This window comes from Mirounga angustirostris, unplaced genomic scaffold (assembly GCF_029215605.1).
Source record: "Mirounga angustirostris isolate CCGP_5_RB_7025 unplaced genomic scaffold, mMirAng1.0.hap1 SCAF_4, whole genome shotgun sequence".
Lineage (NCBI taxonomy): Eukaryota > Metazoa > Chordata > Mammalia > Carnivora > Phocidae > Mirounga > Mirounga angustirostris.
The window spans coordinates 30,761,631-30,988,381 of NW_026991712.1; the positions used below are offsets into that span (position 1 = coordinate 30,761,631).

The 226,751-nt window shown below is 37.2% G+C and overlaps 1 long non-coding RNA gene and 1 pseudogene across 3 annotated transcripts; both read right to left on the minus strand.

Annotated features, from left to right (window-relative positions):
• Window positions 1-9,163: 9,163 nt before the first annotated feature.
• LOC123858805 (uncharacterized) lies at window positions 9,164-149,360 on the minus strand. 3 transcript variants are annotated; one of them, XR_010410402.1, is made up of 6 exons: window positions 149,210-149,360; window positions 133,314-133,402; window positions 54,058-54,102; window positions 50,965-51,092; window positions 46,412-46,593; window positions 9,164-10,372 (listed from the first exon to the last, which is right to left on the minus strand). It is a non-coding gene; the product is annotated as an uncharacterized LOC123858805 (long non-coding RNA). The 3 variants fall into 3 exon arrangements; XR_010410401.1 differs by lacking the exon at window positions 9,164-10,372 and adding an exon at window positions 41,325-42,209; XR_010410403.1 differs by lacking the exons at window positions 9,164-10,372; window positions 133,314-133,402; window positions 149,210-149,360 and adding exons at window positions 41,325-42,209; window positions 56,822-56,915.
• On the minus strand, window positions 75,166-76,837 carry LOC123858804 (aldehyde dehydrogenase, mitochondrial-like; annotated as a pseudogene).
• Window positions 149,361-226,751: the final 77,391 nt, after the last annotated feature.

The window sequence follows — 226,751 nt, forward strand, 5'->3', positions numbered from 1 at the left end:
AAATTCACCAGTGAAGTCATCTGTTCCTGGGCTTTTCTTCATTGGAAGATTTTTTTTTTTAATTCATGTAATCTCATTTGGTCAGATTTTCTATTTCCTTCTGATTTAGTCTTGGTAGGTTGTATGCTTCTAAGAATTTTTCTATTTTTTCCAGGTTGTCTGATTTGTTGGCATATAGCTGTTCATAATACCTTCTTATGATCCTTTGTATTTCTGTGCTATCTGTTGTAATGTCTCTTTCATCTATGATTTTGTTGATTTGGTCCTCTTTTTTTTTTTTTATGTTAGTCTTGCAAAAAGTTTATCACTTTTGTTAATTTTTTCAAATCAACTCTTTGTTGATCTTTTTTTATTGTTTTATTTCCTATTTCATTTATTTTTGGTCTAATCTTTATTATTTCCTTCCTTTAGCTAACTTTGGGCTCAGTTTATTTATTTTTTTTATTTCCTTGAGGTATAAAGTTAGATTATTTGAGAACTTTCTTGTTTCTTACTATAGGTGAAGTTTCCTCTTTAAACTGCTTTTTGCTGCATCCCATAAGTTTTGTCATGTTGTGTTCCCATTTTTGTCTCACACACTTTTTTATTTTCCATTTAATTTCTTCTTTGATGCATTGATTGTTCAGGAACCTTGTTTAATTTCCATGTATTTATGAGTTCTCCAGTTTTCTTCTGTTACTGATTTCTAGTTTCAAACAATTGTGGTCAGGGAGGAAAATGTACAATTTCAATTTTCTTTAATTTTCTAAGTCTTGTTTTGTGGCCTAACATATGATCTATCCTAGAAAATGTTCTATGCACACTCAAGAAGAATGTGTATTCTGTTGTCAGATCGAATGTTCTGTATATGTTAGGTCCATTTGGTCTATAGTGTTGTTCAAATCTGATGTTTCCTTATTGATTTTCTGTATAGATGATTTATCCATTTTTGAGAGTGGGGTATTAAAGTCCCTAACTATTATCATATTGCTGTTTATTTCTCCTTTTAGCTCTGTTAGTTTTTGCTTTATATATTTATGTGCACAAATGTTGGGTACATAAATATTTACAATTGTTATATCTTCTTGATGGATTGATCCTTTTATCATTATATAAAAACCTTTCTTGTCTCATTTTACCATTTTTAGTTTAAAGTCTATTTTGTCTAAGTATAGCTACCCTGTCTTTTGTTGTTGTTGTTTTGCTTTGTCTGGTTTTGTTACCATTGTCTTGAAATATCTTTTTCCAACCCTTCTCTTTCAGTCTATGTGCATCTAAGGCTAAAGTGAGTCTCTTGTAGGCAACATTTCACTGGATCTCATTTTTTTGTTTTGTTTTTTATCCATTGATCCATTCTTTGTCTTTTGATTGGAGAATTTAGTCCATTTATGTTAAGTAATTATTGATAGACAAGAACTTACTATTGCTATTCTGTAAATTATTTTCTGGCTGTTTTGTAGATACATTTTTTCTTGCTCCTAATCCTGCTGTGGTTTTTGTGCATGTCTTGTTGTCTTTTTGTGTCCATTTTCTTTGACTTCTTTATTATGTTCTTTTGTATGATGACTACAGGTCTTCCCCTGGTGGATACCATGAGACTTACGTAAGATATCTTAAAATTATAACACTCTATTTTATTATTTTATTTTATTTTATTATTTTATTTTTTAGCGAGCAATTGGGGGGGGCAGAGAGAGAAACTTAAACAGGCTCTATGCCCAGTGTGGAACACAATGAGGGGCTCAATCTCACAACCCTGAGATCCTGACCTGAGCCAAAATCAAGAGCCATACACTTAACCAACTGTGCCACCCAGACACCCTTATAACACCCTATTTTAAACTGTTAACAAATTAACCTTGATAGCATTCCTAAACTTTTAAACTCTTCTCGTCCCCCTCATATTTTAAGTTGTTGATGTTACAGTTTATATATTGTTACACTGTGAATCCAGTAACAGATTTTTGTAGGTATGGTGATTTTTACTGTTTTCCCATCCAAGCAAGGCTGTAGGATGGGTTCCACTATTGCCTGGGTTCTCTGTTCAGGCTTTCTAGATGTCAGAACTGGATAATATTCTCAGTAGTAGGTGGGGCTATGAATTAGTTTCCCTGTCCCAGCAGGGCAGCAGAATGGGCCCCATGACCTGTATAGCTTGTTTGGGGACCTAAATCAGGAAAGACTGCACTGAATTCCTTGGCCAAACAGGGCCACTGGTTTTGCTCTGTAGATTGGAAAGACCACAGTCTATGCTCTCTGTTCAAGGGCCATTGTACACAGGACAATTGAAGGGTCTACACAACTTCTCATTTTCTCTGGTTAGTTTTCTCAGTTTTCAGGGCAGATCTGTGCCCCACTGAATTCCCTGGTCAGGGCGTACTGCCATCTTGGCTCTGCAGATGAACTAAGACACTAGTTCAGACTACTACCTGGGTGCTGCAGGTAGGAATTTGGTCTGCCAAGATCTGAGCACTGGTTGTTGCAAACACCTCCCCTCATCTCCATTACAATCATACTCCTAGTGGTGAAATCTCACACATTTCCCTGTAATACCATGGGGTGATACCAGAGTTGGGGCTCCCAAGAAGTGACCCATTCAGGGGAGCTGAATGTCCACCCTAGGCTTTTTTTCCATTGGTGAAAGGTTCAGGGGAGACCTCTCAGTGTGATGCTGTGCTGGCTTGGGGGAGGAGCAATGTAGTCAACATGGAGCTACTTTTCTGAGACTTCTAATGTAGTCTGTCTTAGCCTCTGTGGTACAGAGGGGTTTCAATCTAACTCCTGTGTCCTAGGACTTTCTCAATGGTGTCTTGTCTATGAATAGTTATTAGTTGTTCTTCTTGTGAGAGAGAGTAAAGTCAAGAATGATCCCTGTCACCATCTTGGTAATGTCACTCCTGTCTTCAGATCTTTGGACAACAAGCTGATTAAGCTACCATTAAGTCCTATTTACAAGTCTATGCCTCATAAGGAGGAGTGATTGTAGAAAAAATACATGAATTAGAGGCCAGACAACCTGGAACTTATTTCTAAGTAAGTTGATACTTACTAGTCTCCTAGTAACTTTATACTAGATAAAGTTTGTAGACTCTTCTAACTCTAATATTCTTGGGTTCTTGGAGTTGTTTTGTTTGTTTATTTTGTTTTATGGTGTTTTGGGTCTGTTTTTTGTGTTTCCTTTTTTTTTTTAGTAAACTTCGAAATATCCACAGTATAAGAGCAGTTGCTATTTATAATTTAAATCTTTTATAATTCAAGAAATGTACAAATTATCAAAGATTAAATTCTACTCAGAATGATCTTAATGTTAGATACATATTTTTTCATATTCATTTTTTAAAAAATTGGTCATCTACTTATATAATCTTTTTTCAAATAATTTGCTGTTAACGGAGTATCCCTTTGTTTAATCAGGTTAAATAAGTAAAATTAATATTTTGGATATTATAAATTTGACCCTAAGCATGAGCTACCACAAATAACTTCATGAAAATGGATGAGATTTAGATTTATTTATTTCTAGATAAAAATAAAGTAGGCACATATCATCATCATAGATTGGTCACTAAGTTATTGCAGTTGTTTTATATTCAAAGCCAGAATCTATACAGGTAGAAATAGAGATAAATATTAGAATATAGTCATTAAAAATAAGAAAACACAAAAGGATATTTCCAGAGCATTTAGCAAATTTAATCCCCAAAACTTGAAATTTACAGATATATCCTCATGTACTCATCACAGAATGCATCAATAGCTAGTTTTTAATCCTTGAAAAACATTAAACACTTAAGCACCACTTAGTGAAGAAGAATCATTAAAATAAAATAGAAGTTCACAATGTTACTTGGAGAGGCTTGCATTTATTGTTTCCTATAAAAGTTCTAAGAAAACTGTAACAAAATTACAAATATTGGCATGGAGCACATCACTTCTTTGCTTTTAAAAGAGTTGTCTGTGACAAAGTTTATTGACGTGGAAAAACATTAACAAATCAAATTTTCAAAGAGTATGGAACATAGATCTCTAGTGAAGTGACTTTATCAGTTCAAGCTTTTTCTCTCACCAATGACTATAATTTTAGAGAGAGCAACATAACTAGCACATCACAGACTGCACAATCTCAAAAATATGTTTTCTTTCTAAACACAAGCCATTGTATTTGGAAAATACTAACAGTATTAGTAAAAGTCCTTTTAAAAAGATACTACAAAATTATAGGTCAGTTCAACAACAGGGGATGCTTAAAAGAATTATGAATGGATATTACATTTACAAAGAATTTAATAACCTGGGGAAATTGTCATATTATGTCAGTTAAAAAGCATAATACAAAGCTATATACATATAATACAATATCCATCATATATAACATCTATAAATATGTACTAAAAAAACTAAAGGGATTATTAAAAGGAAATGTACTAAAATACCATTTGTGGTTACTTCTTAGAGTGACTTTATGTTAAAACTTGGCTATGCTTTTCAAATTATCTTTAATGTTCATAAAAAGGGAAGATGGCTGAGTATATAATACAGAATTTAAAAGTCCTTTATTATGATGAAAATTGAGAGCCAGAAAGATTAAAAATAAAAGTGAAACCATTTAATTGGGGGGAAAAAAAAGTATCACCATGCTCAATTTACATAAATGACACAAAATCAATTCCATATCAGAAAAATGAGGATTTTTTAACAATTCAACCATTAGCTAACCAGAGAAAAGTCTCTTTACTCAAAATGCTTTTCTCCCTCAATAAAAATCAATGAGAGAAGGAGCCATTGTTTATGCTTGCAGGTAGAGTTTCAGTTTTTTCCTGTTCCTGTACCTTCAGTCTCCTCCTCAGATTCCCATAACTCAGTGGTGGTCTGTGTTTCTGAGCCTGTGTCATCCGCTCTCTGCTGAGGAACATGGGCTATGTTGTGACCAGGTCTATTATATGACATCACACACAGCTGTTGGGAGGACAAGTCCTGGTCAGGTACCTGTGTTCAGAACTTCCCTTCACTTTGAATGCTGCCCAGTTCCCTAACTTCTATTTCAGTCTCATCTTCTGTAGAATGGAGATTATAACCCCAAAGCATTTTAAGATGGTTAAAAGGATAATTCTTGAAATGCTGCTGATATCCTTCCCACCTGCACAAAACTTCATAGTCTTCTCCATTACATTTCATGTCAATTCTGTCCTTCCATGTGCTCAGGCCCAGCTCCTTGATGTCATCCTAATTCCTCCTTTCCCTCACACCCCACATCTGATCTGCCAGCAAATTCTGTGGTCTCTATCTTCAAAATAAATGCAGACTCTGGCCACTTCTCTCCATCGCTGCTGCGACCAACATGGGGCCAGCTACCATCCTCTCTCTCCTGGATTATCTCAACAGCCTCCTTAACTGTCTCCCTTGTCCCCTACAATCTGTTCTCTGCAAATCACACAGTAAACCACATCATGTCGCTCCCTGCCAAAACCCTTCAGTGGCTGCCTATCTTGCTCAGAGGAAAAAGCAAATTCTCAACCAAGACCTGAAAGGCCCTACAAAAGCTGGTCCCTTATTACTTCTCAGACCTTAACTCCTATTACCCTCCCCTGTGCCACTTGCCTCCAGCCTCAGGGGTCTCCTTGCTGTTCAGAACAAAAGGCAAGCTTTGATTTAGGACCTTTGCCCTTGCTGTTCACTCTGCATGGGTCATTTCTCCCTTAGATATTCAAATGGTTTGCTTCCTCACCCCCTTCAAACCTTCACACAAATACAATAATCTTCTCAAGGCCTTCCCCATTTAAAATTGCAAATCCTGGGGCGCCTGGGTAGCTCAGTCCTTAAGTATCCACCTTCGGCTCAGGTCATGATCCCAGGGTCCTGGGATCGAGCCCCGCATCGGGCTCCCTGCTCCGCGGGAAGCCTGCTTCTCCATCTCCCACTTCCCCTGCTTGTGTTCCCTCTCTCACTGTCTCTCTCTGTCAAATAAATAAAATCTTTGAAATTGCAAATCCTCCCTTAGGTCTCCCCATCCTATTTCCTGGTTCTATTTTTAACTTGAACATGTATCATTTTTTCCACTTACTATACAATTTTTTTTTAATTATGCTATTTAGAATATCACTCTAGGAAGGCAAATATTTGGGCCTTTAACAATGCCTGGTACCTGTGGTTAGTTAATATTTTCTGAGTGAAAGAATGCGTGCATATCCTTAGGACGGTGACTAAAGATAGCAAGTACTTTACATATTTTAATTAATATCATGCTCTGTAAGAATATCTAGAATTACGAAATCATAGAGTTGAACTGAAAGATCTGAACTGAAACCAGTTTTTGTGTTTAGGTTGTTCTATTTATTAGCTAGTTTACAGGCTGAAATGGGTCTCCTGGTAAATTCTATTCATTGATGCTATAGTTATGCTCTGCAACTACACTAAGTCCATTCATCTTCTACATGAGGGAGCACTCTAAATATTTGAAGACAGCTAGGATGTCCCACTTAAGTCACTTAAGTTTTCCCTTCCTCACATAAGCTTTGTGCATTCTTACATATCTGTTATACCCCAAAGTGAGTTCAGAGATGCTCATACCAATATGCTTCCACTATTGCAGACCAAGACTACATTCATATTTTATGCAGTGACATCACACCATTAGCTCATTTTGAATTTCTGGTGGCATATGATAACCAGATTATGTTTATGATTTATAAGGTTTTTCACATTAGCTTCTTTTAAGGTAGTTCTCTCCCATTCCATCCTATGCATTTTTCACAGATACAAGATAACCTTCATTGAGACCCTGTCTTTTTAAGTTTTGAAATAAACTAGTCAAGTATTACAGTGGTAATGCTATAAACTTTCAGGCAAGGAAAGAATAATAATCAATTTTACCATCTTTAATCAGAAACACTTGTTATATATTTAAAGCTCCACCCAGGTAATTTCCATAAATCCTCTTCTTCCACCATTGCTATAATTTTCAGAATTAGCAGCTAAAGAGGATCCCATCTTCCATGAAACACCTACCCACAGTCCTCTCAGGCACTCTTCACTCTAAACATGCCTCAGAGATCTTATTGTGGAAAACCTCTGTTTCTCCTTCTGCCACCAAACCAGAACCTTGAGAACACATAAAACTTACAAAATGACTCCTTCTCCAAAGATTGTGCCATTAAATTAACTTCATGATGTGAACTGAAAATGTTGAATAGAAACCTTGATTTGGTAAATTGCTTTCTTACTCTGATTTTTGGAACCTCATTGCTCAACCCATTTGTTTATCATTAAAAGTAGGATTATACCATGATATCTAATAATATCAACAGTGGAATCAGATAGCCTTAATAGGATGCTTTTGTAATACACTTTGAACTCCTTACAAGACACATTATAAATAACAAGCATTTATGAGTTGAAAAATAGTTAACTGCAAGAAGTGTTTAATAGCAGAACAAACAGCTTATTCCCTGTACTACAATTCTTTTCATCATATTATAACCCTCCCCAAACTAGGCCTCAATGTGGCTAAGAGAAAATGATCTTTACCCTCAAGATTCATTGCACATGTGTAGGTACAAGACAAATTAGTGTTCAGGAGGATGGCAAATCTTACACGCCCAGAAACAGAGCCATATTGTCACCAGAACAGATTTGCTGAACAGTTATTTTATGCCTCCAGCACAGGTTACACCTAATTATCCAAATTGGACATGAGAGACAAATACATATGTACAGCCCTGTAGATAATAAAATGTTAATCAAAATGTATTTCGGTCGCTTTAAAAGGTTTTGATTAAGAGAAGGTTTCCAGACTTAGCAAATAAAATTCAGGATGCCCAGTTAAATTTGAATTTCAGATAAACAATTTTTAGTTTACATGTCTCCGGTACTGCATTGACATACACATAGTAAAAAAATTATTCATTGTTGATCTGAAATTTAAATTTAAATAGGTGTTCTCCATCTTTTCTGGCAATCTTAGGCTAAGATCTAACTAACAGGACTGCCATTGCAGTTCACATCAGTATAACGGTGTGTTAACCGGGGTTTTGGTCCAGGCAACAAAATACTAAAGGTGATGTGTGCCCAAGCTAGGTGCCAGACAAGATGCAAAATGCACAAATAGAATGTACAGAAACTGGTTCCACAATTCTTGGCCTATTCAGTCAGATCAAGAATACAGAAAAAGGGGGAGGCAAAGCATTCAGAGAATGAAAAAGATATTTTGGAGAATGTTTCTATGGAAAAAGCTGGGCTTGAGCCCCATCTCCTCTCCCCAAGGGTAAAGGGGGGGGTTGTCATTCCTCATTGCAATGAGAGTAAGGCCTGCAGCCAGAGCCCCTGGAGGGACCTGATCTTCTCCATAATTGAGAGAGACCGTGGACTGAGAAAGTTAGAGTGCTTTATTTCAGGATAACAGGCTATGTTTGCAAAGGAACTATACTTCCATTATTAGTAAAAGCAAAGAAATGTTTGATTCCCATGGACCAAATGTGGGCTCTGGGGGAAAGAGCTGGTTGGGAACACAAAAGACTTGGATGCAGCACCAAGAGGAAGCTATCTCCACAGCAGGGCTGAGGGCAGTAGGAGAGATGTTATTTCATGCTATGAGAGCTGCCCCTAAAAAGGGCCACTGAGGGGTCTTCAGAGTACCCACAGAAGAAAGTATCAGCTATAAACGCCCACCGGGACCAGAGTGAGAAGTTGGCTTATGAAGATACCAGCCACCAGGAGCAAAGAACTTTCCTTCCTTATTTCCCTTTCTTCCCGCCTCTTCCTTTAACGTTGGCATGATCCAAAACTACAGCTCAACAAGTCCAAGCCCAGGAAGGTTACTGATAAGCTTCTCTTTCTCCTCCCCAAATGCTCCAGCTTACTATCTGCAGGCCTGGGGCCTCTTACTCTGGATTAAAAATCAAAATTCTAAAATCTTAACACTGGATTATTTTTATTTTTATTTTTTTTAATTTTATTATGTTATGTTAGTTACCATACAATATATCATTGTTTTTTGATGTGGTGATCCACAATCCATTGTTTTCGTATAACACCCAGTGCTCCATGCAGTACATGCCCTCCTTAATACCCATCACAGGGCTAACCGATTCCCCCTTCCCCCTCCCCTCTAGAACCCTGTTTGTTTCTCAGAGTCCATAGTCTCTCAGGGTTCATCTCTCCCTCCAATTCCCCCTCCCCATTTTTCCCTTCCTTCTCCTAATGTCCTCCATGTTATTCCTTATGTTCCACAAATAAGTGAAACCATATGATAATTGACTTTCTCTGCTTGACTTATTTCACTTAGCATAATCTCCTCCAGTCCCATCCATGTTGATGTAAAAGTTGGGTATTCATCTTTTCTGATGGCTGAGTAATATTCCATTGTATATATGGACCACATCTTCTTTATCCATTCATCTGTTGAAGGGCATCTGGGCTCTTTCCACAGTTTGGCTATTGCGGACATTGCTGCTGTGAACATTGGGGTGCATATGGCCCTTCTTTTCACTACATCTGTGTCTTTGGGGTAAATACCCAGTAATGCAATTGCTGGGTCATAGGGTAGCTCTATTTTTAATTTTTTGAGGCACCTCCACACTGTATTCCAAAGTGGCTGTACCAACTTGCACTCCCACCAACAGTGTAAGAGGCTTCCCCTTTCTCCACAACCTCTCCAACATTTGTTGTTTCTTTCCCTGTCCATTTTTGCCATTCTAACTGGTGTAAGGTGGTATCTCACCAGTTAGAATGGATTATTTTTAAATTTCGCACTGAGGCTGTCTTATCTCAAAGTAACTGTATCACTGTACAGTGAACATAAACATTTTGGGATCTTCTAAGTTTTAATCTGATAGAAAAAAATCTTTGCTCAACTAAAAGTTTAAAGAAACAATAGGAGTTATAAATAAAACTGTTTAGGTTATATCCAATATATAGTGGTTATACTGTGACAAGGATTAAAATAGAGCCCTTTCTATGAAAACCAGTTTGGCTGGAAAAACTTGGAAGATAAATCCATCTATGTCCACCTTTCCATCATATTGATTAACCAAGAAAAATGCTACCAGCTACGCTACTGTACTATCCACTTTTGCCATGCTGTTCATTTGCTGGCCAAACACAGAGCCAGTCTCGACTGAGAAGCCTATACACCATTTTATGCATTCAAGAACGTATCATTGAATAGCAATTTTTTTGTTGTTTTATTTGGGTTTGGGTTTTTTGTTTGTTTTACTCAGCAAGAATGTAAAGACACTATAGATAAAAATACTTCTAAATTTGTCTGAGATTTTTCAGACCTAAGAAAGTCTTTACTTGGAATCAATTTATAGTTTTACTTCCAAAGATTTCATTCAGGATTTTTTTTTCCATTTCTTTGTGCCAGTTTTATCCAACTCTCAAGGATTCCGATTCCTTCCTGCAAGAAAAAGAACAACACTAGACAGATTAACCTCCAGAAACTGAGAACAAGAAAGACACATAAACATATCTGGAATCAATAACAAAATCTATTGCAATAATGTATAACACAAGAAACTCCTGACACAACCACAGCCAAAACACAGTGCTAGCCAAACATTGCACAATGCTGAAGGCAGCAGTCACGTTTGAAAATAAAAATAGTAGATAGTGTCACTACAGACAATGTACAAATTCCCATAATATAATTCACCCTGGGAATGCAGAAAAAGAAGAATAAAAATGTGGAGACCTGATCTATTACACATGTCTATCTTCTAATATTTGCAAATGTCCAAAATGCTTAGGAGTTATCCTGTTATGTTTTATAATAAAGAATAGCTAATGGAAAAGAAATGTATAAGAGATACTTTTTAACAAAAGTAAAATTATATAGAGTATCTTGTGAGTCTATCAGTGTAATTCAGATTTATATATGCAAAAGTATTACTTACTTTGGCTTTTCTAATTCCTTACCTTTTTTTTAAAATTGAGATATAACTGACATATAACATTGTATTAACATCAGGTGTACAACATAATGATTTGATATATTTACGTACTGCAAAATGATTACCAAAATAAGTTTAGTTAACATCCATCACCCTTTGAGAACTTTTAAGATCTGCTCTCTTAGCAACTTCCAAATACACAATTAGCTATAGTTCTCATGCTGTACATTACATCCCCAGGACTTATTTATTTTATAACTGAAAGCTTGTAACTTTGACCACTTATACCCATTTTGTGCCCCTCCCCCCCCACACACTTAACAACCATCAATCTATTCTCTGTATCTATGAGTTCATTTTTTTACAAATAGATTCCACATATAAGTGATACCACATAGCATTTGTCTTTCTCTGACTTCTTTTACTCAGTACAATTCCCTCACGGTTGACCCATATTGCAAATGGCAGGATTTTTTTTTTTTTTTTGGTCTAAAGTATACAAAAACCCTAGTTTTAGGGCAATAACCCCAAAATGCTATTTATTGTCCTTTTAAACGTTTCTGAGAAACTATGCACTGATAGCAACCAGTCCTTCAGAAGAAATTTAAAAAGAAAAAAAATAATCCTATGTAGTAGATCACATACTAGAAGCCCTGACTGCCATCTCCTACCTCAAATCCTAGTTCAAGTGACAACATAGCAAAGCAAGAGAAGCTGAGAAAACCTGGCCCTGGCAATACACACACACCTTTGCTTCTGCACCAGAAATAGTTTTAAAAAGGCACGTTTGTGCCAATGACTAATTCCACTTCGAAGCTGTAGTCTAGTGGGGTCTCTAATCTAAAACACATTTGACAAAAATTTCTCTTAACTCCCCACCCCTACCCTTTCCCAATACAATATTAGTTTTGCTTTTTTTTTTTTTTCCAGTAGAAAAAGCAAGATTGATGCAATATAACCAAATATTCAAGTTAAATGCCATCTTACCCATGCAGGTTAATCAGAACAGTTTCTGAGCCAACTTATTCCAAATAAACCAAGCTCGGTCACATATCCAGAACATTTCTTTTTTTTAGGTTCTATTATGACCTTCCCTTTGAAAGCTGTTCCTAGAATAGCTCCAATAGAACTGTTTTTCTATTTTTTTAAGGGTTGGAACTTCTCTTTGACCTTAATGAGAATGGGCTTGAGGGGCTCAGGCTTGTTTATTACAGTACCCTTTTCTTTCTGATGATTAAAGTGACACTGTCATTTATTCTATTGTTACTGCATTTGACTTATTTTTTTTCATGCAAAACATATTCATGAACAGACTTGAAAATTCAGACAAGTATAAACAAAGGGTCAGAAATCATCAATTTTCCTACCAGCTACCTTCAACTATTTTTTCTCACAGTTTTGGTTTTATCTTCTAAGCCTTTGCCAAAAATATGTACACTTAAGAATATATATATATATAGTTGTATATCCTACTCTTCTCACTTATTATGCCATCAGCATTTTCCATGTTCTTATAGAATCTTTGTAAATATTCAGTCCTATATATTTTAATAAGTGAATGTACTATGGTTTATTTAATTCTTATAATTGGACATTCTGTTCTAGTTTTTCACAATTTTAATTCTAGGAACTTCTTTGAGGGTAAAGCTGTCTTCAATATTTGAGATTACTTTATTATGGTAGATTCTCAGGGATGGAATTACAGGAATTATCAGGTTTCTTAAGACTCTTCATACATGTTTGATAAACTGCTGCCCAGAAAGGTCACACCAATTAACTCTGCCACCAGCAATAATTGGAACATTCCATCATACACTTACCAGTGTTTTCATCCCAGGCTCATTAGCATTTTTGCTAATTTGACAGGTGAAGAATTGGATCTCATTGTGGTTTTTTGCGCATTTTTTAAAAATCAGATCTTTATGAACATAAAGATAAAAAATTTAGGAGGCCTTTTATGAAAATTAGTAATCCTCCAAATCCTTTCCTCCCACCCAAATACACAGCAACCATTTCCTGTTCCCCAGAGGCAGAGCATGTTTTAGCCAATGTAGCTACCTTGTCTTTTGACCATGAGACCATGTTTATGGGCCTGGAGCAATATGACTTCTTTCCCTCTCTTTTTAATCGCTTATCTGTCAGTTGACGGGATCCACTTTGGCTTGACAATGAGCTGAAGGGGTGTTCTTGTGTTGGTGTGCACTAAAATGCCCCACTCATAAAGTCCAGATATTAAACAACTTGATTCTTGATTCTTGGTCCATAACATGTTTTACTCAATAGTCTATCCTTGGAGCTACTATGTCCGCTTTATTTCAACAACCCATCAACCCACAAGAATAATGACAGTCAATTGCCCTTAGCTCTGTTAATGGAGCTGATTTTCTCCATCTTTAATGGTCCAGATGCATTCAGTTAGTTACAAGATAAATTACTCCTGCCTCCCTCTCAAGAAACCTTGTAGGCATTGATCTACTCCACTGTCTGCCTTTCTCTTCCAGGGTGAAGTTCTCAAAGAGCAGACTTCACATCTCAATGAGAAAAAGCAAGAGCCTGGTATGGGATAGGAGTTCTGACTTCTATTAATCTCTGGTGTGAGTTTACTGTTACTTTCTGGTGTGACCTTGTTCAAGGTCCTTAGTCTCTCTGTGCTTCAATTTTCTTGCCTGAAAAATAGGAAGACTATCATACCTCATAGGGCTGTTGTCATGATTAAATGAGCTGGGGGATGGGGCAGCACGTAGGTATGTGCGTGTAGCACTTAGAAAATGAGTGTCTCACACATAAAGCACCATATATGTACAGGCTATAATTTTATTCTACTTAATTCCTGCCACCTGAAATGAAAATCTTGGTTCATAGTTTGATTTCTTGCTGTAGACATTTTACACAGCTTACCTATATAATGTTTCCAGGCGTAGCACAAACCTAGCTGCTCTTTGTGCTCTGTCACATACTTACTGTTAAAGGATCCCTACATTTGAAGTTCTAAGACCTATATATCCAGCTGGATTTTTATCAGGGCTGTTAAATTAATAAATGAATCTAGAAAATTGACACCTGTGCAATAATCTTCCCAGTTTATAAATTATGTTCCTCCATTTGTTTAATACTTCTTTCATAATCTTTTCTATCAGAATTTCATCAAAGAAGCAGAACCACTGCATGTAAGATAACACATTTGTTACCAGGATTGAGTCTTATACAATTATGAGAGCTGGTTAAGCAGTGTCTTTAAGGCTGTTATCTTTTGTCTTATGCTAGAACTTGGAATTTCCAGGGTAAAGGCAGGAAGAGAAGATGGATATAGCATAGGAAGAATGAGGACAAGCTGGAACTCACAAGAAGGAGCTGGAACCCATGAGGAAAGAACAAAACCCATGCCAATTCTTAACACCTGTGATCTTGATGATGTGATCCCACATTGAAAGAATGACCTTCGTCATAAAGCTAAACACACACCTGCCAGGATTTGCAGAGTTAAAGGATCCAGGGAAAGGTGGTGAAACTGCAGACCAAGCTAATGTCCCACACCAAGGTTTGAGATAGCATTACTGTCTATGTTGAGAAACACTAATGTTTTTGTTTAACTTCCATCTCCCTAATGGCCTATAAAAATGTCTTTAGTGGCCCATTATAACTGGAAATATACAGAAAAGGAATTCTGAGAAATGTAGTTCAGTCTAGTCAAAGTGACATGTTACAAATCCACCACATCTCTCAATAGAATTTATTTAATGAATTATATGTTTCACACTCCTAATTACTTATAATTGCCTCTGTCGATGTGATCTCTATGCAATATGTTTACTGTATGGTTGTGAACACCATAATGCCTTTATCTCCTTTCCCTCCTTCATATATCACAGTAACTCAAATGGCCTAGTTATCCAAACCTGCTCTCTCTACACTGAAATAGTTGATTATAACTAGAATAAAACTCAAAAACATGCTAAACAGACCAACTTTGAATTTGAGTAAAAATCCTAACTTAGCCCTCACTTCTGCCTTCCAAACTATTAAACTTTCCCCATCAATTTGCTCTATTCCCCTATATTACTTTTATATAACTTCTCAAGTCTCCAGCACCTCCTCCCCCAAATTAGTGCACTCAGGCTACCATTACAAACACAGCAGCTGATGGCTTAAGCAGAAACTTATTTTCTCATAGTTCTAGAGGCTGGCAAGTCTAAGGTAAGGTGCTAGCCAGTTAATTCCTTGATAAGAGCTCTATTCCTGGCTTGCAGATGGCTTCCTTCTCACTGTATACTTGTATGGTGAGGTCAGAGAGGAGGAGGAAGCAAGCGGTCTGCCATCCCTTCTTATAAGGGCACTAACTTCATCATGAGGGCCCTATGCCATGACCTCATCTAAATCTAATTTCCCCTAAAGATCCCATCTCCAAATACCATCACATTGGGAGTCAGAGATTCATCATATGAATTTGGGGCTAGGGGATCACAATCCACAGCATCTTCCTTCATCATCCTCAGTAAATTCTTCTGCTTCTTATTTCATGTAGAAATGGAAACCATCAAAAGAGAAAATCTGTATCATCCCACCTTCATATCTATCAACCCTCTACATTTGAATTCCTATACTCTGTACCTTTCCTGTTACAGTGACTGAAATATATATCCTTATGGGACCCAATACTCCATTTGTTCACTAGATTTCATGCTTTCTTGTCCACTGCAGAACCTCATTCCAGCAAATGGCCCTCTTTCTCCTACATTACCAATTTTTCCTCTCTACTGAGAGGAAACATGCAGACATGTTACATCTCCAATATTGATAAAACTTCTCCCTTCATCTTACATTATCCCACAAGCTTTTGCCTTTAGAGTAAAATTCACCATACCTACTATCTCCATCTCTTCTCTTCCTAGTCCCTCCTGGACCCATCTCAAATGGACTTTCATTGCCACCACTGGGCCAAAACCATTTGCCAGTAACCTCCTCATCAATAAACCTGATCATCAGTCTCCACCCTATGTACTGTTAGCATTTAACAATATTGATGATTCCCTCTACCAAAAACTTTCTTCTTGAATTTTGGAACAAAAGGCACTTAAATCTCTTTGTATTCCATTAGCCACTTTTTCCCAAGATCCTTTGCTGGACTTTCCTCATTGACCAACTTCTTAATGTAAGAATGCCTTATAACCAATCCTGAGACCTCTTCTCAATCTATACTCATCCTTAAGTGAGCTCATCCAGGCCCTCAGTCTTAAAGTCATTCATGATTTGATGATTCCTAAATGTGTAGCTCTAGCCCCAGTCTTCAGACTCCTATATGCAACTATCTACTCAGCATCTTCACTTAGATATTTAATCAGCATCTAAAATTTAAAATGTTCAAAACAAACTTACCTATTCTTTTTACCCCCAATATGGTTTCCCCCCATATTTCCCTTCTTATTAAATAGCAACTATTCATCCAATTACACAAGATAAAAACTGTGGAATCATCCTGCCTCTTCAGTCTCACACACTGAAAGAGCCAATCTATCAGTAAATCTCATTGGTGGTTCTTTCAAAATACATTAAAAAAACTACCACTTCCTACCACCTGGTCCAAGAACTATTATCCTCAACAATTATAAAAGCTGCCTAAATAATCTCTCTGCCTCCAGTCCTGTAAGTTCACAGTCTAATCTTTACAAAGTTTTTTTAAATTTTTAGATTATATCATATCTATGCTCAAAATCTTCTAATGGTTTCCTATCTCTAACAGAATAATCCAAAGTCCATTCATAGTCTAAAAATCCCACAGTATGGCACATAGGTAACTAGATGACCTTGTTTTCATTCTCTCCCTTACTTACTTTACTCTGGTTACACTGAATTCCTTGCTATACTTAGAATATATCGAGCATGCTGCAACCACAGGATCTCTGCATCTATTGTTACTTTTTGGAATTCTTTTTTTCCCTAAGATAACATCATGGCTAAATTATTTTTTTTAAGATTTTATTTATTTATTTGAGAAGGAGAGAGAGAGCACATGAGAGAGCAGCACAAGCAGGGTAAGGGGGAAGAGCAGGGAGCTGATTTGGGGCTTGATCCCAGGACCCTGTGATCATGACCTAAGCCAAAGGCAGATGCTTAACCAACTGAGCCACCTAGGCAACCCTGACATCATGGCTAAATTATTACTTCAACCAGGTCTCTTCTAAATGCCATCTCATCCCAAAGCTTTTGTTCAACACCCTAAATAAAACAGCACCCTTGCCACTCTCTGTCCCCTTATTCTACTTTAGTTTTTCTTCGTATCACTAATCACACCTGAAATAGGAGCGTGAACTGCCTAGATTTGAAACTTGTCTCACTTCTCTCACTGAAACCACTCACTGTTATGACTCTGGGCAACTTCCTTACCTTTCGATGATGAATTTTCCACATCTTGAAAATGAGAAAAAAATAGAACCTACCTCATAGGGCTGTTAAGTCATGGAATTTAAACCTGTTTGTGTGTGTGAGAGAGAGAGAGAGAAGACAGTGAGAAAGAGAGAAAAACACACTTAGAAAAATAAGTATCTGGCATATAAGCACTACATATACATAAATGCTAGAATAAATATCATTGTCTCCTTCTTAAGAATGTAAGCTCAGTGAAAGCAGTATTCTTCTGTCTCTCTTGTTCCCCCATTGTATCCCTAGTATTTAGAATACTAACTTCACATAATATTTATTGAATGAATTTTTTAGAATTTTTTTTTAAGATTTTATTTATTTATTTGACAAACAGAGAGAGAGAGAGTTCACAAGCAGGGGGAGGGGCAGAGGAAGAGGGAGAAGCAGGCTCCTGGCTGAGCAGGGAGCCCAATGTGGGGCTCGATCCCAGGACCCTGGGATCATGACCTGAGCTGAAGGCAGATGCCCAACCAACTGAGCCACTCAGGCGCCCCTGAATGAATTTTTTAAATGGTCATTGTTATGTATGACATGCATCTGGCTACTTACATTAATTCACTTAAATTTGAATAATTTTTAGTTGAGTCTTTTGACTCTTCTTAGATATCCAAATATACCAACTACAAAAAATATTTTCTTACTTTCCTGTGTTTACTATTAATGTATATGTTTTGTATCCTTTTTAATTGGCTAAAACTTTTAAAACAATAATAACCCTTGCTGTCATCCATATCCCAGTTTTAGAGAGAACACATAGTAGTGGTTACTTCATTAAAAGAAATGCTCTCAATAGATATGGTTTTGAAGCTTATTAAATTTCTTTTTAATATAATAGAGTGGTAAGAGATTTTTTTTCTTCATGTAACCTGGTTAGAGTGGTAAGGGTTTCTGTGTGGTGGACAGCTGTTGCAATCTAAACACATGGACTCTGAGATCATACAGATATGAGTTCGACTTCCAGTTCTAACTTACAACCCACTGATTCTAAGCAGGTGACTAAATCTCCCTGATTCTACTTATCTTTATGTTTCCTCAAAGGTTTAATCTAAGAGTTGAATAAAACAAAAAAAGATAATGTAAGTAAAGTGATTCACAGAACATCTAACATATGTTACACACTAAGTAAATCTTAGGTGTCTCTTTCCCACTCCCCTTTTTTTAAATCATTCTTGAATCCTCATATTCAATTATTTGACAGGTATGTATATAAAACATATTAAATATTACTTATTAATCCAGCCACTGAGATAGAAGTTCTCACAGTCTAATATGAGATCATTAAACTAGTTTAAAATCACTAGTGTAATACAAAATGTGCCTGAGAGCAGATGTTCAGGTAATGCTTAGTGAATAAATGAACGAATGGTTAAGTGAAAAGCATAACCTATAGTATATATCTCTTTCTAGAGTTTTAAATTTGAAGTTATTGTTTACCCTATATTGGCAAAGACTAATAATTTCAGTTCTTGCATATATTAGCACAATACACCTCATGTGTGTCTGTGGCTAGAACAGGAAAGGGGAAGATCTGGGAGACAGAAAATGTAGTATGTAGACCCTCAAATAGTAAAATGACGACGTGAGTTTTGGTGCCTCAAAAAAAGAAGAAAAAAGTGTTTCAAAACAAAAAAATTCAGTAATTTGCTTTTATAGACAGCCAGTTCCATCATTGGCAGTATATTCAAACAGTTCCATAAGCAGGTGCCATTAGGACTAAATAAAATATCTCCTAAGACTTCCAAGTACCCTTTGACTGTTTCCTCTTCCGAGTTTCCAATAACTTAATTGTGAGATAAGGTGCAAGTACAAAATACCATCCTGGTATTTTTCCAATTTCAGAAAAATAGACATCATTAAAGTTAAACCAAAAAATATATTCACCTAGCATCATCCATCTTTCCTTAGACAGCAGTAGTTGCCTATCCAGAGTTTGACTGATTCTAGGTTTTCAAAACACACGGGAATGGTTTTGGACAGATGTTTCATCAATGACAAATTGGCCTGGAGGGAAACATGACCACTTTGGACAAAAGCCACATATCCACATATTAGTTTCAGCAGCACTCATTTCAAACTGTATTCTCATCTTAAATTTCTAAGTTAACTTCTGTTAAAATAAATATTAAACTTTTAAAATTAGATTTAAACAAATCCTCTAAAGGCTAAGATTACAGTTTTAAGTAACCCACTAATCAACTTTACAATTTTTATGGCAATAATGTTATTGACAAGATTTTGCCAAGTGGTTGATGGCATCAACCACAAAGCCCTGTTTATAAGTACATATTATCACATGAAGGGAACACTGTTTTGATTCTTAGAGCATTCCACTTAAATTCTAACCTTAACCCGATCTGATTGATACTTTTTTTATAGTGGTTGTATTTCCTTTTTTTTTAAATGAATTTAAGATTTTTATTTAAATTCCAGTTAGTTAACTTTTAGTGTAATATTAATTTCAAGTATACAAGATAGTGATTCAAAACTTCCCTACAACACTCAGTGCTCCTCACAGCAAGTGCTCTCCTTAATCCCCATCATCTATTTAACCCATCCCCCCACCCACCCCCATTTTATTTTTGACAACACACAGTGAAAACTGTGGGGGAAATATTCCATTTAAAGTTAAAGACTCTGAGTAGCTAAGATTAGCATTGTTAGCACCAAAAGCTGTGAAATTCTCTCTTAGATATTCTCCAGAAGGTAGGGTGGAGGAAAGATATGCATTAGCTTTAGAAAATGTTTCTAAGAGGAAGCAAGAGGAACCCAAGAAATTCATAGCTATGTAAGTCACTGATTATTGAGATGTTTCTGCTAAATTCATGTTAAATGTTCTCTACCTTAGAAATTGACACATACACCAGCACACATAAGGAGGGCTCATTATGCTAGGAATTTGTTCTCAATCTACTCACCCCACTTTTTTGTTGTTATATTATTTCATTTAATTATACATTTTGTAGCCTCCTTATTATTAATATCTGTTTTAATGACATGTTTGGGAAATCAGTTGACCAAATCTTAAATGCAAAGGGCAAATGCAGAAATAGCAAAGTATGTCTAAGATTCTCTTAATCTCATAAAAATGGATCTATAAATATGTTTAGACACACACACACACACACATGCACACACACGGTTTTCTTGGTCAAATAGTTCATAGTTTAAATGTTAAAGATGATCCAGCAACTCCTAGAGAGTTTGCCATTCTGTTTGACTTTAAAATTTGTATGTTTACTATCTCTTAGAGAATATTCTCATGAGGGAGAGGGATGAGTTGTGATAACCTAATCAAGTTCTAGCCTCCCTACCTTATCATTGTTTCAGAAACCTCACAGCACTGGGTATTATGGGCAAACAACGAATCATGGAACACTACATCAAAAACTAATGATGTAATGTATGGTGATTAACATAACATAACAAAAAAAAAAAAAGAAAGAAAGAAAAAAAGAAACCTCATAGCATTATAGAAAGGATTCCCCTTATTAAACTCTGGCCCAGGCCATCCAAGCTTCTCTCCCACTTGCTGACAGAGATCAGAATGCCCAAGATCTTATATTCAAGAACACCATAAAGAGTCTGACTCAAAACTAGCAAGCCTCTTAGACATAATCAAATCCAACACTTCTCATTGTTGTCCAAAACAAAGACCTAGCTCCCCTCCTCTTCAGAAGACCAACCCCTGCTCATCCTTTGGGCCTCTCTTGGCTTCTCCTCCAAAATTCTTCACTGACTGACAAGTGCTTTTCCTGGAAGTTCACTTGGAATTTTTGCACACCTCTATCCCTTTCTCAGGGCATTTACCAAATAAATGTAGTCTAGATGTCCACTATTTTTGCACACCTCTATCCCTTTCTCAGGGCATTTACCAAATAAATGTAGTCTAGATGTCCACTATTCCCTCATCCTCATAGTTGAATCACACTTCATCCAAAAAAAAAACCCCACTGTGTAAATTGGTTTACACTGCACACTCTGCCATTAACAACCTCAAAATCCTGCTTAGGTATCTATCTGCCTCAAAGTCATCTTCTTTACCATTCTCCTTCTGGCAGCAGGTCTGGCCTCTAGAATTCTCTAGTCTCTCTTCTGCAGAGCAGTTCCAGTTTCAAGCATACCAGGTGCTTTTCAGTGTTTGACAAAAAAAAAAAAAAAAAAAAAAAAATCATCAAATAAAGAGCATTTACCCTCTCCAGAAGGCAATTTGTCTAGTCTAGTGTTTCCTGATCATGCTCTTGGAAATCTTTCCTATCTGATGAAAGAAAAGTAACATCAGGACGCTGCAGTTCTTTGTTCTTGAGCTCTACCAATGTGATTACGCTTTATGTTTCTACTTTGTTTCCCATCCTACATTTCTCTAGCAAATGGTTTCTTCACCCTATACTGTCTATATGCCTATTTCTACCTTATGGTCACTGCTTACTTATAGTTCCTAATTCCCTCATAACTTCAATCTATAAATTAGATCATTATGACCTCTTTGACTTTTCAACTTCTCCCAATACTACTTACTCCAAATATTCAAACTAAGAAAGCTGATCACCTAGCTTATCTTTTAAATCTGGTCTTATCACAGCTCATTGGCCACCATAAGGATTGACTATCCTTTGTTCAAGACCTGGCCCTGGTCCTCCAGTCATCCATAGTTTTGATTATTCCATGGTACAAAGATGATCATCCAGCCTCACATTCTGTAGTTACTGCCGACAGCTTAGTTCTCCTTAGACTGGGCCAGAGAGAAGCAACTATTACAATTGTATATTATGCCAATTGCTGTTTCTTCTTCACTATTGTAATAGATGTGTGGTCCCCAACCTCCATCTCTAGGACCCAGGGCATTCATACTCCAGCTCCTATGAGTGTGGCTGTTAAACACTTTAGCTTTCCCCCCTCTCCAGGGACCTCTGTTCAGCTGACAGGAGCTGCCTCACCCCCCACCCTCACCCTGGGTTGCTGCCTTTCCCCTCTTGTTCACCTTCCTTATTTTGCTTTACATCCTCTATTACAGATATTTTTTCTGAAGAGATCTCCCTCCAAAAATCTGCATCTGAATTCTTGTGTCATGCTTTGCATCTAAGGAACATAACCTTAAAAACCTGTTAAATAAACTAAGCTCCCTTCGTAACTCTAGTAATTCTTCCAGCGACTTCTGACAGTAATAACTTTGTATTTATGTTTTCAAATCCCGAATTCAGGTTGTTTTGATTTTAGACATGCTGTCATTCTAATGGAGATGTAAAACTACATAATTCATCTATGAAATGATGTATATAAGTTTGTGGTGAAATTGAATGAAATGAACTATAACATGTTTAGCAGTTGTGTTTATATAGATCATATTTTAATCAATTTTCCAGTACTCAATTCTTTTATATTATTCAGATATAATTGATATAGAACATGTTTCAGTTGTACAGCATAATCATTCAATGTTTGTACATATCGCAAAATGATCAGACTAGTAAGTTAGTCAACATCCATCACCACACATAACTCCAATTACTTTTTCTTAAATGAAAACACTTAAAATTTACTCTTTAGTGATTTTCAAATATACAATACAGTATTAACTATAGTCGCCATGTACATTACATCCATGGCTTACTTACTGTATAAATGAAAGTTTGTACCTTTTGACCCCCTTCACCCATTTGCCCACACCCCACCTCCTGCCTCTGGCAACAACCAATCTGTTCTCTTTATCTATGAGTTTTTATTTTATTTCATAAATAAGTGTTCTCATACAGTATTTGTCATTCTCTGACTGACTTCACTTAGCATAATGTCCTCAAGGCCCATCCATATTGTTGCAAATGGCAAGATTTCTTTCTTTTATGGCATCCTAATATTCCAGTGAATAAGTATGTCAGATTTTTTTTATCCATTCATCCACCATACGACATTTACATTGCTCCCATGTCTTGGCTATTGTAAATATGCTTCAATGAATATGAGAGTGTAGATACCTTTTTGAGGTAGTATTTTTTATTCCTTTGGATAAATAAACAAAAGTAGAATTGCTGGATCATATGGCAGTTCTATTTTTAATTTTTTGAGGAACCTCCATACCATTTTCTACAGCGACTACACCAATTTACATTCCTATCAATAGTTCACAATGATTCACTTTTCTCCACATCATTGTCAACACTTGTTATTTCTTGTATTTTTCATAATAACCTTTCTAAAAGTTGTGAGGTGATACCAAATTGTGGTTTTGATTTGCATTTCCCTGATTAGTGATGTTGAACACTTTTTCATGTGCCTATTAGTCATTTGTATGTCTTCTTTAGAAAAATATCTCTTCAGATCTTCTGCCCATTTTTAATTGGATTTATTTTTTTGCTATTTACTTGTATGAGTTTTTTATACATTTTGGATATTAATCCATTATTAGATATATGGTTTGCAAATATTTTCTCCCATTCAGTAGGTTGCCTTTTCATTTTGTTGATGAAAGAGATGGTTTCCTTTGTTGTACAGACTCTTTTAGTTTGATGTAGTCTCACCTGTTTTTTTCTTTTTTCCTTTGCTGCCTTTGCATTTGATGTCCAACCTAAAACATCACCAAGACCTATATCAAGGAGTTAACCACCTATGTTTTCTTCGAGAAGTTTTATGATTTCATTTCTTACATTCAAATCTTTAATCCATTCTGAATTAAATTTTGTGTATGGTATGAGATAGGGGTCCCATTTCATTCTTTTTTTTTTTTTAAGATTTTATTTATTTATTTGAGAGTGCGAGAATGAGAGAGAGTACATGAGAGGCGGGAGGGTCAGAGGGAGAAGCAGGCTCCTAGCTGAGCAAGGAGCCCGATGCGGGACTCGATCCCGGGACTCCAGGATCATGACCTGAGCTGAAGGCAGTTGCTTAACCAACTGAGCCACCCAGGTGCCCCCCATTTCATTCTTTTACATGTGGCTGTCCAGTTTTCCCAACACCATTTAAGAGATTATTCTTTCCCTATTATATATTCTTTACTTTTTTAAATTTAATTTTTTTATGAGGTAGAATTCACAGACAATATTATATTAGTTTCAGTTATACAGCACTATATTTGTATATACTTTGAAAGGAACACCACTGTAGGTCTAGTTAACATCTGTCACCACAGTTACAGAATTTTTTTTGATGAGAAACGTTTTTTAGCTTTTTAAGTTTTTATTTTAACAGTAGATAACAGTGTTATCAGTTTCTGGTATACAATATAGTGATTCAACAATTCTATACATTACTCAGTGCTCACCATGAGAAGTGTACTCTTTAATCCCCATCACCTATTTCACTCATCCTCCCACCCACCTCTCTTCTGGTAACCATGTTTGTTCTCTATTGTTACGAGTCTGTTTCTTGGTTTGTCACCTTCTCCTTCTCTTTTTTTCCCTTTGCTTGTTTGTTTCTTAAATTCCACATATGAGTGAAATCATATGGTATTTGCCTTCCTCTGACTTATGTTACTTAGTATTATACTCTCTAGCTCCATCTATGTCATTACAAATGGCAAGATTTCATTCTTTTTTTTTTTTTTTTGGCCGAATAATATTCCATTGTGTACATATGCCACCTCCTAATCCATTTATCAAAATCCGTGGATATTTGGACTGCTTCCATATCTTGGCTATTTTAAATAAAGCTGTTAGAAACATAAGGATGCATGTATCCCTTTGAATTAGTGTTCTTGTATTCTTTGGGTAAATGCCCATTGGTACAATTAGTGGATCTTAGGGTAGTTCTATTTTTAACTTCTTGAGGAATCTGCATAGTTTTCCAAAGTGGCTGCCCCAGTTTGTATTCCCACTAACCGTGCACAAGTGTCTCTTTTTCTCCATATCCTCACCAACACCTATTGTTTCTTGTAGTGTTGATTTTAGCCATTCTGACAAGTGTGAGGTGATATCTCATTGTGGTTTTGATTTGTATTTCCCTGATGGTAAATGATGATAAACATTTTTTATGTGTCTGTTGGCCATCTATATGTCGTTTTTGGAGAAATGTCTGTTCATGTGTTCTACCCATTTTAATTAGATTATTTGGTAGTGATTGGGTATTGAGTTTTATAAGTTCTTTATATATTTTGGGTAATAACCCTTTATCAGATATGCCTTTGAAAATATCTTCTCCCATTCCATAGGTTGTCTTTTAGTTTTCTTGATTGTTTCCTTCACTGTGCAGAATCTTTTTATTTTGATGCAGTCCCCAATAGTTTATTTTTGCTTTTGGTTCCCTAGCCTCAGAAGGCATATCTAGAAAAAACTTGCTTCAGCTGATGTCAGAGAAGTTACCACAAGTGTTCTCTTCTAGGATATTTATGGTTTCAGGTCTAACAGGTCTTTAAGGTATTTTGAATTTATTTTTGTGTATGGTGTAATAAAATGGTCCAGTTTCTTTTGCACATTGCTATTCAGTATTCCCAACATTTGCTGAAGACACTTGCTTTCTCCCGTTGGGTATTCTTTCCTGCTTTGTCGAAGATTAATTGACCATATAGTTGTGGGTTTGTTTCTGGATTTTCTGTTCTGTTCCATTGATCTATGTGTCTATTTTTATGTACCATACTGTTTCGATTACTACAGTTTTGTAATATAATTTGAAGTTCAGAACAGTGTTGCCTCCAGCTTTGCCTTCTTTTTCAAAATTACTTTGGCTATTCAGGTTGTTTCTTTTTTCTGTTTCCATACAAATTTTAAGATTATTTTTTCTAGTTCTGTGAAAAGTGCTGTTGGTATTTTGATAGGAATTGCATTAAATGTATAGATTGCTTTGGGTAGAATAGACATTTTAACAGTATTTGTTTTTTGAATCCATGAGCATGGAATGTCTTTCCTTATCTTTGTGTCATTTTCAGTTTATTTTATCAGTGTTTTATAGTTTTCAAAGTACAGGTCTTTCACCACTTTGATTAGGTTTATTCCTAGGTATCTTATTATATTTGGTATAATTGTAAATGGGATTATTTTCTTAATTTCTCTTTTTGCTGCTTCATTATTGGTATATAGAAATGCAACAGATTTCTGTACATTGATTTTTGTATCCTGTGACTTTACTGAATTCGTCTAGTAGTTTTTGGTTGAGTCTTTCAGGTTTTCTATATGTAGTATCATGTCACCTACAAATAGTGAAAGTTTTACTTCTCCCTTACCAGTTTGGATGCCTTTTATTTCTTTTTGTTGTCTGATTGCTGTGGCTAGGACTTCCAGTACTATGTTGAATAAAAGTGGTAAGGGTGGACATCCTTGTCTTTTTCCTGACCTTTGGGGTAAAGCTTTCAGTTTTTTCCCATTGAGTATGGTGTTAACTGTGGGTTTTTCACATATGGCCTTTACTGTATTGAGGTATGTACCTAATTTGTTGAGGGTTTTTTTCATGAATGTACTTTGTCAAATGCTTTTTCTGCATCTATTGAAAAGATCAAATAGTTCTTATCCTTTCTTCTATTAATGTGATGTATCATACTGATTGATTTGCAAATATCGAACCATCCTTGCAACCCAGGATTAAATCCCACTTGATCACAGTAAATGATTTTTTTAATGTATCATCGGATTCATTTGCTAGTATTTTGTTGAGGACTTTTGCATCTATGTTCACCAGAGATATTAGCCTGTAGTTCTCTTCTTTAGTGGTATCCTAATCTGATTTTGATATCAGGGTAATGCTGGCCTCACAGAATGAATTTAGAAGTTTTTCTTCCTTTTTAAATTTTGCAATAGTTTGGGAAGAATACATATTAATTCTTCTTTAAATCTTTGGTAGACTTCACCTGTGAAGCCATCTGGTCCCGGACTTTTGTTGTTGGGAGTCTCTTGATTACTAATTCAAATTCTTGCTGGTTATCATTCTGTTCAAATTTTGTGTTTCTTCCTGTTTGAATTTTGGTAGTTCATATGTTTCTAGGAATTTATACATTTCTTCCATGTTGTCCACTTTGTTGGCATGTAGTTATTCATAATATTCTAATTTTATTTCTCCTCTCTCATTTGCAATTTTATTTGAATTCTTTCTCTTTTTGTCTTCATAGACTGGCTAGAGGTTTATCAATTTTATTTATTTTATTTTATATATTTTATTATTTCATTTTATTAGGGCATTTCTGCTCTAACCTCTAATATTTCCTTCTTTCTACTGGTTTTACATTTTGTTTGTTGTTTTTTTTTCTAGGTCCTTTAGGTGTAAGGTTAGGTTGTTTGAGATTTTTCTTGCTTCTTGAAGTAGGCCTGTATTGTTATAAACTTCCCTCTTAGAACCTTTTTTGCTGCATCCCAAAGGTGTTGGATTGTTGTGTTTTCATTTTCATTTGTTCCCATGTACTTTTTTATTTCTTCTTTTATTTCTTAGTTGACCCATTTATTGTTTAGTAGTATGTTATTTAACCTCTATGTATCTGTTCTTTCCAGATTTTTTCCTGTGGTTGACTTCTAGTTTCATAGCAATGTGGTCAGAAAAGATGCATGATATGACTCTGATCATCTTGAATTTGCTGAGGCTTGTTTTGTGGCCTAATATGTGATCTAATCTGGAGAATGTCCCATGTGTACTTGAAAATAATATGTATTCTGCTGTTATAGGATGGAATGTTCTTTAATATATCTGTTAAATCCATGTGTTCCAGTGTGTCATTCAAAGCCATTGTTTCCTTGTTGATTTTCTGTTTAGATAATCTGTCCATTGATGTAAATGGAGTGTTGAAGTCCCTTACTATTACTGTAATATTATTGATTAGTTCCTTCATGTTTGTTATTAACTGTTTGATGTATTTAGTTGCTCCCATGTTGGGTGTGTGAATATTTATAGTTGCTATATCTTCTTATTGGATTGTCCCCTTTATGATTATATAGGGTCCTTATTTGTCTCTTGTTACAGTCTCTGTTTTAAAGTCTATTTTGTCCAATATGAGGATTGCTACTCTAGCTTTCTTTTGACGTCACTTTGCATATTAGATGTTTCTCCTTTCTCTCACTTTCAATCAGCAGGTGTCTTTCAGTCTGAAATGAGTCTCTTGTAGATAGCATATTTTTTTTTAATCCATTCTGTCACCCCATGTCTTTTGATAAGAGTGCTAGTCCATTTACATTCAAAGTAATTATTGATAGATATGTATTTGTCATTTTATTTGTTTTGTGGTTGTTTCTGAAGATTTTCTGATCCTTTCTCTTTCATGGTTTGCTGATTTTTAATGATATATTTGGATTTCTCTTTATTCTTTGCAGTGTATTAGTGGGTTTTGATATATGGTTACCGTTAGGTTTGTGTATAACCTCCTCTGCATATTGCAGTCTAGATTCAGTTGATGGTCATTTAAGTTTGAATTCATTCTTTACTCCTCTCCTCCCCACATTTTAGGTATATGTTGTCATACTTTACATCCTTTTATTTTGCAGTTCCTTGACTGATTTTTTACAGAAATATTCAATTTTGCTCCTTTAGTGTTTCCTATGTTTATAGTGTCACTTTTGGTTTCTCTTTTCCACTCAAAGAGTCCTCTTTAATATATCTTGCAGGGCTAGTTTAGTGGTCATGAAATACTTTTGTTTTTGTTTGTCTGAGAAACTCTTTATCTCTCCTTCTATTCTGAATGATAGCCTTGATGGATAGAGTATTCTTGGCTGCAGATTTTTCCCATTCAGCACTTTGAATATATCATGCCACTCTCTTCTGGCTTAGAAAGTGTCTGGTGTAAATTCTCCTGCTAACTTTACGGGGGTTCCCCTGTATGTTACTATTTTCTTTTGTCTTCCTACTTTTAAAATTTTTTCTTCATAAGTATATTTTTCCAATTTAATTACAATATGTCTTGGTGTGGATCTGCTTTTGTTGATTTTTGATGGGGATTCTCTGGCCTCCTGGATCTGGATATCTGTTTCCTTAGAGAAGTTTTCAGCTATTATTTCTTCAAATAAATTTTCTGTCCCCTTTTCTTTCTCTTCTTCTTCTGGAACTTTTATAATATGAATGTTATTATGTTTGATGGAGTCACAGAGTTCTCCAAATCTATTCTCATTTTGCATAATTCTTTTTCGTCTCTTCTGTTCCCCTTGATTACTTTCTGTTACTCTCTTATAGGTCATTAATTTGTTCCTCTGCTTCTTCCAGACTGCTCTTCATTCTATTGACCATGTTTCTCATTTTATTAATTTGAGCCTTTTATCTTTGCTATGTTAGTCCTTATCTCTGTGTTAAGGGTCTCACTTGTGTCTTCCATTCTTTCCTCAAGTCCAGTGAGTATCCTTATGATGATTGTTTAAATTCTCCATGAAGCATGTTACTTATATTTGTTTTGCTAGATCTCTGGCCGTGGCCTTGTTCTGTTCTTTCATTTGGAATAAATTTCTCTATCTTATTTTGTCTATGTCTATGTGAGTGTTTCTGTGTGTTATGTTAGGACAGTCAGCTACAACTCCTGTTCTTGAGGGTAATGGCCTTATGAAGAAGAGGTCCTATAGTGCCCTGCTGTGTAGTGCCCCTGTTCCGCAGAACTGGTGCTTTTAAGAGTGTCTCCAGTGTTTACTACGTCTGCTATGCTGTTTTGTTCTGGATGCTTTATCCTTCAGGCCAGTCATCCTCAGAGGCTCTCTTTGCCTGTTGTGGGCAGTGTTTGGTCCCTGGCCTGAATGTGGTGTGTTTTAGCCAGGTGTTCTCTGGCCTACTTGTGAAATGAGTCCTGTTGCTGCTGCCATCAGAACTGAAGCCTCACAGAACTCCTGGGTTGGGAAATGCTATGTGAACAGGGTTTGGGGCTGGTCTTCTTAGGGAGGGGGCCCACCAAACTGGGACTGAGACGAGTGAGACTGGGAAGGGCAGTTCCACAAGAACACAGGGAGGGGGATGGGCCTTTATGTAAGCAAGTTATGTAGTGAATGTGGGTGCTGTACTATTTCCCACAGGTGGCCTTGCGCTTATGCTGAGGGGCAGGGGAGGGAAATGGTGCCTGCCAGTTCCTTTGTTCCCAGAGGGGTCTCCCTATGAATGTTGCCTCTCTGCAACACATACTAAAATGATCGAATAGCACCCCCACTCTGTGCCCCAGGTGCTCTTTAGATCATTGTTTTCATGCTATATGTCTGCAGTTTGTTCACCTGCCTTCACTCCAAGAACAGTGCAATGCCCTGCATGCTCTATCCCAGACACGTCCCCTGACCTTAAAGGGTTTATGCCCTGCTGGTTGCCAGAAGTCATGAAATTCATCCCTTCTCACTTTCCAAGCCAATTGCTGTGGGGATTCATTTTCCCTGTGTGCTCACCTGTGTGCTAGTCTGTCTCTTGCCCTTCTCTGTGACCATGGTTCCCTCCCCACCTCATCAGCCACGATCCATTTCTCTCCCAAAGTGCATCTCCACACTTCCTACCTTCTTCTATGTGGCCTCTCCTCTACCTTTAGTTGTGGCATTTTCTCTGCCAGTCTTCAGGTAAATTTCTGGGATATTTAGGATGATTTGGAATGAGGTGAGTCTAGGGTCCTACTCTGCTACCATCTTCCAACCAACTCTTTACTCTTTCTTGTAAATTAATTGCCCATATATGTGTGGATTTATTTCTAGGTTCTCTATTCTGTTCTGTTGACCTATATATCTGTTTTAATGCCAATACCATACTGTTTTACTACAGTTTTGTAATGTCATTTGAAATCAAGGAGTGTCTTGATTCTCAAGATTGTTGTGGCTATTACAAGTCTTCTGTGGTTTCATACAAGTTTTAGGATTAGTTCTATTTCTTTTAAAAACTCCATTGAAAATTTGATAAGCATTGCATTGAATGATAGATTGCTTTGGATAGTATGGACATTTGACAATATTACTTCCAATCCATGAGCATGGTATATCTTTCCATTTATTTATTAATTTATTTTATCAATATCTTACAGTTTTCAGTGTGTAGGATTTCTCACCTTCGTTAAATTTCTTTCTAAATATTTCTTTTTGATATATTTGTAATGGGATTTTCTTAATTTCTATTTCTGATAGCTTATTGTTGGTATATGGAAATGCAACAGATTTTTGTATATCAATTTTGTAACCTACAACTTTATTGAACATATTAGTTCTAATAGTTCCTGATGGTTTGCTGTATATATGGGATCATGTTATCGACAAATAGTAACAGTTTTACTTCTTCCTTTCCAATTTGGATGCTTTTTATTTATTTTTCTTGCCTAATTGCTCTGGCCAGGGTATCCAATACTATGTAGAATAAAAGTGATGAGAATGGGCATTCTTGTCTTGGTCCTGATCTTACAGAAAAAGCATTCAGGTTTCCACCATTGCATGATGATCATGATGATCTATGAGCTTGTTATATGTTGCCTTTATCATGTTGAGGAATTCCCCTACACCCACTTTAAGAGTTTTTATCAAAAATGATGTTGAATTTCATCAAATCCTTTTTCTGCATCTATTCAGGTAATCATATCAATTTTAGCATTCATTTTGTTTATGTGGTATATCAAATTGTTTTTCAGATGTTAAACCATTTTTGCATTCCTGGATAAATCCCACTCAATCATGGTTTATGATCTTTTTAATGTATTGCTGAATTCAGTTTGCAAATATTTGGTGAAGATTTTTGCATCTGTTCTTTAGGGATTTTGGCCTGTAATTTTTTCTTGTAATGTCCTTTTCTGGTCTGGTAACAGGGTAATGCCAGCCTCATAAGATGATTTTGGAAGTATTCCCTTATCATCATCATCTTCTTCATCTTCATCATTTTTTTTTTTTTTTGAATAGTTGAGAAGGATTGAGATTTATTCTTCTTCAAATCTTTGGTAGAATTGACCAGTGAAGCCATCTGGTCTCGATCTTTTGTTGGAGTTTTTTGATTGCTGTTTCAATCTCCTTACTAGTAATTGGTCTGTTCAGATTTTCTGTTTCTTCTCGATTCAGTCTTGGTGGGTTATTTCTCCTCTTATGTTTCTGATTTTACTTGAGTCCCCCCTTTTTTTTCCTCCATAGTCTAGCTAAAAGTTTGTTAATTTTATGTTTCCAAAAATAGCTGATAATTTTATTAATCTTTTTTATTCTTTTTACACTTTTTATTTCTGCTCTGATCTTTGTTATTTCCTTCCTTCTACTAACTTTGAGATTCATTTATTTTTTTCTAGTTCTTAGTGTAAAGCAGCTTTTTTTTTTCTTATTTTTGATGTAGACACTTATTCACTATGAACTTCCTTCTTAGAACTGCTTTTGCTGTGTCCCATAAGTTTTGATAGGTTTAGTTCTATTTTCATTTGTCTCAAGATAGTTTTTGATTTTTCTTTGGATTTCTTCACTGACCCATTGGTTGTACAGTGGCATGTGGTTTAATCTTCACATATTTGTGAATTTAACAATTTTCTTTATGTAATTGACATCTTACCTCATGATCCAAATGATTCTTATTTTTATTTCAAACTTCTTACACCTGTTTTGTGGCCTAACATATATCTTGGAAAATGTTTTGTGTGCACTTGAGAAGAATATGTATTTTATTGCTCTTACATGGAATGTTCTGTATATGTCTGTTAAATCCATGTGGTCTAACATACTGTATAAGGCCAGTATTTCCTTACTGCTTTTCTGTCTGGATGATCTATCTCTCCCTTTAGGTCTGTTAATATTTGCTTTATATATTTAGGTGCTCCTATGTTGGATGCATAAATATTTATAATTGTTAAATCCCGTTATTGGATCGACCACTTTATCATTATATAATGACTTTGTTTATTGTAGCTTTTGTCTTAAAGTGTATTTTGTCTGATATAAATACAGCTACTTTTGCTTTCTTTTGGTTTCAATTTGCATGGAATATCTTTTTCCATCCTTTCACTTTAGTCTGTATGTTTTTGGAGGTTTTTTTATCCTAAATCAGTCTCTCATAGGCAGCATATTTAGCCACTGTTTTATGGAGAATTTAATCCATTTACATTTAAAGTAATACTGTTAGGTATGTATTTAATGCTGTTTTTAAAATTGATTACTACTGTTTTATAATTTGTTTTTGCTCTGTTTTTTCTGAAGTGGTAAGCTTAGATTCCTTTATCTTTTGTGTATCTCCTTTAGGTTTTTGCATTGTGGTTATATAAAACAACAGGTTTACATAAAATAACTTATATCTATAGCAATCTATTTTAAGATAACTTTAGTTTGAACGCATTCTAAAGTTCTACATATTTAGTCTCCCTCCCCATGTTTTGATGTCACAATGTGCCTCATTTTAGCTTGTGAGTACATTAACAAATTGTGATTATATTTTTTCTACTTTTGTCTTTCAACCTTCATGCTAGCTTTATAAATTAACTCACCTTCTTACATTAGATGATTCTGAATTTTGCTGTATATTTATCTTTCCCCACTGCATTTATGCTTTCATATTCTTTTGTTACTAATTACTGCCTTTTGTTTCAACTTAAAAAATTTCCTTCAGCATTTCTTGCAAGGCCAGTCTAGTGGTAATGAACTTCTTTAGCTTTTGTTCATTTGTTTGGAAAATTCTATCTTTCCTTCAATTCTGAAGGAAAACTTTGTGGAATAGAGTATTGCAGTTTTTTTCTTTCAGGACTTTGTATATATTGTGCCATTCCCTTCTGGCCTATGTTTCTGCTGAAAAATCTTCCAGTAGTTTTATGAGGGTTCCCTTGTATGTAATAAGTTTTGTTTTTTTGTTTTTGTTTTTTTTCTCTTGATGCTTTTAAGCTTCTCTCTAGTCTTTAACTTCTGACACTTGAATTATAATGTGTCTTGGTGTAGGTATCTCTGGGCTTCTTGGGTCTGGAAATCTATTTCCTTCCCCAGATTAGGGAAGTTTCACCATTTTTCTTCAAATAAGTTTTCTGACACTTTCTCTCTCTTCTCCTTTGGGACCCTTATAATGCAGATTTAGTCCATGTATGCTGTCCCATAAATCGCTTAAGTAAATCTTCACTTTTTTTTTTTTTTTTTTTGCTCTGAAAGGGTGAGTGCCACATTCCTATCTTCAAGTTCACTGATCCTTGCTTCTGCAGCATCTAGTCTGTTTCATTGTATCTTTCAGTCATTGTGTTCTTCAGCTTTGTGACTTCTATTTGGTACTTATATTTTTCTCTTTGTTGAAATTCTTACTTTATTCAGTCAGTCTTCTCCTGAGGTCAGTGAGCATCTGTATGATGATTATGTTGAACTCTTTATCAGGAAAATAACTTACCTCCATTTTACTGAGGGCTTTCACTAAGGTTTTTCTCTTGCTTGTTTCCATTTGGAACATATTCCTCTGTTCATTTTCCTTAATTCTCTGTGTTGGTCTAGGCATTAGATAAAACAGGTAAGTCTCATGGTCTTGAAGGAATGGTCTCCTGTAGGAGATGAAACTTATTGTTCAACTCTTCCCTAGCTCTTGGCTGTCTCTCAAACCTTTTTGACTGTTTGAGCAGCATCTTTTATTTTTAGTGGTTTCCAATATTTGAGGGAGTACTAAGAGCTATCAGTGTCCAAAGGGGAGGATCACAGTCACCACCTAGATTCAGGCTGATTGGAAGCCAGACCATCAAGTGGCAGTATTTAAAATATAAAAATATACCTCCTTCAAGAGAAGGCTGGGATATTAGCATTTCTGTCTATTCTCTCTCTTCTGAACTTTGGGGTGATAGCCAGTGAAGAACTGTTACTTTGCTACTGTCCTGTTAAACTCATAAACATAAGCCCTTCTGGCCACCAGATCCATGATCTCAAGGGATGTGTCCTTTGGGCAGCAGACACAAAAGCTGGGCTGCCAGATTTATATGCAACACAAGCTCCTTTCTCAGAGACACCAGTGACCTGGAGTGGAGCAAAGGGAGAGTACAAATAGGGTACCTGTCATCCTCCCCAGTCTCTGGAGAGGACTGTAGTCACCCCTAGATATATATTTAATTAGAAGGCTGCTCTTCAGGCCACAGCTATGAGGATAAGCTAATATCCCTTTTTCACAGGAAGACTGGGCCCCTCAATCTGTTGCCTCTATGCTTTGCCCTACAGGTGGTATGTAAGTTAAGAACTCTTTTTCCATTGGTTACAGTTCTGTGAGACCTGTGAGTGTAAGCCCCATTGGTCACCAGAGCCAGGTGATATAGAGGTAGCCCCTGGATGACAGGTGCCAAAATCCGGGTGGCAGACAAGTGTGCAAACTGCTTTCCAGTAGACACCAGTGACCTGAGGTGAGGCAGGGGGAGAATGCAAAGATGGGACCAGGTGGCCTCCATCGGTGGAGAGTATTTCAGTAAGCACCTAGATGTGTGTTAAATTAGGTGCCTAAGCCTCAGGCTGATGGTTTTAGATAGGCAAATAAGCCTCTTTTACAGAATATCTGGGTCCTTTTCAGTCAACTACCCCTGTGCTGTACCTTAGATTCAGATTCAGGCCTGTGCATGGGAGCCCTTTAAGAACTGTTTGAGCTCACTATAGTCTGTGGGCCTCTTGGATCTAAGCCCTATTGGCTTTCAAAGCTAAATGTTTTGGGGGCTCATATCTACAAACTAGAAATTATACTTCAAACTCCCTTGTAGCTAGGGTTTTAGATATAGCTTACCAATGAGATCCATTTAGGCAAGGTCCACAAGATGGAAGTGGGGTAAAAACCAATGATTTACCGTACTGCTTTTTTCTGTGGATAGTCAGAGAGGTTGGGTCTTTCTGAAATGGTGTTCCGATGCCCACTCGCTAACACGTAGATGCCTAGCAGCAGTTGCATAAGTGCTACAGTGGCCTAGTGATTGCTACCCCTTGATTTTGGCACAAGAAGCAGCTCCCCTGATTGCTGGGTTCCTCGTTACTGCTCTGAGGGTCATTCCTAGAGTACTTCTTTGTTTTGAATCCTTCCCTACTTCAAACAGCTAGGTTTTTGTTTCTTATAATTGTATTCTGACTGGTACTGCCTTAGGAGAAACAGCTTACAAAGGAACAGTTGAGGTGTATCTAAAGTAAATCAGAAAGTTCCAATTATAAGATTGAAAGCATTTCAAAAAAACTTGGCCACTGACATTCAAACTTTACTCTGGCTTCCAGCAGTTGGTCAGTGGGTGATAACTGATCAATCATGCTGATAGGAAGTATGGCAAGATGCAAGGAGCAGAACCTTTGAAGTCCAACAACAGTGCATAGTCTAGTGGGTTCACAGTTAGAGCTATAGTTTCCAGACATACTGGCAAAAGAAAGGTAGCAAAATTAAATAAGAAACTGAATCCCTACATAAAGACAAAAGTCCCATAGTTATTACTAGAAGTTTAGTGTCCCATGCCTGGGAAGTAAACCCATGCTAAGCTAGACCAGGTGGATAGATCCATAGCCTAGTAAAAAGAGAGCGCAGCCTTTAAAAGGCAACAGTCCTGAGGTCTTCCATCAACTTTGCTGCTTACTGACTGCTTGACCTTTAGCATTTCTTTAGTTTCCAAGCTTCAGTTTCCACAACTGCAAAATGTGAATAGCAACACTTTGCTTACAGGGTTGTTTCATTAGAAGTATAAATAAAGGATACAAAGCACCTACACTGTCTGGCACATAACAGGTATTCAAAAGTGCCTATGAACTATTATTCCTTCAGCTTTTAATTTAAAAGTGAATCCAGTCTTGTTCACACAGAAGCAGAAATTTAAAAATAAGAGAATTGAAACAGAAGAAAGAGAAAAGTTAAATAACAAGATATAGAGCCAGAAGGGCTAATATTGTCTCATAGGCCCTGAGACACAGGCGAAAAGGAAACATTCTCCTATGGTGAGAAGAAAGGAAATAAAGTAGTCTGGAGCCACAAAGAATCTAGGGCAGGGCCCTCCTGCTGCATTAGCACTGGGTGACTGTAAAAACATGAGGTTGGCTCTCAGCAGTAGAGGTATGCATAGTGGTTTCTATTATAATTCTGTTTTTACTCAAAACTTGCCAAAAATTTTCTTTTGAGGTGAAACTCTCCAGTATTTTCTACAGCTCAAATTGATTATTTGAAGTAGCATTGGAAGAAAGTACAGGCATGCTTGTTACTGAAATGCAAGGAGGTGGGAGAAAAGACACAATTTTGAGTTGCCGCTGGTATAAGGGTAACACCATGTTGAATTGTCCATATGAATCATTAAAAAGAAATTGCATTTTTCTATTGAAATTCAGCATGAGAAAAGAGCTTCACAGTGAGAAGTTGCACACTCCTTTTAAAGTTGTGAATACAGACACTGACTAAATACTGACTAAAATATCTAATATAAACTCCATGAGGGGTAGCAACCATGTTCTGTTCATTCGTGCCAGCATGGTTTAACGTACGTCGTGTCCACAGCCTGCACACATGCTTTCTACAGCCAAAACATCACAAAAATAACTGTTCATTGAGTTAAATCCATTAAACTATTGGTCAGCGAAACAAAATCATGCAAGCCAAGTTTGTTTGTGTATAGACAGATCTAGTCTTCTAGTTAAATTTACATCACTTTAAAAACTGTTAAAATAGCATAATGTACGCATAATTATTATAAACTCTTTATATGTGGATTTAACTATACTTGTGGGAATGACTATGTTCCATAAAGTTCAGTCTTCATCTGGTGCCACTTTTAAGAGTTTCCCTGGTCAGGCATAAGCTCCGGACACACAGGTTATATGGATACGACTTTGAGGTCCAGCTTAATTAAGACTGTTTTTCCATGCAGACTTTTTTTAACAGATTAGAAATTTGGGAAAGAGGCACAGATATTGAGCTATGATGGTATTAAGTATCTGGTTATTGGCACTTCAGTAATCTCATTGAGACAACAAGGAAGTACTGTAAAATCTCCACTCAACCTGCCGTCATCTCACAACGAACACCACCAGTCACTAGAACTCTATCATCCAGTCTTTCTTCTCTCCTTTCCCACTACTGCCACTCCAGATTAGGCTCTCATTAACTCCTTTCCTGGAAAATTTTGAGTTTCCAACAATGCTCACAAACCCATTTCTACACACATACCACAGCCCTACTTAAAATTATTTTTCCTGACTAAATTCAAGTCTCCTTCGTTTGTTAATCAAGGATGTCTATGACTTGCCAGTTCTCTTCCCCAGTCATGTCCCATGCGTTTTCCCAGCTCTGCCTTTGCCTGGATTATTACATTCACTTCGAGTTCTCTGCCACCTTTCCACATGTTCAAGTTTTATGCTGCTCTCAATTCCAAGGCCATTTTCTCCATAATCATACTCATTCCTGCAAGCAAATGTCATTTCCCTAACCCACAAACTTATGTCACATGTTATTTATACATATTTACTGATTTATTAAAGGGGAGGGAAAAAATTTCCTCTATCCTTCATAGATTTTCCAGTTTGGGGAATTAGACTAGCCAAAGATAGGTTAACAAGAGAAAATAAACAGAAGTTTATTAGCTTTTGCATCACAAATACACACCTGGGAGCACGCAACAGTGAATAAACCAGAGGGGATTTTAAAACTTGGATTTATCTTAGGCTAAACAAATGTAAAGGGGTTTGGGGCTTCTGGGCTAGGGAGGCAGTTAAGGGAGGGTGACCAGGGAAAGTAAAGTAAATAAGAGTTGTTTACTTAGGTTTGTTATGCAGATTTAAGCAGATAAGAATTGTTAAGAGTTCTCTCCCTTTCCAGTATAAGGAAGAGATCTCTGCAAATGAAAATTTCCTTTACCAAAGGAAAACTTATGCTCTGTTTTTAGAGCTTTTCCTGCTTCTTAGGTTTCCAATGGCCGTTAGCTCAAAATAATCCATATGTCAAAGGGGCGTATTTGGGGGTGGCATATTCTGGTACCCTTCAGCACATATCATTCATTACCTTAGTAATTCATTCCTTAAGAAAACATCTGATTTTGCCTAACATAACTATATTTGGATTGTCCTAACATAGATTTAACTTGGGAAATTTTCTCCTTTCTGCCACAACAAGACAGATGTTTTAAAAGTGGGAGGAAAGAATAGGAAAATAAATAAATAAATAAAGCCCACCTCTTTCAGAAGAGGCTGGGTGAGTGGCTGAGGGTGGGGTACACTCTATACACCAACTCATTTCTTCCCTCAGCAGAGAAATGCACTTGGAGTCACTAAAAGTTGCCTTACTTGACAAATACTGGTATAACTGGGTGGCCCCATTGTCCTTGAAAAGAAAGAAGAACAAAGGCTTTTATATTTCTTAGTTTAAACTAAGAGCAGCCCCAGGATTGGGAAAGTGGGCTCGGAACCTGGGAATTGGCAGATGCTCATCCCAATCCTGCCCCACTCTCTACAACTGTGGAGAGGGAACAGGATATGCTCCATCCCAAAATATGCCTTTTTGGCATAAGGATTATTTTGAGCCGGTTATTTTTGAGAGACAGTAGAATCTCTGAAAACAGAGTGTAAGTTGCCCTTTTGTAAAGGATATTTACATTTATAAAGGAAATTGCCATTTGTAAGGGGGTTTCCCTCTCTGTATCTGAAAGAGAAGGTGACTCTAAATCTCCAGAAACTTTAATTATTTTTTTTATTTTATTATGTTATGTTAATCTCTTAACTGTGGAGAAAGGCAACAACTTAAATCTGCATAACAAGCCTGACCCTTATTACTGCACTTTTCCTGGTCATCTCCCAGAACTGGCCTCCCCTCCCGAACATCTTTCTTTTGTCTTTAACTGAAGATTGTATTTAAGGTGGTGGCATGGACCATTTCAGTTAGTTTTACTTGGTTTTCCTGGGTCTCTTCCATGTATACAGAAAGTATACATGTTACCAAACTTATTTTTTCTCCTATTAATTGTTTATTACAAAGCCAGTAGGGGGATCTCAGCCAAGAACCTAGAAGGGTAGAAAGGAAATTATTTTTCCTTCTCCCTGTCCTGTGGCCTGGAAAATAACTGTCAGTGAGGTGAAAGGTTTTAAAGAGGCATAATCCCAATGCACCTGGCAGTGATTTTAACAGAGGACCCAGCTTAGTCCAGGGCCTCACAAGTCCCTGATGACCCTGCCCAGAAGCTTTAAGAGAGGATAGTTTTAGCATCCCTGAGGACCTCAGGCTCTGCACCTCAGAATTGCCAATCTGAGGCATCTATTCATTACCAGGGCAGCGTTGGGAGTCTGGCCCTGAGTGTTTAGCCCTAGGGGACCTGTGGAAAAGGGATTATTTTGGATTTGCTGTGATTCCTAATAGATGAAGAGAGAGGTTCAAATCCATCATGGGATAAAATGACTAATGCAATAGCAGCACCCCTAAAACATTGAGGCTGGGGCTACCCCAGTTACAATAATAAGACTGCGTGAGTAGATGGTCTCAGTCTTATTCAGAGAGGGGAATAGCACCTTGTACACTATTAATTTTTACTAAATAGAAGTTATATAGTTGTGTTTTGGTAATTGACATTTTACTGTCTTACACATGCAATTCATCTCCCTTGGACTTCTTTCTAAACAGTGTAAATGACAGACTAAGACAATGCAAAGTTTCTTTTTGATGATTCTAAAACATTTTTACAGTCATCTAATAAAGAATTAACTCAATATACATAAAGTAGCATTCTAGATACTAGAATAACAGTGAAGAAATGCCACAGCCCCTGTGGCTAAGAAACATGCAATATATTTAGAGAAATGTTCACCATTCACACATGCAACTTCTATTAGTGAAGGAAAAAAAATTAGAACCTGCCTGTCTATCCAACACCCAGCTAGGCATGGGGTGACACAATCCTGTCCTCAAGTTAGCAACTGAATAAGTTTTAAAAAATCAATATATAATTATAAATTGTCATGAACACCATGAAGAAAACAAATTATATAGAAAATAACCACCTCCTTTAGACTGGTGAGGGAAGTTCTCCATGAAGATGTGAAGTTGCAGCTGAGACCTGAAGGTGAAGAAGTAATCGTTTTTGAGAAGTTGGCCCAGACAGATAGAACAGTGTGTTGAAGGCACAAGGTGTAAGACATACCTTCTAGATAAATCAGTTAAGATATATAAGGGCATAAGCTATTATAGTGATTAAGATATTGAATGTATTCTTTTTTTTTTTCAGTTTTTTTTTTTTTTTAAGATTTTATTTATTTATTTGACAGAGAGACACAGTGAGAGAGGGAACACCAGCAGGGGGAGGGGGAGAGGGAGAAGCAGACTCCCCGCCGAGCAGGGAGCCCGATGCGGGACTCGATCCCAGGACTCCAGGATCATGACCCGAGCCGAAGGCAGTCGCCCAACCAACTGAGCCACCCAGGCGCCCCTTGAATGTATTCTTTTCAATGACTATCTCGTATGTGAATATGATGAGCAAGAGACAAAATGATTAATACAGATATAAAAAGTTCCTGTTCTCCTGGATCTTACAGTCGGGTGAGAAAGATACTGAGCATGCATTTACAGATGTGATGAGGACCATGTGATGGGGGTAACATGGATATGTGTAACAAGTGGATTTTACCAAACCTAGAAGACTGAGGTTTCAGTCTTTGCTTTCTAAACAAATGACATTTAAAAAAGGTTTTGAAAAATTAGTATCAACCTGGAAATAAAAAGCTACAATGAGAAGCATTGGGTATTTTCATATTATAGGGGAGCACAGATTCAGGGAGAAACCCAAATACTGTCCAGCTTATTGGGTGAAAGCCATGAATTTTTGTGACGGAAAGGAAGGGGGCCATTACATGAGTTGAAAAGAAATATTTTTCTATGGGGTTAACAAGCTAAGCTACTCTGGGTTATGTGTTGATTGAGTACTGGTTTTAACTACTGGTTTTATCTTTAGAAGGTCCACAAGTATCAGTCTTATGATCAGAATGTCCTTTCTCCTGCTGACTCTCTAACAATTGCCATTTTGCCTAGTCCAAAGGTTTTGGCCCACTTTAAACAAAAGATGGGTAAAACATTCTGGCTCTATTTTAGAAATGGCTCCAGTCCGGTCAATTTCTCCCAGTAGGTATTTTCTGAGAAAAGAGTTAAAGCCTCAGGAGACTGTCCAAGAAGAGGGAGAAGTCCAGGTCTGTCGGTTAGGGTTCTCTGGAAGTAGAGATAGGTAGATCTGTTACTTCAGAGGAAACAGTTTACAAGACTAAATGGGTATTTTAGATTTGATGGGTGATAGAGAAGGAGGTATTGAGACATTGAATATAATACAAAAAGGATAAATTGCTAGTCACGGCTGGCAAAAGGAAGGAGCTGAAGCACATTGAGCCTGTGCCATTAGTTTTCCCTGAAGACTTTTGCATAAGAATTAGCCTTTCTATTCTTGTCATCGTTAGGATTTTATACTTAATCCCCCTCTTCTACCTCTGAAACTGTGCTATTAATGCATTTTAGTTTTTTGTTTTGCAAAATTGCTGTCAGTAACACCTTTGGGTTCTCTCCATTGTTTTTTTTTCACTCAGAGTTGATATGTCTTGGGCGGGACGGGAGGGGGGAGGGGGGGATGGAGGTTTTATGAAAACTAAAGTATGTCACAAAACAGGACACAGCTTTCCCCCCTAAGGCCTCTAAATTTTGGATTCTGAACACTTATTTTACTTTCCTGTCCACAACACTGGTCAAGCATGAGAGCAAGGAAAAGGCATTCCTTCACTTAAAAGCACAATTTGTGGGAAAGAAAGACTAAAATATGTTTTTCTAGAGCCTTTACCAAATGAAGTGAAGTCCATATGATCGCTAATCTTGTTTTTACTGTTATGTTCGTGGATTGCATTGTCAAGTACTTTGGTTTTATGATTTTAAAAATTGTTTTAAATATATTTTTATGACATGTCAAAAAGTCCCATGATCTAATGGACATATAATTATATAGAAGTTAAATTAGCAAAGCTAAATGCAGCCCTGTAGAAATAATGTACAGAAATCCTGAGCTCCACATCTCATTCTCTTTGAAACTGTCCTACCTTCCCTGGCAGTCTTGGTTACTTTCCGTACTCAGCCCTTTAATATGGCAGTTATAATTACTGTTCACATACCCATTTCCTTCACTAAACTGAGTGACTCAAAGGCAAAGAATGTTTATTTATCTTTCTGACCACAGAACTTTAGCTATAGTAGATACACAAAAATATACTTGTGTAGGAACAAATATGAGTAAAGTTATTAAGACATACTACTGAGGTTATCAAAGATTGGGGCTTTTTAAAAATAGCATGTATAAAACTTTAAAGGGGGAAGTTCATTTAGAACCCCCTCCCCTTCAGCCCAAAACTAAGCCAATACCCAAATACCCCCTTGGCCACTTTGACACCTAGTTCTTGTAAATGTTTCCCTTCCTTCCATGTATTCACTCTCATAATCCAGTGAGTCTAAGAAACACAGCCATGTTTAAACATCTGGGATTCATCAGGCCGATTCTGTTAATCAAAGTTCTGAAGATCAGTTCCAGATGTTGCCTAACTAAAGTTACATAAACATTGTTCACATTTTTAACTACAATCAGACCTAACTTCCCATATCTTGAAAGTAACTTAATTTGTATAGGTAGGAGTTATACTCTGCACTATTTTTTTAAATTAACTCCCAGCTTAATACAGAGATAAGGCTGATAGATCTTCCCTAGAAGTGAATGAATATCAATAAAAATTCAAGATATATTTTTGGAAATCATACATTTAATCACATTAGCTCAAGGATTCCATAAGACAGGAAGACAAATTAATACTGTCTGAGTGTCCACTATGTAAGGGAGGAAAAATAATTTTCCCTTCTAGGTTCTTGATGAGACCCAACCCCTGTAATAAAGTACAGACTAACAAGAGAAAAACAGAGTTTAATAACATATACCCCTCCTGTATATATGGGAAATACCCGGAAAACATGAGTAACTCCTTGCAATGACTCAAACCACCACCTAAATACCATCTACAGCTAAAGACAAAAGATACTAGGGGAGGTTATCAGGCAAAGCAGAGTAAATAAGGGTAGGGCTGATAGGAGTTTCTAGAGATTTAGTCAGCCTTCTCTTCCTGGTTCAGAAAGGGAGACACCCTTATAAATGAAGATTTCCCTTATAAATGTCAATGTCTCTCACAAAATGATAACTTCTACTGGTTTTCTCCTGTGGCTGCTGTGCCTTAAAAATAATTAGTTCAAAATAATCTTTCTGCCAAAGAGGCTTATTTTGGGGCAGTACACTCTGTTCTGCTTTGGTCCTATCTTTGAAACTTCCCCAATAACTTTGATAATTCAGAAGCTGAATTGATAGAGTGTTCCATATCTCATTGAACCAGTCTTTTAATCTTGAGAATAGTTAAAACAGTTAAACAGTTGCTTTTTGTTTCTGGAGGTGGTGTGGCAGGTGGGCTTCCAAAGTTAGGTCTATAAGGTACAATCAATAAAGTACTTAATAAGATGCAGTTCTATGGGGGAAAAAAAAGATTAATGGTTAGAGTCGACAATAAACCCAGTCCGAGTCATGAGAGCAGATAGTTTAGAAGATTTTGTTGGGAAGGAAGAATTTTATCTGCTGTTCAAGGTGCTTCTGGCTGGACTAAGAACCAAATTGACAGGAGAAAATCAACTTTAGTTTTGGTCATGAAATTCCAAACACAGTTGGGCACCATGAGGCTTATATGATATCCTGAGCTAAGGGGGGAGGTGGGGGGGGCGGGGGGGTTGAGAATACAAAGGGAGGATGGCCATTAACAGGAAGGCAAGAAGAGATGTTTGGAAAACAAAGGTTACCTGCATAAGAGGGGAAGTTTCATTGTTTTTTTTTAAGATTTTATCTATTTTTTTGACAGGGAACACATGCAGTGAGGAGTGGCAGAGGGAGAAGCAGGCTTCCCATGGAGCAGGGAGCCCGATGTGGGGCTCGATGTGGGGCTCGATCCCAGGACCCTGAGATCATGACCCAAGCCGAAGGCAGACGCTTAACGACTGAGCCACCCAGGTGCCCCAGGAAGTTTCTTAGATAAAGAGGAATCTCTAGTAATAGCTCTCTTCCTGATACAGGCAGGCAGTTGAGGAGGAGGTAAAAAGCTTTTCCTGAATCTGCTAGGTTTTGATTACTTTTAACTCAAAAGAGCATTCATGCCAAAGTGGCCCATCCTGGGGCAACCTGCCCTGGGCCCCTAAGTTCCCTCAAGTTCCCTCAAATTTCCCTGAAATTTAGCTCAAGTTTTACACCTTAAAAGTGAATTGGTAGATTGTTTCATCTTGTTGAACCAGTCTTAGTCCTGATAATGGGTCAGTTCAATTAAACTCATTTGAGGAGGCGGTGATGCAGTTATGTTCTCAAAGTTAGGCCTTACTGGTTCAAGTAATCAGGTATTTAATAAGAGGCATTTATACAGAAACAAAAGAAAAACAGTAGCTAATGATTGGATCAAATTAGAAACCAGTTTCCGAGTGCTGAGAATAGCCAGTCCAGAAGATTTCTAGATGTCAAGCTTAAAGCATCTTTAGATAGAGTGAGACAGGCAGTTTGCCAATCTGACAGATTTTCCTGGTTTGTAGTTCAAATGTCTCTGGTGATCTTTTGTGTGGCCCACAGAGCAACCGGCATGAAGACTGCCTATATGTGAGCTGTTGTGATTTTCCTGAAGTTTACATCAAGTTATTCATATTTAGTTTGCAGAGCTTCAGGAAAAAAGGAAGTGTCAGTTCTCAAATATATCCAACTCAGAAACATGGGAAAAAATTTGAAAATATTCATTTGGAGAGATATAGCTAGGCATTGGAGGAAACTAGAAGAAATTAGGATCTAGTCTAGTTTATAATGGACATTTTACTCAGGTATGTTATTGAAACATTTTTTCTATAATCACACTCATTTCTACTAAAAATAGCCAAATTCATATTAATTTGTGTGCAAAACAAATCTAGTTTCAAAAAACCTGGGTCTCATCATTTACATAAGTGCTATAAGAAGAGCAATTGACTGGGGCACCTGAGTGGCTCAGTCAGTTAAGCGTCTGACTCCAGCTTAGGTCATGATCCCAGGGTCCACATCAGGCTCCCTGCCCCTCCCCCCATTTGTGTGTTCTCTCTCAAATAAATAAAATCTTTAAAAAAAAGAATAGCAGTTGAGCATATAGGCTCTTTAAAACCTGCTTTCCTGGAACTTTTTATAAGAAATCTCTAGATTGAACTTCTAACAGCCTCTAAAGGCCAGAAGCCAAGCCAAATACTTGTCCTCAGACTTTACCTGCAATACCTATAGATTTGGGTGAAATCCTCTTTTCTTGAGTTCCCCCAAAATATCCCTATGTTTTTATATCTTCTTTACTCACCTGGTAAGACTGCTGGGAAATCCATAAGCTAGTATCACGCTGCTATTTACAAGGGCTTTATTAGCTCCATAAAGTCCACCTCAGTTCTTTAAAGCTGTCTGGTCATACGTGAGTCTATGCATCTTTCTCCCAAATATTCCATTCAAAGCCTTGGTAATATAACCACTATTTCCAATAGTTTCCTGTTAGAAAAAAAATGGATTCTTGTTGAACATATGTAAATTTATTGCCATAAAAATATAAGAATACTAACAGTTTCAAAATTCTGGATTCTGAAATCAGGTAGGGATAAAAGATAAATGTTTCAATTAGAGTATACCCATGTAAACAATCAAATTGCTGTAAGTCAGCTTAAAAGAAAGTTTTTTTAAAAGATTATGGTTTTCCAGATTAAAACATTGCAATTATTCTCTTCAGTTTATTTAGTCCCATGTTATTAATTCTTGTTCTGTTTGAACCCAATATTTCCACTAGTTCTAGAAATTCTTATCCAGTTTGGTTTGAGCTTAAGGTTATCAGAAACCTATTCTCAGAGTTCATTTAATATGCAATAGCATCAGTAAAACAGTAACTGACAATACTTAAAAATGGCCCTGGCTAAAAGATCTGATTAGAGTTCATTATAATGCAACTGACAAGGAAATTTGGTTACTTCTGTAACATACAACACTTCAAGATAATAACATCCTAGGACATCAGATTTCTAGGAGTTTCATACTATTTTTAGGACACTTATTTTAATAATATATCTACATAAATATAATGTAAGAGGATTTAGTAGCATTTATTTGACAATGCTTTCCATATATTTTAAGCTAATTAGGCTTATTTGATATGTTAATTTCTTACAAATTTCTTTGATTTTTTTGAAATGTTCCAAGAGCTCTCAGGAACACCTCAGAATGTGGCCAAACATCAAAAGACTTGGACATTTGATTAAATAGGATTATGTCATTATGAAACCAGATCTAATTATCCATTTAACCCAAATGACAATAAAAGATATCAAAGCCAAATACAGGTTATAGTTTTGAGCAAAATTTAGCTCTTAGACATAGGAAAATATGTTGCCAAAACACAGAATCCTTGTTTTCTGAGGAGGTACCCTTAAAGGTAAAGAAAAACATGTTTACAATTTAAGAACAGATCAGTTCAAGAAAACTTTTTTTTTTTTTAACAAAAACAGTTTTAATTTTGCATCAGTGTACTTTTTTTTTTCAAGAATTTATTTTTTTGAGGGGTGCCTGGGTGGCTCAGTGGTTAAGCATCCGCCTTCAGCTCAGGTCATGATCCCAGGGTCCTGGGATCAAGCCCCGCATTGGGCTCCCTGCTTGGCGGGAAGCCTGCTTCTCCCTCTCCCACTCCCCCTGCTTGTGTTCCCTCTCTCACTGTGTGTCTGTTAAATAAATAAATAAAAATCTTTTAAAAAAAATTTATTTATTTAAGAAAGAGCACAAGGTGGTGGGGAGAGGGAGAAGCAGGCTCTCCACTGAGCAGGGAGTATGACGAGGGCTCGATCCCAGGACCCCAGGATCATGACCTGAGCTAAAGGCAGATGTTTAACCGACTGAGCCACCCAGCTGCCCCTACTTCAGTGTATTTTTAATATTAAAATTCATTTACTTGAATTTATCTTAATCTTAGGCAGTATTGACTACATATAAAATTCCTTTCTAAAGATTCCTTTTCCATAAATCTGCAACTTTCTATCTTATATTCAGATATTGTACTAAGGTTTTCCTCAACAGAAGCGTATTCCCACCCCACTCCCCTTTTTTTTATCCATAAAGACATCATACTTTCCTTGCACACAGAGTTGTTTCTCTTAATAACTGTAGGGGCCAAGGGCAGATTACCCCAAGATGGGCCAATTTGGCATGAACATTATTTTGAGTTAAAAGCAATCAAAACCCGGCAGATACAGAAAAAGCTCTCTCCCTGGTCCTCAGCTGTCTACATTTACATTGGAAAAGAGGGCTGGACCAGGAAGAGCCTATTAAAAGAGATTCCCCTTTACCTAACAAACTTAATCTGCATAATATGGCAAACTTTGTTTTTCCAAAACATCTCCTTTCACCTTCCTTATAATGGCCTTCCCTTTGTATTCTCAGACCCTACCCCTCTTCTTAGTCATGATGGTTCACTGTCTATGGAATTTCGTGTCAGTGTGGATTTTCCATAAATACACCTATTAATATGGATTTTTTTCCTATTAACCTGTCTCATGTCAATTTGATTCTAAGTCCACCTAGAAGGACCTTCAAGAGCAGAGGAAGGTCTTCCTCTCTGACAAATAATTGTGAACTGTTTGTTACACTAGTATTCTTTAGATTAGCAATTTTTAAATACATTTCCTAGGGGCACCTGGGTGGCACAGTTGGTTAAGTGTCCAGCTCTTGGTTTTGGCTCAGATCATGATCTTATGGGCGCTCAGTGGGGAGTGTGCTTGAAAGATTCTCTCCCTCTACCCCTCCCTCTTGCTCCCTCTCTCAAATAATTCTTTTTTAAAAAGTACCAGTTCTGTTCCAATATCCTAGGTTGTTGTTTTTTGTTGTTGTTGTTGTTGTTTTTAGTATCTACAAATATTTTAAGAGGTATAGGCAAAGTTTGGAAACTAATATTGGTGGGCTTTGACTTGGTTCTAGAGTTTCATTTCTGCTTTTGTAGAGATTTGTAAGACAAAGACAGTAGTTTTTAATTCCCCAAAGAATTAGATTATAGCCTTAAAAAGATGGGCCAGTGCCTTGATATTAACTAAATTTTCTTATTTATATCAGGGAGATTTTTAGCTAAAATGGGAATCAAAAAGATTTACATCTTTAAATATGTATAAAGCATTTTAACAAAAGCCTTCTTTCTAGGTATATAATTCAACTTGGCTTTTATTAGCCCCTGAATATTGGCCTTTCACAGATCATTTACAGGAAGGCCTAAGTGAAATTTTAGTCCTCTTTTGTGGATAGTCATTAATCTTTTTAATTTCTTTAAATTTGGTAGAATCTTTTGTAAATAGAGGCAAAATAGCCTTATAATTTAAAAGACCTACTGGTGTTCAGGGGACATGAACTCTTTTGCAGTGGGGGGGGATCTAAGATACACCTGCAACGGACATCACATAGGAAAGTCCAAAGCTGGCAGAACCTGATTACTGAGCTCTGGAAGGTAGGAGCAAAGCAATCCTTAGTGCTAATCTTGGGTGCTTTTATTAAACTCCATTTCCTGTCTTTCAGCTTTACATGAGCAACCTGTATACTTGAACCTAGAGATGAAGCTGGCATGTTCACTGTAAATCTTGTAGGGAAAGGGAATTTAAAACAGGCAGATGAGGCTGAATTTTAAGGGAAATTTATGTTGGAAGTGGACACTTAAGTCTAATTTCTGTTCTTGGTCTTGTCATGGGTGTCCTTAAGGCTAGCCATTATACTAAGAAGACAATTGTGAGCTCTCTATAAAGAATATTTTTCTTTTAAATATAACCAATTTAAAGGACCCAGCATCTGGCCATTGGCAAGTAGGATTTATTATTAGCAACTTAAAGCAATAAGCCTTTAAATGGTTTAACCAAAGATGTAATAGATATCCAAACAGGGCATAGCTGAGGGAGTCTCTATGATCCAAAAGTTTACTCCTCAAATTAGTCTTAGGAGGCAAAGGTCTTGGTTGCACAGGTGGTAAGAATGTTGTAATGAAAATGGTATGTCAGGTCTCCCACAAATCCTGTGATGCCTCCAGTCATACACAGGCTAACCTGTGACACTGGGCAGGTGCTAGTAGATTGGGACCTTCCAGAACTAACAAGCAACAATGGTCCTGTGGGCTGGAACCTCTCATGATAAACACCCCTGAGAGCTAGCACAGTGGGACAGAGAGAGAGAGACTCAGATCCCCAGTCTATTTGACCACCAAGATGCACCCTGGTAAATGTACCTTCCTCATGGTGGAAACAGATATCCTCAGTGGTCAAAAAGCCAAGTTCTTAGAACACAGAACACGATGAAAGAAAAAAACCTCATCTGGTTTTTCTCTTGGCTAAGCCTTGGGTCTCTTGGAGCCACATTAATACCCAGGAGGGATGTACTGCAAGGTTGGGAACTGTGTGTTGTTTTACAGTAAACCTTATTGCATGGAAGTTTTCTTGAGGTCAGTGGGTGACCTAGTGTCTATCTAACCTGTTCCATGACCAAATTATCCTAACACAGTAGTCTTTGAGTTAGGTGGTAAACAATCTGCTAGTTTGTAAGTGCTTGACTGGTGCCCATCAATTTTGCAGCTTTGGCTTCCAAGATGGCCCTTAGCAGCAGCCTTTACCCCACAGCAAAGTTTGTCTAAACAGATGCTGGTCTGGTGAGAACTGTGAACATTGACCTTTTTATGACAAACAAAAAAGGCACCAAGAAAAATAAAGAACCATCCCTGGGGGGATTTAACCAAAGAGTCACTAAGGTCAAAAAACTAGTTCCAAAAAGTATTTTCTCCTGCTAATCTAAATTTAGGAAAGAAAAAGGACTCTCACTGCTCTTGCTCCATCAGACTCCAGAGATAAGATTTCTTACCATGTCAACCCCCTGAAATCTCTGCCTTTTGCCAGCTGCTTGTAAGATTTCTCAAGGATCTCTCAGCTGCAGCAGTGTGTGGGGTGAGCAGTGTCCAGCAAGTTGAGGTATCCTGCTGACTGTGCCACCTGTTGGAGAGGAAGAATTTTCTCTCTGTTGAAGGTTCTTCTGGCTGGACTAACAACCAAATTGACAGGAGAGAGATTAACAGAAGAAAATCAAATCTATCATATGAACAGGGAATCCACACAGACATGAAATTCCAAAGACAGGCAAGGTGAGGTTTATATGATATCCACTAAGGAGAGGTGTAAGGGTCTGAGGATACAAAGGAGAGGATGATCACTTAACAGGAATGTAAGAGGAGGTGTTTGGAAAACAAAGGTTGCTCTATTATGCATGTAAGTTTCTAAAGAGGCATCTCTGTTAATAGCTCTTTTTCTGGTATAGGCAGGCAGTTAAGGAGGAGAGGTAAAGAACTTTTCCAGAATCTGCTGGGTTTTGATAGGTTTTAACTCAAAATGACATTCATGCCAAAGTGGCCTATCTTGGGGTAGCCTGCTCTTGACCCCTACAATTTCAGTCAGGCTTAAAGCATCTTCAGATAGAATGAGACTAGGCAGTGGTAATAGGACATATTTTTCCAGTTTGCAGCTTGAATGTCTCTGATGATGTTTCTGAATGGCCCATACAGCACCAGCCATAAATATTATCCATAAATGAGATGTTGTGGTTTCTCTGAAGTTTATAACAAGTCGTTCAGTTTCAGTGTACAGTGCTTTGGGAAAAAGGCAAGTGTTATTCTTAGTGATTCCAGGTAAAAAAGGTGGGGGGGGGAAATTGGAAACATAGTTTGAAAGTTGTGGCCAAATATTTGAAAACTCGAAAAATTCAAGATCCAGTCTGGTTTACAGGTAGAAAACAAACCCTCAGAGTAGTTAATAGTGTTAGAATCTGATATCTACAAAGGGATATTGTAATTTCTACTGAAACATAAGTTTTTATTCTACAATCACCTTCATTTCTACCAAAGATAACCACAGGTACTAATTTGTTTGCAAAGTAGGTCTACTCTCATTAACCCTGGCATAATTATTTACATTAGTGCAACAAGAACAGTGATTGATCATATAGGCTCTTTTTGTCTGCTTTGCTGGAACTTTTCATAAGGAATCTTAGATTGGGTATTTAAAAGCCTCCTCAGGGTGGGACTCCCCATTAGACTTTGCCTGCAATACCTATAGATTTGGGTAAATTCCTCTCTTCTCAAGGTTCCCAAGATATTCTGAGATTCCTATGACATTCTTTACTCACTTGGTAGGGCTGATGGGAACACTATCAGCAAGGTAGAAAAAGATGTTTTTAAGGGGCTTTACTGTTTCCATAATGTCCACGTGGATCCTTAAAAATCTCTGATCATATCTGATCTATGCACATCATTCTCAAATGGTATTTCAATCAATTGTTTCTAACTGACCTATTACAAAGAGAACATACTCGGGGCGCCTGGGTGGCTCAGTTGGGCGGCTGCCTTCAGCTCAGGTCATGATCCTGGAGTCCCAGGATCGAGTCCCGCATCAGGCTCCCTGCTCAGTGGGGGGTCTGCTTCTCCCTCTGACCCTCCCCCCTCTCGTGCTCTCTCTATCTCATTCTCTCTCTCAAATAAATAAATAAAATATTAAAAAAAAAAAAAACAAAGAGAACATACTCTTATTGAACTTTATGAGTTTTGAAATTCTGAAGGGATCCATTAGGTAGAAAATGAAATTGTTTCCATTCTGGTTACAAAGGTAAAATTTACCAAATTGTTGTAAGTCATAGATGAGAGAAAAATCTCATTAAATTTGGAAATGCAAAACATTAGTAAGCCAGCAATGTTTCAAACAAAAAGGCATCCTTATGAATTCATTCAGTCCCATGTAATTAATTCTTGTTGATTTTGATCTTTGATAGCAGTTTTATGAATCCATCAGTTTCTCCACTAGACTTCTGTAAATTTTGACCCACTTCAGTGTATGATATGAAAGCTATCAGAAACCATGAGAGACTATGGACTCTGAGAAACAAACTGAGGGTTTTGGAGGGGAGGGGGGTGGGGGGGAGGGTTAGCCCAGTGATGGGTATTAAGGAGGGCACGTATTGAATGGAGCACTGGGTGTTACATGCAAACAATGAATCATGGAACACTACATCAGAAACTAATGATGTAATGTATGGTGACTAACATAACAAAATAATTTAAATTATTTTTTATTTAATTTGAATTCATTTAATTTAAATTAAATTTAAAATAAATTTAATTTAAATTTAAAAAAAAGTTATCAGAAAACTGTACTTTAAAGTCCTTTACATGGACTTACTCCTTGAAGAGAGAACAAATTTGCAAGAGCATCAAAGTAAAACAACAACTGTCTGTAAATGATAAAAAGACTTAAACTCTCATTAGAGCTTTAACCGTAGATATTTTTATTATAATGTAATTGAAAAGAAAATTTGGTTGTTTCTGACATACATTTTATGATAATAGAATTATGATGAATAACATAAAACCAGGACATATCAGATTTCCAGGAATTTCATAGAATTCTAGAATACTTAAATTAACATATACCCCTCCAAATATAATACCAAGAAGGTTTAGTATTATTTCTTACTTGGCAATGCTTTCTATATAATTTAACATATCAAATACACCTAATTAGTGTGGATCTCTTTTCAAAAGTAGAATAAATCTTTTGAGATGTCCCAAAGTTAGTCAAAAAGATTTTATTTAGAATTTGATTTTGAGGTTTTTGTCAAAAATATCAAAGGGTTTTGGACATTTGAGTAAGTTGGATCACAGAACATTATGAAATACTATTTAATTATCTATTTAGTCAAAGTGAGAATAAACGATTTTAAAGATAAATACAGAATGCTACATACATACTTGTAAGCAAAGCCTAGCTCTTTTAATATGGAGAAGATTCAATTTTCTTAAGTAATCATAGACCTGGTAAAGCACCATAAAGCACAGGAAATTATTTTGATAAAATATAAAACCTTAGCTTTTGAGGCATATTACTTAAGAGAGTGTGAAATATTTTTCTTTACCTTTTATCAAGAGCAGGCCAATAGTCCAAGCAAAGTTTATTTCAGCTGTTAAAAGGACAAAGTTAAATTTTAGTTTTACGTAAGTACACTACTGATTTTAAAGCTTATTTTAAAAAGCTTTATAATGACAATTCAGTTTTAGCCCACTTGGCCACACAAGGTGAGATTCTCTTCCCAACTTGCCATATCTATATAGAGTATTCTTTCTTTCTTTTTTTTTTTTTTAAGATTCTATTTATTTATTTGACAGAGAGAGAGCCGGCGAGAGAGGGAACACAAGCAGGGAGGAGTGGAGGAGGGAGAAGCAGACGCCCTGCTGTGCAGGAAGCCTGATGCAGGGCTCCATCCCAACATCCGGGGATCATGATCTGAGCCGAAGGCAGACCTTAACGACCGAGCCACCCAGGTGCCCCTATATAGAGTGCTCTTTATTCTCTTCTTTCCCATCCTGAAATAACCAGTTGTTCTTGAGGACAAAATTACTTTCATTTTCCTTAACAAAAATGTATCTCCATATCTTATACCTTTTCTTAGGACATATCCTACTTTTCCAACGACATATCCTACTTTCCCTGTAGACCAACATAAAATAGTTTCTCTTGCTATTGCTAGTTAGGAATTCTAATTAATACATGTAATTAGAACTAACCCTTAGAAACCTTAATTTCGGGGTGCCTGGGTGGCTCAGTTGTTAAGCGTCTGCCTTCGGCTCAGGTCATGGTCCCAGAGTCCTGGGATCAGGCCCTGCATCAGGCTCCCTGCTCCGCAGGAAGCCTGCTTCTTCCTCTCCCACTCCCCCTGCTTGTGTTCCCTCACTCTGTCAAATAAATAAATAAAATCTTAAAAAAAAAAAAAGAAACCTTAATTTCTAGTGAAAACTCAGAAGTAAGCAATCATGAACTGTTACACTGGAATTCTTTAAATCGGCAAATTTATAAATTCATTTCATAATTTTGAAAAGCATATGCCTCTTTTTCCAATGTGGCACAAGACATGTTAACTAACAAACCCAAATACCTTTATTTTTTTGTAAAAAGAAACCAAAAGTAAATAGACGAGTGTTCTGTATCAGATCTGTACCTCTGAAACAAATAATACAATATATGTTAAAAAAAAAAAAAAAGAAGATGGCAGGAGGGGAAGAATGAAGAGGGGGAAATTGGAGGGGGAGACGAACCATGAAAGACTATGGACTCTGAGAAACAAACTGAGGGTTCTAGAGGGGAGGGGGGTGGGAGGATGGGTTAGCCTGGTGATGTGTATTAAAGAGGGCACGCTCTGCATGGAGCACTGGGTGTTATACACAAACAATGAATCATGGGACACTACATCAAAAACTAATGATGTAATGTATGGCGATTAACATAACAATAAAAATTTTTTAAAAAGATAGTCATATTCAATGATTTTCTGTCACTTAGCACAATTTTAACACTTCAAGTTACCAAAAAGATTTTGGAAGCTATTTCATAGGAGACATAGCCAGTAAAACCTCATCATTGTTGAAAAGTTCATTTATAAACTTTCATTCCACCTACATCTATTTAATTCACTGTTTTTAATAATCATATTAACATTGCTCATGAGAATTTTGAGACATTACATAAAGTTAAGCCATCTTATTTTTCTTTGGTAATAGAAACAATATGATCTTATTTGACTAGTACACTCAGGTGGAATAAAAGTTGCATATCTGCATTATAGTTAAGGCTAATAACTTTGAAGATGTGTCAATTTTAATTAAACCAACAAACTTCAACCAATTTTTACTTACAGAGGATTTTTCCAGATCATATGAACTTAAAAAACACTAGGGTTAGTTTTTATATTTCTGAAATTTTTGGGATACCCAATCCATTCAAACATTTTCCTTCAAGCAAACACAACATAGCTTTTACAAATTAATTTTGGTAATGCCATGTAGAGGTAGAAAAACACCACATCCATAACATACAAACAGACACACATAATGATACAGACAGACACAGAGATCTTACAGCTTTTGTTTTAAAATTTTAGCCATGTGTCAGGTACAATATAAAACTCACTAGTTTATAAAAGAACAGTTGGATCCAAAATGTGTTTCTGGCAAATGAAATAAGTTTACCTGCTCAGATGGCTAAAGCTATTTTACTAATATTTGTGGGAAAAAAAACACTTAAGGTGGTTTTTTGTTTGTTTGTTTTGCCAAATTTCTAAATAGCTCCTTTTTCCCCTCCTGATGAGAACCATTTCCCTAAAGTTTGCATTACAAAGAAATGGCTGTCAGCATACAGAGAAGACAGGGTAGAAAGGTATATTCAAAAGCACAAAAAAGTTTTCTCCAAGATGGGAGTTTTTGGTATATCTGTTACCAGAGGTGTAGCATAATTACTATTTAAATTTTTCCTTCTTTTTCATTTTTCCTCTTTTTCTTAAGTGTAGGACAATTCTTATTTCCAATGTTCTGATTTTTTTTTTCAATATCTGCAAGCATTTTGAGATGAATAGGGGAGGTTTGGCAATTGGTAATGATAGGTGGACTTTGAATTGCTTCAGAGGTGCATTTCTGGTTTTGTAAATATTTTTAAGACAAAGAGTTTGTAATTCCTCAAAGATCTGGACTGTGGCCTAAAATGGATGGGTGAATTAGCCCCTTGATATCAAATACATTATCTTTATATAAGAGAGATTTCCAACTAAGATAGAAATCAATAAATTCCTACATTCTAGAGCTTCAGGATTTAATGTCATATGCCTTTATAAAGTCTGTATAAGTGCTTACCTTTTTTTCTGAGTGTACAATTCAACCTTAGACCAAAAAACCTCTTCTATTAGCCCATGCACATTGGCCTCCAACTGAAGACATTTCCTGATCTTTTATAAGAGGGCCCGGGAGAAATTCATCTGTTTTCTCTGTGAGGGCATTTTCCCCAGGGGACAATCTGGCTTGTCCGTTTAACTACAGTATAAGGGGTGGGAAGAACACCCCCCTTATCAGCCAATCAAGGTCCCTGTGAGTAGAGTTGTGAATGTCCACTGATCTAACTCTTCTCCAAATTTGGATCCCCTGCCTATTTCAGCTGGCTGAGACAAGAGAGAATATCCTCACCAGTCACAAAGTCCTGCTCTTAAGACAGAACAAGACAAAAGGAAACCTCATCTTGCCTATGGTTCTCTTCCTTATAACAAAAGAGGCAAAATCATACAATGACCACTTCTGGGAGGAAAGGGAACAATAGAAAGAGTACTCATAATAAAAATATTTAGCAGTCACTATACCCAAGAAACTAATTCACTCAGTTATTTCTCTGCTAATCTAGGTTTGAAAATAAAGGAATAAAGTTTGGTGTGTGTGTGTGTATGTGTGTGTGTTTAACCTTCTCTAAACCAGGCATACAGAAATAGACCCTGGAGAGCTTACTTTAGTAAGAAGTCTTACTTTCTGCCCGTCTTCTAGGATCCTATCTGCAGGCAAGTATAGTATCTCAGTGGGTCCCATCATGGGTTGTCAAACTGTAGGGGAAGAAAAATAATTTGCCCTCTACTCTTCTAGGTTCCTTAGACACCCCTGTAACAAAATACAGATTAATAGGAGAAAAACAGATTTTTAATTAGACATGTCTATCTCCTGTATACATGGTAGATATCCAGGAAAACTGAGTAACTCCCCTAAAACAGTCCAAGCCACCAGCTAAAAACAAAAAATGTTGGGATGGGAAAAGAAGACCATTATGGGAGTTTATCAGGCAAAACAAACAAGGGTATACATGTGGATTTAAGTTGTTGCCTTTTCCACTGCTAAAAATTTCTGAGATTAGGTCATCTTTCTCTTCCTGATACAGAGAGGGAGACACCCTTATAAAAAATGTCCCTTTCAAAAGGGATAACTTCTACTTGGTTTTTAGGCCTTCTCCCGTGTCTGTTGTTTCTTAAGAATAAGCAGCTCAAGATAATCCTTATGCCAAAAAGGCATATTTTCGGGTGGCATATTCTCTCCATTACTGGACACTGTCATGGGTAATTCCACATATAATAACTGTGTGAAATAGAAATTACCTCCATTATACAAATGAGGAAATAGAGGCTCATAGAAGTTAATTACATTGTTGAAAATCATATGCTTAGTGTCTAAACTAAGATTATAGTCATTTTCCTGACCCCAAATTCAGTATTCTTTCCACATGTTGCCTTCTTCTATAATCTTAGGCAATATAAACCAGAGGGATGAATTTTGGAAAAATAAAAACATGTATCTACAACCTTTTAGGAAAATGTTTTCCTAAGGAAGACCATAAATGTAAACCTTATGTCTCCTTTTCAGATGTAATTTTTTTTTTTTATTAAGTAAATTCTAATCCTAATGTGGGGCTCGAACTCATGACCCTGAGATCAAGAGTTGCATGCTCTACTGACTGAGCCAGCCAGGTGCCCCTCCTTTTCAGATATAATTTAGTATTTTGTCCATATTTTATTGAGATAATTACCTGATTAGATTTTCATGAAGTTCAAAGTCTGGCATATGAGGAAAACAAGTGAATCAATCTAATTCCAGTGCTAAAGGCTCTATAATAAGCACTTTATAATCCAGAAATGCCGCAAGGCTCTAGAAGAAGCATATGTGCTACTGAATAAAAGTCATGGGCTAACTTCTGATGTTAGTAGAATCATGGGATAGATGTTCCAAATGGTGCTCTTAAAGCAATGCAAGTTGATCTTGCATAACTACAACATACTTCTTTAAAGCAGAGTTGGGCTCAAAAAAGAAAAAAAAAAAAACAAAAAACAGGAAATCTCCCAAGATGAGGAGAAGAAAGAGAAGGATAAAGAGGGAGAAGAAGCAAAAGAACAGTAAGTTAAACCCTGAATAGTGCCAGTAAACAAATATAAAAGTCAAGTCCCCTCACTGAAAAATAGCAGTTCTGGACTTAGAAGACACATAAGCCATTCTGCAAGGTGAGGGTGTGGAACAGAATGCTGCTCCATAGGAGTTAAGGTAGTTGCAGTTATATGTGCCTTTGGCTCCAGTGAAGAAAATGCAAATCTTATGTGACAGAAGCCACAACACATTAAACCTTCAGAATTCCCAAATTACTTAAAAAATAAAAATTTTGAATTTATTTTAATTATTTTTTAAAGATTTTAATTTATTTGACACAGAATGAGAGAAAGAGAAGAAGCAGGGGGAGTGGCAAAAGCAGGCTCCCCATTGAGCAAGGAGCCCAACATGGGGCTTGATCCCAAGACCCTGAGATCATGACCTGAGCCAAAGGCAGATGCTTAACCAATTGAGCCACCCAGGCACCCCTAAACTCACAATTTTTAAAAATCACCTAACAATGAATGAACTAGACCACCATGAGTGAGAGTCAGCAGATACAACAAAAAACAAACTTAAACTGCCAAAACCTGGAGATATTATGATGAAGCAGATTGCAAAAAGATCAGGTAGAAATTTTATAAATAAAAAAAAGATTTGGGGCACCTGGGTGGCTCAGTCGTTAAGCGTCTGCCTTCAGCTCAGGTCATGATCCCAGGGTCCTGGGATCAAGCCCTGCATCGGGCTCTCTGCTCAGCCGGGAGCCTGCTTCTCCCTCTCCCACTCCCCCTGCTTGTGTTCCCTCGCTAGTTGTTTCTCTCTCTCTCTGTCAAATAAATAAAATAAAATCTTTAAAAAAAAAGATTTATTGAAATTAGACAACTAGGGCACCTGGGTGGCTCAGTTGGTTATGTGACTGCCTTCAGCTCAGGTCATGATCCTGGAGTCCTAGGATCGAGTGCCACATAGGGCTCCCCACTTAGTAGGGAGTCTGCTTCTCCCTCTGACCCTCTTCCCTCTCATGCTCTCTCTCACTCTCTCTCTCTCAAATAAACAAATAAAATCTTTAAAAAAATCATTTTAAAAAAAGAAATTAGACAACTGAAGAGACAATGAACTAGAAACAAGAACTAAAGAATTTGCAGTACTGAGAGATAACATGGATCCTGGGATCGAGCCCCGCATCAGGCTCCCTGTTCAGCAGGAAGCCTGCTTCTCCCTCTCCCACTCCCCCTGCTTGTGTTCCCTCTCTCGCTGTGTCTGTCAAATAAATAAAATCTTAAAAAAAAAAAAAAATTCTTCACCTTTTACAAATTGAAAAGACCAATAAATAAATGTATATATAAAAGATTAAGAACTATTGAAGACAGAATTAATACAAGAAGGTAAAACATACATGCAATAGTTTCTGAAAAATAATACAGAAAGAATGCAAAAGAGGCATATTGGAAGGGTTTAGAAGTAGGCTGAGAATGGCTGAGTACTTATGATAGACAGAAACTGCAGGTGTAAGATACACAATATTTACCAAACAGAATAATCAAAGAAATATACATGCAAAATATAGCAAAACTTCAGAACACAAAAGATTAAGTAAGTATCTGAAAGGCAACCAGAGAAAAAAACAGAACACCTACAAGAAAGAAAACTTAGACTAACAGATTTCTCAACAGCTTTAGTCAAAGCCAAAAGTCCTTAGAGTAGTGTCTTCAAAATGCGGAGAGAAATAACCATCAACTTAGAATTGTGTTGTAAAAAAATTCTTTTTCAAGGTCATTATCAAAATAATAACATTTACAAAAAAGAAAAACCCAGAGTTTACCAGTGATAGACCTCTACTAATGTACATTCTAAATGATATACTAAAGGAGGAAAGATTCTACAAAAAAGTTATGAAATGCAAGAAGAAATGTTTAACAATTTCCTTAACATGTAGATTAATCTAAAAAGAAATAATGTAGATAGTAAAATGATGACTAACTTCTGTGTTAATAAAGATAAGACAGAACAAAAATATTAGATCTACACTGTCCAATAAAATATCTTTTAGCCACAAATTGCTATTTAAACTTAAAAAAAATTGTTGGGATGCCTGGGTGGCTCAGTCGGTGAAGCGTCTGCCTTTGGCTCAGGTCATGATCCCAGGGTCCTGGGATCAAGTCCCACATCATCGGTCTCCCTACTTGGCAGGGAGCCTGCTTCTCCTCTGTATGCCACTCCCCTTGCTTGTGCTCTCTGACAAATAAATAAAAATAAATTGTTTAGTTACATTTCTGGTGCTCAATAGCATCATTTACTGGGGGCCGATCTACTTTGTAAGAAAAGAATTACTGTAAATATGGAAAGAAACTAAAATGTCACTACTAACAGATTATATGATTGTTTACATAGAAACCAAATCATCTACCAAGAATATTAGAATTAGTGTTTATCAAGGTGCTTAAATATAATACTCAAACATTAATGTGTTGATATACATCAGCTACAAATTTAGAAATCATAACTTAAAATACATATTTATAATACTAAAACACAATGAAATAGAGACTTTGAAAGATATACAAAAAGGTAAAGGTTTAAAATTTTATTAAAAGCTAAATCACAAATATAAAAAGAGAAACATTCCATGTTTATGGATGGAATAACTATCATAAAAATGTCAGTTCTTAAATTTCACTACAGTCTTAATCAAAATTTAATAGGATTTTTAAGAAATTTGACAAGTTAATTCTAAAACTTACTTGAAAAATCAAGTGTCCCCAAATGGGTAAAGCATAACTGAAGAAGGATAAGGTAGGAAACTTGTGTTATCAGATACTAAGCTTTATTATAACGTGTCAGTGAATATAATGTGATATTAAGTCAAAGAGAGACCAGTTGGCCCGTGGAATAGAATACTCAATGGAATAGAGAGTGCAGAAACAGACCTATGCATAGTAGAACTTCATAATCGCAAACAGGATATTATTGATCACTGGAGAAAGGACATAAGCTAATTATATGAAAAAACAGTAAAATTTATAGTTTACTTTATAACATGTATTATAAAATTCCAGGTAAATTAAAAATTTAATTCCAAAGGGAAACTTTTGGAAGAAAATATAGAAGATAATTTTTATGATCTCAGAATATGGAAAATATTAACTAATTGAAAAAAAAATTGCTAAATTCAACTACATTAATAGAAAGAACTTCTGTTTATCAAAAGACACCATAAAGAAAATGGAAATAAACCACAAACTATTTGAAACATACATAAATTCAACAAAGGATTAGTACCCATTAAGTAAATTCTTATGAATTCTTATGAATAAACAGGAAAAAGACAAACTCCTCACCCCACAAAACAAACAAAAATAATAAATGACCAAACAGGCATTTCAAATTAGAGAAAATACTAATAGCCCAGTCTCATTGGTCATCAGAGAAGGGTAAATTAAAATCACAAGATATCATTTTATTTATATTACATTAAATAAAAAATTCTGATAGTATCCATTGTTGGCAAGGAAATAATGAAAAATATATATAGCTCTAGGGGTATACATTTGGAAAACAATAATTCTGTAAATTAGAACATAAACTTACCTATTTTACTCCTAGTAACAAAACCTAGAGAAACTTGCATATGAGTCCTAGAAGATATGTACAAGAATTGTATAATTGACAATGACTGAAATGATAGGAAAAAATCAGGTAACAAAAATCTACTGACAGAAGTGGATGAATGGATTATGACATAGTCACAGAATATTATATAGCTGTGAAAATAAATTATAGCTACTGGCAATAAGATATATAAATGAAAAACAATGTTGAATGAAAAGAGCAAGTTGGAGAAAATTAAATATTATGTAATTATATAATACATAATATGTATACATATATAACTAAATTACATGCTGTAAATTTTACAAACAGCTTATTATTTAAGGATTGCTATATATGTGAAAATTTTATTTTAGAAGATAAGGACATACATCCGTTACTTCTGGAAGGGAGGTAGAGGAATAGAACTTTGGAGGAATACACTTATAACTTAAAGATGTTGATAATGTTGAGGAGGAAGAATTTCCTCTACCCCTCAAGGTCCTTCTAGCTGAACTTAAATTGACATGAGACATATTAATAGGAGAAAATCAAATTTAATAGTGTATATACAGGGAATCCAGACAGACATGGAAATTCCAAAGAGGCAGCATGAGGCTTGTATAAGCTAAGGAGAGGAGTAGGGGTCTGAGGATACAGAGGAGAAAGTCCTTAGCAAGAAGGTGAAAGATGTTTGGGAAACAAAGGTTGGCCCATTATGTAGGTAAGTGTCTCAGGTAAAGAAGAATCTCTGTTAATAGCTCTCTTCCTGGTACAAGGAATTTGAGGGGGAGGTAAAGAGCTTTTTCTGAATTTGCTGGGTTTAGATTGCTTTTAACTCAAAATAACGTTCATGCCAAAGTGTCCCATCTTGGGGTGGCCTAAACTTGGCCTGTACAATAATATTCTAGTTTTTAAACAGTCGGTTCACTACTGTTGGTGGTGTTATGCTTCATGAAGTCACATCAATTATTTATATTGATAATAGAAAAACTCTCTAAAGGCTTGGTATACAAGGGAAACCATTATAGATTTATTTCTAAGTCAACATGACTGTTTATAAACTTTGTTCAAACCAAAATCCTGATTTATGGCCCACCAAACATGTATTGTACATCTGCTTTGTGAATTAGTAGCCTATTCCCTGCTTCCCATTATGATAAAACTCATGATTCCTGCCTATATGCTAATCTATAATATTTTGAGCTTTTACAAGGCATAAAAAATAATATAACCCCGTAAAAACTGTTCATTCTCCAGAACACTTTCTTCCTTGTGAAGAGCATGTTTTCCAGGCAGCTGTCCTAACTTGGACTCAAATAAAACTCTTGTTCAGTTTGTATTGATCTTTCTTGGTGCAGTTGGCAGGATATCAGAGCAACTCACCTGAGAACACCTGGGGGTCATCTGGAACTTGGCACTCAGTACAAGCACAAGCCCTTTGTGCCCCGCTGACTTCTCACCACCTCACTGGTGAATCTGGTGAGTTGTCCTGATATCTGCATCTCCTCAACTTGAGTTGAAGATCCTTTTATTCAAGCTATTCTCTAGGTGGGAATAACCTTGAGGAACTGAAGTCTCAGATGACACAAATGGGATTCTTTTGCCATGTCTAAATTATTTTTCTTATGCACGCAATTATAGAAAGCCAGCTACAAGGCTAAGTAACCAGAAACTAGGAAGCCGTTTGGTTCAATTGATGAAAGCTCCAACTTTTGGGGAGGAACCAATGCTCACAGAGGAATTTTGAGATTTATTTGGTTTGTTGCAGCTTTGGGCTGCAGCTTTGGGCATCTTTGAACAAAACTATCCATATTAGATTGGAAAATGGAAAATGACTAATTAATGGATCCATAGATTATACTGCTACCTTACAATTAGATTTGTTTTAATAAAGGGGAGATATTTGGAAATTGGGTCTTTAATGTCCTCTCCAGAAATATTAATGAAACAAAGGCTAGATTTTCTTTGCATCTTGTTTGTGTATATGTGTCCATGTGTGTTATGTGAGATGTTTTTTCTACCTCTAGATGGTATTGCTAAGACTAATTTGTAGGGGCACCTGGGTGGCTCAGTTCGTTAAGCATCTGCCTTCAGCTCAGGTCATGATTCCAGGGTCCTAGGATCAAGCCCCACATTGGGCTCGTTGCTCTGCAGGGAGCCTGTTTCTGACACGCCCCCTGTCAAATTAAAAAGTCAAATTAATTTGTAAAAAAAGCTCTATTTAGGGGCGCCTGGGTGGCTCAGTTGTTAAGTGGCTACTTTCGGCTCAGGTCATGATCCTAGGGTCCTGGGATATAGCCCCACATTGGGCTCCCTGCTCTGCTGGAAGCCTGCTCTCCCTCTCCCACTCCCCCTGCTTGTGTTCCCCCTCTCTCTGTCTCTCTGTCAAATAAATAAATAAACAAAATCCTAAAAAAAAAAAAAGCTCTATTTAATTGGTTAAAAATTTGGTTAAAAATAAGTGCTTATAAAAACTGAGCATTCTAAAATTCAGAAAGATAGAGATTAACCCAAATATTTTGCAAGTTCATGCAATATGGAAAAATATTCAGTATTAAAACCAGTTTAAATTTGTTGGTTTAATTAAAATAGGCATGTCTTTTGGAGTTATTAACATCAAATATAATACAGATAACAGCCTTTTATTCTACCTAAATGCATTAGTTAAATTCATATTTTACCTGTTGTAATTTATCAGCAAAAAAATTACTTAAAAGGATGGTTGATTTTGCTTGTCTCATGAAGTTTTCATAGGTAATTATTAAGAACAAGTAGGCTGAATAGATAAGTTTACAGGAAAATATAAATGGCTTTCAAAGTCTTCAGCTACCTGAAACTTTGAAGTTTTGCTAAGTTAAATGATTAATTAGGTTGAATTCATTTAAGTCTTTTCCAAATAACATAGAATTCTAAATCATTGATTACTAGGTTTGTCTGCTTTTGGCAGAGAAACTGAGGATTCTTGGATCTGTTGGTAAACATGCTTTGTGCTTAATTGAAAGATTATGAGAAAATGTTTCTAGAAATTATGAAATGTATTCATAAATTTCTGACCTAAGAAATTCTGGTGTAACAGTTCATAATTGATTACTACTTAGTTCTCACTGGAGACTAAAGTTTCTAAAAGTAAAAAACAAAACAAAATTTAAGATTTTATTTGAGAGAGAGAGATAAAGAGCACAAGCAGGGGGAGCAGGGAGGGAGAGGGAGAAGCAGGCTCCCCGCTGAGAAAAGAGCCCAGTGGACCCTGGGATCATGACCTGAGCCGAAGGCAGACGCTTAACCTACTGAGTACCCAGGTGCCCTAAAAGTAAAAATTCTGATAAGGTATGAGGAATGGGAATACATTTTTCTTGAGGGAAAAGAAAGTAATTTTGTCCTAAAAGGAGACTGTTTATTTAGAGAAAGAAGGCTTAGGACAAAATCTGAATGAAAAAGAAAGTTATAGGTTTGTGAAGGGGAATCTAAAAAAAAAAAATTATGCATGGTCAGGAATGACTAAGATTGGAATAAGTGAGTTTTAAAAGTACACTAGTATAAGATTGAGATTCAGCTTTTTCTTAGATTATTGGTCTACTTTTTTTTTTTTAAGACTTTATTTGAGAGAATGAGCACAAGCTGGGGGAGGGGCAGGACACTGGGATCATGGACTGAGCGGAAGGAAGATGCTTAACTGACTCAGCCACCCAGGTGCCTGATTATTGGTCTACTCTTGATAAGAAATTATAAACAAGGTCTTTATCTGCCCAGAAAAACAAAGTTTATCTTTATCAAGTTTTTGATTATTGAAAATTAAAACTTCTCTATTAAAGGGGCTTAAGTTTTACTTATAACTGTATATAACCTTCTGTAGAATCTCTTATTGCTACCTTGGTTAAACATAAAGTTTACAATGATCTGTAATCCTATTTAGGCATGCACTTTAGAAGCTTCTGAGGTCTTTACCAAAGTTCCCAAGTATTCAAATTCTAAAAGAAGTCTTTTTGACTAATTAGACTTGTTTATTTGGTATGTTTAAGTTACAAGGGAAGCATTGTCAAACAAATGATGAAAATCCTTCTTAGGTTACATTGTATAGGTAAATGCTCTGGTTTAGAAATTATATGAAATTCCTGAAGTTTTCATATGTTCTGGTATAAGGTCATGTCAAATGATGTTATGTCACAGAAATAAACAGATTTCCTTGTCAAGTGCATTATCATGAACTCTCATCAGATCTTTGTGGATGTATTTTAGTCTTTTGTCATTTATGGTTATTGTTCTGATGCTCTTGTAAAATGTGTTTCTTCTTCAAGGAAATTCATGAAAAGGACTTTTTTACAAACACCGGTTTCTAATATATTTTAAGTCATAAAGCTAAGCTGAGTAAGAATTTCCAAAACTAATGGGAAAGCTGCATTCAAATAGAACAAAAATTAATAACATGAGACTAAATGAATTAAGAAAGATGATTACAGATTGGTGACTTTTGTTTGAAATATTGCTGGTCCTCCAATGTCTGATCTTCCAAAATTAAGGAAACTTTTTCTCTTAAGATATCTATGCCTTACAGAAATAAATATTTCAACTTGTTTATGAAGGAATATTTTATCTTTTCTCCCTACCTGAACCCTCTGGAATTCAAAATCTGTCCGTGAATATTCTTTCTTTCACGGCATTTACGTAAATTCAATAAGAATCTGTTCTCTTTGGAACAGAACACCATTGGAAACATTGGTTATATTACCAAGGCTTTGACTGGAATGTCATATTTGAGAGACATGAATAGCCTCAGGTATGACCAGACAACTTTGAGGAATGAAGGTTGACTGGAACAAGAGAGCACCTTGGAAATGTTGACCTGATACCTTGCTTTCCAAAATACCCGGTAGCCTTACCAGGTGAGTAAAGAATGTCATTTCTCAGGATATTTGGGGTACATCAAGAAGAGAAATTCACCCAAACCTATAGATATTGTAGGCAAATCTTGATGTTAAGTATTTGGCTTCTAACCTTGAGAGGTTATTTAAAGCTCAATTTGAAATTCCTTATAAAAAGTCCCAGCAAAGCAGATTTAAAGAACTTGTATGGTAACTCACTATTCTTGCTATGCCTCTATAAAGAATTAGGCCAAGTTTATTAAAACAAGGATGATTATAAAAAGAATATGCTTCAATAACACATTTTTGTAGATATTATTAGATTTTAATACTATTTATTATATACTAGACTAGATCCTGATTTCTTCTAGTGTCCTCTAATGCTTGGTACAACTCTACAAACTAACATTTTTAATTTTCTTCCACCTTTCTGACTTGAATCATTTGAGAACTAAAACTGCCCTTTTTCTTGAACCTCTGCAAACTGCAAATGTAAATAGCTTGATGTCAAGAAATCACTGGAATAGCCCATATGTAGACAATCTTTGTGCCTATTGCTCAGTGGGCCACCCAAAGATCATCAGAGACATTTGAACTACAAACTGGGATAAGAAGTAGATGACATGAGGGTAGATTGATGTCCCAAGATTTGGGACTAGGTCTATATTTCTACTCTTCTTTCTTTTAAAATTATAACATTAGGTTTACTATCTTCTATTTGTTTGCTTTTACCTCCCCCTTTATTGCATCCTGATAAATCATCAGGTAACCATGAGATTTTAACTAATATAACTCCGAATACTATCCTCATACTTTATTATGATGAAAATTTAGATAAAATGTTTAATGACCTCTTGGACATACTCTAATGTTCCTTTAACTCACTGGTGCTTATATATTATAAAGAACCTCTATTAGAAAAAACCTTTCAGGAATTACTACCTAACTTAAATTTAACCTAAATTATATATAACATTCAACAGACTGGAAATGGAAATCCCTGACACATTTAGTTGTGCCTTTCCCCATTTATACTCACTCTCTTGAACCTCCCCTAGTGTCACTGGAAAGAGAATTTCTCTTTGCAGACATCAGGATCGTAGTTCTCCCCCTTCCTATCTGCTCATCTCACTTTATGGATCTCGTTCTTTCTCACAGCCATGTACCCAGTGAGCTCTTGGACATTCAAGCAGTCCTGAGGCTGTGGTCATTGATGCTGGATGCATAATCATTAATCCTTTTTCTTAATCCTAAGAATCCTTCTAATCATCTTTCTTAATTCATTTAGTCTCATGTTATTAATTTTTTGTTCTATTTGAGGTAACATTTGTTCCAAAGGGGGCATGAGAGAAGAAAAAATTTCTATCCTCATATAACAAACACCTAAGAGAAAAATACAATAAAAATCTGATAATAGTATGGTTAGTATAAAAATGAAATTTGTGTATGTGATATTTATAGGAATGTAATAAAAATCCCTCACATTCAGCAAAAAGGCAACTTATATGTCACACAAAGAACCTTACTGAAACCAAGAGTAAATTCCTATAGAACATGCATCTGAAATACAGATATAAAAGAAGCATAAAGAAAATGATCATTAAATTCTCAGCATCTGAAAAGAGGAATAAAAACAAAGTCAAAGACATTTGCACGAGTCATATTTGGGAAATTTCCAACTGTGAGCAAAGCAAAAAAAATGAGCCCTAAATATGTATTCAGATAGTTACTGATGGAAAAGTGTGAGCAAAAACCAAGATAGAAGATCATAACCATTTAATTTCCTAGGGAAAGGGGGTAAGAGAATACATGGTAGTGCTCTGTCAACCTGAAACTCAGGTGCTGACCTTCCTAAAAGGAAATTCTTCATTTTCCAGTACCCCAAAGCTTAAATGAACTAAATAATAAGACTACAGGGGATATTTTAAATATTAAAGGTGTTTTTTAATTGTTTTTGTTTTTACCTCTGGCAGTATCTATATCTGAAACAAGAAGTCTTGACCCATTTACAAACAAAACACATATTAAAAAAAAATGCCACTCTGACTAGCCCATTATACCATTTTTCTAAACAGTTAATAATTTCCAATCCATGGGATTAGGAGATCCTGAACGATTGGCCTACTAGCTGTACCTTTTTTGAGCTAATTCTTTACAGATCAGTGGATGTTCATCTACCATAATTGGTGACTGGGATTTCTTTGTCCTACTAGAATAAATGGGATTCCGAGCACAAGCAAGAGACAAAATTCTGGAAAACATAGGATCCAGACATTTTATACAGCTCCATTAAGAAACTGAGATGGATGTTAGCCTATATGAAATTTATTTATGTGATCTACTTATTAATAATAAGTATCTTCATGCAAGTCATGCTTTGCTCCAAACTCTGATTTCTACTCTTTGTCTTACACTGTTAAATAAATCCCAAATAGTCTTTTAATTGGTATAGTACTTCATTCCTTTTGCTTGCTTTCCAAGTCCCAATGGTGTCTTGCAGACATAGTTTTAGTCCCTCTATACGAAGTATGATTTTTCCATTAGTATGAACGAAAGAGGCTACTTATATCTGGGTAGTGTGTGGTTGCAGATTTCTACAAAATGGCACTGGAAAATAAAAGTCAGGTCACAAATCCTTCTCTCAAAGGCAAATACAGTTCCTGCTTTTGATTCAGGCAGAAAGCCAAACCTAGAATAAGAGAAGCCATATGTATGTATTTGAGAGAAATTTGCCTATGTAAGTAGGGATTTTCCCCAAGTAATGAAGTTAACTTTTCGATGCCTTTAGGAGAATGAAGGAAATGTAATGGTCACACTACAAACTTTAAAAATGTTTTACAAATACTTTGAGGTAATTTTTTAAAAAGAAAAAACAGCATGATAAAAGGGCCACAGCCTTCATCAAGACTGATTAATGCAAAGAGGGCAAGTATGGCATTTAAAAGTTCACCAGTTTCCTACACTCAAGTACAGCTGAAACTTGTTCCCAGATATTTTTATCCATGTTCAAAAGCAGAAAGATCTCTGACTCAATTGGGGAGAGCCTGTAAACCTGCCCACTCTCAACCCCTTTCTGATCTTCATTTGTGCTTAATAAGACATGAGAAAAACAAATGAGTGATTCTAGGGTTACCATTAGAAAACCTCTTTTATACACACTAACACAGTTCAAGAAGATTGATCCTAAGGTTTCCAGGCTCAGAGCATCTACAGATCTTCTAAACAAGTGGTTCTCCACTGGGAGAAATTTGCCCCTAGGGAACACTTGGTATGTCCAGAGACATTTTTATTCTTACAACTGGAGAGTAGGAGATGCTACTGGCATCTAATGAGTAAATCAGGAATCCTGAAAAATATCCTACAGTACACAGGACAGCCCCTGACAAGAAAGCATTAGAGCCCCAAATATCAAAAGCAGAAGTTGAGAAACACTGTTATAGATCAGTGTCCCCTGGATCAGCCCAATCTATGAGGAAGCATGGTCTTCTTACTGATTTTTGACCTTTGGGTCCTCATTGTAAGCAGGCATTTGGAACCATAATTACCCTGCTGTGTATGTGTCAATTGGGGGTGAGGGGCATGGTTTCTCTCCTTATTTCCAGGTTGGGAGGCCCTCCTTGAAGGAATTATTTGGAGTCCATAGCTCTGTTCCTCTCTTCTAACAGACCTGGATCTCAGATCCTGACCTGCTCTGGCCTAAAAAGAAAGACACAAAAGGGAGGCTGGAGCCAAATAAAATGTTATTTTTTGTTTTTTCTCAGCTCACCTGGAATATTCTAAGTTAAGCAGAATGACATTTGGAGTTTGCTTCCACCTCTAGGCCAAACAGTGTGTTTGACAAGGACTATAAACAAAAATAAATTTCAGGGCGCCTGGGTGTCCCAGGTGGTTAAGCCTCTGACTCTTGGTTTTCACTCAGGTCATGATCTCAGGGTCGTGAGATCAAGCCCCACGTCAAGCCCTACATCGGGCTCCATACTCAATGCAGAATCTGCCTAAGAGTCTCTCTCTTCCTCTCTCTCTCCCCTTTCCCCTGCTTTACTCTCTGTCTCTAAAATAAATAAAAATCTTAAAAAAAAAAATTTCAAGAATAGCTTTTATATTTGAATTCCACTTCATGGTATACAATTATATGTATGAATTCCCATACTGATATATTTAATCAAGAAAAAAACCCAAATGGGGCACCTGGGTGGCTCAGTTGGTTGGGTGACTGCCTTCGGCTCAGGTCATGATCCTGGAGTCCCAGGATCAAGTCCCGCATCGGGCTCTCTGCTCAGCAGGGAGTCTGCTTCTCCCTCTGACTCTCCCCTGTCTCATGTGCTCTCTCTCTCATTCTCTCTCTCAAATAAATAAATAAAATCTTAAAAAAAAAAAGAAAAAATCCAAATGTTTAAATTTTCCTCTATTTAAAATACTTAAAAAATATCAGTACAAAGTGGCCAATGTTGCTTTCTTTTTTCTTTTTTAAGATTTATTTATTTATTTATTTATTTATTTATTTATTTATTTGAGAGAGAGGATGAGAGGAGAGAGAGAGCTCATGAGAGGGGGGAGGGTCAGAGGGAGAAGCAGACTCCCCGCCGAGCAGGGAGCCCGATGCGGGACTCGATCCAGGGACTCCAGGATCATGACCTGAGCTGAAGGCAGTCGCTTAACCAACTGAGCCACCCAGGCGCCCCCAATGTTGCTTTCTTGAGAAGAAAAAAAATATTCTGGGATGATGTTCTTCATTGATTTTGGTGTTAAAGTAATGGTAGAAATAGATGAAAAATACAGATGCTGTAAAAATTTTCCTTAGTAGAATAGTAGGTTAGAAGCTTTGTTGGTTCTCCATTTACTCATCTGAAATTTTACTGATCCATGAAACCCAAAATTCTGGAATCACTGTTCTAGTCTAGTCAACAACTAAATAGTCAAGGTCTTTGCTTAAGCAACTCCACTGGTGAGGAATTTTCTGCTTTCTGAGGAAGACCATGTCATATCTGGCCAGTCCTATTGGAAAGTTCTTTATGTTGCAGTAAAACATAACATTTGTAATCATCCCCTCATAATTTCTTGGTTCTTGGCTCTTGTTCTACCTTGCAGGTCACAGCAAATGAGCCAAATTCCACTTCTATAGGACAGCAATAAGTAATGATGGTTATCATACCCACCTTGAACTTCATCTTCTCTAAGCCAAGCATTTGCTAGTGCTGCACTGACACAACTCAATAGTTCCTCTCTACATTGTGGTCATTGTCCTCCAAGTAGCTTCCAGTTTCTATAAAATTGAACAAGCTAAGTTTTAGCTGAAACAAAGTCTATTATATCATTTTTCTGTTTTAGACATTTCACTCATACTATTTGGCTTTAAGGACAAACTAGATTTGTTGGCAGGCCTTAATAATATTGACACATGAAATTATAGTTAAATCAAACCATAGATATTTAAACAAATTCTTCCTCTAACTCCTATGCCCTCTACTGCGTATACAATCAATTGGTGGGGTTTCTATTTGATTCAAGGTTAGGATTTTTTTTTTTTATTCATATCCTAAATTTCCTCTTATTGTCAGCACATCGTTCCACACTGCTGAGATTTTTAAAAATATTTTTCTTATAAAATATTTCAAACATTTGGAAAAAGAGATGAATATAATGAAAGGTCATATGGCCAAACCCAAACACAATAAATATTAACATTATACCACATTTTCTTTAGGTTATTATGTTTTTATTTATTTATTTTTTAATTTTAATTTTTTTTTAAAAGATATGAGCACTTTTAGGTCTCTTTTTTTTTTTAAGATTTTATTTATTTGACAGAGAAAGACACAGCGAGAGAGGGGAACAGAAGCAGGGGGAGTGGGAGAGGGAGAAGCAGGCTCCCAAGGAGCAGGGAGCCCAATGCGAGACTCGATCCCCAGACCCTGGAATCGTGACCTGAGCCGAAGGCAGATGCTTCACGACTGAGCCACCCAGGCGCCCCGGTCTCTCTTTTTTTTAAAGATTTTATTTATTTATTTATTTGAGAGAGAGAATGAGAGAGAGAGAGCACATGAGAGGGGGGAGGGTCAGAGGGAGAAGCAGACCCCCCGCCGAGCAGGGAACCCGATGCGGGACTCAATCCCGGGACTCCAGGATCATGACCTGAGCCGAAGGCAGTCGCTTAACCGAATGAGCCACCCAGGGGCCCAGGTTATTATGTCTTTAAGCAAACCAAACTTTAAATATATTTGCAGCCCGAGAACTCTGAAATCCCACCCCCTGCCCTCTTCTCCCTAGTTAAACCACCACCCTGAAGGTGCTATGCATACTTATCATCCCAGATTTATATACCTAATTCTACATATGCAGACAGCTATAGACTATACATACTTTTAAATATATCATAGAATATGAATCACTATATAGTTTGGTTTTTTTAACCCTTTTTTTCTGACCCTTATCCTTGTTAAAACATGAGGTACCAGTTCTTTCATGTTCAGTTGCCCATTTGTCCAGTCTATTTTCTCCATTTCAAACAATGCTATTACATGCATCTTTAAACACATCATCTTACGTCCATGTATAATAGTGGCCATAGGATAAGATGTCTAGAAGTAAAATGTCTGGGTTATGGTTATATATCATTACTTTTAATAGATACTGTCAAATTGCATTTTAAATCAATAGTACTAATTTGTGTTTCCATTAACAGTGATTGAGAGTTTGCATTATTCCACATCCTTGGCAACACTTGGTGTTATGGGTTAAATTGTGTCCTCCTCCAAAATTCATAAAGTCATGTTGAAAATTCCATATTGAATCCCTTATCATCAATATCTCAAATGTGACCTTATTTGGAAATAGGGTCACTGCAGATAAAATTAATAAAATTAGGTCATATTCGAGTAGGGTGGGTCCTTAATCCCATGACCGGTGTCCTTAGCAAAAGGGGAAACTTGGACATAGGGAGAATGCCATGTGAAGATAAAGGCAGACAGATATTGTAGAGATGTAGAAGTCAAGGAACACCAAAGGTTGCCAACGAACCACCAGAAGCTAGGGAGAGCATGAACAGATTGTCCTTCACAGCTTCCAGAGGGAGCCAACACTTTGATCTTATTCTTCTAGGCTACAGAACCATGAAACAAGTAATTTGTTGTGCAAACCACCCAGTTTGTGGTACTTTGTTATACTAGCTCTAACAAACTAATATACTTGGTATTACCTGACTTTTCAAATGTTTGCCAATATGATAGATATAAGATAGAATCTTATTTCTAATTTTTATTTCCTTCCACCAATGATATTGAGCATATACATTGCTAAATTGGGTTCCCTTTTCAAAGAATTACCTTTTTAATCTCTGCCTACTTTTAACTGATTTACCTCCAAGTTTGATGATTATTTTTTTACATAAATATTTTAATTATCCAACAATACTTTTATGAAATAGGTTCTTGGTATCATGATTAAAGGTATTCCTACCCTGAGGTCTTAATATCTTCTACAATTCATTTTCTAATAATTTAAAGTTTTGCTTTTCACAATTTGTTCTTTAATCTGACTGGATTTGAATTTTGTGTACAAAATGAGGCAAGAATTTATCGTTTTTTATATTTGGATAATCAATTTTCCAATAACCATTTCTTTCTTTAACCAAAAAGTGAACAGCAGCATTGTTTTTAATGAATTTTAGTCCAGACTACAAAGCAGGGCACTAGCTGTTGCCCTGACTTGTTAGTACACATATAAACATTGGCTTTTTGTTCCTCCATAAAAGCAAGTTACAGAAGTATATCAGATGGACAGGATAAGACATTTGAATCTAGTTTTGAAAAATTAGCCCGGAAGCTAGTAGTACTGTTGCAGTGTAAAAGGCTTTCATGTACTTTTTGCCCAACACCCACCCTATTTATCAGTTCAAATGATCAAGAGATTTTGCGGGAGAATTTCTCTTTTGAGACTTTTAGTGTACAAGGGTCATTTTTCTTGGTTTTGCTGCTGACGTCCTTTACCTCTGTCACTGGATGAGTGAGGGAGCTGGCACAGTTCTTCAGGAGTTCTTCTGAGGCACTTTGACCATGATGGTTTTCACTTAAGTATGTGCCTGCAGCCCATCCTCTCCCAGCTTCTGGCCGCTCTGGACAGCTTGTAGCCACTGAATGGTGATTGGGCCCCAAACACATCATAGCAGTTGACCTACACAGTGCCAGCCTGGAGGGCTTGGGACAGATAATTGGCCTTGTCCAAGTCCTTGGTGAAGACAGCTGCAGCCAGCCCATACTTGGAATTGCTGGCTCTCCCAGTGACTTCCTCTGTGGTCTTGTACTTCAGGATCTGCATCATTGGCCCAAAGATCTCTTCCTTGGCAGTAGTCATGCTGTCTTATATATCTCCAAATGGTGATGGTGGGCTAGACAAAGTAGCCGAGGTCAGCAGTCACCCCTCTATCACATAACAGCTTCACTCCCTCCTCTTTCCCAGATTTGATATAACCAAGGACCTTCTTAAGCTGAGTTTCATCTACCTGAGGTCCCTAGTTGTCAAAGGGTTCCCAACTACACAAGACCTGGCCCAGGTGATGCTCTGCTTCACAGACTCAGTGTAAATATCTTCTTGCACAAACTGGGAACCTGCACAGCAGCACTGGCCCTGCTTGAAGAACAGGGCAAAGGGGGCCTGTTTCATGGCCCAGTTCATGTCTGCATCTGACATGATGATATTGCCTGCCCCCACACACAAACACACGCCAGGGTCACTCTCTTGAGGTTATTGCTCCCTGCAGCAACCTGGACTAGGTGGCCAACCTCAGTGGAGCCTGTGAAGGCCGCTTTGTCCACATCCTCAGGGGAGGTGATGGTAGCCCCATCTGTGGGGCCAAATCTAGGAATAATATTAACTATGCAAGGGGGAAAGGCAGCCTCCTTAATGAGGTTGGTCACATAGAGGGTGGTGAGTGGAGTCTGCTCAGCTTCCTTCAGCACAACCTTTCCTATTGCCAGGGCTGGGCCCAGTTTCCTGACTTGCATCAGAAGTGGGAAGTTCCATGCAATGATCTGCCTGAACACTCTGATAGATCCATGGTGGATATAGCTGAAAAAGTCCCCGTCCATGGGAATGGTTGTCCCATGGTACTTATCAGCCCAACCAGGGTAATAATTGAGGCTTTTGAGGACCACGTCCAGATGACATAGGCTTGCTGTTATCCAGGGTCTCCAAGGCTGCCAGGTAGGTCCGGTCTTGTTCAATCAGATCAGCCAGGCTGCTCAGCAGGTGGCCTGTGTCAGATGTGTCCATGTGGCACCAGGGTGAACCCAGCTGGAAGGCAGCCTGGGCTGCCTTTACTGCCCTGTCCACATCTTCCTTGTCTCCTTCAGCTACCTGACAGATGACTTCTCCCATGGGTGGATTAACAGTGGGGAATGTTTTCTTGCTGACAGCACTGTGCCACACATTTTTTGTGAAAATCTTGTTGTAGAAGACTTCAGGCTGTTGGTTGGGTGGCAGCAGCAGACACTAGGTGATGACCCAGGCTGGGCCCAAGGTCGGCAGCATGCAACATGCTGTGGTGGGAGCAGGTGTGCAGGACCTCCAAGAACCATTTATAATTTTCAGTTTTTTGTTCATTAATTTCTACTAGCACTTCTGTCACAGTTCATGTTCCCATATATGTGCAGCCTTATTTTGGGCTCTTTATTCTCTTCCATTTGTCTTTTTTGTCTAATTCTGTGGTACTACTATACCGTCTTAACTATTATAGCTATTAAGTTTTCATTGACATGAAAAAACTTTTTAGTATCATTTTTCCTCAATTTCTAATTACAGTGCATTGTCACTAGAGAACATAATTAGTATCATATTGAGTCTATAATAGATTAATTATTAAAATGAGTCTTTTTCTATCTGTTTTGGAGTAGTTGCTAAGTAGTTTGCAACACACAGCCCAAGCACTACATGCAGGGCAAATATGTCTGGGAGGTGAGGAAAGAGAACTTCTTTCCCCTCCTTCACAGGTAAAAGAGATGTCCTCTTATACCTATTAAAGAGCTTTAAGAAACAAAGAGCTTAATTCCAGTCTTCTGGAGCTTGAATAGCAATGCTACTAGTAGAAAGAAGGGGACATTTATTACTAGAGGCAGTTCAGTGTAGAGGGAATAAGCAACCAGCCAAAGAGGCACAGCATGCATCAGGGAGCCATAGCCAAGTGTTTCCAGCTGGGGAATCTTTAAGGAACCCCTTGGGACTACCCTCAAGAGAAACATTCAACTTTGAACATCCACTGAGCATCGACATAGATATGCATAATAGCAGGCAAATAAAAGTTTTCTCTCTCCTCTTCCTCTCCCACTTTTGTCCACCATCAAATTCAAGATGAGAGGATATAGAGAAAGAACTGATGAGAAAGGATGGAGGAACCAAACAAGGAAATAGTGCAACTAAGCATGCCTCTTCCCCCTGTGTTAGCTTTCAGTGAGAAAGAGGAAAATATTTCACTTAAATGAAATTGGGAATTTTTGTTATTCACTGCAATATATATTCTTTTTAGTACACATGAAACATTTACAAAAATACAAAAAAAAACCCCTCAATACATTTTAAAGAATCAATATGATAAATAATCTCTCTTCTGATGATTATATAATAAATTGGAAATTGATAAGAAAATTATTGCTTTAGAATCTTGTATTTTGGGAAAACATGACATATTTCCAAGCACTTGCATTAAAGATTATGATTTTTTTTAAAGATTTTTTATTTATTTGACAGAGAGAGACACAGCGAGAGCAGGAACACAAGCAGGGGGAGTGAGAGAGGGAGAAGCAGGCTTCCCGCCGAGCAGGGAGGCCAATGTGGGACTCGATCCCAGGACCCTGGGATCATGACCTGAGCCAAAGGCAGACGCTTAATGACTGAGCCACCCAGGCACCCTAAAGATTATGATTCTTAGAAGGACATCATATTAGTAGTACTTCTTCCAAAAATATACAACGTGAATCTAATCATAAATAAACATTAGACTGAATAAAACTGAGGAACAGTCTACAAAATAAATGACCTGAATTCTTCAAAATACCAATGAATGACAAAGAAATTGCCAAAGAATTATTCCAGACTGAAGGAGGCTAAAGAAACATAAAAGCTAAATATAATGAGTGATTCTGGATTAGACTGTGGACTAGGAGGGGGAAAAGCTATGACAGTCATGACTGAGGCAAAGCAAGAACAAGAGAGTATTATGAACAACTTCATATTACTATCTTTTAAAACCTAAATTTGTGAATTTCTGTAAGAGTATAAAGTGTCAAAATGAATCAAAAGTGAAGAGAAATATTGAATAAGAAGCATTAAAGAAAGTACAGTCAACATCTTTCTCCCACCTCACCCCCAAGTAGTCCTAGATTTTACAGATGAGTTCTACCAATCTTTCAGAAAGAGATAACACTGACAGAAGCTGCCCAAGGAAAGAGCAAATGCTGTCCAGCCTAATAGGAAGAGATAATATTGAACCACTTCTTACTTATACAGTTGTATTAGTTGCTTACATTCTGATTGGCTGTGCTCCATAATGATTAAGCAGTGAACACTGTCATTTTGAATGCTAGTTTGAATATTACTCAGGAAAAGTATAATTAGAATTCCAAAATCAGATGACAAAACAACAAATAATACAATTTTATTTATGCATCTGGATGCAAAAATCCCAAATAAAATTTAGCTTTAAAAAATTCAACACTTTTTTTTAAATCATGCATTATAATCACTTAATATTACCCAAGGAAATTTCTACATGAAAAAGCCTTTCAGTGAATGAGTAATGTGAATGGAACTTGTGAACCAAAGGTCACCTAAAATCTTCTCCATAAAAGCAACAAGAACAATGGCAAAAATTGTCCAATCAGCTTATTTAGAACCTGAAAATTAACTGAAGGCTAAAACAATCTGGGGAGCATTTATTCAAGAACAGCTGAATCTCAGTAACAACATTACCTTTGTGGCATTTGAACTTGGCCTGTTTCCATACCACACTCCCCAGCTCCATGGTAGCTTTGAAAACCAACAATTCCACAATCACAGGAAACCAAGAGCATAGCAGTCACTGGAGGGAGGAAAGGGTTGGAGTTTCTCCAAAGCCCCAGATAACTGTCATTATTTGACTTGTCTGGCAGTTCCCATGAAATCTTCACTAAAGTGGCTTGTCTTTATTTGAACTGACTCAAGTTTGCCTAATGCAAACAGCTTTCCCCCTGCCCCCTTAAGGGACTTGTCAAAGACATTAAGCAGCAACTGTAACTGCTTAATATCTTAGCTGCCCAAGACACCAATAATGGCTCGGTCAAACAACTTGAAGGGAAGAAAAAAAAAAAAAACTTAAAAAAGGGGGGGAGGAATTCTGGAATTAAAAAGTATAACACCTGCAATGAAAATTTTACCAGAGAGACTCAAAAGCAGATTTGAGCTGGAAGAAGAAAGAATCTGTGAACTTGAAGGTAGTTCAAGGAACAGATCTGAGGGACAGAAAGAAAAAATGAATAGTGAATACAGGCTCAGAGACCTGGGGGATACCATCAAACATTCCAACATACATATAACAGAAGGAAAGAGAAAGGGAAAGGAATACTTGAAAAAAATAATGGCTGAAAACTCCCTGATTTTTGTGGGAAATATTAATTTACACAGCTCAAAAAACTCAACAAACTTCAAGTAAAATAAGCTCGAAGACATTCCGACTTATACACATCATAATCAGGCTGTAGAAAAAAAGAGATAATTGGGAAAAGTAACATTTTTGCTTTATGTTTTTACTAAATGTCCTAAAACATTGGAAGTTCCAATATTCTACAAAAGGCAGTATATTCAAATGTCAAAGTATTATGGATTTCTTAATAGGAAATACTCTGTGCCTCACTCAGTCTGGCTTTGGATACCCTACAAATACTGATTGAATCTGCCCCATTTGACCTAGATAATAAATAGAATCAGCTGGAATAGAAATGTTGATTGCAAAATCTTTTCATTCTCTGTGATAAATGATTCCTCCCCAGACAAGTCTTAGCCATTGTGCCAGTGTTCAGTCATATTATCTCTTTAGAGAAAGCATGTCCTGGAGAGCAAATATATCTCAATCTTTTTTTTTTTTAAAGATTTTATTTATTTATTTGACAGAGAGAAACACACCGAGAGAAGGAACACAAGCAGGGGGAGTGGGAGAGAGAGAAGCAGGCCTCCTGCTGAGCAGGGAGCCCGATGTGGGGCTTGATCCCAGGACCCTGGGATCATGACCTGAGCCAAAGGCAGATGCTTAACGACTGAGCCACACAGGCGCCCCTATCTCAATCTTCTAAATAACCTTCTATCCATTACTGACAGTGATACAGTGAACTTTCAAGGGTCCCATTGGAAAGAGGATACTGAGGAAATAGCCAGATAGAGGGGAAAAAAACCCACACAATTTTATAGTTGGTTCTACCCACTTGAAACAGCTACTATAAAAGTGATAAATTATAAAGATGAGGAACTCAGCCCACCTATGAGCCAAAAAATCCCCCCAAAACCTTATATATTTAGTCAAAAAATGAACAAAATTATTTTTTAAAGATTTTATTTATTTATTTGGCAGAGAGAGTGAGTGAGCACAAGCAGGGGGAGAGGCAGAGGGAGAGGGAGAAGCAGACTCCCTGCTGAGCAGGGAGCCCAACATCATGACCTGAGCTAAAGGCAGACACTTAACTGACTGAGCCACCCAGGCACCTCTGAACAAAATGATTATTAGTGTATTACTTCCTTGAACAAACATCGTAATCTCTTTATAGGTCTTCAATGTCATACTTTCTTTTATTTTTCTAAACAATTACTATGATTCCCTTTCTTTTCAAATATATATATTTACCTCCTTTCAAATGTATTTTCTTAGAACCCTCTTTTGAAGTAGCCTCTTCGAATTTTCAGGTAAGGACCACCTTCCCCACCCCTAACAAGCATCAGAACACTTTATGTTCCCTGTGTTTCAAGAGACCCTCCACCCTTGCTCACACGGCAGATCTTGAAAAGAGTTTTGGGTATACTCAGATAAAGAAGCAAGACTATAGTTTTTGTATTTTAAGAAGTGGGGTTTAGTGATTATTATCTATCATGATTCTATGGATTGTTTAGATCAGCTGGATGATTGTTCTATTCCACTTGGCATTGTCTGGGATCTCTTCTTTGGGGCAGGAACACTAACCAAATCATTCTATGAGGCCAATATTATCCTGATTCCCAAATCATTACACAGACATTAAAAGAAATTAAACTACAGACCAATATGCTTTATGAATATAGACAAATTCAAAATAAATTCTAGCAAACCAAATCCAGGAACATATGAAATGTATTATACACCATGACCAAGTGGGATTCATTCCAGGAATACAAGGTTGGTTCAATATATGAAAATCAATCAATGCAATAGACCATTTAATCAAGAATAAAAAACACATGATCATGTCAATGGATGCAGAAAAGGCATTTGACAAAATCCAACACCCTTATTATAAAACACTAAACAAACTAGGAATAGAAAGAAACTTTCTCAACCAGATAAAGGCATCTGGGAAAAATTCACAATTATTCTATTATGGATGAAAGACTGAATGCTTTCCTCCTAAAATGAGGAACAAGACAAGGATATCTGCTCTTGCCACTCTTATTCAACATTATACTGGAGACTTAGCTAGAGCAATTAGGGAAAAAGAAAAAAGATATCCAGATTAGCAAGATTTCTTACAATTCAATAACAAAAATATAACCTCATTAAAATATGTGGAAAGAAATTGACCAGATATTTCTCCAAAGAAGATATACAAATGGTTAATAATTATTAGTGAAAAGCAAGTCAAAAACCACAATGAGATAGAACTTCCTACCTAATAGAGTAACTATAATAAAAAAGGTTCTCATAAAAAAAAAGTATAGATGAAGATATGGAAAACACTAATGTATTGCTGATGGGAATGGAGAACATGCAGCTGCTTTCAAAAACAGTTTGGCAATTCTTCAAAAATTTCAACATAGAGTTAGCTTATAATTTTGAAATTCCATTCCTAGGTATATACCTAAGATAAATGAAAGAGTGTGTATGTGTATGTGTGTGTGTGTGTGTGTATCCATATTAAAACTTGTATCCAAATGTTCATAGCAACATTATTCATTATAGCCAAAAAGTAGAAACATCCCAAATATTCAAGTGATGAATAAATAAAATATGGTATAGCTATATAATGGAGTATTATTGAGGTATAAAAATAATGAAGTATTGATATATGCTACAATATGGATGAACTTTGGAGATATTATGCTAAGTGAAAGAAGCCAGACATGAAAGAAAACACATTGTATGATTCCACTGATATGTACTGCACAGAATGGGCAAATGCATAGAGACAGAAATCAGTGTGGTAGTTGACAGGGACTGGGGACACAGAGCAATGAGGAATAACTGCTTAATAGGAATAGGATTTCCTTTGGCAGGGTGATTAAAATGTTTTAGAACTAGATACCTTTATGGATATACTAAAAATCACCCAACTGTATATTTTTTAATATTTTATTTTATTTTTATTTTATTTTATTTTATTATGTTATGTTAGTCACCATACATTACATCATTAGTTTTTGATATAGTGTTCCATGATTCATTGCATCTAACACCCAGTGCTCCATTCAATACGTGCCCTCCTTAATACTCATCACCGGGCTAACCCATCCCCCCCAACCCCCTCCCCTGTAAAGCCCTCAGTTTGTTTCTCAGAGTCCATAGTCTCTCATGGTTTCTGATAACTTTCATATCATACACTGAAGTGGGTCAAAATTTATGGAACTCTAGTGGAGAAACTGATGGATTCATAAAACTGCTATCAAAGATCAAAATCAACAAGAATTAATTACATGGGACTGAATGAATTCATAAAGATGTCTTTTTGTTTGAAACATGGCTGGTTCATTAATGTTTTGTATTTCCAAATTTAATAAGATTTTTCTCTCACCCCCACCCCCCTCCCCTCTAAAACCCTCAGTTTGTTTCCAACTGTATACTTTAAAAGTGCTGAATTTAATGGTGTGTGAATTATATCATGAAAAATTAACAATATAATCTCCCACATAAAGAGAGGGAAAGTCATGTGATTGCCTCAATAGAGACAAAAAAAAAAATCTTTGAAAAATTTCCAGATTCATTTATTAGAAAAAAAACAGTCATATACCAGAGTGGAAGAAAATCTCCTTAACTTGTTAAAGTTTATATCTACACACACACAAATATAATAAATAGTATACTTAATGGAAAACTTAAGAGTTACTTCATTTTAAAGAACAAGATTCCCACCAACAATAATGTCATTTAACATTGTATCAGACCTCCTGGTCAATACTATAAAGTATAATAACAATAATAGTGATGCTGATGGTAATGTAAAGGTATTAGGCTTTTAAGGGAAAATGCAAAAATGTTCTTTAGAAATACTATCATTTACCTAGACAAATCACCTTAATCAATAATAACAGTTCAGCAAGGTTGCCAGAGAAAATCAATATACAAAAACCAATGGCATTCTGTATACCAGCAAAAATCAACTAGAAAATACAATAAAAAAAAAAAGGCATCCTTCCAATACAATAAAAATTTAAGGTACCTGAGAATTCTCCTTATGAGGAATACATAAAACTCAAATTTTAAAAATGTTAAATTTCACTAATGTATGTAGATGATTATATGAATAAATGGATTATATTCTGTGCTGTGGATGAGTCCATTTAATATTATAAAGATATTAGAACTTCCAGGGAAGATGGCCAAGTAGAAGGATCATAACCTCATCTCATCCCACAGATACAACTAGGTAGCACCCATATCAGTATAGATAACCCAGAAAATGAATTGAAGACTGGCAGAATAGAATCTCCAAGCTAAATGTAGAGAAGAGACCACAACTGGAGAGGGCGGGAAGGGAAGATATGTTGATCAACAGAACAAAATAGAGAGCCCAGAAATAAACCCACAATTATATGGTCAATTAGTCTTCAACAAAGGAGTCAATAATATGCAATGGGGAAAACAAAAGTCTTTTCAACAAATGATATTGGTAAAACTGGACAGCTACATGTAAAAGAATGGAACTGGACCACTTTCTTTCACCATACACAAAAATAACCTCAAAATGGATTAAAAACCTAAATGTGAAACCTGAGACCATATAAATCATAGAAGAAAGCACAGGCAGTAATTTCTATGACATTGGCCATAGCAACATTTTTCTAGATCTTTCTCCTGAGGCAAGGGAAACAAAAACAAAACCAAAAAACTTATTGGGACTACATCAAAATGAAAAGTTTCTGCACAGTGAAGGAAACAATTAACAAAACTAAGAGACAACCTAAGTAATGAGAGAAGATCTTTGCAAATGACATATCTGATAAAAGGATAGTATCCAAAGTATATAAAGTATTTATACAACTCAACACCAAAAACCCAAATAATCCAATTAAAAATGGGCAGAAGACATGAACAGACATTTCTTCAAAGAAGACATACAGATGGCCAAGAGACACATGAAAAGATTCTCAATATCACTAATCATCAGGGAAATCAAAATCAAAATCACAATGAGATATCATCTCACACTGGTCAAAATGGCTAAAATCAAATACACAAGAAACAACAAGTGTTGGTGAGGATGTGGAGAAAAAGGAATCCCCATGCACTGTGATGGGAATGCAAACTGGTAGATCCACTGGAGAAAACAGTATGGAAGTTCCTGAACAAATTAAAAATAGAATACCATAAGATCCACTAATTCCACTAGTGGGTATAACCCCAAGAATAAGAAAACACTAATTGGAAAATATTTAGCACCCCTATTTTTATTGCACCATTACTGACAATAGCTGAATTATGGAAGCAGCCAAAGTGTCCATCAGTAGATGAATTGATAAAGATGTAACACACACACACACACACACACACACACAGGAATATTACTCAGCCATAAAAAAGAATGAAATCTTGACATTAGTGACAACATGAATGGATCTAGAATATAATGCTAAGTGAAATAAGTCGATGAAAGACAAATACCATGATTTCACTTATATGTGGAATTTAAGAAACAAAACAATCAAACAACTTAAAAAAGAGACAAGCCAAAAAACAAACTCTTAACTATAGAGAACAGACTGATGGTTACCATAGTGAAGGTGAGTGTGTGTGTGGGTGGGGGGAGGGATAGGTGAAATAAGTGAAGGGAATTCAAGAGTACACTTGTCATGATGAGCACAGAGTAATGTATAGAATTATAGAGTTACTATATTGTACACCTGAAACTAATATGTTAACTAAACTGGAATTTGAAAAAAAATTATAAAGATATGTTTTTCCCAATTTAATCTATTACCTCAACTGAATAAAAATATATCCATCTGGAGTATAAAAAAACCTATTTGATATTTGCATGGACAAAATAGAAGTGTGCAAATAACTAAAGTGACATATATTAAAAAAGCAAAGATCAACACTTGCTCTTTCAGTTATTACAATAACTAATAAATAAATAAATGGGCTGATGAATCAAAAGAGAAAGTTTGGAGACAGACCCATGAACATATAAAAACTTAATATACAAGAAAGATGGCACTACATATTTATGTACTAAATGGAAAGAACAGGTTGTTTATTAGATGGTTTTGGGGAAATTGGTTCACTATGGAGAAAAATTAAAATTTATCTCATTAATTAGCAAAGATGGAATCATGTTTTATAAGACACAAAAATGTAAAAGTAAAATAAAACTAATTATAATGTGAGAAAATATCTGCGTATAGAAGAGGAAATGAACTTTTTAAACATAACCTTAAAAGCACAGAGTAGCAGACAAAAAACATTTTTAAAACCAATATGATATATAAAAATAGTGGCTATTGATTGGAGAACACAAAGTCTAAATAGAGTATAGATTGAGAGATGGAATTTACAATGCCTGAAATCAATCAGAAACTTTCTTTCAGACTAGAGGTCAGAAAACTTTTTCTGTAAAGGAACAGCTAGTAAATATTTTAGGCCTTGGGTGTCATATATTGTTTGAACTACTCAACTCTGCCATTGCAGCATAAAGCCAGCAATAGCAATATGTAATAAATGAGGCTATGTTCAATACAACTTTATTTATGGACAGTAAAATTAGATTTCATATCATATTCATGTGTCACTGAATATTATTCTTCTCTTCAGTTTCCCCCAATCATTTAAAAAATAAACACCATTTTTAGCCTTTTGGCTATATGAGAACAGGCAGCATATCAGATTTGGCCTGCATACCAAATTTTGCTGACCTCTGGTCCAGACTGTAAAGGAACCTTTTCAAACAAACAAGACAATGGAAGAAAAGCAATACTGAATAGGCAAAGACTAAAAGCAAGCAAAATGAAATTTAAAAGGTCTCAGTGTTTGAATACATGCTCAAACTAATAATCAGAAATGCAAATTTAAATGAGGTATCATTTTATAGCTTTCAGACTGTCAACAATTAGAAAGTTGAATAATGCCAAGTGCTGGCTGGATAAGAGGGATAGGGATCTTCATGCCTTGCTGGTGGAAATGCAGACTGCAACCCTTGTGAGAAATCCTGTAGTTACATATTAGAGGATGCCACCTTCTTAACTTTAAACAATAAACTTAAAATCTATAATTCTCCATAATGTAAAAAGTTTAAATTTTAAAACACACAATCTAAAACAAAACATATCCTAACCACAGAAACTAAAAATCAATTATCTACCCATAATATATACAAAGAGAACATCTAAAACAGCTGTGGATAATTTATAGAGTAATAAAAATACTATATATCAAAACATATAGACTGACATATAGTAATAGGTAATTTTCTATCCTAAATTTTATTAACTATTTAAAAGAAATGGAACTAAAAAAGACTTACATCTAAGTATTTATAAAAAGAAAGGTTAAGACTTGTCATTAAGAATTGAAGGAGAGATACTTTTCCAGAAAAGCGAAAGCTAAAAGAGTTTATCATCATAAGCCAGGCTTACAAAAAAAAATGTTAAAGGGATCTCTTTAAGCTGAAGTTAAAGAGCACTGATTAGTAACTGGAAAACTTCAGAAAGTATAAATCTCAATGATAAAGATAAAATATATAGTAAAATTCAGAATACATGACAGTTGTAAAAGGTGGTCAGTTAATCATTTATAAATCTAATATGAGGGTTAAAAGAAAAAAGTAGTAAAAACAACTATAACTACAATAATTTGTTAATGGATACACCAAATAAAAACTTGTAAATTGTGACATCAAAAACATAATATGTGGAGGGGGTAATTATGTAGAGCAGCTTAGAATGCATTCAAACTTAAGCTGCTAACATCTTAAAATTGACTGTTATAAATATAAGGTGTTTTATGTAAGCCTCATGATAACCACAAGGCAAAAATTTACTACAGATACACAAAAGACAAAGAGGGAAGCATCTAAGCATACCTCTATAGTATATCATCAAATCATAATGAAAAGACCAAGAGAAGAAACAGGAACTACAAAACAGCCAGAAATCCATTAACAAAATGGGAGTAAGTACATACCTATCAATAATTACTAAATGTAAATGAGCTAAATTTTGCAATCAAAGTGATGTAGGAAATGTTGGGGTTCAGAGCCAGATGGCCAAGTAAGAATTCTTGAGATGTCTTCAGTGCAAAATGGTGGTTTTATTAAAGCATGTGAACAGGACCTTTGGACAGAAAAAGCTGCACTGGGGTTGTGAGGAGTTGGGATTATATACTTGCAAGTTGTGAGGGTGTTAGGGACAGCACAAACTTCCAATGTATTTTGGAAACAAGGTTTCCAGGACCTTGAGGGGGCTAACTGTTTTTAGGAAAAGGTCATTTATTGCTGTCTAATAAAACCTTAGTCATGAGACCCTTCAGATGTATATCAATGGGCCATATTCTTGGGGGATAATTGCCAACATATATCTTGGGGGATAGAGATAAAAGGAAGTTTCCAAAGGAATTTTTATATGTTAAAGTAGACTTACAGGATCCTGGGTGGTTGGGATAAAGTTAAACCAAGATTGCCTTTTGCCCTTAGCAAAGTATTAACGTCCAGGCAGCTGAGTTCCTAGAGGAATGTCACTCTGCCTGTTTCAAGGACTTGTCAATGGGCTGTAGGCCGTAAAGAAATTTAATATTCTCTTTTGCCCTTGTTTCCCATATCGAAAGGACTTAGAATGGCTGAATGGATAAAAACAAGACCTATCTACATGCTGCCTCAGAGACACACTTCAGACACAGGATACCTACAGACTGAAACTGAAGGGATGGGAAATGATATTCCATGTAAAAGGAAAACCAAAAGAAAGCAGGGGCAGCTATACTTATATCAGATGAAATAGACTTTAAGATAGACTCTAATAAGACACAAAGAAGGTCATTACATAATGATCAAGAGGTCAATCCAACAAGAGGATGTAACATTTTAAAGTATTTATGTACCCAAGATAGGAACACCGCAATAGAGAAAGCAAATATTAACAGACCTACAGAAAGAAATAGGCAGCAATACAGTAATAGTAGGGAACTTTAATACCTCACTTTCACCAATGGATAGATCATCCAGACAGAACATCAATAAAGTAACATTGGCCTCAAATGACATGTTGTTTCAGATGGACTTAAGAAAAATACAGAACATTGTATCCTGAAACAATGGAATGCACATTCTTCTCAAGCATATATCAAGCTTATGTTGGGCTGCAAAATAAGTATTAATTTAAAAAGACTGAAATCCTATTAAGCACCTTTCTGACCACAGTGGTATGAAATTAGAAATCAATTACAATAATAAAAGTAAAACATTTTCAGGGCACCTGGCTGGCTCAGTCGTTAAGCATCTCTCTTCAGCTCAGGTCATGATCTCAGGGTCATGGGATTGAGCCCTGCATCGGGCTCCCTGCTCTGCAGGAGGCCTGCTTCTCCCTCTCCCACTCCCCCTGCTTGTGTTCCCTCTCTCGCTGTGTCTCTGTCAAATAAATAAAATCTTCAAAAAAAAAAAAAGTAAAATATTTTCACAAATATATGAAGATTAAACAACATACTACTGGACAACCCATGGGTCAAAGAGAAGATCAAAAGAGATATTAAAAAATGTCTTGAGACAATGAAAATGGAAATACAACATACCAAAACTTACAGGATGCAGCAAAAGTTCTAAGAATTTCATCATAATAAAAGCCTACATCAAGAAACAAACAAAAAATCCCAAACAACCCAATTTTACACTTCAAGGAATTAAAAAAAAGAAGAACAAATGAAGGCCAAAGCTAGTAAAGAAAGGAAATAACAAAGATCAAGGGAAATAAATGAAATAAAGCCCCAAAAATAGAAAAGATCAAGGATACTAAGAGCTATTTTTTCAGAAAGATAAATAAAATTGACAAACCTTTAGATAGATTTGCCAAGAAAAAAAGAGAGGACTGAAATAAAATCAGAAATGGAGGAGACATTATATTTAATACTACAGAAACACACAGAACCATAATAGACTTCTAAGAACAATTATACACCAACAAGTCAGACAACCTAGAAGAAATGGCTAAATCCCTAAAAAGATAAAACCAACAGAGATTGACTCATGTAGAAATAGAAAATCTGAACACACCAATTAGTAGTAAGAAGATTGAATGAGTAGTAAAAACCTCCCAACAAACAAAAGTTCAGGACCAAACTTCCAGACTAGACAGCTTCACTGGTGAATTCTACCAAATGTCTAAAGAAGACTTAATACAAATCCTTCTCAAACTCTTTCAAAAAAAAAAAAAAGGAGGAACACTTCCAAACTATTTTTACAAGGCCAGAATTACTCTGATACCAAAACCAGACAAGAATGCCACAAGAAAATTACAGACAATATCCTTGATGAATATAAATGCAAAAATCCTCTACAAAATTATTAGCAAACCAAATTCAACAATATGTTAAGATCTTCATATACTATGATCAAGTGGATTTATTCCAGGGAGTCTAGGATGGCTCAACATCCATAAATCCATCAATGTGATACACCACATTAACAAAATGAAGGATAAAAATCATACAATTATTTTAACATGTGTAGAAAAAGCATTTGACAAAATTCAACATCTATTCATGACAAAAACTCTCAACAAAGTGGGAATAGGGGAGGGGGGACTATAACTCAACATAATAAAGGCCGTATATGAGAAGCCCTCAGCTAATATTACACTCAATGATGAAAATTTTCCTCTAAGATCAGTAACAAGACAAGGATGCTGATTCCTGCCACTTTTATTCAACATAGTATTAGAAGTCCTAGCTGGGGCAATTAGGCAAGAAAAGTAAAGGCATCCAAGTTGGGAAGGAAGAATTAAAATTGTCACTATTTGCAGATGACATGACATTATATATAGAAAACCCAAAACTCCACCAAAAACACTGTTAGGACTAATAAATAAATATATTCAGTAAAGTTTCAGGATACAAAATCAATATACAAAAATGTATTGCATTTCTGTACACTGATCACAAACTATGATAAAGAGAAATTAAGAACACAATCTCTTTATAATTGCATCAAAAAGAAGAAAATACCTAGGAAGAAATTGAGCCAGGATGGTGAAAAACCTATACAAAGAAATCTCTAAGACCTTCATGAAAAAAACTAAAGAAGACACAAATAAATGGAAAGCTATTTTGTGCTCATGGCCTGGAAGAATTAATATGGTTAAAACTTCCATACTACCCAAACCAATTTACAGATTCAATGCAATCAAAATTCCAATGGTATGTTTCACAGAAATTAAACAATCCTAAAATTTGTATGGAACCACAAAAGCCTAACTCCAAATAGTGAAAATCACCTAGAAAAAGAACAACAAATCTAGAGGCATTGCACTTCCTGATATCAAATATATTACAAAGCCATAATAATTAAAACAGTTTGATCTGGCATAAAAACAGATACACAGATCAATGGAACGAATACAGAGCCCAGAAATAAACCCATGAATGTGTGGTCAATTAATTTAGGACAAAGGAAGCCGAAAATATACAATGGGGAATGGGCAGTCTCTTTAATAAATGGTGTTGGGAAAACCGAATAGTCATCTGCTAAAGAATGAAACTTGACCACTATCTTATACCATACACAAAAATTAACTCAAAATGAGTTAAAGACTTGAACATAAGACCTGAAACAATAAAACTCCCGGAAGAAAACACAGGCAGTAAGCTCCTCGCAATCGATACTGGCAATATATATATATTTTTTTATTTGACACCAAAAGCAAGGGCAACAAAAGCAGAATTCAGAATTGGGGCTATATAAAATTAAAAAGCTTCTGCAGTGCAAAGGAAATGATCAACAAAAGAAAAGGCAACTTACCAAGTGGGAGAAAATATTTGCAAATCCTGTATCTGATAAAGGGTTAATATCCAAATTATATAAAAACTCATTCAACTCAATAGTAAAAAAAAAAAAAATCTGATTAAAATATAGGCAGAAGACCAGAACAAACCTTTTTCCAAACTAGACATATAGATGGCCAACAGGTACATGAAAAGGTGTCACTATCACTAATCATCAGAGAAACAAAAATCAAAATCACAATGAGATATCACCTCATAGCTATTAGAATGGCTATTATCAAAAAGACAAGAACTAACAAGTGTTGGCAAGGATATGGAGAATAGGGTATCCTTGTCCACTGCAAATGGAAATGTAAATTGGTGCAGCCGTATAGAAAAGAAGTTAAAAATAGAAACACCATATGATCCAGCAATTCCACTTTTGGGTATTCATCCAAAGGAAATGAACACACTCACTTGAAAAGATATCTGCAACCCCATGTTCACTGCAGTGTTATTTACAATAACCAAAACATGGAAACAGCCTAAATGTTCATCCACAGATGAATGGATGAAAAATTTTTGTATATATACATGATGGAATATTACTCAGTTATAAAAGAAAGGAAATCTTGCCATTTGTAACAATATGGATGGACCTTCAGGATATTATGCTAACTGAGATAAGTCAGATGGAAAAAGACAAATACCATATGATCTCACTTATATGTGGAATATAAAGAAAGAATAAGTAGAATATAAAGAGAGAAAGCAAGCAAGCTTATAGATACAGAAAAGATATTGGTGGTTGCCAGAGGCAGGACATGGGGGTGGATGAAATGGAAAAAGGGGGTGAAAAGGTAGAAACTTCTAGCTAAAAAATATGTAAGTCCTGGGGATGTAATGTACAGCATGGTTACTACAATTAATAATACTCTGTTGTATATTTGAAAGTTGCTAAGAGAATCATAAAAGTTCTCATCATAAGAAAAAATTTTTATAACAATGTGTGGTGATAGATGTTAACTAAACCTATTGTGGTGATCTTTTTGCAATATGTGCAAATATTGAATCATTATATTGCACACCTAAAACTAATATGTTGTTTTATGTCAACTATATCTCAATGAAAAAATTAAAATAATAATAGTAAAATGCAAAAGAATTCAGAAGGAAAAAAGAATAGGGATAAAAATAAAAATCAATATTAACAGAAGCAGCAAATACAGATATTTATTTGTACAAATTTAGATATGTAAACATATTTAGTAACAAATTTCTATTCAATTCAGAAAAGTGATAAAACAAGATTAAAATTAGAAATTATAGTGAGAATAGAAAGGCACATTTGCTAATATAAGTTATCAAGATTGACCCAAATGTCAAAGCCCAAAACACTAAAAAGGAAAACTTTTTGAATATTAAAAAATTGCTTCACATAAAGGCTTTGATAAAATATATTCTTATCAGTTAATTCCTTCAAAGCTTCAGGGGAGACATTTTCTTGAATATTTTATTTGTGAATTTTATAAAATGCTGTTAGATTTTATCTGAAATGCAAGAAGGATTTAAAGTTTATTAACTCTTATAAGACATCAAAACAATAAATTGCATAAGAAAAACTATAATCATCTCAGAAGACACTGAAAAGACAATGGATGAAAAATCTCACACCCATTCATGCTTGATGTGATAGGTAAAAGAAATTCCCATTCAAACAGAAACCAGCAAGGATGCAGACTCTGATCATTATTATTTCCTGTTTTTAGAAGTTCTAACCAATTACAATAAGAAACAAATCAGAAAACACTGATGTAACAAAATATGAAAAAAGAAGAGTTATTCTTATTTCAACAATTCTGTACTTAAAATTAAAAAAAAAAATGGACCAAAAGCCTACTAGAATTGAAACTTTACCTCAGTAAAGAATCTGAATAAAATGGACTATTCCCAAGTGAATAATCATTTATAATCCTAACTTAATGGAGGAAAAATAATAAAGAGAATTATAAGTAACCTCAAAAAGAAATATTTTAAGAGTGAATAAAATTATGAAATTTTGCTAAAGAATGAAAATTCACATTAAATAATGATAATGCCAAATACTGTAGAGGTATCATTTTTCTATAACAAAATTTTATGTTAAACTCAAAGATAAAGATGTATTTCAATTTATCTGGAGTAGTAAACATCTTGTTAATATGTGTTTTATAAATAAAAAGGTAATCAAAGGGATGTGCCTTGCATAATATTCAAATTTATTATGAAGTTAAAATAATTAAAATAATATAAAATTAGCCCCCAAAATCAATCAATAGAAGAATATGCTTCTGGCATATGTAAAATTTTACTATGTGGTAAAATAAAAAAATTGACTTGTAGAAGAAAATTAAGTCACTCTGCACCCCAAATCAATTTTATATTAAAGGCTACATATTAAATAAAAATGAACCAGAATAAAATATAGGAGAATATTTTTGCAGCAGTTTTGCTGCCTGGGAAGAACCAGGATAAGTGTAATGAAGAAAAAATTTTCTTAGGGCCATTGGAGGAATGTGCAGAAACTAACAGAGCTTGGGTTAGATAGGGAGAATTTTCCTATGTACTACTCATGTTCCCCATAAATGTGGACTTCTTAGCCCCCGCCCCAGAGCACCGCACCTGTTTCTAGCAGTTTTCATGTGCATATCTCAAGTCTCCCTCCGATAACTCATTTAACAAGCCTTCCCAGAATACGTGGCCCTAGACGTCTACTATGGTGATGGAAAGACAATCTGCTAACCCTTTGGAATTTAACTAAAGATCTCAAAATGGGACACTGGGGAGGAAATACCTTTAATTATAAGAGAGGTTAATTGTTCATGTAATTTTCATAAACAATCTGGCATTTGCGCAATGGGACCTTAAATGAAAGGTAATTTTTGAATATATGAGTGTGAGAGAAGGGCAGCCAATTATAAAGGAATAGCAATGAAAAAAAGCCAAGGAATAGGGAAACTTTAGGAACATAGGAGGGAACATGAAGAAATAGAATGATCAACAAGATTAGTGAGTAAATGTATTAGTCTGCTAGGGCTGCTGTAGCAAATTACCACATACTGAGTGACTTAAAGGAAATGTATTGTCTCACTGTTCTGGAGGCTACGAATCTGGAACCAAGGTATCAGCAGTCATGCTCCCTCTGGGGGTGCTAAAGAAAAATCTGTGCAGGCCTTTCTTTTAGTTTCTGGTAGTACCTTGGCTTCTATCAACATAACTCCAATCTTCACATGGTATTCTCCTGTGTGTGTGTCTGTTTCCCAATTTCCCCTCTGTATAAGGACACTAGTCATATTGCATTAGCACTCATTCTAATGATCTCATTTTAACTTGATTACCTCTAATGGGACCCTAGCTCCAAAGGTAATGTTCTGAGATACTGAGGGTTGAGAGACTCCAATACTTTTTTTTCTTGTGGAGAAATTGGGAGAAGGGGGACACAATCAACCATTACAGTAAACAGTAGATCAGAGAGAGCTTTATTTAATGGGCTAGTGGACTGAAGTACTGCTTAACCATACCTGAGGTAACAACATAAGTTAAGTGATTTTAGTTCAGGGAACAAATGAAAATAAGAAGGAAAACATATCTAGTTATTGAAAGCAAAAAAAAAAAAAAGTTAAATGTTAACAGGGTCAGAATAAGTTAAGCTATTATAATTTACATTTGCTTTGTTATTTCTTTTGGAAAATAGGAATTTGTCATTCAGGTCATGGAAGAACTACACCAAAACACATATTTTAGTAAAGAAATACTGGAGCTACCAAGAAAAATTGAACTAACAGCCTACAAAAATGGACCATAACAAAGAAATCTGCTGGAGGATATACAATCTCAGGAATTTTGCATGCCCTAACAATAAACAGCAGATGGTAATAAGTCCAAAGAACATTGGTAAATAAAATAGCCAATGGTTTCAATCAGTTGAAAAACTGGAATGTTAACTCCAAATCCTATGTAAACCAGTTTTCAGAGGGAACTTTTTTCTTTTTAAGTGAAAACATATTGACATTTTGATGGCACATTTCTTTCAAGGCTTTCAAAGCATTACTATGGGTATATTTATCTCCCTTATGAATCATCTAGGGCAATTCACTTTCAAGTCGGTATTGTGTTGTTTTCATTATAAATGTATAAATATTTCAGGTACATTGTAGTTCCTGGGGATGGGGGAGCAGTAACTACCATTTATAACAACGTCTATATATGCACCTGAATGTAATATATGAATAAGTTGCAAACCACATAAATATGAACAAGCTAGGAAATACAGAAATACAGAAAATCACCATAAAAAACATTCAGTTCTATAGTAGTTAAAGCTTTTGGCAGAATGTAGCATGTTGGCACAAATCTATGAATTATCATAGATTATGCAAAAATTAACCTAACTCATAGAAAACTATTTACATTAACATCACAATAAAATCATCTCTAACATGGGTTATGCTTTCAAATAATTGCATAAGGAGAGAACTCCATGTTGCCAACATTACTCTCAATAACCCATTAAATCACCATATACTACACTATGTGACTTTGTACACTCTCTATCTCCAGCATGGATTTGAATTGTTTTGTTTTGGTTTGGTGTGCACCATTAAAGATAAAGTAATTAGCTAATATATAATGTCCATACTGTAATAGATAAATGATATTTTTTGTATACTGAACACATGTAGTCGTTTGGATAAATGTAAATATGACAGCTCCACTTTCATGATTAGGATTCACTCCATTTTTACTCAAATGAGTGAAATATTTAGACACCAAAAGCAATGGCAACAAAAGAAAAAATAAATGAATGGAATTGCATCAAACTAAAAAGCTTCTGCATAGCAAAAGAAACCAGCAAAATGAAAAGACAGTGTACTGAATGGGGAAAAAAAATTGCAAATAATATATCTGACAAGGGGTTAATATCCAAAATATATAGAAGTCATACAATTCAATAGCAGGAAAACAACCCAATTTGAAAAATGAACAGAGGATCTGAATAGACAGTTCTCTAATGACATACAGATGGCTAACAGGTATGTGACAAAGTCCTCAACATTACTAATCATCAGTGAAATGCAAATGAAAAACACAATGGGATACCACCTCATGCCAGTCAGAATGGCCAGTATCAAAAAAAAAAAAAAGAAATAATAATAATAATGTGGAGAAAAAAGAACGCTTGTGCACTATTGGTAGAAATGAAAATTGGTATAGCCACTATGGAAAAAGAGTATGGGGATTTCTCAAAAAATCAGAAACAGAACAACCATATGATCTAGCAATTCTACTTCTGAATATTTATCCAAAGGAAACAAAAACACTATCTCAAAAAGATATCTGCACTCCTATGTTCACTGCAGCATTATTTACAGTAGCTAAGACATGATATATATATTATATATTATAATATATATAAAATATACACACACGATGGAGTATTATTCAGCCATAAAAAAGGACATCCTCTCATTTGCAATAACATAGATGGATCCTGGAGGCATTATGCTAAGTGAAGCAAGACGGAGAGAGGAAAAGCATATGATTTCTTTTATATGTGGAATCTAAAACAAATAAAAACAGTAGCACAGACCTCAAAGATACAGAGAACAGATTGTTGGTTGCCAGAAGGGAAGGAAGGGATGAGGTGAGCAAAACAGGTGAAGTGGGTCAAAGGTACAAACTTCCACATAATAAAATAAATAAATCCTGGGGATATAACGTACAGCGTGGTAACTGTAGTTGATAATACTGTGTTGTATATTTGAAAGTTGCTAAGAGAGTAGATCTTAAAAGTTCTCATCACAAGAAAACATTTTGTGTGGTTCTGGATGTTAACTAGACTTATTGTGATGATCATTTCATAGTATGTAAAAATACTGAATCATTGTGTTATACACCTGAACCTAATATTATAGGTCAGTTATATCTCAATGAAAAAATATAAATATTTAACTTTAGACCCTGACCTCTCACTTTCATTTGCTCTCCTTCTTACTGTCATTTTCTCTTGGTCTCTCATGATTTCCAACTCTTTATTTCTCTATCTCTTGAATGCCACAGGTCCTATAAAGCAGATGCTGATTTCTGTGGGGCATAATATGAAGACTATAATATTATAAGATGTGTCAGGCTTAACCAGTCTCTGCCACTTACTAGTCATGAGGTCTTAGGTCTCTAAACCTCTTTGGTCAATACCACAAAGTCAGAGTTAGTGCCCATCACATCATATGGTTTGGGAAAAATACATAACTTATACCCCAATGTACATATATATGTGTGTAAAATAGCACCCATTTTACAGATGAGAAAACTAAGGCTTAGAGAAATTAAGCTCACAATTATAATAACATGAAATTGTGATTGACTATTCTAATGCAGGCTTTTATGGCTTTAGAATGAGTTGTTCATTGTTCTAGGTCCATAATACAAAAGCCATAAATACAAGAGAATCTTCCTTAAGCTTTTACTACTGCACAGACCTAAACATATCCATGTAACTTAGAAATCCAGCTCTTTTCTTTTCTGCTTCCTGCCATCTATTTGTGAAGATTCTATGACTAAAATACCACATTCTATAAATTCTTCCAGCTAATTAAATGGGATGTGGATCATGGAAAATAATATGTTGAAGAGCTAAAATACACCATATAGTAAATGGAGAAAGTTCAACTTTAATGCATCAACTAAAACAAATGAACTATTTTTTCCATGTCTATCTTATTAAACTGTTAACACAGTTTTTATGAATCACCTCAGTATCCCTTCTAAGGAGGCTTCATAGTAATTAGGTTATCTTAAACATTCTCTTGTTTTAATAAAATGTAGTAAATCATAAAAATCAGAGCAAAACTTAAGCATTGTTCTCAGTAATATCAAGCACAGATTAAAAACAAAATGCCAAAAATCAATTTAGATAGAAAAACAACAAAAGTTCTGAATTAAGTAAAAAGAAATAAAAGTTCTGGGCACCTGGGTGGCTCAGTTGGTTAAGCATCTGCCCTCTGCTCAGGTCATGATCCTAGGGTCCTGGGATTGAGCTCCATGTCATCAGGCTCTCTGCTCAGCAGGAAGCCTGCCTCTCCCTCTCCCTCTACTCTCCCTGCTTGTGCTCTCTTGTTCTATCAAATAAATAAATAAATAAATAAATAAATAAATAAATAAATAAATAAATAATCTTAAAAAAAAAAAGTCCAAATGTGCCATTTCCTTTTCATTCCAACTAGCTTACTTTTGCTTATAATAATCTTTTAGTGTATACAGAATTTTCCTAGGGTGCACATGCTTTCTGAATTTAGCAGTTTTGCTCCATGCCCTGGTAAATACACAGCAAAGAAATATTAATGAGAAATAATTGAGATTCTTGATGACTCTAAATTAGTAACAATTGATACCCCATTTGTTACAAACATTGAAAATAATCATTAAAATGCATATTTATGGAATTTATGATCAAAAATGAATATTCATGCTCTTCTGAAAAAATTCTACATTTTTAAAAAAAGATTTTATTTATTTGACAGAGAGAGACAGCAAGAGAGGAAACACAAGCAGAGGGAGTGGGAGAGGGAGAAGCAGGCTTCCTGCCGAGCAGGGACCCCAACACGGGGCTCGATCCCAAGACCCCAAGACCATGACCCGAGCCGAAGGCAGACGCTTAACGACTGAGCCACCCAGGTGCCCCAAAATTCTACGTTTTAAAAAGTATAACAAGAACTGTAATATCTTCCATAATTCCCCTTGCCATAACCGCCATTTAACAATGTAAAGTAAGCAAATAACTGATTGAATTTGTTTTCAAATAAATTATAACTCCCAAATTTTAGAGAAATCTATTTTATATTTGTTTAGATTATCAATTAAAATGGAGACACACATGGCAAGAATATACAATGGGGAGAAGACAGTCTCGTCAGTAAATGGTGCTCGGAAAAGTAGACAGCTACATGCAAAAGACTGTAAGTAGACCACTCTCCTACACCATACACAAAAATAAACTCAAAATGGATTAAAGACTTAAATGTGAGAACTGAAGCTGTAATATTCTTACAAGAAAACATAGGCAGTAATCTCTTGGCCATCAGCCTTAGTAAATTTTTCTGGATATGTCTCCTCAGGGAAGGGAAACAAAGCAAAAATGAACTATTGGGACCACATCTTTTGCACAGCAAAAAGAACCATCAACAAAACAAAAAGGCAGCCTACTAAATGGAAGAAGATATTTGCAAATCATTTATCCAATAAGAGGTTAATAGCCAAAATATGTAAAGAACTCCTAGCTCAACACCAAAAACCCCTAATTAATCCTACTAAATATGGGCAGAGGCCCTGAATAGACATTTTCCCAAAGAAGATATATAACCAGCCAACAAACACATGAAAATATGCTCAGTACCACTAATCATCAGGGAAATGCAAATCAAAACCATAATGAGAGATCATTTCACACTGTCAGAATGGCTATTATAAAAAAGAAAAGAAATACCAAGTGTTGGCAAGGATGTGGAGAAAAGGGAACCGTTGGTGGTGGGAATGTAAATTTGTGCAGCCACTGTGGAAAGCAATATGGAATTCCCCCCCTCAAAAATTTAAAAATAGAAATACTACTGATCCAGTAATTCCACTGCTGGGTATTTACCCAAAGAAATTGAAAATATTAATTCAAAAAAATATATGCACCCCTATATTTATTGCAGCATTATTTACAACGGCCAAATTATGGAAGCAACCCATGTGTCCATCAATAGATGAAGGGATAAAGAAGATATGGTAGATATAGAGAATGAAATATTACTTAGCCATGAAAAAGAATGAGATCTTGCTATTTGCAACAACATGGATGACCCCGAGAGTATTACGCTGAATGTAATGTCAGAGAAAGACAAATATATAGTTTTACTTATACATAGAATCTAAAAAGCAAAACAAAAGAACAAACAAACAGAAATAGACTTGTAAATACAGAGAACAAACTGGTGGTTGCCAGAGGGAAGGTGAGTGGGAAGATGGGCAAAATATGTGAAGGGAATTAAGAAATACAAACTTCCAGTTACAAAAGAAATAAGTCACAGGGATGGAAGCATAGTTAGTATAGTCAACACTATTATAATAATTTTGTATGGTGACAGATGATAACTATACTTATCATGGTGAGAATTGTGTAATGTATGGAATTGTCAAATCACTATATTGTATACCTAAACCTGATATGATATATGTTGACTATACTTCAATAAATAAATAGGTAAAAGCAAACATTCAGTACCCATTCTACAAATATTGATTCTTCATTCAAGAACTATCCATTTAAAATATTCTGAGGCACTGTTCTAGCTATTAGGAATGAGCCAAACAAATGTAAATTTCTGCCCTCATAGAAACTACCTTGTAGTTAAGGTAGCAGTAAGGGCAAATATTTTTAGACTAAATACCTAAAAAACAAATGTTTTTTTTTTTAAAGATTTTATTTATTTGACAGAGAGTAGGAGAGAGAGCAAGAAAAAGCACAAGCAGGGGGAGCAGCAGAGGGAGAGGGAGAAGCAGACTCCCCACTGAACAGGGAGCCCAATGTGGGGCTCAATCCCAGGATCTGGGGATCATGACCTCAGCTGAAGGCAGACACCCAACTGACTGAGCCACCCAGGTGCCCCCAAAACAAATATTTTAAAAATATGGTGTTTTAAAAGGTGATATGTGCTTTGAAGAAAAATAAAGCAGAGAAGGGAAAAAAAAAGACTGCCAAGGGGTAAGTAGCGTAATTTTTAAATAAGGTGGTCAAAGAAGACTTCACTGATAAGATGATAGTTGAGCAGAGCTGAAGGAGATGAAGAAATGAGTCCTGTATGTGTCTGGGAAATAGGGTTTTAGGTATTTCTCACATGCCCTTAGTCACTGTTCCACCAAAGAAAAAAAGCAAAGGACATTATAGCAATAATAGATGGTTTTCACTGTGGCAACTTAGAACTAAAATCACTGCTTTACTGTGTTTTATAAATGACTACTATCTCATAGCTCTTTTAAAGTACATACAGTAAGGCTTAACTCTAGCTGATCATTCTATCCCAATATTCAATTAATTCATTGCCAATCACTTTATGCCTTATGGAAATACCACAGAAGCAATCACAGAAAATGAGTTTTATTCTAATTATAGCTAAAATTATTGATTTTCGTATTTGTAGACTATGAGAACAATCTCAGAGTATGTGTGATGATATATGGCAATTGATACTCAGTGTTATGTTGAAGGGACAACAGGAAATAGTGGGGACTATAATGAGTAGAGACGACATGTTCCATCAATTGTCCAGTCACTAGTTAGCTCCAATCAACCATTGCAACTCAGGATTTAAACACACACATACAACAAGGATATAAATAAAATAGAGTGAGACTATTCCCTAGGCTTCCTATCACCTTCTAGTTCCTGGCTCAAATCCCTTCTATGGTCAGGCTGCATTCTTGCCTTTCACTTCCATAAAAGAACTGTCATCATGAACAGTTGCATAAGCCAAGTGTGGGTGGTTTCTTTTGGTTAGAATGCAGAGTCCTAAATAATGCAAAGGAAAATAAGAATGAATTAAGGCTTGTATCTAAACGCTACAAGCTAATGAATTCTCATCAACTCATTGTGTAAAGAAAGGATTCATGACCTGGATGAAAAAGTATGTGGCAAGGTATTATATGTAACTTATTTAAAAATTTAAAAAGATAAAAAATAAATTTACAAATGTAAAATGCCAGGTGAAACTTCCAAAATAGCAGCCAAAACCTATTCTATGATTCTTTGGGCAACATAGCCAGATGAAGAACATAAAAGGAGGTCAGAGTGGAAGGGAGATATGACCTGGAAGAGACCGTTTGTGAAGAGTGCCACATAATGCTGGAAGACCTATTCCCTACGAGGGAAGACTGGGGAACTTAGCCCCTCACCTCAAACTCTGGTGGGGAGAGATTCCAATCAGACTCTGAAGAGAGATTATTCCGTGACCTGTGAAGGTAGGGGCATAGTGAACTAGGGTGCTTGTGGAGAAAAGAGATGGAGGAGTGTTTGGAAATGGGCTGGAGTGCTGTATGTGGAGAGGAAACTGGAAGATGTAAGACCAGTTGACTTAGTGCTTTGGTGGCAGAGCCAGGATAGCTGCCTCATCACTGAGGTTGTGTGTGTCCCCAGAGTTTGTTGGAACACGGAATGCATGAGTGTTTCCTATGTGCTGTAAGTGAGAGAGGGCTAGCAAGGAGTCACCTTGTGTCCTGTTCTAGAAGAGCAGAAGTCCTGAAGCGAGAAGCTAGAGATGGAAGCAATCCCAAGAGGCTGTAGGAGGCTCCAGTCACTAGTCAAGACTAGACATGCAATCTCTTGAATCAAGGGAACAGCAAGTAAGAAATCCCCCATTTAGAGCTCTCAAAGGAGCCAATGGAAGGGACCACAAGAAAGAGTGGGCTTTAACCATGCCAAACCCAGAGAGCACAAAACCATCCAGCCAACATTTGTATTTCATCACCTTTCTTCTCTCCCCATGCCTTATCACTGACGGGGTAGAGAACATCCACTGGAGAAACAGAATAAGAAATTAAGAGTGTAAGTGATCACTACATCCCAGGCCTTAGCTAGGAGAAGGTGAGAGACATATCTTTGAATAAAGACTAAAGTGTTAATTAAGAGCTTGAACTAAATGCTTTTAATTTTTGAATCGTGACTGTTTGGTGACAGAAACTGACATCAATACCGTCTATTACTTTAATAACCCCACTGAGTAGCTAAGGAAAGTCCTCCCCTCACTGAATAAAGTTGAAAGGGGCATTGGGAGACAAGGATTTGATCACATCCCATGAATCATGTATTCAATTTATCAGTTACACATACCTACTATATATATGTAATCTTCATTATAAATGTTGTGGTTTTCACATTTTAAGACATCTGCAAATAATTGGGCGTGCTTAATTTAAATGCTATAGTAAATTTAATCATACCCATACATTTAGTATATAATGAGCTCTCAATAAGAAATAAATGGTTGTAAGTCAGCATAGAGATAATAGCAGATGCAACTGATGCATCACTCCATAGCCCCTGGACTCCCCTTTAAGTTCACCTCCAGGTGAAGTAAAGGAGTTCCCTGCAGGGGGGACAGCTTCCCTCCTCACAATGATACTGTATAAACTAGTGATATAATTATCCAAAAATGTAAACAGAAATTGTATAAAAGGATAAAAATGGTCCCCTCTGAGGAATATGAGACGGAGTGGGAAAGAGAAAGGCAGGAACTGTTGCTTTACTTATGAACTCTTGTCTTTTTTTTTTTTTCAATTCTTTAAAGTATTTAGGTATACATACAACCCCAAAAGAAGTGTATGCAAGATATGTTATTACATTCTAATTTAAGGTGCAGAAAATTATTATTATGCATCCAATTTCAATAGAACTAAATGCATGTATACACACAGCATAAAATTTGTGGCACTTCTCTTAATACATCACTTTCTTTGATTGCAATTTGACCAATGCTTATGGTCTGGAGAAGGTGGCAAGACAGATGTCATCTTGAGAAGGAAAAAGAAGTCTCCTCCAAGCCTAGAAGAGTAAGAGATTTAGTGGTGAGGACCAGTCAAGACCTCCTTCCCACTTTCAGCTAAAATCTCAGCTTAGGGCAGGAGGCATATTTGACAGGTTCGGGAAAAACTAAAAGTGAGAGGGTTTTGGTCTGGTTTCCCATCTGGTCCTGTGGGAGGACCACACTGTAAACAAACGGTACAATGGAGGAGAAGCAGGGCCTGTGTTTATCTTTCTAGAACTTCTGCCATCTGCCCTTATGTGATATGATTGATGCAAGGGGCACTAAAATTTTTATGGGCCCGCTGGAGGGAAGACAGGCCTTGACTGGCTTCTTCTGAGAAGCAGGACTAGGAGGGCAAGACAGGAGAAGTGAAGCCCAACAAGGACCCAGAAAACAACTCTGAGATTTTTATGCAGATATGAAACCTCCTCTATTACCCCCCAGCCACCACAAACACACCTCAGATTGCCCCAAAGGCAAGTAGTCAATTTGGGAAGAAAAACGGCTAAGGATGAAATCTAAAAAACTCAGCAATTACTCAAGAAGGGGTCTGGTACACAAAAAGGACCTTACAAACAACCACCAGAACGTCAAAGAATACAGCTTTAGAAGGTTAAAAAAAAAAAAAAAAAAAAAAAAACCCTACAAATTATAACAGTTACAACTGAGTTCAAATATGAAATATGATAGATCATGAAATCACAATATGAGTTGTAAAACAAATTTTTCCTCTGAGACTGTAAAATGTACTCAGGTTTTTGTCAGATATAATTGAGAATAAACAGGATGGAGAGCCATCTTATGGAAAGACCTCCTATCCACTGCCTCATGGGACCCAGCATCCCTCCCCCCTACGATCAGCCCGTTGTCTCATTTCTGTGTCGGCATTAGATCATGCATGCATATCAGAGTCCACCAGTGTGAAACCAATTAATCAAAAACACATAAGGTTTACATTGGGCTAATTAACTTCAAAACAAACATAAATCTTAAGAGCATTTTCTACATAACAGCAGGAGTATGTGGAATGAGCCATTTTCCACAACCCCACTGCCAACTCTAACATTTCAAACAGCCTTGCTCTCACTAATAGAAGGTGACCAGGTGTTACTTTAAAACTGTTATTTTAGGGGCACCTGGGTGGCTCAGTCGTTAAGCATCTGCCTTCGGCTCAGGTCATGATCCCAGAGTCCTGGGATCGAGCCCCGCATCAGGCTCCCTGCTCAGTGGGAAGCCTGCTTCTCCCTCTCCCACTCCCCCTGCTTGTGTTCCCTCTCTCGCTGTGTCTCTCTCTGTCAAATAAGTAAATAAAATCTTTAAAAAAACACCTGTTATTTTATATTTGATGGCAAAACAATGACTTGAAAATAAAAATATGCAATAAGTCAACTAGCCACTTCCACCATGCTGAGCTTTATTTGTACAGCCATTTTTTAATACAGTTTTTCTCATTACAATGAATGAATGAAAGATTGCCGCAGCACATAGACATAACCTCAGTTAAGATGATAAAGCCTGTTCTGCCCTCATTAGGGGTACCACTGCAGAAGAGCATACAGACCAAAATGAACCAAGAGTGATTTTTGCAGCAGGTTGTAAAACTGGACCCAGAGGGAGCTTTGCTGGCAAGAGAAGCCATCTCTACAGCATGACATGTTAACAAGAGCATGGGCTTTGCAGACAGATCTTTTCCCCCTCCTTGGTGAAATAAGATTAGTAATATTAAGTTACTTAGATTCTTAGATGCAAGCAATAGACACTGACTCCAGCTGATTTTAGGGGGAAAAAAACCTTTATTTAAAAGACAAAGTATGGGGATGCCTGGGTGGCTCAGTGGGTTAAACACCTGCCTTCAGCTCAGGTCATGATCTCAGGATTCTGGGATAGAGTCACGCATCAGGCTCCGTGCTCAGCAGGAAGCCTGCTTCTCCCTCTGCCTGCCTCTCCCCACTGCTTGAGCACTTTCTCTCTCTCCCTCTCTCTCTGACAAATAAATAACATCTGAAAGAAAGAAAGAAGGAAAGGAAAGGAAAGGAAAGGAAAGGAAAAAGGAAAAAGGAAAAAGGAAAAAGGAAAAAGGAAAAGAAGGAAAGAAAGAAGGAAAGAAAGAAGGAAAGAAGGAAAGAAGGAAAGAAGGAAAGAAGGAAAGAAGGAAAGAAAGAAAGAAAGAAAGAAAGAAAGAAAGAAAGAAAGAAAGAAAGAAAGAAAGAAAGAAAGAAAGAAAGAAAGAAAGAAAGAAAGACAAAGTGTGGTTCACCGGGTCTCAGGGAAGGGCAGAGAACCAAACTCAGAGGTGAGATCCAGGACTTGACATACCTTAATTCAACATTCAGAATAACACTTTTCTCTGCAGTGGGCTTCTATGGCTTTCCCAGTCACCCCAGTTTCTGAGGGGCTAGGTGGGAAAAGAGCAGCTGGAGAGGACACTGTGAATCCATTGACCACCTTTCAGATGGAGGCTGTGAGGGGTTCCTGCGGGGGCTCCTCTTGCAACACTGGGCCTGTGGTTCTCCCCTTTCTGTAAGGGCTCTTCTGGTATTAACCCATGTACCAAATTGGAACCTGACTTAATTTTTTTTGTTGTTAGTTAATATATCATAAAAGGAGAGCTGGCTTTCTCTGCAAATATCAAATAGGCAATAAGAAAAATGTCTGCAAAACTATATGACTTTACTCATCTGTAAGGTGGGGGATAAATAGTATTTTATCTTATAGAATTGTAAGAACTAAAAAAACTAATGTAAGTCAATAGCATTGAGCATACAGGGTCGGCTTGCCTCTCAGATGCCATGGGCACCTTCTCTTGCTTTCTCCACTCTTCCATCAGTCATAAGCATAGTTTTTTGTTTTTTTATGGCTTCTGATTTATCTGGAACACACTCTTTTCCATTCAAAGTCTGGGGTCAGTATGCCCACATCTTAGTTATGAGGGAGGCTGAGAAAATGCAGTGGAAGATAACTTTTACCCATTGCTCAGCTACAAATACTTCTTTTGAAGACTTGTAACAAGGCTGAAATTGTACACAGTCCATCAAGGAAAAGATCATAACCCCTAAGTCAAGGCTGGTACACAACAGTTGCTCAGTAAGAGCTGTTTGAGTAATAAAGTTTTAAAAAGCAAAGAACAGGGGCACCAGGGTGGCTCAGTTGGTTAGGTGTCTGCCTTTGGCTCAGGTCATGATCTTGGGGTCCTGGGATGGAGCCCCATATCAGGCTCCCTGCTCAGCAGGGAATCTGCTTGTCCCTCTGCTCCTCCCCTTGTTCGTGTTCTCTCTCTTTCTCTCTTTTTCCCTTTCTCTAATAAATAAATAAAATCTTTTTTTTTTTTTTAAAGCAAGGAACAGATGAACCATATAGGTAAAGATTCATGCTGTGTGGCACATAATACTCAAGTAATCAATGTATTTTCTTCTCCCAGTTTATCATGCTCACTTCTCTGGAAACTATGTTATACAAACCAGTTATATTTAACAATTGGAGAATAAGTTTTCTGATTTATAGAATAGCATGTTAAATGGTAAATATACATTCTACAAATTATCAATTTAAATGTAGTTATTGTTAAAGATTTTTTAATTCAATTGTAGTTATGTAGTTATTGTTAAAGATTTTTTAATTCAATTAACCCCCCTTTTTTTTTCCGAGTTAGAAGCCTCTACAGTATTACCCCTTGGACATTGAGTGTTATATCCTTAGTTAATATTCTGAAAATGAAAGTAAATACCAGATAATAAAGACTTTTAATTTTAGATCACCTGCTAAAGTAACTTTTAAACATACTTTTTCAGTAATTATGATTAAGAATTTAGTATTGGGGCGCCTGGGTGGCTCAGTTGGTTAAGCGACTGCCTTCGGCTCGGGTCATGATCCTGGAGTCCCGGGATCGGGTCCCGCATCGGGCTCCCTGCTCGGCGGGGAGTCTGCTTCTCCCTCTGCCCTCTTCTCTCTCGTGCTCTCTGTCTCTCATTCTCTCTCTCTCAAATAAATAAAAATAAAATCTTTAAAAAAAAAAAAAAAAAAAAAAGAATTTAGTATTAACATTCTACAAGGCATTAACATAAATGTTTAATAGTTTTTTTAAAAAAATAGCACTTCGGGGCGCCTGGGTGGCTCAGTCGTTAAGCGTCTGTCTTCAGCTCAGGTCATGGTCCCAGGGTCCTGGGATCGAGCCCCGCATCGGGCTCCCTGCTCAGCGGGAAGCCTGCTTCTCCCTCTCCCCTCCCCCTGCTTGTGTTCCCTCTCCCACTCTGTCTCTCTCTGTCAAATAAATAAACAAAATCTTTAAAAAAAAAATAGCATTTCATTTTCATTAGAAAGCAATGCTTTCTCAAACATGCAAAGTAGTCTTTAATTGTCTCATTTATTAACCTTCATTTTTGCTATGAAATGTTCATGTCCTCCACAAATTACTTGCTTTACTAATGAAGTAATCATTATCATCGACCAGATTTTCTCTGTATTCAATCACTGGAATTCAATAATTTTATTATAAAGATGGTATCATTTTCTAGGCAAGGAACTGAAAAAGTGGAGGGGAAGGTAATTTACCATAGTAACTCTGAATAATCTTATCTATCTCTGAAATGTGGGGGTTTTATGAAATTACAAAATAAATACAAAAGTAATTCAAGATGTTTTGAACCATGGTAAATCAGAGTTAAGCAGACCATGCTGCAAAGCTATTTACACAACACAGCATTTTTGGCCATCTGGATCATTGTTAAACTAGACCGACATAATGATGAAACACACAGGCAGAAGGACCAGAGCCACGTGCAGCAAAGCCAGCTGTCACCTCAACTCTATGTGTGGCCCCATGTCTGGACATGACATTAAATCAGAGGTTTCAAGAAAACACTCTTTCCACAAAAATACTTATTTTTTAAAAAACATTACACATAATATACATTAAAGGAAAATGCAAATAAACAAAATCAGAACGAAAACCATTGTAATCCTACCATATAAGTAAATCCTGTTAACGTTTTGGTGTATGTCCCTTTAATTACATTTGTATATATGTATGTATGTGTGTAAGTATGTTTGATGCATGTGTAGATATAGACAAAAATAAAGTTATACTGTATAACCTAATTTCCTCACCTAGCAATATTTCTGGCCTCACAATATTCCATGGCATGGATCTACAAAATTATTTACCCAATCCTCTCCTTGGGTATTTGGGTTATTTCTAATTCTTTCAATATAAGCGTAATTGTGATAAACACACACTGATAGACTGCCTTCATTTTTTTGACCCCTGTTTTCAAACCCTACCCCTCCTCCTCTTCTGCTTGCCCCCATATCTGGGGCAAACCCCACAAACCCTACAGGGACCCTCATCCCAGCCCCAACCCCAACAAAAAGCAAAGCCACTTTCTCGTCCCTCTTTTTGTTCCAGTCATTCTGGATGGTCTTGTTATCTGAGTAATAAACCTTTTCTTATCCCCTTTGTGCACTGCACGTGTGACATCATTCTCAACATCCAAACCAAATTTGAATGAAGTATGGATCCCGCTGGCCACAGGATCATGACAGTAGGGTTGGTGCTGTAAGCAGGATGGTCTAGGTGATGACCATCACCAGCAGGGGAGCTTTGTTCTCTTGCATCTGGCTTGCTAACTGGATCATCTGCCTGTGGCAAGCATACACTTTGAGCTGCTGTGTGCCAACTAGCATGAGTTTTGAGTTGTGTTGCTACCTGCTGGCAAGCTTGCATGTGAGCTGCCCTACACCCTGCTGTGTTTCTAGAATCCTACCAAGCCTCTGTTATAGATGTAGCCCGCTTAAAATCACAAGTTTCAATACCTGACATTAGGGATATAGGTGTGGGATTGGAGCTCCTCTGAAAGCGGACCTGGGTTGTTTGTCTTGGTCAAAATCGATCTGTGTGACAGATTAAATCATGTTTCAATTCCAGCTGATGGTAGGCCCATTCATGCTGTTACTTACAAATTGGCCCACTTTGAATTGTGTTCTCTACCAAAAAAGGGCTCTAGAATCTATCCAGACTGCAGTGGAACATGCACTCCCAGAGACTGTCACTGTGCAAGAAACTCCCTCCTCAGCCCCATGTTACACTCCATTAGAACAACCACCTCTGGCCACATACTGAACCCTTCTGGAGATGGAGGCTTTCACCAGCCCTGAGCCTCTGACTCCTCAAACCCAACTGACTGTTATGCCTTGGGTTATGGGAACAGAAATCTGAAGGCTCAGGATGACCACAGGGATCTCCTTACTAAAATGGAAACAGTACTTACAGATAGAGCCAAACCTGGACCCTTTGGTACATTCTACCTATAACAGAAAGTGGCTTCACCTGTCCTCATTCCCTCGCCAGGGACAATGGCACCAGAGGAGGTCACGCCTCTTCAGACCCACTGGCCACTTGGGAAGCCCACAGGAATCAACTGGATGATCAGAAAGGGAGTTTATATACTTCACAGATGGCACATGTGAGGGAGGTCCCCAGAGAGTTGTTTTGTCCATCCTCTAACTGGTACATCCCTGATCAAACAGCATCCAAGGGTCAGCATCACGGACCAACTTCAGGCAATTGTCTTAGCACTGGAAAAGGAGCTGGACAATTATCAGCCCTTTCTGCACATTTTTACAGACTCTTGGGTCACTGACAATGGTCCGGTTATCTGTTGCAGTCAACAGCAATAGTAGTTCTTTAACCAAGGTTTCTTCTGATAAGAATTTCTTGCTTTACTGATACTCAAAATATAAATCAGGGTCACACATGTCTCTACACATACTAAAGCCATTGAACAAGGTCTCACCAAGACACTCCTTATTAACTCGTTCAGAGTTCCAGCCATTACTGATACAGTACCAAGGCACTCATCTTACTTCTCAGAATACACAATCCTGGGCTCTTGAACAAGGCATCTAATGGAACTTTTCACTTTCCTTACGAGTTAGGGTTCAGGCCTCACAGAATGTCATAACGGCTTAAATGAGCTCAAAATCAGTTAATAAAATATGGCATATTTCCATTATCAATCCAAAATCAAGAGTGAATTACAATAAAGTGTCTGACTCTATTTTTGATGTTTGACCACAGACAGCTTTCAAGCCCCACCTGGGTGGGTAAGAAGACCTGGGTCCTCCCTTCTTTTGGTGCCCCAGAAAATTCAGACCATGCAAATGGCTGATCCTGCACAAAAACACTCACCCCTGCCCCATTTCCTAACCACAATCAAAACCAAAGCCACTCATCTCTCCCTCCAATCAAGCCTTTCCAAATCAGTTTGGGTGTCTGCTCTGCTCTTCCCAGTAAGTCCTATTATAAGAATTATAAACTTTTTTTTACAGCTTCTTGGTGCATGTGTGGTTTCATCAGTATCAATATCTGAACCTATTCTGGGTGAGGCATTGATCCCACCCTTGCATGACGACCACAAAACATATACATACATGGTTGGGTATTTATCTAATTATTGCCACAGGAAAAATTCTTAGAAGCAGAATACTCATGGTTTCTGCTTTTTACTCTTTACCCAGTGATGTAAATTATCTGTTACTTGCAAATATTAAATAAGATGCTCTTTTATCTTTGCCAGTCTGATAGATGAAAAATAGTACCACATCATTTAATTTGAATTTATTCGATTCTTAGAGGTGTTAAAGAAGTTTTAAAAATTATTTTTCTATATTATTCATCTATTTTTTTTCCTATTGTGTACTTCTTATTGATACCAGGTGTCCTTCTTGCTATTAGTCTTTCTCTTTTCCTTATTAATTCCAAAGAGATTTGTGTATTAATATTAATCCTTTATATATGCAATCTAATATATTCAAATATATATGAATTTGTAGATGTAAAATATAAACAATTTAAAAAATATGTCACATACATATACAAAATAGCATTTGTCCAAAAATAACATTTGCAATTGCCTTATTTTACTATATGGCACTGCTTGTAATAGAAAACCTTTAAGAAATTGTTTTTAGCTTTTTTATTTTTAAGTAATGTCTACACCCAATGCAGGGCTCGAACTCACAATCCCAAGATCAAGAGTCACATGCACCATCGACTGAACCAGCTATGTGCCCAAAGCTTTAAAATTTTTGTATGAAATTCAGTCTTTCTTTTAATGGACATTAATTTTAATTTCACGGTAGATGTAATATTAGGATTTTGATAATGAAAATAGAAAGTTATCCAGCAATTTTGGTCCTTAATATGATAGTTTGCCATATATATGTTTAAATATGTTACTATTAACATATATTACTATATTAATCATATATTAAGTTTAAACACATATTAATATTAGGATGAGATGTTGCCACTTTGTAAAGAATTCCATTTAAAAAGTATATGGAATAACAGATGGCTACAAAATTCAGTCTTCTAATATTAGTTTACTTGATAATCTGAGATTTTTTTCCCTCTAACAAGTTAGGAAAACTTAAAATTTTTAATTGTAATGGAGAGGAGGGATGCCATTTTGGGTATTTCCTATGATATCTACAAATTTCCTTTAATTACTGAGCTAATCAGATATCATACAAGGAGAAGTGGCTTCTGAATATAGCAACAGAATTCTCATTGTCAACATCCAGTTTTAAAATTCAGAATCTATTGAATTACAGAAATATTGTATGATTTCTCATGCTCCCTTCAGTTTATACTCAAAATAGCAGTCTGTGATTTTATTAAATTTTAAGTCAGACCATGCACCCCACTCTTCTACACCTTCCAGTGGCTTCTCATATCACTTAAAGCAGTGATTCTCTGCAGTGATTTTTGCCCCCAGTAAATATTTGGCAATGTCTGGAGACATTTTTAATTTTCATTCTGGGGGGAGGCTACTGTAATCTAATGGACAGAGGCCAGAGATACTACTAGACATGTAACAATGCATTGGGAAACGGAGTAACAGGCCTTGCTAAGACATGCAAACCTCTAGGGGATTTGCCTCTTGTCCCCAAAAATTATTATTCTTATTCTTCTAATTCTCCCCTCCCTTACTTTACTCCAGGCACACTGGCCTTACCTTCTGTTCCATAATCAGTCAGAAAGGCTATCACCCCAGGATCTTTGCACTGCTATTTCTTTGCCTGGAAACCCTTTCCATGCATCCCAACATGGTTTACTCCTTTCCTCCTAGCACGTCTCTGCTCAAATGCCATCTTTTCAATGAAGACTTCTCTGTCCACAAGCTGTCAACTTTCAAACTCTCCTACCCCCAACACTTCCAACCCCTCCTTGTTTTTTCTCTTTGGCATTTACTACTATCTAACAAACTATGTTTTGCTTATGTCGTATATTGTCGTATTCCCTAATTAGTACACAAGCTCCAAGAGAACAAATTTTTGTCTTTGCTGCCTTCACTTTTTTTTCCCAGTGCTGAATCCCCAAGTACCTTGAACATTGCCTGGTGGTAGTGTAGGTAGTCAAAAAATTGTTAAATGAATAAATGAATGAATGTCCAAAATCTTTGATGTTGTGTATTTGTTGTACCCCAGAAACTCTACCATCTCCAATCCATAGTTGTGAGTGATGGTTTTTCAAGTTAGTTTAAGTAACAGGAAAAATTTGGCCATATCAGATCAATTTTGGGGGGGCCCATTTCTTCAGAAATTACAAATTTAAAGAAAGGATTAGAGACAGAAAACATAGAAAAATCAGCACCCCAGCCAATGCCTTTTCTAAATCTTCCCTAAGAATTGTTTAGTTTCCAACTGTGTTCTGAGAAGACAATTTCTTTTGCATTTTCAGAGATCTGAGGATAGAGTGATTGCTCTATTTTTTTTTAATTAGAGAAAGTCTACTTTCTACTGCTTTTTCTACTGCTCTATTCAACTTCTAGGATACTTTAACATTCTGCTAAATCTACTAAAGGAATCCAATCCTTACACACATTTTTTAAAAAATTGCTAAATTGTTTGTATTATAAGTCAAATCTGGACTTATTTCCTGAGTCTAAAGTAGAATGCCATTTATATGAAGCAAATGAAGCAAGAGCTACAATCAACCAATACTCATACCCTGATGCTGAATAAATTGAGTTCCCCCTTGGCCAAGTCAACAGACGAACATTACAGACCACATGCAGCTCATAGGGCTTGTGCCTATCAAATTAAGGGCTTCCATCCCTGCCAAACTGTCATAGAATGGATTGAATACACTACTCCAAAATCTACTCATGTGGAAAATTTGACAGTGAAAAGAGTATTTCTCTAGACTTAAAGATGATTGAAAGCAAAATGTGAATTTGAATCTCATAAAGTTGATTCTCTGCCTTCATCAGCCAACAGATCAAATGAAGTATACACCATGCCTCCCTTCTCCCTGATTTTAGGTCATCAGTTTATTAACGCAGGTAGAAATGCTGCATGGTTCAGTAATTTGTGAAGATTTGTTTTCAAAACAGGAAGATGGCTATAGTTTAATTTTGGCAGTAGGGCTGATATCAAGTGAAGTATTTATCTCAGTCCCAAAGTCCAAACACATAAATGTGAAGGGAAATTTTATGGAGTCAAATTGAGCCCTCAGAGATACTTTTCAAGTATGCTAAGTCCACAAAGCTGTTTGTGCCTTCCCAAAATATAAATCTTAGTTCATATTCCACTACTGCTGCCTTATGTTTTGTTTTATATTGTTTGGGGTGGGTGGAGGAGAGGAATGTATGGGACAGAAAATAGTTGGGAAGTAAACCCCTTGTACCACAAACAATGTTTCTGTTCAAGCATGTGATCCAGAGACAGCAATGTAATGTCTTCTCCTGAGCAAGCAGGACTCATCAGTAGTGATGGTCAAGAGAGCTGCACTGGGAGAGTCTGAGGCTGAGGGTGCAGGCATCTCAGCCATCTACTTATGCTCTGAGTTGTGGGAGAGGCTTTGGAGTTAAACAGACTTGGGTTTGCATTCTGGTTCTGCCAATTACAAGCAATTTTTAACCTTGTTGCATCATCTATAAATGGGGATGATGCTCTTTATATCAAAGGATCTTTGTGAACATTAAATTAAATAATATCTGTAAAGTGATTTATACATAACATTCAATAAATGATAGTCATTATTTTAGAATGATAAAATATATACCCCCCCCCACACACACACTCATACATATAAGCCCCACACTTATTTATAGCCTCTTTTTTCCAAAAATGATGAGAGGACATTTTCAAAATACATTTTGAAAAAATTTTCAAAAATTTACAAAAAGAAAAAAGAGAAAGTTAAAAAATTGGGATAAGGGCCAGTTATGATAAGAAAATAAGAGGAAGTCAGGTATGAAATTAGTTCTCAAAATATATACAAAAGATTTTTAATTTCACTGAAGTTGGGCCAGAAATTTTACTTCAAATCTTGCCGAGAGCAATAGGAGGAAAGCTGATCATTTAAAGAGGTTCTTAGGGCCAAAAAAGTAAAAACGTTTTGTTCAGATGGAGCAAAACTATTCTTTATTTAGCAGGCTAAACATTCATACAGTCAACAGAACGAGGAGTTTCACAAAGGTCTGTTTCTTAAATACTTTTCAAAATAATCCAGTGCCATTTTGCCAATGTATTTGTAATATAGAAAGTGATATATATAAAAATGCCCATCATTCCTTTCAAAAGAAAAAATCCTCTTATTCTAAGGCAGAAAGACTATGTATAGAGACAAACATAATAAGTGAACAAGGTGATTTCAAACAAATCTCCACTAATTCTTTACTTCTCCACCCCTTCTTTGATCCCCTTCTTCTTGAAAGGAGCAGAACTTAATATTCATTTCTAATAAACAGAATACAGTGAAAATGAAGGTATGAGGTTTCAGACACTAGGCCATAAAAGGACAGGCTTTTCTCTTGTTCTCTCTCTTTTCCTTGGATTACTTACTCTGAAGGAAGCCAGCCGACATGTTGGGAGCTGCCCCATGCAGAGGCTGATGTGGCAAGGAACTGAGGTCTGTTCCCAATAGCTAGTGATAAACTGAGGCTTCCTATTCACATATGATACAGGTTGGAAGTAAAGCCTCAGCTACAGACAAGCTTTCAGATGACTGAGGCCCAGACTGGCACCCTGACAGCAATGTCAAGAGAAACGTGGACCTAGAACCACCCAGCTGAGCTGCTATCAAATTCCTGACCTGCAGAAACCGAGATAACCAGGGTTTGCTGTTTTAAGCTGATAAGTTTTAGGGTAATTTGTTATACAGAAATAGAAAGCTAATGCAACTTCCTTGGAGAGAAAAGCTAGAAGTTTAAGCTATTTGTAATTGGTAGATAATAAAACATTGCTATTGGTTGCCTAAAGACAAAATAAATATTTGAGTATTTTTCAATGGGACAAGAACTGCATGTCTACAAGATTTTGCAAGCTTCTACTTATGGAAAAATACAGATATGCACAATTTAATGAGTCTAATTGAAAACACTTTGAGTTTCTTTCCCAGGTCAAAGTGATTTTTTTTCCATTTCCAGGTTTTGTTTTTTTTTCCTTTTGAGCCCCTTACAATAACTAATAACAAATATTAGAAGATGATTGGATTCAAAGACTTGATGGTAAATGTAATTAGCCTTTAAATAATGCACAACAGTTGTACAAAGGGAATAATTTGTGTGCAGCTATGAATCTGTTGCAAAAAGTAGAGGAGCTAAATGGTCAACAGATATCATTCATTGCCTCGTTCTTTTAATTGAAAACATTGACTCCTACTATGTCTTATGCACTGGGCTAGATATTCCTGATGCAGACATGAAGCCCCAAACTTGAGTCAGCTGATTTTTACAGAATACGATGAAGTTCTAACCAAACCGCCCCCATATCCATAAAGTCATCCCCAGTTATCAAAGAGGCCTTTCCCTCTTTTGGACTCCTATGGCATTTGTTTGCATAGCATGTATACGTACAACCTTCCTTACATTATTACAGCATTTATCTTACGGCCCCAACTGGACTTCCTTGAGCTCAGGAAGAATGTTTCCTACATGCTTGAATTTCTCACACTATATTCCTAAATGTTTAAGACAGAATAGGAGCTCAGTATTTGTATGACTTATCAATTGATGCTGCTTAGCATTATGTAAATATACATTAGATAGATAATAGATGATAGAGATGGTTGAGAGAGAGGGAGGGAGAAAGAGGGAGATATGTATATTCTTACATTTTTTTCACGTGTCCTCATTTTCCTTCTGGGAAAGCTGGAGTTACATGTGGAAAGGAATAAAGAGAACTACTTTGGAAAGGACTACTGTGCTCTTAGCACAGACAAACACATCACAGCTAAAATCAGAAAATATAGAGTAGTTAACACATCTGGGTTCTAGCTCTTCCACTAACAGCTCTGTCAAACTAGCATATTACTTCTCTGAAAACTAAGTGAAACTTAGTTTTCTCAGTGATTAAATAAATCTACCTATTGGGTTGCTGGGAAGAATTAATAGATGACACATGTAAAATACTTAGCACAGTTCTTAGCACATAGTAAGTACTTAATAAATGGTAGGTGGTAGTGACATTCACTTGCAATAATACTTTGCAAATTGCATCTAGGAAAGTTCAAAGTTGGGAATGCTCTGATGGTATTAGCCCTCTCCTCACTGCCTTTGACTTCTTCTCCCCCCACCCCCCCACCCCACTTTCCTCACAGTTAAACCTTCTGATCTTGACTGAAGATTCCCAACAACTGGAAGTACTTAGCCTGGTCCTGAGTGGCTTATAAAATTAAGTTATTCCCTAATTTGAAAAAGTGGCAACCTCAAGCTGATTTCTCCTAATTTACAATCTGTTCACTATTCTTTGATATCTCGTTAATTTGGGGGCACTTTCACCTGTGCTCCTAACACTACATCAGACAAATCTATCCAGGTTCATATGAAGGGACTTCTGATTTTAAGTTGTACTTCTAGAAGTCTCACTTAGGACTCCAACTGTGTGGCCAGACTTCCCAGTCTCAGAGACTATCCTAAGTTCACTGACTAAAGACTTGGTTTGGTTCCCTTCTTGAATGCTCTATGAACAGATGCTTTACTCACCTGTGATCATTCCCAATCCTGCTTCCTCTATGACCCTGGTACCGCCCACAGGTGAACAAAAATGTCCATTGTTCCCTAAACCCACAGGTGAACAGGATATTTGAATGTCTACCATTCCCTCAACAACTAACAGAGTAAACAGAAATTCCAGGCTGAGAATTTTATTACCCTCTTGCACAACTGACACAAGGAATGTAGGGAGTTAGGGTAAAATTATTTCAGTAATAATATTGATGAATCAGAAAAATGTGTTTTTCATTTTTGTCTATGCAACTTCCTCACACACTATATGGTTCTTCCCACTCCTAAATTTAGCATCTTTTCACCAGTTGCATCTTCTATACAAAGGACCTGTCCTAGCTCAGTCCAACTATGGTTCTCTTTCAAATACCATCTTTCAAGGAGCCCTCTCTGTGCTCATTGAAGTGTGAGGTTCTGGGGTGGGGCAGAGAAATGGTTGTGTCAGTGAGGTGGGGATCATATAGAAATAGAGAAAGGCTGAGTCAGGACTAGGAGTTTACCTGTACAAAGTAGGGTCTACATTTACTGGAGTTAGATATTCAGAGGCCAAGCTGAGTGAGGTCAGAGAATGTCCCAACCCCAGAAGGGTGATTTTTCCATCTAGTCCCTACATTATCCTCTATGGAGATCTGTGAAAAGCCCATGTCTAGGCCCTAATCTCAGATTATTCAGATTCTCTAACTCTGTTGCTGGAAATGAATGCAGGATTTTGATTCAAATACAAAGTTGATCTATTTCCAGTGTTGTTATGCAATACACTGAATGTTCATTCTAGACCAGCAACCATGCTAAAAGTGTTATCAGCATGTACTTTTTTTCCTTGAAACCATTTTATAGATGAGAAAATTACACCTTGCCCAAGGCCATGCAAAAACTAACAGTCAAAGCTGGGATTCAAGTTGTGGGCCCCCAAACCCCAAACCCATTCACAATCCCTACCCTATATAGGCTTTTCAATGCCCCTGCCTCTTGCTACTGTTGCCATAAATACAACTTACTCTTTAGGACTTGTCTGCTCTGAAAGAATACCATAGACTGGGGGGCTTATAAACAAACACTGATCTATTTCCCACAGTTGTAGAGGCTAGGAAATCTAAGGTCAAGGTGTGGGCAGATTCTGTGTCTGGTAAGGACACACATTCTGGTTCATAAATAGCTGTCTTCTCACTGTGTCCTCCGAAGAGGGAAGGATGGGGAAGCTCCCTGGGGTCTCTTATGAGAGCACTAATCCCATCAGAAGTCTCCACCCTCCTGACCTAATCACCTCCCAAAGGCTCAACCTCTAAATGCTATCATATTGGGGATTAGGTTTCAAAATATGAATTTGGCAGGGAGTGGGGGAGAAGACAAAAGTTCAGACCATTGTAGCATCACTAGAGTCAAACAATTCAGTAGAGAGCTCAGCTCAGCCATTTCTCCAAATATAGCTGGCCTAGACCTAACACAGGAGACAAATGCCATTAAGATGAGAACTAATCCAACTCTTTCCTGATGTCATTCTGCAGTAAGGAAACAGACCCTACATGAAAAATTACTCCAGTGCTCCCCTCCCAGTAGGATGCTGACATTTCTCCACATTTCTCATACTATCCTAATAGCAGTCACATACAACACTGGAACAAAAGATTCTGAAGCTCAAGCTAGCCAGGTTTGTCGATATTATTATGCCTGTGTGTGTATGTGTTATAAAGATGTGTCTTTCCTTTATTTTTATTTATTTTTAAATATTTTATTTATTTATTTAGAGAGAGAGGAGTAATGGGGGTAGGGGCAGAGGGAGAGAGAGAATCTCGAGCAGACTCCCTGGTGAGCATGGAGCCCAAAGCAGGGCTCAATCTCGCCAACCTGAGATTAGAACTTGAACCGAAATCAAGAGTCGGACACTAAGCTGACTGAGCCACCCAGGCGCTCCATGTCTTTCCTTTTTTAGCATCAACTTAAATTTGTAAAATCATGGGGTGCCTGGGTGGCTCAGTCGGTTAAGCGGCTGCCTTCGGCTCAGGTCATGATCCCAGGGTCCTGGGATCCAGCCCCGTGTCGGGCTCCCTGCTCAGCGGGGAGTCTGCTTCTCCCTCTCCCTCTGCCTGCCACTTCTCCTAGCCTGTTCTCTCTCTGTGTGTGTCAAATAAATAAATAAAATCTTTAAAAAAAAATTTGTAAAATCAAGGCAAACTACCACAAAGAAATGAAACTGGAAATAGAATCTGTCATAATCTCCTTCTTCAGAGTTCCACAGCTTGGATTGGGATAGTTGTTTAAATTAGAAATCCGTATCTGAGTAGCTAGGAAAAGGGGCTCAGCTGCTTTTAGTGCTGCCACTTTCAGATTTCAAGAATGCTTAAATACACGTACAGCCTAAGCAGAGAAGAATGCGTTACCACCACAGCTCTAACCCACTGACATATATCATATGTGTTGGAAGGTAATAAGTATTTTTCTCCTAGCTCTAATGGGATAAATGCATGTGCTGAATTTCCAAGAGAATGACTAAAGAACACACAGCATGAGAAATGTCAGGACACTTCTGCCCCAAATTTAAGCGGCCCCGGATATCCACTGACTTCTGAAATGACTAGATCAACATGAGCAAACCAATCTTTCTTGGCAACTTCAGCAGCACCCCACAGTATCATGAGTATCCAGTAGTCCAAGCTGTTCAATTTGATCGTGAAACAAGGTCTCTGACACTTTCTCCCCAGACCCAGACATTGGCCAGTCTCTCCTCCACTGGTGATCACATTTCCCCCATCTGTGAAATCAGAAAACTTTCTCCTCTGCAAGGAAGGGATAATGGATTAATTATCTACTGTCTGCCAAAGGATCATCAATTTCTCTGGGGGAAATATCTAAAACAGTTATGGATAGTAACATACAGAAATGTGCCCCCCTGCTGTTTTCTCTCTTGGCCAACTGGCAGCTACTGGAAGATGAAGGGCTTCAGAAAACACTGCCTCAAAACTTCAGGGTTCCAACAACATGCAATCATAGCACAAAATATTGCACTTGGCCTTTGGTGTGAACAGTCATCCCATCTCCTCTTCCTTTACTCTTAGAAAACTTTGTGCAGGGTGGATCATCTGTCTTTAGAGATAGGACACCTCTGAGCTTCTACAACACAAGCAGTAACTTAGGAAGTGTTTTTCAAAATCAAAAAGGTCTATGTCACCAACAGCAAAGAAACCTGAATAGATTAAGGGTATTTATTAAACTTCCCATTACTGGTAAAGGTAGATTCCCATGGGCATAGAATACTTCAGGAGAGTAAGTTGCAGACAGGGTTATGCCCCATGACTACTGAATGACCTTTCCTCCTTTACGGTTCTGACACTCTGCTCTCTTAGCGTGACCAGCAGTGTGGAAGGATCCTAGGGCTCAAATAGAAGCTGTATAAATACTCTTTACTTGTGACCAGGGAGCCAGAGACTCCATGAGCCACCCTGCTTTACTTCCTCAAGTCACGTTTACATCTGGGCCTCATTTCTTTTCTTAAACAGATTTTTAAAGGTATTTTTAGGTTCACAGAAAAATTGAACAGAAAGTACAGAGATTTGCTATATACATGCCCCCCACATGCACAGCCTCCTCACTATCAACATCCTGCCCAGAGTGGTGGATGTGTCACAATTAATAAGCTTACATTGACACATCATTATCACTTAGAGACCTTGGATTCATCATGGTTCAGTCTGGGTGTTGTACAGTCTATGGGTTTTGACAGAAGTATAATGACATGTATCTACCACTATAACTTCACAGAATAGTTTCACTGCCCGAAGAACCTCTTGTGTTCCATCTATTCATCCCTCCTCGTCCCCCACCCTGAACCCTGGCAACCACTAATCTTGTTACTATCTGCATCGTTTTGCCTTTTTAAGAATGGTATATAGTTAGAAGCATGCTATATGGAAGTTTCCAAATAGGCTTCTCTCAGCAATAGGCATTTAACCTTGACAGCTCATTTCTTTAGTGCTGAGTAATATTCCATTGTCCAGATACACCACAGTTTATTTATCCATTCAATAACTAAGGGACTCTCGGTTATTTCTAAGTTTTGGAAATTATGAATGAAGCTGCTGGGAACATCTGTGGGCAGGTTTTTGTGTGGACATCCATTTTCAACTCATTTGGGTAAATACTAAGGAGTACACTGTTGGATCATATGTAAGAGTCTGTTCAGTTTTATAAGAAACCACCAAACTGTCTTCCAAAGAGGCCCTCATCTCTTCCTTTTATCCAGAGGAAATTTGCCTTAGGGCTCCAAATTTCTCCTGTTCGTTGTATCGTCATCTTTACCATCATCTGAATGGAGCCAGGCCTGGAGCTGGGATACCTCTGACCTCTTCCTTACCTCTTGGATCTCTGGTCAGGGCCCCGTGGAAAAAGGTGCTGACTCTGAGCAGTACAGCACTAATCAGGTGGCCAAAAGTCCTAGCCAGAAACCCTCCAACATCTGTTTTGTGTCAGCAAGAGGCTGCATCCCAATCATGGTTCAGTCAGTGTATTGAATGGGCCATTTTTCCTAAATGCAAGCCAAGCTTGAGGATCAAGACTCACCAAACCTCTTCAGCAATTTGCATGTTGGGCTGTCAGGGTGCTCACCTTTAGTAGTTGGTCACCTTCCATCAAGCTCTTTAGAATTTTCTCAGTTTGAGAAACACCTCACTGTCTTCAGCTAGGTTAAAGGGTCTGGAGCAGGAGAAAGTCTCTAGTTTACTATCTAGGGATTCCAATTTCCATATGAATTCTTAACTGGATGAATGAATGATGAACAGACACCTCTTCTACAGAGATTTAGATGTACACACATCCTCTTCCGCACCCTGAGGGGCCCTGCTGAGCCAGTCAGTCTCAACAATGAACACAAAAGGAGACATCATGGTCACTGAGACCTGCTCAGAATTCTCTTAAAGACAGAACACTGCCAGAAAATATCAACATGTTAATTCCACAGTCTACAGAGATATACACATAAACCTGCAAACATATACAGTAATGAAATGCAAAGATCATAATAGCCACATCGTAACTGGATGGCCCCTGATTAGCAACTTACTAAACAGGATGTAAGTATGAAAATCAGGATTAGTAAACAATTTTTTTTGGCTGGTCTTAATTGTGCCAATATAAGGTAAGCTTGTATTTGATTAAAATTATTTTGAGATCTTGTTGCCATAAGTAAAAACATCCTGTGTTGAAACTGCACTTCTGAATAAGAGGCAGAAGAGAGGGGCAGAGTACACGATACTGGGATAGGGCCTCAGAGCAAACATGTGGCACAATCATACTAGGTATTGAGGAGTGTTCGGTAATGGGTCCTCTGCACTGCTCTGAGTGGAGTACAGTAACCTGGGGAAATAGTGGAGGCCAGGAGGACACCCAGGCCAGAAGAGGCAGGGGGAGAGGGCAGGTACTGGAACCCAGAGAGAACTGTGCATAAAGGACAGCCTTGACATCCAGAGACACATGCAGCCAACCTATAGCAAGAGGACAGGGAGGGAGCAAGGGAAATAAATACCCCAACCCATTCTCCTCCCAAAGTCCAATACCGTGCCTCGGCCTTTCCCTAGTAGAACCTGTCTGGGAGACAGAGCAAGGGTAGCCTGTGATGCAGAGAATAGCATGAAGGAGCAATTGCCTTACTTAGGCTTAAATCTATGCAAGTTCTGTTTCTTATTAGCATGATTAAAGTGCCTCTCTTTAATATTCAACTGCTTAACTAACCTTTTGGTTTAATCACAAAGGAATGTAACTCTTCACAGTAAAGCTTTTGATGACCACAAACATGGTAAGACATTTGCTATAGGAAACCATACTCACTTAAATTAAAAAAATGTTATCTGAAGTTAAATTTACACACTGAAGTTATAAATGTGCTCACCAACATCAACCTTATAATCAATCCAGCCCTCTGTAAATGAATTCATCCTTTTTGTGTACATGAATTCATCATGTGCGTTTTCTTTTAAGCAGAGAGCATTCCGTCTAGTGTCCTATAGCTATAGAAAGAAAAATTAGTCTCACCTCTGACAAATTTATCTGAACATATCACAAAGTTACTTTGCTTTTTCATGCAAGATAATTCTTTATGCTCTGGAGAACTTGCCTGTTTTTTATACTTATATAAATTATGGTTAGACTTCTTAAACTTTGAAACATACAGAAAAATTCCAAATTATTAAGATTTTTTTACACTAAATGGTCTTTTATTTAAAATCACCCAAATAAAGGTGACTCCAGACCTTTGTAGGATATGTAAAGCAATTACCTGGGGTCAGGAGAATAACAATAAAATATTGATGTGTACGTCTGTCTCTTTGAAACTAATCTGTCTATAAGAAATGTCAGCTAAAGGATAAAGCACAGATCCACAGTATTCAGGATATACTCTGTTCTCTTTATGCCTAACCTTTGTGGCAGACATTAGCCCTGTGATACCAAGACTCTGGAAAATTGACTTAGTAACACTCCTTAATATGTATGCATCTAGGACAATACTGTAGGAAAACATTAATGGTGTATTTGCCTAGGGCGCTTAGCCCCAACAGACAATGCAAACACATTTTATTAGACTTAAGCATCTATTTTTATGCTTTTATTTTTTAATGCAAATTATGTAGGTTTCTTTGTATACTTATGTACAAGCAAATAAAAAGAGAATTGATTCTCTTCCTAAGGAGTATGCCTAAGCAAGTAGTTACAGGTCAGTTCTAGAACCTTTTCTCTAGAACCCCTCTGTGCTTGTTGGTTCTATCCTCCAAAGTCCCGTTCTCCATCCAAACCCTGTACTGCTCAGTTCTTAGAAGGGATTTGGTGGTGGTGTTTTTACCAATGCTTTTGCTCAAAGTCAGATGTTATCAAATCCTTCTTTGTCATCCTCCAACTTGAGATTGGGTTTAAAATAAAAGAAAGCAGACACATTCAGTTTCATGAAACTACACTTAGAGTGATAAAGTTTGAAAACAGAAAGATGGACAGGAGAGACCAAAGGCAAACAAAAAGAGAGTGGCACTATTATTAGATGAGGAGGAATGTAAGATTATAGTGTCCAATAAACTGTCACCTTGACTTGATCCTGTACAACTTGCTCAACCCTTTCTAGGTAGCCATTATTAAACACTAGTGTGTGTCCTTCCACGCCTTTCCCCATGATCATAGAATTACACACATACACACACATAACTTGATTTGGGGGATTATTTTTATCTACAAATGATTTTCACATTAATAGTCTCTACAGGTACCATTTCATACTTACACATGGAAATCTCACCAAGAAAGCTGGCCGATCTAATGCCTTCTTTGATTACACATGATTTGAAACTTTAATCTTACATTCTATGTCATCTAATAATATTGCCACTCTCCTCTTTTGTTTGCCTTTGGTCTCTCTTGTCCATCCTCCTGTTTTCAAATTTTATCACTTTTAAGAATGTTATCTGCTTTCTTTTATTTTAAAACCCAACCTCTCAGTTTCTATCTTTCAATAAGAGAATTTGACTAAGTCATATGCAACAATTTATATACTTTATTCTTTGCCTCTTACTTGGTTTACTTATTTTCATTTTCTTATGATTTCCTCATTCTTTTCTCTTGCTTTGGCTGTTTTGCCAGTTATTCCCTCTTTCCTCTGCATTTAACTTGAAATTCTGTATTTTCCCATTCTACCATTCCAACGCTCATATGCAAACACTTATTTATCTCTTTTTATATGAAACCAAAATAACTCTTTCTCCCAACTTAGATAAGCTATGTCTCCACTATGTGTTCTTCCCCCGCCCTCCCCAGCAAGTCCACACTAAAAGACTTGACTTTGTCCACTCTCGCTCTCGATGATGAGTACTGTAGAATGAGCTCTTTACTCCAGCCCACTTTACCCACACCTAAATTCTACGTTTCTAGGGCAAACATTTAGTAACTCTTCCCTTCTTCTACATCCCTTCTGTTTTAACACTGTGAATTTAGCACTTAAATGATGCATTCCTTGTTCCATTATCACTATCCATTTACATGCATTTAATTTACATTTGTGTATTTTTATACCTACTTATGTACATTTTAAAGTTTATTGCTTGCCATTCTTTCTTCTTTTTATCTCCATTTATACTGAGGTTTCTTCTGCTGTAAGATTTTCAAGTACCTTTTCCATTTGGGGTGTGTGCTTGACATTCTCCCTGAATCTTTGCAAATCCACAAATCTTTCTCTTCCCTTAGCAGATGAGTTACATCAACATTCTCGGCTTGCACCCGATTCCCCCCCGGTGGTCTACGGCAGTGAGTTCAACATCTTCTGGCTCCCAGAGTTCCAGTATCATTTTTCTTCCTTTGTAAGTAGTCTATTTTTCTCTTCAGCCTGAAATCTTGCAAGATTTTCTCTTTCCATCTTTCACCTTCTCAAAAATTTTCTAGGCCTATCCTTCACATTTTCCAGCCTTTTCTATCATCTTTTACATTTTCCTGAATTTCTTCTGATTCCTCAGTTAAAAAGTTGCCAAGCTAAAAATTTTCCAATTTTAAATTATTGTTACTTAACCCACCCTCTTTAAGCATGTTACCATGCTCTATTCTCTTCTCCTCATGCTTTGTAAATGAGAAATATGCAACGAATGTTTGCACGTTTGCTCACTCTCCAGAATGTGTCGAGTGCACATTGTGTGTCAGGAACTCTTCTAAGTGCTGGGGGTACGATAATATCTTTTTTAAAGACCAAAATGCTTGCCCTTATTGAACTTGCTATTTTTTCATCTCCCATCTTCTACCCACTGAAATCTACTTCCACCCGTCCACTAGGCCAGAATTGCTCTAGCAAAGATAGGGAACGAACTGTAATTGCTAAACCCACGCCTACTTCAGCAATCTGGGGCATTTGTCACTTTGTTCAACGTCTTCTTGATTGTGATAATGCAACTGTATCAGTGAAGATGACTTCCATTGCAAATAAAGGAAAACTCAACCAAACTGGCTTTAAACAGTAACCATTTGTAAATGAATATAACTGAAATTTTCAGTTAAGATAGGTTTCAGAGCCAATTTGATTAGGCAGTTCATCAAGAACCTGGTTTCTTTCCTACTATTCTGCTTCTCTGGTGTAAGTTCCATCCTATGCTGTAACAGTTTCATGTTTCACATTAACAGGCCACACCTCTCAGAATAAGATGGTCTCTCAGGAGTTTTTCCCCCCAAAAAAATCTCTAGCAAATTTCCTATCATGTCCAATTAAATTTAATTGGGTCTTTACCCCTTCCTCAATGAATCCCTCTCACCCTGGAAATGCTGTGTTCTGATTGTCTCAAATTTGGGTTCTTTGACCGCATCATTATGGCAATGGTATAGGATTACTCTGAATGGCTATATAAACCAGGACTCATCCCTAGAGCTGGGTTTAAGTCAGCTTCTTAGGAAACACATCAGTGACATAATGGAAAGATGTGTGGATGCCCCCCAAAAATCTGGGTACTGTTTGGAAGGAGGAGGTTAGGGAATTATTGCTGGGTTGATCATGCATAAATGCTAATCAGTTTCCTCCTAGACCATGAATTAAATTTTGTGGCTGCCTACAATTTCAACGTACAGCAATTCTGGGTATTGTAATCTGCTATTTCATGATTTTAACTACCAACTGTATGATGGGCACTCTCAAATCTGTATTGCAATCTCAGCTTCTTTCTTGGAATCTAACTTTGTATTTCCAGCTATCTTGGCTTGTCAGTATTTCAAATATAACTCATCCAATATCTGTATAGACCTGACCAGCAATCCAAGATAGAATCCTCACAAAAACCTTTGGTCATCATCTCTTTTGGTTAATATTCTCTCCAAAACTGAGGAGGCATTTGCTATCTGCACCAAATATTTGGATCTCCTTTATTAATGTGCCCCTTGCGTAGCTGCATATTATAGTCATTTAGGCACCTGAGAGTTTCATGGAGGAGAAATTTTTTTTAAAGATTTATTTATTTATTTATTTGAGAGAGAGAGAGAGAGAGAGAGTGAAAGAGCGAGCACAAGCACGGGGAGGGGCAGAGGGAGAAGCAGGTTACCCACTGAGCAGGGAGCCCAACGCCAACTCGGGGACTCAATCCCAGGACCCTGGGATCATGACCTGAGTCAAAGGCAGACACTTAACCAACTGAGCTACCCAGGTGCCCTTCATCAAGGAGAAATTTGTTTAACCTTTGCTCCTGACTACCTCTTTCGTCCCAAAGCTCTATCTGCTCTTACAACTATCAAGTCAACGTGGTAAGCCAACTCAGTAGTATGGAAAGATTAACGTCCTTACCTTTTGTTCTTAAGCTTTCCTTGAAGTTTTGACCAGAGCTAAGTAATCGAACATACTTTACTCTTTTGTATCTTCGTATCAGTGCTCTCCTGGCTGGAATTTTCTTTTCTCCTTGGGCTCCTGCATGAAGTGTTCCCTGATTCACCCCAGACAGATGTTAGTCTGGCAGAGTTACTGACTCTCTTTCCCGACACCTTACACAGACTTAATCCTCTAGTACTGAGATTATCTACTGTTGTCCAGACACACTACATCATAATTAGTTTTATGTCCACCTCCATAGCAAATGGCCATGTCCTTGTTAGGTATGCAAAGATGCAGTATGTTCCAAAGAACGGAAGAAGGGAAGGAGGAGGAATATGCTGCCGTAATAATGCAGTATGTGATCTTAGAGCATTGCCTTCAATTTTCAGTGGACAGATTTTATATGAACAAAAGGGAATAATCTGAGGATGAAAATAAGGATCTGTATCTAAATCCTTTTATTAATTACAGTTATGTACTAGAGCCCCAAACTCAGCAAATTCTCTTTTCTCTCTGGATCCAACAACAATAATTTACAAATGCAGATCATTCTAATCAGCCAAATTTTTTAGGCTGGCTCTGGAGCAATATGGGATATGCAGTTCAATGAAAACGCTGGGACCGAAATGAGGCATGTTACATTAGTAATGTGGCTCTGGTTTCACGTGCTACAGTACAGATTTGCATAGGCACTAAATTAGAGACAAAAATCTCAGGAGGATGGCAGATATCTTTCTGCCCCATTTAACAAACACAACTTTTTCTCGTTTCTTAGAGATTGAGCTCTTGTTTCACTTTCTTATTGCCTATCAATCAGCTTGAGAAGACATTTGCAATTGTATTTCCTTCATAAAGACATAAGTCGGACAGCTGCCGACGACACTCATCTAAAAGCTCCTTTCTAAATTACCTCTGTCAGACTGTGTAGAAAGTAAAAGGCACACTTCAGTCTTATTTGATTAAATCAGGGAATGTACCAGCCAGCCAAAGAATGGAAAGTCCTTTCCATTTATATGCTCCATTAACTGCACTTCACTGAAAAAATAAATCTCAGTGCAATTCTTTACCTCGTTCCTCTAATTGCTACTTACAAATTCTTTTCTCTCAATCATTCTGTCTTTCATAAATCAGGAAGCAAAAGCATTTGAGGCCAAGGCCCGGGCTCTAATTTAACATGATTTGCCACCATGCCACTATTAATGCCAAAGACAAATAATATACCAAATTACTATGGGAACCAGGGCATGAGAAGGTGAAAGCCCTCCCTTCCATAAGACAGGTGGGGCTTTGTGGAACCTTATGCAACACCATCAGGGGCCATGTCATTTTGGCAAAATTCCTCAGAATCTTCTCATTCCCAATCCAGGAGCTGTGTTGGCCCATCCTGCATCCCCTGAAACCTAACACATAATTGGTTCTTACTTCCAAAGGAGAAATTACAGGGTAATCATTCACATCGCAAAGAGATTATTCGTTATATGTTCACTTTCAAGAAACAAAGCATGTGACAAAATACTAAAAAAACCAACATAGAAAAGAGATCAACAGAGGGTTATTATTACCATTAAAATAATATATTTTACTTTATAAAAGCACTCATCTCAAAATTCTCTAAAGTATATAGTATCCTTTTACCTTGAATTCTTATCTACATCTAGATTATAATTTCAAAATTGGAAGTGAGGTCACATAGTTAAATCAGTCAGAAATAAAAAACAAGTATCTTTATAGTTATAAATCAATGGAAAGAAATTACCCTGTTTTCTAAAACATTAATTCACCCAGTGCTTCAGTGATAAGGCTTGTTTCCAGTGATATAAAACTACCCCAATACATGCATCTGTGTTGTGCCCCCTACATCCAAGGAAAGAGTTCTCCTACAACTCTTCTCCCCGCTCCCCACCAAATATTTCTTCCTCAGCCTCATCCACTTATATTTGCTCTGTTTCATCCTCGTCCTCATGCAAACAAAAAATGTCAATTATAAGGAAAGAAATCATTGAATTTCCACTGTAAGAAAAATATTTCTTGAGAGGAAGAGACAAAGAAAATGCAAAGCACAGTACTAACATGATAATATATAATTGCTTTAGAGAAAAGAAAACTCAATTGTATGTATGTTAGTGAATGGGGTCATTTGTTTGCTTTTCTGAAATGTTTTCTCCATTTTATTCAGAAAATGCCTTAAAGAGTTGAGCTGAAGTAAGCAACCGCATTCCCCTTTGCTACAGTTCTATAAAATGTCAAGTCAAAATTGGGGCACAAATGCACTGCTGGTTACCAGAGTAGACAAATCTTTGCCACACATGCTGATTTCATCGGGATTCAAATTATTGCTAACAGTCTTGGGTTCGTTAAATTCAAAACATATTTTATGGAATATTTTGGCCCTTCAATTTTAAAACCATGTGTCCTTTAATGAAAATTTAAATTCAAGAGAGTTTGATTTCATTTGAAATCATTAAGATTTAGGTAAGCTTCTTGATGTTGACCAAAAAGGTCTGCCAAACCTACAGAATAATGTTGAGTGAGAGGACTGGCAGTCAATGAGAGGCCAGTGTTGGAATGAGGGCACTAGTGAAGGAGTGGGTGCAGTGGTCTGTAGACACCAACAAGTCAGCCGTGAAACTCTGGAGGAGCGGAACAGCCCGGAGGGTGCAGATTTATTTTTTATAAAGCGTCCAAATCATTTGGCACACCTACTTGCCTTTTTTAGTAGATGAAATACAGTTTCTCACATCTATCTTTTCTAGTTATGTGCATGTCCATGCATGTGTGTGCATACACACCACTGTATTAATAAAACACAAATTTCTTGAATAGGGAGTTTTTTCAAGTTTTTTAAAAAGTAAGTCATTTCCTTAGATGACTATGCAAGTATTAGGTGAGCCATGAAGTCAGCAGAAGACCTTGTGCTAGAATACTACTACTGGGTGGCTCAGTCGTTAAGCATCTGCCTTCGGCTCAGGTCATGATCCCGGGATCCTGGGATTGAGCCCCACATCGGGCTCCCTACTCCATGGGAAGCCTGCTTCTCCCTCTCCCTCTGCCCCTGCTTGTGTTCCCTCTCTCGCTGTGTCTCTCTCTGTCAAATAAATAAATAAAATCTTAAAAAAAAATGTATTGAGCACTTATCACATGCCAAACACCCTGCTGATGACCCCCCCAAACATCTCATTTAATCCTCAAAACAACTGCATGAAGTGAACATATATCCGACCTCACACCTTTTCCAAAGTCACACACATCCTTTCTACTTATCCTTTATAAAGCAGTTTAGAAAAGAATGTATGAAAGTAGGCCATGCTGGGAGGCTTTTGTTTCAGGCTTTATTGCTTCAAAGAATTGGCATCCCTGACATGATAGGCAGAGGGAAGTGCCATTTATTTGTGCCAGGATCAGAACCTGATGGTGACAGTCTACATACTAGAGAGTCAAAGTTCAGGAACTAAACACTGTACCAGGTTCAATCTAACATAACAAAAAACACCAGGGGGTAAGACTTTTTGCAACAGTGTTATATACTGTATCATTATTCAAAATATTCACTGCTCCTCTGTGGGAGAATTGTTTTTTATCTCCCCTTTCTGTTGACAACAGGTTTAGCCACCAGACTTGCTTTGGACAATGAAATGTGAACAGAAGGTGAAACATGTCACTTTTCAGAGGCGTTCAGATCCAGCACATGAATCGCTGTGTTTCCATGTTCCCTTTATTATGAGCCCAGCAGTGCCCTGAAAGGAACTTCTCCATCAGCCTAGGTCCAAGATTGAAGACAACAGATGGCAAAACCCCAGACAGCCCATGGTGAACATATAAATGAGAATGAGAAAAATCAACTTTTTATGGTGTAAAGCCCCTAAGTTTGGTAGGTCATTTGTTACCACACATTAACTTTGTCTATCCCTACAGATACAAACAATCCAACACAGTGATTAGAGGATGAAGTCAACAAACTGCCTGGCCTCAAATCACAATTCCAGCACTGTTATTTATGTTATTGAAATTTAGTTCCAAAAATCTGACCCTTAAATAAGCTGAGCAAATGTATAACAAATCAAATTTTGTCCCTTGCATACTCCCACTGGCTAAATGGACAAACAAGTAGGATGGATAATTTACAATTGGTTTACATGAACCAAAATAGGTTACAAAGCTCATACATCTCAAAGGCTTTTGTAGAAGTGTTTCCAATACATAACCATGTTGTAAATTTCAAGTTCTAAGTGACTTTGGTGCCATAATTCCTTTCAATAACACTTATCTAGTGTTTGTTCTGTATTTGAGTTATGTACCTGCTTTTTTCTTTCCGTTACTGGAATTATAGAACATTATTATTTCTCTATTTCTGATCTTCTTCAGACATTGAAGTATCATACTCAGAAAATAATGGTATGTGATTTTCTGGTAGGTCCTTTGACCATATTTAATAATTCATTTCTTATCCCTGTTTATCATACTTATAAGTTTTGACAAGGAAAAACATCTGTTCAGGTAATTATACCCTAAAATGCTTTCAAAGTGATTTGGAGTTGCTTATAGATACCACCACAGGGCCAAGGACAAATTGAGAAATGGGTGCAAAGGAGAATAAAGGCAGGCCTGTTAGAGGGATTCATTACATAAAACTTGAATGCAGCAGGAGCTAAAATAGTTACAAATGCTCTGTTAATTCCACTTTGAGATTCCTAGTGCCCAAAGCAAAGAGAGAAACAATCACTTACCAGATACGTAATGTCCCAATAATTGTAATAAGCAATCACTCAAGAGAAGCACAACTTCTTACGTCATGGGAATCTGTCCAGCTTCTCCTCTGTGGGCCAACACAGAAAATGTGAGATAGCATCCTTAGCAGTGTCCTTATCAACAGCCCTACAAACACAACAGCAAAATACAGATTTCCTACTCTGCATTCTATTAAGACTTTAATTCCATCCTATGACTTGAGAAAATATCCAAGATGATATATCCGTTCAGGTGATTTATTCGCAGTAAGCTTACAAAGCTGTCTAAGTCATGTTTAAGTCATCCTTACGTATAATGTGCCATGTGGCATTTCTGAACTAAATACAAAAATAAGTATTGAAACACTGATCATGGTTGTAGATACTCTGTAGTGTGTGTGCTACAATTTATTTAGGCCTAGATGTTGGAAAAACATTCTGGTTTATTTGCAAAAGAATTTTGAATAAGCAAGATCAAATTCTTTTATTTAATTCAACTCAAGATCATACTCTTCTATTCAATCCAACAATCTCTACATCCCTTGCCATCAACATTTTTTTCTATTGTCATCTCCAATTAATAGTTATTTTTCATTTCAATTTTCTGAAGCCATTCTTCTTTCTATTACTGACTTCACTGGCTAGGCACCTCACTTAAGGTGGCAATCACACAAAACTATCCAATGAGTATAACTCATTACAGATGTCTTAGGTGTCCACATAAAAACTATACAATATTATTGCTGTTGGCACTTGTCTTCAGAGCACCTTGCTGTCTATAGAGTTTTTCTGGCCTTGCTTGTCTTACTACATGAATGTCAATGATTCTCATGGTAAAACAGTGCCTTGTTGAAGAACATCAACAAAAGCAGTCCAGAAGATGGGGGGTGGAGAAGATCAGTGAAATAATGAATGGATTTCAGTATGTCTCTGAAATCTTGGACTCAAACTTGGGCAAATGTCTTCAGAAGCCATAGAATGAACAGATATGAAAAAAATCTTCATTTACATTTGTAAGGTCATTTCATTCTGTTATTCACTTCTAAATATATCAGGTTTTTAAAAATAGTTTATATTTATTTATTTGAGAGAGAGAGGGAGCAGGGGGAAGAGGCAGGGGGAGAAGGAGAAGCAGAGTGCCTGCTGAGCAGGAAGCCCCATATGGGGCTCAATCCCAACACCCAGAGATCATGACCTGAGCTGAAGGCAGACGCTTAACTGACTGAGCCACCCAGGTGCCCCTAAATATATAAGGATTCAGAAATTATTTCACTGTGGGAATTCAATATTCTTGTTTGTTTGACCCAGAGTAAGTTGGTTAATCTTCTTGTGCCTCTGTTTCCCCATCTTTAAAATATAGATTGCAATAAGGCCTACTTCATAGGGTTGTTGTGAGGAATATGTGTGTTAAAATTCATAAACCACTTAGAGTCATGCTTGGCAACAGTGTGAGCATTACAAAGTGCCTGATACAAAAGTTTTATTCTTATCACTCTCTATATTTTTTCCTTATCCACTATTCAATAGCCTGAAATGATAGACATGGGCCCCATGAAAATTAAAACACATTTTTAATTTTTCAGATGAATGCCAAATTCTACTTCATTAGGAAGAAATGAAGCTACAAGTTTTCCTTTCCTCACACACACTGTTTTAATCAATAAACAACATGACATTTTAATCAGTGATAATTCAAGAAAGATTTGTTATTGCTAAGGACTCTTCACAAATTAGTACTTTTTGTTAAAGGCCCGAATAAAGCCAACTACAGTTTTAGATTTTTTTTTAATTTAAAGACCCTTGTCCTCCATCCAGCTTGTCCCTGAAAACTCTGTTCACGTATCCCTAGCCTGACAGCAGGTTACAGTGAAAAGAGAATGGGTCTGGAAATCAAAAACTTGTCCTAAACTGATGGTATCATTCACTGGTTCTTTCAACAAAGCTTGTCCCCTTTATGAACTTAGTTCCCTGCAAGGGCTAAATGGAGATTCTCCTTTATAATTATAAAACTCCATAATTCTCAGGAGCTTTTCACATGTTATCTATAGATGTTTGACAATGTGACATTAACTCCTCCACAGTTATACATCTACATACAGAATTGGACAGAAGATGAATTCTCCTCATCTGGATCATTCATGTATTACCCAGGTTTGTATGCTTTCAAGAGAAAACAAAATAGTTCTGTAGAGGGCAAGATGGAGTCCCTCATGTCAAGCAGTGAACATAAGTGGGCAAAGGCATCACACCTAAGACCGGATATCATGAAAACCAGTACAGGTGGACGTCACCTAGAACTGATAACCAGCAAAACCAAGAGAGCCTAGAAGAGCCAAGAGCTGATAGTCACCAGAACCAGAGGAGGCCCAAGACCGATTAAACTCCTTTACAAAGGGAAGACTTTTGCAGCAACCTGTCAGATTCTCCAGATTCTTCCACATCAGAAAGGCAACTGCCATGAGAGCCTCTGCCTGTTTGATCTCTGAACATGATAGAGCTTCCCCATGGCTTGAATAAGCAGTAGGCCCTGAGAGCTGAACTGGGCTAGACCGCGGCCTAACCTCAACTGTACACTCATGAACTGACTTTGTGTTCAGTTCCTTCACTTCTTACCCCTTTCAGTATCTTGTTTGTTGTGTGACTGTATTATGCTTTGCTCTGTGTGACGTGTATGAAGCCAATTTAAATATATACTGAAATGTCACTGAGTTTGAATCTTGAACCTACTCTACAATCATGTTAACCTTGCTTTATGATTGCAGCGGACATGAAATACTGAATAAAGACACCAGTGGTGTGTGCGCCTGCATAGGGTGCTCATGATAAGTTCTTTTATTTGTAGTGTACTCATGACAAGCTCCTATTTAAAGCTATTTCATAACTTAAAAATTAGAATATTCCTAACAGTGTGGGAACTGTCATGCCTTTCTTTCCACAAAGCAAACACAGATTTGACTATTTTTTACCTTTGCCATCATGTCCAATTTCTGGCTTCTTCTTAGTGGTTAGTCACAAATACAAGCGAGATAGTCCTTGCCACATTTGCTTCTCAAAATCTAACTCCCTAAATATAGCTCCTTCACCCCCTCAGCACACAAACATGGAGCTATCTTCTGGGGTTCTTACTTGTACATCCTCGTGCCAAGAAACCAGTTGCTTGTTTTATTTCCAGGAGCACTAGTACCTTAGTGGTATGAGCAACCATATTATTCACAACTAGAACCATACACTGTACGTTCTTGGAGATACTACTGGTGTCACAAAAGGTGGGAGACAGTTCCTAGAGTCACATTCCCTCCAAGAAAAGAAAATAGACAAACCAACAAAGTAGAGCTCACCCCAGGGCTTCCAGGGGACAGGGACTGGGTCAGGCACAAGATGAAGCAGGAATCTCTGAAGAATTTAATAAAAATGTGTAAAAGAAAGAATTTGATAAAAATGAGCCAGGCCCACAAAAGAAAGGAGTCGAGGCTAAATTCATAGAGAATTAGAGTTGTGGGCAGCCGGGCGGGGGCGGGGGGCAGGGAAATAGACTAAATCAACAGACACCATTGAGAGGCAAGAGTCCCAAAGCAACAATGATGTAGGACTAGCACCAGGAAACAAAGTTGAGTCTGAGATTCCTCCTTTGAGCTGTAACTGAGATGAAAGGATCTGCAGTGTCTGGGATAGTTCAACCACCCACCCAACAGTGGAGGCAAACTGTCCTTAGTTGAAAGCTTCCCTAAGGTATAGGTCCACGAGTCTCCTACAGATTGAAAGCAAGAATGACCTCAAAATAAAAATCACCACACACACAGGAAAACAAGCCACTATGTAGGAGAGTCAGCCCATAAAAAACAAAGATCTAAACAGAAAGAATTGCAGATATTGAAACTGTTTGACATAATAGAAAATAGCTATGTGTAAAATTTGTAAAAGAAAAATGGGATTATAAAGTCTATAGTAAAACTATGAGAAATAAGCAGATAGAAACAAAAAGGTTATAATGTACAGAAATAAAAAATTATAATTGAAATTATATATGTTGAAATTTAAAAGCTCATTGAATGTCAATAGATTTGACAAAACATAATAGGTTAAAGGAAACAAGAGTCAGGGTGTGGGGCTAAAAGTTCAAACTCTAATTGTACATTGGTCTTCTGGCTACTAGCCCCCATCCTGGCTCAATATAGAGGCTCCCAGCCAACAGACATCTCATTAGCATACAAAAGACATTCTTAATCACTCTGGAAGTTCAAGGGTTTTAGGAATTGTTTGCCAGGAACCAGAGGCAAAGACCAAATATTTATTTTTTATTATATTACATTTCTTTTAAATTGAATATTGTCCTTTAATGAACAATAGCCATTTACATTTATTATGATTACATTTGCATAGCATTGCTTCACATCTTCAAGGTGGGACCTTCAATCATTTTGACACTAAACAACCAAGACTATAATTGTTTTCATTGCATTGAGTGACTGAATTAACAAAAGTCAACCTTTTATTTTGTATATTTAGCATAAATTGGAACAGAGTCTGTTTTTCCAGAAAGTTTTTTTTTTTTTAAGATTTTATTTATTTATTTCAGAGAGAGAGACAGAGAGAGAGAGTGAACAAGTTGGGGGAGGAACAGAGCGAGAAAGAGAGAAAGAATCCTCACGACCCTGAGAGCATGACCTGGGCCAAAATCAAGAGTCAGATGCTTAACCAAGTGAGCCACAGGCGCCCCTCCAAAAAGTTATTTTTAATGCAATTAAACTGAAAAACCTTGAGTTCCAGGAAAACAGGAGCCACAATGTTTCCAATATTTCTTACTTCTCTGAAGTCAAAAACAGTTATTCTGCAGCTATAAATGTGAATCAAAGAGTCACAGAATCTCATAAGGGACCTGTAGTAGGCAGTGTAGTAGACCCGCAAAATGTCTATGCTCTAATTCCCAGAACCTGTGAATGTTACTTTATAGATAGCAAAAGGGGCTTTTCAGACATGATTAAAAGTATGGATTTTGAGATGGGGAGATTTTGTTGGATTATGCCTAATCGAACGATGTAACTCTTAATAGTGGAGTTCCTTTCCAACTATGGTCAGAGAGATGTGATGACAGATAAAAGGCAAGAAAGAAAGGACAGTCATGACCATTCTGGCTTTGAAGACAAAAGGGCCTACAAATCAAAGAATGCAGGTGGCCTTTCCAAGCTGAGAACCAGCTAACAGCCAGCAAACAAAACAAAACAAAAAAACAAACAAAAAAAACAAAAAATGGATCTCAGTCCTGCAACCAGAAAGAAATGAATTCTGCCAACAAGCTGAATGAGCAAGGAAAGATTCTTGCCTAGAGCCTACATAAAGGAACATGGCCTTGTTGACACAATGATTTTAGCACAAGACATGGGTCAGGCTTATGACCTACAGAGATACAACATAATGAATCTGTGTGTTCCAAACACTACATTTGTGGTAATGTGTAAGAGCAGTAATAGAAAACTATTGTAGGACCTCAGTGAATAGAGAAGTGACTTTCTCAAAGTCCTGCAACTTTTAGAAATAACATAACATTTTTTATTCCATTTTCTATTAATTTACTCTTGGTGGAATCAGAATATATAATCATCTTCCTGGTAATAAATATTGAACTACTTTGTAATGGACATTTAGCAAACAGATGTTTTGAAAGATACAGATAATGGTGGTATTATATTAATATCAATTTAGTTTTTAAGGAAAGGAATCATAAGAGCTTTTTAGCTTTGGCTTAGAGGAATGAAAAGAATTTCCACATTTTAAAAAGTTTTATATCATATGTATCACTTAAGAAATGTTTATTTTATTGGCAACAGAACAGATACAGGTCTCAACTAAAAAGGCTGTTTGCAAAAAAAAAAAAAAAGGCTATTTGCTACAGTTTTTAGTACTTCATGAACAGCAGGTTGGATTCCCTAGAGAATTCAGGCTGAATTCTATATAAAGTATTGATTTATTATTTAATATGCTTTTTAATTATGAAATAAATGGAAATTTTTCTAAAAACCAAAAGGTTGTAGAATTGTTAATAGGCTATTTAGGATTTATTAAAATTGGCAAGTCAGCAAATTGCAGTGGAAATTAACTTGGAAGCAAACAGTTTCTCATTGTGTAGCCTTGGGCAAAAATCTTTTAAGGCTCAATATTCTCATCTGTCAACTAGTGGAAGACCAAATCTGTTTCTGCCTACATGCCTTATTATTTTAAGAACCAAATGATATCATAGAGATAAGAGTGATGTGTAAAGGGATCACGAAAGCACTGGACTAGGAGGCAAGAGACCTGAGTGTTACTTCCCAATTGGCCACGTGACATCGTATACTAGACCGTTTCAGTCCTTAAAACTTTAGTTCTAACCTCTGCAAAATAGAAATAATTAAACATCTCTTTTCAACTTCACAAGATACCTTCTTTGCAAGTATTTACAAATAAGAAAATTATATACATCTGAGACCTTTTTGGTACATGAAAGGGATAGCTCACTCTCAAGAAGTTATATCCATTATAGATACAGGAAATAAACTGTTGGTTACCGGGGGCGGAGGGGTGGGGACGGGCAAAATAGATGAAGGGGAGTAAGAGGTATAAAATTCCAGTTATAAAATAAGTAACTCATGGGGATGTAATGTACAGCATAGGGAATGTAGTCAATAATACTGTAATAACTCTTCATGGTGACAGGTGGTAACTAGACATATCAGGAGCATCACTTTGTAATGTATAAAAACATCAAATCGCTATGATAAACACCTGAAACTAATAGGATGTTGTATGCCAATTATACTTCACTAAATAAAGATGTCCAAGGAAATCTAAATATTTTCTGAGTAAATGATGTGATAATGTGTTATAGAGTTGTTCTCCCAGATACATAAATAATTTAATGATTCCTAGACTTCTATGTAAAGCCACAAGTTTGGATTAATTGCCCAAGGAGCTTAAACCTTAAGGAAATATACTCCTTGAAAGGGAACCATTAGGTATATGCCTAAGCTTAACAGAGGAGAGACCTATAGCCAAGCCCAAAGAGGAAAGCATTGTGCAGAAACATCCAGGAAGTCAAGAGGTGAACAGTAACCATACTGAGACCCTGAAGAGGATGCCACACCTACATGAAGAAAAGACTCTGTCTTCCATGTGTTTTCAAAAATAGCTGAAAGGGTCATAAAATATCCCAGTGATGACAACTATCAAAATACAGCTGCTGATTCATCTCTCTGCACGGAATTTGGGATTTATAACACTTCATTGTATTAAGAGCATAAAGTAGAAGACCATATTTTTTAGGTATTTACTATCTGATTGAAAAGCTTTGCCTTGGGGTACCTGGGTGGCTCAGTCGTTAAGCGTCTGCCTTCGGCTCCGGTCATGATCCCAGGGTCCTGGGATCGAGCCCTGCATCGGACTCCCTGCTCCGTGGGAAGCCTGCTTCTCCCTCTCCCACTCCCCCTGCTTGTGTTCCCTCTCTCGCTGTGTCTCTCTCTGTCAAATAAATAAATAAAATCTTAAAAAAAAAAAAAGCTTTGCCTTGTAAAGATTAGAAGACTCTAATATTCATGTTTAGAACACAATTCCACCAAATCAATCACACGTGCTCAGATGGGCCAGGTACCTCTTTTTTGATACAAATTTTAAAAGAAAAGAAGATGTATTCTCTTCAGTGGGGTCAGAATACAAAAGTTCTTATAATTTCTCATTACTTGTACTTTCCATTATTAAATCCAGAAATGTTTACCTGCTGTTGGGAATTTTCCAGAAACCATCCTTAAGACTATCATACTGTTTCTGGAAAATTATGATTATTTATCCCTCTCTTCTTGCAGTTCCTTGTAAACATCTAGTTTTTGATTCACAATTAAAATGTTAATTTCTCAAACAAGCAGTAGAGCAGCTCTTAGCAAGTCCACAGTATGAAATCTCTATGTCTTCATAAAAGATAGGATTTTTAATACAATCACCAAACAGAAACAAAAAAATAATATTTAAGGTTTTTTAAGAATAACTAATTAAGAAATAACCCAACTGCCATAACTGTAAAGATGAACAATAAATTATTAAAATACATTCACACAATGAGATAGAGGACTCCATAAAATCCCTACCATCCATTCCTTATCTTTGGAATCACTCAGATCTCAGTTTAAATCTGATACTTATTTGTTATAGAAACTTAAGCTACTTCAATTTACAGTGCACTTGTTAAGAATATATACTTTAGGGGCACCTGGGTGGCTCAGTCAGTTAAGCATCTGCCTTTGGCTTAGGTCATAATAACGGGGTCCCGGGATGGAGTCCCATGTTGGGCTCCCTACTCAATGGGGAGTCTGCTTCTCCCTCTCCGTCTCCCCTCCCCCTCTGCCTGTGTGCTCCCTTTCAAAGAAATAAATAAAATCTTTAAAAAAAAAAAAGTACTTTACATGACTGGTGAATATCAATAGGTGTAAAGCTCCTACCTTAGTTCTTGTCGCATAATAAAGAAGTTTTGTTTTATTGGTCCATAACCATAAGAAATAGGGGGAAATTATTCTACTTTTCACAAATTGAAGCTCTTAAGAGCTATATTCTAGTACCCACCTTAGCAAAATCGTTGTAATAACCTGAGCAACATTTTATAATTGCATAGAACTTTATCATTTAAAAACACTTCATAAATATTTCATTCAATATGAATCCATAGCAATAGTTTAATCCATGCCCTTTTAGAGAGGAGAAATTTGAGATTCAGAGAAATTAAGTGATTTTTAATAATTATGAAAGTAGTAGATGTACTTTGGTTGACTAGGATTTTTGTCTTGAAAAATGTCCTGCCCTCCAGGGGTGCCTGGGTGGCTCAATGGGTTAAGTGCCCTACTCTTGATTTCCGTCTGCTCAGGTAATGATCTCAGGGTCCTAAGATTCAGCACCACGTTGGGTTTTGAGCTCAGTGCAGAGTCCGCTGGAGATTCTCTCCCTCTGCCCCTCGCCCCACTCATATATGTGCTCTCTCTTGCGTGTGTTCATACTCTCTCTCACAAATAATAAATTATATATAAAAAAAAAATGTCCTTCCCTCCACTTCATGCACATGGTTCCTCGAGAATTTCCAAGACTTACATAAATCCATGCTCTTGGCTACAGTTGATTGGTCCAATAGTGGGAACAAGATTCAAGTGGAGCCATTAATAACAGCCCACATTGTCAGTGGCCATAAGTGACTGGTCCTAGAACCAAAGGGTTCTCTCTCAGGATTCTTTGGACCTAAGCCAAGAAAGTTACTCTCTAATGACAAGGCTTCAATATGTTTAGCTCCAGAGCTTAGGCATCTATGACTTAAACAGAATGGGGAATGTTATTCTGAGCCAGAAAAAAGAATACAAAAATAAAAGTGAAGAGGAAAGAGGGTGAGAGAGTCCCTGTTCAAAAGTTCTTCATACTTTTGTCCTTGGTTTTTATGGAGTACACCAGTACTTTTATAATATATTCTGTTTTAACTGAAGCTAGTTTGTATGATTTCTATAACTTGGAACTGAAAGAGGCTTAAATGGGGTTTTCTTATACTAAATTTGGTGCCTGTTTTTACTAGACAGACCACTAATAGCCATCACAGTTCTCCAAATACCTCCTTTTGCCATTTTTATGCATGTAATATTTGGTCCTAAATAGGATAGAGCTGTAAAGGGCGGTAATCAAATTCTATGCACGTACTGAAAGCATTACAATATATAAGAAAATGATACAAAACAAAGAGAGACCGATCATGTCCAAAAACTGCTTCAATATATATAGTACACACTATAATCCAGCTAACAAATGAGCTAAAGCAGAATCCTTTAACTTGCCCTGCTTCATATAACCCCATCCCATTCCACATTTTGTTTGTTGTTGCTGCTGCTTAGACCTCCCAAACCCTGGCCTACAATCTTGACAGATCTTTACTGAGTGTCATTAGTCATGTTTCAGCATAGAGGTAATTTATTTCAGGAAGCTTTCTCTTAGTCTCTATGTCTGGGTTTTGTGTATCTCCTCCATGCTCTTTGAGCATCTGTATTAAACCTATCATAAATCTTACCCCTTTGCAGTGAAATTTCCTGATAAATGGATTCTGAGAAACAAACTGAGGGTTCTAGAGGGGAGGGGGTGGGGGTATGGGTTAGCCTGGTGATGGGTATTAAAGAGGGCAGGTACTGAATGGAGCACTGGGTATTATACACAAACAATGAATCATGGAACACTACATCAAAAACTAATGATGTAATGTATGGTGATTAACATAATAAAATAAAATTAAAAAAAAAGTCTACCAATATGATATAATCCCAAGAGGGCAAAAACTATACTGTTCAATGCTGTATCTTAAGTGGCTAGGATTGTGTTTAACACAATATTTATAATAGTCACCCTGAATAAATTTCCTTGGGAATTTTTATAAATTTTAAATTGTCCCCTCTTTCAAATGAATCACTGATGAGGCATCTCATTTACTAATGAAAGTATTTGAATTACTCAGTTGTATTGGGATGAACATTAGATTGAAACCACTCAATTCTAATATGCCTGAAGTCCCCTTATGAGAGCCCATAAATAGTATTAAAGGCAAATTTAAGTGGGTACTGAAATAGGAATGGTCTTCAAAGCACGTTCAGAAAATTTATTTAAGGTGCGCCTGGGTGGCTCAGTCATTAAGCGTCTGCCTTCGGCTCAGGTCATGATCCCAGGGTCCTGGGATCGAGCCCCACATTGGGCTCCCTGCTCGGCGGGAAGCCTACTTCTCCCTCTCCCACTCCCCCTGCTTGTGTTCCCTCTATCGCTGTGTCTTTCTCTGTCAAATAAATAAATAAAACCTTTAAAAAAAAAAGAAAATTTATTTAAATTGATAATGGAGAATGATAATTAATATCTATATTCCATCAAAGTACAGTAAAAGAGCCAAATTTTGTCCCCTAGGAAAGAAATTTACAACGGGTTAAAACTGAAAATTGTAAAATGGTTCTCATCTAACTGGTCATTGACTCTTAGATTTTGGCAATACCACTGTGAACTATGTATTCTGAAAACCAAAATGTTTTGCCTTATGTGAGTGGACTGAACTATGCAACCAAATCTTTCTCAAAAATATTAGAAATGACAATGATGAAATAAAAAAAAACTCAGTTAAAGAAATATGTATGCTACTCAAATTCCATCAGCAATTTAAATGGTATGAAGCAAATGATCCCCTCACTGGGTGACATCAATCCGACATAAACAATAGCACCAGGAGAGTAACATACCTAAATATACTCCTGTCACAAGGACTTAGGTTGAAGAGAGGCAGAGAGGAAGCCCAATGTTTTAGTTTCCATCAACTATTTGATACAGTGTTTTCATCCTATTGCTGATTTTGGCCCTTATGAACACTTTTTTTTTTTTTTTTTTGGTATGATCTCTAGAAATAGCACATCTTAAAATACAAGGGCACTATGCATTCTAGGCCAGGAGAATTGCCATGCTTAGTAATGTGGTATGCCTACGATCATGCCTGATACACAGTATGTGTCTAATAAATATTTGTTGCATAAATGAATGAACTAATCCGTTTGTTTGTATACTTTCAATTTATTCGTTTTCCATGTTTTTAAAATTTTAAATTGTTAACAAGAACAACAAAAAACCTATGCCTAAAGGCAGTATATGACCACAAAGCAGTCCTATTTATAAGCAGAATGGACAACTTCTAACAAGTCTTGAGTTTAATGTACCTCTTTTTCAAAATATGCCTACTATGTCCCCTATCAGAATTGACCTTACTTGTTTACAGAGGAGCACTAGTCAAATCTAAATGTTTTCTTTGGATCAAGTATTTGAATACAAATATATGTATAGTCCTTAACATGAGAAGAAGCCAATTAATACATTTTCCCTAGAAAAGATCAAGAAAAAAACAGAAAAGGGACAAATAAATTATATTAAGGGTAACTACGGAGCCCTAAATTCAAAATGGGATATAATAATCATTATTAATATTATGTCAGTAGCTTAATGATTGAAATAAAATGGATAATTTCCTGCAAATATACTTAGTATAACTGCCTCAAGAAGAAGTAGAAAACATAAATAGTCCTTAACTCATTAAAGAAATTGTGTTACTAGTCAAAAATCTACCCAGGTAGTCCAAAGCATCTCAGACTGTATTACAGATGAATTCTACTAAATAATAAAGGAAAAGATTGTTACAGACTTCACAAACTCTACCAGAGAAAGAAGAAACATGCCAGTAACATTTATTTTGAGGATAGTATAGCCTTAATGCCAATATCATAATACGAAAAGGAAGCTTTACACTAAATTCACTTATGAAAAGAATTGAAACAGAAAGGGGTAATACATGTTGGATTTGTTCCATGAATACAAGAAAAATTTAACAATAGAAAATGTTATTCATCACATTAACAGATTAAAGAACATTTAGATAATCACATGGGTAGGAAGAGAACTCAGTCAATTCTATACCAATTATAAAACTTTTATAAAAATCAAGAATAAATGAGAACTTCATCACCCAATGAAGAGGATATACATAAAAGCTACAATAAATATCATACTTAATAATGAACCTTTAAAAACCTTCCCTTTAAATCCAAGAATGAATAATTTCCTGCCATCATCGCTTTTAATCCACATGGCCTTTGGTTTCTAAGCAATCACAGTAAGACAGAAATGGTTTAAAGGGATAAAGGTTGAAAAGAAACTGAACAATTATTATCCACATACTACATAATTATTTACATAGACACCTGCAAAAGAGAACATAGGCAATGTGTGAGAATTTAAAAAATATATCAAGGTTGATGAACCTAAGGTAGATTTTAAAAAAGATTAATCTTATTTCTATCCACTAGCAACACTAGAAAATGAAAATTTAAAAGTAACACTTCAAATAATCAAAAGAAGATGAGAGAATAAATTTAAGAAAAGAGCTGTATAGATAATAGTATAAGACCTTCCTGCAAGAAATTAAAAATACCTGGGTAAGGGGAGGGATGTACTAAAATGCAGTGTTTCTTCAATTAGGCTGTGGCTATACATTGGAATTACATGAGGTTTTTAGAGTGCTAACACCTGGACTCCACTTTCAGAAAGTATGATTTAACTGGTCTGGAATGCAGACTGAGTTCTGGGAGTTTCCAAATCTCCCCAAATGATTCTAATGTGCTGGCAAGTTTAAGAAGCAATGATTTAGTGGATGCTGTGGTGCCCACCCAGATCTCAGCTATAGGATAGAAACACCCATTCTCCCAGCTGCTAAAAGTATTGACAACTGATAGTTCTCGGATGACTCCTCCATCCTGGACTTTCCCTCACATCCTTTGGCTGAAGACACGAGAATTAAAGCCCCCTATATACCACTCCATGGACACTTCTCTCTATTCCTTGCTCCAAAAATAACCACTAACTTGGATTGGGTGTTTTGCATTGTTATGCATTTCTTTATCATTTTACTACATATGTATGTATCCCTAATGATACACAATACTAAATTACATCACACTCCATATATTCTTCTTGCTATATTTGCTCAACTCTTTATAAGTGGCATTCACATTAATAACTAATTCTAATTCATTTATCTTTTCTAATGTATAGATTTCAATTGTATGTATATGCTATAGTTTATCCATTTTCCTGTTGATTCTTTGTATTGAGGGTGATTCCATTTTTCTGAAGGCAACGGTTGGAGGCTTTGAGATGCCCCAAACAATTTGTAATTTCTTTAAATATACAGGGCAAGGGATATAAGTTCTGAGTGGGATGGAAAGCCATTGAATATGGCACTTTGGAAGGAAAGAGGAAATCAAGAGTGAAAAAAGATATATAAGGAATCAAGATGAAAGCTAACTGGAATCCATGTTTCCTGAAGGCCAGCCAGAGGACCAGTTTTTACATATGTATCTCTGTCACATCTTCAATTTCATTTTCTCTTTATCACAGCTACCCTTGGACTCTCAAAAATCCTCGCCACTTTTCTCCTGAGGCACTTCCAACATGAAGTGTGAGGTAAATTGTGTCCTGCCATAGATCATTTTTCCCTAGCCTATGTTGCTATGTTTTCTTCTGCTTGTATAGAGGATTATAATTCTATAACATTGGCAGAAGAAAACAGGACACTTATGAATCATGGCCTACATTTTATAAAAGATGAGAGCCTAAGTTTTAGAGTCAGACAGGCTGGGCTAATGAGATACTGTGTGAGGAAGTTATTTTGTCTCTCCAAGTTTTGATTTCCTCATCTGTAAAATGGAAATATAATTTAAAATACACTTCTTCAAGGGTTATATGTAGGACAATTGACATATGCATGTAAAGTCTTTGGATGCATATCTGGTACAAAATACTCAGCCAATACTAATATATATTTTTTTTACTATTGCTCTAACATTTCTTTTAAATTCTTTTTTTTAATTAACATATAATGTATTATTTGTTTCAGGGGTACAGGTCTGTGATTCATCAGTCTTACACAATTCACAGCACTCACCATAGCACATACCCTCCCCAGTGTCTATCACCCAGCCATCCCATCCCTCCCACCCCCCTCCACTCCAGAAACCCTCAGTTTGTTTCCTGAGATTAAGAGTCTCTCATGGTTTGTCTCCCTCTCTGGTTTTGTCTTATTTCATTTTTCCCTCCCTTCCCCTATGATCCTCTGTCTTGTTTTCTCAAATTCCTCATATCAGTGAGATCATATGATACTTGTCTTTCTCTGACTTATTTCGCTTAGCATAATACCCTCTAGTTCCATCCACATCATTGCAAATGGCAAGATTTCATATTTTTTGATGGCTGCATAATATTCTATTGTATATATATATACACACCATATCTTCTTTATCCATTCATCTGTTGATGGACATCTAGGCTCTATAGCAGTAATGTCCACAATAGCCAAACTATGGAAAGACCCTAGATGCTCTAACATTCCTTATAAAATCCCACATCAACTATAAAATATCACCAAGATATCATCACTGTCGAAAATTAACACTTCTGGAGAAATAATTTTCTTGGGATCAGAGCATGCTAAATTCTGATCATATGAATTTCTTTACGGTCCCCCAGTTGGTTCAAAATCAGTCAGTGATGCATATTCAGAAAACTGAACTTAAGGTTTCACAGTGGTTTTTGATCATGTCTATTACAATAGATTCCACAAGTTATATGCTCCTAAATGATAACACCTTTGAAAAAAGTAATAAAGGTCTATTGTGCAGTTTATACTTTCCTTATAAGGCTGATAAACCTAGGGTCCATATTTTCATAGGTGGCTTCCTGGAAAGTGAGGCTTCCCTGGAACTGCATGCAAAATTTGACCTGTATATGTATTCTTCTGGAGAGCATTTTGTTAGCTTTCATCAGATTTCAAAAAAGATCTGTGACACAAAACTGAACAAATCCTGGCTTACTTAAACCAAGCTGGGGTGAGTGGCAAGCAGCGATCTTGTGTCTCCCTCCTGCATTGCTGCTGGTGGCCTGTGATTAATAAGGTTGTTGCATGTGCACAGCATTAATCCATCACCCAGTTCACCTTATGACAGAGCTCATCTCCCTCCTTGTCAGTCCTTCTCATTATAAGTGCCCCTGTGAAATCACCTCTATACTGTTACAGCTAGAGTGGACGTTCATCCTCCTTGGCCTGGGACAGTCCTATTTTTCACAGGCACCAGGATAATTATTAACAGCACCACTTTTGCTCTCAAAACTGGCCCAGTTTGAATAATATGATTACCATAAACACAACTCAAGAATGCCTGAGAACAAGACTAGCCTTTGATGAAGCACCATCATCTCTCAGAAAAAAAGTTAATCACAGTCAATTTCCAAACATAGCTAGTCTTGCCAGCAGCCAAGAGAAGAGTAGCAACCAATCTTACCAATCTTCAAGAAGTTTTTGCCCCCAACAGGGGCAATAGGCCCCTACAGCAGATGTTTACTGAGGAGGCAGAATGGGGTGAGGCGGTTGGGAAGAAGTATTCTCCACCCTGCAGATTATAGAAGGAAGCAGCCGTTCTCGGACAGACAACATGATGAATGATCACTTGCCCCAACACTGCCCTTTCACTGGCCAGGCCACCTGACCTCTGAACGGAAACAACTACTTTTAGAATCCAGATTCTCAGAATTCTTGGTAACTTGTCCAGATCCCGAAGCTAACTTCATAATTCCCAGGAAGAAAACACGCTATGAAAATGCCTGAAGTACCACCAGTAGTCACTCCTAGATGTGCATTTTAAATGAAAAAATGTCTACTACAGTTTCCATACTTTCTGGACAGTAAAAATGTATGAATAGGAGAATGGCAGCATAATGGATGTTACATTATAAGATATTATTACATGATATTATCTTGTTAAAAGCATTACATAAGATATTATCAAATGAACACACAGCATTGTTTTGAATATTATATTGAATGAGGCCAAAAAATGAATTTCTACTTTAGTGATGTGGAACTCAGTGATCTGAAATTCTTCAAAAAAGAGAGTTCATCCTAAATTTGTCCACAAAAATACTAATTATAATGAAGTGATAAATATGAATAAAAAATAAGGATATCAATTTTTATATCCAAATTTAGAATGATATAAAAAGTTATATGCTTAACTGGGAAGATTCTATGTGAAAATCTCAAAAGAAATTCCTTTCTTTTAGCAAATGGCTAGAGCTGTAAGTAAATTGAATTAATGTAAACATGTGATGCCAATGAGGGGTAGGTAAATATCACTGGAATCCCCCTGGCTTAAGGAATAAAAATCCTCTTGTTGAAAGTATTTTTTTAATTAATTAATTAATTTATTTGACAGAAAGAGAGAAAGGGGGATCAGCAGAGGGAGAGGGAGAAGCAGACTCCCTGCTGAACAGGGAGCCCAACGTGGGCCTTGATCCCAGGATCCTTAACCAACTGAGCCACCCAGGTGCCCCAAAAGTATTTTATTAAGGAAGAAAACCATTCAATTTTACCCTCTCCAAGGAGAAATCTTAAGAAACAAGTACCCATCCTTCAAAAAAGTCAAACAGGAACTGCATTCCGGTAAGAGTGCTGATGGTCTCACTGAATGTTCTTATGCTGTTGAGATTTCTCCTACAACTTGAAGTGAGTGTTAAGTTTAGCCATAACTGGCCAGTAGGCTCCTTGCTTGAAAATCCAATCTCACCAGGTAAAGTAAAACCCAGTTGTATGTCAGCCTTCAAGGGATGGGTATTTTTCATTTGGCTTATAAACATGATTTGTAAAACATGAGCTGGGAACACAATTTAACCCAGTTCCCACCCAAAGCCTAAATCCAAATGAATCCCTCTGGGGTTTTATGTGCCTGGTACAATAGAAGCTCTGTCAAGCTAAAAGAAAGCTGTGACGTGAAGGACTGTGTGGACTCCTCCCCACAGCAGTGAAGTCAGTGCCAAAGAACTGGAAATGTTACAGAGTGAAACCATATCCTGCCTGGACTTCCAGTTCTCATTTAAACCCAACCATTCCTTGTTTGGCCATCTGAAGCTATTCCAAAAGACATACATTTCTATCAACAAGAATGTAGGCAATGTTATTTACAAATGCTACCTACAAATTTACTAGCTTTTGTTCCTTCCCCGTGTTTCCATTCCATTAGGCTATCCTGCTTCCCCTCTGTTAGCATGAACCAATGTCTCTGATGAGTATGGTAGGTTTAGGGGGGCATGTCTTACTTGGGCAATCTTCCCACCCCAGAGCTTGCCCTAGCCCATCATTCTGAGTCCCTGAAATGCCAAATCAAGGAGTGTTTTGATACAAGTGGAGTCATGCCTAGGCTCTGGTTGTTTAAGAAGGAGATGGGATTTTTATGTATCCTCAGCCAATGTTTTTGCCAATGATTTAGTCTGACAGCAGCATGGTACCTCATGGAAACTAGAAACACCTGACTTCCTTCTTTCTCTAATATGTACTCTTTTATGTCCTATGAAACTTAGGAAATATTAGGAAACCAGTGACTGCATGAGGAATATACTTTCCCTAGATTTGGGTGGTTATGAACCAGCATCTGTATATTTCAAGCTTTCTAGAAAACTTATTCAACAATATAGTTCTAAAACACATTTTATAAAAAGTTGTAAAAGCATCGGCGAACAGTTGTTGCTGTATATCTTAGCAAGTACAAGTGGGCATTTATTCATTTCAAATATCTAGTAATTCAGTATATACTTATTTAAGTAGGTACCAAGTATAAATGTTTAGATAGCTCATCTTCCCTTCACATGATTGAAATTTGCCTAGTTTTTCCATACCCTATTGTAAATTGAGAAGAATTTTCTTTTCCATTTTAGTTTCCCTCTACCATGGTTGCTGGTTAGTTTTATGTGTCAATTTGGCTGGGCCACAGGGTGCCTAGATATTTGGTCAAACATTCTCTGTCTGTGAAGATGTTTTGGGGTGAGACTAACATTTGAATTGGTAGACCCAGTAAAGCAAATTGCTCTCCTCAGTGTGGGTGGGCCTCATACAATCAGTTGAAGGTTGATACTTCCTATTGTAAGAGGGAACTCCTCCCACCTGAATGCGTTAAACAAGGACATCTGGTTTCTCCTGCCTTCTAACTCAAACTGAAACATCAACTCTTCTGGGCCTTGAGTTTGTGGGCTTTCCAGCTGAAACTTATACTATTAGCTATCCTGGTTCTCAGGCCTTCACACTCAGACTGGAGCTATACCACTGGCTCTCCTGGGTCTCTAGTTTGCCAATTGCAGATCTTGGGACTTCTCAGCTTCCATAACATTGTGAGCCAATTTCTTATAATAAATCTCTTTCTCTCTATATATATGCATCCTGTTGGTTCTGTTTCTCTGGAGAACCCTAATACACATGAGGAAAACCACCAAAATAATCACAAATCCACCAAATACTTATAAAACTTAGACTTTTCTAATCAAATGAATAAATATATTCTTAAAAATCTAGTGAGCCCAAAGTTGCTATGGTAGACACAGAAGAAAAACAAGAAACTTATACTAAAAAAAAGATGACTTATAATCTAGCTAAGGAAAGAAACATCTGGCTAAGAAAAGATGTACACATATGGAAAACCAAGGCAAAATTATGTGAAAAAATATAACCAAGTGCTAGATAATAAACAAAAGAAAGGGATTTACTTTAAGAAATAGCCTTGGACTATACAAAATTATGATTGGCATACAAAATTCACTCATTTCATATCTACCTTTAACATTTCCTGCTTTATCCAAATTATTTCATGTCCCCTTGAAATCTGGGAGCCCTCATCATCTACAGTATACTATCTATTAAAAAAAAAAAATGAAAGGCAAGCCACAGCCTGGGAGAAAATAGTGACAGTACACACAAATACCAAAGGATTTATATCCAGAATATAGGAAAACTTCCTACAACTCAGTAATATCGAGACAGACTATTGATTTTAAAAATAGAAAAAATATTTGAACAAACACATCACAGGAAATGTTCACAAGTGACTAACATCATTAGTCATCAAGAAAATACAAATGAAAACTACAATGAGATACCACTACACACACATTCAAGTGACTAAAATTTTTAAAGATGGACATTGCCTAATGTTAACAAGGATATGGAGCTTTTGGAAATCTTATACATTAATGGCAGGAGTAGAAAATGGGGCCAACACTTTGGAAACAACTTGACTTTTTTTTTTTTTTAATAAACACACACTTGTGTATCTAAGAGAAATGAAAATCTGTGTCCACACAAAGTCTTGTCTTGAACATCCATAGCAGCCTTATATGCAATAGTGGAAAAACAGAAACAACCCAAATGTCCACCAACAAGTAAACAGAAATACAAACTATGCAAACTATTCATGCAGTGGGACGTTACATGGGGATGAAAAAAAATGAACTGCTAAGATATACAGCAACAAAGCTGAACCACAAAAAATGTATGCTGAGCAAATGGAGGCCAACATATATTATTGTTTAATTTCATTTTTATAAAACTCTAGGAAGATAAATCTAAATTACAGGTAAAAAAAGATCAGTGATTGTCTGGGACTAGTGGTGACAGGTGGGGGTTGACTGGAATGGAGCATAAAGAAACTTTTGGAGGTGACAGAAATGTTCTATATTTTGTTTTTGAAAGTGGTAACATGAAATACACATTTATCAAAACTCATCAAACTCTAAAATTACAATGGGTGCATTTTATTATATGTAAATTATACCTCAATAAAGTTCAATTTAAAAATCCAAAATAAATCCCAATACAGTCTAATGTTCTTTCACTAAATAGCCACATAAAAGAGTCCCTCACCTCCTCTGAGTCTTTGTTCAAATGTCATCTTTTCAATGAGGACTTTCCTAACTACTCTACTTGAACCCTTCTTTCCAATTTCTGATTCCCTTATCCCACTTCATTTCCTATGCTTAGTATCAGCTATTATACTATATAATTTATTACATTGTGTGTTTATCATCTATTATCCAGCTACAATGTAAATTCCATAAAGCCACAGATATTTTATCTTGCTTTTATGTTTTGTTTATTAATGCACCCCAAGTTGTTATGTGCCTTACACAAGGTATGTGGTCAGTAAATCTTTGTGGGATAAATACAATTACAAAGAGCTAATCTTTTCAGAGGGATCTCATTTTAACAAGCCACTAGACAAAATGAATTAGAATACCTTTGGGAAAAAAAAAATCATATTTTTTACATTGTCACATCCAGGCAGTCATTCTCAAATATGTTCTCGGTGTTACTGATTTGGTTTTAGGCAACTAATCCATACATAATCTTGGTATTGTTGTAGATAAAGGAGAAGAGCTGAGAAAAGTATAAAGAATGACTAAATATAAAGACCACGGTGTCATATTCAATGATACAACAAAGGAACTAACAATGCACCCTAGTAAAATGTCACTTTAATCATATTTACTCTTAGGAATGCTTTAGGAGTTAATTGACTCTTAAGTAAATAAATCCCTATGAATAGTCCTAAGTGCCAAAGGAACTTTATTATATTTACTATAATCAAATTATTTAAACCCTCTGGATCAGTTTTCTTATCTGTAAAATGAAAGAGTTTTTCAGACCAGGGACAATCACTGAGTTTTGAAAAAGATTGTTAGAGTTCTAAAGAGTACTTTGCAAGTAGACTTGGGTTTAGATAATTAATGAAAATTTTTTCAAGCTGTGCCATCAAAATGTCAGAACACTATAGAGAGCTACAAGGTCCAGCTGTTTCTACTCTTCCCCACAACGGAAGTGTTCCACTCTTCCTTTGAGTCTTGGTTATCACAGCTCTTCTCCAATAACCCCAGTCTCCTCTTTTAAACTTATGTTAACCAGAGTAATCCTCTGTTGCTTGCAACCAAGAGTCCTAACTAATAATGAAATTGGTCCTTGGAAGTGAGCATCACAAGTGTCATATGCTAAATTCTGAAAAGGAGTGGAGACCAAATGAGAAACAGTGAGGATTTCTTACACTGGGGGCTAGGAAAATTTCAAGTCTTGCTACTCTAAATAGAAAAGCTGTATTATTAAGCAACCATCTGTTGTGTTTTGAGAATCACATAATATGACTAAAGATAGGAATTTCAGGGGGCTGGATAGGAGATGTCAGGATGATGGAAGAGGTTAGCTACTTCTTTCAGATTTTGATAAAGTGTTGCAAGAGAGGGAAGCACATGGCCCAAGGTATTCCAGCTGAAGGAAGCAAGCAGGACAGTTAGAAGGCTTTAAGAGAGGTCCAATAATGCAAGGTTGCCAATGGGCAGAGGTTAAAAAGTATAATTTGTTTCCTTCATGCCTTAGCCAAGAATAAATAAAGAGGGAGAAGAATTAAGAAAGCTGTCAAGAAAATGATAGAACTTTACACAGTACCAAAAGAAAAAATGAAAAAGCATGAAACATTACATCAGGCAATAATGAGATTCATTTAATCCAAATAGTGAATAAATTAAAGTGTGTGTAGGGAATAAAAAATCCAATCCTTTCCATTCAGGGAATTAAAATTTGGAGTCAAGATTAAAAAAGAGATCAAAGTTGAAAATTGGGTTAGAGCCAAATTCACCAGATTGATAAAATGAATCTCAGCTGTAATTATAGGCATGCATTCTGCTCTCTATTGATAAAGCAAGCAGAGCCCTAGCTATAAGAACGAGACCAGCTTATTGATACCACATTTTAGGAAAAAAAAAAAATTCTTTTGGAAGGTACAAAGGCAGGACAGATCCTAGTTCCTGTTCCTCAAATCTTGGCTAATAACTCAAATACATGTTTGCATCATAGTCACCAATATCCAATAAGTAACTTACATTTGTATGAGACAGTGCATGTCTCTCCTATGTAGACAAGTGAGTTTGAAACCACAAGAAGATGTGAAAATAAGGGTAGAAATTGGTAAATAAAATCTATTTTATTATCAATTTGGGGTTAAGTTTAGAAATAAGTTCTGCAATCATCAATTATTAAGTTTTTAAATGATTAAAATAATATGATATTTTAGAGAAATTTTATGTATTTATTTTAATAAACCATATATAATTATATGTAACAGGTACTCTTTTGAGTTTTTAGAAATATTACACTATTTACTACTCATAACAACCCTAAAATAATGCATTATATAAATGAGAAAATAGAAGCAGAGAAGTAATTCACTCAAGGTTATATAGGTAGTAAGTGGCAAATCTGGGGTTTGAGCCTAAGATACTAAAGTTCCAGAGTTCATACTATTATCCACTATGCTATGTGGACCCTCTATTGATTTATTAGACATGTAGTTTTACCTAAATTTTTAAAATTGATATTATAGATGTGATTTTACTTTGAAAGGCATAAAAGGCAATTAATTTGTAGATAGTAGTTTTAATATTAAATATAATCTGATTTATTTATAAATTTAGGCAAAATTTATTTGAAATTGTATTGAAATATCTAATAATATTCTGCTTGTTAGATATGTAAGTCTGATCTTTATAGTGTTGAGAAAATCAGATAATTAACTTTTTGAAATATTATATTATAGATGGTATTATTCATACAATTTAATCTATTAAATTTATGAGTTAATGAACATAACAAATGGGTGACTGCTCCCATCCCATAGATCTATAAATAGAATAAAATTTGTAAATTGTACATAAGGCTTAGAAAAAAACTAAGTTTGAAACTTATACTTCCAATAATTGTAGTATTAGTTAAAATTCTGGTAACTAGAGTCCTTTATGAACACAAAGTTTTACTCTTATATTAAGACATTTCATTGATATAGCTGTAAAGATGAGCTTTACCACAAAAGTTTATGTGAGATCATTTCTATGGATTCCTGTAATTTTTGCTGTATATTTCCCTAAGCCTTTTCTGCAATTGTCTAACATTTTGCTAAAAACTAGTACATTTAGGTTATAATAAATTTCTCTTGTAAACCCTGTGTTCACATTACATATCAATCCAAGTAAAATTTAGGGTACTAACAACATCGAAGAGCTTAGCTAATTGTAGTACAAAAATTCAAAACTTCACATGGGTTATCTCCTATTTTTTGTAATCATATCTTCACCTTTGCTTGTCATTTAAAAAAAAAAACTGCACAAGAGGAGGAGCAAGATGGCGGAGGAGTAGGAGACCTAAATTTCCTCTGGTCCCAGGAATTCAGCTGGATAGGGATCAAACCATTCTGAACACCTACAAACTCAACAGGAGATAGAAGAAAAGAATAGCAGCAACTCTCTGAACAGAAAAGTGACCACTTTCTGGAAGGTAGGACGGCAGAAAAGTGAATCCAAGGCGATATTCGGGAAGATAGATGGTGGGGGAGGGGGCCTCCGTAGGCCACTACCAGCAAGTGATAGAGCCACTAAGCACAAAATTGGAACTTTTAGAAGTCGGCTCCGCTGAGGGATGTTGCTCCAGTGGCTAAGCGGGGGGTGGAACCCTCTCTGGGGCAGTGTGGTCTCAGGACCCTGGGGGTCACAGAAAGACCGGGGGTGCCTGAGTGCCGCAGAGCTCCCAGGTATCAGAGCAGGGAAGCCGGCTGCAGAGACAGAGCTGAGGAGCGGGCTCTCAGCTCGGGGTTTCCATAAACTGTGATCCGCAGCACAGTCGGGCCACTGCTCCTCCAGCAGGGACCCAACAAGGGGCAGATCCGGGGAGACTCCCCTTCCTCCCCCAGGAGGAGCAGCACGGGAGCGCACCGCAGGGATCTGCTGGGTTTGGAGACTCCATACCGAGTCGGGAGCCAGAGATAGAAACGCTCAGTCACAGGCCGGGTGAGCATGGAGTGCGGCCGGAGACCGGGGAGATGGAAGTGACTGACTGCTTTTCTCAGGGGGCACACTAAGGAACGGGGCCCTGAGTTCTCGGCTCCTCCGGGGCAGAGATTGGGAGGCGGCCATTTTCACTCTCATCCTCCAAAGCTGTACGGAAAGCTTGCAGGGAACAAAAGCCCCGAGAGCAAATCTGAGCAGATTACTTAGCCCGGACCAGCAAGGGCAGGGCAATTCCACCTCCGGCAAAGACATTTGGGAACCATGGCGATAGGCCTCTCCCCCAGAAGATCAGCGAGAACAACCAACCAAGACCAAGTTTACGGATCAATGAGAACGGCAGAATGCCAACACTAGGGGAATACTGCACATAGAATTCAAGGCTTTTTTTTTTAATTTTTAAAAATTATTATGTTATGTTAATCACCATACATTACATCATTAGTTTTTGATGTAGTGTTCCATGATTCATTGTTTGCATATAACATCCAGTGCTCCATGCAGAATGTGCCCTCTTTAATACCCATTACCAGGCTAACCCATCCCCCCATCCCTCTCCCCTCCAGAACCCTCAGTTTGTTTTTAAGAGTCCATAATCTCTCAAGGTTCATCTCCCCCGCCAATTTCCCCCCATCATTCTTCCCCTCCTGCTATCTTTTTTTTTTTTAACATATAATGTATTATTTGTTTCAGAGGTACCCATGATTCTTTAGTCTTTCAAAGTTAATTTTTTTTTTTAATTTTCTTTTTTCTTTTTTTTTTTGAATTTTTCTTTTTCCCTTTTTCAACCAACATATTATCAATCCCTATTTATAAAATCTTTTTTATTTTCATTTTTAGAGTCCTATTCTATCCCTTCAAAATAGTTAACCTTATTTTTGGTGTGTGTATGTGTGTGTGTGTGTGTGTGTATATATATATATATATATGTTGTTCTTTCTTTAAAATTTTAGGATACAGTTTCTTCTAACAGACCAAAATATACCCTAAATCTCTAGTGTATGGCTTTGTTCTAGTCTCCTGCCTGATCACATTCTCTCCTATTTTTTTTTAATCCTCTTCTTTCTTTTTTCAACCAACTTCTTATCTTATCAATTCCTTTTATGAAATCTTCTATAATTTTCATCTTTACAGTCATATTCCATCCCTTCATCATATTAACCCTTATTTTTGTACATATATAAGTTTTCCTTTCTTTAAAATTTTGGGAGGCACTTTCTTCTAATAGACCAAAATATGCCCCAAATTTAGTGTGTGACACTGATCTATGCACCAGCATGATCATATTTGATCCTATTCTGGTTTTTTTCTTTGTTTGTACCTTTTTCTTTTTTTTTTTTTCTTTTTTCTTTCTTTCCTTTTATTTTCCCCTGATATCAGGTCTCTTCTGATTTGTTTAGTGGATATTTTTCTGGGGTCATTGTTACCCTGTTAGGATTTTGTTCTCTCATTCATCTATTCTCCTCTGGACAAAATGACAAGATGGAAAAAATCACCTCAACAAAAGAACAAGAGGCAGTACTGACTGCCAGGGACCTACTCAATACGGACATTAGTAAGATGTCAGAACTAGAGTTCAGAATGGTGATTTTAAAGATACTAGCTGGGCTTGAAAACAAGCATGAAATATATTAGAGAAAGCCTTTCTGGAGAAATAAAAGAACTAAAATCTAACCAAGTTGAAATCAAAAAGGCTATTAATGAGGTGAAATCCAAAATGGAGGCTCTTACTGCTAGGATAAATGAGGCAGAAGAGAGAATCAGTGATATAGAAGACCAAATGATGGAAAATAAAGAAGCTGAGAAAAAGAGAGATAAACAACTACTGGATCACGAGGGCAGAATTCGAGAGATAAGTGATACCATAAGACGAAACAACATTAGAATAATTGGGATCCCAGAAGAAGAAGAAAGAGAGAGAGGGGCAGAAGGTATATTGGAGCAAATTAAAGCAGAGAACTTACCTAATTTGGGGAAGGAAACAGCATCAAAATCCAGAGGCACAGAGAACCCCTCTCAAAATCAATAAAAACAAGTCAACACCCCAACACTTAATAGTAAAACTTACCAGTCTCAGAGACAAAGAGAAAATCCTGAAAGCAGCTCAGGAGAAGAGATATGTAACCTACAATGGTAGAAACATTAGATTGGCAACAGACCTATCCACAGAGACCTGGCAGGCCAGAAAGGACTGGCAGGATATCTTCAGAGCACTAAATGAGAAAAATATGCAGCCAAGAATACTATATCCAGCTAGGCTGTCACTGAAAATAGAAGGAGAGATAAAAAGCTTCCAGGACAAGCAAAAACTAAAGGAATCTGCAAACACGAAACCAGCCCTACAAGAAATATTGAAAGGGGTCCTCTAAGCAAAGAGAGCCTAAAAGCAACAGAGACCAGAAAGGAACACAGACAATATACAGTAACAGTCACCTTACAGGCAATACAATGGCACTAAACTCATATCTTTCAATAGTTACCCTGAATGTAAATGGGCTAAATGCCCCAATCAAAAGACACAGGCTATCAGATTGGATAAAAAAACAAATCCATCATTATGCTGTCTGCAAGAGACTCATTTTAGACCCAAAGACACCCCCAGATTGAAAGTGAGGGGATAGAAAACCATTTACCATGCTAATGGACACCAAAAGAAAGCTGGGGTGGTTGGTAATCCTTATATCAGACAAATTAGATTTTAAACTAAAGACTGTAATAAGAGATGAGGAAGGACACTATATCCTACTTAAAGGGTCTATTCAACAAGAAGATCTAACAATTGTAAATATCTATGGCCCTAATATGGGAGCAGCCAATTATATAAGACAATTAATAATAAAAGCAAAGAAACACATTGATAGGGTGCCTGGGTGGCTCAGTTGGTTAAGCAACTGCCTTCGGCTCAGGTCATGATCCTGGAGTCCCAAGATTGAGTCCCACATCAGACTCCCTGCTCAGCAGGGAGTCTGCTTCTCCCTCTGACCCCCCCCCCCCATGCTCTCTCTCTGTCTCTCTCTCAAATAAATAAATAAAATCTTAAAAAAAAAAAAGAAACACATTGATAACAATACAATAATAGTGGGGGACTTTAACATCCCCCCCCACTGAAATGGACAGATCATCTAAGCAAAAGATCAACAAGGAAATAAAGACTTTAAATGACACACTGGACCAAATGGACTTCACAGATATATTCAGAACATTCCATCCCAAAGCAACAGAATACACATTCTTCTCTAGTGCCCATGGAACATTCTCCAGAATAGATCACATCCTAGGTCACAAACCAGGTCTCAACCAGTACCAAACGATTGGGATCATTCCCTGCATAATTTCAGACCACAATACTTTGAAACTAGAACTCAATCACAAGAGGAAAGTCAGAAAGAACTCAAATACATGGAGGCTAAAGAGCATCCTACTAAAGAATGAATGGGTCAACCAGGAAATTAAAGAATTTAAAAAATTCATGGAAACCAATAAAAATGAAAACACAACTATTCAAAATCTTTGGGATGCAGCAAAGGCAGTCCTAAGAGGAAAGTATATAGCAATACAAGCCTTTCTCAAGAAACAAGAAAGGTCTCAAATACACAACCTAACCCTACACCTAAAGGAGCTAGAGAAAAAAAAACAGCAAATGAAGCCTAAACCCAGCAGGAGAAGAGAAATAATAACGATCAGAGTAGAAATCAATGAAATAGAAACCAAAAGAACAGTAGAACAGATCAATGAAACTAGGAGCTGGTTCTTTGAAAGAATTAACAAGATTGATAAACCCCTGGCCAGACTTATCAAAAAGAAAAATGACCCAAATCAACAAAATCATGAATGGAAGAGGAGAGATCACAACCAACACCAAAGAAATACAATTATAAGAACATATTATGAGCAACTCTATGCCAGCAAATTAGATAACCTGGAAGAAATGGATGCATTCCTAGAGATGTATCAACTACCAAAACTAAACCAGGAAGAAATAGAAAACCTGAACAGACCTATAACGACTAAGGAAATTGAAGCAGTCATCAAAAATCTCCCAAAAAACAAAAGCCCAGGGCCAGATGGCTTCCCAGGGGAATTCTACCAAACATTTCAAGAAGAATTAATACCTATTCTTCTGAAACTGTTCCAAAAAATAGAAATGGAAGGAAAACTTCCAAACTCGTTTTATGAGGCCACCATTACCTTGATCCCCAAACCAGACAAAGACCCCATCAAAAAGGAGAATTACAGACCAATATCCTTGATGAACACAGATGCAAACATTCTCACCAAAATACTAGCCAAAATACTAGCCATTCTCACCAAATAGTACTAGGATCCAACAGTACATTAAAAGGATTATTCACCATGACCAAGTGGGATTTATCCCTAGGCTGCAATGTTGGTTCAACATCTGCAATTGATTCAATGTGATACAATATATTAATAAAAGAAAGAACATGAACTATATGACCCTCTCAATAGATGCAGAAAAAGCATTTGACAAAGTACAGCATCCTTTCTTGATCAAAACTCTTTAGAGTATAGGCACAGAGGGTACATACCTCAATATCATAAAAGCCATCTTTGAAAAACCCACAGCAAATATCATTCTCAATGGGGAAAAACTGAGAGCTTTCCCCCAAGGTCAGGAATACAGCAGGGATGTCCACTATCACCACTGCTATTCAACATAGTATTAAAAGTCCTAGCCACAGCAATCAGACAACAAAAGGAAATAAAAGGCATCCAAATCAGCAAAGAAGAAGTCAAACTCTCACTGTTTGCGCTGATATGATACTTTATGTGGAAAACCCCAAAGACTCCACCCCAAAACTGCTAGAACTCATACAGGAATTCAGTAAAGTGGCAAGGTATAAAATCAATGCACAGAAATCAGTGGCATTCCTATACACCAACAACAAGACAGAAGAAAGAGAAATTAAGGAGTCGATCCCATTTACAATTGCACCCAAAACTATAAGATATCTAGGAATAAATCTAACCAAAGAGGCAAAGAATCTGTACTCAGAAAACTATAAAATACTCATGAAAGAAATTGAGGAAGACACAAAGAAATGGAAAAACGTTCCATGCTCATGGATTGGAAGAACAAATATTGTGAAGATGTCAGTGCTACCTAGAGCAATCTACACATTCAATGCAATCCCCATCAAAATACCATCCACTTTTTTCAAAGAAATGGAGCAAATAATCCTAAAATTTGTATGGAACCAGAAAAGACCCTGAATAGCCAGAGGAATATTGAAAAAGAAAAGCAAAGTTGGTGGTATCACTATTCCAGACTTCAAGATCTATTACAAAGCTGTCATCATCAAGACAGTATGGTACTAGCACAAAAACAGACACATAGATCAATGGAACAGAATAGAAAGCCCAGAAATGGACCCTCAACTCTATGGTCAACTCATCTTCAGGAAAGAATGTCCAATGGAAAAAAGATAGTCTCCTCAACAAATGGAAAATTGTACAGCCACATGCAGGAGAATGAAACCGGACCATTTCCTTACACCACACACAAAAATAGACTCCAAATGGTTGAAAGACCTAAATGTGAGACAGGAGTCCATCAACATCCTAAAGGAGAACATAGGCAGCAACCTCTTCGACCTCAGCCGCAGCAACTTCTTCCTAGAAACATCGCCAAAGGCAAGGGAAGCAAGGGCAAAATGAACTATTAGGAACTCATCAAGATAAAAAGCTTTTGCACAGCAAAGGAAACAGTCAACAAAACCAAAAGACAACTGAGAGAATGGGAGAAGATATTTGCAAATGACATATCAGATAAAGGGCTAGTATCCAAAATCTATAAAGAACTTATTAATCTCAACACCCAAAGAACAAATGATCCAATCAAGAAATGGGCAGAAAACATGAACAGACATTTTTCCAAAGAAGACATCCAAATGGCCAACAGACACATGAAAAAGTGCTCAACATCGCTTGGCATCAGGGAAATCCAAACCAAAACCTCAATGAGATACCACCTCATACCAGTCAGAATGGCTAAAATTAACAAGTCAGGAAACTACAGATGTTGGCGGGGATGTGGAGAAAGGGGAACCCTCCTACACTGTTGGTGGGAATGCAAGCTGGTGCTGCCGCTCTGGAAAACAGTATGGAAGTTCCTCAAAAAGTTGGAAATAGAGCTACCATATGACCCAGCAATTGCACTACTGGGTATTTACCCCAAAGATACAAATGTAATGATCCGAAGGGGTACGTGCACCCCGATGTTTATAGCAGCAATGTCCACAATACCAAATTGTGGAAAGAGCCAGGATGTCCATCGACAGATGAATGGATAAAGAGGAGTGGTATATATATACAATGGAATATTATGCAGCCTTTTGAATATCATTCAAAAGGAATGAAATCTTGCCATTTGCAATGACGTGGATGGAACTGGAGGGTATTTTACTAAGCGAAATAAGTCAATCAGAGAAAGACATGTATCATATGACCTCACTGATATGAGGAATTCTTAATCTCAGGAAATAAACTGAGGGTTGCTGGAGTGGTGGGGGGTGGGAGGGATGGGGTGGCTGGGTGATAGACATTGGGGAGGTTATGTGCTACAGTGAGCGCTGTGAATTGTGTAAGATTGTTGAATCACAGATCTGTACCTCTGAAACAAATAATACATTATATGTTAAAAAAAAAAAAAAAAGAAGATAGAGGAAGGGAAAAATAAGGAGGGGAAATCGGAGGGGGAGACAAACCATGAGACTATGGACTCTGAGAAACAAACTGAGGGTTCTAGAGGGTAGGGGCGTGGGGGGATGGGTTAGCCTGGTCATGGGTATTAAAGAGGGCATGTACTGAATGGAGTACTGGGTGTTATACGCAAACAATGAATCATGTAACACTACATCAAAAACTAATGAGGTAATGTATGGTTATTAACATAACATCATAAAAAAATAAATAAATAAATTGGAAGAGGAAAAAAAACTGCACAATCTTTAATTGTAAAAATAGGTAGCTCTCTACCCGTCGCATTAGTATTTCATTGTGATGACCAGACAAGACACTTTTGAAGAAGAATTGGAGACAAAATCTCATCAGCTCATCTTTGGCATTGTTTCTCATCAAACCTGTGTAGTTAGGTTGAGATCTGATATGCAGATTTCAGGTTCTATTGTTAAGAAACTATTTATTTAATAAAAACACATAGTTCCCAATGACGTAATTTAAAGTGAACACAAATTCATGTGAACATTAAAAACTTATGAGATGGGTGCTATTATTATCCCCATTTTACAAGTGAGGAAGCTGAACAGAGATCATAAATAAACCACGCCTGATCACACAACTGGTAAGTAGTGGAGCTGTGATTTGAACCCAGGAAGTCTGACTGCATACAAATTCACAAAGCCCAGATACAAATATTAAAATTCAGCACTATTTTTAGTATTGATTACTGGCTATCAGAGTCTTCTAAAAAAAAAAGCCAAAGGACTTAAGGCAGTTGTATTGTCAGAATAACACCAGTCCTGAAAGTAGGAGTATGGTTGTTCCATCTCTACAGCAATCTCTTGAAAATGGGTTCAATTATTTTATCTATCCACATAAATAGACCTTGAAATCCTACTCACATGGGACCATAAAAAACACTGTTGATTCTTTCCAGCCCAAGACCACAAGTAATAACCCTGTAGTCAAACAAATGATCATTGGTTGACTTGTTAATCAAACAAATGATCATTGGTTGACTTGTTGCATTAAAGGAGAGCACATACTCTTGAGAATCATGGGGGAGATCTCAGTAAGAGGGTTTCATTTTTTTTTTTTTAAGATTTTATTTATTCATGAGAGACAGAGAGAGAGAGAGGCAGAGGGGAGAAGCAGGCTCCCAAGGAGCAGAGAACCAGATGCGGGACTCGATCCCAGGACCCTGGGATCATGACCTGAGCTGAAGGCAGACGCTTAACCATCTGAGCCACCCAGACGCCCCAGTAAGAGGGTTTCAGAAAGGACTCATTATAGGGTTTTGGCTCATGTTAGGTGATCTGGGAGAGTGTTCAGCAGTGCTTTCTTTGTTCTTTCCAAAAAGTGGAAGTAAATTTATGATTAGGTATCTTAATTTTTATTATGAACTTATCTTGTAACCATAGCTCAACTAAGCCCAAGAAATTGCTGCTAAATTTTAGTGTAGTGGGAAAGAATATTCACAATTCTCTAAAAAGGCTACTAAAATAGATCTCCTTTTCCAATCACATATATGTCTGAAGCTGGATTTTGCTCATATCTTTCAAGCAAAACAACATATTGCAAAAGACTGAATCCAGAAGCACATGTAAGAATCCACCCATCTTCTATTAAAGCAGACATTAAAGAGATGTGGGGAAAAAAAGCCTGATGTTACTCCTTTCACTAATTCTTTTTGTTTTAAAAGATACAGTTTACTTTTCACAAAAATGTTATTTGGAATAATGTAATGGGCTTTTATCATATTAGAAAATTAATAATTTAAAATGTTCTCAGCTTCAATTTCTAATGTGATAGATACAATAATATAACCTATGTCAACAAAAGGTGTTGGTGGTTCTCAGTAATTTTTCAGTGTATTTAGGGATTCTGAGAACAGTTTGAGAATCACTGATTTAAGCAAAGACAGCAATATGTACAAAAGTTTAGAGGCCAGAAAGTATATACTATCATTGCAAGAACTGAAAGTAACTCAACTTAGTTTAATCTGAGTAGAAGGAGGGAAGCTCTAGAAGAAACAAACTAGGAGAGGTTGGCAAGAATTGAAGAAATACACCTGTCAATATGGCACAAACTTATCAGGGACCTTAGCATTTCATGGTTCACCATGGAGGCCCATCACATTTTTTTAATAGTTCTTTATTTTTTGTCAGCACCAATTTGTTACAAGGCAATGTCACACCGAGATCTGCCTTTAGGCGATAAATCATCGTCATCAATCATTTGGAAGAACTCCTTTGTCCTCTCCCTGCCTCAATTCTTGGAGAGACACATAAGTTAAAATCTTAACTCTGAATAGAGGGTCTTGGTAAGGGCAAGAGATCGAATGAGAGAGAGTTATTTATTGCCTGCTTAAGCAATAATCAACTAGCTAATCTCACGAGAGCATGCTGCTTGAAAAAAAAATTTACTGTTGGTTTAAATCCATTATTTTGCATGATGCTGAATCTGTCTAGAATATAATAGGCTAAGCAACTGACTACCTGAAGTCTTACTTCTATACTTTGATTTTTACCTAAAAACTAAATTTCTCCCTAAATACATTATGAAGACACAAACTTAAAGCTCAATACCTTTCTAGAAGTAAGTGATATGTTCCTAAATTAGAGGCTATTTCCCATAAGGAACTAAAGAAAGTTTTCATTGTACTATAGGAAATAGCCTTGTAGTTTTTCTGTACTACAATCTAGATAAACTTGAGAAATGAATTTTAGTCATATTCCATTTTTGTCCAAGGAACAGTACATCATGAATTTGATATAATTGCTGTTTTTATAGAAGGACATGGCATTGAACCTGTTAAGAAACCAAGATCTATGAGGCTAACATAGCTCACATGACTAAATAGCATGACCTTGCATACAGAAAAAAAAAATCGTAGGGGGAAATGTGAAAGATAAAATCTAGTATGTAATGAATTCTAACAATTTACCTAACACGAGATCTCAAAACTTCTTTACCTTTAAATCCTAGATTTTATGACATGCAATGGGAAAGAAATACAACACAAACATGCATTAAGATTAGTACAAATGGGACGAACTCAGAGTTGATGCATTGTTGTTGAGAAACCACAGAGTTAAAACATGCACAAACTGACTTCATCTTACTGATGGCCTTTCCTTGTTGCTTCAGTTTTCACAACTGTTACCATTTTAACCAAAGCTAGCCACCCCCCCTCCATCCTCTTGGGATAATTTTCATTCATCTTCTTGGGAGAAAGAAAATAACTCCCTTTTCACCACAACATACACCTCAAAGATAATGAGTTGGGGCAGTGATTTTTAAACAAGCTACACATTGAAATCATTGAGGAGCTTTAAAAAATTACCCATATTTGAGTTCTACCCAGAAATTGTTATTTCATTGTTCTGGGTAACTAGATGCTTAAGTATTAGTTCTTTTAAAAAAACAGTTCTCAGGCTCCATTTCATATTGGAATCACCCAGTGCACCTGACCCTTTAATGCCAAGACCAACCCCATAACAACTGGCTAGACTCTCTGCAGGTAGCACCCACTAATAGTAGAGCTTAAAAGCTCACAGGCATTACTTAGTGGCACATTAAAAACCTGAGGTAGAACCTTTTCTACAAAAGTAATGAGAGATCCCAAACTCCTCTTTAGCAGAAAATCCTACTTACAGATCAGCCCCCTGGCCTTATATGATGCCATGTTCTGCAAGTATGTCACCATGAAGCTGTATTGTGGTCAGATATACAGAATACAGTGGGGCCGTCCTATCTGAAGGACTGGACATATTACATGCCCATAAAAATTTTAAAACCTAGTGCTTCCATGTGTTACGGTTTGGTTTACTTAAACACCTTTGAAAATAACTTACAAAGATACAAGAGACCTAAAGAAAGGGCAGGAGTTGCTACTACAAGAAAAACAAGTTAAAAAATTAGTAATTCAAGAGATACATTAGAGGAATACAGTTGAAGGATAGCAAAAAAAAAAAAAAATGCTGAATCGGAGGACTTACAGCTGCATGACAGTATCAGATAATTTCCCTTAGCCTCCATTTTCTTATCTGTACAAATGGTTAATACCTACTCTGCACAGATATTGGAGAATTCCACATAAAATTGACAAGCTCTATGCCCTTGCTAATCTAAGTGTGGTTCTAGAACAAGCAGCATCAGCATCATGTGGGGACTTGTTAAAAATGCAGAATCTCGGGCACCTGGGTGGCTCAGTTGGTTGAGCGACTGCCTTCGGCTCAGGTCGTGATCCTGGAGTCCCGGGATCGAGTCCCGCATCAGGCTCCCTGCTCGGCGGGGAGTCTGCTTCTCCTTCTGACCCTCCTCCCTCTCATGCTCTCTGTCTCTCATTCTGTCTGTCTCAAATAAATAAATAAAATCTTTAAAAAAAAAAATGCAGAATCTCAGGCCATACCTGAAATATACTGAAACAGATTCTGTATTTAACAAGATTCCCCAAGTGATATGTATGCACATTCAAGTTTTAGAACTCTTCTCTGTACATCAGCATTATTACTAAAGTCGTCATTGTGGGAATAAAATTTCGTTGATACAGATGCATATATACAAACAAAATAAATTTGCACTGAACATTCCCATTGCACAGATTTTTCTGAAGCAGTGAGCATGTGTTAAGTGTCTGCAAAGACATGCTACACTCTTGCAACCTGATAGTCGGAATCAGTTACTTGGCTAGTCAATTCATTGGGAGGAATTTCTGTTTTGAATCCACTTTGACATTTCCACACACATGACAACATCTCAGTGGAAAGGCTAGCTTACATTCAACAGTCTTCTATTCAATTATCCAAGAAAAGCTTATCCCCCACTTCCCAAATACAGGAGAAAATGTAATATACAAATATATATAATGGAATATTATTCAGGCTTTAATTAAAAAGAAGGAAATCCTGCCATTTGTGATAATATGGATGGATGGATTTGGAGGACATTATGCTAAGTGACATAAGCCAGACACAGACAAACACTGCATAAGCTCACCTGTATGTCCAATCTAAATGAGTCATACTCATAAAAGCAAAAAGTAGAATGTGGTTTCCAGTGGCTGAGAGGAAGGGGGAATGGGGAGGTGTTGATCAAAGGGTACAAAGTTTTAGTTATGCAAGATAAATAAGTTCTGGAGATCTAATCCACAGCATGGTGATGATAGTTAACAATAATGAATTGTTGAATTCAATACTAGAATATTCTCATCATAAAGGAAGAAAGGAAAGAAAGATGGAAGGAAATGAACTATATGAGGTGACAGGTATGTTAATTAGTTTGGTTGTGGTGATCATTTCCCAATGTATATGCTGTAAACCTTAAAAATATATAATTTGTATTTGTCAACTATGCACCAACAAAGACGAAAATAATTAAAAAAAAGAGAAGTAATCTTTTCTAAGGTTAACTGGAGAAAGAGACCAGGAAATGGAGTGGAAATCTATCAACTCTATCTAGAACTTTGGGGCTCCTGGGTGGCTCAGTCGGTTGAGCATCCAACTCTTGGTTTCAGCTCGGGTCTGATCTCAGGACCCTGAGATCTAGCCCCGCATGGGCTCTGTGCTCAGTGGGGAGTCTGCTGGAGATTCTCTTCCCCTGCCCCTCCCCCCACTCATGCACTCATGGACTCTCTTCTCTCGCTCTCTCCAATGAATAAATGAATCTTTAAAACAAAACAAAACCAAAAAACAAGAACTTGTTCTTGAACAAGAACAGATAGGTGATTCTGAAACTCCATAGAAAAAAAGTCCGAATCTTTAACCCTTTGCCATATCATTATTTCTTTTTTACACAGGAGCCTTTTCTAAGATGTGTTTACTAGCCAATTATATCAACTACAGTGACTATGCTATATTTTGGTAGGCAGAGAAGAATAGAAGTTTCCTCAGACTAACGGAAGTTGTTTTTCTTGAGATTTGCTATGAAAGATAAAATTTACTGCATATATTATAGGACCACCCATTGTTTCTCTGAATAGGAGGAGAACGAGAGAAAAACACACAACTCTCCATTTTCATGTAGAACAAGATGCCAATGCAGTGTATCAGGAGATAGTTATTTTTTTTTTAACTAAAATATCTATATGGAATGGTCCTATGGCCATTCTCATAAGCCCCAACATGAAAAGAGGACATGACAGGAAAAAAAATTAAAAAAAAAAAAAACCCATATAGTTAGCTAGTGGCATATTAATGGCAAACTAAGTATTCTGTGAACATTCTCAATGCATACTTTATGCATGAACATTTTGCCTTTCTCCAAATAAAACGATAAACACTCTTGTTAAAGCCTTGTCTAATCACAAATCTGGATGGGAATTTCCAATCTGCTCTGCTTGTAGACAAGCTCGACTCAATCTGACCAGCCCATGAAAAGAAAAATCCAATTAGACACAGATGGAGGAAAACAAACTCCTCAGCAGGTTTTTTTATTCAAATACAGCCAACTTCATTGTGTATAAATATTTGAAGTTTAGGAGGGAAATAGAAAAACACAGGTAAAGATTGAAGAATAAGCTTTTTTGCTAGCTCTTTGGGTTTAGATCTCTAGAATTTTAAACATTTTAACCCTTTCATATCAGTAACTAATAAGAGTATCTTTGTGGGCTACCATTTAAATGTTTTGCTTCCAGGCTTACACCTGATATATTCTCCAATTGTTCAGTACAGCCTTCTATTTTTGTTATTTTATTAGGTCTAGTTTCTAAATTACTGTTCAAATTTATTATGTACTTAAATGATTTTTTTTGACTGCTGCTTATGCCACATTCTGAAAGAGCTAAGACACATTCTCCCTAGATGATGATGGATTTTTCCATTTCTCTTTGTATTTCAATTTTTGATTTATGTATTTTGAAGCTATATTTTCAGTTCAGAATTGTTATTTCTCACAAGTGAACCAAACATTATTTCACTGTGGAGTGAATCCATAAAATATTATTTTTTTGAAGTCACCTATAAAGTCTTTTTTTACTTTAAAGTCTATTCTTGCCTGATACTAATTCAGCTATTTCATTTTCTTCTGGCTAGTATTTTACCATATTTTTTCCATTTCTTTTTCTTTCAAATTTTTAATATCTTTTTCTATTTTTGTTTTAGCTGAGTAGCATATAAATATCACAAAGTTGGATTTTTTTAAATCTAGTCTTACTGTTATTGCAACTAAGTGTATATTTGATTTATATTTCTTTTGATTACTGATAAATTTCATTTCTACCATCTTATTTTTGTAGTTTCTCACTTATGATTTTCCTATTTTTTTCTTCGTAACTTGGCTTATTCAATTGACTGGGAGAAGTTATTTTCTCTCAGTCCATTTATCCCCTATATTAATTTATACATTATACTTTTATGTTTCTTCTTTTAAGAAGTTCCATAATTAAATCCAGACCAAGTCTAATGTTAATCAAGATCCTTACTCTCCTCCCCACAAATATAAGAATCTTAGAACACTTTCATTCTGATAGCCTTCACTAACACATATGAATTCCACCATTGCACACTGCATGATGCACGTTAGGCTGTATTTCACTCACATTATGGGATATATATAAGATTACATCTCACTATCCTTTTTGCTTAACATCTCAGTTTTACTTTTTTAAAGATTTTAATTATTTGAGAGATAAAGAGAGCATGCATGAGTGTGAACAAGGGGAGAGGGAGGAGGAGAGGATCAAGCGGACTCTGTGTTGAGCATGGAGCCCCACACAAAGCTCAATCTCACAATGCTGAGATCATGACCTGAGCCTAAATCAAGAGTTGGACACTTAACCAACTGAGCCACTCCGGTGCCCCTAGAGTTTTACATTTTTATCTCTTTGTCTACGTGTCCAAAAAACTTTAGTTATAGACTTATAGATGTTTTTCCAAAACAAATGTTAAGGTCCTTCTCACATAACAACATCTTGGTTCATCATTTCTTCTCACCAACTAGAAGTATTTCCTACAGTATAATTTTTCTTCTGCTTTAATTATATTCTTTATAACCTCCTCTAGTGTGGGTATATTGGTGATAAATGTTCTCAGTTATTGTCTGAAAATGACTTAATTTCACCAATATTCTTGAAAGATATTGTCACCAAATATATAGTGGTTGTCACCAAATATATGCTGGTCAATTTAGGTTGACCATTATTTTCTTCAGACTTTGAAGATATGACTTATCTTCTGGCTACTGCTATTAAGAAGTCAGTCATAGGGCGCCTGGGTGGCTCAGTTGGTTAAGTGACTGCCTTCGGCTCAGGTCATGATCCCGGAGTCCTGGGATCGAGCCCCACATCGGGCTCCCAGCTCAGCAGGGAGCCTGCTTCTCCCTCTGACCCTCTCCCCTCTCATGCTGTTTCTCTCTCTCTAATAAATAAATAAATAAAATCTTTAAAAAAAATGTTTAAGAAGTCAGTCATCCCTCAAATTGCCATTTCTTTGCAGTAATCATTTTTTCTGTCTTTAAGCACCTTATTTTTGCCTTTTGTATTTTATAGTTTACTCTGACTCATTAAATTAGTATTTCTTATTTATCCTGTTAATTTTGTATCTTACCTTGGTCTTTTTTCAATTGAAAAGTTATGTCCTTTCCAAAAGTCTGGAAAATTCTTGCTATTTATCTCCTCCCTCAAATATTGCTTCTTTTCCTGTTTCCTCTGAATTCCTAATTAGGTACATGTTAGACTGTATCCAATATTCTTTTTCGTCTTACCCTGTCATATATTTTCCATCTCTTTGTGTATGTGGCCTCAGAAAATTTAATTATACTCTTCTTTAATAGATTTCTCACAATTTAAAGTGGTTATGCTTGACATATTTTGGAATAAACAGATTACATGAATCCAGGTAGCAAACATGCATGAGGATTAACTCGTGGCACAAATAATCAGGGGAGATACTTTCCCCTTCCAGCCTATGCCAAAGTTATGTCCTCTTCTGTTGACAGGGCTATTCCTCCTTTCCATTGCATTGAAGTATGCATCTTTAAGTTTCTAGCTTTAGCAGAGTCTTCTATTAGATTCTTCATATTGAGGAGGTCCTAGATTTTATCTCCCATTCATCACACTCTATGGAACTTTGAAAACTGGGGTTTAATTCTCTTCTAGTCCCTCATTCCTTCTGATTTAAAAAAAAAAAAAATACTGACTTCATTAAAGATCCATTAGATAGTTCTTCCAATTGTCAGGGCCCCTCACTAATCTATGTATTATTCAGTGCTCATCACAGTAGGTGTACTTTTAATCCATTTCACCTATTTCACCCTAACCTCATATTTTAATATATTTTCCATTCTGTTCTTAGTTTCAGTGTGTGTGTTATCTTCAACTTTCTAGCATTTTATTCTTTTAACTTTTATTCATTTGTTCAATTTCTTCATACCCATCTTTCATATCCCCAGTTCCATTTTCAGCAGGATCTAATCTTCAGTTTTCTTTTTGCTAATTCCTCTATGTTTTCAATTTCTGATATGGTTGTATTTCTCACATTTCTTGACTAAGTGCTGCCAACTTAACATTTTTAATTACTTTCTACTGCCTTATCTCTAAACATTTGTTTCAAGGTAGTCACTATTGAACTTTATATATTTTCTATCCTAATACTTGCCTGCTTCCTGGTAAAATATTTCTCAACCAATTCCAGTATTTTGTCACATCCCTTTCCAGATTTTTTTCTTCCAATATTTTAAGAAATCCCATCTTAGTTACTTTCTGGTTATTACTAGATTTTGAGTGTCAGCTATATTGTTGAAAAATAAAATAGGGGAGAGAATTGGAGAATCAAATAGTCTGTAAGTAGCTTCAGTTTCAGCTAGTTGTCTCTGTACTCTTACTTCATCAGCTTTCTGCCAAATGAACAAGTTTGAGCTCCCAGAGAACAGGAATTTTTCCTGGCTACAATGATACTCCTCATCCCGTAAACCATTATGTGGTGACCTAGCCTAATCGTCATCAGCTGACAAAAATCTATGGCTATAAAACTAATTATAAGCTATAAAGTAAACCATAGTTCACTATACAGAAAATGGGTAACAAAGATGGTATGTCACTGGCATTTACTCCTTTATCACTGTCTCACTCTATAGTGTCACACTGGGATATTTATGCAACTCAGTGGACACACAATCACATACAGATCATACTAGCTTGCTTCACTCAGGGAACAGCAGGAGGGCCAGAGTGCTTGTAAGTACTGAGTGTATCTGAGATGAGGTCAGACAAGTAGGTAGTGGCCTTACATAGGGTCACAGGCCATGAAAAGGAGTTGCTTTAAGTTTTGAATATGATAGGAAATTATTGGCACATTTTAAGAAGGGAAGTAATATGTATCTGACTTCACAAACAGGAAGTAAGAGTGGAAGCAGGGAATCCAATTTGGATGGTATTTTCATAATCTAAGTAAGAAATTGAACTAAGGTGGTAGTAAGTGAATGAGTGAAATGGATGAAGGCATAATTTGGGAGATGCAACCAGTAAGACTTGCTGTTGGAGAGAGGGAAGAGGAAAAGGGGGAAAGGGAGAGTTCCAAAGAGGTCTTGTAGTAATTTCTCTAAACAAAGGGGGAAATGGGGAGTTATGAGTAAGCATAGGAGGAACTTTTTTTAGAGTTAGGAATATTAAATGAATGAATGAGCAATGATACATCAGTCTGCCTTTGATGTGCATATGACCCAGTGGGGAAACAGACAAGCAAGAAAGAACTTTCCATAAGATGTGAGAAGTACTATAATCAGGAATCTGTGACACTGTACAAGAATACACAGGAAGGTCATTTAAAGAGTGCTTTGGAGGTCAGAGTGGACTACTTGGAGGAAGTAGCTGTCACTTGAATGAAGATCCAGTGGTAAGAGAGAGAACAGTGCATTCCAGAAACCTCAGAGTGGCTGAGACAGACAACAAGGCAGGAAAGGGATGGAGAGGTAAAGGCAGACAGATCACGAAAAGCCTTTTAAACCATATTCAGAGCTTGCTACTTCTCCTGAGGGGAACAGGACATCAGGTAGGTTATGTAAGCAGGGAAACCTAAAAGTACTTACTTCCCTTCTGTTCCTATTTCATTATCAGAAATCAGTCCCAGATCTCACAAAGCTGCATGGGCTAGGGAGTCAGGTCTCTCTCATGCCCAAGAAGCAAGAGGAGGGGATCAGTGAGCACTAAGCAATGTCTACCACAGAGGGAGGCCTGTTGTTATACAGATGATATATTCTATAAGTATCCCGATTCATTTTTCTTCTGTGCTTCAGTGGAAAAGACATAGGGCTGTAAGTTAAAAAAACGATCTTTGAAATAAAGTTCTAGTCGAAGCATATATTTGTTTACTGCTGTAGTACATGAATAAGGATGCATATACTGTCATCAAATCCTTATGCTACATTTGGGATGATCAATTTTTAATATGGGCTCTGAACCAAATGCCTGACCGGCTGAAACTGATGAACAGGGAAAGCCCAGTATGGCTGCCAACTGGAAGAGATTTGCCAAATATGTGAAGACACCACTGACAGAGAAAACAGTGGTTTCAAATCTGGTCTCCAAGCAGAAAACCCCAAGTGCAGATGCTTCAAACTGCTGGGATAGGTTCAAGCTGCTTCTCCCTCTGCACTGCGTGTGTGTCCCTCAAAGGAAACAAGGCAGAGATTGATTTCTAACAATGGTGGTGATTCTCTTCAGGAGCCCTGTAAAAACTAGTTCTTGATATTATGGGGAAAGTTTTTGATATTATGCTGTATCTGATATAATCTGTTAAGCTAGTTGACACTGCTTGAAATAGGCTACTTTTGCCTACTATTTAGGTGAGGAAATTGTCATGTACTTTGTTTTGCACAGAACCCCTGTTGACCCCAGGTTCTACTACCTACTGTTTGTGTGGTCTGGGGCAATAAACTCCCACTTTGTGAGCCTCAGCTTCCTCATCTGGAATATGATCATAATAGTGTATACTTTATTATGTTATTATAAAGATTTTTAAGACCTATAAATCACATAATACCATGCATGCTCGCCATGTGGTGAAGGCTCAATTAATGGGAGCTCTTACAACATCATTTTTCAGTTCTCTGTACGCACTTGTAGATTTTGGATAAAACTTACTTTCTTTAGGTCACTTAAATTCAAAATAACATCATTCTTATTTTAAGTGCACAAAATGATGATTTTACACTGAGGAATTTTTATAGAGTTTATTTTAATGAACCCATTTTTTATTAAAAAACCTGAATCCTATTTAAGGTCAGATCTCTTTCTTCATAAAGTTCTGACAAGCAAAATCAAATGTTTGCCAAATGTTCTCCCATTTGCTAAGAACTACAGCTGTCCTGGCACACAGTACAAGGACACCCACAGTCATACCCACAGGCTGAAGGGCTTAAAAAATCTCATTTATGGAATCAGAACCCACGGTGTTTGGTGGCTCAAAAAGATCCCCCAACACACAGCCCTCAGGTTTGGCTGAGCTACTGATGGTCCCCTGAGGGACCCACAAAATTCAGCGCTGTGAGTCCTGGAGACCACAAATGCAGATAATATGTTCTGAGGATTCCCCAGGAGCCCTGGTCCATTTCAGAATTCATGTGGTTGAACAGGTTACAAAGAAAGTGTACTGAATTTAGTAATGCCTGGACACTTGTGCTTTAATGTAGTTATGTGAAAAAGAAGAACAAATAGCAAAGACCTATCATGTTGAAAAGCACTACAGCAGCGGCAGAGTCACCAGGTCACAGAGATGAAGAAAAAAGGAGCAGAAAAGAATACTAAAAAGAACTCACATCCTGAAATCAGGTTTCAGAAAACAGACTCAAGTAGATGAAAAGCACTATCATGAAGCCCTGACGTTTGGCTAATGAATAGCTTATGAAGAGCTAACTTCTAAGGAGCTCTCTTCCATTCTATTTCTGATACTTCGACATAAAGGACAAAAAGGCCAACTTCTAAAAACAAGCTGAAGGGTAAGAATTTACCTTTTGCTCTATTCACCTCTCTATTTGTAAAGGTCATTATTTAGCCCCTTTTGCAAGGCAATCTCAGAAACCTGTCAAAGAAGTGACTGGGAAGGCAGGCAAATGTGGAGGAGAAACAGACACACACCGCTTTACCAAGAGCTGGGTTTTAGTCCTTCTTGGTCCCTGATGAAATGTGTGACTTCACTAAATTGCACATCTTTGTGGCTTTGCTTCCAAATGGGTACTGTGAGAAGGTTTAACTAGGTGACCTCTTGGAATGCGACTGGATTTCCCAGAACTTGTTCCTGAGTTTTCATAGCATCCCCTCTTGCACAGAAACAAGTCCTGGGTTAGTTGATAAATAGTGTGGTTCAGCCTACCTCCTAGGTTGTGTTGTTGAGCTCTAAAATCCTATTAATTCTTCCACTCTTTCATTCTTCCAAATCTAGAGCATTCATACATGGCAAGGCACTCAATGGAAAAATAGTTGATGGTAATATAATGATTAGTTACATATGTTCTAAAGTGTTAACATATTCTATGATTTAAATTTTCTATTTGAGATTTAGCTTTTAAAAAAAAATCTAAACTTACCAATTAAATAAAAAACTGTATTTTAGCATTGCATAAGCCAGACATCTATTTCTTGGCCATCTTTCTCCATAATTGATGATCCTCCTTGGAAATAGAGACTTCCCTTCTTCCTTCTCCATTTCTTTGGCAGCCATGATTATCTTCTGGGACACTCCTCCCTCCATCTGAGCCTCCTCCACCCTTCCCCCCTTGACAAGCCACCTCTGGCCTACCCCCCTCACTCTCTCTCCTGCATCCTTTAACTGGAACCACCAGTAATTTATCACTGTGATAGCTGCTTGCAGCAAAGCTGAGCTTTAAGCATTAGCACCGCAGTGTGGGGGCACATCTTTAGGCGGTTATCCACCATCCAAAGAGGAACCAAAATGAATTATTTGATTAATGAAGGCCACATCACCATCATACCCTGCACTCTCCTCTTTTCTCCACCAATTAACCTTCCATTTGCCACCATTCCAGAAGAAGACTCAAACACAAATCTTAAAATCATTTATCATCCATGGAAATCTACAAACTCCAGTAACTATTTATTACTATTAAAATAATTTCCTGTAATGATTATAAACACTCTCCATCCCATGTGTCTCAAAAGTATTTTTAAGTGATTGATTTTGTACTTCAAACTATGTAATATTAACAGAGTTTGACAAGTTATATTTCATGCTCAAAGGTTAAAATATGTTGGAGAGTCTAATAGTCTAAAAATAAATAACAGAACAAAAAAAATGAAACAGATGCTTTCAGATACCATTAAAAAATAAATAGGAAGGGAGTATTTAAATAGTCAAGGCTTATAATAATTATACCTAACATTTACTTTCTCTGTCCTGGGTCTAGATCAAAGCAGCTTCTGCTGTATAAACTTATACAATCACCATAACAACCCTACAAAAGTTAACTATTTCATGGATGAGGAAACTAAACTGGGAAAAAAAGAAAAAAGGGATGACTTCCCAAACCTTTCAGAGCAAGCAAGTAATGGAGATGGATTCAAACCCAAGACCTACCCCATAGTCCTTCCTCTTAAGTCATTATGCTCTTCTGCATACATCAATGGTTTTTAACCCTCTAAATATTGTTTCAAAATCCTCAAGTAAAATTTATGGAAAATGTAACATGCTTACAGATATAATTAAAACAATACCCCATCAAACACCCTAGTTGTTATATTAGGGAGAAATAAAAATAAATCAAATTATAGTAAGACAATGCATAATTCAGCATGTGAATACTCACATTAAAAACAATGATCTAAACAGCCAAAAATGCAAACTGACACAGGTGTTTTGCATTTTTGACTCAAATACCACAAACGGCAGTGTCCTCAGTGATGAGAATTACTGTAATGATGAACAACTCTTGGTAAATCTCCAGTGAAACAGTAAAACCTTTCTCTGCATATACAACAGTTGCAGTCTAGCAAATTCGGTTTACATTAAAGCTGCATAAAAATGCTAAATGTTTAATATGTAAAAAGATCATTTGGTTCTTCCTTTGCATAATTATAAATAGGTTCTTCACATATATGAAGGTCTGGTGGGACTTCTAAAAGTAAGTGGCAGCATAAGAAACAATGATTTGTTCATCAGTACTCTCCTGAACACAGCTAGAAATGCAGCTTCCAGATGCCCCATTCACTAAATGCCAGTAGAGCTTCTCAATCACTGGGGCAGCTACAAAACACCCCCCCACACACACACTCAGATTTCCAAAACAGCACTGAGCAGTGGGACTGCTCCTCCAGAGTACCACTGCTTATAGAAAACAGAGGATAAGCTTCAAGCAGAGAAGGCATCACCTCTATGAGAGGAAAATAAAGCACAAGATCAACTAAAGATGGAAAAGTTTACTTAAGAACATAGAATCTATGGCAAGCTGATCTTGAACTTTAAATGAATACTGAAAAACCGATCTTCCAGGGTGTTAGGAATTTTGTTTTGAGACTTTCCTCCCTTTGCACCAGCCTCAAACATCCCACCTGGTACAGCTGAGTATGTGTCTCTAGTGTGGCTCCTTTTCCAAAAGACAATGTTGGAATGGGGTCAGTTTACCTTGTGAAGGGAAGTTTATTTGTTCTTTTTATTCTTTTTTGAATGAACTACATGACCTTCCCTCCTCTGACCCTAGTTTCCTCATCATTATTCTTCTAATATCCTTAGCAGATACTCCTAGGAAGCAGAACAGGACAAAAAATGAACTCTAAGAACAAATATTTTTGTGCAAGAGATTAGTTGATATAAAAGGGAACTAAGACTTCATTTCATTCATTCAACAAATATTATATGAGCACCTTAGATGTGTCATACACTGGGTTTGGTACATACTCTCCATCTAGAAGGAAATTACGACCTGGTGAGCTGTCTGTCAGCTCAGTAGCGGATGGTGCCCTTGGCTGAGATGCAGACCGCAAGGGAAGGATCAGGTTGGGTATGATGAGAATGTGGAAGGTAAATTCTGAGGCAAAATATCCAATTGCAGCTGTTACTAAGGTACCTAATTTTCTCAGAAAACAACTTTGCTGTTTAGAGCTATTCAATTTTATGAGAACCAAAGGAGGTTTTGGTTATCAGACATTTAAGTTCTTCATTTAAAAAATAATGAAACCACGGTCAAGGCGAGCTCATCCCCGCGGCTGCAGGGGCCTGCAGCTAGCTGTCCCTGAGCCCTAGGTGAGGCCGGGGACAGAGTTACACAGGAAGCTGTTCAAGAACACTGATGAGCTTAACTTGGGCGTCTGAATAGAAGACAAAAAAATTGCAGGGTTCTTCCTTGAAGTTACCATGCTGTGTTTTCCTGGAGCCTGTGGGTTCCCATTAAGAAGAGCAGAACAGGATGGGGGGGAAAGATGGTGGAGGAGTAGGGGACCCTATTTCAACTGGTCCCCGGAATTGAGCTGGATATCTACCAGACCACTCTGAGCACCCACGAAACCAGCCTGAGATGTAAGAAGATCTGGATCTCTACAAACAGAATATCACAGGCGGGGAGCCCTGATTCCACGGGCAGATATGGAAGGATAAATGGCAGCAGGAGGGTGCCTGACTGTGGGGATCCTACACCACCAGTGAGTGACAGCCTCATGCACTGCAGATGGGGCACAGACTCACAGACCGGTAGCGACTAGGAAAGGACTTTAGGGCAGCCCCCGGGGTGGAAACCCAGAGCGGCAGGGTTGCGCCTGCAAACTGCAGCTCCTGGACAGAAACTCGGAGTGGCAGGGTTGCCTGTGAACTGCAGCCCCCAGGGCGGAAACCGGAGTGGCAGGGTCCCATGCGCACGCGAACTGGGATTAGCTGGCGGTTTTAGAAGCACAAAGGGCAGAGAGGTGCCCTGACCTGGAGGCAGGACTGGGAGCACTGCGAAGGGACGCACAACCCAGGACTCTGCAATTTATAGCAGCATGGACAGAAACAGAGACAGTGTGGCCTGGAGAGCTCACTGAAGAACACTCTGCGATCTATCTGCTCTGACACAGAGGGTTGGAAAGGGTCTCTTCTGCTCTGACTCGCTGAAGAGACGTGGAAAGCCACCAGGGAAAGCCGCCAGAGAACAAAAGCCCCAAAAACTGATTCCCACAGAGCCCATCCCCTGCCACAGGGGCACAGGACAACTCCGCCCGAACAGGGTTGCCTGAGTAACAGCGTGGCAGGCCCCTCCCACAGAAGACAGGCTGGGAAAACAAGAGGCCAGCAACCCTAAGGTCCCAAGAAAACAAGTGCATCTTGCTTGGGTTCTGGTCAATAATTTGGACTCTATACATTCCCTCAAACACCCATCAACAGAATGACTAGGAGGATGAGCCCCCAAAATAGAAAAGACTCAGAGATTATGACTTACGCTGCAGATTTACAAATGGATGCAGATATAACCAAGATGTCAGAGATGGAATTCAGGCTAGCAATTGTGAAGACAATGGCTAGAATGGAGAAATCAATTAATGGCAACATATAGTCTCTAAGGGCATAAATAAAAGGTGAATTGGCAGAACTTAAAAATGTTATCAGTGAGATCCAATCCAATCTAGATAATCTAACAGCTACGGTAACTGAGGCAGAAGAGAGAATAAGCGACCTGGAAGACAATATAATAGATAAAAAGGGAAAAGAGGAGGCCAGGGAAAAACAACTCAGAATCCATGAAAATAGAATCAGAGAAATAAGTGACACCATGAAGGGTTCCAATGTCAGAATAATTGGAATCCCAGAGGGAGTGGAGAGAGAGAGAGGACTAGAAGATGTATTTGAGCAAATCATAGCTGAGAACTTCCCTAATCTGGGGAATGAAACAAACATTCGAGTCCTAGAGGCAGACAGGACCCCTCCTAAGATCAAGGAAAACAGGCCAACACCCCAGCATGTAATAGTAAAGCTTGCAAATCTTAGAACCAAGGAAACCATCTTAAGGGCAGTTAGGGGGGAAGAGATTCCTTACATACAGAGGGAGGAACATCAGAATAATGTCAGACCTACCCACAGAGACCTGGCAAGCCAGAAAGGCCTGGCAAGACATATTCAGTGTACTAAATGAGAAGAACATGCAGCCAAGAATACTTTATCCGGCAAGGCTTTCATTTAGAATGGATGGAGAGATGCAGAGCTTCCACGACCAGCAGAAACTGAAAGAATATGTGACCACTAAGCCGGCCCTGCAAGAAATATTAAGGGGGGTTCTATAAAAGGAGAAAGACCCCAAGAGTGATATACAACAGAAATTTACAGGGACAATCTATAAAAATAATGTCTTCACAGGCAACATGATGACAATTAATTCGTATCTTTCAATAATCACTCTCAACGTGAATGGCCTAAACGCTCCCATAAAACGGCACAGGGTTGCAGATTGGTTAAAAAGACAGGACCCATCCATATGCTGTCTACAACAGACTCATTCTGAACCTAAAGATACATCCAGACTGAAAGTGAAGGGATGGAGATACATCTTCCATGCCAGCAGACCTCAAAAGAAAGCTGGGGTAGCAACTCTTATGTCAGACAAATTATATTTTAAACTAAAGTCTGTAATAAGAGACACAGAAGGACACTATATCATTCTTAAAGGGTCTATCCAACAAGAAGATCTAACAATTGTAAATATCTATGCCCCCAACATGGGAGCAGCCATCTACATAAGCCAACTGTTAACCAAAATAAAGAGTCGTATTGATAACAATACGTTAATTATAGGAGACCTCAATACTCCACTCTCAGCAATGGACAGATCATCTAAGCAGAAAATCAACAAGGAAACAAGAGCTTTGAATGATACATTGGACCAGATGGACCTCATAGATATTTACAGAACATTCCACCCTAAAACAAGAGAATACTCATTATTCTTGAGCACACATGGAACCTTCTCCAGAATAGACCATATACTGGGTCACAAATCAGGTCTCAATCGATACCAAAAGATTGAGATTATTCCCTGCATATTCTCAGACCACAATGCTCTAAAACTGGAACTCAATCACAAGAAAAAATTTGGCAGAAATTCAAACACTTGGAAGCTAAAGACCACTCTGCTCAAGAATGTTTGGGTCAACCAAGAAATCAAAGAAGAACTTAAACAATTCATGGAAATCAATGAGAATGAAAACATATCGGTCCAAAACCTATGGGATACTGCAAAGGCGGTCCTAAGGGGGAAATACATAGCCATCCAAGCCTCACTCAAAAAAATAGAAAAATCCTGAATTCACCAACTAACTCTACACGTTAAAGAACTAGAGAAAAAGCAACAACGCCTAAGCCACGCATTAGAAGAGAAATAATTAAAATTAGAGCAGAAATCAATGAACTAGAAACCAGAAACACAGTAGATCAGATCAAAGAAACTAGAAGTTGGTTCTTTGAAAGAATTAATAAGATCAATAAACCACTGGGCAGACTTATCCAAAAGAAAAGAGAAAGGACCCAAATTAATAAAATTATGAATGAAAGGGAAGAGATCATGACTAACACCAAGGAAATAGAAACAATTATTAGAAATTATTATCAACGGGGCGCCTGGGTGGCTCAGTCGGTTGAGCGACTGCCTTCGGCTCAAGTCATGATCCTGGAGTCCCGGGATCGAGTCCCGCATCGGGCTCCCTGCTCGGCGGGGAGTCTGCTTCTCCCTCTGACCCTCCTCCCTCTCGTGCTCTCTATCTCTCATTCTCTCTCTTGCAAATAAATAAATAAAAAAAAAAAGAAAGAAATTATTATCAACAACTATATGCCAATAAACTGAGCAATCTGGATGAAATGGAGGCCTTCCTGGAAACCTATAAGCTGCCAAGACTGAAACAGGAAGAAATTGACAACCTGAATAGGCCAATAACCAGTAACGAGATTGAAGCAGTGATCAAAAACCTCCCAAAAAACAAGAGTCCAGGGCCTGATGGATTCCCTGGGGAATTCTACCAAATATTCAAAGAAGAAATAATACCTATTCTACTGAAGCTGTTTCAAAAAATAGAAACAGAAGGAGAACTTCCAAACTCATTCTATGAGGCCAGCATTACCTTAATCCCCAAACCAGGCAAAGACCCCATCAAAAAGGAGAATTTCAGACCGATATCCCTCATGAATATGGACTCCAAAATCCTCAACAAAATCCTAGCTAATAGGATCCAACAATACATTCAAAGGATCGTCCACCACGACAAAGTGGGATTTATCCCTGGGATGCAAGCGTGGTTCAACATTCGCAAATCAATCAATGTGATAGAACACATTAATAAGAGGAGGGAGAAGAACCATATGGTCCTCTCAATTGATGCAGAAAACACATTTGACAAAATACAACATCCTTTCCTGATTAAAACTCTCCAGTGTATAGGGATAGAGGGAACATTCCTCAAGTTCATAAAATCCATCTATGAAAAACCCACAGCGAATATCATCCTCAATGGGGAAAAGCTGAGAGCCTTTCCCTTAAGATCAGGAACACTTCAAGGATGCCCACTCTCGCCACTATTGTTCAACATAGTACTAGAAGTCCTAGCAACAGCAATCAGACAACAAAAAGAAATAAAAGGTATTCAAATTGGCAAAGAAGAAGTCAAACTCTCTCTTTTCGCAGACGACATGATACTTTATGTGGAAAACCCAAAAGACTCCACCCCCAAATCACTAGAACTCATCCAGCAATTCAGTAATGTGGCAGGATACAAAATCAATGCACAGAAATCAGTTGCTTTCTTATACACTAACAACGCAACTGTAGAAAGAGAACTTAGAGAAATGATTGCATTTACAATAGCACCAAAAACCATAAGGTACCTCGGGATAAACCTAACCAAAGAGATAAAGGATCTATACTCTAGGAACTACAAAATACTCATGAAAGAAATTGAAGAAGACACAAAAAGATGGAAAAATCCTCCATGCTCATGGATCAGAAAAATAAACATTGTTAAAATGTCTATGCTACCCAGAGCAATCTATACCTTAATGCCATCCTGATCAAAATTCCAATGACATTTTTCAAAGTGTTGGAACAAACAATCCTAAAATTTGTATGGAATCAGAAAAGACCCCGAGTCGCCAAGGAAATGTTGAAAAAGAAAAACAAAGCTGGGGGCATCACGTTGCCCGATTTCAAGCTATATTACAAAGCTGTGATCACCAAGACAGCATGGTACTGGCACAAAAACAGACATATAGACCAATGGAACAGAATAGAGAACCCAGAAATGGACCCTCAACTCTATGGTCAAATAATCTTTGACAAAGCAGGAAAAAACATGCAATGGAAAAAAGACAGTCTCTTCAATAAATGGTGCTGGGAAAATTGGACAGCCACATGCAGAATGAAACTTGACCATTCTCTAACACCATTCACAAAGATAAACTCAAAGTGGATGAAAGACCTCAATGTGAGATAGGAATCCATCAAAATCCTAGAAGAGAACATAGGCAGTAACCTCTTTGACATCGGCCACAGCAACTTCTTTCAAGATACATCTCCAAAAGCTAGTGAAACAAAAGCAAAACTGAACTTTTGGGACTTCATCAAGATAAAAAGCTTCTGCACAGCAAAGGAAACAGTCAACAAAACAAAGAGGCAACCCACAGAATGGGAGATGATATTTGCATATGACACTACAGATAAAGGGCTGGTATCCAAGATCTATAAAGAACTTCTCAAACTCAACACCCAAAAAACAAATAATCAAGTCAAAAAGTGGACAGAAGATATGAAAAGACACTTCTCTGAAGAGGACATGTTACAAATGGCTAACAGACACATGAAAAAATGTTCATCATCATTAGCCATCAGGGAAATCCAAATCAAAACCACACTGAGATACCACCTTACGCCACTTAGAATGGCAAAAATGGACAGGGAAAGAAACAACAAATGTTGGAGAGGTTGTGGAGAAAAGGGAACCCTCTTACACTGTTGGTGGGAATGCAAGTTGATACAACCACTTTGGAAAACAGTGTGGAGGTGCCTCAAAAATTTAAAAATAGAGCTACCCTATGACCCAGCAATTGCACTACTGGGTATTTACCCCAAAGACACAGATGTAGTGAAAAGAAGGGCCATATGCACCCCAATGTTCATAGCAGCAATGTCCACAATAGCCAAACTGTGGAAAGAGCCAAGATGCCCTTCAGCAGATGAATGGATAAAGAAGATGTGGTCCATATATACAATGGAATATTACTCAGCCATCAGAAAAGATGAATACCCAACTTTTACATCAACATGGATGGGACTGGAGGAGATTATGCTAAGTGAGATAAGTCAAGCAGAGAAAGTCAATTATCATATGGTTTCACTTATTTGTGGAACATAAGGAATAACATGGAGGACATTAGGAGAAGGAAGGGAAAAATGGGCGGGGGGAATTGGAAGGAGAGATGAACCATGAGAGACTATGGACTCTGAGAAACAAACAGGGTTTTAGAGGGGAGGGGGGAGGGGGGATTGGTTAGCCTGATGATGGGTATTAAGGAGGGCATGTACTGCATGGAGCACTGGGTGTTATACGAAAACAATGAATTGTGGATCACCACATCAAAAACCAATGATGTATTGTATGGTGACTAACATAATAAAATTTTTTAAAAAATAAAAAATAATGAAACCGGGGCGCCTGGGTGGCTCAGTCGTTAAGTGTCTGCCTTCGGCTCAGGTCATGATCCCAGGGTCCTGGGATCAAGCCCCGCATCGGGCTCCTTGCTTCGCGGGAAGCCTGCTTCTTTCTGTGTCTCTCTCTGTCAAATAAATAAAATCTTTAAAAAAAATAATGAAACCAAGCACAGACTAGGAGAAAAAACAACTTAATCTGAAACTTAAAGCTTATAGTTAATTGAGGCAGAGTGACAGAACACAGAAAAAGACCCAGAATCAAATCAAATCTCTGATCTACTCCTTGTCAGCAGATTGCCCTTCACAAGGGACTCTCACTGTCTACCTACACTTCTTAGTGTTGCTGGGAAACCAACTGAATTATAGGTGTACAGTGCATTAGGGTGCTGGGTGGGGAGCAACTCCGCAAAGCATTATGGTCTTTATCCCAACAAACCTGGTCATTTCCTAGATAAAAGGGCCAAAGGATGATTTTCCCAAAATTTGGTTCTAAGTCATCCTCTCTTTGGGCATGGGAGTTGGGTAGAATCAGGCTAAATACAGATTCTGACACAGGACTGGACGAGTTAGCTAAAGGTTTTAAAACTTGATTCCCTTGTCAGTAAATCTGGATTAAGGGAGAGAACATGTGAACATGCTTAAAATAGTCCCAGGTACATAACAGTTGCTCAGCAAATCCTTCTCAGTAGGCAGACATGGTTAAAATTTTAATCTAGCAGTTTAGAAAAGAGATCGGGACGAAGATATAAACTGGCTCCTCTAATAAAGAGGACCATTGGTTTAAGATGGAGATTGGGAAAGGATGTTGAAATGGGGGAAATCCACCACTAAGTCTTAAGGAAAACCTATATTTAAGAAAGATGGTGGGGAGTGGAGGGGGAAGATAATCAATAAAGCCAAGGATTGTAAGAACTACTGACAGAGTTTAGAGTGGAAGTAGGGATTAGTCAAACAGTAAATATAGCACAGAAGTAAATAATGAGAGGAGCCAGGAAAAAACTATGAGGTATGTGAACTGGATGTGAAGGGTAGAGGACACTGAAGAGCAGTTTCAAAGTGATTTCAAAGTACACAGAGTGAACAAATCGGTAAATATCTACTGCACTTCAAATACTAATTTCCAGGATGTGTTGTGTGTGACTGGGTGGGGGTTTTTGTTTTGTTGATTGGCTTTGAGTAAGGGGTGCTACTTTTGGTTTTGGGGTTTGGGGTGTTTTGTGGTAGACAATGGGGTCTGCACAATTTTTACTTTGGAAAAGTTACTGTGAATGAATGCAATAGGGTACAAACTTCTGGGTCATACAATTCTAACAGTGAAGATTTTGAGCCTGCATTCCCAATAAATGTTTATGCATACATATATGCACAATCATGTAATTTCATTTTATATATATTTTTACATTTCATATTTTATATAATATACTTTTGTGGTTTTTTATATATCTACATCTTAAAAGGTGAGATAAAAATAAACATAATTAGAAGTTCCAAAATTTCTTATCCCAGTATTGTTTGGGTATGTATTCTATTCTCCTAAATTGAGACTACTAGGCTCGTTGCAAATGACAAAATTTTGACACTTTCTTGAATGTAAGTTATGTTCTCACTGGGTGAAAAAGTTTGGTAAGTGTTTCAAATATCTATGTTCTTCAGTTTTAACATGCTTGATCAGAGTCTGCCAGATGTATTTACTACACTATGTAAAGGACATCTGTAATTTCTCCAAGTACTGAGGTTTTTACTTTACATATGTAAAGTAAAAATTACTTATATATTGATCTAGATATATCAGTATATAGAGATAAACAGATACACAAGTAGATACACAGATAGCCAGACCGAGATAACCAGACCGAGATAACCAGACAGATATATCTGTTCATTTAATGATTTTCCCCATAAAATTCTCCTTTGCAGGATGTCAATGTTACCATGGTTTTGAATTTCTATGTGCCTAATCTATCCTTGCCATTCCTTTTACACTTAATACCTTTGTTAATTTTCTTTTATCCCTTGGAAACAGCAAATATTTGAATTTGAGTTTTTTCTTCTCTTTAATCCAAAAAACATAATCTATGTTTATCAAAGGCAAATTATTTATATGTATGTATTTTAATACACCCCTGGTTTATAATTTTCCCTATAACTTTTCTTGTTTCTGTCTTTTGCTTTGTGGACTACGGCTGTATTTTCTCTGCTTTTGTCAATTAGAACTTATCTAAAGTGTTTTTAAAACTCAAAACATGTTTGAAATCTTCAATTATCAAGAATGAAAGAGAATCTCTTGACTCTCCCATGTAAATAAGAAACTTAGTAGGTTTTTGCTTCCCCTAATTTTCTCCCACTTAGTATTTATAAAATATGGCTTTTTAAGGCATGGATTATTTTTATTTTGTATATTATATTTGGGCATAGTTTTACATTTGCATTATTTTTGTATTTATATTTACAACAAGAATTCTGACTTGTATCTATGTGTCACTGGTATCCGTGTTTAACATCAATTCTTTTATGGCCTAATTTGTCCTTTTATTAAGTTCATTGCTAATGTATGTCCTGCTCCAATGCACATTTTTAAAGATGGATGGGTGATATAATTTTTGTATCTTGAATTTTATGAGAATTTCATTTTATGTAACTTTTCCACATACTCCTATTCTTCCTCTTTCCTATCTACCTTAGAAAAAGAGAGGGAAGCTGGAAGTGACCTCAGCATCATGATAACAGGAGTCATTTCTCTTTGCTCTCCCCTTTGATTTGCAACTATTTGGACATCCATAATGGAATAAAGGGACTCTGCATTACATGAGAACACCCAGGAGGTTTCTACCAACCTGTGCGTTCAAAAGTAGGCAGGTAGGACCTCAGCAGGGGCTATGGATCCAAGAGAGTCCTTGAGTCCATGAGTCCACTCCCCTGGAGAAGAAAGGGAACCTGGAGAGTACAAAACTGGGTGGATACCCATGGGCAAGGGAGAATTTGTGGCAGTCCAGTGTGCCTGAAGGGAGAATCTGGCAAGCCACTGGAGTAGGACAGAGGGGAGTAGGGCGGCCCTCCTCCCCAGGGGGCGCTGAGAGTGGCCCGGCTTCTAGCAGTGGCAGTGGCTACCCCGGGCAGAGGAGGTAGAGAGGGACAACGTTTCCCCCAAAGGAGTTCAAAAGCCAAAGTGGTGAGTGACTTCCTAGCTGTCCCAGTTGTATAGGTTGTGGCTGGAGAAACTGTCTCTCCAGCAGCACACGGAATTCTAAGGACCTCCTTGACTGGGAGGGGAGGAAGAGGAAAGGAAGCAGGGAAAAATCTCGAAGGGCATTGAAGGAATGTGTTCCATTGCCATCAGCTTTGGGCCTTCAGCAGGAAATCTGTTCATGGACCTCTGGGATTGCCCCACTGGTGGATACCCCCACTGGACCCGTGGGTACCCCCAAAGCCTCAGATGCTAAGCCCACACCTCCCGCAATTCTGCTGCCAGCTCCTGGAACACACTCCCAAGTGCATGAGAGGCAGCTTCACAAGGAGAGACCACAAGCTTGAGCTACAGCGCCACCTTCTGGAATACAAAAGAAAGGTTTCTAATAGCCAACCTGTTGACTGTTAAGGACCACACACACAACTTATAATTAAGGATGGGTAGCCTACTTCAAACACAAAAGCAGAAGTGTACATCTTCAAACACTGAAAAAAAATTAAGGAAATATGGCATCACAAAAAGAAAATAATTCTCTAACAACCACATGCAAAGGCATGGAATTCTACAATGTAACAAATAAAGAACTCAAACTAGCTGTTATGAAAAAAATCAATTAGCTACAACAAAATTCAGAAAGACCATGCAATGATCCCAGTAATAAAATTAATAAACAGAAGGAGTTCTTTATCAAAGATTAAAATTATAAAAAGATACAAACAGAAATTCGGGAGCTGAAGAATTCAATAAAATGAGAAGAATGCACTAGAAAACATTGGTAACAGGGCAGACCAGATGGAAGAAAGATAAGTGACTTGGAGGATAGGAATATAGAAATAATAGAGGAGGAAAGTGAACTAAGATTTTCTTTTTTAATTAAAGAAACCCTACAAGAGCTATTAGATTAGATCAGAAAGGCAAATGTAAGAATTGGTGTACCTGAAGAAGAGAAGCAGAAGAGAGCAGAGAGATTATTTAAAGAAATAATAGCTGAGAACTTCCCAAACCCAGGCAAGAACTTGGACATATACATCTGCAAAGCTAATAGAACACTCTATGAGCTTAATGCAAGAGACCTTCTACAGGACACATTGTAATGAAACCATTAAAAATCAGTGATAAAGAATCTTAGAAACAGCCAGGGGCGGGGGTGGGGGGGGGGCGGGGAGGGGAAGTAGCCTACAAAAGAAACCTAATTAAGATATAAGCAGATTTCTTAGCAGAAACTCTACAGGCCAGGTGAGAGTAGAAGGACATATTCAAAGTGTTAAAAGTAAAAACTGCCAGCCAAGAATACTTTATCTGGCAAAGACATGAAGGAGAAATAAAGGCTTTCCCAAACAAACAAAAACTGAGGGAGTTCACCATTGCTGGCCTGCTTTGCAGAAAATGCTGAAAGGAGGTCTTCAAGCTGAAACAAAAAGACACTAATCAGTGACATGAAAACATACGAAGGTATAGAACAGTCTGGTAAAAATGAAAAATAGCCATAATGAGAAAACTGGAATTCTATATTAAATGGTGTGTTAACCGCCTAACTATAATATAAAGGTTAAAGGAAAAGAGCATTAGAAATAACTGTAGCTGTTATGATTTGTTAATTAATATCCAGCATAAAAAGAATCGTGACATCAAAAACATAAAAGGGGAGGAGTAAAAGGGTGGGACCTTTATAGGCAAATGAAGGTAAGTTGCTATCAGCATAAAATGGACAGTTTTATCTATGAGATGTTTTATGTTAAGCCTCATGCTAACCATAAAGCAGAATCTACAGTAAATTCATGAAATATAAAGAAAGGGGAAGATAGAGCATACCACCATGGAAAACCACCAATTTACAAAGGTAGGCAGAAACAGAGGGACAAAGAAACAATGAAAATACAAAGCAACCAGAAGGCAAACAAGAAGATGACAGTAGTAAGTCTTCACTCACCATTTCGGCTTGAAAAACACACCTAGACTCAAAGTAAAGGGACATAAGGATATTCCATACAAGTAGAAACCAAAAGAAAGTGGGAGTAACCAAACTTGTATCAGGCAAACTAGACTTGGAGCCAAAAACAATGACCTTCATTGTCTAATTATTAAAGGATCCATAAATTAAGAAGATATAATTGTGTGTGTGTGTATATATATATATATATATGCACCCAACATCAGATAACCTAAATATATTAAGCCAATACTATCAGGTCTAAAGGGAAAAAGTAGTAACAATACAATAATACTAGGGGGCTCCAATACTTATTATCAGCAGTGGATGTATCATCCAGACAGAAAAATCAACAAGGAAACGTGGGACTTGAACCATACTTTAGATCCAACGGACTTAGACATATACAGAACATTCCATCCAACAGCAGAATACATATTCTTCTCAAGTGCATACAGAACATTTTCCAGAAAAAAAAAGCATATTATAGGCCACAAAATAAGTCTTAGCAAATCTAAGATTGAAATTATATCAACTATTTATTTTGATCATTATGTTATGAAACCAGAACTCAACAAGAAGAAAGCTGGAAAGTCTACAAGTATGTGGAATCTGAACAACACACTTTGGAAAACCAATGGGTCAAAGAAGAAATAAAAAGGGAAATAAAAATTATCTCCAAACAAATGAAAATGGAAACCTATCAAATCCTATGGGATGCTGCAAAAACAGTTCTGAGAGGAAAATTTAAAGTGATAAATGCCTGTATTAGGCAATTAGAAAGATTCAAACAACCTAACATTTCACCTCAAAGAACTAAAAAAAAAACAAAAACAAAAACAAAAAAACCTAGGCCCAAAGTTAACAAAAGGAAAGAAATGAAGATCAAAGCAGAAATAAATGAAATAGAATCCAGAAAAAAAACAATAGAAAGGATCAACAAAACCAAGAGCTGGTTTTTCAAAAATAAATAAATAAATAAATAATAAAATATTTTGACAAATCTTTAGCTAGACTAAGAAAAAAAGATGCAAAAAAAATTAGAAATGAAGGAGATATACAACTGATACTATAAAGACACATAAGATCATAAGAGACAACTATGAACATTATGTGCCAACAAATCTGATAACCTAGAAGAAATGGATAAATTCCTGGAAAGACACAACCTACTATAATCAAATCATGAAACAGAAAATCTGAATAGACCAATAATGAGTAAAGAGATAGCATCAGTAATCAAAAACCTCTCAACATAGAAAACCCCAATACCAGACTGCTTCACTGGCAAAATAAAGAAGAATTAATGTCAATCCTCAAATTTTTCAAAAAAAAAAAAAAAAAACTGAAGAGGAGGGAGCAGATCCAAACTCATTCTATGAGGCCAGAATTACCCTGGTAGCAGATAGATAAGGGCACAATAAGAAAACTATAGACCAATATCCCTGATGAATATAGATGCAAAAATTCTCAAAATATTAGCAAACCAAATTCAAGAACACATTAAAAAGACTATACACCATTACCATATGAGATTTATCCTTAGGATGGTTCAACATACATAAATCAAAAATGTAGTATATCACATTAATAGAATGAAAGATAAAAATCACATGATCTTGGGGTGCTTGGGTGGCTCAGTCGCTTAAACATCTGCCTTCGGCTCAGGTCATGATCCCGGGGTCCCGGGATCGAGCCCCACATCTCACTCTCTCCCTCTGCCTGCTGTTTCTCCTGCTTGCACGCTCTCTCTCTAATAAATAAAATCTTAAAAAGAAAAAAAATATCACATGATCTTCTCAATAGATACAGAAAAAGAATTTGACAAAATACACATCCTTTCATGTAAAAACTCTCAACAGATTGAGTATAAAAAGAACACACCTCAACATAATAAAGGCCATATACAACAAACCCACAGCTAACATTATACTCAATGGTGAAAAATTGAAAGCTTTTCCTCTAAGATCAGGAATAAGACAGTGATGCCTACTCTCACCACTCTTATGCAATATAGTATGGAAAGTCCTAGTGACAGAAATTAGGTAAGACAAAGAAATAAAAGGCATCCAACTCAGAAAAGAAGCAGTAACACTGTTATTTGCAGATATGATTTTGTGTATAGAAAATTCCAGAGACTCAAACAAAAAACTGCTGAAACTAATCAATGAATTAAGTAAATTTGCAGGATATAAAATCAATACACAGAAGTCAGTTGCATTTTTATTTGCTAATAATAAAACATCAGAAAAAGAAATAAAGATAACTATCCCATTCACAATAGCATTAAAATAATAAGGGTGGGCGGAGCAAGATGGCAGAGGAGTAGGAGACCTGGATTTCGTCTGGTCCCAGGAATTCAGCTGGATAGGGATCAAACCATTCTGCATACCTACGAACTCAACAGGAGATCAAAGAAAAGAATAGCAGCAACTCTCTGAACAGAAAAATGACCACTTTCTGGAAGGTAGGATGTGTGGAGAAGTGAATCCGAGGCGATATTCGGGAGGATAGATGGCGGGGAAGGGGGCCTTCGTCAGCTGCTTCTGGCAAGTGATAGAGCTGCGGAGCACAAAATCGGAACTTTTAGAAGTCGGCTCTGCTGAAGGACGTGGCTCCAGTGGTTAAGTGGGGGGGGGGGGGGTGGAACCCTCGTGGGACAGTGTGGTCTCAGGACCCTTGGGGTCACAGGAAGACCAGGAGTGCCTGAGTGCGGCAGAGCTCCCAGGTATCAGAACAGGGAAGCCAGCTGCAGAGACGGAGCCGAGGCGTGGGCTCTCAGCTTGGGGTTTCCATAAACTGTGATCCGCGACACAGTCGGGCCACTGCTCCTCCAGCAGGGACCCAACAAGTGGCAGATCCGGGGATACTCCCCTTCCTCCTCCAGGAGGAGCGGCGCGGGAGCGCACCGCAGGGATCTGCTAGGTTTGGAGACTCCACACCAAGTCAGGTGCCAGAGATAGAAACGCTCAGTCACAGGCCGGGTGAGCACAGAGTGCGGCCGGAGACTGGGGAGACAGGAATGACTGACGGCTTTTCTCTGGGGGTGCACTGAGGACCACGGCCCCGAGTTCTCGGCCCCTCCAGGGCGGAGATTGGGAGGCTGCCATTTTCACTCTCGTCCTCCAAAGCCAAATGGAAAGGTTGCAGGGAACAAAAGCTCCCAAGAGTAAACCCGAGCAGATTACTTAGCCCAACCCCACAAGGTCAGGGCAATTCTGCCTCCGGCAAAGACATTTGGGAACCATGGCAACAGGCCCTCCCCCAGAAGATCAGCAAGAGCAGCCAGCCAAGACCAAGTTTACGGATCAATGAGAACGGCAGAACTCCAGAGCTAGGGGAACACTGCACATAGAATTCATGGCTTTTTACCATGGTTCTTTAGTCTTTCAAAGTTAATTTTTTTAACTTTTTTATTTTTTTGGAATTTTTCTTTTTCCCTTTTTCAACCAACAAATTATCAATCCATTTTTTAAAAAAATATTTTTATTTTTCATTTTTGGGGTCATATTCTATCCCTTCATAGTAGTTACCCTTATTTTTGGCATATATATATATACATATTCTCTCTTTAAAATTTTGAGATACAGTTTCTTCTAACAGATCAAAATATACCCTAAATCTCTAGTTTATGGCTTTGTTCTAGTCTCCTGCCTGATCACATTCTCTCCCTTTTTTTCTTTTTTTCTTTTTTAAATCCTCTTCTTTCTTTTTTCAAACAACTTACCAATTCCTTTTATAAAATCTTTTATAATTTTCATCTTTACAGTCATATTCCATCCCTTCATCATATTAACCCTTATTTTTGTACATATATAAGTTTTTCTTTCTTTAAAATTTTGGGAGGCACTTTCTTCTAACAGACCAAAATACACCCAAAATCTAGTGTGTGGCACTGATCTATGCACCAGCCTGATCATATTTGATCATATTCTGTTTTTTTGTTTTGTTCTGTTTTTGTTTGTTTTTATCTTTTCTTCTTTTTCTTTTTTCTTTTTCTTTTTTCTTTCTTTCCCTTTCTTTTCCCCCGGTTTCAGGTCTTTTCTGATTTGTTTAGAATATATTTTCTGGGGATGTTGTTACCCTGTTAGCATTTTGTTCTCTCATTCATCTATTCTCCTCTGGACAAAATGACAAGACAGAAAAAATCACCTCAACAAAAAGAACAAGAGGCAGTACCGACTGCCAGGGACCTACTCAATATGGACATTAGTACAATGTCAGAACTAGAGTTCAGAATGGTGATTTTAAAGATACTAGCTGGGCTTGAAAACAAGCATGGAAGTTATTAGAGAAAGCCTTTCTGGAGAAATAAAAGAACTAAAATCTAACCAAGTTGAAATCAAAAAGGCTATTAATGAGGTGCAATCCAAAATGGGGGCTCTAACTGCTAGGATAAATGAGGCAGAAGAGAGAATTAGCGATATAGAAGACCAAATGATGGAAAATAAAGAAGCTGAGAAAAAGAGAGATAAACAACTACTGGATCACAAGGGCAGAATTCGAGAGATAAGTGATACCATAAGACGAAACAACATTAGAATAATTGGGATCCCAGAAGAAGAAGAAAAAGAGGGGCAGAAGGTATATTGGAGCAAATTATAGCAGAGAACTTCCCTAATTTCGGGAAGGAAACAGCATCAAAATCCAGAGGCACAGAGAACCCCTCTCAAAATCAACAAAAACAAGTCAACACCCTGACATCTAATAGTAAAATTTACCAGTCTCAGAGACAAAGAGAAAATCCTGAAAGCAGTTCGGGAGAAGAGATATGTAACTTACAATGGTAGAAATATTAGATTGGCAACAGACCTATCCACAGAGACCTGGCAGGCCAGAAAGGACTGGCAGGATATATTCAGAGCACTAAATGAGAAAAATATGCAGCCAAGAATACTATATCCAGCTAGGCTGTCATTGAAAATAGAAGGAGAGATAAAAAGCTTCCAGGACAAGCAAAAACTAAAGGAATCTGCAAACACGAAACCAGCCCTACAAGAAATATTGAAAGGGGTCCTCTAAGCAAAGAGAGAGCCTAAAAGCAACAGAGACCAGAAAGGAACACAGACAATATACAATAACAGTAACCCTACAGGCAATACAATGGCACTAAATTCATATCTTTCAATAGTTACCCTGAATGTAAATGGGCTAAATGCCCCAATCAAAAGACACAGGCTATCAGATTGGATAAAAAAACAAGACCCATCAATATGCTGTCTGCAAGAGACTCATTTTAGACCCAAAGACACCCCCAGATTGAAAGTGAGGGGGTGGAAAACCATTTACCATGCTAATGGACACCAAAAGAAAGCTGGGGTGGTATTCCTTATATCAGACAAATTAGAGTTTAAACCAAAGACTGTAATAAGAGATGAGGAAGGACACTATATCCTACTTAAAGGGTCTATTCAACAAGAAGATCTAACAATTGTAAATATCTATGGCCCTAACATGGGAGCAGCCAATTATATAAGCCAATTAATAACAAAAGCAAAGAAACACATCAATAACAATACAATAATAGTGGGGGACTTTAACAACCCCCCTCACTGAAATGGACAGATCATCTAAGCAAAAGATCAACAAGGAAATAAAGACTTTAAATGACACACTGGACCAAATGGACTTGACAGATATATTCAGAACATTCCATCCCAAAGCAACAGAATACACATTCTTCTCTAGTGCCCATGGAACATTCTCCAGAATAAATCACATCCTAGGTCACAAATCAGGTCTGAACCAGTACCAAAAGATTGGGATCATTCCCTGCATAATTTCAGACCACAATGCTTTGAAACTAGAACTCAATCACAAGAGGAAAGCAAGAAAGAACTCAAATACATGGCGGCTAAAGAGCATCCTACTAAAGAATGAATGGGTCAACCAGGAAATTAAAGAAGAATTTAAAAAATTCATGGAAACCAATAAAAATGAAAACACAACTATTCAAAATCATTGGGATGCAGCAAAGGCAGTCCTAAGAGGAAAGTATATAGCAATACAAGCCTTTCTCAAGAAACAAGAAAGGTCTCAAATACACAACCTAACCCTACACCTAAAGGAGCTGGAGAAAGAACAGCAGATAAAGCCTAAACCCAGCAGGAGAAGAGAAATAATAATGATCAGAGAAGAAATCAATGAAATAGAAACCAAAAGAACAGTAGAACAGATCAATGAAACTAGGAGCTGGTTCTTTGAAAGAATTAACAAGATTGATAAACCCCTGGCCAGACTTATCAAAAAGAAAAATGACCCAAATCAACAAAATCATGAATGAAAGAGGAGAGATCACAACCAACACCAAAGAAATACAAACAATTATAAGAACATATTATGAGCAACTCTATGCCAGCAAATTAGATAACCTGGAAGAAATGGATGCATTCCTAGAGATGTATCAACTACCAAAACTGAACCAAGAAGAAATAGAAAACCTGAACAGACCTATAACAACTAAGGAAATTGAAGCAGTCATCAAAAATCTCCCAAAAAACAAAAGCCCAGGGCCAGATGGCTTCCCAGGGGAATTCTACCAAACATTTCAAGAAGAATTAATACCTATTCTTCTGAAACTGTTCCAAAAAATAGAAATGGAAGGAAAACTTCCAAACTCGTTTTATGAGGCCACCATTACCTTGATCCCCAAACCAGACAAAGACCCCATCAAAAAGGAGAATTACAGACCAATATCCTTGATGAACATGGATGCAAAGTTTCTCACCAAAATACTAGCCAATTGGATCCAACAGTACATTAAAAGGATTATTCACCATGACCAAGTGGGATTTATCCCTGGGCTGCAAGGTTGGTTCAACATCCACAATTCAATCAATGTGATACAATATATTAATAAAAGAAAGAACATGAACTATATGACCCTCTCAATAGATGCAGAAAAAGCATTTGACAAAGTACAGCATCCTTTCTTGATCAAAACTCTTCAGAGTATAGGCACAGAGGGTACATACCTCAATATCATAAAAGCCATCTTTGAAAAACCCACAGCAAATATCATTCTCAATGGGGAAAAACTGAGAGCTTTCCCCCAAGGTCAGGAATACGGCAGGGATGTCCACTATCACCACTGCTATTCAACATAGTATTAAAAGTCCTAGCCACAGCAATCAGACAACAAAAGGAAATAAAAGGCATCCAAATCAGCAAAGAAGAAGTCAAACTCTCACTGTTTGCGCTGATATGATACTTTATGTGGGAAACCCAAAAGACTCCACCCAAAAACTGCTAGAACTCATACAGGAATTCAGTAAAGTGGCAGGATATAAAATCAATGCACAGAAATCAGTGGCATTCTTATACACCAACAACAAGACAGAAGAAAGAGAAATTAAGGAGTCGATCCCATTTACAATTGCACCCAAAACCATAAGATACCTAGGAATAAATCTAACCAAAGAGGCAAAGAATCTGTACTCAGAAAACTATAAAATACTCATGAAAGAAATTGAGGAAGACACAAAGAAATGGAAAAACGTTCCATGCTCATGGATTGGAAGAACAAATATTGTGAAGATGTCAATGCTACCTAGAGCAATCTACACATTCAATGCAATCCCCATCAAAATACCATCCACTTTTTTCAAAGAAATGGAACAAATAATCCTAAAATTTGTATGGAACCAGAAAAGACCCCAAATAGCCAGAGGAATATTGAAAAAGAAAAGCAAAGCTGGCGGCATCACAATTCCAGACTTCAAGATCTATTACAAAGCTGTCATCATCAAGACAGTATGGTACTGGCACAAAAACAGACACATAGATCAATGGAACAGAATACAGAGCCCAGAAATGGACCCTCAACTCTATGGTCAACTGATCTTTGACAAAGCAGGAAAGAATGTCCAATGGAAAAAAGACAGTCTCCTCAACAAATGGTGTTGGGAAAATTGGACAGCCACATGCAGAAGAATGAAACTGGACCATTTCCTTACACCACACACAAAAATAGACTCCAAATGGTTGAAAGACCTCAATGTGAGACAGGAGTCCATCAAAATCCTAAAGGAGAACATAGGCAGCAACCTCTTCGACCTCAGCCGCAGCAACTTCTTCCTAGAAACATCGCCAAAAGCAAGGGAAGCAAGGGCAAAAATGAACTATTGGGATCTCATCAAGATAAAAAGCTTTTGCACAGCAAAGGAAACAGTCAACAAAACCAAAAGACAACCGACAGAATGGGGGGAGATATTTGCAAATGACATATCAGATAAAGGGCTAGTATCCAAAATCTATAAAGAACTTATTAAAACTCAACACCCAAAGAACAAATGATCCAATCAAGAAATGGGCAGAAGACATGAACAGACATTTTTCCAAAGAAGACATCCAAACGGCCAACAGACATCCAAACGACCATGAAAAAGTGCTCAACATCGTTCGGCATCAGGGAAATCCAAATCAAAACCTCAATGAGATACCACCTCACACCAGTCAGAATGGCTAAAATTAACAAGTCAAGAAACAACAGATGTTGGCAGGGATGTGGAGAAAGGGGAACCCTCCTACACTGTTGGTGGGAATGCAAGCTGGTGCAGCCACTCTGGAAAACAGTATGGAGGTTCTTCAAAAAGTTGAAAATAGAGCTACCATATGACTCAGCAATTGCACTACTGGGTATTTACCCCAAAGATACAAATGTAGTGATCTGAAGGGGTACATGCACCCCGATGTTTATAGCAGCAATGTCCACAATAGCCAAACTGTGGAAAGAGCCAAGATGTCCATCGACAGATGAATGGATAAAGAAGACATGGTGTATACACACACACACACACACACACACAAACACACACACACAATAGAATATTATGCAGCCATCAAAAAAAATGAAATCTTGCCATTTGCAATGATGTGGATGGAACTGGAGGGTATTATGCTAAGTGAAATAAGTCAATCAGAGAAAGACATGTATCATATGACCTCACTGATACGAGGAATTCTTAATCTCAGGAAGCAAACTGAGGGTTGCTGGAGTGGTGGGGGGTGGGAGGGATGGGGTGGCTGGGTGGTAGACATTGGGGAGGGTATGTGCTATGGTGAGCGCTGTGAAGTGTGCAAGACTGTTGAATCACAGATCTGTACCTCTGAAGCAAATAATATATTTTACGTTAAAAAAAAATAGAAGAAGAAGAAGATAGCAGGAGGGGAAGAATGAAGGCGGGGAATCAGAGGGGGAGATGAACCATGAGAGACTATGGACTCAGAGAAACAAACTGAGGGTTCTAGAGGGGAGGGGGTGGGAGGATGGGTTAGCCTAGTGATGGGTATTAAAGAGGGCACGCTCTGCATGGAGCACTAGGTGTTATATACAAACAATGAATCATGGAACACTACATCAAAAACTAATGATGTAATGTATGGTGATTAACATAACAAAAAAACCAATAAAATACCTAGTAGTAAATTTAACTGGCAATGTAAATGATCTGTACAATGAGAAGTACAAGACTTTGTTGAAAGAAACTGAAGCAGAGACAAACAAATGGAAAGACATCCTGTGTTCATGGATCAGAAGAATTAATATTGTTAGGATGTCCATACCACCCAAAGCCATCTATGGATTCAGTATAATCCTCATCAAAATATCAATGGCATTCTTCACAGAGATAGAAAAAAACTTCTAAAATGTGAACCACAAAAGATCCTGAATAATCAAAACCATCCTGAGAAAGAAGAACAAGGTGGGAGGCACCATTTCTCCTGATTTCAAACTATACTAAAACGCTCTAGTTTTTAAAACACAAAAACAGAAAATAGTAGGAAACTGGCATAAGAATGGATACACAGACCAATTGAACAGGATAGATAGCCCGGAATTATCTGCCCCCATATATGGTCAACTAATATTCAACAAGGGAGCCAAGAATACCCAGTGAGGAAAAGATAGTCTCTTCAACAAATGGTGTTGTGAAAACTGGATAAACACATGCAGAACAATGGAAGTGAGCCCCTTACCCTACACCACTCACAAAAATTAACTCATAATGAATCAAAGATTCAAACAGAAGACCTGATCCCATAAAACTCCTAGAGGAAAACACAAGGAAGAAGCTCCTGGATATACATCTCAGCAATGATGTTTTTGACAGGACACAAAAAGCACAAATAAAAAAAGCAAAAATCAAAGAGGACTACATCAAACTTAAAGTCTTTTGCATAGCAAAAGAAACAAGTAACAAATGAAAAGTCAATCTATAGAATGGGAGAAAATTTTTGTAAACCATATATTGGATAAGGGGTTAATATCCAAAATATATAACTCCTGCAACTTAGTAAGAAAAAAACTGGATTTAAATGGGCAGATGAACTAAATAGACACTTTTCCAAAAGAGACATCCAAAGAGCCAACATGTAAATGAAAAAATGTTCAATATCACTCATCATCAGGGAAATGTAAATCAAAGTCGCAAGGAGCTGTCACCTCGCACCTGTTAGAAAAACTATCATCAAGAAGATTGGAGATAAGCAGTGCCTAGGGTGGCTCAGTCGTTAGGCATCAGACTCTTGATTTTAGCTCAGGTCATGATCTCAGGATTGTGAGATCGAGCCCTGTGTTGGGCTCCACACTCAGCAGGGAGTCTGCTTGAGATTCTCCCTCTCTTTCTCCCTCTGCCCCTCCTCCCACTCGCATGCATGCTCTCTTTTGCTTTCTAAAATAAATCTTTAAAAAAAAAAAAAGGACAAGAGGGGTGCCTGGGTGGCTCAGTCGTTAAGCGTCTGCCTTCGGCTCAGGTCATGATCTCAGGGTCCTGGGATCGAGCCCTGCATCGGGCTCCCTGCTCCGCGGGAAGCCTGCTTTTCCCTCTCCCACTCCCCCTGCTTTTCCCTCTCCCACTCCCCCTGCTTGTGTTCCCTCTCTAGCTGTGTCTCTGTCAAATAAATAAATAAAATCTTTAAAAAAAAAAAAAGAAGCTAGAGCCAAAAAAAAAAAAGACAAGAGATAAGTATTGGCAAGACTGTGGAGAAAAGGCAACTCTTGTCACTGTTGGTTAGAATATAAATTGTTTCAGCCACTATTGAAAACAATATGGTGGTTTCTCAAAAAATTAAAAATAGACCTACAATATGATCCAGCAATTCTAAAAGAAATTGAAATATATACCCAAAGGAAATGAAAACAGGATATTGAAGACATATGTATTCCCATATTTATTGCAGCATTATTCACAATAGACAAGATATGGAAACAACTTAAGTGCCCATTGATACACACACACACACACACACACAATGGAATGTTATCCAGCCATGAGAAGGAAGGACATTCTGCCATTTTTGACAACTTGGATGGACCTTGAGCACATTATGCTCAGTGAGAAAAGTCAGACAGAAAGACAAGTACTTATATGTGGAATCTAAAAGAGCCAAACTCGTAAAAACAGAGCAAATGGTGGTTACCAGGGGATGGGTGGCAAGGACAGACAGACGTTTAAGGGTGTAAACATGAAATTAGTAGTAAATAAGTCCTAAAGATTTAAGGCACAGTATAGTGAATATAGACAATAATACTATGTTGTAATCATAAAATTTGATAAGAGGCTAGAATGGAATTATTCCAACCACTAAAAAGAAATTATAAAAATGGAGGTTTTAGTTATCATAACAATAGCAATTTAAATTTAATTATGTCAGATTACTTTGATAAAAAATATTTTTAAAAAAAGAAAACTGAGATCATGATTTTTTCTAGTAGTGCATAAACATTTTATCCTTAGAGCTGTGTTGTAAAGTATAAAACCAGTTTCATTTCATTTGTTGTTTAAAATATTTTTTTTCATTTTTTAAATTTTTAAAAAAATTTTTTAGTAATCTCTACACCCATCATGGGGCTCAAACTCATGACCCCAACATCAAGAGTCGCATGTTCTTCCAATTGAGCCAGCCTAGCACCTCAGTTTTTCATTTGTAATAACCCTGGTTTGCTTCTATTTTGCTTTTTTTCTTCCCCATCTGACATTTAAATAGAGTGCTTTCTTTCTCTGAAATTCAAAAACAATTCATCAGGCTATGTCTAGGGGTTTTCTTCTCAATTTTGCTTGCTATTTGGTGTCTCTTTTATTTACAACTGGTCTTTCTTCGGTCAGTAAACCTTTATGCTCTCGTATATTTAATTTTTATTACTCTTCCTTTTTTTCTGATCAGGAACTTTTTTAAAGTTTGAAAGAATGTTTGAACAATTGATTATGCCCTTCACTGTTTCTATTAAAGCTATAAATCATACATTATTTAACTTTGTGCAACAAGGTTTTTCTTTTTTTTTTTTTAATTTTTTAAAGATTTTATTTATTTATTTGAGAGAGAGAGAGCACATGAGAGGGGGGGAGGGTCAGAGGGAGAAGCAGACTCCCTGCCGAGCAGGGAGCCCGATGCGGGACTCGATCCCGGGACTCCAGGATCATGACCTGAGCCGAAGGCAGTCGCTTAACCAACTGAGCCACCCAGGCGCCCCCAACAAGGTTTTTCTTATTTTTTACCTGCATACAAGTCCCCTTTTCTTATTTCTAATCACATTTGTTTGTGATATATATATTTATAGAATTTTTTCTATGTTTTATTAAAAACCCAAAGCAGGTGTTATAAAATTTACTTTTGTGTTTTAAACAATTTTCGGAAGTCTGATTTTTTTTTCCTACAACCTGAAAAAAATGTTCTCATTCTTTAGACTAGAATCTTTCCCTAAATCCAATGCTCCTTTCACCTGATTGTTTGTGTTTCAATGAGGAGAGCTCTATTCAGCTGAAATATTTTCCACAGAAACATGAGAACATTCTCCTTGAGACCCAGACTCGGTGCTGTGGTTGATGTTCACTACCTTTAAACTACTTCCTGATGTCTAACATTCATTCTTTCAGTGTTAGCATGCTGAATTAACTGCAGGTTTCTGGAGCATATGAGATCATTCTCACGGCAATGAAGTACTCCCCTTGCCCTCTCCCCTGGGGGTGTTTACTGGCAGCAGGCATCCTGATAATCCACAGTAATGCTTGGGAGGAGAGATTCTAGAGCCCCGTTGCTTATGTCCAAATCCTGACTCTATAACTTGAAGTTTTGTATGTGGGTACCTGCTTTGGAGGATGCCTTTGGAAGCTATGGAGGGAGAAGTATTTTGCAAACTTTTCCTAGTTTTCTCATTTCTAAAACTGAGATGTAGTTTTCCCTCATAGGGTTGTCATAAGGATACAATGAGTTACTACACGTAAAGCACTCAGAACAATGCCTGGCCCATAGTTACTCTTACATAGCCTGTTTGCCACTTTTAAGGGACTCTAGCTTTGAACGGATTGTGTAGAGATTTGCAGGCTCCGCATTTACACAGATCTGGGCACTATCATTTAGGAATTGATACCACCAGAGCAAAGGCAAAATAGCTAAAGATACTCACCTAGTGAGAAAATCTCCCTAACTTCTGACAGTCCACACCATACTGAGGAAGCTACCTGCACAGAAGTGGTTCTTCTTCGGAGGTGCTACTCCTGATACTACACTGTAATCATGGTGTCAATCTCACAATGTGAGATTTAACGCCCATTAAAATCCTCCTGTGGAAAATGTGTCCTTAATGATGTGAGTATTCTCATTATCTGGCTAGCAATGCACAATGAAGAAAAGACAGCTATGTTTTTGGCATTAGAGATGTGTGAAAGGATAAGGCAGAAAAGGCAAATAAGAGAGAGGTTGGAGAGATGAAGGGCAGTAGGCTGAACAACACAACAGGCTTGAAATTAGTGTTACAGAGAGACACCCATGACGTTTCAAAGAGACAGCGGGTTGTGAGAGGATAAAAATGCTAAGGAGGCAGTCATCCCACAAAGGACCGTGACAGATAAGGTGTGGGTCCCACATCACGACTCCCACGAAGCACCTGTTATGTGCCAGACACTTTGGAGGTTTGGAGTGACACCAGATCTAATCAATGGTGAATGTAGACAAAGGGGCTGTTCCCTGTGCATATTGAAAAGATTCTGTAAGGGAATAAAATTCAGAGAGTGGGATAGATTCATGGTGGGGTAGAATTATTTGGCCACAAACACAGCCCACCCCATTATGCTCATCTTCTATGATTATATGGTAAAAATGCCAAGGGTGATGCTTGCACTGACCACTTGCAAAACAGCCTTTTGTTTCTCTGCCAGATCTTCTTCCCTCAGTGGTCCTTTATTATCAAGAGTCCTTTTTTGTTTCCAACTTAAGCATCAGACACTTCAAGAAACCTAAACAAACTACCTGAATAAAATAATATTTGACCCATGTTTACTGAAGAAAAACATCATACTTTCTTCATGTTCCTCCACTCTACCTAGATTAAGTACAGGACAAACCGTTTTCTGGTAATTTTGCTTGAAATCATTTCAATAATTGGCACATTTCAGGTGGGAACTCCTTTTCATGTTAATCATCTGAATAATGGTCTCAATTCATGTCCCTTTTAAAAACCACAATCTCCTTGATTCAATAAATGGCCTTGCTCTTAACATGAGCAGGCATGGGTTAGACAGAATCAGGTGCAATTCTCACTGTGTCCTCAAGATGGCAGGCAGGGATTTAGACTGAGTTAAAGAGCTCTAGGGAAGACTTTCCCTCTACCCCCATTCAGGCCTCCTAGTATTGAATCCATCAACAAGCTTCTTTTCATTTTATCCCCAACTTTACTGAGGTAGATCTGAAACATTAGAAGTTGTATGTATCGAAGGTGTACAACATGACAACTTGATATACATGTACATTGCGAAATAACTACCCCCATTGAGCTAACACATACCACCTCACACAGTTGCCTTTCTTTTTGTGGTGCGAACGCTTAGATCTACTCTTAGAAAATACCAAGTATATGATATATTGTTAACTATCCTCACTATGCTCCACATTAGACCCCCAGAATTTTTCTTTATAACTGAAAGTCTCTACCCTTTAACATCCCATTTCTCCCACACCCTAGTCCCCAGCAACCACCATTCTACTCTCTGCTTCTAAGATTTCAACTTTTCAATAAATCTCTTTTGAATGCATGGTTTGGGCCAAGGATTAGGCTAGATTTGGTTGGGTAATACCATTTAGTTTTTTAAATTTACCATTACTTACTATATGGTTTAGAAAAACACTGGGTATTTTATTTCATGGAGAAAAGGCAAAAATTTTGGACAGCACAATACTATAATTAAATGGGCACAGGAGGCTGTAACTAAAAAGTTGGGAAAAAATAGCATATAAAGCAATAATCAAGATAGAAGTCTGTCTAGCAATTTTTTAAAATCCTACTGGGATTACCACACACACACACACACACAAAAATCTGAAGACTGACTCCAAAAACCCAACCCTTTTCTAAAAGTCTTTCCTTTGGAATTTAATTTGCTTACAATAATAAAATTGTAAAATATTTTTCCCCAGAAACCTGTGTTAACCTTACCAATTGAGTAGAGTTGGGATTATCAATGCTAAGAAATAAACCTTCACTGTATTACAAAAGCCAATAAAGAGAGCTACATTTTAAAATAAAGGGAATTTGAAAGGTCAAGAGAGGTCAGGGAGAATTTTCCTTTTCCAGATCTTGAAATTTAAATCAGATACATTTTCTTATACCACACTGATGCTAGGCAAAATTGGAGTCACTGAAAAGTGATTGTTTATTTCTACATATTCACATACCTTCTGAGTGTCCCATACCATTTAACGTGACAAAGTACTGAAAGTAAAGTCCTAAAAAGTAAATTTTAAATTAGTATCCAATATTAGAAAAGACTAAAATAACATGAATACAAAATGCCAGATGGTATCAGGAATTCAATCTTGGAAGAGGACAAAAGGGCACTTGTGGAAAAACTGGTGATATGTGAATAAAGTCTGTAGTTTAGTTAATAGCATAGTATCAGTGTTAATTTCTTGGTTCTGACAAATGAACCAAGGTTTTGTGACACATTAATATTAGCCTGGGAAGCAGGGAGAAGGTATATGGGAATGCTCCATATTTGCACCTTCCCTATAAATCTAAAATTATCCCAAAATAAAAAGTTAAAAATATATTAGTATTCAATATATTCAGCAAGTGCAACTAAGCACCTACCATACATCAGGTAATGTTCCAGATGCTGGAGACACAAACCCTGCCTATGCTGTTCATAGCCTAGTAGATATTAAGCATTAATTTTTAACAAAAATTTTATTAAAGATATTTCTTGATATCTGCTATTACTGCTTTTATTTGGAAAAATTAAAAATCATGGAGAAATTAATATGAATGAAAGAACAAAAAAGATGGTATTGTCAGAAGCATAAAATTATGGGAGAACTGTTTAAAACAGAAACAAAAGGAATAATGGCAGAAACAAAGAACAATTAGGTGAATGAAGTACACAATCTGGTGTGGTAATGGACATCTTCTCTACCATTGTTTACTTTTAGACTTTTCCTGATTAAAATGGGCATTTTAAAAATAACTGCAAGACAAATATGACCTAAATGGTACAATTCCCATGGATGATTTTATGTACCATTTCGTTTTATATCCTACCATTTTGGCTTGTGTGAGTGGTGCTTATTTTACCCCATTCTCCCAATAACATGCTTTGTAGATAGTGGGGAGTGAGAATAGAAGAAAAAAAGCACAGGCAAAAAAAAAAAAAAAAAAGTTGTGAAAGAGATGGAGAAAGTAGAAGAAAACTATGAGGTGGGGAAATAGAAAAAGGAAAGGCATCTCGCCTCATCTAAAAACTCACTCCTCAGCTAAATTCAGTAGGACCCTGGTAGAAGCTGAGCCAACCCTACTCATGCTTTGGCTATCACTGTTAATTATAATTGGATGGCCCAGATAATGAACTTTACACAGAAAGGATTTAATAGCTTTCTGAGAAGTTGGGCTCTCAAATTCCGAGAAAATTACATTTTTATCTTTCTTTCACGAGACAAGAATCATTTGCTCAACACCAAAACACAAGCAATTGGATTTAAAAATGGGCAGATGAATAGGTGTTTTTCCAAAGAAAAAGATCCAGATGGCCAACAGACACATGAAAAGATGCTCATTATCACTCATCAGGGAAATGGAAATCAAAACCATAATGAGACATCACTTTATACCTGTCAGAATGGTTAAAATCAAAAACACAGGAAACAGCAAGTGTTGGCAAGGATGTGGAGAAAAAGGAACCCTCATGCACTGTTGGTAGAAATGCTAATTGGTGCAGCCACCATGGAAAATAGTATGGAGGTTCCTCAAAATATTAAAAACAGAATTACCACATGATCGAGTAATCCCACTACTGGCTATTTACCCAAAGATAATGAAAACACTTTGAATTAGTGTTTACCCTTTTGTTTATTGCACCATTACTTACAATAGCCAAATTTTGGAGACAACCCAAGTATCCATCTATAGATGAATGGATAAAGAAGATGTGGTACTTATATACAATGGAGTATTATTCAGCCATAAAAAAAGAATGAAATCTTGCCATTCACAACATGGATGGATCTAGGGAGTATAATGCTAAGTGAGAGAAGTCAGAGAAAGACAAATACCATATGATTTCATTCATATGTGGAATTTAAGAAACAAAACAAATTTAAAAAGACCAATAAGACCCCCCCCCTTTTTTTTAAGAAAACACTCTTAAATATAAAGAACTGGTGGTTACCAGAGGGGAGGTAAGTGGGGATGGATGAAACAGTTGAAGGGATTGAGAGTACACTTATCTTGATGAGCACTAATATAGAATTGAATCACTGTTGTACACCTGAAACTAATAAGACCGCATGTTAATTATACTAGAATTAAAATAAAAATTAAAAAAAGAGCCAAATCTCAGGATTCAATATCTGTACCTACTTCATCATGATAAATAGAAACAGTGTTATCATATAGTCATATAGAGTTGAAGACCATAAACTGAAATATGGCAGTTAACATGTCCCCTCTTGTTTCATCAAGAGTCTGTGATCAATGGAGGACACAGACCAGTCCATGAATCAGCTTATGATGCAGAAATGGTCTTATCAGGATTCAATTTACTAACATCATTGACCACATACCAGGTAAGAATCAGGACCAAAATATTTTTCAGATCTCTGTCACAGGATTTTACGAGTTCCCTGGGCCACTGAGAATAGAACTGCCTTGTATTGACACCTCTCATATCTAGGAGCCAGAAGTCCTAGCAAATGTGGCTGCTTGGATCACATGATCTCAAGGTTTCCTTCCAGTTCACCATGCTTCTGCACTTTTTATACTCCTACCTGTGAAAACACTTTGTGCTAGGCTCCCTTAAGAAGCCATTGGTAGTGACAGTGGAGGAAGAAGGAAAGTGGGGACAAGGTAAAGAAACCAGTTATTGTAGGGCGCCTGGGTGGCTCAGTTGGTTAAGCGACTGCCTTCGGCTCAGGTCATGATCCTGGAGTCCCGGGATCGAGTCCCATGTCGGGCTCCTTGCTCGGCAGGGGGTCTGCTTCTCCCTCTGACCCTCCCCCCTCTCGTGTGCTCTCTCTCTCTCATTCTCTCTCAAATAAATAAATAAAATCTTAAAAAAAAAAAAGAAACCAGTTATTGTAAAAAGCCATTTATTTCATCAAAAAGAGAATTTCTCTTGTTAAAATGTTTGATGTATTTAGAATATGTCGGATTCAAAAATATCTGAAAGTTGGTATGATTTTTAAAGCTAGACAGTACACCAAATTGACTCCTCTTTACTTTCATACATTAACATGTATTAAGAAATGAATAGAAAAATATTTCCACGTGTGTGTATTTCATTTTCATACTTTTCTATTTTGATATAGCAGTATGGACCTGTAGCCTTCATTTACACCAAAATCTAAATCTTAACTTAGATCAGAGTGGATTAAAGTTATGTGGGAATAATAAAATCAACTTTTCTTGAGAAGTTACTATGCCCCAGGCACTTTCCTAAGTGCCTTAAGTGTATGTTATCCTCATAATATCCCTATGTGCTAAGTATTATATTTATCAAATGTCTTTTACAGATAAGCAAAGTGAAACACAGAAAAATCTAACTTGCCCCAAGACCCACTTCTAGGCAGTGGCAGTATCAGGATTTGAACTCAGGCATTCTGTGTTCGGAGCTTCACTCCTAGCCTCCATATAACCCAGCTTCTAAGAAGCCATCAGGGTTAGGATTTTATGCTTACAGGTTTGGTACTGGCTCTGTAGGACCATCGTGGACAACAAAGCTGAAAACAGCCTTAGTGTCCCAACGCGGATGGGAGAGGCCAGTACAAAGTTGAAAGGGATTGTTTGGAGATGATGCAATGAATTTTTGTTTATTTGGCAGGTAAATAGCATAGGATAAAGGACAAGTTGAAGTTTAGAGCCAATTACACTGTTTTATGTTGTAGTAGGAAATGGTAGGTACCAAAAAGGAAAACATCTGGATTATTCTCTGCCCAGGTAAAATTCAAAATTATGCCATCAAGATGTGCCAGGGGAAATCTTCATTGGATCATTCAGAGACTACACCACTCACTCACTTGCTCACCCATGTGAAAGTTAATAGAGCAATATAAATACTCTAATGGAACTTGGTGTCTTTTTTTTTTTTTAAGATTTTATTTATTTATTTGAGAGAGAGAGAGAATGAGAGAGAATGAGAGCACGAGAGGGAAGAGGGTCAGAGGGAGAAGCAGACCCCCAGCTGAGCAGGGAGCCCGACGTGGGACTTGATCCCAGGACTCCAGGATCATGACCTGAGCCGAAGGCAGTTGCTTTACCAACTGAGCCACCCAGGTGCCCAGAACTTGGTGTCTTTTTAATACTGTTTAATATTGCTTGCTGAATTTTTAAAAAGTATTTAATTTTTTTGTAATTAATTTTCTTAGCATTGTCCCTTAGAATTGGAAATTCTATGGAAGTTACCAGTAGAGGGTTTAAAATGTGGATTTTACAAGAAAACCTGGTATATAAAAATATTAACAATGTGACAGCTTCATCAAATGGGTTTGGAGCTCACCCCTTCCTAACTTGTCCTTCTGGCTTCCTCCTTCCCAAGGGGATGAATAAAGGTCTTTATGAAATTCCTCAGCTTCCAGACCACAGTTTGAAAACCACTGCATTACTGAGTGGAAAACTAATGGGCAATATCCTTGAATTCTGCAAGTGGTACAGAATACGTTCTGAGGATCAAGAAAGAAGTCATGGTTTGAAGACTCTGCCATTTAGCCAGTAAAATCCATTTTAAAGAAGGTCTTCATGGGAATGGTAGCGGTGGGGAAAGGAGAAACCTAGGTCCTTTCCTACAATTCAGAAATGCCCAAGCACATATGATAGGCCAAACACAAGTCCATTTGATTCAGGGTTTGAAGAGAGTCTTGAAGTCATTCTAAGGAAAGAGGAAGCCAGGAGAGAAGATTCTATGAAGATTATTAGGACTTACAGGGAGGGAACAGTGTGGAAGAATGGATGGCAGGGTCAGAGGCAGAATGACAATTTGAGAAAAATGGTTCCAGATAATTTTAAGGACAAAGAGGGATTACTCAACTTAATCTGAAGGTGAGTGCTGCAAAGTGAGAGCATTGAGGAATGATGCTCAATTTCTGGGTCACCATCATTACAGAGTTTAAGAGGCCAGGGAGTATATTAAAGGGAATAAATCAAATTTGATGATGAATCGAGAGCTCAAATCTTAAGAAAGTTCAAAAGATTTTTAGTAAATGAGGTCAGCAGAGCATCATATGGAAGGAACCCTGGACACAGGTGGTGGTGTTGGTGGTGACTGAGGAGCCTCCCAATATCTCCGTCAAATTTCATCTTGTTACAGACTTGCTCTGGCTGGTAAGAAAGCTTTTTAGGTCCTATTTCTTTCACCCTAAAACTTCAACATTTCTTCCAGCTTAATTTATCATTCATTAAAATCAAGTTAGTGGGTCTCAGCCAGCATTTTTTTTAATGAAATGGAATAGGATAAAAAAACTGAATGTATTTCATACTGTCAGTGTATTATTTTGAGATTTTTGTTTTAAATATATGTTTATGTATTTATTATATGTATATGAAGGTGTGTGTTCTAAGTCACAATATAAAATAGTTTTCTTACTCTTGGGTCATATTCAAGAAAATTTTGGAAGTCACTAGATTAGGTAAACTGGTAATGGTGACAGTTTGGGGAAAAGGGCACTCTTCTACACTTCCACAGAGAATGTGAAATGGTACAACCATTTTAGAGGTCAATATGGTAATTAGGCACCCAAAGCATCAAAAATGTTCAGATCTTTTGATCTTGTAATTCTGCCACTCAATATTTAGCCTAAAGAAGTATTTGATCAAGTACTCAGGCATGTTCATTTCTCACAGAATTATGAATAATAATGAACACCTGGAAACAACTCAAGAGTCAAGTAATACAGTAATGCTTTACATAAATTTTGTGACATATAAAACAAACACCAAAGGGTGCTAGTTGTTCTAATATGGAAAAATATTCCTAGTAAGATTATATTATAATACAAATGATGTGTCCATAGAAAAAATTGTGAAAAGATTTATACACAAAAATTGTAAAATCAGTACCTGTGGGAAGTGGGCAAGCATTATGGATGAGTTTCATTTTTTCCATATTTCAAATATTGTCTTTTCCAAAATGAATACAAGGTTTTATTTTTGAAGCACTGATAATTATTTCAATCCTGTCCAGTCTAAAACACTGTGACTTCCAGAGCCTATACCCAGAGATGGACCTCCAGTATTCAATCCACACAATTTCTTACAAGAGTATTTTGAGTCCTATATAGTACAGCCTACAATTTGAAGTGGGAAATAGGAATAACACAGAAAGCAGACAAGAAGGAATTGATCCAACCGCAATGAGAGGCTTTTCAAGAATATAAGTTTAGATAGATAAAGGGTAATCAATAGGCTATCAAGCATTACATGTAGAATTTGCAACATGCACTTAATCTTTGTAAGATAATGAGTCCTTTCATGGGAAGGCATGGGAGGTTTTCCCTGTCAGTACATCCTAATGTCCACTTGGTCTAACCTTAAACTCTCTCTGTGCAAACTAATTCTGAAGGGCAGAAGATCCATTTTGCAACATGAGAATGGTAGTATATGGAATTAAAAGAGAAAGTGATTCAGGAGAGTTCTTCACAGACCTCTTCTCACAAAACAGTCTATTCTTTTCCAGCTACTCTAGCAAGTACTTAAGTTTTTATGACATATTAAATACTGCATTTATGCATCTATAAATGTCAGCTTGAGTCCTAAGAGTAATGTTCTATGTGATGCCCCATTTTGTAAAGGACAAGATCTTTAAAGATTCTTTCCTTGCAGTGTTCCAAGCATTATGTTTGGAAAGCACCATGCCTTAATGACATAAGACCTTAATATGCTCAGAGGGAAATAAAAATGGACTCTACTTAGTATTGTAAAGATAAGACCACAAATACTCTTGCCTTGATTAAGCCTTAGTTTAGGGCTTGGCAAACTTTTGCTGTAAAAAGTCAGATAATAATTACTCTAGGCTTTGCAAGCCAAATGGTTTGTTACAACAGAGACTATAGACAATATATAAACAAATGGGTGTGGTTGTATTCCAATAAAACTTTATTTTCAGAAACAGATAACAGGCCCAATTTTGCCCACAGGCCATAGTTTAACAACCTCTAACTTAGACAATATCAAGTAAACTTCACTGAAACACAAATTAATCCAAGTTCAGAAAACACCAAAGAAAATACTTAATTAACTAATCAACAAGGATTTGATCATTTAAATATTCTATTCAAATAGTAATTGATTTTTACATAAAATCTAGAATATTTAACCCATCATTATATACGAGATTTAGTTATTGTTTTTCTAGGAAGTTTTCCTATCTTACAAAATCCAACAATGTAGAGATGGAGGTCAAGTTTCATCTTTAGATGCCTATATATTTCTAATTTTAAAGTTAATAAATGTGTAAATTACTATAACCCTGTTGGAATCTACATGCATTTTAAGTACATGCTTGAATGCATAAATACATAGCCTTCTTCTCTATAATTGGAATTGACCAGCTCTATAGCCTCATTTCTGCTGGTGGAAAACAGGCCAATTTTAGATCAATTCTCAGTCCAGCCCAAATACTCAGGCAATTCAGGTCTATGGTTATAGTCTTGTTATAATTCATAACCCCTTCACATGCTTTTGGGTTTTCTCTTTCACCCAGTTCCTGAGTTGACTCTATAGTCCTAAACCAGAGAGATTCTAGTGTTGGCTGGTGAGTCTTTGTCCCATTTCTTTGCTCCACAGGTGAACACTGACCTTAGCATTCTGTGTAAAGGACTCTACTTCTTCCCTTCTCCCTGTTTTTTGGGGTCTATTGAAATTCCAACCAAGTTTCCCAATGATCTATGGGGTAAACTACATACCCTCGCATTGCATCCTACTATACTAGTCATGGTCATCTGGCAACAGGCCTGGAAACACTTGTCAATTTTTCTCACCCGTCAGGCTCAGGGGAACTCCAGTCCCCTTTAAATTCTCTGAAGCACTGAAAAACTCAGTTTGGGGATGAGGGACAGGGCAGTCTCTGAACTCTGATGCTCCAATACATTGTTTCCATTTTCAGCTCCTCAACTCACCCACCATGAACTCAGTGGTGTGGGGCAACAGGCACTGCCACACTCTAAGATCTCAAACCAGAAGCAGGTTCCAGTCCACCCTCTCTGAGCCTTGAATCCTATGGCCCTGGGTGGGAGAGGGGGTGCTTGAAGGTGGTGGGGCAGGGCATCACATCCCCACAAAGTCTTACCTTTATTTCCACCTGTCATTCTTTAGATCTAGTAGGTAGGACCCTTAGTTTTTGCACAGGAGGTAAAGATTTTGAGATCCTTAATTTTTAAATTGGTCTTTGTCAACTCTTGATATATGGGGTGAGCAATGAAGTGGTTCATAAACAAAACCAAATCTGGCCTCAGGAATGGAGGCCAAGATCTCCTTTAAGGATATTTTCATCTCAGGGTGCCTGGGAGGCTCAGTCAAGTGTCTGTCTTCAGCTCAGGTCATGATCCTAGGGTCCTGGGATCAAGCCCTGCTTAGGACTCCCTGCTGGGCCAGGAGTCTGCTTCTCCTTCTCCTTCTGACCCTCCCCCCAGCTCATGCACGCACGCATGCTCGCTCGCTCTCTCGTTCTAACAAATAAATGAAAAATCTTTAAAAAAAAATAAGATTTCCATCTCTCATTAGCAACCCATGGGTGAAAGCTCATGGGAACAGTTCTCTTAGCTGGAAGAAAGAAGTAGGAAAGAAACCATGGAAATGTTTTCTTTAGGATTCTTAGTTGTTATAGCAGGAGTTGTAATAAGTTATTTTCAGAAGGAGGCAGGGATGTTACACAGACACATGGACTAGTGATTGGGGTAAGGTGCTTGGGAAGAAAGGAAATGACAGAAAATTAGTCCTGAAAGCCAACCTGCAACAGTATTGAAGAGTTAATTTAGTATGCTAGTATGTGTATAGTGACTCAGCAGTCAGAGAGACCCAGTTGAGAATCCTCAGCTCTCTTCATTTGTTGTCAGGATAATCTTTCTCCTCCTAAGTCCAACCACTCCACTGGTACAATGGATCCTTATAATCCCAGCTCTTTGAAGATTTTGCCCCGAATAGTTCTCTCTCCCCTACATCATCCTGTTATAGTCTCCATGGGGTCATTCTTACCAGCTCACATATATGTTATAAGCATGTATTACATTTCAACAAAATTTCTCTCAATATTGGTCTGTACTCACTGTTCCCATTTCCCCACTTCCCATTCTTAGGAAGGCACTGGCTATGTTTTAATGCTTTCTAAATAAGCATTTATCCTAATCACCCATGGAAACCTCACTTTTCAATATTACCAATGGACACATTCTCAAACCTCATCTCTTACAGCCTCTTGGCAAATTTGGCACAGCTGAGGATGCTCTCCTTTCTGAAACACTTTCTTCACTTGGCCTCCAGAATATATATTCTTTAAATATGCCTATCTCACTGGCCTATCCTTCTCATCCTTCTTTGCCGGATCTTCCTCCTCAGCTCTCTTCTCTAATCTCCCTTACCCTAATGATCATCCTTAGTGCTCTTGCTTTAAACTATTTCAATATCATTTCAAGCTGATGATTCCTGAATCTTTATCTCTATTCCTGACATCTCCCTTGAGATCCAGAAAGCCTATGTACATCTCTACTCAGATATGTAATAGGCATCTCAAATTTAGTTGTGCCGAATAAAACTCAAAATCCTCCTTCAGTCTAAAGACAAAATACCACCAACAACAAATATTGAACACTAGTTAATAGTTTGCTTTTCACAGTGATAGGCATTAGCAATTCTGAAAATATTTTGTGTATATTCCAGGATTGAGCAAATGGGTCAACATATTGAGAATAATAGGAGCCAATTTGCTCACTGTTGGAGAAGAAATTACAGATGCAGAAATGGAGAAGTCTAGACTGGAATTGAAAGTATTAGTATGAATTCATGGTGTTTGACATAGATCAATAGATGAAAGACAGACATGGTAAATAAAAATATACACACACTCACAGCTTTTTCCTGCTAAGACTTAGCGGCATTGACCCCCTGGGATCAATGAACACACCTAGCATATTCTTTTCTCACAAAAAGAAATCAAGAGTTTCTTGGAAACCATGGAGCAAGGAAAGTAGAAAATAAGCCTGAAACAACTTCCTGTGCTAGAAAGTAAGGAATTGTTCAAAGAGTAATGGGGGTACATCAAAGGGACACAAGAATCAGCATGGAGAGATTGACTGCCTAATCTTGGGAAATTTGAGCACTAAATTAATAATAGTAATATATAATAATCCTTTGAATAGAACAAAAATCCATTATTCCACACTAATATAAATAAATTAATAAATGAAAGAAGTGAAGCTTTATCTTACAGTGGAATGACAACTAATAAATGTAGAAGCAAGAATAGAATTGGGGGAGTGGGGAATCACCATTTTTCACAATCTAGGTTAGACTTGATATAGGCAAAAGTCATCAATGGATGATAAAACTAGTAGTTGAATGTTTGATGAGGAACAGGGTATTTTACATAATATCTAAGCATCTTCCCACAGATTATTAATAACAAAAGGAAATATAGAAACTGTACAGTGGAGAGAGCTGGTGACCACTACCTTAACATAGTAATCAAAGTTAGTATCACTAATAAGACAATGCTCCATTAAATGTTTGATATGATCCACCAAGGATATAACATTTGTAGTATTCCTGCTGACAAAGCATGTTAACCCAATCATAAGGAAACCATAGATAAACCCAGATCAAAGGACATTCTAGAGTTTACCTTGCCTATCTGCTTAGAAAATATCAAGTTCTAGAAAGACAAAAATGACAGTAGAAATGTTCTAGATTTAAGGGGACTAAAAACATAGGAAAACAAAGTAATGTGTAATACTGAATTGAATAGTGGGCTGGGGAGAAAAAAAGACATTGGAAGATTGATGAAATTGGAATATAGAAATATAAATTAGATGAATAATATTCAATTGTAAATATCCAGATTTGTACCATTTTACTGTATTTACATAAATGAATGTCCTTGTTCTAGGAAATGTACTCTGAAATATTTTGGGAATAAAGGGGTACTTTTCAACTTATGTTTTAAATGATTCAGAAAGAGAGGAAGGTAATGGAATAATAAGGCAGGAGGTTGAATGAAAGTAAGCGGTGAATCTGAATATAGAGTAGAGACTTCTTTGTACCTTTTCACAACTTTTCTGTAAGATTGAAATTATATTAAAAATAAAGGTTACCAAAATGTTTATGTTGTTTATAGATGTATCAGGAGTGGTAAAGAGGTCATACATAATGCTAGAAGCTAATATCAAGAGCAAGAGACAGAAGTCTGAGTGTGCTAAGAAGAAGGAGCTTCAGAGTTTTAAACCACATAAAAGAAGTATTTTCTGAGGGTGACAGAGTCTGAATCATGGCCTCACTAATGAATGATGTCTAGGAAAAGGGGAAACCAACATCCTGGCACTGGTGAGTGGAAGGAAAAGGCCCGTCATCAATACAATGTTTGAAGTCTACAAAGACTGACAACAGTGATTCAATTGTAGACAAAGACTTTTCTAAGTGTTGAGGTCATCGAATAAGATGGAATGAGTGGACAATAACAATGAAGTCAGGGAGAAGCTGGCCATAAGTGGATAACATTGTGGCTCAAAGAAAGGCACTAACAAAGGTTAGTGGGGGAGCAGTGAGAAAGAAACCGAAAATGGGAACTGAGTGTGTACAGACATTTCCAGGATCAAGGAGAAGGGGTGTGTGGGCAGGGGGAGCCTCTATTTGAAAGGTTGACCAGAAAAAGCAGTATCATCAGGCAAAACCATGTTTCACTTAAAGGGGGGAAAAAAAACCTATTCCAGGAAAATGTCAACACTGTAGGGTCATCTCTTCAACAGATGGTGCTCAGAAAACTTTGATATCCACATTCAGAAGAGTAAGATGGACCTTTACCTTACATCTTATAGAAAAATCAACTAAAAAATGGATCAAAGACCTAAGTAAGAATTTAAACTGTAAAACTCTTAGAAGAAAACATAGGGGAAATCTTCATGATGTATTTAAGAAAATGTTGCAAAACCCAACACCCAAAGCCCAAGGAACAAAGGAAAAAAAATAGATAAATTGGACTTCAACAAAATTTAAAGTTTTTATGCAAAGAACGAATCAAGAAAGCAAAGTAAAACCACAGAATGGGAGAAAATATTTGTAAATCATATCTGATAAGGGTCTGATATCTACCACACAGAAATAAGTCTTATAATGCAACAAAAAGACAATAAAATGGTCAAAGGACTTGAATAGGCATTTCTCCAAAGAAGATATACAAATGACCAACAAGCACATGGAAAAGATGTTCAACATCATTAATCATTAGGGAAATGCAAATCGAAACAGGGGGATACTACTTTGTAGCCATGAGGATGGCCATAATAAAAAATGGGAAAAAAACGTTGGTGAGGAGGAGAAGAAACTGGACCCCTCCTACATTGCTGGTAGAAATGTGAAATGATAGAGCCACTGTGGAAAACCATTTGGTGGTTCCTCAATTAGTTGAACATAGAATTACTGTATGAGCCCATAATTTCACTTCTAGAGGCGGGTGTGTGTGTGTGTGTGTGTGTGTGTGTGTGCACGAGAGAGAGAGAGAGAGAGAGAGAGAGAAACAACTCTATTCACGATAACCAAAAGGTAGGAATAATCCAGATGTCCATAATGGATGAACAAAATGCAGTAAATCCATACAATGGAATATCATCTCACTATAGGAAGGAATGAAGTACTGACACATGCTACAACATGGATGAACCTTGAAAACATTATGCTAAGTGAAAGAGGCCAGACACCTAAGGCTACTTATTATAAGATTCCATATGGGGAAATGGGGAGTGACTAATGGGTGTTGGTTTCTTTTTGCAGTGATGAAACAGTTCTGGACTAGATAGAGGTGATGGTTGAACAACATGGGAATGTACTTAATGCATTGAACTTTACACTTAAAATGGTTTATAAAGTTTTATTTTGTATATATTGTAGTACAAAAAAAAAAATACAGGGTGTCAAAGAACACAGTAAAAGATAGAGAGGTATAAAATTCTATTGGGTGTCTGCAGGAGAACAGGAAAATGGGAAGAGTTACATGAAGACACCAGAAAGGGAACCTGGAACCAAACTTTGAAAAGCTTTGAATATCATATTAAAGAGTTTGTACATTACTCTAGAAACATTAAAGAGCCACTGAAGAGTTTTAAGCAACAGGGAAGATTGATCTGACAATTCTGAAGTTTCTATACCACTCTTGAATGGGGGTCCTGTAAGATATCAAAACAGCTATCAGAAATTCTCTTATGGATAATTTCTTTAATAAACTTGATTAAATTGCCTCCTCTTTTTCTCCAGAAAGCCAGGGTTCAAAAGTCTTCTCCTAGTAGAAGACTTTTTTTTTCCCCTAACCTCCTTCTTAAATTGTAAGCTAAAAGTAGCCAGACTGATAGCCATCCCTAAAAAGGTTTGTTTTTATTTGAATATAGTTGACACACAATGTTACATTAGTTTCAGGTGTACAACACAGTGATTCAACTTCTCTATACATTATGCTATGCTCACCACAAGAATAGCTACCATTGGTCACCATAGTAAACTATTACAATACCACTGACTAGATTCCCTGTTGCTGTGTGTCTTTTATTCCTGTAACTTACTCATTGCTACCTGGAAGCCTGTATCTCCCCTTTCCTTCACCTATTTTACCCAACCCCTCACCTTATCCCTCTCCCCTCTGGCCACCCTTTGCTCTCTGTATTTATAGGTCTGATCCTGCAAGGACTTAATACCTCTCTTAGGATACTCTTTTACAAAAGGAAACTAATGCTTCCCTAAACAATTAGTTGACTGAAGGCCCAAGCTATTTTAACAAAAATATCTCCCCTGCTCCCAGGCAGCTCTGAAGCCTCCTCCTAGCTGTGGAATGATCCTTTGTGCGTAAGCATGAAAGCCAGGGGTGCTAACATTCCATGGCAGAAAGTCAACTCTGCTGCCTGTGAGTCTGGCATGTAAGGCGTATAGATCTATCTTTAATCAAAACCACAGACCGTTGGTATTTGGGGCACTCCAAGAATGCAGGCAGGAATTCTCTATGATCCAACCCTGGCTCAAAGCTCGTATGAACACCTGATAGAGAGATTTGGTATAAGATTTATTGTTAACTGTTTATTAGATAGTTAACCACTAGTGTTTGAGTTAGGGGCATTAATAAATCTCATACAGAGAGGCCTTATTAACCAAAGTTCCCCATTTGTTTGCCTCTTTTGGATTTTAATATTATAGCTTCAGGCTCAAATATTCAACTAAATTTTTATTTTTAAAATTCAACCACACATTATCCAGTTTGTGAGTTATCCATAGTCATTTTATCCCTCTAGATTCATCCCCTACCTTTCCCCCCATACAGACCCAACTTTTGCCTATTTATCTTATTGATAGTGTATCTTTTGATGTATCATTTGCTGAGGATACAAATGTGGATAAGACATGGTTACTGCCTTCTAGCCCAACAAAAAACAGATATTGGGCTGTTGCAGGAACAAGGTATTTTCCACGTGTCTCTCTCCAACATTGTTTTAGTAGGTCACGGTTCTGTGCCAAACACCTTAGGAGCTTTACAAAATTGGAGACACCTCTCCATTCTAGGCAAGACCTTGCTTTGCATTTTTCAAAATTGGAGACACCTCTCCATTCCTGGCAAGATCTTGCTTTGCATTTTTCAAAATTGGAGACACCTCTCCATTCTAGGCAAGACCTTACTTTGCACTTTTCAAAATTAGAGACACCTCTCCATTCTAGGCAAGACCTTACTTTGCATTTTTCAAATCACAATGAGATGAAAATTTAGGACAGTTAGGCAAGAAAAAGGGTTTTACTGTCCCTTTATGCCTGACAAAAATAGGGTACCAAGAAATACCCAGATAACACCTAATCTCTGTCCCGGTTTTGAGCATCTTGTGTGTCTTCCTACCTGAGCAATTCGGGACCCTTAAGGTTTGTGTACTATCTACAGCCAAACTTCATGACCTTGACCAAGTGGAGAGGAGGTGTGTCTTTTTTGTAACTCATGGGCCTCAAACTGTGCTGTCGGATCACAACGCTGTTATTTCTTTTGAGTCATGAGGGGCAGGTCTCCTCTAACCGGTCCTAGAATCATTAAACATGCAACATTTGGAACAAATAAAATTATAGCTTAGAAATTTTACAAGATCAACAGGCCTTCTTTTGTGTAATATGTATTATTTTACTGACTTATTTAAGAATAAACAATGAGGGGGGTGCCTGGGTGGCTCTGTTGGTTCAGCATCAAACTGACTCCCAATTCCTGTTCAGATCATGGTCTCAGGAGTGTGAGATCGGCTCTGTCAGGCTCTGCACTCGCAGGGAGTCTGCCTGAAATTCTCTTTCTCTCTCCCTCTACCCCCCTCGCTCTCAAATAAATAAATCCTTAAAAACAGAATAAACAATGAGCAGTTTGTTAATCCTATTTGTTTCTCATGAAAAGAGAAAAAAATTATATGCTAAGCATCAGGACCCTTGGTGATGATAAATTTTATGTTTCAACTTGACTGGGCTAAGGGATACCCTAATGGCTGGGAAAAAATTTTTTCTGGGCATATTCATGGGAGTGTTTCTAGAAGAAATTAGCATTTGAATCCATAGCCAATGTGAAGAACATCTGTCCTCACTAATGTGACAGCATCACCCAATCTGTTGGCCTGAAGAGAAAGACAGAGAAGGGTGAATTCTCTCTTCTTGAGCTAGAACATCCACTTCCTCCTGCCCCCTGGCTTTGGGGCCTTTGGACTCTGGGACATACAGCAGCACCCCACCGCTTTAGGTTCTCAGACCTTCAGCCTCAGACTAGTAGTTACACCATCAGCTCCCCTGGTTCTCAGGCCTTTAGACTTGGACCGAATTACACCACTGGCTTTCCTGGTTTTCCAGCTTGCAGATGGCAGGTCAGAAGACTTGTCCATCCATCCAGATATCCATCCATCCAGATATCCATCCATCCTACTGATTCTATTTCTCTGAAGAACCCTAAAAGACACTTTAAAGGAGAAATTAACTTAGGACCTCTCCATTGCAAACATCCAGCATGGTGCGGGTCATATGGATATTTTTTTGATGAGACACTAAGTTTTGTCCTTATTGTGGGCTTCTATAGAAAATACATAATTCTCTCCCCCACACACACATACTTTAATCAGAATATCTTGAATTCCAAACAGCACATGTTTTTACAATATCTACTGGGTCAATCCTGTTTACATATAGGAATTTTACATAATTAGTTACTAAATTTTCATCAATTGCCCCCAACATTACAAAATAACACCAGTCTGCTGCGTCTGAATGAGTCGTTAAGGCATACAGCTTCTTGTCTATCCACTATTTATGCCCTATGTGTCAAATACTCCATACTGCTGGAATGGAATGGAAACAGAGGCAGTAATAATTGTGAACTTCATACATAGCCAAAAATAATTATGGGGTACATATTAACCATGATGGAGTTTTCATTTTGACCTGTATCAATTTTAGATATCACTATCCCAAGGTTATTATAGTCTTGCCACTGAAGCAGCCCAATGTGGGAACGTATCTCTTCTCCCTGTTCTCCCACAGGGTGTGAGGCAGCCCAAGACCCTCCACATAGCTGGCTGAGGCAGTTCATAGCCTGTCCTGCACACTCAATCCTCTCTAAAGCCAGTGCAAGGTCTGGATTTACATGGAGACAGTGGGAATTTTGCCTTAATTTCCAACCAGGGAGAGTTGAGCTTTGAGAATTATTAGTTCTTGATTTAAAGACTCGTAATTTGTTTTCCCTCCAGAACCAGTTTTGGATCTATTAGCACTTAGAGAAGAGGAAGAGTGACTAACTGGTACTCTAGAATGCCAATAGGCTTAAAGTAGACCACTTCTACAATGGCTCAATTTCACCTTCCAAGAAGTTTCTTTATGACCACATTGGTGAAGGACAATGTGTACCATGAATTTATTTCTAACTCCTTTCCCTAAACACACACAAAATCTGCAGTTGAGAAGGCAGATCCAACACAGTCTAGAATGTCCGACACATCTTACGGTCATCTGGTCTCCACTCTTCTCCCAAATAACAAGAGTCAGATTCCCTTTAATAGAAGGGATATGGGGAGGATAAAAGGTTAATAGCCATATAAAGAAGAAGTAAATTTAACCTCAGTAAAAATTAAAATGCTAATAATGAAAATCCTGAGCAAAGAAATAAAACCCATCACTGGAAATGCAATGCAGAAGCTGGATGTTCATGGCAAGGGACTCTGGAAGGGATATGCAGTCTGAATGAGAAATTAAAGGTTCTCTGATATCCAAAAACATAACACAGTAAGATACAAAGCTGTTGTCCCACCAACCAAGAACGGCTTTCTTTCACCCATGTAGCTGGAGAGGCCACCAGGTGTCAGTGTAAGCTGGAAAATAAAAACAACTCTTCGGGGGTTTTTTGTGTTTTTTTGTTTTTATAACTTGCGTCAATTTACAAGAGGAGAGAACATTCTGGAAATGTTGGACATAAAAAAATACTAAGGGGAATATCAAATGCAGACACTCATAAAAAGTATCAAAAAAGTTTATTAATGAAACCCATAATCAATCAGCTTCCAATTCTTCTCATATAGGGAATATTTTAGTTAACCAATGACACATTTGGGAGTAAGAAACAATGGTTTCTACTGGTCAGATATGAGCAAATAGCAAAATTATTTTAATAAACTTGACTGAGATGCATTCCCACCTGGGATCAGCATAAGCATCATGTGAAATGGGCAGTTATTTGGGAGTCACAGCTGTTGATTAATTCCAGGGAATTTTGCAGACATTTCCACACTCCCCATGTGAATAACCTGGCTTCATATTCTTACTGGCAATTTTAGAAAAAGTTCTGCCTATTTAGGGAATTTCCTCTAGCCACAAAGAATTAATTGAAAACAATGAACACCCCCACTCCCATAGGAGACCTAAAATTACTATGCTTAGGAAAGATGGGCACCTCCCAGAAAATAATTTCATATCTTTCAACTTCAGAAAGTAATGGGTTCTTGCGGGAGCCTCGCCTATACTTTCAAATTAGCCATATTCTTGAAAATTAGTGACATCTTTGCCTCAAAACCAAAATTATCCCTGAGGAAATAAAAACTGATATTTTTATAACACTTTAGGCTTATCAGACAAAATGTCTACCCACATTTGATATTAACAGCAATCCTATTACATAAGATAGAATAAAGAGACAAATCTGAATGTGGTTATCCAACAGAAAAAAAAAAAACACAAAACCATTTATATGGTCAACTAGAGCAATTTTTGTCAAATTCTAAAGAGATTAAATTTGTCATGAGACTACACCACTGCAAACAAAATGGAAAACGTATATACTTTTTTCCTTCATGTCTTTGGCAGGAGGAGAATGGGTTAGGAGCAAAATATACTTAATGTTTATTTATAAGGCCTTAATTCCATATTTTAAATTTTTATTGTGCAGAGACTAGGAGAGGTAGGAAAATGAAAGTTATGAGGATTTGAGAAGGATCCTCAATAAAATAAACATTCACTCCCCTGGGTTCTGAACAGATGAGCAGGGTAGTCAGGCAGATGGGCCGCTTTATCGCTCACGAGCTGGGAGAAATGTGGCTGAGGAGGGAGAGAACACTGGGTTCCTTGGAATGCACCCTGAACAGATTCACCCAGAAGCAGGACCCAAGACAGGGTATGACTACAAGTGATTTACTCAGAACTTAATCCAGGGAGGGGAGTGTGGGAGTGAGGCTGGCTGGCCAGAATGCTAGCTAGAGACAGTCACTGCTGCGGGCAGCCTGAGCTCCATCCAGCTGGGGAGCTCTGGAAGAAAGCAGAGAACACACCTCTGAGGGTATCTCAAGCTCCAGTCCAGGAAGCTGGCATATTTACTAATCAGACTCCCATTCCATCCTGGCTGGAGAGCTGCCTTTAGAGACATCCACTCTTGGGGCACTTCTAGCTTATCTTGGGTATGGGCCAAGCAAGCTCATGTGGCCAAGAAAAAGCATTCAGAACAACCAGGTGTTTGAAGCAGAAACCTCCTGCCTGTAGAGGTGAGGGCCGGAGGAGAGAGATGGGGCACCCACACCATTTGCTACACCTAGGTCACTCAGGCTTCCCAGGCAG